The following is a 288,358-nucleotide window of genomic DNA, read 5'->3' as shown; positions in this document are numbered from 1 at the left end:
TCTGGATATTCTCCCTCTCTAGTCAGCCGATTGATCATGAAGACAGTGCCATGAATAGCAGCCAGAAGATAAAGTCCACAGGTACGTCTGTGAGCGGGCGAGACGGCCTGGCCTGTGATGTGTGTATGTAGGATCAGCAATGTCACACAGTCCTTAATGGGGTTTCCCAATTTTCAGAAACCCTCCGTTACCCTCCTGCAGTTTGTTTTTAAATTTACAAACAGTTCTTCACTCCCCTTCCCCGGGTCCAGCATTGAGTCTCCACCGCTGCTCCTGGTGTCTGTTGTTTGCTCCGCTGATACTGCATCAACAGCCCTGTAGCCAGTCTACTCCGCCAAAGTACCAGCAAACAACTTTGCACTGCAGCCAGAAACACCGGGGGAGACGGCGAAGACTCAACGCTGGACCCAGTTTGGGTGAGTAAAGCACTTTTTATGTTTGTTTTAAAAAAAACAAGAAAAACAAAACTACTGCCAGGGGAGAGGAGTTTCCTGAAACCTGGAAATCCGCTTTTAATAATATTAAAAAAAAGATAATTAAAAAAATGTCTTCATTGGTCAATTGATGATGATTATGATGATTCCTATTTAGGCTTTTTTTTTTGCAGATAATTATTCTGAAGAGGAGTATGAAAGTTTTTCTTCAGAGCAGGAAGCAAGTGATGATGCCGTGCAAGGCCAGGTATGGGGAATGTGCAACATTGATCAGGAACCTTGCAGACACTGCCTGCAGGAGCCATATTCCCTGCAGACCAAAGTGCTTCGGACAAGAAGCTTGTCTAAGGCTCTGTCTACACTACGTGATGGGGCACGTGTGTGCAGGAAGCCAGACGCGCTTTCTTTTGTCTACCATTCTGCTGCATGGCACAGCTAACCACCAGAGGGCGCTCATAGTGAGATCAGGGAGGTATGCATGCCCACCAGGATGAATAGTGGTGAGCCGTAGTCCTAGCCCAGGTAAGATACAACAACACACTGCAGCTCTGCGACACTGACATCAGGGAAGGGTACTGCAGCCGCACCCTGCCTGGTGGGTGATGTATTCACAAAGGGGATCTTTAAAATTAATGCAAATATACTGGTAATTGCATCAGAGAGTGGAGGAGATGCAGGCATTGAAGGGCATTTAAGTGGTTAACAGCAGCTGGCAGAGCTCTGCTCCACTCGCAGCTTTTAGAGGTAGATGCTGGCTGTGTAAGACAGATGTTATCTGACCACACTCTCAAGTTGTGCTGCACCCATGAGTGTCACATTTTTGTTTTTCCTATTCCAGAGATGCGGACCTTTTTATTTGTCGATAATTTTTCTGTTCAGCAAGGGGTGTGGCTCATTATCCTCGGGGGCGTGGCTCATTATCCTCGGGGGCGTGGCTCAGATGTCCCTTGGGCGTGGCTGAGGATCCTCGGGGGCGTGACTCAGAGATCCTCTGAATTATTACGCTGTGAGCCACGCCTTTAAAATCAGCATTAAACAAAAAGCCCCTATCTCTGTAACCCTATGGCAGGTTTTTGAAAAGAAAAAAAAATGGAGTACTCAGGGAGGAGCTATAATGAAATAAAAAGCAAAAACTGGTCACCTTTGACCTGGTACGGGTCCTGTTCAAGACCATTTCAGTACAACCCCTCTGCCCTTACCCCAGGACTCAATGACACTCTACACAAGGATATAAAAGGCCACCGTGCACCACCCACTTGGGCATAACACCGTGCCATCCGTTTTGCCCGGTGTTTTCCTTTAGGGCTTAATCATGTTCAGAGTGCAGAGAAAAGACCCGGGTGGCAGAGCCGCCGCAAAAAATAAGGAAAAAGATCTTAAAAACGCCATGTGCACATAGCCTTAGATAACAACTCCATGTTCAATTTTGATTAATTTTTGCGGATGAGTCGATCAGTCTCACTCATTAAAGTCTGTGGGAATAGGGGGGGGGGGGGAGGGAATGCTATCCATTCTTCATAGATCCTGTTATGTAATCGGACCCTGTAATGTGAATGTGCAGCCTCGGTGCTTGCTCTTATGGTCATTGTCTTCTACCACTCGCTTACTGCAGGACCTGGATGATGATGAGTTTGATGTGGGAAAGCCAAAGAAGCAGCGAAGAACGATAGTAAGAACCACGTCCATAACTCGGGTCGGTTTACATTACTTACACTAACTTGGAAGGGTTGTGGCGTAAACTCCGTCAGCCATTATTCTGTCCTGCCGCTCGTCATCCCTGCAACCTGATTAACTTGGTTTTAAGCGGACATGTCATTGTGTGCCAGTGTCCTGCAGTTCATCCTCACACGGTGTGCACATTTCAGATCCAGTTTTAATTCTCAATAGTAAATTAAAGAGGTTTTCCCACAAACAAAGTTGATTTTAATCCATAGATCTTGGAATAATAATAAGTTCCACAATTGGATGTGTTTAAATAAAATGTTCCTGTGCTGAGATAATCTTATAAATGTGCCCCTGCTGTGTACTGTGTAATGGCTGTGTCTGACCGTGCAGGAACATAGTCTGATCATACCACATCTCCTGGGCTGGGGAGGAAACAAAAGAGTATACAGATATTACAGCTCCGGATCGCAGCTGATTCTTTTTGTGATTTCCCTATCTGTTTTTAAAAAATGTTTTACCTCAAAGAATTATTTGTGATCCCCTCCTGTAATGTCTGTATATTCTTTTTCTCCCATCCTGCCCAGGAGATGTGGTATTATCAGACCATGTCCCTGCATGGTCAGACACAGCCATTACACAGTACACAGCAGGGGCACATTTATAAGATTATCTCAGCACAGGAACATTTTATTTAATCACATCCAATTGTGGAACTTATTATTATTCCAAGATCTATTAATTAAAATCAACTTTGTGGGAAAACCCCTTTAACAGACTTACACCCCTGCTCCATATTTCCCTCTGTTACACTGTGCAGACTCTCATTGTGGCTCTGGTGTGCATGGACTGAAGACTGTGCTCTTCTTGCAGACTTTGATGGCAGAATATCATTAACTAGTCTACAATTTTTAGAGAGAATTGTGGACTTCTGAACATCTTAAAGATGTAGGTATTGCTGGTACTTAGTTGTTATTGCGCCCTCTCTTGTTATTTTGATTCCCTTTTGGAACCCCCACCTAACGTGCCCAGCTTGGGGGGGACACACATGCTCAGTAGCTCCCACCAGATCCTAATGACAACAGATGGCGGATGGATTCCTGCTGAACCGTCAATAGTAAGCAGCAGTTTCACATTCTGGACGGGACGTCGATCAAAGCGGAGTGAGCACACTAGCCCCAGGGAAACCAGGACTAGTCCCCAATACAACACTGCCTGGATGATGGGAAGGTCGTGCACCCTGTTGAGGGATCGGGTGTCCCTATTCACTCTACACACCTTTTCACTCTGCTTTTCCACAATGACATGTCCACTTTAATCAACTAATTACATAAATAACAATTTATTTTTTTAATTCATATTTTCTTTGTATTTTAAATGTTTCATGCTTCAGTTCCCAAACGTTCATTCCTAACGATGGCTCAAGGGGAACCTGTCGAAGGGAAAGTGTATTTTATCCTGCCGGCAGATTGATGTATGGTTTTCTGGGCATAACTTCTGCATGATTTATCAATTATTGATCTCATTATCTGCCTATTCTGGGCTTAGAGACCAGTGGGTGGTCCTACAGCAATGAATCTTGTCACTCAAAAGGACCGCCCACTGGACTCCTAAATCCCAAACTAGCAGAGTCTAGGATTAATACGTGACAAGTCATACCCAATCCGTTCCCTCAATACTGCAAATAAATCGGCTCACTTTTTCAATGTGACAGGTTCCCTTTACAGCAGATCTCTCATCAGGTTTTACCGCATGGCGAAAAGATCACCTGATTAGGCCGGTGTACTTATTTAAATCCTCCAATTTAAAAAGAACATTTTTTTTTTTAGTCCGGCTAGAGTTGGAATCTTCCAATGGTTATTTTAGTGTCGTGCAGGAAAACTTTCACAAAGGTTTTTACAACTGTGGAAATTTTTTTTTTTTTCTCAATAAGTACACCAGCCTCACCAGGTCTAAATATCCATTTAATTAACTTGGCATTTTGTATTGTGTAATCTGGTGATCGGTCTTCTGTACAGGTTTGCACATAGAAGCATAAGAGAGACTAGAAATAAAGCGCTTATCTGCACCCTAAATATTCATCAATATGATGTCTGCAATCGGAGAATGTAGAATCTACCATCTTTTATTATGCATTTAGCTATACAAAATGTATTTTTTTGTGAAAGTCCATAAAAGGGGCAAAAAAAGTAACGAAGGAGTATTGCAAAGATGTTGGATTTTACAAGTGCTGTCATCACCAGTGCTAGATAGCCATGAATCTGCTTTAGCCAAAACCATTGGTAAAAAAAAAAAAAAAGAAGATGTTTTGAAGCATTCGGCAACCTGCTAGAAAACCATGAATGCTGTGTTTTTCGTTTTACAGCAGCAGAACTTCAAGCAAAAAGTGGTCGCTCTCTTACGAAGGTTCAAAGTCTCTGATGAGGTACTGTTCATGCTGTATATTGATGCTTGAGATCATTAATCGCTTCTCAGGACCCGGTCCATCGGATACATCCGACATCTCTGGCCTCTGGACTGGAGCCCTGAGATCCGAATCTCAGCTGATGGCATCCGCGGCTCTTCTTTTGATTAGCTGGTCTGCCACAATGTCGTCACTGTGGTATAACTCACCTGTGATGTGGCAGCGTCAGGCTGGCTAATCAAAAGAAGAGCCGCGGATGCAGGGAGGTTGGAGGCGGTTCTCAAAGCTCTCGTTACGGATGTAGCAGATGGACCCAGGTCCTGTGAATTGATACGCACCAACTCCAGAGGTAGTATACAGTGGGTACGGAAAGTATTCAGACACCTTTACATTTTTCACTCTTTGTTTCATTGCAGCCATTTGGTAAATTCTAAAAAGTTCATTTTTTTCCCTCATTAAAGTACACTCTGCACCCCATCTTGACTGAAAGAAAACAGAAACCCTTTGCTCAGTATTGAGTAGAAGCCCCCTTTTGAGCTAGTACAGCCATGAGTCTTCTTGGGAATGATGCAACAAGTTTTTCACAGCTGGATTTGGGGATCCTCTGCCATTCTTCCTTGCAGATCCTCTCCAGCTGGATGGTGAACGTTGGTGGACAGCCATTTTCAGGTCTCTCCAGAGATGCTCACTTGGGTTTAGGTCAGGGCTCTGGCTGGGCCAGTCAAGAATGGTCACAGAGTTGTTCTGAAGCCACTCCTTTGTTATTTTAGCTGTGTGCTTAGAGTCATTGTCTTGTTGAGACGTGAACCTTCGGCCAAGTCTGAGATCCAGAGCACTCTGGAAGAGGTTTTCATCCAGGATATCTCTGTACTTGGCCGCATTCATGTTTCCTTCATCTGCAACCAGTCGTCCTGTCCCTGCAGCTGAAAAACACCCCCATAGCATGATGCTTCCACCACCATGTTTCACTGTTGGGAGTGTATTGGGCAGGTGATGAGCAGTACCTGGTTTTCTCCACACATACAGCTTAGAATTATCACCAAAAGTTCTATCTTCTTCTCATCAGACCAGAGAATCTTATTTCTCATAGTCTGGGAGTCCTTCATGTGTTTTTGAGCAAACTCTATGCGGGCTTTCATATGTCTTGCACTGAGGAGAGGCTTCTGTTGGGCCACTCTGCCATAAAGGCCCGACTGGTGCAGTGATAGTTGACTTTGTGGAACTTTCTCCCATCTCCCTACTGCATCTCTGGATCTCGGCCACAGTGATCTTGGGGTTCTTCTTTACCTCTCTCACCAAGGCTCTTCTTCAACGATTGCTCAGTTTGGCTGGACGGCCAGGTCTAGGAAGACTTCTGGTGGTCCCAAACTTCTTCCATTTAAGGATTATGGAGGCCACTGTGCTCTTAAGAACCTAGAGTAATGCAGAAATTCTTTTGTAACCTTGGCCAGATCTGTGCCTTGCCACAATTCTGTCTCTGAGCTCCTTGGGCAGTTCCTTTGAGCTCATGATTCTCATTTGGTCTGACATGCACTGTGAGCTGTGAGGTCTTATATAGACAGGTGTGTGCCTTTCCAAATCAAGTCCTGTCAGTTTAATTAAACACAGCTGGACTCCAATGAAGGAGTAGAATCATCTCAAGGAGGATCACAAGGAAATGGACAGCATGTGACTTAAATATGAGTGTCTGAGCAAAGGGTCTGAAGACTTATGGCCATGTGATATTTCAGGTTTTCTTTTTTAATACATTTGCAAAAGTTTCTACATTTCTATTTCTTTCAGTCAAGATGGGGTGCAGAGTGTACTTTAATGAGAAAAAAAATGAACTTTTTAGAATTTACCAAATGGCTGCAATGAAACAAAGAGTGAAAAATGTAAAAGAGTCTGAATACTTTCCGTATCCACTGTATAATATATTGTAGATTTGGAGGGACAAGTTGTCATCAAAGGGGTTGTCCTATTTGGCACATTTATGGCATAGATGCACTGGGACCTGAATCTAGCTAAAAAATGGGGCTCTGGTGCACTGTCTCATGGAATGGAGGTTTTGGCGCACCCATAGTAGTGAATGAAAAGTGCAGCGTGCAGATGAAGGGGGCTGGTTTTGCAAAGAATCGGCAAGATCAGTCATGAATGGTTTGATGCATTTCATGGCCAATCCTATAAATCATTTTTCTTAAAGAGGGCCTGTCACCAGATCAAAAGTGATCAGTTTTCCTGCTTCTCCCCTGAGGATTCAATTTTAAGTCCGCCATATGGTTCCAGAAATGTAGGCCTTTTTATTTGGAGCTAATTGTTATGATCCCTACCCTGCGTGGCTCACAGGGTCCTAGGGGGGCCTGTCCCGCAGGGTCCTAGGGGGGCCTGTCCCGCAGGGTCCTAGGGGGGCCTGTCCCGCAGGGTCCTAGGGGGGCCTGTCCCGCAGGGTCCTAGGGGGGCCTGTCTGTAAGCGACTATTTACTCAGTGAGCCAAGCCTCCTTGTAAAGACCATAAAATATAGCACTAAATAACAAGGCCCAGATCTCTGATACTGTATTGTGGGTTAAAGAAAACCCTGAATACTCAAGGGAACAGCATTAATAAAACAATGGTTGTCTTTGAGCCAGTGATAGGTTCTCTTTAAAGTAGATTGAGGTGGAAAAATGTCTTCATTGTCTTCTGTACTAATATTTCTAGGTGCTTGACTCTGAACAGGACCCGGGGGAGCATGTGCCGGAAGTGGAGGAGGACATGGACTTGCTGTACGACACCCTGGATATAGAAAATCCAAGTGATAGCGGACCTGAAATGGAAGATGACGACAGCGTCCTCAGCACACCCAAACCAAAACTAAAGTGAGAAATGCAGTACATAAAGCTCTGAATGCTGATAGTGGCCATGACCAGACCGTCACATAGGAGACCAAGGAGCTGGCAGCGTGTAGAAGACCATACTAAATTATGGGGCTACACCCCAAATAACTTTGGTTAGGGAAAATCAATGACATGTAAGAGGATCAGACTGAGTTATATGAAGACCATATGCTTCCCGCAGTGCAGAATATAGGGTTTAGATCATCTCAAAAAATTGTTTGAAAATAATCAAAGTAGCACTTAGCAAAAGTTGAAGCAAACCCTATGGTCAGTACGGCCCCGGCTATCTCCCACAGTGCTATAGAGAATGAATGGGCCGAGGCTGGGCCCGCACCACGCAAGCTGTTGACTGCATGTCCTTCAAAAAACAAGCCATCAACTGAAAAATAAAAACATTGCGGGTCTCCGAAAATTACAAATTTCCTTTTTTTTCACCACTAAAATAATAATAATATAAAAATGTGGACGGAAAAATAAAAAAAAAGTTATGATGTTTGGATGTAGGGAAAGAAAAAATGGAAACACCAAAATGAAAATTTGCCTCGGCAGTAAGGGGGTTAAAGACTTATTATTATTATTATTATTATTTAAATATATATTTTTTTCTCACATCATTGATGGGTCTGTGGCTGGTGCTTGATAAAGATGAGAACTTGGGTAGATAAACCAACTGAAAACTGACGGAAAGCTTTTCTTCCAGGCCTTATTTCGAGGGTCTTTCCCACTCCAGCTCTCAGACGGAGATCGGAAGCTTGCATAGCATCAGAAGCCAGAAAGAATTGCCAAGTCCTGTGAGTAGAGATGTCTGCGCCATGCTGGATTTTGCAGCATGTATGCTCCAGATGAAGGCTTCTAAGTCCACAAAGCAACGCCATATTATTAATGGAGGGGAGACGAGCCTGACAGAACTGTGATTTCTGTCGCTTCATTGGGGGAAACGGGAACCATGGGTTAATATTCTGCCACCTGGAGGCTGACACGAAGAAAAAAAGCGGATTCCTCCCCAGCAGGCAATTCTTGGGCAGCCGACACCCAGTTACTCAGTTTAGCTTAGTGTCGTTCGGAGGCAGACATGGGTCTGAGGAGCAGGTAGGTCTTAACCCAGATTAGGCAGTTAGGAGCTATCTCTTTTGACCTGTCAATTTGGAAGGTCGGGTTAAGCTCATGTGCTCCTGCCATTGCACAGCTCTTCCACACCCCCGGGTAGAAGCTTCCTGGATCCTGAGCCTCCAGGCGTCTGTTCTTCTATTCCATAGGGCCACTACTTCGTCTTCAGTCCACATCTTTGTGGAGCTCTTACCTTCTGGTGATAAGTCTTGGCAGTAGGGTACTACAAGCAGTTGAGTAGTACCCCGAGGGATGGCTGTTCTTCCTTCTGCAGTACTGGCGTTAGTTATCACACCCCTGGCTCTGCTTTAGGACGTCCCATAGTTCCTGTGACCCCAATGAAGCGACTGAGAAATCTAACCACAAAAGTCAGGATTTTATGTACTTGTACTATCGTCTTTTTATATAGAGTCTGACACATAGGCTCAAAGCTTTCCTGGCGTTCATCAGCTCAAAGGAAGCAGTCAAGACGTTGAGTAATAGAAGTAAAAACGCGAAGAGTAAACCAATTGGACGTGTAATAGCAATTGGGTCCTTAAAGGGGTTGTCCAGTGAAAACCAGGTATTGCCTGTGTGCTGGATAGGTGATGCCTTTTTTGATCGGTGGGGATCTAACTGCACTGATCTGCAGAACCCTGTCTAGCATGAAGCTGCAGGTTGGATGCCTGAATGCCCCCCCATTCATTGTGTATGGGGCCGGAGAAAGCCGAGCACAGTACTGAACAGCCCCATAGTGACTGAATGGAGGGGCTGTGAGGATAAACGGACCCCCTCCTGCCAGTCGGTGCGGGATCCAGCATTTGGACTCCCATCAGTTAATAATTTTTCATCGGACAACCCCTTTAAGAGAGAGAGAGAGAATTTTTTGTAGAGATGAAAAAAAAACAGCAATCATTGGGTCTAGAGCATTATGGTTGATTACCTGGTGTGTATGAGAAATATAAGGGGATGTAGAGTATACAAGGTTATTTACCCCGAAAACCGGAGCGGACTAAAGCCAGCGCACAGGCCACACACCAGACTTATTGTGCGCTTTATACTCATTTTGTGCCTCCCAGTAAAGGAACGTTTGTAAAATGTACTGGAATTAATAAGACAAGCGGCATTATTGTAGTGCAGAAGATGACATAACATGAAACAACCAAGAGATGGAGTAATAAAAGCCAGACCTGCCCCGTGTGTGGCGCTGCCCCGTGTGTGGCGCTGCCCCGTGTGTGGCGCTGCCCCGTGTGTAGCGCTGGCCCTTGTATAACGCTGCCTGCGGCACTGCCCATGTGTGGCACAGCTGCTGGTTTTATGCCCCCCTTCTCTGATGAAGGGGATATCGCATTATCTGACAGGCGATTGATATCAGAGGGTGATATGAGTGGCGCTGGTATACGGGGAGGTGTCAGTGTTTGGAGGCGTCTGCACCATCTGAACATTCATGTCTAATAGTTTTGTACATTGTGCATTTGCAGAACAGTAATGTCCATTTTGAGAAACCTCATCGTGACCTCACTCAGTCCGCAAACACCGACGTAAGTCCCAATTTATGTACGGTCGTGTATATAGGTGTATGGTGAGGATGCATGGCCATGTATATAGGTGTAAGGGGAGGATGCACAACCATGTATATAGGTGTATGGGGAGAATGTATGGCCGTGTATATAAAAGTGCTTCTCACTAAATTAGAATATCATCAAGAAGCTAATTTATTTCAGTTCTTCAATACAAAAAGTGAAGCTCCTATATTATATAGAGTCATTACACACAGAGTGATCTATTCCAAGTGTTTATTTCTGTTAATGTTGATGATTATGGCTTACAGCCAATGAAAACACAAAAGTCATTATCTCATTAAATTAGAATAATTAACAAAAAACACCTGCAAAGGCTTCCTATGTGTTTAAAAAGATCCTTTAGTCTGTTTCAGTAGGCTCCACAATCATGGGGAAGACTGCTGACTTGACAGATGTCCAGAAGACAGTCATTGACACACTCCACAAGGAGGGTAAGCCACAAAAGGTCATTGCTAAAGAAGCTGGCTGTTCAGAGTGCTGTATCCAAGCATATTAATGGAAAGTGGAAGGAAAAAGTGTGGTCGAAAAAGGTGCACAAGCAACCGGGATAACCGCAGCCTTGAAAGGATTGTTAAGAAAAGGCCTTCCAAAAATTTTGGGGAGATTCACAAGGAGTGGACTGCTGCTGGAGTCATTGCTTCATGAGCCACCACACACAGACGTATCCAGGACATGGGCTAAAAGAGTCACATTCCTGGTGTCAAGCCACTCATGACCAATAGACAACGCCAGGAGCGTCTTACCTGGGCCAAGGAGAAAAAGACCTGGACTGATGCTGAGTGATCCAAGGTGTTTTCAGATGAAAGTAAATTTTGCATTTAATTTGGAGATCAAGGTCCAGAGTCTGGAGGAAGAGTGGAGAGGCCACAATCCAAGCTGCTGGAGGTCTAGTGTGAAGTCTCCACAATCAGTGATGGTTTGAGGAGCCATGTCATCTGCTGGTGGAGGTCCACTGTGTTTTATCAAGACCAAAGTCAGCGCAGCCGTCTACCAGGAAATTTTAGAGCACTTCATGTTTCCCTCTGCCGACAAGCTTTATGGAGATGGAAATGTCATTCTCCAGCAGGACTTGGCCCCTGTCCACACTGCCAAAAGTACCAATACCTGGTGTAAAAACAACAGTATCACTGTGCTTGATTGGCAGCAAACTCGCCTGACCTTAACCCCATAGAGAATCTATTATAGAGAATCTATGGGGTATTGTCAAGAGGAAGATGAGAGACCCCAGACCCAACAATGCAGACGAGCTGAAGGCTGCTATCAAAGCCACCTGGGCTTCCATAACACCTCAGCAGCCACAGGCTGATCGCCTCCATGCCACATTGCCGCATTGATGCAGGAATTGATGCAGAAGGAGCCGCGACCAAGTACTGAGGGCATTTACTGAGCATACATTTCAGTAGGACATTTCGGATTTTAAAAACATTTTTCAATCTGTTGTTATAAATTATTCTAATTTACTGAGATAATGACTGTTGTGTTTTCATTGGCTGTAAGCCATAATCATCAACATTAACAGAAATAAACACTTGAAATAGATCACTCTGTGTGTAATGACTCTATCTAATATAGGAGCTTCACTTTTTGTATTGAAGAACTGAAATAAATTACATTTTTGATGATATTCTAATTTAGTGAGAAGCACTTGTAGGTGTACCGGGAGGATGTACGGCCGTATATATAGGTGTATGGGGAGAACATACGGCTGTGTGTATATACAAATTTGTCATATGTTAACTTTGGGTTTTCATCTTTAATTACATTTTTATTAGTGCTCAACCCACTTCCATTTATCTGCGCAGCTGGAGGATACTGAGAGACGGCCGTCGTTACCCAAGCACTCGCCTGAGAGTGTGTCTGATGCTGTATCCCTGGTAGGTACACGCCTGTACGCCGCCTCTCATATTGTCACCATCTCATATCATATCAGCATATTACAGGGAATCTGTCAGCAGGGTTTGCTATGTAATCTGAGAGCAGTATGATGTAGTGGCAGAGACCCTGATTCCAGCCATGTCACTTTCTGGGCCGTGTGTTCGCTCGCTCCTGACAAGGAGTCTGTGACGTGAAACATTGTGCTAATCAGAAAGTATATTCACAAATGCTGCATCTTTCTTGAACTGGAAAAAAAAAACACACTAATGATGTTATGAGACAAACCTGCTTAATGTGGAGCGCTGCTCCATCCCTCTCTAACACTGACCCCCAGTAGAGCGAGCTTACGAGGAATGTGTCAGGAGGTTTCTACATATGGAGGTACAGTTGTCAGCTATCTCCCCCCAATTCTCCCATACACGGGAGCGCTCGCTCGGCCGGCACCGATCTCCCTGACTCTCCCATACACAGGAGCACTCGCTCGGCCAGCAGCAATCTCCCAGACTCTCCCATACACAGGAGCGCTTGCTCTGCCAGCAGCGATCTCCCAGACTCTCCCATACACAGGAGCGCTTGCTCGGCCGGCAGCGATCTCCCTGACTCTCCCATACACAGGAGCGCTTGCTCGGCCAGCAGCGATCTCCCAGACTCTCCCATACACAGGAGCGCTTGCTCTGCCAGCAGCGATCTCCCAGACTCTCCCATACACAGGAGCGATCGCTCGGCCGGCAGCTACCTCCCCCGACTCTCCCAAACACAGGAGCGATCGCTCGGCCAGCAACGATCTCCCATACACAGGAGCGATCGCTCGGCCGGCAGCTACCTCCCCCGACTCTCCCATACACAGGAGCGATCGCTCGGCCAGCAACGATCTCCTATACACAGGAGCGATCGCTCGGCCGGCAGCTACCTCCCCCGACTCTCCCAAACACAGGAGCGATCGCACGGCCGGCAGCTACCTCCCCCGACTCTCCCAAACACAGGAGCGATCGCTCGGCCGGCAGCTACCTCCCCCGACTCTCCCAAACACAGGAGCGATCGCTCGGCCGGCAGCTACCTCCCCCGACTCTCCCAAACACAGGAGCGATCGCACGGCCGGCAGCTACCTCCCCCGACTCTCCCAAACACAGGAGCGCTCGCTCGGCCAGCAATGATCTCCCATACACAGGAGCGCTCGCTCGGCCAGCAATGATCTCCCATATACAGGAGCTCTCGCTCGGCCAGCAACGACCTCCCACACACAGGAGCGCTCGCTCGGCCAGCAACGATCTCCCAGACTCTCCCATACACAGGAGCGCTCGCTTGCCTGCAGCGATGTCCCCCAACTCTCCCATACACAGGAGCCATCGCTTGGCTGGCAGCTACCTCCCCCGACCCTCCCATACACAGGATTGATCGCTCGGCCGGCAGCTACCTCCCCCTACTCTCCCATACACAGGAGGGCTCGCTCGGCCGGCAACTACCTCCCCCCGACTCTCACATACACAGGAGCGATTGCTCGGCCGGCAGCTACCTCCCCCGACTCTCCCATACACAGGAGCCATCGCTTGGCCGGCAACTACCTCCCCCGACTCTCCCATACACAGGATTGATCGCTCGGCCGGCAGCTACCTCCCCCTACTCTCCCATACACAGGAGCGATCGCTCGGCCGGCAACTACCTCCCCCCGACTCTCACATACACAGGAGCGATTGCTCGGCCGGCAGCTACCTCCCCCGACTCTCCCATACACAGGAGCGCTTGCTCGGCCGGCAGCTACCTCCCCCGACTCTCCCATACACAGGAGCTCTTGCTCGGCCGGCAGCTACCTCCCCCGACTCTCCCATACACAGGAGCCATCGCTTGGCTGGCAGCTACCTCCCCCGACCATCCCATACACAGGATTGATCGCTCGGCCGGCAGCTACCTCCCCCTACTCTCCCATACACAGGAGCGATTGCTCGGCCAGCAGCTACCTCCCCCTACTCTCCCATACACAGGAGCGATCGCTCGACTGGCAGCGATGTCCCAGACTCTCCCATACACAGGACCGATCACTCGGCTGGCAGCTACCTCCCCCGACTCTCCCATACACAGGAGCGCTCGCTCGGCCAGCAACGATCTCCCATACACAGGAGCGCTCGCTCGACCAGCAACGATCTCCCATACACAGGAGCGCTTGCTCGGCCTGCAACGATCTCCCATACACAGGAGCGCTCGCTCGGCCAGCAACGATCTCCCAGACTCTCCCATACACAGGAGCGCTCACTTGGCCAGCAGCGATCTCCCAGACTCCCATACACGGGTGCGTTCGCTCGGCCAGCAGCGATCTCCCCCGACTCTCCCATACACAGGAGTGCTCACTGGGCCGGCAGCGATCTCCCCGACTCTCCCATACACAGGAGTGCTCACTGGGCCGCCAGCGATCTCCCCGACTCTTCCATACACAGGAGAGCTTGCTCTGCCAGCAGCGATCTCCCAGACTCTCCCATACTCAGGAGCGCTTGCTCTGCCAGCAGCGATCTCCCAGACTCTCCCATACACAGGAGCGCTTGCTCTGCCAGCAGCGATCTCCCCCGACTCTCCCATACACAGGAGTGCTTGCTCTGCCAGCAGCGATCTCCCAGACTCTCCCATACACAGGAGCACTTGGTCTGCCAGCAGCGATCTCCCAGACACTCCCATACACAGGAGCGCTTGGTCTGCCAGCAGCGATCTCCCAGACTCTCCCATACACAGGAGCGCTTGCTCTGCCAGCAGCGATCTCCCCGACTCTCCCATACACAGGAGCACTCGCTCGGCCAGCAGCGATCTCCCAGACTCTCCCATACACAGGAGCGCTTGGTCTGCCAGCAGCGATCTCCCTGACTCTCCCATACACAGGAGCACTCGCTCGGCCAGCAGCGATCTCCCAGACTCTCCCATACACAGGAGCGCTCGCTCGGCCAGCAGCGATCTCCCAGACTCTCCCATACACAGGAGCGCTTGCTCGGCCAGCAGCGATCTCCCAGACTCTCCCATACACAGGAGCACTCGCTCGGCCAGCAGCGATCTCCCAGACTCTCCCATACACAGGAGCACTCGCTCGGCCAGCAGCGATCTCCCAGACTCTCCCATACACAGGAGCGCTTGCTCGGCCAGCAGCGATCTCCCAGACTCTCCCATACACAGGAGCACTCGCTCGGCCAGCAGCGATCTCCCAGACTCTCCCATACACAGGAGCACTCGCTCGGCCAGCAGCGATCTCCCCGACTCTCCCATACACAGGAGCACTTGCTCTGCCAGCAGCGATCTCCCAGACTCTCCCATACACAGCTGCGCTCGCTCGGCCAGCAGCGATCTCCCCGACTCTCCCATACACAAGAGCTTTCGCTCCTGTGTTCTCTGAAAAAGCTTCTGCCAAACTCCTGTGGCGGCCGCTCATCTTTTGGAGAAAGGATCAGCAGGCTGAAATCAGAGAGGCTTGATCCTTCGGTCACTTGACATCAGTCCCACATACACATTAGACTGTCAATATTTTGAGTTCAGCCAACATTAGTCTAAAGTGCCCGGGGCCTTAATACAGTAGAGAAGTTGGTGGGTGGTCTAGGCGGATAGCAGTTGTGTAGCTGTTGTGTAACAAGGTGACTTCTGTTTCTTTCCATCTCTGCTGTTCGGCCTGACCTGTCATGTGCAGATCCGGTATGTTGTCGTGTTCAGTACGAGCTTAGATAGATGTGACTGTCCTTTGTATTTGCCCCGCTCCCTATTCCTGAGGATCTTATAGTCTGAGGATCAAATCTGGCTCTTCTGAGTGACCTAGGCCTCCTATCAGATAGTAAATGTAGTGCCCAGTGTGACCTGTTAGACATATACAGCTGAACGGTTCTTCTTTACGGGTTTGCTTTACTCCCATAGGACACCTCTTCGCAGGATCCACAAGAGATTGAACTTTCCACGCTGGATGTTTTCGTGGAGAGGTTACCCCCAAGTGGAAAGATAACAAAGACCGAGTCCTTGATCATTCCTTCTACTCGGTAATCAAGAAATCAAAACTAAGATGTAAAAAAATAATGAAGCAATATTCACCAGCCATCACTCCTCCATTTCCAACACTTCCATCTCCCCACTGGTCTCCACTTCCTGCTGCTGCGACTGGGACATGTGACCACTGCAGTCAGTCACTGGCTGCAGCTGATCCCCCTCCTAGGCCAATGATTGGCTTCAGTGGTTACATGTCCTTCTGACTGAGCATCATGACTGCAGCAGAAAGAGACCGGCGGGGAATCAGCAAGTTTTAATATTTCTTGTTTTTGTTTTTTTTTTTCTGGGCATTTTGCTTTAATATGCTAAAAGGTCTCAGTGTCATTCTTGTTTTCCTTGGCCTATTGCAGTGAAGACTTGTGCTATAGCGATTGTGCCGATGATTTAATAGATTTTCATTTTTTTCTGACTACAGCTTGGACGGAAAACAAACGGGTCGTCGTGGTAGGAGCACATCATTGAAAGAAAGGCAAGCCTCACGACCCCAGAACGAGAGAGCCAATAGCCTAGATAACGAACGTTCACCCGATACTCGGAATCACCTGCAGGTAAGACCGCCAGATAAGGAGACTCTGCAGTCTTATACTGTCTCCTGCATCTAACCCATAGTGGATCACCTGCAGGTAAGACTGCCAGATAAGCAGACTCTGCAGTCTTATACTGTCTCCTGCATCTAACCCATAGTGGATCACCTGCAGGTAAGACCGCCAGATAAGCAGACTCTGCAGTCTTATACTGTCTCCTGCATCTAACCCATAGTGGATCACCTGCAGGTAAGACCGCCAGATAAGCAGACTCTGCAGTCTTATACTGTCTCCTGCATCTAACCCATAGTGGATCACCTGCAGGTAAGACTGCCAGATAAGCAGACTCTGCAGTCTTATACTGTCTCCTGCATCTAACCCATAGTGGATCATCTGCAGGTAAGACCGCCAGATAAGCAGACTCTGCAGTCTTATACTGTCTCCTGCATCTAACCCATAGTGGATCATCTGCAGGTAAGACCGCCAGATAAGCAGACTCTGCAGTCTTATACTGTCTCCTGCATCTAACCCATAGTGGCTGCTGGACGACTCCGCTTGGGATTATTTTACCTAGTCTCTGTTACAGACCCTCAAGCACTTTATTTTTAAGAGGTCCATAATTCAGCCTTGATTAGCTTATTTCTATTTCTAGTGGTCATATCAGATCTCCAATAATTCTACATAAGCAATCCTAAAATTTTGGCAGCATTCCGTCACCACTAGAGGGCGCCTAGAGCCCACTGCAGACTCTCCATACATTGATGTCTGTGATAAGTCAGTGTGCAGTAACCCATCCCACTATATGAGTATGGGGTCTTACAGCTCTCTGTCTGACTGCTGCTTTCACCATACATTGCTCAAATATATTTCATGTTCAGATTCCCAGGAAAACAGTGTATGATCAGCTCAACCACATCCTGGTATCCGACGACCATCTCCCTGAAAACATTATCCTTATCAACATTTCGGACTGGCAGGGCCAGGTAAGCGTCCTTCATTACTTATGTTGCCCTACTAATATGCTGATATACCAGGAACAGATCCCTTTAATAGCAAATAATAGCCTTCCAAGTGCTGTAGCCCTTCGACTTTAGACTCTGAAGTCCAGATTTATACATTTTATTTTTAGCTCCAAAACTCTGTGCTGATTAATTTCTTAATCATTTTTATTAATCGGAGCTCCAAATCCTCTGCAAATACATTGTTTTGAAAAAATAACATGCTTGCATGTTACCACTAGAGGGAGCTCTGGAGCTGACTGCATACTGTGCTGCAGGCGAGATGTTAACCATGTTTATGCTGGAGAATTTAGAGCAATGCCTCCAAAAACAAGGCTCCCAATGCTGTAAGGAGTTTTTTTTAGGAATGAAAAATGTTTAGCCTATAATATAGCATAATAGTGTAAGATGAACGTGTATTAGTCTATATTTCGCATAGTTAAGAGTTCCAGCTCAGTAACCTTCATCAGTGCAAAAAAAATGGCAATCAAAGTTTTAGCTGTATGTATAGGTGTGTAATACATTCACCTGTTTTTGCTTTTCAGCTTCTTTCAAATATCTTGCAAAAACACGACCTTCCCCTAGTCTGCACTTGCTCTCCAGCGGATATTCAGGCTGCTTTTAATACCATAGTATCCAGAATACAGCGATAGTAAGTATCAAGTGTTGGTCTCCGAGCTGCATCGGATATTGACCTCGCCGGGTGCTTCACCTCTGCTCCAATCTTTTCTATTCTGCACGTCTCCTAAGATATGGAAAAAATGTTACTTCTTGACCGATCGTCTCCAAGATTTATTATCTTCTAGATCAGAGGGGTCCCAACCACTATGACCCGCACCCATATTCGGCAGAATGGGGCATGGTTATCCCCCTGTAGACTGGATCGGCAGTGCGCATGCCCGATTCTGCAGCCTCCTAGAGAATGAATGGCACAAAGGTCAGGCATGCGCACTGCCGATCCATTCTTCAGGGGGATAACAGTGCCCCACTCTGCCAAGTGGTCGGACCCCCACCCATCTGTAAGTTATAACTTCTCGTCACTGGACACCTCCTCTCTGAGTTTGCTCTTGTTAATAAATGGATCTGTGATGTGCATGATAAAACGGAAAGTATTGATTCAATGTACGTTCTCTTTTTAGTTGTAATTGCAATTCACAGCCACCAAATCCTGTGAAAGTTGCGGTAGCGGGCGCTCAGAATTACCTCAGTGCTGTCCTCAGGCTGTTCGTGGAGCAGCTGTCACACAAAACCCCAGACTGGGTGGGATACCTGCGCTTTCTCATTATCCCATTAGGTGAGTATCATTGATCCTTCCCAGCGAGTCTTGGGGGTTCGCCATTATGTGACTGTCTATAAGGGTCCTTTATGAACAGTTAGTTATTGACTATATAGGAAGTCAGTAACTGATCGTTTACTGGGATCCCTTTGCCAATCATTTCCCAGTGTAAAAGACCCTTAGGAAATGGGGTAATGAGACTGTGAGCCCCCCTGGGCTGTGAAGGATGTTCAGTCTCCGGTACAGGCTGTACTCCCATCCCCCCACACCATTTGCACCCTGTGTTAGACCATTATGCTTCTAAATTTGTACTTTGTGTTATTTTCGACTTTTGCAGGCTCCAATCCCGTAGCCAAATACCTGGGCACTGTGGACTACAAATACAACAACCTTTTCCAGGATTCAGCCTGGAGAGAACTGTTCACAAAACTGGACGCACAAACCTCAGGTAATTTAATGGGGTTATTCTAGAAAAGGAAAGCAAATCTTAGACCGACCCTTGGGTTCCACATTGTACCTGGAGGCCCCCTCTCCTCTTATGGGACCGCAGATATCCAGGCCCTTCTACTTACTCTGCCTGCCAGATCTCCACATTCACACTATGGATCGATAGTGACGCTAATGTCACAATTCCCCAGCTATTTACTATGAAAAAGCGGAGAGTTGCTTTAAAGGGAATCTGTCAGTAGGATCATCCCTCCTAAGCTGTCGTTATGGGCATGTAGGTCATAGGAAGCTGAATAAAATGATACCTTGTTATCTGCGATCTGATTTTTTTCCCTCACCCATGACAGCACCATACGAGAGAGTAGGATCTGCCCCTATTACTGGACAGGGAGCCCTATAATAAAAAGGCAACTCGCACTTCCTCCTTCAATGTAGTTTGGCCTAGGGTGAATGGCTTGTGTGCGTCGTGGCTTGTGTGCGTCGTGGCTTGTGTGCGCCGAGCCTCGTGGCTTGTGTGCGCCGAGCCTCGTTGGCTTGTGTGCGCCGAGCCTCGTTGGCTTGTGTGCGCCGAGCCTCGTGGGCTTGTGTGCGCCGAGCCTCGTGGCTTGTGTGCGCCGAGCCTCGTGGCTTGTGTGCGCCGAGCCTCGTGGCTTGTGTGCGCCGAGCCTCGTGCCAATTCTGGTCTGGGCTTATGTCACATCTTGGCCTGTCTGAAGCTTTTTCAGACCGCTTCATAGTTGTGGAAACCCTGCCACATTAGATGTAGGATTTTCCTCAGCTGTCTGCCTCACGGTGGGTTGCCCAGTTAGCCAGGCAACTTGGCGCTTGTAGATCGGTTTTCACTAAGGTCTCAAAGCTTCACTAACCCTTTACTAGCAATATTGCTGATATTGGTAAGGAGGTTTTCCGGACGATGCCCTCGGTCTGGGGTGATTCTATTAAATACAGTCCGAAGGATAGCTGCTGAGGTCCAGTCCATCCCTCAGACTTGGATAGCATATTGCACTGCTCTGCATTTAACATCTATGTCCCAGTGATCCTCTTGGTAAAGGATGTTAATGGTGGCGCTAAAAAGAATAATACCAATTTAAGTCCAGTTGATCTTCACAATCTAGGATCATTAGATGAACTGGCTGATAAACATCTACAGCTCAGTTTCCCCCTCCTAGTGCAAGATGGTCATGGCTGCGCTAAGCCTAATGAAACCACTGTAAGTCCTGTTAAAACTCCTAGCTGGAGTCTTCCAATGACCTTTTGGACGTTAAGTGATTAAACTCGTTATACCCCATACCCCCCTGATCGGGAATGGTAAGAGGCTTCAAGTTGTACTCGCCGGTAGGGGGGATGGAAAACCAACATTTGCCCCAATCTACCCTCCTGGTATAGAATGATAAGATATTCCGGGCTGACACCCTAAGGGAGGTATGAGTTGGACTCATCGGTAGGGAAGTTGATAAACCACCAATTGCCCCAATCTACCCTCCTGGTATGGAATGGTAAGATGAACTCGATTGTAATGAGTCGGGCAGCACTACCAGTCTGCCCTCCTAAGGGAAGTGCAAGCTGGTCTCGCCGGTATAGGACTGACAAACCAGTAAATATCCCAGTCCGTCCTCCTAATGGAGTTGCACGACAGAGATGATTATACCAGATCTGGTAAAAAAAATTTCAAGACCAGTGTATCCTCCCAGTTAAAAGTTTAAAAGTGGGGAAGATGGACTAAGTGGAAATTAAGTCAATGGAGCCATATTACACAATATGTATTCTTGGGATTGAAGTCATAAACTGGTAGGCTCAACTAAGTGTCGAGTTGGACAAATATCCAGTCAGTGCGCTCTTGGAGTGATAAGACGGCAACTCTGCAATAAACCTATAAAGGGAGGAGGAATGAGTTAAAATGTCCCCGTACCCTTGAGACTCCTGTGGTGAAGGAGAAGCATCTTTGCTAGTTAAGACGAACGCCTTCACACTGAGGTAAGACCGTTCTGATTATTACTCAAGCACAGGATGATACGTACTTAAGGTACATGTTTAACAGGACGGGATGCTAATACCTTAGCTTAAGACCATCTGAGATTTGACCAATACCATAAGAGATCTAGATCTTTCTGAATGAGTGGCTTCTGAAGAAAAAGGGTGCATCAGAGGCAATCGTTATCACTCGGTTTACTTAGTTTCTTTGCTTGAAAACTAATCAATTTTGCATTTGAACCATTTTCAACTAACAATCTCCATGGTTGGATTAACCTCCATTTAAGTTTCAGAATTGATGCCATTATAGGGGAATAGCGTAAATGCCATCATCCCTGCATGTATGGTGGATTGTGACTTTTCTTTTGGAATAGCTCAGATCTGTGTTTTGCCCTTTCTAGTTGTATTCGCTCTTAGTACTTGATTGTGGTAGCCAGAAACTCCCCAGGATGGAAATCTCAAACTATGCGTCCGTTTGACTTAAATACATTTCTTGGTGGGGGAAGGGGGACTTAACGTTACACCCTAAGGGATATAAAGTAATAAATATTTCTGCTGGGTTTTGGAATCCCCATTTTGGCAATCTGAGATGCTCTATCTACTCTTAATAGCATAGAGTTGGGTAGTTTTGAAAAATTATGTGATCGTTGACCCTAGAAAGGTTTCTTACGGTCCAGATCTTGGCCTTAAGGGGGGCCTGCAATGGAAAATGCCAACAATATTAAGGTAGAAACCCTACGTGAAGCCTGGTTAAGGTTACCAGGTTCCCTGAATCTATTAACTTCTGCTTCCATTGACACGCTGAATCTTATATTCTTCAGTTGTTGGTTAGGTGATTTAATGAGAACACAATATATAATCAAATATGCAAAATATATTCAACCATGCATATAAGTGAAGTCTCTAAATATAGACCTTCTCTGGGAGATAGAGAGGAAAGAGTTGTTGTAAAATTCCATTTACTCCTGTTGGCGCTTTTGGTTAAAGCTCCAAATCGATAGACATTATGTTGATTGTGAAAGTTTTAGATATCATTCAATCTTCCTTCTTGAAGCACTATCCTTTGAACTAGGATATTCCGGGGATCTTTCTTCAGGTGTAAGATCCTACAGGGGGGCTCCCTCCCTATTGAATGACTCTGTTGCTATCGTCTCTCGTATGGTGCTGTCATGGGTGAGGGGAAAAATGATAATTACTTACCAGTAATTTCATTTTCCTGAAACCCATGACCGCACCCTATTTTTCCCTCCCTCTGGCTTTTGGTTGATGATGGTTCTCAATCTTCTCGTCTCACAATGAAGAATGGGCTTGAGTGAATGTATAAATTAGAATGATGATGAATTGGGTGACTCCTACTTGACTCCTGGAAACCACATTGAAGGAGGAAGTGAGAGTTGCCTTTTTATTTTGTGCTCAGGGCTTCCTGTCCGGTAATAGGGGTGGATCCTGCTCTCTCTCTCGTATGGTGCTGTCATGGGTTTCAGGAAAATCAAATTACCGGTAAGTAATTCACAGTTTTCTTAATATGTAAATGAGCTGTTAAGATCTATGGGTTATACATGGATCTTGAGAATCTGCCTCCAGAGCTGCTTATAAATGAAAGGCAGTGTTATCAGTGTGAGACATGTAATGACTGACAGTCTGCTCTCCTGATCTACAGGTCTCATGGTAACACCCCTGTCATTTATAAGCTCTGAAGGCAGATTCTCAGGGAGATCTATGTCCGGCCCATAGATCTTAACAGCTCATTTACATATAAGAAAAACATGGATTTCTCAGGGATAAAACATTGGATCGCAGGTATCAAGGTATCATTTTATTCAGATTCCTATGGCCTACATGCCCATATAGACGGCTTAGGAGGGGTGATCCTACTGACAGATGCCGCCCTTTTAAGCACCAGACATGAAGAATTATCTCACCGTAAGCTCTACAGTATGTCAGCCCTAATGCAAAAATAAAAGATTCCCTTCTCAGGACCCCTTCCGCTATGAGAGTGACTTTCATTTTGGCTGACCCCCCAGAACTTGGCCACCCTATAATACTACATTTGCCCTGTGGCTAACCACTATGTACAAATAAAGCATAACATCCAAGAAGTTATCTTTTGTTTGCCTTTTTTTCCCAGATGTTTCTTTGCTGTCTACAATCCAGGAGCCCCCCGATGTGGTGTCACGGGTCACGCAGTACATTGCCGGAGCAAACTGCGCCCATCAGCTGCCCATAGCAGAGGCCATGTTGACTTACAAACAGAAAAGGTATACTGTGGGTCTTTACATTTTTAATTCAAGCATTGTGAATATGGTACATTTTTTTTTTATTTTGCTTTTCTCTTTCCGGTATCACCGTATGGCAAGATGTGGGCAAATGCCGTACACTTCATTTAATGGAAGGGATTTTCTGGGTACACAGGACAGGGTTACAGCACGTTTTTGTGGATTACTTGATCCGTTGTGGCGTTGCCCTACAATAGCTGTATGGCTTTTAATTTTTTTTAATACATTTTAGGCATTTTTTTATCCCATCTTGTGTACCAGGAAACCTTTTACTGTACATAGAAAAGTTAGTAGACACCATTTAGTTTATTAATTGTGATATCTGGGCGATACGGAGACACAGTGTTTTAAAGAGAACTTGTGTTGAAAATGGTATGTGATCTGCAGGCGGGATGTTATAGAAGAAGCTGATCAAAAAGGGATGGACATATTTGTGGGAAAAGTTTCAGATGAACTTGCTTTTAATGCATTGTAATCCCTGGTTTTTGTGCGGAGGAGTCAAGTGGGCGGTCCCTGTATGACTGTATATCTAGAGATCGCGGAGAGTCACTGATGGGACCTCTCACTGGACTCATGCATACAAACACCAGGGATTTTAATGAAAAACATGGCAAGTTATTCTGACTCCTTTCCCACACCCTATATATCATTCTGCTCGGCTTCTCTGTACCGAGCTGTCCACCAAGTGACTGCACGGACAGCGAGATTATACAGCATAACAAGGTTACATCATAGAGCAAACAGCATGTCTCATTGCTCATTAATAGTGTCTGGCAAAGTTAACCTTGCCCTTAATGTATCGTGGGTCTAATATATTAACCAATGGCATAAGACACCTCTGACAGGCACAAATATCACATATTTTAATCTTGAGACAATACTTCTCATGGCCTTGGGACGAACACAAATCAAGGCTTCCAGTAATTGCACCCTTAGTATTGGCTGCCTCCGTTTTGCAGTAACTGAAGGTTAATCAGATATGCTAATTTGGGTGGTTGGTGCACCCTTGGTGTGGCCAAGCGATGCAGTACTCTGCTCTGCCCACTGGTTTTGCATGGTCCTGCCTTCCTCACTGGTGATTGACGGCGCTGACTTGCCAGTGCTTACTCCACGGATGCTAGTACTGTCAATTACCAAATGAGGAGGCTGGGCTTGTAAAGGCAGTGGGCGGAGCAATGCACTGAGCCTCCTCTTCTGATAAGTGGGCAGTCGGATGTCTGGTCCCCCCCACTGTGCACACATTGAAGTCTTGTTATGCCGCTGGCCATTCACACTAAATATTAGTGGAACCTGCCAATTCTGATGGGACTGGTTAACCGTCTGCTTTGTATGGCCGCCCCTATGTCGCCCCTGCTGGCCATAGCGAGTGACGACAGGCTTTTGAATAACACCTATCTGATTATTTTTTCTCTGGGAGGTAAGCGGCCACCAGAGGTGTCTGACACAGCTTACTACCTGCTTACCACTATGAACGCTCTGCACAGCCAAGCATGTACGTCTATAGGGAGGATAGGCAAATATTACACACATTTTATGCATTAATTCCACTATTGCTAAATACGTAAAATGTGAGGTTCTCTGCATTCATTTGATCAAAGTATATGCGCCTATCTGCCAATCAGAAGGCGACATTTTTTGGATGGGAACTTATAATAAAGACTTCTCCTTGTGCCTAGGCCTCAAACTGGAGAAGATCAGGGTCCTGCTCTACTTTGGTCTGATTAAAACAGTCTGGGAAAGAGTTAAGCAAAAAAGATTTGTGCTACCCTAGTCTGGTGGCCAGGACGGTCCTCCATGGCTAGCATCCTCGGCCCACAGTCCGGAGGGCCTCTGGCATTCACCAGGCCCCGCAATGTCATAATGCCTAGGGACTAGGCCATGGTGCCGGTCACAGAAATGGAGACTGCACTTTTCCGAGCGCTCACATTTTCACCTAAGTGGTTTTAATTAATGGAAAGTGTAGCTGGATCATTTGAGGCTGACGCACAGAGAGGCTGCCTTCTTGCTGGCAGATGGGCTCACACACTTTGATCATAATGTAAAACCAGAGGTCCTTAGCCCACGTGTAGCAATAGTGGACTTGGTACACATGTATAATGTTAGCAGAGCGCTGTTGTCAGTGTTCCTATATATAGATAGTTTCCTTTTGCTGCAGATCATTGTTCACATGTATACAATATGAGCAGCTATCAGTAGGAGAATACCATGAAGAGCAACCACTCCTGGGTTGTGTCTCTGCACCGTACAGTCAGTGCTTCCTCCTGGAGACTTTCCGAAAAGATCCGGGTACAAAGCACAATGCATTCGTGTGATCGATGTTGTGTTATAACTTTTCTACTTTTTCTTTTTTTTTTTCTTTTATTTTCATTCATCGTTGCTTTCTCAGAAGGAAAAAAAGTTTTCATTTTGATTTTGCCTTAAGGTATCATGTCCTCTCTGGGTAACCATGTTTTCCTTTCTTCTTGCTGCACCTCTATGCCTTGTGTAATCGACATGCGAGCTTTTGCTGGAGATGCATTGTCTATTTTACTATTTCCGGTACTTTAAAGCGCAATTCCAGTCCTAGTCGCCCGGAAAGCTGTAGACAGACACTTCCTCCAGATGGCCCTGGCCAGAAGTTATACTGTGTCTATGATCTACTTATCACCTAGTTGGGGTTTTTCTGTGACATCCCCTTCAAGGAGCAGTAGGGGATACTTGATATATTTCTGTCCCTGATAATTGCTTGCCACATTACAAGCCTATTGAACCGAAAGCCGGATCCTATACTTTCACCTTAGGGACAGAATTATGGGTCTGCATGGTTAGGACATTTTTCATATCAGACTGGAGTTGCTCTTTAATGTAGATACATCAGTGGCCAAAATTGTGGATGCCTTTTTTTAAAAAAAAAAGAGCATTTCTGGTGTTTGGCTCCTAACGCTAGTTTTTTTTGGGGGGGGGCGGGGTTTGAGAAAAACGTGAAATGATATCTCATTGGAAAGATATTTTAATGTAGAATGAAATGCTACCCTTTTTACTGAAGAATCCATAGAACAACCCTTCTAGACAAGAAAAGTGAAACGCGTGGGGGGAAAAAAAAAATTATTCAGAACGTCTAAAAATTCTCAGTACTTGGTTGTGAAACCTTTAGGCTTCCTATAAAGTGAACTCCTTTTTTTTTTCACCTTTTATAATGTGGAATCAAGATCGTATTATTGCATCTATTAATTGTGCTTCCTGGGTTGCTTTTAACAAGTTTCTTTAATCTATTTTTTAATGGGGTTCATCATCCCCATTACTTACACGTATGTGATTGTGGGGGTGATCACGTGTGGAGGGGACTCGGGAGCTGAACTCTCCACACGCGGGAGATACCGGCTTCTATCTCTAGAAGCCATGTTCAGAGGTGAGTTCCAACTGTTAACGGTTTAAATGCCACTGTCAATTATTGGCAGCAGCATTTAAATGGAACGTGTGCCGCCACTCACGTGGTCCCACTTTTATCAGTGCCTCGTGACACGATCGTGCAGTGGTTGATGGGTTTCAATGACAGCTGGGGGCTTTGCTGAAGGCCTCAGTCATTGCCATATTGATGTACTTCTGAAGCTCGGCTATCTATGCAACCTAGTGTTCAAAATAATAGCAGTGGGTTCAAAAACATGAGTTAAGCACAAAATCTTTCTCCTAGTTATTTCCAGCATTGGGAACATTGCACACTGTTTTCTAATTCAAAACATGAAGAGAAATGTATATAATTCTTAACTACTTTAAAGAAAATAACAAAATATGAACATTGGGCTGTTCTATAAAATAGCAGTGTCTGCATTTGTCTTTACAAACTCACAATATGTCCTCTCTCTTTTTTAGGATTTAGCATTCCAGTGAATCACTAACCTAATATTTAATTGTATATCCAGTTTTTTAGAACTGCTTCACATCTATGTTGCATAGAGTCAACCAAATTCTGGCACCTGTCAACTGTTATTCCAGTCCAGGATGCTTTGACTACATCCCACAATTTTTCGGCATTTGTTGGCTTTGCCTCAGAAACAGCATTTTTGATGTCACCCCACAAGTGTTCTATCGGATTCAGGTCTGGAGATTGGGCTGGCCACTCCATAGCCTCAATTTTGTTGGACTGGAATCAAGATTTTGCTCGTTTACTTTTTGTGTTTAGGGTCGTTGTCTTGTTGAAACACCCATTTCAAGGGCAACATAACCTCTTCAAGCATTTTAATATATGCAAACTGGTCCATGATCCCATGTATGCGGTAAATAGGTCTGGCACCATAGTAAGAGAAACATGCCCATATCATGATGCTTGCTCCACCATGCTTCACTGGCTTCAGAGAGTACTGTGGCTTGAATGCAGAGTTTCGTCTGACGAACTGTCTGCGGCCCTTGGACCCAAAAAGAGCAATTTTACTTTCATCAGTTCACAGAAAATGTTTCTCCGTTTCTCTTTAGGCCAGTTGATGTGTTCTTTGGCAAATTGTATCCGCTTCAGTACATGTCTTTTTTTAACAGTGGGACTTTGCGGGGACTTCTTGCTAAGAGATTTGCTTCACACAGGCGTCTTCTAACTGTCACAGTACTCACAGGTAACTTGAGACTGTCTTTGATCATCCTGGAGCTGATCATTGGCTGAGCATTTGCCATTCTGGCTATTCATCGATCCATTCGAATGGTAGTCTTCTGTTTTCTTCCACGTCTCTCTGGTTTTGCTTTCCATTTAAAGCATTGGAGATCATTTTAGCTGAACAGCCGATCATTGTCTGCACTTCTTCATAAGTTTTACCCTCTACAATCAACTTTTTAATCAAAGTATGGTGTTCTTCTGAACAATGTCTGGAACGATTCATATTTCTCAGGCTTTCAAGGAGAAATGCATGTACAACATGTGCTGGCTTCACCCTTAAATAAGGGCCACCTGATTCACACCTGTTTCCTCACACAATGATTGACCTCATTAATTGAACTCCACACTACTATTATTTTGAACAAACCCCCGTACAATTAATTATTCAAATACACAGACTCAGAAACATAAAAACCTGCAGATCATGAACGCGGAGTCTGTTGATCTGTAGGTAGCTTATTTTTACTGGAATGACAAACGGTGTAGAAACATAGGAGGTGCAGGAAGAGATTAAGAGGCCTTAATATTAGACATATAGGTAAAAAAGGGTTCCAGGTGTGGGGCTGTTGAGGGGAGGCATGTGTGCCTATAGTAACAGAGCCTACTTGTTCCTGAAGAGGCGCAGAACCAGAGGAGGATGAAGAAGGATATGACCCCAGGAGCACGCAAACTGAGACTGACATCAATGACTGGAGAATGGAGAGCTGCAGGAAGAAGAAACTATGCAGACTGCAGAGAAGAGGCGCCAGAAGAGAGAGGAGGAGCAGAAAATGCACGCCTGAAGTTGGATAGGCCGGGAAGAAGAGCGCCAGAGATGGGCTGCTGCACTGGAGGTGGGCCAGGGAGGATGAGTGGGAGAAAAGCCCGCACGCTCACACTATTGGCTTGCCAGAATGCAGAGGCTGTGGGCCTAACATAGGAACGGGCCTCAATCATGCCGGGGACTAAATTTTGAACGCGATCCCCCGGAAGAGCGTGGGAGCCTGGCCTGGAAAGAGAATAGACGTAGTCATGTACTGGAAGTTCTGCTGAAGTCTACAAGGCCTGGACTGCCTGCAACTCTGGTTTGAGAATTATGGGTTAAGCACAGCGCATTTCCATCTGGAGATGAGAGTAGCTGAAGACCTCTGTGCTGTTATCTGGTGTCCCCCGCTCCTTCACATCACAGAAGACGTTCAACAGGATCATCTCACGGGAGTCGTTGGCATAAGGTACATCTGCCTTCCCTGCACACGTCTCGCTAGGATGGACTAGCGGGCTAGAAATAGATAGCAGGGACCAGTCCGCCTGTCCCTGTGTGCGGATGTCCTAAACGCTCTTGATGTGTTAGGGTCCTGCCTGATAGACACACCAGGGTACGATGTGGATCAGACCATACTGGTCACTCGGTCTCTAGGTTAGATGACGGGGTGAACAATTACACTCCGTTGCCCGTAGTCATGAGCTGTATGTGAAAGAAAAATGGAAATCATTAATAAAACACAAGATGGTAGAGATGGTCTGAGCCCAGAACCTTGTCTGTCTCCTTTGGACACTAGGTAAAAATCAGTTAGCTGATTAGCTAGGCTCCAGTCGGCGGGTGCACACTTCTGGGGAGGAGAGAACTTTGTTCTGCCTAGTGTCAGCAGCATACACCCATGGGTCCGTGTGTTCCCCAGTGAAGGGTCCGAGAAATGAATCCTGTTGAAATATGAAGTCTTCACTCTTGGAAAAGATTATGTGCAAAAAACTTCAGTTTAGGCTGAAGTAGTTAGTTTAGTTTATGTATTTTTTAGCATTTACAGTCTCATTAATTAAACATATTCTGCCCTCACCTTTTTATTGTCATCCATTCCCCAGATCATAATACTAACTGAGTGTTTCATGGTGGGTGTAGTGCTAACATTCGCCAATTCTTCTCATTACGTACTTCATGCCTTCACTACCAAGTAGGGAGAGTCTGGTCTCCCATTGTTTATCTGTACAAGTAACATAGATTTAAAGGGGTACTCCAGGGAGATAAATAAAATGTTTGTACTGTCCCTACTCTCATAAACTAAAAAGATGAGATGGTCAGTGCAGTTATATGATCTTTTTAACCCTCGTAATTCCATGCGACAGGATCTGCTCTTTCACTGCTCCCCCCTCGCATCTGGGTCATTACATCATACACTAGGTGCTGCTTTCCCCTGTAAGGAACAGCCAGCCTGAGAAGAGGGGGCATGGTCACACCTCCTGTTATCTGCAGAGAAATAGCTATTAGACTGGCTGATAACAGCAGGGAGCTGCACACTGCTTTAATGTCCCAGACAGAGGGGTGAGCAGTGCAGTGAGGAGCAGCTTCTGTCACACCAGCCCCCTGATGATGGCTCCCTGTGTGCAGCACTTGCGAGGGGGTGTGGCCTACTCCCAGCTTCTAGTAGCAGCCCCTTGATGTCTCCTTCACAGGGAACAGGCCACACCCCTGACACGCCCCTCACATCCTGCTGCACACAGGGAGACATTATCAGGGGGCTGGTGTGACAGAAGCTGCTCCTCACTGCACTGCTCACCAATCTGCCTGGGACAGTACAGCAGTGTTCAGTTTCTCGCTGTTATCAGCCAGTCTAATAGCTGTGTCTCTGCAGAGTACAGGGGGAGTGGCCATGCCCCATCTTCTCAGGCTGGCTCTTCCTTACAGGGGGATATCAGCACTTGGTGAATGAGGAATTTACCCAGATGGGAGGGGGGAGCAGTGAAAGAGCAGATCCTGTCACACGGAATTACCAGGGTTAAAAAGATCATATAACTGCACTGGACATCTCATCTTTTTAGTTTCTGAGGGCAGGAACAGAACAATTTTTTTTTTTATCTCCCCGGAGTACCCCTTTAAGCCCACTGTAATCTTTTCAATCTTTGAGCAACAATTATTACTTTTTCTTTTTTTTTCTCCATCATTTAGACCATATTCTTTCAGTCTGCACAAAATAGTCCTTGCACTCCACTGCAAACCATATTGACACAGTTCACTTTCTACTGATGATTTTCCAGTGTTTTAATTCTTCCATCACCATCTGCTGTTCTGCACCTTTTCCTGCCTTTACCAGTCTGGTTTTGTGGTAACTAAATACTGCATGATTGCCGGGACTGTTTTTTCCCCCATAATCATGCAGTGTTTAAAATGCCTGCCGATCATCCGACTGATGAGCAAAGCCATCGTTCGTCGGGTGAAATGATTTTTAAAGGGAACCTGTCAGCACAGAATCACTGATCAAACCAAGTTCAGCCGCTCGGTGCATCATGGTGGGGCCAATCATTTATATACTTTAAAACATCAGAATACCCCTTGATATGATTTTTCCAATGAGATATAATTTTATGGTATTGAAAAAAACATCTGGTGTTATGAGCGTTCAGAAAGCACTATTTTTGACAAGGTTTCTACATTTTTGGCCACTATTGTATAAAGTCGGTGTGTTTGCCTATATAAAGGAGTTAATTGCTAGTTGGTCTAAGATTTATTCTTGCCTGTTAAAGACTTGACTGTTCCTCTGTCTAATCTTCCCCAAAAATCATTTATGTGTGAGGGGAGCGGGGGCATAAATGGTGACTGTGGCTGGACGGTAACGATTGGCCGCTTTGCATTTGTCATCCCTTTGCTTGCAGGGTCAGATCCCTTTTTGAGGGTGTAAGGAATGGGCAGCAGCTTGGGTTTCTGCATTGTGTGCTGTTTGTCGTGCGACTACCAAACCATTTTTATCTCGTTGAATAAGGCGGAGTTCACACATGCCTTCATCATAGGAACCAAATAATGGAACCGTCGCAGGACATGAAAATGGTACTGCTCCATCTTTTCCATCTAATGTACCAGAATCTGCGACGTAGGTTCTGATGCTGATGTGAACTTGGCCTAAAGGGACCTTTACTGCCTGCTGTGCTTTGTCTCCAGTAATGGAAACCTGCCTCTGCTTTATCGCTCCTTAATCTTGCAATTTTCATACTAGCCATTTGAGCTATTTTGGACTCATACTTCCTTCGCTTTCAGGAACAGTTTTCAGCAGGCTCCTTATCAGAGACAGGATTGCCATGACCAGTAACACAGGATCCAGTTGTCAGAATAGGTGATATCACTTGTAATGAACTTGCACACGCTCATTAGATGCTTCCAGCGTCTATTCTTTGTGGCAAATGTTCATGTGAATTTCCTAAAACAGGAAGTTAAGAGTCTAAAATGGCTCTATTTACCAGTGTGAAAATTGTGAGATTTTTAATATTAGTAAAGATTGTGATATGGAAATAAATATATAAATAAATGGGACCAGCAGGACTCTGGGCACAAGACCAGAATCTACCAGGTGTAAATGTAAGAGATGGGACACCCGCCAAGGTCATTTTCAGCAGAATATGCAATACGCAAGCATTGCAAAGTGAGCTTCAGAGAATACAGTGAGGTCCTCATTTAGTTGAGATATTTCCTCTTATTTCTTAGAATAATTGGGAGCTGATTATGGTCGGAGCCTTGCAGAGAATTTCAGAACGATGCGCTTGCTGCATGATTTTTCTTGAAAAACAATTCTACCCAGGATATCTTTTTACACTGGTCACTAAAGCGGTGGTCTCTAATCTATGACACTTCAGCTGTCGTGAACTACAACTCCTGCAGTGGTCAGGAAATACTGGGAGTTGTGGTTTCACTACAGCTGGCGATGAACAGGCTGCAGGTCACAGCAGCATTTGCGTCACAGCAGCCTCTGAGTGCTGTTACCCTGGCACCCTGGATATAACTAGTGTGGGGAACATTGCCTTTTCTGACCCATTTTACAGTCAAATCATGCTGTGTAAATGGCATATTTGGGTGGCATTGCTCTTTAATCTATTTTTTTTATTTATTTAACCAATAAATTATTGTTCATTGTTATGTTTGATTTTTTTCTTCTAGTCCTGATGAGGATTCTTCTCAGAAATTCATACCTTTTGTAGGTGTAAGTATTCCTGGAATAACATAAGTCACTTATAATCCCTGCTGTAAAACATTGCAGCCTCCAGAGGTAATGTTGCAGCCCGCTCTAGTCCTCCATGCCCTTTGGCTGCAGCACAGGCTATTTTCCCTGCCCTCCGGCTGCAGCACAGGCCATTTTCCCTGCCCTCCGGCTGCAGCGCAGGCCATTTTCCCTGCCCTCCGGCTGCAGCGCAGGCCATTTTCCCTGCCCTCCGGCTGCAGCGCAGGCCATTTTTCCTGCCCTCCGGCTGCAGCGCAGGCCATTTTCCCTGCCCTCCGGCTGCAGCGCAGGCCATTTTCCCTGCCCTCCGGCTGCAGCGCAGGCCATTTTCCCTGCCCTCCGGCTGCAGCGCAGGCCATTTTCCCTGCCCTCCGGCTGCAGCGCAGGCCATTTTCCCTGCCCTCCGGCTGCAGCGCAGGCCATTTTCCCTGCCCTCCGGCTGCAGCGCAGGCCATTTTCCCTGCCCTCCGGCTGCAGCGCAGGCCATTTTCCCTGCCCTCCGGCTGCAGCGCAGGCCATTTTCCCTGCCCTCCGGCTGCAGCGCAGGCCATTTTCCCTGCCCTCCGGCTGCAGCGCAGGCCATTTTCCCTGCCCTCCGGCTGCAGCGCAGGCCATTTTCCCTGCCCTCCGGCTGCAGCGCAGGCCATTTTCCCTGCCCTCCGGCTGCAGCGCAGGCCATTTTCCCTGCCCTCCGGCTGCAGCGCAGGCCATTTTCCCTGCCCTCCGGCTGCAGCGCAGGCCATTTTCCCTGCCCTCCGGCTGCAGCGCAGGCCATTTTCCCTGCCCTCCGGCTGCAGCGCAGGCCATTTTCCCTGCCCTCCGGCTGCAGCGCAGGCCATTTTCCCTGCCCTCCGGCTGCAATTTTCTGTTCCTTGTTCTTGTCTTAATTCAATTTCCAGTTGCCTTAAAGGAAATCTGTAATCAGATAATGATCTATTGTTAATATCAGGATTTAAATGTAATTTTTTATTTCTTTATTTTTAAATCTTGCGATTTTAACCTCACCTCTAGGCCTAATAGTAGATTCACACTTTCTGCTATTTTCAGCAGCCGCATGGACATAAGCGTCAATAGACATACTGACTTCTGCAGAAGGCATGCTTTTATCTTGGTAAAAGTTATTGCGTAAGAGGGGAGGAGATGAGCTGTGATATCACCTATTGTGACTGGTGGATCTTGTGGATCTAGTGTATATAGAGATGCTAAGTTGTACAGGAAGTGGAGAAGAGCTGTGACATCACTTATTGTGAATGGTGGATCCTCTAATCTACTGTATATAGAGGTGTTATCAGCCATTGTACAGGAGGAGGAGGAGGTGAGCTATGACATCACCTATAGTGAATGGTGGATCCTCTAATCTACTGTATATAGAGGTTTTATCAGTCATTGTACAGGAGGAGGAGGAGGTGAGCTATGACATCACCTATAGTGAATGGTGGATCCTCTAATCTACTGTATATAGAGATGTTATCAGTCTTTGTACAGGAGGAGGAGGTGAGCTATGACATCACCTATAGTGAATGGTGGATCCTCTAATCTACTGTATATAGAGATGTTATCAGTCTTTGTACAGGAGGAGGAGGTGAGCTATGACATCACCTATAGTGAATGGTGGATCCTCTAATCTACTGTATATAGAGATGTTATCAGTCTTTGTACAGGAGGAGGAGGTGAGCTATGACATCACCTATAGTGAATGGTGGATCCTCTAATCTACTGTATATAGAGATGTTATCAGTCTTTGTACAGGAGGAGGAGGTGAGCTATGACATCACCTATAGTGAATGGTGGATCCTCTAATCTACTGTATATAGAGATGTTATCAGTCATTGTACAGGAGGAGGAGGAGGTGAGCTATGACATCACCTATAGTGAATGGTGGATCCTCTAATCTACTGTATATAGAGATGTTATCAGTCATTGTACAGGAGGAGAAGGAGGTAAGCTGTGACATCACCTATTGTAAATCATTGATATTGTGTTATCCTATTTTAAATCTGATCAGTGATGATAATGAGACTGCTGAAAAGTTTTGTACAAAACAGGAAGTATGAAGATATTTTTCAATCTAAGTACGGCAAAAAAAACACCATTTTACATGACTTGCACCACATTTATTTTGTTTTTGACACTTTCTGCGCCTTGTTTAACACGTTAAAAGGCGCGTGGTGGAACATGACACACCATGTGCCATGTCAAATAATTATATATTATAACTGTCTCTATAAATCTGAAATATTAGGCCTAATAAAGAGTGTAAAAACTGCAAGATTTCTGGTTTTACTTATTTTTTAGAACACTAATATATATATATATACATCTCCTACAGACTGATTACATGAAGGATTATAATCACTACACAGGAATAATGAGGAGCTCACGTATTGTTTTCAGCATGTTTGTTCTTCATCCCATTTCCAGGTCCTATTAGGTGGCAGACTAGAGATGATTGATGACGGATTACGTTGAATCAGCAAACTATAAAGTTCTAGAACATATATATTATTACACATTGCCTTACGGTTCTTTTGTCTGTTTTTCTAGGTGGTAAAAGTTGGCATTGTCGAGCTGTCGTCTGCAACCTCCGGTGAGTATTTGATATTTCTGTAATGTTTAGTATCTTAAAAGGGTTGTCCACCTTATTTTTCATCTCTTCCCACTCTCCATTGTTGAACTTTTTCTAAATTGACTTACATAACAAATGTCCCCTCGGACCCTGGCTCCCCTTCAAGGAACAGAAAATTGAAAATGATGGAGGGTAGAGTCTGTCACATGACGAACCCCATTAACTTGTAGTGGGCTCTAGTGGTTATGTAATAGTTTCCTTCATTTTACCAAAAAAGCACTGAACTCTGCTGTGTCATTCGCTTTCATGATAGTATTTGGAATGGAGGCTCAACTGCCGATGTGTGCTCAAAAAATGATTTGCTACACATCAAATCTAAAACTTGAATTCAAAGGAGTTCTTCAAGAATGTAATAAAATGGCCCCCGACATGTAATTCAAATAACAGCTTGTCCTTGTCACGTGTCAGGATGGACAGGCTGCAATCTGAAGAAACACAGCTCTCGAGACCTGTGTCTCAACTGACAGAGGAGCTGTATCGTAAACACAAATACCATCTTGAGCCAAGTAGAAGGGCCATGATAGGAGAAGAAATATAACTTCTCCTCGTCTGACTGAGAACAAAGGATTTTTTTTTTCCTCCAGCCACAATCCTTTGTGCTCAATCAGACATGGAGAAGATTTATTTCACAGCCCTTCTTGGGCAGCTTCGGTATGTGTGCTTACAATACAGCTCCTCTGTCAGTTGAGACACAGGTCTTAGGAGCTGTGTTTCTTCAGAGCTGCAGCCCATCCTAACACGTTACTAGGACAGGTTGCTGTTTGAATTACGTGACGGGGGGCCATTTTTTTACATTGTCGGAGAATCTTTTATTCTAATTGGCAATCTGTGTCTAATCTGTTATCTATTGTGTGCCATGTACTTTCTAATATCAGCATTTTTTTACATGCCAAACAGGAGATTCAGATGATGCTGCTCCATCCAGTTCCATTGTCCTATCCTCTACTCCCCCTTCTGTGACTCCAGCTATTAAGGAATCATCTCCAACCCCACCATCCTCTCCATCTGTTACCGCAGGATTCTCCACGCCCAGGTAAAAATAAGCACTATAATCTTAATATGTGCAAAATTGGTTTAAAGATGTGAGAAGTCAAAAAAGGTGAGTGACTGCAATATTTTTCAAGTTTTGGCTAATACGATAATTGGTAAGATTGGAGACACTGGAGAATGATGCAGTAGTGGAAGTTGGTCTGTGGCAGTGGGACTGGAGCCCAGAACACTACCTCTTACCTCTCTGCATCCTCGGCTCCTCTTATGATTAACTGACTAGACGCAAGCCGTGGATGCCGTCAGATAGGAGGCAGTTCCCAGAGCTGCCACCTGACAACCACGCATTACTGACCTGGCTGGTGGACAGGGTTCTGCGAATCAATCCACACTAACTCTAGTCAGTAGCGTTTAACATGTCTCCATAAGCTTTTCATGGGTTTGAACCATTCTTGCTGTAAACCTTTTTATTTTTTATCCAGCCAAAGCCCTGGGGGTGAACTCATGGGACTTCAGTTGGATTATTGGATAGCAGCCCCAGCCACTGAGAAGAAAAAGGAGGCTGAAAAAAGGGAATCTATAACTGCAAAGAACACTTTAAAATGCACTTTTCGCTCGCTGCAGGTCAGCAGGCTCCCTAGCAGTAACGATGTCCCCGCTGCTCCAACCATGTCCATGACCGTTGTCACAAAAGAGAAAAACAAAAAAGGTAACGAGACCAATGTCTACAGCTGGATTTGGGTTCTCCATGTACATAGAGAGCGCATCCAGGTCTCCAGAAATGGTATTTATTACACCGTCCTGCTGCCAGAGGAGTAGGGTGGGTGGGAGATACTTCTACAACACTGCAGGTGGAGTGGAAATGGGGCAATGACTGACTGTGCCAGGGTGCTGCACCATTGGGTGTGTTTGGAGGGGTATTTTGTGCTGTATGGTTATGTTAGGTGCTTCTAGACAGGTGCTTCAAATGAGATATTTTGAGGGGTTTGGTTCATCTAGATATGTATTTTGTGTTGCATAGTGGTGTTCTAGGAGCTTCCTTCTAGGAAGGTATTTTGTGCTGTATTGTGGGGTTTGGTGCTACTAAAGAGGTATTTTGTGCTGTAGTGTGGGGTTTGATGCTACTATGGAGGTATTTTCTGCTATATTGTGGGGTTTGGTGCTACTGTGGTGTTAGGTGCTACCATGGAGGTATTTTGTGCTGTATTGTGGGGTTTGGTGCTACCATGGAGGTATTTTGTGCTGTATTGTGGGATTTTGTGCTACTATGGAGGTATTTTGTGCTGTATTGTGGGGTCTGGTGCTACTATGGAGGTATTTTCTGCTGTATTGTGGGGTCTGGTGCTACTATGGAGGTATTTTGTGGTGTTTGGTGCTACTATGAAGATACTTTGTGTTATATTGTGGTGTTTGGTGCTACTATGGAGGTATTTTGTGGTGTTTGGTGCTACTATGGAGATAATTTGTGTTATATTGTGGTGTTTGGTGCTACTATGGAGATACTTTGTGTTATATTGTGGTGTTTGGTGATACTATGGAGATACTTTGTGTTATATTGTGGTGTTTGGTGCTACTATGGAGATACTTTGTGTTATATTGTGGTGTTTGGTGCTACTATGGAGATACTTTGTGTTATATTGTGGTGTTTGGTGCCACTATGGAGATAATTTGTGTTATATTGTGGTGTTTGGTGCTACTATGGAGATACTTTGTGTTATATTGTGGTGTTTGGTGCTACTATGGAGGTATTTTGTGGTGTTTGGTGCTACTATGGAGATACTTTGTGTTATATTGTGGTGTTTGGTGCTACTATGGAGGTATTTTGTGGTGTTTGGTGCTACTATGGAGATACTTTGTGTTATATTGTGGTGTTTGGTGCTACTATGGAGATACTTTGTGTTATATTGTGGTGTTTGGTGCTACTATGGAGATAATTTGTGTTATATTGTGGTGTTTGGTGCTACTATGGAGATAATTTGTGTTATATTGTGGTGTTTGGTGCTACTATGGAGATAATTTGTGTTATATTGTGGTGTTTGGTGCTACTATGGAGGTATTTTGTGGTGTTTGGTGCTACTATGGAGATAATTTGTGTTATATTGTGGTGTTTGGTGCTACTATGGAGGTATTTTGTGGTGTTTGGTGCTACTATGAAGATACTTTGTGTTATATTGTGGTGTTTGGTGCTACTATGGAGATACTTTGTGTTATATTGTGGTGTTTGGTGCTACTATGGAGATAATTTGTGTTATATTGTGGTGTTTGGTGCTACTATGGAGGTATTTTGTGGTGTTTGGTGCTACTATGGAGATACTTTGTGTTATATTGTGGTGTTTGGTGCTACTATGGAGATACTTTGTGTTATATTGTGGTGTTTGGTGCTACTATGGAGATACTTTGTGTTATATTGTGGTGTTTGGTGCTACTATGGAGATACTTTGTGTTATATTGTGGTGTTTGGTGCTACTATAGAGATATTTTGTGTTATATTGTGGTGTTTGGTGCTACTATAGAGATATTTTGTGTTATATTGTGGTGTTTGGTGCTACTATGGAGGTATTTTGTGGTGTTTGGTGCTACTATGGAGATACTTTGTGTTATATTGTGGTGTTTGGTGCTACTATGGAGATACTTTGTGTTATATTGTGGTGTTTGGTGCTACTATGGAGATAATTTGTGTTATATTGTGGTGTTTGGTGCTACTATGGAGATAATTTGTGTTATATTGTGGTGTTTGGTGCTACTATGGAGGTATTTTGTGGTGTTTGGTGCTACTATGGAGATACTTTGTGTTATATTGTGGTGTTTGGTGCTACTATGGAGATAATTTGTGTTATATTGTGGTGTTTGGTGCTACTATGGAGGTATTTTGTGGTGTTTGGTGCTACTATGAAGATACTTTGTGTTATATTGTGGTGTTTGGTGCTACTATGGAGATACTTTGTGTTATATTGTGGTGTTTGGTGCTACTATGGAGATACTTTGTGTTATATTGTGGTGTTTGGTGCTACTATGGAGATACTTTGTGTTATATTGTGGTGTTTGGTGCTACTATAGAGATATTTTGTGTTATATTGTGGTGTTTGGTGCTACTATAGAGATATTTTGTGTTATATTGTGGTGTTTGGTGATACTATGGAGGTATTTTTGCTGTAAGGATTTTACAGTGAAATATCGTATTTTATTTCTACTATGTAGATAAGTGTCACAGGGCAAGTTCCACCACTTCTCAGAAGAGTGTTCGTCTGTCTTCTAAATTGGTGAAAATGCAAGTGACTTTGTTGGATCAGGCGATTACTGTAACACTCCTTTTTTTTTTCTCTTTTTAACTTTTCAGTGATGTTTTTACCTAAAAAGACTAAAGATAAAGACATAGAATCTAAGTGTCAGTGTATTGAAGGCATCAGCAGATTGATTTGCACAGCCAAACATCAGCAGAACATGCTGCGAGGTACGTAGCCCTTTTATGCCTGTTTATAAGGCTGTGACGTGCTCCTATCATGACCATATTTTGAGACCCTTCCGTTAAGCGCCCTCCAAATGTAAGGACCGCTTTCCAGGACTGGAATAAGACATCGTTTAGTGGAAAGGGTTAAGGGGTTAAAGGAATATCTTTATCTACATAAATGATCACCTGTCCAGTAGATTGGCAGGGGTGACATGGATAGTACCCAAACCAATCACCAACATCCTTAGCAAAGCACCTTCCCCAGCAGAAATGTGGCCAGGAGAAGTTGAATAGAGTGGCTGTTCACATATGCTCCCTGCTGCTCCATTCAAAGCAATGATGGAGGTCATTGTGTGCCGCACGTCAGTGCCATAGACATAGAGCAGCAGAGAGCATGCATGACCAGCCATAGCGCATCAGAGAGCATTCATGACTAGCCATAGCGCATCAGAGAGCATGCATGACCAGCCATAGCGCATCAGAGAGCATGCATGACTAGCCATAGCGCATCAGAGAGCATGCATGACCAGCCATAGCTAGTGTTGAGCGAGTATGTTCTGTTCCGAGTACTCTCGGGCCGAGTTCCGAGTATTTGCAGCTGCTCGGCAATATGTTTGAATCGCTCCCGTGTGCATGATTTGCAACTGTTTGACAGTTTTAATACATGTGAGGAATGTGTAAGAAATAGACATTCCTCACATGTAATAAAACTGTCAGCCTTATCACCGAGCAGCTGTAAATACTCGGAGCTCGGCCCAAGCATACTCTGCGAAAGGGTTAATAGAACATACTCGCTCAACACTAGCCATAGCGCATCAGAGAGCATGCATGACCAGCCATAGTGCAGCAGAGAGCATGCATGACCAGCCATAGTGCAGCAGGGAGCATGCATGCCCAACCATAGAGCAGCAGGGAGCATGCATGCCCAACCATAGAGCAGCAGGGAGCATGCATGCCCAACCATAGAGCAGCAGGGAGCATGCATGACCAACCATAGAGCAGCAGGGAGCATGCAAGAGCAGCAGGGAGCATGCATGACCAGCCATAGAGCAGCAGAGAGTATACATGACCAACCATAGTGCAGCATGGAGCATGCATGACCAGCCATAGTGCAGCAGGAAGCATGCATGACCAGCCATAGTGCAGCAGAGAGCATGCATGACCAGCCATAGAGCAGCAGGGAGCATGCATGACCAGCCATAGCGCTACAGGGAGCATGCATGACCAGCCATAGCGCTGCAGGGAGCATACATGGCCAGCCATAGCGCAGCGGGGAGCATGCATGACCAGCCATAGCGCAGCGGGGAGCATGCATGGCCAGCCATAGCGCAGCGGGGAGCATGCATGGCCAGCCATAGCGCAGCGGGGAGCATGCATGGCCAGCCATAGCGCAGCGGGGAGCATGCATGGCCAGCCATAGCGCAGCGGGGAGCATGCATGGCCAGCCATAGCGCAGCGGGGAGCATGCATGGCCAGCCATAGCGCAGCGGGGAGCATGCATGGCCAGCCATAGCGCAGCGGGGAGCAGGCATGGCCAGCCACTCCATTCAACACCTGACAGAGGGCTTGCAGCCAGAAGAATACACAAATCTATAGCTCAGATCCTGGTGATATTACCAACACTAGTCGGACAATTATCACCTATGCAGTGGTTAGGTAATAATTAATGTAGACCGGAATACCCCTTTAACTGGGCCACTTTCCAGCTGTTGTAAAACTACAACTGTTAGCCGCAGCTTTTCTGCAGCAGGAAATCACAGATAAGAAGCCCATTTGGCTGATAACATATAGTGAAAATCAATTGGTAAGAACTACAACCCCCACTGGATCTTCCCCTACATAACCCTTTTTTGTTCTTTCCGCCATCAGTGCTCATTGACGGTGTGGAATGGAACGATGTGAAGTTTTTCCAGCTGGCAGCGCAGTGGTCGTCTCACGTTAAGCACTTCCCCATCTGTATATTCGGACACTCAAAATCCATCTTCTAGCCTTTTTCTGCAGAAGTCGTCTTTTCAACACTACCCACTTACTCCATAACCGGCGTCTGGATCTCACACACTAACTTGTGCCAATGACTCTTTCCAGCACAGCCATCCAGTTACTCCCCTTTTTTTGCATTTTTTTTTTTTTTTTTACTAGTGTTTTATTATTGCTCCAATTTATTTAAAGCTAAGCTTGAAGTTACATTTTTTTTGTATTTTTTAATGTTACATCCAAGGAAGTATATCTTTAAAAAAAAAAAAAACAAACAATGGAAACAGAAAAAGTCTTAAATTTTCTCTCTGCAGAGATCTTGGTACTTAGAAGCAGCACATTTTCTTCTGCAGCCTTGGAACGCGGTATACTCTGGATAAATAACATGCGAGTGATGGATGAAAGGGAAGCCGAGGTTGTGCTTACTAAGTATGACAGGCGCTCCCCCCTTCTTATGGCTGAGCATGGCCATAGTAATTGCCGCCATGTTGTCATAGTGCATTGTGCTGGCATTATAGCATATGTAATCAAGGTAAAAAACGGACGGATTCTCACTAAAGGCTTCTTTACATAACTGTAGATTTGGAATGTATCACCCCTTTTATTTTTCTTCATTGACATGAAAATCCAAACTTACGCCTTACTTTTATTAAATAGGTTCAAAATTAGATCTGTATAGATCTAAATGATAAAATTCAACCACTAGGGGGAGCTCTCGTGGGTTCACACTTCGAACGCCATAATAGAACAGAATGAGTGAGGTCGTACGCTCCCCTTAGTGACAGCAGATGGTACTTACACTTCAACGGTTAAAAAAAATATATATTTCTGTACAGGGAATTTAAAGAAAAAAAAAAGCATCATCCCCCAATATTAATAAATAAAGTAGCACTGATGTTTGAAATAAAATAACATGGCGTTGTTTAATAAAGCAAGCCATTATTTAATACTTAGATTTTTGTTAAATTTTTTCTTACAAAATTGGTCACTTATATATTTATATTATTGCATTCTGTATTTAAAGAGGACTGATCACTTGCTCCAAAAAATTAAGTTAAATACTACGTAAAAATCCCTGAGCTCCTGCTGATTCTGCAACTTTTTTCTATTTTACGCTGCGTCGCTCCATTGCAGAGATAATCACATTTGTAGCTTTTGGAGCACAGTATGTGAAATCTCTGCTTCTGAGTCTTCTCTGGGGGCGGGCACTTTCCTACCTCCCTCCCAGATGCTACTAATCACAGCTTGGCAGTTTGAGACTGATAGGCTTCTAGATCAGCTGCTGAGCTGTGATTGGCAGCATCTGGGAGGGAGGGGATGGAAGCACCCGCACCCAGAGAAGACTCTGAAGAAACTCATAGTAGAACTACAAGCAGAGACTTCACATACTGTGCCGCAAAAAACATAAATGTGAATATCTGTGCAATAGAGCGCAGCAGCTCAAAAAGCAGCAGAATCAGGGGAGCTCAGAGATTTTACAAGGTTTTTATCTCCATTTATTTGATAAAGTGACAGATCCTTTTTTTGAAAAACCTTAAAGAAAATAACCCACTTCATAAGTAATATGACAAATTGAAGGGGTGTTGTAACAAGTTGTGTAGCTGATAACTGCTAGATTGGTTGGGGTCCGTCCACCAGAACAGGGTGGGTGATCCCGTGTCCTCCATTCGACTGGAGCGGCAGTTACCCATGTGAACTGCGACTACGTTCAAAGTCTATAGGAGTGACTGAGTAGAGCACAGTGGTTAGACTTTCACGATTTAGCTGTTGTCACCTGCCCCAGCTGTTATAACTTAACAATAAGTGACGTGACCTCAGATACAGTTATGGTAATGAGCCGTAAAGATCTTGAGATTCTGCCCAGACGTTATACAGGCTGTGGAAATGAAGCCGCTGTTTGCTGTAAGTGGTTTTGCACTTTGCTAACTCTCTGACTGTAACAGATCCTCCTTCCTGCCTGTTACATGATCTGCCAGGACAGTAACCCCAGAAGAAGCCGCGGAACGTACAGCTGGTGTCCTGGAAAGATCGGGGCCCCCTATTTATACTTTCTATATTTATATTTAACAGTGTGAGGGTTTATTCCTAGAATTGAGAATTTTTATTTTTACGTCTCACAGAACCACTGACTTCCTTGTGCTCACCCATTTACACTCCACGTCACGTAGAATTAGACCTAGCGGTAATTGTATATGACGCTAACACATGAACTCACTCTATTTTTAAGATTTGTGGAACCCTACACAATCCTAACACCAGTCATTAATGGAAATGAGGTACTGGAACCAGTAGCGTCCTCATGGCAGTCACCCATTACTGTGGGATCATGTTATCTACAGGATGATTAATCCTATGGATCAGTAAAATGAATAAGGGGCTACCTGCTCGTGGCTCAGACCGTTCATCCTGGACCCTTTAATTTTTGCGGTGTGTTGACTCACTAATTTGCATCCTCAGGGGTCCCATTGTGTTCCTCGCCTTTGAGGAATTGCTCATTTTGAATGTAACATGGTTTTCACACCATTGAATGATTTCTGGACATAACAGATTGATGTGATGGATGCTTTATGCTCCTGAGTATGCTGTGAATTTCTCCACATCCAAAGCTTTTATGTAGGGAGGACGCCACAATCCTATAGGACTGCAGAGTGAGACGCCCCATAGAGGTTTGGAGGGTACGTTGCTGGTGTGGTTTTGGATGGCTTGCAGTGTGATTTTCTAACGGACAACACTTTCTACTTTTCTGTTACCCTTTAAAGGGGTTGTCAAGCATCTGGGCACATCATAAAAAAAAAGACATGGTCACCTACCCGTTTGTCTTTGTACTTCCTGCTCCATCCATGATATCTTGACACAGATGGGACTTCTGCAGCCAATCACTGGCTGTAGTGAACCACTTTTATGGCCAATGATTAGTTGCAATGGTCACGTATCCATGTCAGAGATGTCACTGCTAGACTACGAGGCCATTAAAGGGTTATTCCCATCTATACAGATAGATATGGTCAGAGCTTGTAAAAACGAGCACTTTTGCAATTTACTGTTTATCAAAACTCGCAGGCGTTCTTGAAATAATACAACTTTTGTTTTAAAAGTTGTTGCCTAGGAGACCGACCACTACTGCTGTCAAGCTTATAAGCACTTATATTAAAGGGATAATGAGGAAATAATGTGCCCCATTTATCCTGGCCAGCTTTAAAACTGTGCTTACAAGCTCAATAGTAAAGAACTTGTAAGCACTGGACATGTTCTGCGGTCTAGCAGTGGAGGTTTGTCTCCAAGGCAACGAACTGTAAAGAAAAGTGGTAATATCTCAACAACGGATGACAATTTTTATAAGATGTAAATTGCAAAATTGCTTGTATTTGGAAGCTCTATCAGACAATACCCATTTATACAAATGAAAGTAACCCCTTTATCTGATTTCTTTTCCTATGTGGACAACCACTTTAAGCCTAACGGAAACTAAAAATGATTTTAAAAGGACATAAAATCATGGAAAATTCATTAACAAAACATGTTGTGATTGAATTGATAAAATGAGATTTAACATGGCCGCTTCCTAAAAACTGAACTGCCCAAGAGTCCATGCCTTGGGTATTGTAAATAGTTTTAAGGACCGCCCTAGACCCAGCCCATGAGCAAGGGTGGCGCTACGTCATGATTAAACCCGCCATGTTTTTCTGATCTCCTATTGCCTCCATAACACAATGAGGACATTTTCTATGGTGGGAAACAAAACCTGTTTTAACTGTTTTGCTTAAAGGGATCCTAAATCCATATTCTGATTTACGCTGCAATATTTCTGCCAGTAAACGTGAGATCACACTGCAAATTATCCGCGTCTTCAGTAACCTGAAACCGTTGTGATGTCATTTACCAAGAATAAACCTTTTTACAGTGATGGATTGCTATAGAGGCTGCTGTAGTGGTAAAGGAGCAAAAAAGCCTTTACACCTAAAATGTTCATATTTCCTATAAACTTCTCTGAACTTGCTTCCCTTTAAATAAAGTTTACTGACAGTACGCATTGACTTTTTTTGAAAATACTAGATTCACGTTTGTGTGTTGCATTTATCGTGATGTGTAGTGGACTGTAATGTGAGAATAAACCACATGAATGTGTTTGCAGTGGAGTGAGTGTGACAGACCTGTGCTTGATCACGTGGGATACATGACAACTTGCTGATTGCCGGGAGCTTCCACTACTGAGACCCTAATTGATCCCGACATTGGGGCTCTGGAGTCCCCTGTTTGAATCTCCTTTGTAATGTATACAGCAGTCTTGGTGTCTCCTATGTGATGTATACAGAAGGCTTGGTGTGTCCTCTGTGATTTATATAGCAGTCACGGTGTTTCCTATGTGATGTATACAGAAGGCTTGGCGTCTCCTATGTGATGTATACAGAAGGCTTAGTGTCTCCTATGTGATGTATACAGAAGGCTTGGTGTGTCCTCTGTGATTTACATAGCAGTCACGGTGTTTCCTATGTGATGTGTGAGGACATTTCTAATGTGAGGGGGGGGGGGGTCACAAAGAGGGATATCACCACTGTAAAAATGTTATTTTTGGGGATACTGTTACTTTCCTGTTACTGTAGGGGGAACAAAGCGGAGGTCCTGTTACTGTGCAGGGTGACAATGTCACACTTTTTTTTTCTTCATCTCGTGCAGTGTAGAAGTGAGGGGTATAAGTAGGAAGGGTGCTCTAGGAATAATCAGCTGTGGATCTCAGTGTTACTTTCTGCAGAGAAGAGTCCTGGTTGGAAGAAGTCGTAGCGGTCTGTGCTGGATGGCGAACAAAAGCGACACTGAATGACTTCAGTTGGAGACCACCAGTGAGTCACTGGATTTACCTGTACCTTACACAGAACCACTCTATGTATAGTCACTATATATAATGTCACATGTGATTACTGTATTACTGGTACATTTACAATATACACTATTCTCCTTTTATAATGTCACCGAAAAATGTCCCGTAGTGACTGATGGAGGTGCATGGCTTGCTGCAATGTGTCCGCTGGGCTCCGTTTTCAGTGTCTGTATGTAAACGTCTGATTCCATGATCCTACAGCAAGCGGAGGTACTGAAATGGGAGAAATGAATTCAGGTGGTGAAGTAAAAGAAAAACCTCTTATTCAGACTTCTGTTTTTATGTTTGTTTTGCACATTTGAAAAAAACATTTCATCATTATGCCGGATTTGATTTTCATCCATTTTTGGTTCATTCTGTTTTTGCAGATGTTTTTTGGCCCAATCTCCTCAATATGGTGCACATAAGTGATGAATTTTCTTCAAAGCCAGTATGCCAGTAGCTGACTGGAGTGCATGACTGGCAGCTGAGCATGCTGGGCAACAGACGGACCTAATTAATTAAGCGCCACATGCCGCCTAATCAATGAAGTGACTGTGATTAAGACTGGCAGGTGCTACGCCAGTTTTAATGAATCGCCCCCAAAGTGTTTATTTTTTTTATTTTCTGAGTGGGTACTTGTTGGAAGGAGTCGGAGTGCAGCATTCCACCGTATTTATAGGGGGAATTACTGTAGGGAGCATGTTACTACTTCTATTGGGGGAATTATTATGGTGGGTATTTTACTGTTTATTGGGGGAAGTTTTGCTGTGCTGGAGGATTCTACTGTGGGGGGCATCCTACTGTGTTTATTAGGGGATTCTACGGTGGGGGCATCCTACTGTGTTTATTGGGGGAAATCTAATGTGGGGGGCATCTTACTGTGTTGGGGGATTCTACTGAGGGGGGCATCCTACAATGTTTTGGGAATGTAGTATGGAAACCTCATTTGGTGGTGACCTTATACTGTGTGTAGGGGGAGCAATGGATTATGTAAGGTAGATTCAGGGTATGTGATAACTATATGGGTAGGAACTTGGACTATGCTATTACAGCATGTAGGAGGATTCAGGGGGCATTATTAATTGCGAAGGGTATACTTGGGTGATGCCTTTTTAGGGGCACTTGGGACAATATTATATGATAAGTTGGCACTATTATAATAAATTTTATTTCTGTAGCACCACCATCTTCCGTAGCACTTTACATTATAGGAGCACTGAGGATATAGGAACTGTCAAAATGGGACACTGGGGAATTATTACTGTTGAGGGGGAAACATGGACACTTTCTAGGACATTCACAAATGGCATGATTTTTTTTTAGAGGGCACAAAGAAGGCATTATTACTATGTAAGGGGCACAGTGGGGGACATTATTATGTTTGGCATCATGAGTAACATAGTTACCGTGGCACACATTTGGTGCACATACAGCAGCAGAGGTTCAGTATTGGGGTATTAGTAGAATGAGGAGGTTGTGTAGGTTGGGGATAAATGGAGACGAGACTGGAAATGTGAGAAGACAGATGTGTCTTTGTTGTAATATTTGTTGCAGACGAGTCCTGGATGGAGAAGTTGTCATGTCGGTCTGGGCCAGATGGAAAAGACAGGAAAAGTGAATGACTATCAGAAAGAACGTCATCTGTAAGTCACCATCTATAACTGTACTGTAATTTCTTCCACTGACATGTAAAAGTTTGGACACCCCTGGTCAAAATTACTTATTGTGAACAATTAAGCAAGTTGAAGAAATGATCTCTAAAAGGGCCAAAGTTAATGATGACATGTTTCCTTTGTATTTTAGGCAAAAAATATATATATATCTTCATCTTTTACATTTTAAAAATTACAAAAAGGAAAATGTTCTGTCTCTGTCCTGCAAAACATTTCACCTGAATGTGCGTCCTTGGACACATCCAGCTCAAATAGCTGCTGGTGTCAGTGGGCTCCCTCCCACATGGGCCGGGTCGTGGTCGTACCCTCTATGACCCCTATCGTTCCGCCCTTGCCTAAGTGTATGGACTGATGATCCTCGGCACGTAGGGCATGCCCTGACTTGTAGTGCTCTGTATTCCAGTAGTACTAGAGCAGTGCACATGACTACGATGCTGAAGCTGATTTCTTATTTGCTACATTTTTTCTTTTTTTTAACAATTTTAATAAAAAGCAGAAATGGTCAGAATAATAATCTTCAATGCAGTGAGGGCCCAAGTAGTGGTCAAAATGGGCACCGAAGGGTGTGAGAAAAAAAGGTTACATGGCTTGGGACCACTCCTCTCACACCACCAACAAATGGGGTGCCCGCCGTGTCCGCTGCTTGGGCGCCTCACTGCGTTGTAGTTTATTATGAAAGGAATGGAAGAGAACAGACCAAAAAGTCTAGATACACAGCAGATTTAAAATATATAGTTTATTGAAAAATCAGGGAGGTAACATTGTACAACAAGGAAGGGGCGCACATGCAGAGTGTAAAAATTACAGAAAGCGGTAGATAATAAAAATGTACTGAGAAATCCAATACACAAAAAGTCATGCACAATATGGGTGTATGCCACGTATATGTATTGCAAGTGTAATGTCTGGTACACAATCAGGGCGTGTTATATGACCATGGCAGAAGAGTATACAGGGGCTCTCAGACAGCGTGATGTCCACCCCGACGCGCGTTTTCATGTTAGCATTCGTCAGGGGGTATACTCTTTGCAGTAAGTACAGTGACATATCATTATTTATTCATAGTTATTTCTGTGTTATTTATGCTCCACTATACTCTGCATTTACTGATCTCAGTACATTTGTACTCTGCTTTCTGCCATGGTCATATAACACGCCCTGATTGTGTACCATACATTTCACTTGCAATACATATACTATAAATATATGTGGCATACACCCATATTGTACGTGACTTTTGGTATTATTGCGGCATACTTTTTCGATTATAGTGTATTGAACCTCTCAGGTATACACGGCATCCTCAGGGGAAGGGACACAGACACTAACATTGGTGTCTCTGTACCTTCCCCAGATGACGCCATCTAAACGGTGAAACATGTAGGGTGGGGGACTATATTTTAATAGTTTATATGCAAAACAGGACACACTGTGGTACCCGGGATGCCGTTTATTCAAGAATAGTAGCAATAATTGCTCAATATAAAGAGTCTAATTAGCAAAGTGGGGGCAAAGCAACTTTAATCGGTTTATTTCTACATCCACATTTATGTCTATATAAGAGTTAAGTTTTAGGTCCTGTTCGTGAGATATTAAGTGGGGTTCTCCCCTTTTGGTATGAATAAAGAAGACTTCTGTTCTAAAACATATTCTTTACTGAACGTTAACTTGGTAAGGGTTATGTACAAGGGAAAGCGGGTACAAAGTCTTATAGACAGTCCCATGACCTCAGTCCTGTTTAGGTCCTTTACCGTTGGCATTTTGCAAGCTCAGAGTCTTCTATCCAAGGACCCCGTCTCTGGAAAGCCACGCTGTCTCATTGGTCACGTCAGGATCTCACTATTCCCTTGTCCCTTAGTCTCTCTTTCCAGTAATTCACCCAAACAGCAGCACAGCTCACATAACACATCCTACTTGTGCTTGAACTAGACCCTATCTATCTACAGGAAGCAAACACTACACCCCTCCCGCTATGGACTAGTCCCAAACATTAACTCTAACTTACCCTAATGTCATTACCTAACTACAGTCAGCTATCTTATACTACCTATCTTATGTATTAAATCCTAAGCTATACACCCCTATATTGTACACGATACATTACAGGCATTACTACATCACACAGTAACATATCACATGACACAATATATTCAAAGGCGCAAGACATAATACACATGACGCGATTGGTGTCTTCAGGGGTCGAAACGTGACAGCCATTGTTGACCACCCTTACAAGTGTATGGCAGTGGATGTGAGGTGGCGGAAGGCTGACAGAGCTTGCGAGAGACCATGGAAGCGGACCAAGGTGAAGGTGCTCCACTGAGGGCAACAACGGAGCATTGGAGGTTCTCTCCACCGACACGAGAGCCGGCTGTGGTACAGATGATGTATAATGCAGGTAAACAGTATGCAACAGCGGAGACACAGGCGGAACAACAGTATATTTCTTTTACTTAACAACTAATAGTAATTGTAAAATGTATTATATGGTAACAATTTCTTAACTTTTGACAGTAAATCACAACAGAATAAATGATCAAAATATAATAGAAATCGGGCTGGTAGGTTAAAATGATCAACTGGATGGAAGGGGAACTATATTAACTATACTGGGCGAGGGGCAGACTCTTAAAGCTTTGTCAATACTCTGTTCTTATCACAACTCTCCCGTTTCCCCCGTAACTATCCACTTTCATGATGCAACTCTGGCGTCTGCTGGTCCCCATCTGACCACTGTCTTTCCCTCTATCCGTGCCCGGTATCATATGTCCCTGTCCGAGGTAACGGCCCGTCTCGCTCGTCCTTCCTAGTCACTGGCCCGACCGTGAATCGCCGATCTGACACCTTCAGAGTTTCTGCGACGTCCTGGCACTAGCGCACACGTCTGAGAACTGTCGCCGCATCCTGCTCCCATCCTGTCGACCGACGTCACCCGGGTGAGGACTCTTGATTGGCATTGCTCGGATCATCGGGCTTGACCGTCGACGTCTGCGCTGGGCGGATATGCTGCACCTTTCTTCCTGACAGGAGCTTGGGACACTGCTGTCGCTCCTCCCGTCTTCTCGGCGCCAGAATCATCTCAGAACTTGCTGTTTTTTTCCTCCGCTCGTTTTCCTGACAATGCTGTCCACAGAGTCCTGATCAAACACCTCCTCTCTGCCAGGCCTTCCTTCTCCCCTCTGCCAGGCCTTCCTTCTCCCCTCTGCCAGGCCTTCCTTCTCCCCTCTGCCAGGCCTTTCTTCTCTCCTCTGCCAGGCCTTCCTTCTCCCCTCTGCCAGGCCTCCTCGCTGTTCTGGTTCCACAGTGTCTTGTCTTCTTACAGATGCATGGAGTAGTGGCCCATTTCTACATGGCTGGGGCCCCTATAGTGTCAGAGGCAGGGTCGCCTGTGGATCAGGTACTAGGGAACAGAGCCCCAGGAAGTAGATGGAGGTTGTCTCTGAATCCCCCTGAAGAGAAAGAAGAAAGAGCAAACACAAAAAATAAAAGTAATGGAAGAAATGCCTTTTGGGGTTGGAATTGGAAAAGGCAGTGTTGTGATAGTTGCACCCTCATTTTGAAGGCCAAGGTTTCAGCGGGTCTATGATTAATACCCAGGTCCCCCCACCCCCTCCTTGTTTATGGCCACGGATGGCTGAAGTTGTTTTACTCCCCCCTCAGTTTGTTGTGCTCGTTGTGCACCCCCCTGCTGGATTAAGAGACCTTGCAGCCGCTAGAGGGTCCTACACCCTCAGTCGAGTACTGAATCTAATCACGTATGGACATTGTCCATAAGGGAATATGTATGTTCCTGTCTTGTAGACAGATGTGGAGTTAAAGGACTATGTCCCTGTCCTACGGACTGATGGGGAACAATGAACTCTGGCCCCTCTTCATAAGGGCCCTCAAGCCAACAACACAATCCATCCTTGTAAGGGTAGACCTTCACATGAAGGGCAATGATAACGCGAGGGACTGGTGCCGGCTTAGTAAGAGAGGACACTAGTATGGTTGTAGTTCCAGGGTCCTAGCTAAGAGGACCGGTTCAGAGTCTCTCACAAGAAAAGACAAAAAGATGTTCTCTGGTATAAACAATGTGCAGGAGAGTGCTTGGTATCTTCCACAGCATCTGATATAAGTTGTGTACAAGAGTGTGTTTGTGTCTTACAGGTTCTGGATGGTCAAGGACAGCAATTGGTAAAGAAGGGGGAAATGTAAAGAGATGGACATATTGCCCATGTTCTCCCTTGAAGAAACAAATGTTATTATAATGTGAACTGTGATGTCAGTATTGTGAATTGCTGACAGTAGGGATAGCAATAGTTAATGGTTGGGTCTAGTCCAGAGTGGGAGGGGTTACGTTGAAGGGACAAGAGACAGTTCCTGTCTGGGAGGCACATAGGGTCCAGAGTGCATAGAGAAAGGACCTAAGATCCAATATGAGCAGTGCAGCATTATTGGATGTCTCTAAAGTGAGAGGAGGCTGGGTGAAAGAGATAGCGTGATCCAAAGCAATAAAGAACAAAAAATCGACTGAGAGACAGAATGATTCTCTAGAGAGGGGTCCTGGCAGAGGATGCCTAGCAGTAAGGCCTACAATTTATAACTCTTGAAGGTAATTGGCCTAGACCGGACTGAGTACGCAAAGCGAAAAGAGTGCCCCGAACGGGAGTGCCAGAGTGTCCGCATTAGAGAAGATAAGTATCAGCCATTCTGGCACCATAGCTCCCATAAGGGGAAAGAAGACGCGGAACTGCGGGTTGAGTAAAGGACTCTTGCTAAGCTAAACTGTAGTGTCGAGCTGGGTTGTGAGAAATAGTGAAGTCAGAGGACTAATATAGAGGGTAAAGAGGAAGGGATCAAAAGAGTGTGGAAAATGCTCTGTGTTGTGAAGAAAACATTTGTGAAGTTGTGTACCTACCATCTCCAGGATATATTCCATACCAAGTTCCCGTTCAGTAAAAAGTTTATTTTTGAATGGTGGTCTCCCTCATTGGACTATAAAACATCTGGTCATGGTAAACCACCGTCAAAGGTTACATGCGGCCTGCACAGGCGTAGCCCCCACACAGCACAGGTCCACACACCCAGCCAGGACCCCCACTATCATATAACGTGCTGGGGCATACCAGATGAGTACCTCAGCCACGGCTGCTGCCCCGCACCACATTACAATTGTCCATAGGAAAAGACATGAATGCTACCAGGAGTTCGGTGCAAACAGTAAAGCATCCTCATCATTCAAGTGTGGGGGCTTCAACATCTATGGCAGGGGGCTCACTCACAAGAACATTGCCATGAATAAAGAGTAAGAAGGGGAAGAGAGCTCTGAAGTAAGGTAGGGGAGTCTTGAAGGGAACAGAGGGGTCAGGACATAAAATAGAAAGGGGTATGATGGAGTACAGATCGGTCCGAAGAGGACAGCCGGGTAGGAAAAGGACAAAAGGGTCTATAGGAAAATTAGATGATATGGGGGAGTACAGACAGGAGGTCCGAAGGAGGGCTAGAAGGGTGTGGTGATTACAGAAGGGTCAGGATAGAAGAGAGGAATTGGGAGGACAGGGCTAAAGCTAGACATGGGGGTCTGAGGTAGTGCTAGAAGGGTCAAGATGGGTAAACGGGGGTCTGAGAGGGGAATGAGGGCTGAGAAGGAGGAAAGCAGGAATATCAGGAGAGGACAGAGGGGTTTGTCAGCAGCTTATTCCCCTACATCCCAATAATATAGATAGTCACAGCCACATCTGAATATTTCTAATATAATTGACTCCTATGTAATTACAAAACACAACAAGATGTCGTAAATGTGATGACGCCTCCAAATGTGTCTGTAATATGGGACACAAAGTGATGGAAACATTGCGGATGCAGCTCTGGATGTGACCGGAATATGGGACATGAAGTGATGGAAACATTGCGGATGCAGCTCTGGATGTGACCGGAATATGGGACACAAAGTGATGGAAACATTGCGGATGCAGCTCTGGATGTGACCGGAATATGGGACACAAAGTGATGGAAACATTGCGGATGCAGCTCTGGATGTGACCAGAATATGGGACATGAAGTGATGGAAACATTGCAGCTCTGGATGTGACTGGAGTAAAACATGTAACCAGACAATACAGCTTCGATCTCATGAATATTTGGATGTTATCCTCTGGTGATTTGATCTGAGGATTAAACCCTGGTCTCCAGCATCGCTGGTAATGAGCAGACAGTGCCGGCTTTGGGGGCGGTTGATTGTTTCTCCGCTTCACTGATCTAGTTGTATTAATATCTGAAGGGAAAAGGGAGTTTAATACTAATTAAAAGAAAGCGAAGGGCTCCGCTGTTCTCCTGATTTTCACCAATTTAAGTTCATTTTGATGATTTTCTCCTGATTCAAATCAAATCATACTTAATGAATTGGAAAAATAAATACTGATATTAGTGCATCCTGGTCACGGATTTGCACGGATTTATGAAGGGAAGGCTCATAAAGGGTTAACAGATTTTGCACTATATGCACTATTGTTGTTCAGGACTAAACCCATTTTGCCTATTTTCCCATGAAATCGGCCAAATTCTGTCACATTGATTCGAATCTGATGAATTCAGTGCAAATCAACAAATCACAGTGATCGCCCTGATCTTCTTTTAATCAGCTAGGATGATGCTTCATTAATTGTAGATAATGACCTCCTCTAAGATCTTCACCAGACGGACTCAAGGGAAATTATTACTTTTTTTTCTCATGTGATCACTCTTGATTTTCACTATTTGTACATCCTGATTTCAGGGTGCACTAATATCAGTGAAAATCCCAAATATTCACCCCACTTGCCTCCCACTTTTTTTTATATTATGGTTTTGATCAGGCAAGTTCTATGAATATCACCAAAATTAGTGAAACTCAAGGAAATTTATTTGAAATAAATCATCCTGTAGATTGTGCTAGAGAAGTTAATAAAATCCATACTTACTGCTCCACTTCTGTAGACATTATCATACGCGGGGATGACCGGGGTTGAAGCGGTGCAGATTGGGTCACTAGTAGGACACTTGACCATTTGATCGAAATTCTCAGATTAGCACAGACCTAAGGATTCCTTTTACTTAGTGATAAACTCCCTTTTCCCATCAGATTTTACTAGATCAGCGCAGTAAGATAGTGTACACATACAGCCCCCTGGGTTTGGCACTGTGTGCTCAATACAAGAGATGCTGGAGACCAGGGTTCAATCCTCAGAACAGGTCACCAGAGCATTACATCTTGTGTCCCTCCTGTTTTTTTTTTTATCAAATCATGAATAGAATTGGGCAAATTCCATAAAAATCACCAAAATGCAGTTGAAACAAATCACTCGAGACAGAAAATAATCCTGTATGTTCTGCTCCACTCCTATAAAAATTCTGCATTTTCATACTGGAGGATGCTGGGAGTTGAACTGGTTAGATGGGCTGTTATCTTCTAGTGATGTGATCTGAGAATTAAACCCTGGTCTCCAGCATTCCTGGCTTTGGGGGGGCTGATTGGGTCTCTGTTTCACTGAACCAGTTGTATTAACATCTGATTAAAAAAGGAAGTTTATCACTAAGTAAAACAAATCCCAGGTGTTCATGCAGCTGATCTTATGGCCCAATGCTTACAAGTTTTACTAGTGGCCCAGATCTCACCGGTTCGACTCCCGACATCCTACACTCTGAAAATGCTGAATATTTACAATAGTGAAGCGGAACATATAGGGTTAATAACTGTCCCTAATGAAACATACTGGATGATTAAGCTAAAATCAATTTCTCCTGATTTTCACCAATTTTAGCACATTTTGATGATTTTCACCTGATTTAAATTATAAAACAGATCGCTGCTGTTAGTGCATCCTGGTGAGTTTTCACGGATTTATGAGGACACGGCTCGTGAAGGGTTAACGGAATTTTCACTACTTGCACGAATTTTCACTATTTGCACTAATTTTCACTATTGTCCAGGAGTAAACCCATTTTGCCTATTTTCTCATGAAATCAGCGAAATCAGATTAATTCAGTCACGTCGATTCGAATCAGATGAATTCAGTGAAAATCCGTGCAAATCTGTGAAAATCAGTGAAAATCCATGAAAATCACCAAATCACCAAATCACAGTGATCGCCCTGCTTTTTTTTTATCAGCTAGAATGATGCTCCATAAATTGTATATATTGACCAACTCCAGGATTTTCACAAGACGGCCAGGATCAAGGAGATTACATTTTTTCTGATGGGATAACTCTTGATTTTCACTCTTTGTGCATTTGTGGTTAATACAGCCAGTTCAGGAAGATGGAGAAGCAGTCAGCACCATGGGGCCAGCCCTGTGCACTCACTACCAGGAATGATGGAGACCAGGGTTCAATCCCCAGATCAGGTCACCAGAGGATAACACACTGCCTCCTGCTACTTTTCTTTTTAAATCATGATTCAAATATTCATGAGATCCAAGCGCTATTGTCCAGAGCCAGGTAGTCGAGGATCGAAATTCCAGCCAATAAAACCAGGTTTTGTAGGAAACGATCAAAGAAATTATTGATCGTAGAGATGAGTTCCTCCATTACCATCACTGCAATCATTTTTGCAAACCAGAGGGAGGTTGTCAGAGCGGTGTCATTTTTCCAAATCAGAGGGATGCATGCTCTTTTGTTCGCGATTAAGTGTCTTAATATCGAATGTCTGTATATTTTTATGGAAATGTTGCAGTAATGGAGGACAAGAACCAGGTCCAGGTCAAAAATGAGACCTGTGATTTTACGTATCACTCATTGTACTTCTCTCCCAAAAGGGGAGAGAAGCCTGCAAGACCAAAAAATACAGATCACCCTCCTTCTCCCCACATCTCCAACACACGGGACTAGAAAATTGAATGAAGGTGAGTTGGGACCCTCTATCACTGGGAAGCAATTTATAGCCGGCTCATGAAAGTGAGAACAGATTACTGATTTATGCGTTAAGGCCGCAGCCTCACTATCACTATTTGGTCAGTATTCGGTCAGTATTTTTTCTCAGGAGTGGGAGACAAAACCAGGAGTAGGTGATAAAAGCAGAATTGGTGACTTGTTTCTATTATACCTTTTCTCTGATTGTTCCTCACCTGGTTTTGGCTCCCATTCCTGATAAAAAATACTGACCGCATACTGATCAAATACTGATAGTGGGGCTGTTGTCTAAGGTGAAGATGTGTCTCCACTGATCCTTCGACAGAGAGAGACCCAAATAGCCCTCCCATTGGTTTTGAAAATTGGTGTTAGGGTAGTCTGGAGGTTCGATCAGCAAGGAGTATGAGAAGGATAGAGTGTGTCTTAGAGGTCCTGTGCCCGAACATGCAACGTCGAAAGTCAACTTGTCATTAATATAAAAAGATCTAGAAGGGAGTGAGTGAAAAAATTGGGAAAGTTGACCGACTCTCCATGTTACCAGAGGAGAGGGAGTAGAATGGCCGAGAAGGTGTTCCTTGAGGGCCAAGTATGTCCACTCCAAAATGAGACACTGTAAAACAACCCCTGTTTAGCCAGATGCGGAAAACTTCATCCTCTAATCCTGGGGGAAAAAGTGAATTATCCAAAATGGATACATAGAGGAGTTTAGCGGTAAGATTTAATAATGAACCATGGGGCGAATACAACAGGTAAGGGTAGCCCCAGCTACTCCAACCAAGGAGTAGCCATACAAGGGATATTTGTGAAGCTTTCCCCTTCCCATTTCTATACCAGTCCAGGATTCTAGAGAGTTGGGGGGCTATATAATAAGATCTGAAATCGGGTAAGGCTATACCCCCTGAGGACTTAGAATGATATAATATGGTTCTGTTGATACGAAAGGGGGGGTTGAATCAAAGGAAGTTTCCTGAAGAAGAACGAGGGAACCCCAATCGGAAGAGCTTGAATGACATACAAAATCCGCGGGCTGATTTTCATTTTAAAGATTGTGCTTCTACCAAATCATGTAAAAGCATTCCTTGTCCATCTTGAGCAGGTCTACTGTACCAAATGGAGATGTTTAGGGAAGTTAAGAGAAAATGTCAAGCTTATGTCTCTCGATAATAGTATCCCTAATTATTTTATAGCTGAGTTAGTCCATTTGAAGCTGAAAGTGTTAGTGTTCAGGGCCTCTGATTTGGAGAGGTTGATTTTCAAATTAGATAGGCCATTGTATGGGCGGAATTCTGCCATCAAGTTTGAGAGCGAAGTAGTTGGGTTATTAATGAAGAAAAGCAGATTGTCTGCATAGGCCGCAATCTTGTAAGGACACCCACGAATAGAAGGGCCTGTAATGTTAGTGTCGGATTGAATCCTTTTGAGGAAAGGCGCCAATGTAGGACTGAAAATTAAAAGAAATAGTGGGCATCCTTGATGTGTGCCATTGCGTATAGCGATCTACCTTTATGCTGGCAGTCAGCTTAGTGTAGCATACTGGATTTTAGGTCTACGCTACAGAGGGTCTCATTCATGAAGTTCCAGTTTACCCAAAGGTCTTTTCTGCATCAGTAGATAAAAGCATGACAGGCTGAGATCTCACGTTGGCTCTATGTATGAGGTTCAGCGCCTTAGTTCTATTGTCTCTGGCCTCTCTACCTCTCATAGGTGGATAATATCCGTTAAAAGCGGGGACAGTCTGGACTCGAGCATTTTCGTAAACAACTTAATATTTACATTGAGGAGTGAGATCGGCCTATAACTCACACATTGGGATGGATATTTCCCTTCTTTATGGATAACATATATATGAGCATGCAAGGAGTCCCCTGGGGAAGAGGAGCCATTGGATATCGCATTCAAGCTAGAAATAAGAAGGAAGGAAAGAGACTCAAAGAACGGTTTATAATATGGTAAGGAGAACCTGTCCAGGCCAGGAGCTTTCCCCGGCTTGGACTCTTGTATGGCTGTCCATAGCTTCCCTTCAGTGAAGAACAACTCAAGGGATTCTGCGTCAGCGTCGGACAAAGTGGGTAGACCAGTTTCTTTTATGTACGATTGGATGTGGGACGTAAAGTCAGCGTTTTGTGTTGCCGGATTAGTTGAATAGACAGACTACAGGGAGGAGTAAACTGCTTGAAATGTAATGGCAATGTCAGGTAGAATGTGTTTACGTCGTTACGACTCGTCCTTGATAGAAGGGACATAAATGTCAGCTATCTGTACCCGTAGGGCTCTAGTTAATGACTTGCCATTTTTACTACTGTGTTCATATTAATGGTGATGACATTTCAAGAAATGAGCTTTTGTTTTATGTAGGGGTAAAGAACGAAGCGTCTCGCGTTTAACTATCAGGGATTTCCTTGTGTCATCCGACGAGGAACGTTTACGTGATCTTTCCAGGTCGTCAATCTCCCCCAGCAGTCAAGCAATTTCCTGAGCGAGTTAACCTTTCATACGAGCTCCATATTTAATAAGAACTCCCCACCTGTGAGCCTCCCACACAATACCAGGGTCTGTTTTTTTCAATAGAGTTGACAGCGAAGTATGTGTCAAGAAACTTCTGGAGGTCTGACTTCACGATGGGATCATCAAGAAGGGACATGTTCAAGCACCAGTGACATTGCTTGACTCTAAAGACAAGTAAAGCAATGGAGACACTGACAAGCGAGTGGTCCAAAAAGAAGATATTGTCAATAGTGGCTCTTTTGGAGAAGTGTAATGTCTTAATGTTTTAATAAACAATAATCAATCCTCGTATAGACATCATGAGATTTTGAGTAGAAGGAGAAATCCCTGTCCACCGGGTATACCAAGCGCCATGTGTCAATCATGGATGGTCTTACAAGCATTTTAGTATACGTCTTTGTGTGGGGCGTGAAAGGGAAGAAGCTCTCTTGGAGTTGTCCACAGAGGGGTCGAAGGCTTTGTTAATGTCACCTCCTAAGATCAGTATTCCTTCTGCAAATACCGCCAAGTGATCTAGGTTGGTATAAAGTGCTTTGTCCTGACCTGAGTTGTGTAGACAAATGGAGGTGAATGTGACCTTGTTAGATACTATGAGACCTTTGACCATCAGCAGACCTCCCTCTCCATCAGTAGGAGACTCAGAGAACACCCAAGGGACCGAGCACGAGCACTAATGCAGGAGCACTAAGTGTGTTCTTACTCCACCATGCTCGTATGTGTTCAAGCCAGTTTATTTTCAGGGTAGATACAATGAGACCTATTGAAAGGCTGGGATTTATGTTAAGCTGTATAAGTTGACAGAGAAGCTGGTGAGAGTAGCACCTCTAAAAGATTTGTGCAGCCAAGGACCGTGAAACCTTTGTGTTAGATAGTGACCTACTGTTCGTAGAAGCCCAGCGCCTGTTACAGTCTAATTTGACCTGTAAATGGTGGTAGAATAATTGAAGCATCTATTTTATGCAAAGTCTTGTGCACTTCAACAAACATGCATCAGATGTCAATATAACGTTATGAATGCAATGGCTGGTTGCAGAAATTAAGACTAAAATAATGGAGCATCTAACGGTTTTTCGGCCCCTGTGATGGATAGGTCGGCCTGCATGGAGAGAAATGTGCTGAGCCTATGACTTAGAAAGATAGAGACCATGACATCCTCTGAGGTTGCCACGCCAAGCTGCCTGCAAGATGGCTGCCAAGTTCAAGATGCAGCCGGAGGACCATGCCTTGGTTACCCGCTAAGCCCCTTGGTTTCTCCAGATATGTGAAGGGGATGACCAAGATAAGAGTCCATATCTGCAGCAGAAAGCCAGAGAGAGGGGGAATCCTCACTGGCAAGGTGTGTTGCGCCTGATGGGTCCTGGCACGCGAGGCTGCACTGGGTCCTGTCGGCGCAGAGGGATGGGAGATTAACTCAGCGAAGGTGTCTCCTACATCCAGGGTCTCTCGCCGCCGATCACGGTCTTGCTGCTGGGAGAGGTTGCAAGCAGCCTCCAGACCAAAGAAGAGTGATGGCCTGCAGGAAAGGCCACGGCTTCAGGCCTACAAGTAGGCTCAGCTGATTCTGTGGGTGCAGAGTCAAAGTAGTGGGTTCTAAGGGGTCCTCCCGATACATTGAGGATAAATATAGAGCTTTTGGCGGTGGATGGTGAGATATATAGGCTGGATTGACGAGATTTAATTAATTAGGCTTGGAGCTCTCTCAAACACGTCCAGCTCTCCCAGCTTCCATCCACGGCCCCCACCATCTTGACCCTTCTAACCCTCCCTCAGACTCTCATGTCTGGCTTTAGGACTCTCAGTCTTTCTCATGATTCCTCTGTTATATCCCGACCGTTCTGTCTATTCCAGAACACTAGTCCTCCAGGTCATCACAGTCTTACCAGAACCTCTTGTCCTTTTTAGACCCAGTTGTCCCCTTCAGGCCGCTCTGTGCCCCTCCATACGCCATTCCCTGTGTCTATCTCCTTCCACCGAACCCCTCTGTACAGAACCCTTCTCCTTCTTAGGCCTTCTACCAGACCCCTTTGTTCCCTTCCGGACTCCTCTGCCTTTCCTCAGACCCCTTTCTTCTCCCTCATACTGCCCTGAGCTCAGCCATAAATTCCCAGCAGAAATCATACATGACCAGCCTTGGTTTCCCTGAATCTGGCAGGAGGCTCCATTCACAATAGATCACTGGCCAGCGTTATGAGAATGATGGACTTCTATCTCTGTTTTCAGTTACACAGATCCCACCAGAAACTGTGTCAGAAATCGCTACTTTTTGGGGATTCTTTTGAGAATTTTTTTAGAAATTTTCTGAAGCATTTTTTTAGGCTTTTTTTTTGTTTGAAGCATTTCTTGCAGCTTTTTTACTTGTGTCAAATTTGGAGCAGACTCCAGGAGGATTTGGCCTCAAAGTGACACTTTTTTCTTCTACCATTTTTGTTTTTAACCTATAGAGGAAAAAAATGCTAAAAAACCCTCCTAATATGAAATGCAAAGTGGATTAACATTGAAAGGAACAGGTTCACAGAGTTTTTAGACATGACTTTTGAAGGGGATCTGTTTCAAAGTGTACATCAAGGAGTAATCAAGAGTACTTGGATGTGGATATTGAACTGGATCTGTTTCTAAATCAGGTAATAAAACTCCATGTGAACCTGGCCTTATTATTAAAACGTTAGAAAAACTATGCTGAAATTAAAAAAATAAAAAATGTGTGCTCTTATAAAACCAAGTAAAAAAAAAAAACACTTAAAAAAAAAGCTGTTTTTAGACATGTTTTTGTCTACCAGAAAACTCCATATCAAACATTTTTATGTGAACAGGTGTTTATAGTGAATAGGTAAAGGCAGGGTTGGGTGGTACAATTGAGAGCTGGCCAAATACTAGTGCTATTAAGGCCCTGACCACTAGGTGGCAAGATTAAAAAAAAAAAGTCTCTGGCACTTCTTGGGATGCAGATAATGGTGAATACAGTGATGTAACAGCCATCGGCTCCCTCTCCCACCATTGAGGAGCCTGAGCGTCTGAGAGCGCAGGTGTGATGGCGTCAGTACCTCGCACCTGCTATGTGGAGCCTCAATACATGGCGCAGACCGAAGAAGCTTGTGAACAGAATTAGCTGAATAGCTGACTGAGAAGACTGAGAGGAGACTTAATAGCTGTCTACAAATATGTCAAGGGCTGTCACATTGTAGAAGGATCATCGTTATTCTCATTTGCACAAGGAAAGACTAGAAGCAATGGGATGAAACTAAATGGGAGGAGACACAGATTAGATATTAGAAAAAACTTTTTGACAGTTAGGGTGATTAATGAGTGGAACAGGCTGCCACGAGAGGTGGTGAGTTCCCCTTCAATGGACGTCTTCAAACAGAGGCTGGACAGACATCTGTCTGAGATGATCTAGTGAATCCTGCTTTGAGCAGGGGGTTGGACCAGATGACCCAGGAGGTCCCTTCCAACTCTACCATTCTATGATTCTATGATTCTAATTCTTTATTTTTTTAAATTGTCAGCAATTGTGGGAGACTATGAGGACATCACACAGAGAGGGCAGTGTTGGGACATCATTCTGTGTGGGGGGCTGTGGTAGGTCCATTATACTGGTTGGGGGGCTGTGGTGGGTACATTATACTGCGTGGAGGGCTGTGTGGGGACATCATACTGTGTAACGACATTATACTACATGGGGGATCTGTGGAGACATCATACTGTGACGGGCTGTGTGAAGACATCATACTGTGTGACGGGTTGTGTGAGGACATCATACTGATGGGGGGCTGTGGTAGGTATATCACACTGCTTGGAGGGTTGTGTGGGGACATCATACTGTGTGACGAGCTGTATGGGGACATTATACTGTGTGAGGGGCTGTGGTAGGTACATCTTACTGCTTGGAGGGTTGTGTGGGGACATCATACTGTGACGGACTATGTAAGGACATCATACTGTGATGGACTTGTGTGGTGACATCATACTGTGATGGACATGTGTGGGGACATCATACTGTGTGACGAGCTGTGTGGGGACATCATACTGTGCGTGGGGGGCTGTGTGGGGATATCCTACTGTGTAATGGGCAGTGTAAGGACATTACACTACATGGGGGGCTCTGTGGAGACATCATACTGTGCGTGGAGCTGTGTGGGGACATCATACTGCTTGGGGGGCTGTGTGGGGACATCATACTGTGCGTGGAGCTGTGTGGGGACATCATACTGCTTGGGGGGCTGTGAGAGTACATCATTCTGCATGGCAGGCTGGCTGTGCGGGGACGTCATACTGTGTGACTGCCTATGTGAGGACATCATACTGCGTGGGGGGCTGAGAGAGCACATCATACTGTCATCAATACTGGTAGGCGAGTTAAAGTGGACTCTAGTAGCCTGTATAAAAATGATCACAGATTTATTTAAGTTTAAAATATTAATAGGCAGTGTAAAAAAATCTTAGCATGACGGATCAGTGGAAAATAATTGGATAACGTACGGAAACATTTTAATTTTTTTTTTACTTTAAACTCATGTCACAAGAAGCACATTTATGTCTCGTCAGACCTCAAAAATTAAATTTCATAAGTTACAGATTTGTTGTCATTCAGTCTATAACTGCAATAAGAAAAAAAACAAAACAAATGGCACTTTTCATAAAGTAAAATGACACATCTTGTAAAAAGAAAGGCATCAGCAATGATACATTATTTCAAGTGTACAAAGTTTTTGAATCCTATCCGTAATTTCAATGAAATTAAACACTAAACAAGTTCTGTCCAAATGTCCCTTTTAACGACTTACGTTCCCATTTCAGTCGACAAGACCAGTCACTTAGATCCCGAATAATAATAATAATAATAATAATAAAATGAGAGAAATAAAAGAAAAATTCAAAATCGACACGTTTAAAAGGGAATTTAGGGAATGACTGGTTAACAAAAATTGACCAAAGGGGGTAGCAAGTCTTTATATTTAAATGCTTGTACGAAGCATGGAATCCTTTAAAAGATGCAAAGAGTTGCAAAAGTTTTCATTTCCACATACTGTAAAAGTCAAGTATTATTTTGTCAAGAAACTTCTGGTAGCGATTAGTCCTCGATAACAATTGGTTCATCGTTGACGGGGTGTCGCAATGGAAGTCCCGCTTGAGATTGGCAGATGACTATGTGTCGGTAAGGCCGTCTGGCAGCTCGCTTGGTTTCGGAGGATGAGAGCAGTTTGCGGGCTTTCCTAAAATATAGATAAATGACAGATATTATCAGCATTTTCTGTATGAAAAAACAAACAAACTAAAAAAAAAAACTATGGTTACAAGTCCAACACCAAAATAATGTTTTTCTAGGCAGTGATAATAAACCTACCTGATACCTGCCTATATACTGAGGCTGTTCAGCATGTACTGCATATGGAGGCTGTATACAGGGGCTGAGGAGCATGTAGTGCATATGGAGGCTGTATACAGGGGCTGAGGAGCATGTACTGCATATGGAGGCTGTATACAGGGGCTGAGGAGCATGTGCTGCATATGGAGGCTGTATACAGGGGCTGAGGAGCATGTAGTGCATATGGAGGCTGTATACAGGGGCTGAGGAGCATGTGCTGCATATGGAGGCTGTATACAGGGGCTGAGGAGCATGTAGTGCATATGGAGACTGTATACAGGGGCTGAGGAGCATGTACTGCATATGGAGGCTGTATACAGGGGCTGAGGAGCATGTAGTGCATATGGAAGCAGTATACAGGGGCTGAGGAGCATGTGCTGCATATGGAGGCTGTATACAGGGGCTGAGGAGCATGTAGTGCATATGGAGGCTGTATACAGGGGCTGAGGAGCATGTACTGCATATGGAGGCTGTATACAGGGGCTGAGGAGCATGTAGTGCATATGGAGGCTGTATACAGGGGCTGAGGAGCATGTAGTGCATATGGAAGCAGTATACAGGGGCTGAGGAGCATGTAGTGCATATGGAGGCTGTATACGGGGGCTGAGGAGCATGTACTGCATATGGAGGCTGTATAAAGGGGCTGAGGAACATGCACTGCATATGGAGGCTGTATACAGGGGCTGAGGAGCATGTACTGCATATGGAGGCAGTATACAGGGGCTGAGGAGCATGTACTGCATATGGAGGCTGTATACAGGGGCTGAGGAGCATGTACTGCATATGGAGGCTGTATACAGGGGCTGAGGAGCATGTACTGCATATGGAGGCTGTATACAGGGGCTGAGGAGCATGTAGTGCATATGGAGGCTGTATACAGGGGCTGAGGAGCATGTAGTGCATATGGAAGCTGTATACAGGGGCTGAGGAGCATGTAGTGCATATGGAGGCTGTATACAGGGGCTGAGGAGCATGTAGTGCATATGGAGGCTGTATACAGGGGCTGAGGAGCATGTAGTGCATATGGAAGCTGTATACAGGGGCTGAGGAGCATGTAGTGCATATGGAGGCTGTATACAGGGGCTGAGGAGCATGTAGTGCATATGGAGGCTGTATACAGGGAATGAGGAGCATGTACTGCATATGGAGGCTGTATACAGGGGCTGAGGAGCATGTACTGCATATGGAGGCTGTATACAGGGGCTGAGGAGCATGTAGTGCATATGGAGGCTGTATACAGGGGCTGAGGAGCATGTACTGCATATGTAGGCTGTATACAGGGGCTGAGGAGCATGTAGTGCATATGGAGGCTGTTTATAGTGGCTTAGAAGTGATGTACTGCAACGATGGCTGTATATAAGAGTGATGTACTGCAGATGGAGACTGTTTACAGGGCCTGAAGAGCATGTAATGCATATGGAGACTATACAGTGCGTACGGAAAGTATTCAGACCCCTTTAAATTTTTCACTCTTTGTTTCATTGCAGCCATTTGGTAAATTCTAAAAAGTTAATTTTTTCCTCAGTAAAGTACACTCTGCACCCCATCTTGACTGGAAAAAACAGAAATGTAGAAATGTTTGCAAATTTATTAAAAAAAAGAAAAATATAATAATAATAAGTTAGAATAAGTATTCAGACCCTTTGCTCAGTATTGAGTAGAAGTCCCCTTTTGAGCTAGTACAGCCATGAGTCTTCTTGGGAATGATGCAACAAGTTTTTCACACCTGGATTTGGGGATCCTCTGCCATTTTTCCTTGCAGATCCTCTCCAGCTCCGTCAGGTTGGATGGTGAACGTTGGTGGACAGCCATTTTCAGGTCTCTCCAGAGACGCTCAATTGGGTTTAGGTCAGGGCTCTGGCTGGGCCGGTCAAGAATGGTCACAGAGTTGTTCTGAAGCCACTCCTTTGTTATTTTAGCTGTGTGCTTAGGGTCATTGTCTTGTTGGAAGGTGAACCTTTGGCCAAGTCTGAGATCCAGAGCACTCTGGAAGAGGTTTTCATCCAGGATATCTCTGTACTTGGCCGCATTCATGTTTCCTTCAATTGCAACCAGTTGTCCTGTCCCTGCAGCTGAAAAACACCCCCATAGCATGATGCTGCCACCACCATGTTTCACTGTTGGGATTGTATTGGGCAGGTGATGAGCAGTGCCTGGTTTTCTCCACACATACCGCTTAGAATTATCACCAAACAGTTCTATATTCATCTCATCAGACCAGAGAATCTTATTTCTCATAGTCTGGGAGTCCTTCATGTGTTTTTGAGCAAACTATGTGGGCTTTCATATGTCTCTCACTGAGGAGAGGCTTCCGTCGGGCCACTCTGCCATAAAGGCCCGACTGGTGGAGAGCTGCAGTGATGGGAGAAAGTTCCACAAAGTCAACTATCTCCCTACTGTATCTCTGGAGCTCAGCCACAGTCATCTTGGGGTGGTTCTTTACCTCTCTCACCAAGGCTCTTCTCCCACGATTGCTCAGTTTGCCTGGACGGCCAGGTCTAGGAAGACTTCTGGTGGTCCCAAACTTCTTCCATTTAAGGATTATGGAGGCCACTGTGCTCTTAGGACCCTTGAGTAATGCAGAAATTCTTTGGTAACCTTGGCCAGATCTGTGCCTTGCCACAATCCTGTCTGAGCTCCTTGGGCAGTTCCTTTGAGCTCTTGAACCTCATTTGGTCTGACATGCACTGTGAGCTGTGAGGTCTTATATAGACAGGTGTGTGCCTTTCCAAATCAAGTCCTATCAGTTTAATTAAACACAGCTGGACTCCAATGAAGGAGTAGAACCATCTCATGGAGGATCACAAGGAAATGGACAGCATGTGACTTAAATATGAGTGTCTGAGCAAAGGGTCTGAATACTTATGACCATGCGATATTTCAGTTTTTCTCTTTTAATAAATGTTCAAAAATTTCTACATTTCTGTTTTTTTTTCAGTCAAGATGGGGTGCAGAGTGTACTTTAATGAGAAAAAAAAGAACCTTTTAGAATTTACCAAATGGCTGCAATGAAACAAAGAGTGAAGAATGTAAAGGGGTCTGAATACTTTCCGTACCCACTGTATATGGGGGCTGATGAGTGATAGTCTGCTGATGAAGGCTGTATATACAGAAGCTTTAGGAGAGTATACAGCACACGGAGGCTGTATACAGAAGCTGAGGAGTACGTACTGCATTTGGAGATTGTACACAAGGGCTCAGGAACGATGTACTTCATATGGAGGCTGAGGAGCATGTTCTGCAGATGGAGGCTGTATACAGAGGCTGTGGAGCATCTATTACAGAAGGAAGCTGAAAACAGGCAATGAGGAGCATAAATGAAAGTAGAGGCTGTATACAGAGGTTGAGGGGCATATGCTGCACATAGATGTTGTATATAGAGACTGTGGAGCATGTACTGCATATAGAGGCTGTATACAGAGGCTAAGAAGTAACTAACTGCATATGGAGACTGTATACAGGGGCTGAGGAGCATATACTGCACATTAAGGTTGTATACAAAGGCTTTGGAGCAATAAACTACATATGGAGGCTGTATAAAGGGGCTGAGGAACATGTACTGCATATGGAGGCTGTATACAGGGGCTGAGGAGCATGTACTGCATATGGAGGCTGTATACAGGGGCTGAGGAGCATGTACTGCATATGGATGCTGTATACAGGGGCTGAGGAACATGTACTGCATATGGAGGCTGTATACAGGGGCTGAGGAACATGCACTGCATATGGAGGCTGTATACAGGGGCTGAGGAGCATGTACTGCATATGGAGGCAGTATACAGGGGCTGAGGAGCATGTACTGCATATGGAGGCAGTATACAGGGGCTGAGGAGCATGTACTGCATATGGAGGCTGTATACAGGGGCTGAGGAGCATGTACTGCATATGGAGGCTGTATACAGGGGCTGAGGAGCATGTAGTGCATATGGAGGCTGTATACAGGGGCTGAGGAGCATGTACTGCATATGGAGGCTGTATACAGGGGCTGAGGAGCATGTACTGCATATGGAGGCTGTATACAGGGGCTGAGGAGCATGTACTGCATATGTAGGCTGTATACAGGGGCTGAGGAGCATGTACTGCATATGGAGGCTGTATACAGGGGCTGAGGAGCATGTACTGCATATGGAGGCTGTTTATAGTGGCTTAGAAGTGATGTACTGCAACGATGGCTGTATATAAGAGTGATGTACTGCAGATGGAGACTGTTTACAGGGCCTGAAGAGCATGTAATGCATATGGAGACTATACAGTGCGTACGGAAAGTATTCAGACCCCTTTAAATTTTTCACTCTTTGTTTCATTGCAGCCATTTGGTAAATTCTAAAAAGTTAATTTTTTCCTCAGTAAAGTGCACTCTGCACCCCATCTTGACTGGAAAAAACAGAAATGTAGAAATGTTTGCAAATTTATTAAAAAAAAGAAAAATATAATAATAATAAGTAAGAATAAGTATTCAGACCCTTTGCTCAGTATTGAGTAGAAGCCCCCTTTTGGGCTAGTACAGCCATGAGTCTTCTTGGGAATGATGCAACAAGTTTTTCACACCTGGATTTGGGGATCCTCTGCCATTTTTCCTTGCAGATCCTCTCCAGCTCCGTCAGGTTGGATGGTGAACGTTGGTGGACAGCCATTTTCAGGTCTCTCCAGAGACGCTCAATTGGGTTTAGGTCAGGGCTCTGACTGGGCCAGTCAAGAATGGTCACAGAGTTGTTCTGAAGCCACTCCTTTGCTATTTTAGCTGTGTGCTTAGGGTCATTGTCTTGTTGGAAGGTGAACCTTTGGCCAAGTCTGAGATCCAGAGCACTCTGGAAGAGGTTTTCATCCAGGATATCTCTGTACTTGGCCGCATTCATGTTTCCTTCAATTGCAACCAGTTGTCCTGTCCCTGCAGCTGAAAAACACCCCGATAGTATGATGCTGCCACCACCATGTTTCACTGTTGGGATTGTATTGGGCAGGTGATGAGCAGTGCCTGGTTTTCTCCACACATACCGCTTAGAATTATCACCAAAAAGTTCTATCTTCATCTCATCAGACCAGAGAATCTTATTTCTCATAGTCTGGGAGTCCTTCATGTGTTTTTGAGCAAACTATGTGGGCTTTCATATGTCTCTCACTGAGGAGAGGCTTCCGTCGGGCCACTCTGCCATAAAGGCCCAACTGGTGGAGAGCTGCAGTGATGGGAGAAAGTTCCACAAAGTCAACTATCTCCCTACTGTATCTCTGGAGCTCAGCCACAGTCATCTTGGGGTGGTTCTTTACCTCTCTCACCAAGGCTCTTCTCCCACGATTGCTCAGTTTGCCTGGACGGCCAGGTCTAGGAAGACTTCTGGTGGTCCCAAACTTCTTCCATTTAAGGATTATGGAGGCCACTGTGCTCTTAGGACCCTTGAGTAATGCAGAAATTCTTTGGTAACCTTGGCCAGATCTGTGCCTTGCCACAATCCTGTCTGAGCTCCTTGGGCAGTTCCTTTGAGCTCATGATTCTCATTTGGTCTGACATGCACTGTGAGCTGTGAGGTCTTATATAGACAGGTGTGTGCCTTTCCAAATCAAGTCCTGTCAGTTTAATTAAACACAGCTGGACTCCAATGAAGGAGTAGAACCATCTCAAGGAGGATCACAAGGAAATGGACAGCATGGGACTTAAATATGAGTGTCTGAGCAAAGGGTCTGAATACTTATGACCATGTGATATTTCAGTTTTTCTCTTTTAATAAATGTTCAAAAATTTCTACATTTCTGTTTTTTTTTTCAGTCAAGATGGGGTGCAGAGTGGACTTTAATGAGAAAAAAAAGAACCTTTTAGAATTTACCAAATGGCTGCAATGAAACAAAGAGTGAAGAATGTAAAGGGGTCTGAATACTTTCCGTACCCACTGTATATGGGGGCTGATGAGTGATAGTCTGCTGATGAAGGCTGTATATACAGAAGCTTTAGGAGAGTATACAGCACACGGAGGCTGTATACAGAAGCTGAGGAGTACGTACTGCATTTGGAGATTGTACACAAGGGCTCAGGAACGATGTACTTCATATGGAGGCTGAGGAGCATGTTCTGCAGATGGAGGCTGTATACAGAGGCTGAGGAGCATGTTCTGCAGATGGAGGCTGTATACAGAGGCTGTGGAGCATCTATTACAGAAGGAAGCTGAAAACAGGCAATGAGGAGCATAAATGAAAGTAGAGGCTGTATACAGAGGTTGAGGGGCATATGCTGCACATAGATGTTGTATATAGAGACTGTGGAGCATGTACTGCATATAGAGGCTGTATACAGAGGCTAAGAAGTAACTAACTGCATATGGAGACTGTATACAGGGGCTGAGGAGCATATACTGCACATTAAGGTTGTATACAAAGGCTTTGGAGCAATAAACTACATATGGAGGCTGTATAAAGGGGCTGAGGAACATGTACTGCATATGGAGGCTGTATAAAGGGGCTGAGGAACATGCACTGCATATGGAGGCTGTATACAGGGGCTGAGGAGCATGTACTGCATATGGAGGCTGTATACAGGGGCTGAGGAGCATGTACTGCATATGGAGGCTGTATAAAGGGGCTGAGGAACATGCACTGCATATGGAGGCTGTATACAGGGGCTGAGGAGCATGTACTGCATATGGAGGCTGTATACAGGGGCTGAGGAGCATGTACTGCATATGGAGGCTGTATACAGGGGCTGAGGAGCATGTACTGCATATGGAGGCTGTATACAGGGGCTGAGGAGCATGTACTGCATATGGAGGCTGTATACAGGGGCTGAGGAGCATGTACTGCATATGGAGGCTGTATACAGGGGCTGAGGAGCATGTACTGCATATGGAGGCTGTACACAGGGGCTGAGGAGCATGTACTGCATATGGAGGCTGTATACAGGGGCTGAGGAGCATGTACTGCATATGGAGGCTGTATACAGGGGCTGAGGAGCATGTACTGCATATGGAGGCTGTATACAGGAGCTGAGGAGCATGTACTGCATATGGAGGCTGTATAAAGGGGCTGAGGAACATGCACTGCATATGGAGGCTGTATACAGGGGCTGAGGAACATGCACTGCATATGGAGGCTGTATACAGGGGCTGAGGAGCATGTACTGCATATGGAGGCTGTATACAGGAGCTGAGGAACATGTACTGCATATGGAGGCAGTATACAGGGGCTGAGGAGCATGTACTGCATATGGAGGCTGTATAAAGGGGCTGAGGAACATGTACTGCATATGGAGGCAGTATACAGGGGCTGAGGAGCATGTACTGCATATGGAGGCTGTATACAGGGGCTGAGGAGCATGTACTGCATATGGAGGCTGTATACAGGGGCTGAGGAGCATGTACTGCATATGGAGGCTGTATACAGGGGCTGAGGAGCATGTACTGCATATGGAGGCTGTATACAGGGGCTGAGGAGCATGTACTGCATATGGAGGCTGTATACAGGGGATGAGGAGCATGTACTGCATATGGAGGCTGTATACAGGAGCTGAGGAGCATGTACTGCATATGTAGGCTGTATACAGGGGCTGAGGAGCATGTAGTGCATATGGAGGCTGTTTATAGTGGCTTAGAAGTGATGTACTGCAACGATGGCTGTATATAAGAGTGATGTACTGCAGATGGAGACTGTTTACAGGGCCTGAAGAGCATGTAATGCATATGGAGACTATACAGTGCGTACGGAAAGTATTCAGACCCCTTTAAATTTTTCACTCTTTGTTTCATTGCAGCCATTTGGTAAATTCTAAAAAGTTAATTTTTTCCTCAGTAAAGTGCACTCTGCACCCCATCTTGACTGGAAAAAACAGAAATGTAGAAATGTTTGCAAATTTATTAAAAAAAAGAAAAATATAATAATAATAAGTTAGAATAAGTATTCAGACCCTTTGCTCAGTATTGAGTAGAAGCCCCCTTTTGAGCTCGTACAGCCATGAGTCTTCTTGGGAATGATGCAACAAGTTTTTCACACCTGGATTTGGGGATCCTCTGCCATTTTTCCTTGCAGATCCTCTCCAGCTCCGTCAGGTTGGATGGTGAACGTTGGTGGACAGCCATTTTCAGGTCTCTCCAGAGACGCTCAATTGGGTTTAGGTCAGGGCTCTGACTGGGCCAGTCAAGAATGGTCACAGAGTTGTTCTGAAGCCACTCCTTTGTTATTTTAGCTGTGTGCTTAGGGTCATTGTCTTGTTGGAAGGTGAACCTTTGGCCAAGTCTGAGATCCAGAGCACTCTGGAAGAGGTTTTCATCCAGGATATCTCTGTACTTGGCCGCATTCATGTTTCCTTCAATTGCAACCAGTTGTCCTGTCCCTGCAGCTGAAAAACACCCCGATAGTATGATGCTGCCACCACCATGTTTCACTGTTGGGATTGTATTGGGCAGGTGATGAGCAGTGCCTGGTTTTCTCCACACATACCGCTTAGAATTATCACCAAAAAGTTCTATCTTCATCTCATCAGACCAGAGAATCTTATTTCTCATAGTCTGGGAGTCCTTCATGTGTTTTTGAGCAAACTATGTGGGCTTTCATATGTCTCTCACTGAGGAGAGGCTTCCGTCGGGCCACTCTGCCATAAAGGCCCAACTGGTGGAGAGCTGCAGTGATGGGAGAAAGTTCCACAAAGTCAACTATCTCCCTACTGTATCTCTGGAGCTCAGCCACAGTCATCTTGGGGTGGTTCTTTACCTCTCTCACCAAGGCTCTTCTCCCACGATTGCTCAGTTTGCCTGGACGGCCAGGTCTAGGAAGACTTCTGGTGGTCCCAAACTTCTTCCATTTAAGGATTATGGAGGCCACTGTGCTCTTAGGACCCTTGAGTAATGCAGAAATTCTTTGGTAACCTTGGCCAGATCTGTGCCTTGCCACAATCCTGTCTCTGAGCTCCTTGGGCAGTTCCTTTGAGCTCATGATTCTCATTTGGTCTGACATGCACTGTGAGCTGTGAGGTCTTATATAGACAGGTGTGTGCCTTTCCAAATCAAGTCCTATCAGTCTAATTAAACACAGCTGGACTCCAATGAAGGAGTAGAATCATCTCAAGGAGGATCACAAGGAAATGGACAGCATGTGACTTAAATATGAGTGTCTGAGCAAAGGGTCTGAAGACTTATGGCCATGTGATATTTCAGGTTTTCTTTTTTAATACATTTGCAAAAGTTTCTACATTTCTATTTCTTTCAGTCAAGATGGGGTGCAGAGTGGACTTTAATGAGAAAAAAAAGAACCTTTTAGAATTTACCAAATGGCTGCAATGAAACAAAGAGTGAAGAATGTAAAGGGGTCTAAATACTTTCCGTACCCACTGTATATGGGGGCTGATGAGTGATAGTCTGCTGATGAAGGCTGTATATACAGAAGCTTTAGGAGAGTATACAGCACATGGAGGCTGTATACAGGGGCTGAGGAGCATGTACTGCATATGGATGCTGTATACAGGGGCTGAGGAGCATGTACTGCATATGGAGGCTGTATACAGGGGCTGAGGAGCATGTACTGCATATGGAGGCTGTATACAGGGGCTGAGGAGCATGTACTGCATATGGAGGCTGTATACAGGGGCTGAGGAGCATGTACTGCATATGGAGGCTGTATACGGGGGCTGAGGAGCATGTACTGCATATGGAGGCTGTATACGGGGGCTGAGGAGCATGTACTGCATATGGAGGCTGTATAAAGGGGCTGAGGAACATGCACTGCATATGGAGGCTGTATACAGGGGCTGAGGAGCATGTACTGCATATGGAGGCTGTATACAGGAGCTGAGGAACATGTACTGCATATGGAGGCAGTATACAGGGGCTGAGGAGCATGTACTGCATATGGAGGCTGTATAAAGGGGCTGAGGAACATGTACTGCATATGGAGGCAGTATACAGGGGCTGAGGAGCATGTACTGCATATGGAGGCTGTATACAGGGGCTGAGGAGCATGTACTGCATATGGAGGCTGTATACGGGGGCTGAGGAGCATGTACTGCATATGGAGGCTGTATAAAGGGGCTGAGGAACATGCACTGCATATGGAGGCTGTATACAGGGGCTGAGGAGCATGTACTGCATATGGAGGCTGTATACAGGAGCTGAGGAACATGTACTGCATATGGAGGCAGTATACAGGAGCTGAGGAGCATGTACTGCATATGGAGGCTGTATACAGGGGCTGAGGAGCATGTACTGCATATGGAGGCTGTATACAGGGGCTGAGGAGCATGTACTGCATATGGAGGCTGTATACAGGGGCTGAGGAGCATGTACTGCATATGGAGGCTGTATACGGGGGCTGAGGAGCATGTACTGCATATGGAGGCTGTATAAAGGGGCTGAGGAACATGCACTGCATATAGAGGCTGTATACAGGGGCTGAGGAGCATGTACTGCATATGGAGGCTGTATACAGGAGCTGAGGAACATGTACTGCATATGGAGGCAGTATACAGGGGCTGAGGAGCATGTACTGCATATGGAGGCTGTATACAGGGGCTGAGGAGCATGTACTGCATATGGAGGCTGTATACAGGGGCTGAGGAGCATGTACTGCATATGGATGCTTTATAAACGGTCTAAGAAGCATTTACTACATATGAATCTTTAAGATGTGGCCACGCAGCAAGAAGCCTTTTCACATTTCCTGCCGGAGTGTAACACTGTCCATGGCCGAGACAGAGGTGAAATGGATCACTCATTACAGAAGCACTCAGGTATGTTGCACTGTATATGGTGTTATTTTAATCTGTGGTGGGGATGCAGGGTGTTTAAAGGGTAATTCCCCCAAAATTAAGCTATCCACTATTCATAGAATAGGCGATAACTTGCTGATTGCTGGGGGTCTGATCTTTCAACACCCAACGATTCTGGAAGCGACACTTTGCAGCTCCGTTTTTAATGGGGCCAAAGAGCACATGCTCAGTCTCTCCTTTATGCATGGTCTAGGGGATTGCCGGAAATAGTCGAGCACTGTACTCCCATATAAAATGTAAGGAGCGGAGGCAGAGTATGTGCACCTATACTTTATTGAGGACCGGGTTCAGGAACCCTCCTGTGGTCGGACCCCCAGCAATCATCCTATTATTATCCGTCCTATGGGGGTCGATTAATTATTATGTAACAGGGAGTATGTGATTATAATCTGAGGGAAGTGGTGGCTGATTACTGAATGGGGGTATAACCGGGGTGGGGGGATTATAATAGTACAATTAATCACTGCAAAAGAATATGAACTTATATTCAGGCGTTGGGTATGATTTATTATTTTTTTTAAAAAAAGTAGATAAAAGAAAAATTTCTAGATTCCAAGATCTAAAATAAACAATGGCCATGTAGACTGGCCACTAATCTCCGCTCCGAGCCTTAGAACATCAGGACGTCTCCAGTCAGTTATGGTAATGGCACCTACCTTGTCTCTTCTGTCGCCATATAAAAAACATCATCCGGTGCATCAATCCAGTTCATCTGCCTCCTCTTGACTGGAGGCAGACAGCCACCTCGGATTAATCTGACCTTTGCTGGGTAGGATTTCCCATTGAGCAGTAAGTTTCGGTTTGGTCCCTTGTGAAAAAGAAGAAAAACACAATTCTAAAAACCTAATGACATTTCCTGGAAGCAATATGAGGTGTTCACATTTTATTCAATTATTTAGAGAGGACCTGTCACTTGTATAAAAAATAAAGCTAAATACCCCTGATTCTGCCACTCTTTTCCATATTGTGCTGCACCGCTCCACTGCAGAGATATTCACATTTGTTTCTACTGGAGTGCAGAATGTGAAATCTCTGATTGCAGCACAACTGGAATTTCTTCAGAGCCCTCTCTGAGTGAGGGTGCTTTCACTTATTCCTTCCAGAAGCTGCCACTCAGAACTCGGCTGCTGATCTAAACAGACTATAGGTATCAAGCTTTAATTGGCAGTGTCTGGGAGGGAGGAGAGAAAATGCACGGCCCTGGAGAAGACTCTGAAGAACGTCACAGTTATTTGCAAGCAGGGATTTCACATACTATGCTGGCAGCATCTGGGAGGGAGGGATGAAAACGCACGACCCTGGAAAAGACTCTGAAGAAACTCACAGTTGTTTGCAAGCAGGGATTTCACATACTACGCTGGCAGTGTCTGGGAGGGAAGGGTGAAAACGCATGACCCTGGAGAAGAAGCTGAAGAAACTAACAGTTGTTTGCAAGCAGGGATTTCACATACTACACTGGCAGCGTCTGGGAGGGAAGGGTGAAAACGCACGACTCTGGAGAAGACTCTGAATAACCTCACAGTTGTTTTCAAGCAGGGATTTCACATACTACGCTGGCAGCGTCTGGGAGGGAAGGGTGAAAACGCATGACCCTGGAGAAGAAGCTGAAGAAACTCACAGTTGTTTGCAAGCAGGGATTTCACATACTACACTGGCAGCGTCTGGGAGGGAGGGGTGAAAACGCATGATCCTGGAGAAGACTCTGAAGAAACTCATAGTTGTTTGCAAGCAGGGATTTCACATACTACACTGGCAGCGGTCTGGGAGGGAGGGGTGAAAACGCATGACCCTGGAGAAGACTCTGAAGAAACTCACAGTTGTTTGCAAGCAGGGATTTCACATTCTACGCTCCAGTAGAAACAAATGTGCATATCACAGCAGAATCAAGGGAGCTTAGGAATTTAACTTAATTTCTTGTAGCAAGTGCCAGGTCCTGTTTAAATCAATACAGTATATTTCCTCTACTCAATATACATTTGTATAAAAATCTATCCGAGGTATGACCAAGTCATATATCTCTTACCCGATTGATACCTGGCACAACGATTTAGCGATATTACAACAATCGTAAGACTCGATAGTGCTTAAAGAGAGTCCCTTCTATTCAGGAACCCGAAGTGTGAACAGTCTTGTATATGCTATAGCCAATGAGCCTTTTTTTAGTACATGCTAGTTTAACAGATTTTTTTGCTTAGTTATTTTTTATGGGGGATGGGGGGTACTGATTGCTTCTTTTACTAGGGCTGACAAGTTGCTTGAATCAAGCACTGATTAACAATATAGAAGGTTGATCAGCACTTGTTAGCTTGCACGTATAAGTTTCAGCTATTGTGAGGTTTGCCCGAACACTTGCTCAGTAGATTATTGCCCCGTGAAAAATGCCCTTAAGGAGTACCGGAGACCCACACCGGGGCCTACTTGCCAAATGAACACAGAGCTTCAAATAGGCAAAAATGAGTGGACCTATTTGGCCGCATGTGAAAACAAATATGAAGCCAGATATTTGCCAAATGATTTGACCTTGGTGGCTCTAAATAGTTTTCCTCAAAATTGATATTGTTATTAATTTTTCCATTATGCTAATTTTTTAAAAACAAAATAGACATCACGTTCTGTAATGTAAGAGCTACAAAGCAACTTCAGCTCTGTAATTCCACCCAAGGTGCCATTCATTAAAGAGTCAAAAGTTCTCATTTACCCATATAACAGCTAACTTGCTAATGGTGAGGGTCCGACTGCTGGGATGTCACTGACCCCAATAAAATACTTCACTTGTTGCCTATGTGACTGATCTCTGACAGTCCGATAGTCAATGAACATTCCTATGGGACATTTCAAATCCCCGGTCTTAGAAACTGATATATTCATGATGAATCCAGGCAGCCAGACCCTCACTTTTCAGCAAGTTATCAATTTATTTGAATAAGTGATAACTTTCAATTTTTGGAATACATTTTTAACTGTTAATCAAATACATATAAACTGAACAGGTGAGATGCATCGTAGGTCTAAGCATCACTTTGAGTTGCATAACCTATACTACTAATCAGTTCAAAGCCACCAACTAGCCAAGGCCAAGAGTTCACGCTGTTATCAAAACTGCACACACGACTGAACATTGGAAAAATGTAACATTGTTAAAGGGAATCCGCTAGCAGGTTTTTGGAGGAATCTGGACACAGAAAGAGATAGAAGGCTGAAATACTGAATTCAAGGATGTGTCACTTGTCAAACTATGTGCTGTTTACTAACGATGAAGGATTTATCACTAAGAGATTAACATTGCCGGACTAGTCCGGCAAATAAGCACCTCACTATCTATGGACTTTGTACATGGAGAGCCTGGTGTGGGCGGAGTTAGCTTCCTCAGCTCTGCTTCATGCTAAATCTAAAAGCTTTGATTGTGTCAGAACCGCTGCACCCAGTAATCTAAGTGATACATCCTTGGATTCAGCTTCTAATTGCCTACATCAGGCTGCTCTCAGATGAGGTAGCAAAAACCTGCTGACAGATTCACTTTAAGCAAGCCAGACCACGCCCTGCCTCTTTCTCCTGCCTCTCTGGAGTAATTGGGACAGCTCCTACCCCTGCAATCAGTATATCACCTGGCATTAACAGGTTGCCAGAAAACATCAGCAGGAGGACCCAAACTCAACTGGAAAGGGAACACTAGCCACAAGCTCATCTGAGCAAAAGACTTAAAGTTACATAGTTACATAGTTAGTAAAGCCGAATAAAGACTTGCGTCCATCAAGTTCGACCTGTTAGTTCTGTAATTGCTAAAGTTGATCCAGAGGAGGGCAAAAACCCCAAATGATTTAGCCAATCTTCACCTGAGGAAAAATTCCCTCCCGACTCTGAAACCAGCAGTCAGAATAAATCCCTGTATCAACCTACTATTTTATTCTATTTTTAAGTATATGCTGAAATCTGCCTGGTATCTAGAAATGCATCCAGTCCCCGCTTGAACTGGTTTAGTGAATCCGACATTACCGTCTCCTCACTCAGTGAATTCCATATTCTCACTGCTCTTACCGTAAAGAACCCCTTCCTATGCTGGTGCTGAAACCTTTTCTCTTCCAGTCTTAGTGAGTGCCCTCTTGTTACCGTAATATCCCTCCTTTTGAACAAATCCCGGGCAAGGTCTCTATACTGTCCCCTAACATATTTGTACACATTTATTATGTCCCCCCTCAACCTTCTCTTTTCCAGGCTGAATAGTCCTAGTTTTGCCAACCTCTCTGGGTATTGCAGTCCCTCCATTCCCTTTATTAATTTTGTTGCCCTCCTTTGTACCTTTTCAAGCTCATTTATATCCTTTCTCTATATTGGGGCCCATAACTGAGCACAGTATTCCAAGTGTGGTCTGACCAGTGCTTTGTACAGTGGAAGAACAATGTTCTCATCCTTTGCAGCTATACCTCTTCTGATACATCCCATTACCCTGTTTGCCCTTACAGCAGCGGCCTGACTTTGGGCACTCCAATTTAGTTTGCTATCAATCAAGATGCCCAAGTCCTTCTCCATCTCTGAATTCCCCAATGGTTTCCCATTCAGTGAGTACTGGTGACTTCCATTTTTCCTTCCCATATGTATGACCTTACATTTCTCCTCGTTAAACCTCATTTGCCATTTAATGCTCCACCTACCCAGCTTATCCAAATCCCTCTGTAGGTCTGCACTGTCCTCTTTTGTATTAATTGTTTTACATAACTTTGTGTCATCTGCAAATATTGATATTTTACTATTTATCCCGTTGACTATGTCGTTAATAAAGATATTAAATAACATTGGGCCTAGTACAGACCCCTGTGGTACCCCACTAGTGACGCTTACCCAATCTGAGTATATTCCATTTATAACCACCCTCTGCCTTCTATCCTTTAGCCAGTTAGCTACCCACTTGCAGACATTTTCCCCCAGCCCCATCATTCTCATTTTGTATACCAACCTATTATGTGGCACGCTATCGAACGCTTTTGAGAAGTCGAGATACACGACATCCACTGGTTCCCCCTGATCTACTCGAGAGCTAACCTCCTCGTAGAAGTCAATCAGGTTTGTTTGGCAGGAGCGATTCCTCATGAATCCATGTTGGTTCGGGGTTAATAGATTATTAGCATCAAGATGCTCCATGATTGCCTCATTAATAAAGCCTTCAAAAATTTTGCCCACAACGGACGTCAGACTCACCGGCCGATAGTTTCCGGCGTCACTTTTCGCTCCCTTTTTGAATATTGGCACTACATTCGCCTGTCGCCAATCAAGTGGCACAGACCCAGTCTCAACAGAGTCCTTAAATATAAGATATAACGGTCTGTCTATCACATTACTTAGTTCCCTTAGTACCCGTGAGTGTATGCCATCAGGTCCTGGTGATTTGTTTATTTTAATGTTACTGAGGCGTTTCTGTACCCCAGCTTGGGTTAGATTTGTCATACTTAGTGGAGGATTAAGCTTGTCACTTCTCATTTCGCCTGTTAGTTCTTTTTCCTTTGTGAAAGTTGACGAAAAAATTTTATTTAATAGATTAGCTTTATCCTCATCTTTCTCTATGATTTTGCCTTCATCACTTTTTATCGGTCCAATATTATTCGATTTAATCCTTTTACTATTTATATACGTAAAGAACAGTTTGGGATTTGATCTACTTTCCCTAGCAATACGTCTCTCTGTTTCCTCCTTTGCTATTTTTATTTGTTTTTTGCAGGTTCTCGTTTTTTCCTTGTAACACATTAGTGCCTCCTTGCTGTTTTCCTGTTTTAATCTCTTGAATGCCTCTTTTTTGCTATTTAACGCCCCTTTTACGTTCTTATTCAACCATATTGGTTTCCTCTTATTTCTGGCCCTTTTATTCCCATACGGTATATACCTCTCGCACTGAGTATTCAGAATTCTTTTGAAGGTTTCCAATTTACTATTCGTATTTCCTTGATTAAGAACTTTGTCCCAGTCTATAAGTTGAAGGTTTTCTATCAGCTGATCAAACTTCGCCCTCCTAAAGTTTAATGTTTTAGTTGTTCCCTTATTGATAACCCTACTGAAGGGCATTTTGAAATTGATAATATTATGATCGCTATTAGCTAGGTGCCCCCCTATCTGTACCTCAGTTATTCTAACAGGCCTATTAGTCAATATTAAGTCCAACACGGCCTTCCCTCTCGTTGGTTCCTGCACAAGTTGGGAGAGATAATTATCCTTGATATTTGTCAAGAACCTTTTTCCTTTCTGCGATCTACAGGTTTCTGTTTCCCAGTCAATATCCGGGTAGTTGAAGTCCCCCATTACAATCACCTCATTATGTTTTGCTACTTTGTCTATTTGTCCTAATAGCAGTTTCTCATTCTCCTCTGTTATATTTGGTGGCTTATAGCAGACCCCCAGTAATATTTTATTATTATTTTTTGCCCCCTCTATCTCTACCCACATGGACTCGACCCCCTCTTCTCCCTCTCCTATATCTTCCCTTAGTCTGGGTTTTAGACATGACTTTACATATAAGCAGACTCCTCCGCCTTTCCCCTGTTTCCGGTCCCTTCTAAATAAACTATAATCTAATAAATTTACCGCCCAGTCGTAGCTATCGTCTAGCCAAGTCTCTGTTATACCTACGATGTCATACCTCTCCTCCGATATAAGCGCCCGCAGCTCATCCGCCTTATTGGTCAGGCTTCTTGCGTTGGTCAGCATGCAAGATAAAACTTTGGGGTTATTTAGCATCCTATTCTTCTCTAACGATCTAACTGTACTATCCCCACCCCCCTCTCCACCCTCATTATATTCACTTCTCCCCTTCCCCCTTGCTTGCCTCACATCCCACCTACTTCCTTGGTTTCCCCCCCCCATCTCTAGTTTAAAAACTCCTCCAACCTATTAGCCATCTTCTTCCCCAGCACCGCTGCACCCTCCCCATTGAGGTGCAGCCCGTCCCTACGGTAGAGCCTGTAGCCGACAGCGAAGTCGGCCCAGTTCTCCATGATCCCAGCACACACTCCAACCACAGCTGGAACTATTTGTGCCCACAGGTTATTTTGCTAGAAGATATATTTCTCCAAAGACATGCCGTTGAATACCAGATCATGTCCAAAAGGGCCTATTCGCTGAAACACCCTAGCACCTCCTCTAGCAATGTCATTTACACAAGCACTGCTGGATGCCCCGAAAAATGAGCTCAAGACTGGGGACAGCCCTAATAGCATCATCAGTGTTTTATGGTCGCTTTCCTGAGGATCATATATTAAAGGTGTAATGCAGCTTTAACGCCAACTTAGAAGTTTATGGGATTCAGAGAACAGAGAAATACACCGACTTGCGATTTCCAACATTCTTCAAAGAGTTCTGGAGCTCTCGTTTATTTATACCCTTTGTGAAAATGGGCGTACCGTGCACAAGTTTAGACGTTTCTTACATGATAGCAAATAGGAGAATACATAGCTGCATAATAAGTAAAAGATACTCCCTGTGTCCACCCAGCTTAGTCATGCCCCTCAACAGGTCTTTGTTGGAATGAGTGCTTAATTGGCAGGTATCGTGCATGAGCTGATGACATCTGCAGATACGTTCTGGGACATGTGCATGATCGGCAGGTATTGAGCATTCTTCAACGGTGTCGCATCTGACAAACCTTAAGATAAGTGTGCATGAATAGGACAAGTGCACAATATCTGGCAATCGGGTATATGCATCCCGGCAACTATGTGCAACTGCAATGTCATCAGCAGTGCTTACCTCCCAACGTGGAAAGTGAGCAGCACCGAACAACCCTTTTAAGGCTGTCCTGAAAGCCTTTTGCAACATTTAGAGTGCTTTGTGGCTGGCCAAGAAATGTCAGTCCACAGCCTACCATCATGGACAGTCTGGACAATGATGAAGAAGCGGATTAACATCCTTTTCCTCCCCCCTTTGTCGGCGCTGGTAGTATTTTACTAGGGGCAGGGAACTTGTATTAGGGACATCACTCCAACAGTGAAATAAATAAAAAATGTCGGAAAGGTGCTATAGCTTGGGAATCCGTCGGGAGTAGTCACCACAGGCTGAAATATAACTAAAGAGGAAGAGTATACAGAAGTTATTCTCCAAAAATCAAGTTATCCCCTATCCTCCCCTTGGAGGGAGTAAAAAAAATAGTTTAAAACATTTCTAAGAAACATTAAAGAATATAAAAGAAATTCCGAGTCCAAAAAGAAAGGAAATAATAAAAAAAAGCATATGTGGGGTCTGATAAAGTCTGATCTCTAAAAATATAAAATTAATTAACCATTACCAAGAAAAAAAATGGGTATGTCACTGGAAAAAATAAACAAAAAATCTTTCTAGACAGGGAGGAAACTAAAAATGGATGCTTGAGGTTCGAAAGTCGAGAAGCAGTAAAAAGAAGTGACCAGCCCATTCTTCTGGCGACGTCAGCTTGTCAGCCGTCACTATCTTATATATGGAATTAAAAAAAAAAAAAAATAAATGCTGGCAAAAAAGCAAATGCAAAAGACATTCAAAAAGATGTCAGAAATGACGCCATGAAGTGCTGACAACGGCACTGTAAAGGGTAAGTAAAGTATAGAGGTGTTTTCCATGAAGAAAAAGATACTTATACAAAACAGTCATTCGGTGCATGCAGAGCTAAAGTGTTTTTTTATTTACTACCTAATGACACAGAAAAGCAAAAAAAATACTATTCCACTTGTCGATGTTTATCTAGAGGATTATGTCTCAATAAGGCACCAATATGCTGCAGCTGCCATAAGTGGAAGTATCGAGCAGCTTAAATTCAAACGCCCGATCCTTTCGTTCTCTAGCTAGATAGGCCGCTGCCATAAGTGGAAGTATCAGGCAGCTTAAATTCAAACGCCCGATCCTTTCGTTCTCTAGCTAGATAGGCCGCTGCCATAAGTGGAAGTATCAGGCAGCTTAAATTCAAACGCTCGATCCTTTTGTTCTCTAGCTAGATAGGCCGCTGCCATAAGTGGAAGCATCGGGCAGCTTAAATTCAAACGCTCGATCCTTTTGTTCTCTAGCTAGATATGGTAGCGGCCTAAGTGGAAGCATCGGGCAGCTTAAATTCAAACGCCCAATCCTTTCGTTCTCTAGCTAGATAGGCCGCTGCCAAAAGAAGACATTTCGGGCAGCTTAAATTCAAACGCCCGATCCTTTCGTTCTCTAGCTAGATAGGCCGCTGCCATAAGTGGAAGTATCGGGCAGCTTAAATTCAAATGCCCGATCCTTTTGTTCTCTAGCTAGATAGGCCGCTGCCATAAGTGGAAGTATCGGGCAGCTTAAATTCAAACGCCCAATCCTTTCGTTCTCTAGCTAGATAGGCCGCTGCCAAAAGAAGACATTTCGGGCAGTTTAAATTCACATGCCAGATGCTTTCGTTCTCTGGCTAGATAGGCCGCTGCCAAAAGTGGAGATATCGAGCAATTCAATACAAACGCCAGATCCTTGAGTTCTCTGACTAGATAGGCCGCTGCCAGTAGAAGAAGTATCGGGTAGTTTAAATTCAAACGTCAGATTCTTTTGCTCTCCAGGTAGATAGGCCACTGCCAGAAGCATCTGGCAGTGGCTTCTTCTGTTCTGGAGAACACATGAATACTCGTCCCAGAGTTTGATTATTAGCCATCAGTCGCTAGAAAACCTCTGTGCTTGAACGACTATTAAGAAGTATGGACAATTTTAGATGATGACAGTATGGAGGCAGGTAACATATGTTTCCTCTCTACTCCTAGGCTAAATCTTCCCAGCAGTACCTAGCATTAGAGAAAGATACATCCTGCCACATCACACACGAACAAGACTTTGTAGTAAACATAAGCTACTTAGTTTTTGAAACATAAAATTTAAACATCTATGTGATGGTGTAAAGAAAAAAAAAATGCTACATCTAAAAAAAAAATAAACTCCATATTCTAAAATCAAAATTTAACATCGGGAATCTTTAATTAAACCCTCGATTGGTTAATAATAAAAAAAAAAAGTAAAAAAAAAAAAGTCAGAAAAAGAACAAAAAAATGTGCTGAATTTCAAGTGCACAGAACCACTTCAAGCTAATTGCATTGGAAGTTTTGGTTTCTCTTTAAATGAACATTATCTTACCATTTGTCTGGTTTGTCCATGGTTAGGAATACCTAACAAACATGAAAAAAATAGATTTGGTAAGACATTGTTTCTGAGTAGTTTCTGCAAATTTCACAAACATTTCAAACACTGTTAAAAAAAAAATATAAACACAACATATACTGCACTGTGTAGAGATCGTACATAATTATACACCAGTTAGTAATTAATCCTATAAATTTCACTACCCAAACAGCAAGCAAATGGTGTCTACGTCCAGTATAACTAAATACAATACTCCTAAGGATGTTTCCAAATGTCCTACATAAGAATGTCGTCCAGCTTCCTGGCCACACAACTAGAAAAAGGTCATGCATTTCTGTGTCAGGTTGGGATTTGTCTGTGAAGGAATATATGGAAAAATGAGGGGTCCACATGAATCTAGAGCTAGGGTTGGTACAGTATGATGTCAACTTTTATAGAAGAGTATTTATACAATTATTGCCATTACATAGAACTGAATATGAAATTTTTTAGGCTGACGCTACATTTGATCACGCTGTTTTAAAACCATATCATCATTACCACAATCTCCAAACTTTACTTATACAAAATGTCTGGAATATACTCCCTCTTCCCCAGCACAATGTGTGTCCTAACGAACCCCCATACACATTAGATTAAAACCATTGATCGTTTGCCAATGGACCAAAATATATGTCAAAATTGGATTTTTCGGTTGATGATTCAACCAGTGCTGAACATCAGTCGAAAAAATCCAACATGCCCAACCTTGGTTTTTTACAGTAATTTCACCCACCCAGCTGACGATCATTCATTATGGTAGAAATTTGCTATTTTTTCAGCTTTACTCTAATGTGTATGGGATCCATAAAAACATAGATAAAATATGCAGAAACAATTAAAAATATAATTAAATATTTTGAAAAATAAAGAATGTCCAGAAGACATAGCAAGAAAAAGTTAATTCTTTGGAATTATATTTCTGTATTGACTTCAAATCAATTGTGGTCCAATTGCTATCCGAGTCTTTTTTATCATAGACAAAAAAAAAACACTAAATAACAAACAGAGAAAAAAAAAATTATAAATGTATGGAAAAAAGGTCACTTGCTCAATAAATTGAGTTAAAGGGGTACTCCCAGCTTCAAGATCCTATCCCAATATGTAGTAGGTGTAATAATAACAATAATATTAGCAAATACCTCGATTTAGAAATGTAGTATAGTTTTTATGATTCGCTATGTCTCTTTCCTCAAGTGCAGGCATTGCAGGACCTTAGGTATCCATGGTTACGTCCACTGATATAGTGAGTTAAATAGTTGCTAGTGGTCGTAACCATGGATACCTAAGGTCCTGCAATGCTTGAACATGAGGAAAGAGACATAACAAATCATAAAAACTATACTACATTTCTAATTGGAGGTATTTGCTAATATTATTTTTATTACACCTACTCCATATTGGGATAAGATCTTGGAGATGGGAATACCCCTTTAAGTACGTTGTGAAAATCCCTGAGCTCCCATAATTCTGCGGCTCTTTTCTGTTTTGTGTTACAACGCTCCATTGTAGAGATATTCACATTTGTTGGAGCGCAGTATGTGAAATTTCTGGTGCAGCCCAACTAGGCTTTTCTTCAGTTTTCTCTGGGGGCGTGCACTTCCTTCCCTCCCTCCAGAATTGTGATTGGCAACGTCTGAGACTGCTGGATCAGCTGCTGAGCAGTGATTGGTAGCATCTGGGAGAGAGAGGTGAAAGCTCCCACCCCCAGAAAGGACACTGAAGAAATGCACAGTTGGGCCAGCAGAAATTTCACATACTGTGCTCCAGGAGAAACAAATGTGAATATCTCTACAAAGGAGCAATGCACTGCAAAACGGAAAACAAAGAGGCAGAATCAGGGATTTTTGCAGAATATTTAACTACATTTTTTAGTAAGCAAAAAGTCCTCTTTAATAACCTAGAGTTCCGTTTTGTGAGAGAACAGAATCCATTTTGTGACTGTGGTATCAATCTTGTCTTATAACCCCTGCATAATGGTGATCAAGTAACACTGATGGTTGAGGAAATTTCACATTTTTATTGGCTCATAGTTCAGAGAGAACTTTTTCCTTTGTCTGTGACCCTATTTAAAGTGCCTGCATGTGCTAATTAAGCAGAAGTCCTGAGCACACCATACAAGGTTGTGCTGAATTCATTTCCCATGTGCTCTTTAACAAATTTATTAATTTGGAGTTCGAAAGGTACTGAAGATGTTGTATTTCGTTAACAGAATTTGGTGCCGAAACCCGGGATCAGACGCGCATTATAACATCCGGATCTCCAGCGAGAATGGACCCTCCATTAAAAATTAATTCAAAAGCAGCAGCATAAGGTAAGAAGCTTATTTTTACAATTGTTTCACTTTTACTGTGAGATTGGTCCACCTCCATTCTGGGTGAATTATTTTGCATTAAATATCCCTGTAGATTGTGAGCTCTCGCAGGCAGGGTCCTCGCTCCTCCTGTACCAGTCACTGACTTGTATTGTTCAAAATTTATTGTAATTGTTTGTGCTATGCATATTCCTTTCACATGTTAAGCACCATGGAATGAATTGGAATAAATGGCGCTATAATAATAATAAATAATATTAATTAAATAGTCTGGTCCAAGAACTGGGAAGCGTTACCTATGCCTTTGTGAACTATATGGATTTGATCGGATCAATGTATGAGTGCGAAATATAATATACTTGTATTTGGAGGACTGCTAATGCTGCCATGTCTTATTTGGGTTTTGGGAATGATCAACTCAACAGAAGGGTATCTTGTAATCTATTTACTGAGTTTTTATAGGGTTTCAAGTGGCTTTGGTGAGACACTATTTACTAATTATAGGGTTTTTAATGTCTTTCGTGCCTACCTGCATATGAAACCAACTGTGCTAGAACCTATATAGGGTTCCAGGGTGTTAAAGTGCCTAGAGCCAGACCTGAGTAGCTTGGGAGTAAATGGATACAGATACATTTAAAAAGGTAAGACAGCAAGATGAGTGTTCAGATAATGTGAAGGCAAGGATGCCATAACTGATTGCAAAAGAATGTTGAAAAGGCTGAAATTCCCCCCACAGGGAGGTCTGGTCTGTAGTCAAGCAGATTGCTGTTTATGGAAGCAAAATGGTGGCTTACTAGACAATAGTTGAAGCTGGACAGTGGAGAAATGTAGCTGAGCAAGTAATTAATAAGGGGGTTGTAAGGAGACCAAGATAGGAAATAAAGAGTGTTGTGTGAATGCTTTGACAATGGACTGGACGTACTTAATCAGACAGAATCATCATTACCTCCTCCCTATAATGGACCAGGACAGTGGACATGTATAGTATGTAGCGTACAGAATACAAATGTCACGCCAGGTGTGGGAAAGACAAAGTGCAACACAGAGGGAAGAGGGAAAGAGAGCCCAGACTCTAGGGAAAGGAAGGGGGAGTGGAGACCTCCTAGTCTGGTTTAGTGTCACCCTGTCTCAACTAAGGTCCCTATATTGCCTCTTCAGCAATCGCCGCATGCGTGCCTCGCTCTGTCTTTCCCTGGCGTATGGCTAAGGCTAGGGATGGGAGGAGAAAAGCACTAGTTGATCTCCGCTAAACTCTATAGATAACAAGGGTAGACAAACAGGGGAAGAATGCTTAGCTTTAGACGACTCCAGACAAATGTGAACTCGGCCTCAAGCTCCAGAGAGGACGAAGTACTGCTCTTGCTAAGCCTTCACAAGTAGAAATGAATATAGCCGGCACCTCCCTCTCAGACACACCAGGTATATATACACCCAGGCCAGGGAGCTAATTAGCAAGAGGGAGGTAGCCGCTGAGTCCTAGAGACAGCCAGCCTCTAAGAATATGTCTCTAATGCCAAACGTAGAGATCACCTGCAACCAACTGCAGGGCGATTGTCACCTCTGACACACCCGTGACAACAGGATGGAGAGATAGTTGTTTTAAATTGTAAGGCACACAGATCTAAGCCCAAATCCCCAAATGCTCCTATAATGCATGTTGTAACAAAGCCCCATGCAGTTGCTGGAGGAGACAGTTATCCACCTCCCTAACATTTGCCGACATGGAGTAGGGAGGGGGGTTGAAAGTAAAACAGTAGGTGGGGGCTGACAGAGAGCAACCGCAACAACTATGACAAAGGGGCCATAGACTAGTTCTCTTAAAAGTCTATGACTGAGTACTGAATGATCTGTTAATTAAATGACAAGAGGCCTCTCCTTCAGATGCAGGTCAGATATAACTGTATAGGTTGAAGACCTTGAGGAATTGGTAAATGCAAAAGAGAAAGACGTGACTTCACAAAGTACACTGCCTGTCACAAGGCATCAAACATCTGACAGGGGAAAGGAAGGTCGCAATACAGCAGCTTAAATTGAATAAAAAATATGGTCTACAGCAGACCTGTGGATTATTATACAGCCATATTAGACCCCATCGCCAGGGGAGAATCCTCTTGTGTCAGAGCTCTTTTTGCGGTTCATGCTTAAAAAGGCCACAGAAATGGTTCTTGATCACAAAGTTGCACTTTACACAATATTTATCGTGTTATCAATCAAGTTCAAACTAGACACATTTGAATGTGTCCTTCTCATGCCCCGAATGTAGAACTCATGTGATACACAGTTTTGAATCCAGCTATGCTCTGGTCACTGGATTAAAAAAAAGGGGGAAAGATGCAGAAAGTGATCTATTTTTACATTCTCTTATAAGAGGAGGAAATAATAGCCATACATACATCTCATGATTGCATTGCTCTGATGCAACAAGAAACGGCATGGTTTGACCATGTCTCAGGTGAGTCAATTTTTAACGCAGATTTTGAGTATTTTCTAGATGGATCCAGATACTGGTTGATTCTACATTGGATATGCTGTGGTCACACAACATGATGTAATAAAAGCGAACCACTCCCTCCACCTACCTACCACCTATTGGCACAGGAGGCAGAGATGAAGGCACTCACTGAGGCGTGTAGAGCGGCAAAGGGTAAGGTGGCCAAATGTGCATGTAGACACTAAATCTTTCCTAATGTTGCATTTGAAACTGATAAAAACAGCAAAGAGTGTAAGGGCCCTGATGGAGGCTCTCCTGTTACCGAATAAGCTTGGCATAGAGCAGATAAAGCTCACGCCTGAGCTGAAGCCGACAAAGCCAGAAGATATGCTCGTGCAAATGCAGCCATCAAGGAAGAAGCGAATAGGCCTAGAGTCGAGAGGCTAGTACCAATGCAGACCACGACCTCAGTGGCACCTGTCACTCCTGATATTATTAAATCCCTACAGAAGCAGAAGGAGTGGGAGACGCAGGGAGCCCAGGTGACTGAAGAAGGTTTGTGGAAAAGGGGCTGTAAGCTTTGTCTGCCACAAGCTCTCTATTCAATGATGGCCCAGGTAACCCTTGGACTAACACATTAGTCAAAAACAGCTGTATGTGTGATTAGGTGGACAAGGTATAGGTGACGTCAAGGTTCAGTACACCCAGCTTTGCGTGACATATGCCGACACAATGTAGGAAAAACTGTAAAGACTAGAGATGAGCGAATATGTTTGAAAAAAGTTCGCCAATTTCAAATTCAGCACGAATGTTGCACATTCAAATTCGTGATCGGACAACCCTATCATTTTTACTTCAAATCGGCAAAATTTGCTAAAAGTCCGGCAAATGATTGCGTTTCCACTACAGTATTTTCAGCACTTTGGCTAGGATAGTGGTGCTGTATGATGAGCAGGGGGGACGTGTTTGATGAAGGGAAGAGGTGGGGAGAGGTCAGAGGAGCGGCGTGCTGGTAATCTAATTTTTTTCCCCTAACTTAATGTGTGCAAATTGCAGCTAGCCAATCAGGGTGCAAGAACCATCTACAATGTCCAGACACAAGGGCTTGTGCCATTGGCTGCTAAAACCACATGTCCCTCTCTATATAAAGAGCAGACATGTTGTTTTAGGGCCATTTTGTCAGTATAACAGCTCAGAGAGGATGCTCCTGACTATGGGCGTACCCACCGTGGGGCAGGGGGGGGCAGCTGCCCCCCCTAGAAGCAGGCACGCAAGCCGCACACCAGGGCCGGCGTCAGCACCCGGTACACCCGGGCAAATGCCGGGGCCCTGAGCAGGCGGGGGTCCCTCACCGTCAGCGCCCGCTCCCCCCCCCGCTTGCTCAGGGCCCCGGCACCCAGCACAATACTTACCCCTCCCCGTGCTTCCGCAGCAGCTCCTGCATCCTTCGCGGCTGCTGCACTGTGACGTCTCAGGTCAGAGTGCGCGGTGACGTCTTTACACCGCGCTCTATCCTGAGCAGTCACAGCGCAGAGCAGGATGAGGCCGGCGACGCTGGAGTTCGGAGCAGAGGCAGCAGGTGAGACATGAGGTATTTGATTTTTATTTTTTTTTATTATTATTATTATTATTATATGGAGGCCTGTGGCAATATAAGGGAGGGGGTGAGGTGGGGGTGTGTGACATCCTGCATGGGGCATTATAAGGGGGGGGGGGGTAACATCCTGCATGGGGCATTGTAAGGGGGGGGTGACATCCTGCATGGGGCATTATAAGGGAGGGGGTGTGTGAAATCCTGCATGGGGCATTATAAGGGAGGGGGGGGGTGTGTGTGACATCCTGCATGGGGCATTATAAGGGAGGGGGTGTGTGTGACATCCTGCATGGGGCATTATAAGGGAGGGGGGTGTGTGACATCCTGCATGGGGCATTATAAGGAAGGGGGGGGTCATCCTGCATGGGGCATTATAAGGTGGGGTGACATCCTACATGGGGCATTATATGAGGGGGGGACAGCCTGCATGGGGCATTATGTGGGGGGGGGGGAACAGCCTGCGTGGGGCATTATGTGGGGAGAACAGCCTGCATGGGGCATTATGTGTGGGGAACAGCCTGCTGCATGGAGCGTTATATAGGGGCCAGTATTCTGTATGGAGCGTTATATGGTGGCCATTATTCTGTATGGAGCATTATATGGGGGCCAGTATCCTGTATGGAGCGTTATATGGGAGCCAGTATTCTGTATGGAGCGTTATATGGGGGCCAGTATTCTGTATGGAGCGTTATATGGGGGCCAGTATCCTGTATGGGGCATTTTATGGCGGCCAGTATACTGTGTGGAGCGATTCGCCGGTTTCTGAGCTATTGTGGAATTTACAATAGATATCACTCATGTAATGTAAGAAGTGAAATCTCTGGATTGTACTATATACAGTGCCTACAAGTAGTATTCAACCCCCTGCAGATTTAGCTGGTTGACACATGCGGAATTAACTTGGCATTGTGACATTTGTACTGTAGATCAGCCTGGAAGTGGGAAATGCACTGCAGCAAATTTTTTTTTTTTTTTAAAAACGTTAAAAGTTAATTCAGAGTGTCATTTATTATTCAACCCCTCAAACCACAAGAATTCTGTTTGGTCCCCCTAAAGTATTAAGAAGTAGTTCAGGCACCAAGAATAATGAGCTTCACATGTGTGGATTAAAGATCTCTTTTGCCAGCCTTTTCTGACTATTTAAGACCCTCCCCAAACTTGTGAACAGCACTCAGACATGGTCAACATGGGAAAGACAAAGGAGCATTCCAAGGCCATCAGAGACATCGTGGAGGGTCACAAGGCTGGCAAGGGGTACAAAACCCTTTCCAAGGAGTTGGGCCTACCTGTCTCCACTGTTGGGAGCTTCATCCGTAAGTGGAAGGCTTATGGAACTACTGTTAGCCTTCCACGGCCAGGACAGCCTTTGAAAGTGTCCTCCCGTGCCGAGGCCAGGCTTGTCTGAAGAGTCAAGGCTAACCCAAGGACAACAAGGAAGGATCTCCGGGAAGATCTCATGGCAGTGGGGACATTGGTTTCAGTCAATACCATAAGTAACGTACTCCACCGCAATGGTCTCCGTTCCAGACGAGCCCGTAAGGTACCTTTACTTTCAAAGCGTCATGTCAAGGCTCGTCTACAGTTTGCTCATGATCACTTGGAGGACTCTGAGACAGACTGGTTCAAGGTTCTATGGTCTGATGAGACCAAGATCGAGATCTTTGGTGCCAACCACACACATGACGTTTGGAGACTGGATGGCACTGCATACGACCCCAAGAATACCATCCCTACAGTCAAGCATGGTGGTGGCAGCATCATGCTGTGGGGCTGTTTCTCTGCCAAGGGGCCTGGCCATCTGGTCCGCATCCATGGGAAGATGGATAGCACGGCCTACCTGGAGATTTTGGCCAAGAACCTCCGCTCCTCCATCAAGGATCTTAAGATGGGTCGTAATTTCATCTTCCAACAAGACAACGACCCAAAGCACACAGCCAAGAAAACCAAGGCCTGGTTCAATAGGGAAAAAATCAAGGTGTTGGAGTGGCCTAGTCAGCCTCCTGACCTTAACCCAATTGAAAACTTGTGGAAGGAGCTCAAGAATAAAGTCCACATGAGACACCCAAAGAACCTAGATAACTTGGAGAAGATCTGCATGGAGGAGTGGGCCAAGATAACTCCACAGACCTGTGCCGGCCAGATCAGGTCTTATAAAAGACGATTATTAGCTGTAATTGCAAACAAGGGTTATTCCACAAAATATTAAACATAGGGGTTGTATAATAATTGACCCACACTTTTATGTTTAAAATTTAATAAAATTCAACTGAGCAACATAACTTTTTGGTTTGTAAGATTTATGCTTCTGTTCATAAAACCTACTCTCGTTTGCAGTTTGAAGGCTCTAACTTATTTGCATCTTATCAAACCAGCTAAATCTGCAGGGGGTTGAATACTACTTGTATGCACTGTATATATTTCTCTTCGGTATCTGTGACCATGTTCCTGACTCTGCTCCTGGATATTGAGAGATTTTAGATAGTTAGCTAGGCGGTTGCTTCTACGTCAGATAGATAGGGTCCTGTGTGGCTGTGAAATCGGCCTTCCAGCAGATTTTTATTTTTTTTGCTATTGGTGAGATCCAGACAAAGATAGCAGGGCATATTTCAGCATAGAACTCTGTTGTGCACCGCTTCTATTGTGCTCCATGCACAAGTACACCTTTGAAAATCTTTTTTTTTTCTGTTACTAACGTGGTACAGCACGCTATATCTCAGCTTCTAATTTTCTGGCGGTAAAATTCAGCTGTATGCAGAGCTCGTTCACAGTAAAAAAAAAAAAAATCTAATTTCTTCTGTTACTAACGTGATACAGCAGGGGAGATCTCTGTTGAAATTGTTTGGAGCATATATTCTATTGTATACAGGCCTCATCCACAGTAAAAAATCTAATGTTTTGTTGCTAATAGCATGCTCCAACCACACTGTCTGAGCAACATGAATGGGAAAAAGCAAAGTCGTGGTGGAAGGGGGAATAGGCTTGGTGTTCAAGGTATATGAGGGGTAGGTGGTAATGTTAGTAAAAGCTCTAGTTAACCAACACCGTCACGTCATATCCAAACACAACTGATAACTTCTGATACTGGATGAGGTACTGAACTTCCTTTCTTTGTCAGCCACACAGCGGTACGCCTTGTGGATGAGGGCCAGGGAAAGCATGTGCTCCAGTGGATGGCAAGCGCTGCATCAAGTGGCCTCTCCTCCTTTTCCTCCTCCTTAACATCACATACAGTACAGTCCTCAGAGTTGGCCACCCAATTACCCTCGTTTCCCCCCGCGTCACAACTCTCCAACCACCCAACTGACTGTAGTGAACCACAGATAGGTGAGTCTGCAGAGCTGTTCACACATTCTAGGCCATGGGCATGAGAAGTCTGCTTCAAAGATTCACAGACTCGAGGAGGAAAACATCTGCACCGATGCCCATGTTTTTTTTTTAGGTTGGATCTGGGGCAGGACTAAGTAGGGTCCGAGCAGAATCCTGACCTTCGTCACCAGATGTTAATGCACTGGTGGGGGAGGTGATCCTTATGAGACTCAGATAACTGAGGCACATGCGGACTCTACTGTACTGTCAGCAGGAAGAGGAGGAGGGTGACTCTCAGGGTGAGGAATGGGAGAACAGAGAGGATGATGATGAGGTTGTAGATTCCACTTGATGTGAACCCAGAGGCACGCAGCTCATCTGAGGAGGTGGAAGAGGAGGAAGACGAGGAGGGTATGCTGTGACCTATGACAAAGACACGGAGCGATGCAACCACAACAAGCACGGAATCCTTAGCCATAACTGTGGCTAGCAGAGGTTGCAGGTCTGCAGCTCGCAGGGACGGCAAGGGTTGCCTAGCCTGGGCCTTTTTTGACACAGTAAAGAATGAGCCAACTCACATTATCAGTCAACTTTGCCAAGTGTTGTCATGCAGGTCTCCGACCTCAGAACCTCCACTTGTTTACCCGCTCCAGTCAGGTTGAGTGAGAGCCCGCAGCTGTAACAGAAGTGGACATGCCTGCTGTTTTTGCTTCACCGAGCACACCATATCTTTCTCAATCCACCGTAACATCTGTGCCTGCACCTCACTCACGGTCCTGCAGTTTGTCGTGTTCACCCTACTCTGCCCAATCTGTTGGTCACGGAAATGCTGCCTTTCTGCCTGGTGGACACAGACGGTTTCCAAAAGCTGATGGCCATCTCAGTCCTAGAGTACCAGTTGCCCAGTCGCCATTACTTCTCTAAGAAAGCTGTGCCTGCGCTACACCAGCATGTCGCACACAACAGCACCCGTTCCTTGACTAAATCTATGTCTGCCAGAGTGCATTTCACCACAGACACATGTGGCCAGGGGCGTTATATCTCGCTGACTGGGCACTGGGTGACACCGGTGGCAGGCGGAGAAGTGGCTGCTCCACAAGTCTTGGAATCCCCAAGACTTGCAGGACAAACCTCTGTATTTAATACTCCACTGCTTCTGCTTCCTCCAACTCCTCTAGGCCCTCCACCTGCGCCCTCAACCTCCGCCTTAATGAGACACACGTTCCAACAGTGCAGAGCGAATCCATACCACCTCCGTACTGCGCAGTCAGTGCTCACCGTAATCAGGCAGTCTTCAAATTAATATGTCTTGGAGATTGCAGTCATACAGCTGAAGAGTTGTGGACAGCTATACAGGCAGAGTTCGAGCAATGGCTGTCTCCGCTGAACCTGGAGCCAGGGAAGGCCATGTGCGATAACGGTGGGAACCTGGTGGCGGCCCTACGCCGGGGCAAGCTCACACACGTGCCTTGCATGGCTCACGTCCTCAACCTGGTGGTACAGCAATTTCTCCGCCACTATCCTGGCCTGGATGTGCTGCTGCAGAAAGCACGGAAGCTGTGTGCTCACTTGCACTGTTCGCACCCCTCAGCCCATCGACTTGAATCAATACAGAGGTCTTTGTCCATACCTGTTGATATGCGATGTGCGGACACGGTGGAATTCCACTCTGCATGTTGCGGCGACTGTGGCAGCAGCACCGAGCCCTGGAGCAGTACCTCATGTAGTATGGCCTGGGCCAACGAAGTACGGATGTGGGGCAATTCATGTTTGCAGAGTGGCCACAGATTAAGGAGCTCTGCACCCTTCTGCACAGTTTTGAAATGGCTACTAAGATGGATAACGCTTATGATACCATCATGAGCATCACTATTCCAGTGATCTACATGCAGGAGCAGACTTTGAATAGCCTGCGGGAGGAGGTAGTGGTGGTCCCAGATGGAGAGGAGGAAGCAGAGGAGGATGCAGAAGGGATAACAATATCTCTAAGTTCGAGACTGTCTTCACACAGACAGGTGCCAAGGGAGGGTGGATTACAGCGATCGATGGGGGCTGGTGATCACAGACAAACTGTTAGTGAAGGTGCAGGAACCGAGGATCAAATGGAGGTGATGGGAGAGCAACAGGCAAAAGATGAAGAGGATAATCATCCCCTCTCCATTGTTAGTGGTTGGCGGGAGGGGACGGAGTAAACAAGCATCAGTACTACTCAGCCACCAACACACCATGGCCTTGGACCGCTTGGAAGAGCCCGACATATGAGTGTCTTCTTGCTGCACTATGCTTCCCGTATATTTAGGATTCAAAATAGTGCCATATAGTTAGGATTCGAAATAGTGCTGACTACTGGGTTGCCACTGTTAGATTCACGTTATGAGAGTAAATTTTGCCAGATGCTTCCCGCCCTGGAAAGGGACCCACGCATGCTGGAGTATCGAAACACGCTTTTACACAACCTTAAGAGAGGTTTTCCCCAAGACAGCAGTGAGGCACACAGTGTATATCGCAGCTCTAAACTTCCAACCTCAGGAATGTCAATTCATTAACGCAAAAACATTAGCAGCAGCGTAAATGGCAGAAGCAATTTCTATGCGTACTTTCACACATTTTTTAGACCAGCTCATGCACCAGCACAACAGAGTACAAGTTTGACACGTAGTGAACGACTGGAGAGGATGGTGCAGGAGTATCTTGAGCTCAATATCAATACCATCATGGAGGGTGTGGACCCTTTCACATTTTGGTCTTAAAAAATGGAAGAGTGGCCTGAGCTTGCCTGTCACGCCTTGGAGGTTTTAGCATGCCCGGCAGCCAGCATTCTCTCATAATGTGTCTTCAGCGCTGCTGGTGGTGTCCTGACGGATAAGCGCAGCCAGCTATCCCCTGAAAGTGTAGACCGCCTAACTTTCATCAAGATGAACAAGTCATGGATCTCCAAGGACTTTTGCACCCCAATCGCAGACTGTGCAATGTTGTAGGTTTTAGTGTGCTACATTGATCTTGTGTAATTGCAATCTGTGATATCTTTGTCGTGGCTTCTGTGCCTGCTGCTGCAGATGTTAACAATAATTTTTGGAAATGTGGAGACTCCAGGTTGGGTCTCCATCTGCTGGGTTGGCTGTATTGGAAGAGGTGTCGGTCCCCATTATACTATTTCTACTCTGGAGAAATTGATGCCACTTTGGTGGAGTGAGTCCCAAACTTTTGGAAATGGGGCGACTCCTGGTTGGGTCTCCATCTGCTGGGTTGGCTGTAGTGGAAGAGATATCGGTCCCCATTATACTATATCTACTCTAATGAAATTGATGCCACTTTGGTGGTGTCAGCCCCAAATTTTTAGAAATGTAAAGACTCCTGAGTGGGTCTCCATCTGTGGGTTGGCTGTAGTGGAAGAGGTGTCTGTCCCCATTATACTATTTCTACTCTGGTGAAATTGATGCCACTTTGGTGGTGTCAGACCCTAATTTTTGGAAATGGGGAGAATCTTCATTTGGTCTCCTTCATGTGTGTTGCCTATAGCAGTAGGCCTCCCAGACCGGCAGGCCTCCACTTACTTTCAGTCAACTACCCGTGTTACTATTCTTACATTTTTGTACCAATACTAATCTATGAAATGGATTTTTCTGCCATCTAAGTGTGGCTGAGCATAAAATCAGGTTGAGATGTTGCATGTGGCATCAGGGCTCCCAGCACAGCAGGACGACACCGATCCCTCACCCACCTCGTCTTAATTTGAAGTTCAATTCAAAGCTGTAAATGCTGGCCCAGACCCTGAGACCTCATGCATGGCTCCATGGCTGACTGCTGCTGTGTCATTATAAAATTTGTACTATGGGACAATTGATGCCACTTTTCCTGGTGTCCGCCCCTAATTTCAGCTGTTTTGGCAGCTTTTGGGCCCGATTGAAGGTGTGGTGTATGCGTTTGGTTTTGCCTCCCATTGAATCCAATGGGGTTCGTTATGTTTAAGGAGCTGGGACGAACCAAACATTTAAAGGTTCGCTCATCTCTAGTAAAGACCCCGCAGAAACACTCTACAGTTTCAAAAATTGCAGAGGAACTATATACAGCTAAGGCAAATAGGGGTATATGAGTTTGTGCTAGTCTCTTTTCAGGTTGGCCGGAGGCATATCTGGTGCAAAAAGCTACAGCTAAGTTTATTATTATAATTATTGCTTTTTTACTGCTCAAAACTCATGAAGGAGGTGGTATGTACAGTAGATATGGGGTCCTGAAGTGATTGAAAGTGATAGAGGTACATATCTTAGTGGTTATGAGGGAGATTTTACAGTCTCTGGGAATTTGTCTGTGACACTATTTAAAGCGCCTACATTTGCTAATAAAGCAGAAGTCCTGAGTACACCATACAAGGCTGTGCTGCATTCATTTCCCAAGCGCTCGTCAAACAAAATAGTATTAAAGGGGTTGTCCGGTCTAAAATGAAAAGTCTGCAGTCACTCTTTTGAATCCCCCTAGAGCACACACTGTGCGCTGTGACTGCAGACTTTTGAAGCCCCCCAGAGCACACACTGTGCGCTGTGAGGATTTGGCGGTTTCTGAGCCGGGAGTGGCGGTGATGTATGCGATAAGCAAGCTCCCGGGCATAAGCTGTCTAGTGGGTGTGGCCTCACTTCATATAAGTGTATTAAGTGATGCCACGTCCACTAGACGGCTGCACCCACTGGACGGCCTGCCCTAGCTCCATACACCGCACGCCCCAGAGCCTGGAAGAACGCATTAATAAAGGATTAAAAGAGGATTTCTGAAGAACAAGACCGCAGCTATGAGGCATACAGGTATGACTATTTTAAGTATTCTAGAACCTGTATGCCCAACGGGGTGACAGATGCTCTTTAAAGGGGTTGTCCAGGACCATTTTATTTTTTTTACTATGGGCCTAAAAACTAACAGGCTGCCTACTCAACCAGTAGCTTGCTTGAGAGGCCACCGGCCATTCAACTGTTCCAAGTCAAGAAAGAAAAATGATTATGCTCAGAGAGTATTTTGCGAACTGTTTTAAACAATGAGGGTTGTACAAGAGTGGAAAAAATTTAAGATATTTTCAGCCACTAAAACCGTAATTAAAAATTAACTAAAAAAATAACATTTTATTTTTTTTTTACATGCAGAAAATGTAAAGTAATTCTGCTTTAATTAATGAAAATAACCCAGCCATTTATTTAATCACTAGATGGTGGCCCGATTCTAACGTATCGGGTATTCCAGAATATGTATGCGGCCGACCGGGCGCAATCAGAAAAGCGGTGTTTAAATTTGGCGCCAATATCGCTGATTGGTCGCGGCCGGGACCAATCAGCGAACCGTATTAGTGAGGACCGGGGAGCGGCGCTGCCTGTGCGGGTACTTCCGCTGCGAGCAGCCGGGAGATGACCGGCTGCTTGCAGCAGAAGTATCCCGACTGGCGGCGCAGCTCCCCGGTCCTTTCTTCACACTTGCCTTCGAGAGATCCGCGGCCCTAACCGCTGATCTCCCGACGGTAGCCGCATGGAGGTCAGCGGCGCCGCCGGTCGGGTACTTATCCTGCGAGCAGCCGGGAGATGACCGGCTAGCGCCAGTCATCTTCCGTCTCCATCGCCGGGCGCAATCAGAAAAGCGGTGTTTAAATTTGGCGCCAATATCGCTGATTCGGCCCGGCCGCGCCGAATCAGCGAACCCTGTTAGTGAGGACCGGAGAGCGTGTTTAAATTTGGCACCAAAATCGCTGATTGGTCGCCGCCGGTTGGGGTACTTCTGCTGCGAGCAGCCGGGAGATGACTGGCAAGCGCCGGTTATCTCCCAGCTGCATCGCCGCTAACGGCAGCCATCTTTTTCTGAAATCCCGCGTCGCTGATTGGCCGCGGCCGGACCAATCAGCGACGCAGGATTTCCTGGACAGAAGGACAGACAGACGGGATAAGACGATTATATATATTAGATTCTCAAACTAATGGCCCAGAAACATTTAACACTCCATATTGTATTGTCTTGAAAGGAGGCACACGATGCATATAGTTCCCATGTTGTGCAAGTAGCCAAAAGCACCGTTCTCCCAGCAGTGATTCTTTGAGGAGGGTGAAAAAGAGGACACAGACAGGTCCTTCTTTTGTGGGGGGCTATGTAGGACAAGGAAGGAAGGAATAGTCGATTGGCCAGATCCAATATCAAATATCTTTTCAGAATTTGGGGAGATTGTCTTGCCTAATCTATTACTTACATTCCACCCGGCATTGCCACCTTAGATGCAAGAGGCGGTTACTCATAGTCCTGCCTAAACAAGGGAAAGACCTGTTGCTCCCAGACTCATACCAAGATTATAACAAAACCACTAGCCATTAGATGAAATAAAGTTAGAACCACAGTGGTGCATAGGATCAATCGGGATTCATACCTGCTAGATCCACAGCTATTGATATTACACTTCACTTCAGCTGCCAATGGAGAACGCCAGCGGCAGGGTCACAGGCTCACAGGCTCGCTGGATGCTGCTAAGGCATTTCACAGAAATGAATGGGAGTTCTTGTGGGCAGTGTTGGAAAAATTTGGTTTGGGTGCGCGGTTTAGCTCATGGATAAGGCTGCTCTAGGGGGCACCGAGGGCCAGAATAACGGTGTCTCACATTGTCCTTCGTGTTGGGTAGGAGCCCCTTGTCTCCCCCGGTCTTTATGTCGGCCATAGTGGCGATCATCAGGGGTCATCTGGGGATTGTGGGATTCCGTAAAGGAGACAGCGGCACTTTATGCTGATGATACCCTGTTGTTTTTGGCAAAGGCTTCCACTACTTTATACTCAGGGTTGGTCATTAATTTTAGCAAGTCAGTTCTGCTCCCAGTGGACAGTAGTGACAACATACCCAATTATATCAGGTCTGGTTAGTAGCCTCCAAATTTAAATATCTGGGCACTAACATAACCGCGCAAGTAAATGACTATGAGAGGCTGACAAAGGTCAAGCAGAAGCTAGAAGCCTGGTCCAGATTACCCTCAGTGATAGGGAGCACAAATCTAATAAAAATGGTTAGATTACTCCCAAATATCGTATATTACACATAACTCTCCTGTGTGCATAGCTCAGCGATATATATAAAGTACAGACCAAAAGTTTGGACACACCTTCTCATTTAAAGATTTTTCTGTATTTTCATGACTTTGAAAATTGTACATTCACACTGAAGGCATCAAAACTATGAATTAACACATGAGGAATTATATACTTAACAAAAAAGTGTGAAACAACAGAAAATATGTCTTATATTCTAGGTTCTTCCAAGTAGCCACCTTTTGCTTTGATGACTGCTTTGCACACTCTTGGCATTCTCTTGATGAGCTTCAAGAGGTAGTCACCGGAAATGGTTTTCACTTCACAGGTGTGCCCTGTCAGGTTTAATAAGTGGGATTTCTTGCCTTATAAATGGGGTTGGGACCATCAGTTGTGTTGTGCAGAAGTCTGGTGGATACACAGCTGATAGTCCCACTGAATAGACTGTTAGAATTTGTATTATGGCAAGAAAAAAGCAGCTAAGTAAAGAAAAACTAGTGGCCATCATTACTTTAAGAAATGAAGGTCAGTCAGTGCGAAAAATTGGGCAAACTTTGAAAGTGTCCCCAAGTGCAGTTGCAAAAACCATCAAGAGATACAAAGAAACTGGCTCAGATGAGGACCGCCCCAGGAAAGGAAGACCAAGAGTCACCTCTGCTTCTGAGGATAAGTTTATCCGAGTCACCAGCCTCAGAAATCGCAGGTTAACAGCAGCTCAGATTAGAGACCAGGTCAATGCCACACAGAGTTCTAGCAGCAGACACATCTCTACAACAACTGTTAAGAGGAGACTTTGTGCAGCAGGCCTTCATGGTAAAATAGCTGCTAGGAAACCACTGCTAAGGACAGGCAACAAGCAGAAGAGACTTGTTTGGGCTAAAGAACACAAGGAATGGACATTAGACCAGTGGAAATCTGTGCTTTGGTCTGATGAGTCCAAATTTGAGATCTTTGGTTCCAACCACCGTGTCTTTGTGCGACGCAGAAAAGGTCAACGGATGGACTCTACATGCCTGGTTCCCACCGTGAAGCATGGAGGAGGAGGTGTGATGGTGTGGGGGTGCTTTGCTGGTGACACTGTTGGGGATTTATTCAAAATTGAAGGCATACTGAACCAGCATGGCTACCACAGCATCTTGCAGCGGCATGCTATTCCATCCGATGTGCGTTTAGTTGGACAATAATTTATTTTTCAACAGGACAATGACCCCAAACACACCTCCAGGCTGTGTAAGGGCTATTTGACCAAGGAGGAGAGTGATGGGGTGCTATGCCAGATGACCTGGCCTCCACAGTCACCAGACCTGAACCCAATCGAGATGGTTTGGGGTGAGCTGGACCGCAGAGTGAAGGCAAAAGGGCCAACAAGTGCTAAGCATCTCTGGGAACTACTTCAACATTGTTGGCAGACCATTTCCGGTGACTACCTCTTGAAGCTCATCAAGAGAATGCCAAGAGTGAGCAAAGCAGTCATCAAAGCAAAAGGTGGCTACTTTGAAGATCCTAGAATATAAGACATATTTTCAGTTGTTTCACACTTTTTTGTTAAGTATATAATTCCACATGCGTTAATTCATAGTTTTGATGCCTTCAGTGTGAATGTACAATTTTCATAGTCATGAAAATATAGAAAAATCTTTAAATGAGAAGGTGTGTCCAAACTTTTGGTCTGTACTGTATATTTTTAAGTTAACCATCTTGTTAAGGAATTGATTTGGGGTAGGCATCCTCCACAAATCAAGCTGGAGTAAAAAAGGGTTGTAGGATTGGGTATCCCAAACTCCGCAGTTTATAATGTGGCAGCTCAGTTTCAACACATTCGTGACTGGAATGACCCTGAGGAAGGGAGGACATAGCGTATTTTACTCCAGCAATATTTTGGTTCCCCCACAGGTTGTAAGAAGCAATTTGGGGTAGACTAGTCACTGAGGGATAGGACATAGCCGGACCCATTATGCCCTAAACAACCAAACTTATTGCACATAAAGTGTTCCTGTCCTAATCTGGAAGCTTTCTGGAAAGGGGTGTTGGATAATACTAATAGAGTCTATTCAGCTGATTTAACTCCCTCTCCCTTAGCGTGTATATTGGGGTACATTGAGGATTTAAGTACTGATGACTATGGTAAAATAGCAGAGCCTTGAATGCTATACATGGCAAGGAGGGGGATAGTTCAGCACTGGATATCAGATCAGGAGCCCAGAATTCTGGAATGTATAAACAAAATGAATTGGTTGCTGAATCTGGAAAGACGTATTTACTGAAAAAGTCTGTAACTGCTGTTTTAATTTTCATTTCATAAATCAATAATATGCATGCAAATAAGAAACTTTGTAATATATCTTATCAGAGAGATCTGCTTCTTTCTCCTTCAGGACTGATCTTTCATTCTCAAAATTCTCAGTTCACGAGTTACGGAGATAGAAGATGGCAGTTGGTGCTCAAAGTTCTATGGAGAACTCTCAGTAGAATTTCTGTATCAGCCTCTAGCTCCTCCTCCTTCCATACAATATAATAAACACTAACTGCCATCTCCTATCTCAGTAATGTGAACATCTGCCTTCACTAACAGATTTTAGAGCTTTTACCCATGAATTGAGAGTGAAAGATGAGTCTAAGAGGAGAAAGAAGCAGATTTGTCTGATAAGATATAGTATAAAGAGTTGCCTTCAAAATGTGCCAAAAACAACACGTTATTTCCACTGCAGTTTTCTGGCAACGCTACGTGTGAACATGCCACAAGGGTCAAGGTATCACTGTTACTAACTGGCAAACCAATAGTCCCTACCACTGGCATGACCTCTTAGGTAGATGCATCTGGCTGACCTCGGGGCCTTTGTCAGGCATCCAACTGCCTTACAAACCTATCAGCACCTAGCAATCCTGTTGCAAGGAATTAATGGAGTGACAGAAGGTGCCCCTGTGGGCAACTGTGCCGTCTACTGGACGTACCATTATGCCATAGGCAGCTGGTACTCCGACCGCAATGCACAGACCGACCATGGGTCTCCTGACGCTGAACTCGGCAGCCTCATATGTCCATGCTGTCGAGCTTGGGTTAGGAGACCTGTGGCCAGTAGGTGTCTAAAACATTAATGTGTGAATCTGGCCTTACTGGGGGATGAACACCACAATAAGAAAATAATATAATGCTACATCCGTTTGCGGAACGTGGTTAATAGAAACTCACTCAAACTTGCGTTTTGCATAAGCTTCATCAATGGGTTTCAACAATATATTCAAAATATTTTCTGACCCATCTCTAATTACTGTTTTGCATATTTTTAGCCTCTCTCAATAGAAACCTTTCTTGTTTTACTTTCTGCGGATCCAAATTAATCCTTGGCATTTGATGGACACATGGTGCATGGCTCTGGTAACTATACTATATACAGTAGTTGTGAAGAACGATGAAAATCGGCTCTAAACCCTAAAGTCACTTGTATGTGTATTTCATGTTCTTTGACTTGTCATGTACCATTATAGCTATATACAAGGTGGGTCATGGTGGTTAGCCCTGTTTCTCTAGTGTGGTTTGTACAGGATGATGCTCATCATCCCTGAGTCCATCCATCAATTATTTTACAAGAGCAGTGTAATAAATGAATGTGGCCCATTGTATTCTTCCCTGCCAGTTGTGTGGTTCTCTGTGGAGGACAGTAGTGTGAAGCATGAGTGTCCAAGATGGCATCTTGTGATACTGGAGGCCGATATAGACACAGGATCATTCACAGAAACACACGTTTTATTGGTAAATTTTCAAGACCTTTGGTATGAAAGAGACATAAAACAGGATCTGTGACCAGGGGCATACATAGAAATCATGTGGCCCCACAGCAGAAGTTCTAATTGGGCACCCCCCCAAATAAATAAATAAATGTTGGGGTCACAGAAAAGCAGATCTCACAACTTTTCCAGCCTTTACATAGTAATTTTCCTCCTGCTCAAGTCCTAGATTCCTCTTTCATTGCTCTCATAAAGTAGGATGACAAACACAGTATGATACCCCCATGGTGAATTCCTCCACATGCACAGTATAAGGACTCTACTGTACCCCACCTCAACTCCCAAGGCAAAGTATGGTGACCCCAACACAGTATGATCCCCCAACTGTGTCCCCCACACAGCCCTCCAAACAGTATAATGGCACCCACATAGTATGATGGACCCCACACAAACCTTCACACTGTATCATTGCTTGCATACAGTATAGTGGACCCCCACACATTATAATGGCCCCACATACCCTTCCATATAGTATAATGTGCCCCCCATAATCCTCCATATAGTATAATACACTCCTGATGGTCCTCCATACAGTATAATGAACCCACCATAATCCTCCATACGGTATAATGCACTCACCATGGTCCTCCATGCAGTATAATGCACCCCCATGGTCCTCCATACAATATAATGCACCCCCATGGTCCTCCATACAATATAATGCACCCCCATGGTCCTCCATACAATATAATGCACCCCCATGGTCCTCCATACAATATAATGCACCCCCCATGGTCCTCCATACAATATAATGCACCCCCCATGGTCCTCCATACAATATAATGCACCCCCCATGGCCCTCCATACAATATAATGCACCCCCATGGTCCTCCATACAATATAATGCACCCCCATGGTCCTCCATACAATATAATATACCCCCCATGGTCCTCCATACAGCATAATGCAACCCCAAGGTCCTCCATACAAAGCACTCCTTCCATGGTCCTCCACACAATATAATGCATCCCCATGGTCCTCCATACAGTATAATGCACCCCTATGGTCCTCCATACAGCATAATGCACCCCCATGGTCCTCCATACAATATAATGCATCCCCATGGTCCTCCATACAATATAATGCACCAACCATGGTCCTCCATACAATATAATGCACCCCCCATGGTTGTCCATACAATGCACTCCCTCCATGGTCCTCCACACAATATAATGCATCCCCATGGTGCTCCACACAAGATAATGCACCCCCCATACTGTATTATGGCCACCCCCCATACTGGCCACCAGGCTCACCTCTCCTGGTTCCACATGATTCACCATCATCATTGCTCGCACTGGGCCCCCCCTCCGGCCGTTAGTGCGAGCAATGATGATGGAGGAGGGAGCGTCAGCACACGCTTCCACTCCCATCATTCTGTGCAGGCAGAGGCGGGACCTGCTGCAGTGAGGGCCTGCTGTGGCGAGAACCTGTTCTGGCTCACGGGCCCCATAGCAGTGGTGTAGCCTGCCGCCATTGGCGGTACCGTGACATAAGCCAGAAAAGTAATTGTTGCAGCCACCAGGAGGAGAAGCCCAAGGAAATCGACGCACATTTGCAAGAACAACATAGTTACCTTGTACTGAAATCACTTCACCTAAGGCCAAAGTGATTGTCAACAGTGCACAAATTAAAGGAGGAGGGTAAAGAGAAGTGTGGTCATTTGTATCTGTTGCAGTACGTCATCATCAATACAAGGCACACAAGGGAAACAGGGTTCTGTTCATCATGGCCCGTCCTGTAGAATTCATACCTGCATTAGAATATGTGCACATGGAGTCTTTTTGCATAGTTTTTGGAGCAGAACTTTCAAGCCTTTGAGGAGTTTTGCATTTTTTGAGGAGGATTTGAAGAGTTTCCTCTCAGTTTCTGCTATAAAGCCTACTCAAAAAACTGTTTGCACATAGCCTTATACATCGACACTAAATTGACGGCCTGTTAAGCAAACTTAAAAGCAGGGACATACATATCATACAAGAAACCACATATAGTGTGTCTATTTTAGGACATGATCAGATATCAAAATCAAACATCAGAATGATGTCAGTTTGAGCCTAAATACTATGTCTGACAAGTGACTTTGACAAGTGACTTTGACAACTGTAATAATAATAAAAAAAAAAAGTAACTGTTCGCTGATGGGACTTGAACCCAAAATTCTGTGTCCCAAATACTTTGGCTGTAATTTACCATGCAAATAGACAGCGTGTCTGAAACTCTTAACACATCAGGATGACAATCAGCATGTCAGATATTAAAAGTAAAACACCCCTGTAGTTTGTGGGTTAAATAGGCATAATTAAAAAAAAAATCTTATTCCTATCAGGATTTGAACTCTAACACTGTAGTTTCAGAGGCTGATGCCTTACCATTGTGCTATCCAGTGAAGTGATACTTACTGACAGCTTTTCTTGTCTTAAGAGATCAACCATGAAAATACTCAGGGTGACTAAAAGTCATTGTGATTCTGATGTTTGAAGAAAGTCACACATCAGACTCACACATCAAAATCAAACATCTTTTGAATTTGGCTTGCTTGCCAAATAGAACTCCGTTCCCCTGCACTTTGTATTTTAATCTGGTGTAAGTTATATGCTTTTTTTAACTGTATCCTTCTTTTAGAATAAAGTATTTATTTTGTGATTCATTCTGTCATTTTATGGTTGCCTATTTGGATAGTTTTTTTGGGATGTATTTGGTCACATGCTACAGAGCAGCGAGTACCTATGCAGCACTATAGACACCGGAAGAACTGAATGGATATCAAGGAGGAAGGGGAATGGGCCCAAATTTTGTGGGTGACTCGGAAAGGCACTACAAAAGTAGAGTCTACAAAACACTGAAGAAGTGCAAATCTTTGCATTATAGTTTTTCTCTCTGTAGGACACACTTCTGATTTTGGGTTACACTGATACAAAATATTTACATATAAAACTGGGCAGGAGTGGGGAACCCACCTAAAGCCTAAAATTTTGCATTCAAGCTTCTGGAGTACACAAAAGACAAATTACCATTTCCCAAGCAGTTCGTCTACTCTAAATGTTAATATTTTAGGAGACGTCAATAAACGAGGTCTGAAAAGAGAACCTTTAAAGAGGTTTTATAAACTAAAAATTGGAGACAAAACTAACTAATGTACTTGAATTAAGACAAGCGCTCCAATGAGGACATCAGTGCCAATACCTGCTTCTCGTTTAGCTTTATTTTGACACCTTTCCCCCCCCACTAGTGAGGTGTATGAAGAAAAATGGCTGAATGGCGCTTTTTAACATGTAAGTCAACCCACTCTTTAGTCATGGGTCATGTACAGTCATGGCCAAAAGTTTTGAGAATGACACCAAAATTATATTTTCACATGATCCGCTGGCCTCTGGTTTTTATTAGTGTTTGTCTGATGTTTATATCACATACAGAAATATAATTGCAATCATATTAGGAGTACCAATAGGTTATATTGACAGTTAGAATGAGTTAATGCAGCAAGTCAATATTTGCAGTGTTGCCCCTTCTTCTTCAAGACCTCTGTAATTCTCCCTGGCATGCTCTCAATCAACTTTTGGACCAAATCCTGACTGATAGCAGTCCATTCTTGCATAATCAATGCTTGCATTTTGCCAGAATTTGTTGGTTTTTGTTTGTCCACCCGTCTCTTGATGATTGACCACAAGTTCTCAATGGGATTAAGATCTGGGCAGTTTCCAGGTCATGGACTCAAAATCTCTATGTTTTGTTCCATGAGCCATTTAGTTATCACCTTTGCTTTATGGCAAGGTGCTCCATCATGCTGGAAAAGGCATTGTTGGGCACCAAACTGCTCTTGGACGGTTGGGAGAAGTTGCTCTTGGAGGACATTCTGGTACCATTCTGTATTCATGGCTGTGTTTTTAGGCAAGACTGTGAGTGAGCCGATTCCCTTGGCTGGGAAGCAACCCCACACATGAATGGTTTCAGGATGCTTTACAGTTGGCATGAGACAAGACTGGTGGTAGCGCTCACCTCTTCTTCTCCGAATAAGCTGTTTTCCAGATGTCCCAAACAATCGAAAAGGGGATTAATCAGTGAAAATGACTTTGCCCCAGTCCTCAGCAGTCCACTCCCTGTACCTTTTGCAGAATATCAGTCGGTCCCTGATGTTTTTTCTGGAGAGAAGTGGCTTCTTTGCTGCCCTCCTTGAAACCAGCCCTTGCTCAAAGAGTCTCCGCCTCACAGTGCGTGCAGAAGCACTCACACCAGCCTGCTGCCATTCCTGAGCAAGCTCGGCACTGCTGGTAGTCCGATCCCGCAGCTGAAACAGTTTTAAGATACGGTCCTGGCGCTTGCTGGTCTTTCTTGGGCGCCCTGGAGCCTTTTTGACAACAATGGAAGCGCTCTCCTTGAAGTTCTTGATGATGCGATAGATTGTTGACTGAGGTGCAATCTTTGTAGCTGCGATACTCTTCCCTGTTAGGCCATTTTTGTGCAGTGCAATGATGGCTGCACGTGTTTCTTTAGAGATAACCATGGTTAACTGAAGAGAAACAATGATACCAAGAACCAGACTCCTTTTAAAGTGTCTAGTGATGTCATTCTTACTTAATCATGACTGATTGATCGCCAGCCCTGTCCTCATCAACACCCACACCTGTGTTAATGGATCAATCACTAAAACGATGCTAGCTGCTCCTTTTAAGGCAGGACTGCAATGATGTTGAAATGTGTTTTGGGGGTTAAAGTTCATTTTCTGGGCAAATATTGACTTTGCAAGTACAGTAATTGCTGTTAAGCTGATCACTCTTTGACATTCAGGAGTATATGCAAATTGCCATTACAAAAAATGAAGCAGTAAACTTTGGAAAAATTACTATTTGTCTCATTCTCAATACTTTTGGCCATGACTGTATAGGTAGAAGAGAAGCTGTGGAATAACAATCGCGAGCACCGAGATTGTGACTGGGCCAGGAGGGAATCCCCGGGATGCCGATACAGTTGAAAACTGGCAAATAGCTCCCCGCCACCTACTCTGGCAAGCTACAAGTAGCTTTAGGATGGAGGCCTGCCTGAAATTGGAAGTACACAGAGAACATCAGGCGGTGCGATGGCAGGTCATGGGAGAAGGAACGGGGGAGTTTCACTTATTTTTTATTTGCACAAATAGAGGCACAAAGGGGGCATTATTGGTGTATGGAGGAACAGATGTGGCATTACTGATGATGGAGACACAGAGGGGGACAGTTATAATGTATGAAGGCATCACTAGTCATAGAGGGTGGTGCCCCTCTACCCGAGGCGCGGAGGGTGGTGCCCCTCTACCCGAGGCGCAGAGGGTGGCGCCCCTCTACCCGAGGCACAGAGGGTGGAGCCACCCTACCCGAGGCGCAGAGGGTGGCGCCACCCTACCCGAGGCGCAGAGGGTGGCGCCACCCTACCCGAGGCGCAGAGGGTGGCGCCACCCTACCCGAGGCGCAGAGGGTGGCGCCACCCTACCCGAGGCGCAGAGGGTGGCGCCACCCTACCCGAGGCGCAGAGGGTGGTGCCACCCTACCCGAGGCGCAGAGGGTGGCGCCACCCTACCCGAGGCACAGAGGGAGCATTATTGAGGTATAGAGGCAAGGGGGGGGCGTGGCATTTTCTTATAGATGGAGGCACAGAAGGGGCCATAAGTGATATACCAAGGCACAGAAGGAGGCATCACTACCGAGACACAGAGGGTGGAGTCTCTCTACAGAGGTGGTCATTTTTAATGTACGGTGATACAGGGAACATTATTGAGGTATGGAGGCACAGGGTTGGGGGCATTTTTTTAATAGATTGAGGCACAGAAGGGGCCATTAGTGATGTACAGATCCACAGCGGATGGCATCACTACTGAGGCACAGAGGGTGGCACCACTCTACTGAGGCACAGAGGGTGGCGTCACTACCGAGGCGGTCATTTTTAATGTATGGTGTTACAGGGAGCATTAATGAGGTATGGAGGTGGCAACGTTTTTTAAAGATGGAGACACAGAAGGGGCCATTAATGATGTACGGAGTCACAGAGGGGCACATTATTGTATGAAGGCACAAATTGGTCATTACTGATGCACAGAGGAGTTTTATTATAACTTACGTAGGAACAATGGGGGCATTTGTGATGTATGCAGGCACAGAGGGGGGATATTATTGATGTATAACAGCACAGGGGGTTGATGTAAGCAAGCACAAAGTGGGGCGTTACTAATGTATAGGGGAATAGAGCCCTTGTTATTTATGCACTGAGGTACACAGGAGTATATTACTGTACTGTAATGCACAAAGGTGCATTATTGATGTATTGAGGCACAGAAGGGGACATTATTGATGTTTAGTGGCACAGGGTGAGACATTACTATTGTATGGAGGCACAAAAGGGACATTACTGTGTGGGTACACAGGGGATATTATTGTATAGGGGAACATAGGGGTTATAATTATTTTGCTGTAGTACAAAGGGGGTATTATTATAGGGCGGAGGCACAAAGAAGGATGCACTGACCGTGGTGGGTGGCACAAAGTTGGGTTCTACTACTGTGCATGACAATAGAGGGCATTGTTACAATCTAGGGCACTATTGATAGATATAATACTATGGTGTTTGTGGAGAAGTAGTGCAATAATGAGGAGGGTCCTGGAAAAGTGACATTCTGCAAAGTCAAGACATGGTGGAAAAAGTCATCATAGTGAACCAAATGGGATGGGGAAGGGAAGTGCAATATTCTCTTTTACAGTCTGCAGAGTTATATCATCTACCACTACATGGTCTCAGTATGGTGGCAAAATAGGATTTTATTCATCATCAGTATGGTGGGAATGGTACTGGTCTTGGTCTGGCAGTATTATTTGTCCCTTGAATAGGGTCAGAGAAAAATTTTAATCCATAAAGACATCTCGGGAGAGGGGGCATATCACCCTCACGTTAAACATATGGGATTAATTATAACTGGGGAAGTGTGAAACTAATTATAACTGGGGGAATGAGAGAAAGCGGACACTTCAACATTCATTGAAGTAGGGACCTCCTACAGCGACCGGATAATTACAGCAGAGATCTTCACTGGGAGCCAAACACTATGCCTGGGATTTGTTTATTCAGAGGCTGAGAAGTACACTTCCCAGGGCAGAGTTTCCTCTGTTCAAAGAACTGGTTCCAGACTTTTTGGGGCCAGTAGTTAGTGATGAATATTGGGATTTGCATCGATCTGATATATATGGGAGACATATTTTCGGCGTCGTAGCGAAGGGATGAGCTTAACGCATTCACTCATATCACCGTAAGGCCATTCTAACCCCTCCAACTTAATATTGGTCCGATGGATGATACTATCCATGTCATGTTTAATCTCTATAGAATGGTAAAATCACAATAGGAAACATGACGATAATATCTACCGCCTGGGACCTCCAGGGGCGAAGATATTCTGAAAGTTAGGGATCTCATAAAATTCTAACAGACCTAGCACATCCCACAACCAGACCCCGTATGAGCTCACCAAGGGGAGGTATGTGGGCGTAACCTTGAGCTAATAAAAAACAGAGTTTGGGTTTCTGTCATTTGTCAGTCCTGGAAGGTACAGCTTGCTGTGGGTTCTGTCCGTTTTCCTAAGGAGTACCTCCATCCGCTAAGCTCTGAGCTATTCCCGTCAGGTTCAGTAATTTTCTTTTGTTATCCCTTTTATAAGTAATTATAATTTTACAGTAATTGTATATACCGTATTGTTTTGTTCCCATATTGTATCATCTTGGAATTTTTTTTTTTTTTTTTTTATAAACACTGCCTACCTTTCAAGATTAAATATATAATTTAATAGCTGTTTCTCTTGCTCTGTAACAGGTGTCTAATTGGCCTGTATAAACGATTGGTGGTGGCAGCTAGTAGTTCCCTATTGTTATTGTGGAGTTGGCAGTGACCGCACCGGGGTATATACAGTGCCTACAAGTAGTATTCAACCCCTGCAGATTTAGCTGGTTTGATAAGATGCAAATAAGTTAGAGCCTTCAAACTGCAAACGAGAGTAGGTTTTATGAACAGATGCATAAATCTTACAAACCAAAAAGTTATGTTGCTCAGTTGAATTTTATTAAATTTTAAACATAAAAGTGTGGGTCAATAATTATACAACCCCTATGTTTAATATTTTGTGGAATAACCCTTGTTTGCAATTACAGCTAATAATCGTCTTTTATAAGACCTGATCAGGCCGGCACAGGTCTGTGGAGTTATCTTGGCCCACTCCTCCATGCAGATCTTCTCCAAGTTATCTAGGTTCTTTGGGTGTCTCATGTGGACTTTATTCTTGAGCTCCTTCCACAAGTTTTCAATTGGGTTAAGGTCAGGAGACTGACTAGGCCACTCCAACACCTTGACTTTTTCCCTATTGAACCAGGCCTTGGTTTTCTTGGCTGTGTGCTTTGGGTCGTTGTCTTGTTGGAAGATAAAATTACGACCCATCTTAAGATCCTTGATGGAGGAGCGGAGGTTCTTGGCCAAAATCTCCAGGTAGGCCGTGCTATCCATCTTCCCATGGATGCGGACCAGATGGCCAGGCCCCTTGGCAGAGAAACAGCCCCACAGCATGATGCTGCCACCACCATGCTTGACTGTAGGGATGGTATTCTTGGGGTCGTATGCAGTGCCATCCAGTCTCCAAACGTCAAGTGTGTGGTTGGCACCAAAGATCTCGATCTTGGTCTCATCAGACCATAGAACCTTGAACCAGTCTGTCTCAGAGTCCTCCAAGTGATCATGAGCAAACTGTAGACGAGCCTTGACATGACGCTTTGAAAGTAAAGGTACCTTACGGGCTCGTCTGGAACGGAGACCATTGCGGTGGAGTACGTTACTTATAGTATTGACGGAAACCAATGTCCACACTGCCATGAGATCTTCCCGGAGCTCCTTCCTTGCTGTCCTTGGGTTAGCCTTGACTCTTCGGACAAGCCTGGCGTCGGCACGGGAGGACACTTTCAAAGGCTGTCCTGGCCGTGGAAGGCTAACAGTAGTTCCATAAGCCTTCCACTTACGGATGATGCTCCCAACAGTGGAGACAGGTAGGCCCAACTCCTTGGAAAGGGTTTTGTACCCCTTGCCAGCCTTGTGACCCTCCACGATCTTGTCTCTGATGGCCTTGGAATGCTCCTTTGTCTTTCCCATGTTGACCATGTCTGAGTGCTGTTCACAAGTTTGGGGAGGGTCTTAAATAGTCAGAAAAGGCTGGCAAAAGAGATCTTTAATCCACACATGTGAAGCTCATTATTCTTGGTGCCTGAACTACTTCTTAATACTTTAGGGGAACAAACAGAATTCTTGTGGTTTGAGGGGTTGAATAATAAATGACACTCTGAATTAACTTTTTACGTTTAAAAAAAACAAAAAAAACAAAAACAAAATTTGCTGCAGTGCATTTCCCACTTCCAGGCTGATCTACAGTACAAATGTCACAATGCCAAGTTAATTCCGCATGTGTCAACCAGCTAAATCTGCAGGGGGTTGAATACTACTTGTAGGCACTGTATATTCCATGTGTTGGAATCGGACGTGTATATATGGTATGGTCACTGTGAGTTCCCCAATAACTGGCCTAGTAGTGGAAGCAGCCGCTTCGATCACTCGTCAGTCAACTGCGTAATTGTCCTGACGATTGGGGGCAGCAGAGTTGCGTATCCCTGACAAACTGGTGACAGCGGTGGAATCTGTGTGATCTCCTCAGTATCATCCATGACAAACAGGCGACAACGGTGGGATCTGTGTGAACCCCCCAGTGTCCTCCTTGATATATATTGGTGAGATTAGTATACTGGGTGTTGGCCCCCACCAACTGACTAACAAGCTGGTGGGGGCCAAAGTACAAAAGTTGCCCTGGGGCCTATAGCACTGTAGCTATACTCCTGAGAAGACATGGGGCCAATTTGTAGGTCTCCTTAATACACATCAAAGCAGGAAAAGGATGGAAGGTTTATTTCTAAGCAAAGCTGGATGTGGTGGTAAGAGGAGTGACAGGTTTGTTATTTCAATTATGCAAGCAATTCTTGTTTTTTTTTTCCTAACTGGGACACCTCATTAACATCTCTTATACAAGGAGTCTGGACACACTTGGTATGCAAATATACATAAAAAATATCTCTGGATTGTATCAACAGTTTCATGGCATTATGAATGACTTGCGTAAATGTGATATTTAAATATTTTATTTATTTTTTTTGCTTTTACACAAAATGTCTGATTTAGTCATTATGTTTTTTTTTTTTTTTTTTTAAGTGTAGATTGATGAAGAAAGAAAAAATATTATCCATTTCGGAATAAGGCTGTAAGACCAAAAATATGGAAAAAGTTCAGATTACTCTCTTAATGCGGAGTAGACTAAGGACTCATTCAGACATCTGCTAGCCATTTTGCGTACGAGAAAAAAAATGGATAATGCTTCAATTTTTTCACATCGCATGCAAAAAAAAACAGTCCACGATTCTCCTATTAATCTTCAACAAATGGGTAGCAATCAGATAAGACACAGATGAATCAATACTCCTCTCTGGTAACAGCACTGTTCCTGCACGTGACTGTCTTGGTATAGGCGACATGATATACTCCCAGCGTTACATTACTTACAATAAATATGGTCATTGTAGGAGTCACAGGATCTTTTGACTGTGGGCTTAGCATGCATTTAAACTAGCCAACCCGTGATGTAAAACTACCTAAATCAGCTACTTAGAAGTCGATCAATGGTCATTTAAAAACCTGTTTAGATAGGCTAACCATGAGCACAGAACGATCGTTAACGCAACCGTTCTGTGCACATGGGAGTATTACTCTAGGCAGTGCGTGTGCAGCCGAGAACTAAGTTTTTTAAGAAAGCTTAAAAATCTTTTCAACAAATGAAGGTGAGTTTTGTTCGTTTGTGGGGTGATTGGCAGCATGTTTTGCCTATAAGTCTAGTCTAAATGCACCCAAGAATCTCATTAAATATGACAATCCCTGCCCATACACAAGGAATATAATATATACACACACAGTAATGGCCGAAAGTGTTGGCACCTTGAAATTGTTCCAGAAAATGAAGTATTTCTCACAGAAAATTATTACAATTACACATGTTTTGTTATACACACGTTTATGTCCTTTGTGTGTATTGGAATAACACACAAAAAAAATAAGAATAAAAGGCAAATTTGACATAATTTCACACAAACCCCCAAAATGGGCCTGAAAAAATTGTTGGCACCTTTCCAAAATTGTGGGTAAACAACTTTGTTTCAAGCATGTGATGCTCATTCAAACTCACCTGTGGCAAGTAACAGGTGTTGACAATATGAAAATCACACCTGAAACCAGATAGAAAGGAGAGAAGTTGACTCAATCTTTCCATTGTGTGTCTGTGTGTGCCACACTAAGCACGGAGCACAGAAAGAAGAGAACTGTCTGAACACTTGAGAACCAAAATTGTTGAAAAATATCAACAATCTCAAGGTTACAAGTCCATCTCCAGAGATCTTGATGTTCCTTTGTCCACAGTACGCAACATAATCAAGAAGCAACCCATGGTACTGTAGCTAATCTCCCTGTTACGCAAGCAAGTGGTGCACATAGTTCATGAACCCACTGTGCCACGGGGCCAGGCTTACCTAGGAGGGGCGTAGCTAAGCGGTTACCAGGTGTTCACTGGAGATCCTGAAAGTGAAGTCAGGCTTGGCTGCAGGTAGCCAGGTACCACTCCTAGACAGTCACCGGTACTGCAGCTGCTGTCCCCAGGGGTCAGGTACGCAGACACTAATATGGACACAGACTCCATTCAGACTAATAGGTTCTGGCTCTTCTCCAGAACAGTTACTGACACAGAGACAGGACTCATGCAGGTACCATCGGAGCAGCTTCAGGATACAGGTGCAGTCGATGTGGCTTCAGTGTTCGGAGAATGGTTGTAGCAGTCTGGATATACTTGGATAGGCACACATTCAGACACACAGGTCTCGGATACTAATTCAGGGACTGACCACACACAGGCCGGGGGGATGAGATTCAGGTATGGGCCACACTAGGACCAGGGACTACGGGCTCAGGACTGGCCGCACAAGGACCAGGGAGTACGGGCTCAGGACTGGCCGCACAAGGACCAGGGAGTACGGGCTCAGGACTGGCCGCACAGGGACCAGGGAGTACGGGTTCAGGACTGGCCGCACAAGGACCAGGGAGTACGGGTTCAGGACTGGCCGCACAAGGACCAGGGAGTACGGGTTCAGGACTGGCCGCACAAGGACCAGGGAGTACGGGTTCAGGACTGGCCGCACAAGGACCAGGGAGTACGGGTTCAGGACTGGCCGCACAAGGACCAGGGAGTACGGGTTCACGACTGGCCGCACAAGGACCAGGGAGTACGGGTTCACGACTGGCCGCACAAGGACCAGGGAGTACGGGTTCACGACTGGCCGCACAAGGACCAGGGAGTACGGGTTCACGACTGGCCGCACAAGGACCAGGGAGTACGGGTTCACGACTGGCCGCACAAGGACCAGGGAGTACGGGTTCACGACTGGCCGCACAAGGACCAGGGAGTACGGGTTCACGACTGGCCGCACAAGGACCAGGGAGTACGGGTTCAGGACTGGCCGCACAAGGACCAGGGAGTACGGGTTCAGGACTGGCCGCACAAGGACCAGGGAGTACGGGTTCAGGACTGGCCGCACAAGGACCAGGGAGTACGGGTTCAGGACTGGCCGCACAAGGACCAGGGAGTACGGGTTCAGGACTGGCCGAACAAGGACCAGGGAGTACGGGTTCAGGACTGGCCGCACAAGGACCAGGGAGTCCAGGTTCAGGACTGGCCGCACAAGGACCAGGGAGAACGGGTTCAGGACTGGCCGCACAAGGACCAGGGAGAACGGGTTCAGGACTGGCCGCACAAGGACCAGGGAGAACGGGTTCAGGACTGGCCGCACAAGGACCAGGGAGAACGGGTTCAGGACTGGCCGCACAAGGACCAGGGAGAACGGGTTCAGGACTGGCCGCACAAGGACCAGGGAGAACAGGTTCAGGACACTGGCCACACTGGGACCAGGGGACCTCACAACTTTACTGCTAGAACAACACACTACCTAATGACTTAGTGTGTTGCTTGGCACCTCCCTATTGGGGAGGGTGCATTTTAAACAAGATGCCTCCCAGCTATTGGCTGGGAGTCATCTTGCAGGTGACCTATAATAATAAATGCCTCTCAGCAACAGGCTGAGGGCATTTTACTATATTCGTATTGCCCCTTTACGAACAGGGAAGTGCGCGCACTAGGCCGGGGCTCAGTACAGGAAGTAGGCAGGGAGCACGCCAGGGACCACGTCGTGTGGTCATAGTAGTGAATATGCCAGCGCCCCTGCATGGAGGAGGAAGGGGAACCATGCATTACATTCTCTGGCCGTGGACAGCAGAGAAAAATTGTTCAAAGGTTGCAACACAGGATAAGTTCCAAAAAAATTCAAGCTGTTCTGCAGGCTCAGGGTGTATAAGCGTCAGCGCGATTTATCCGTCAACATTTGAATTAAATGAAACGCTATGGCAGGAGATCCAGGAGGACCCCTCTGCTGTCACAGACACAAAAAAGCTAGGCAGCAATTTGCTAAAATGTACATTAGTAAGCCAAAATCTTTCTAGGAAAGCGTCTTGTAGACACATGAGACCAAGATAGAGCTTTATGGTAAAGCACATCATTCTATTGTTTACCGGAAAAGGAATGAGGCCTACAAAGAAAAGAACACAGTACCTACAGTCAAATATGGTGGAGGATCAAATATGTTTTGGGGTTGTATTGCTACCTCTAGCACTGGGTGCCTTGACTGTGTGCAAGGCATCATGAAATCTGAAGATTAAAAAAAGGATTTTGGGTCGCAATGTAATGTCCAGTGTCAGAAAGCTGGGTTTGAGTCCTATGTCATGGGTCTTCCAGCAGGAAAATTATCTCAAACATACTTCAAGAAGCATCCAGAAATGTATGGAAACAAAGCGCTGGAGAGCTCTGAAGTGGCAGCAATGAGTCCGGATCTAAATCCCTTTGAGCACCTGTGGAGGGATCTTAAAATTGCTGTTGGAAAAGGCGCCTTCACATATGAGAGACCTGGAGCAGTTTGCAAAAGGAGTGGTCTAAAATTCCAGTAGAGAGGTGTAAGAAGCTGATGGTTATAGGAAGTGACTGATTGCAGTTAATTATTCCAAAGGGTGTGCAACCAAATATTAAGTTGAGAGTGCCAATTTCATGTATGCCAACACTTCGGCTCATGACATTATATTATATATATATATTATACACACACACACACAGTACAGACCAAAAGTTTGGACACACCTTCTCATTTAAAGATTTTTCTGTATTTTCATGACTATGAAAATTGTACATTCACACTGAAGGCATCAAAACTATGAATTAACACATGTGGAATTATATACTTAACAAAAAAGGGTGAAACAACTGAAAATATGTCTTCTATTCTAAGTTCTTCAAAGTAGCCACCTTTTGCTTTGATGACTGCTTTGCAGTGTCTTGGCATTCTCTTGATGAGCTTCAAGAGGTAGTCACCGGAAATGGTCTTCCAACAATCTTGAAGGTGTTCCCAGAGATGCTTAGCACTTGTTGGCCACTTTGCCTTCACTCTGCGGTCCAGCTCACCCCAAACCATCTCGATTGGGTTCAGGTCTGGTGACTGTGGAGGCCAGGTCATCTGGCGTAGCACCCCATCACTCTCCTTCTTGGTCAAATAGCCCTTACACAGCCTGTAGGTGTTTTTGGGGTCATTGTCCTGTTGAAAAATAAATGATGGTCCAACTAAACGCAAACCGGATGGAATAGCATGCCGCTGCAAGATGCTGTGGTAGCCATGCTGGGTCAGTATGCCTTCAATTTTGAATAAATCCCCAACAGTGTCACCAGCAAAGCACCCCCACACCATCACACCTCCTCCTCAATGCTTCATGGTGGGAACCAGGCATGTAGAGTCCATCCGTTCACCTTTTCTGCGTCGCACAAAGACACGGTGGTTGGAACCAAAGATCTCAAATTTGGACTCATCAGACCAAAGCACAGATTTCCACTGGTCTAATGTCCATTCCTTGTGTTCTTTAGCCCAAACAAGTCTCTTCTGCTTGTTGCCTGTCCTTAGCAGTGGTTTCCTAGCAGCTATTTTACCATGAAGGCCTGCTGCACAAAGTCTCCTCTTAACAGTTGTTGAAGAGATGTGTCTGCTGCCAGAACTCTGTGTGGCATTGACCTGGTCTCTAATCTGAGCTGCTGTTAATCTGTGATTTCTGAGGCTGGTGACTTGGATAAACTTATCCTCAGAAGCAGAGGTGACTCTTGGTCTTCCTTTCCTGGGGCGGTCCTCATGTGAGACAGTTTCTTTGTAGCGCTTGATGGTTTTTGCAACTGCACTTGGGGACACCTTCAAAGTTTGCCCAATTTTTCACACTGACTGACCTTCATTTCTTAAAGTAATGATGGCCACTCGTTTTTCTTTACTTAGAATTTGTATTATGGCAATAAAAAAGCAGCTAACAGTCTATTCAGTAGGACTATCAGCTGTGTATCCACCAGACTTCTGCACAACACAACTGATGGTCCCAACCCCATTTATAAGACAAAAAATCCCACTTATTAAACCTGACAGGGCACACCTGTGAAGTGAAAACCATTTCTGGTGATGACCTCTTGAAGCTCATCAAGAGAATGCCAAGAGTGTGCAAAGCAGTCATCAAAGCAAAAGGTGGCTACTTTGAAGAACCTAGAATATAAGACATATTTTCAGTTGTTTCACACTTTTTTGTTAACTATATAATTCCACATGTGTTAATTCATAGTTTTGATGCCTTCAGTGTGAATGTACAATTTTCATAGTCATGAAAATACAGAAAAATCTTTAAATGAGAAGGTGTGTCCAAACTTTTGGTCTGTACTGTGTAATATCTATATATACACACAAAAATAGCTGTCGTTGAAAATCTCACCCTTTAAGGGCATGTTCACAATTCGGGCAGAAAATATGCAGCGTATTTCAGTGGTAGCAAAGTTGGACAAGATTTTACCAAGCTTTAGCCACAAGAAAAAATATCTGCACTGCAGGTCAATGTTAAATCCACAGCGTGTCAATTGATGTTGTGGACCAGTCTCCTGGTTTGTAGAGTAATGAGATCAAGAATGAAGTCAAAATTGTCAACAAACCCCATTTGTTGGACCACTGCTCGTCCCAGGAACCAACGGCAGTCACGTGGATCGAAACTTCATGGGAAGATTGCCATAGTAGTGTCACAAAACAGTTTACAATTTGTGGTTTCTGCAGGCAAGTGTGCACCAATGTCTGCATGAAAAATTTGCCCCGAGTGGAAATACTCTGAGGTCCCAAAGCTCGGACCCCCATGTTGGTTTCACCCAACATAAGCAAGGTCCTCGGCTCTAAGTGTGCCTATTTATATGTATGGGAACGGTCATTCACATCAACCAAAAAAAACAAACAACCAAACAATGAGCTGAAGGACACTTTCAGTTGGTGGAGCTTACAGAATCCCGCGGGAAAAAAAATTACTATAAATCAGTGAAGCATCTATAACCATGGAGAATATTTGGACTGCTCACCCTTTCTTTTTTGCTCCAAAAAATAATATTTGGGGTCTTTCAAAAATGTCACAAACTAACAAGTTGAACAACGTTAATAGTATTATACAGTGATTGTTAGTAGAAAAATGACTGGAAAACTAATAACTTATGGACCTAGCCACAGTATAACACAATGATAAAGCTGGCCATAGGTAGAAGGAATGAAGTTTACAATCTGAACATACCACGTGTATGGTACTAAAAACTAATAGAAATTAATTGTACATAAATAAGATTAATGTGAACATTAGAAAGATATAAATTTCCCCAAAAAATAAAGAAAATAAAATTTTTGACATACCGGATGAAAGTACGGCTATGGCCAACTTTAGTCATGACAACTACAATGAGACAAGAAGCGTTTATGTGATCTGACCGAAACAAGCAAAAACAACGAAAAAACACTAAGCCAAGCAACACAAAGCCTAGTGAGTGAGTCCACAAAAAGGCACACTTTATTATATCCTTTACATATGGCACATTGAAATCCTTACCCCTGCTAGGCATCAGCAGGCGCTTCTTCATGTTGCCTGTCCAAGAAAGAATAAATAGGAGAGAGGAAAGAAAACAAGAAAATGGTACATGAAATAAACGGTAATAAACATTCATTTAGTTAACAAAGAAACCACAAAATACTACAAAATAATAGTATAATACAAGACAATAGAAAAGCAAAAAAGTCAAAATATCCCACAGCTGAAATTAAATTGATATCTATAAACAGTGGAAGCGTCAGCACAAAATGACTGTACCCCCTCACTATTTTCTAGTGAAAACTTTTTCAGGAAACTCTCCATGTTTGGGGAGTTTTGCATTTTCCTGCAGTAATTTTGCAGAGTCTTTAATTTCCGGTAGTGTCTTTTTGCAGCTTTTTGATTGGACGGTGCCTAGTTTGGAGCCTCTTTATAGAAGGGACATCCAGTTTCTTTTCTCCCGCCAGGCAGTTTTGTATACCTGAAGCGTTTAACCCCTTCACACCGCAGCCCTTTTCTGTTTTTTAGCGCTTTCGTTTTCTGCTCCCCTTTTTCCCAGAGCCATAACTTTTTTTTTTTTTTTTTAATTTTCTGGTCTATATGGCCATGTGAGGGCTTGTTTTCTGCGGGACGAGTTGTACTTTTGACTGACACCATTGGTTTTACCATAGAGTGTACTGGAAAACGAGAAAAAAATTCCAAGTGCAGTGAAATTGCAAAAAAGTGCAATTCCACAGTTTTTTTTTTTTTTTTTATTATGTTCCCTAAATGCTAAAACTGACCTGCCATTATGATTCTCCAGGTCATTACAAGTTCGTAGATGCCAAACATGTATAGGTTCTTTTTTATTTAAGTGGGAAAAGTCACACTGAATGTAACGGGTCCGTGAGGACACAAGTGCCAAAAATTTGACGTGTGAAACGGGCCTCGGCGAAAAGAAACTCCGCAGAGAAAAATCCACAGAAAAATACTTTGCAAAAGGTGGAAAAAAATCCAGAGCATGAATTCAAATGATGGGAACTGTAAACTTGCACTGCAGGTCAATATTCCCATGGATTTTTTATGCAGCCAGACGCCCTGATTTTCAACATGGCCTGTTTTTCTCACAGTATCCAATTGACACAAACACAAAAATTATGGATATTAAAGCTTAGTTGACCCACTGCTTACTTTCGTTAACCCGGTTGGGCATAGAATCATTGATTTCTGCTATCTTGACCTGTGGAAAGTTGTCCGTCTTCGCATGCAAGTATCGCCCAGCCATATTATATGGCATTCATGGTAGATGACTGACTTGCCCATGGATTATTGGAAGATGACCCAATATTCTTAGGTAGGCGGCTCTGATCAAGGAGGATGGAGCCCCTTGCCACAATGCTAAAAAGACCCAAGACTGGCAAAAAAAAGGCATCGTGTAGAGTGACACCGTTCACAAAAACCTGTTTTCCATGGAGAGCTTTTATACTGGGGGTGAGTTTTGCGGTTTCATTAAAAACAGAATTTTATCACTACAGGACTAGGTGCCTCGTGCCTCCTGGTCCAACTACTCCCCCATCACTGGTTAGCAGCTGACAAAAAAACACAGAAAGTTGTCAATCAGTGGTGTGGGGGCGGGGTTATACAGGGCTCAGCATTCAGAGCTCTGCTAGATCTGCAGCAGAGAAAACGGATTGTATCACAACTGCTGCACCCAGAAATCTAAGTGACACATTGCTGGAATCAGGGTCTCAGCTCCTACATCATGCTGAGGTCAGGTTACATAGTATAAACCTGCTGACAGACTTCCATTAACTTTTGCCTGGAGTTTCACTTTCATCATTGTGTAATGTAAAGTTATGCAACTTTTTAATATACTTTGTCAAAGATTTATTTACGCCCCAAAATTGTGGCCTCATTGGCGCCAACAAAACGGTATAATACCTTGCACTCTATTTGTGTGTTCTAGACCAATTCTCACTTATTTAATGGGGTTTTCCGTTTTTGGAAAATCACTGTCCCCCGGCTGCAGTTTATATAAAAACAAACAAACCGTCCCTTACCCGTCCCGGTTCCTGCACAGAGTCTCCGCCGCTGCTGTGCTTATGTCATGTTGACAGCGCTGCAGCCAATCAGTGAGCAGCTTGTGTTGGCTACCTGGGAAGAGCCACTGAGCTCAGTTATTGGCTGCAGTGCTACAAACAACAACAGACACCGGAAGCAGCGGCTGAGACTCTGCGACTCAGACCTGACAATTTTTTTAGGATTTTGAAACAAACTGGAGCTGGGGGAAATGGGTTTTCCAAAACTAGAAAACTTTGTTAACAAGGGGATGTGACCTAACAAAAAAGGGATGCGTCATGTTGACAATGGGCGTAGCTTAAAAAGCAGCACAGTGTATAAAAATTGTGAAAAAAAAACTATTGGTGCAAAGTAACGTAACCAATTTGTGTACACTTAGGCCAGACAGTCTAAAGAGGTGCCAAAGTTTTCATTCAACTTGAGCCACTTTTTTGCTGCCCCATAAAGTAGGCTCCGAGACCCTGATTCCAGGGCTGGGTTACTTACTGGGCTGCTTCTGTGGCTCTGCTAGTCCTCTACCATTGATTGCCAGCTTTCTGCCTATGCACAGTGTAGAGGGAAAGCAGTCAATCAATGGTAAAGGCAGGGTTATACAGAGCTCAGCAATGAGAGGACTAGCAGAGGTGCAGCAGCTAAAACAATGAATTCAACAAATTACAGTAAGTCCAGTAAATGACACGTTGCTGGAATCGGGGTCTCTGTCCCTATTTTACCCAAGATTAAGGAAGTATAAATCTGGTGGCAGATTCCCTTTAAAACATCTAGATAAAGGAAAAATTTGCATTCATTGGCGGCAAGTTTTGATCTCGAGTGTATGAAATTGACAAAAGTGTTTTAACCCATTATCTACCAATGTCCTTTTTTTGGGACGCCTAATTTTTTGATTCTAGCAACTAAGATTTTCTAATTAGGTCCAAAAAAACAAAAAATGCTAATTTGGCAAGTAATGGGTTAAGAAATTAAAGGGAGTGTCACCCCAAAACTCAATTTAAAAAGTTATGAAATAATCATATCTGGGACTTCTCTCCTATATAAAACATATCTGTTTAATTGTTTAAGTTATGATTATCCAGAAAATGATTTTTAATTGTTATGCAAATTAGGCTGTTCGGTGAACCGATGGCGCTGCCAAGTTCTCCCTTTATTGACACTACTCGCTTGCCTAGAGCAAGCTTGCATGAACTGAAGACTCGGCCGTGCACACATATACACACCGACACTGCAGGGGTGGAGCAGGTGCGCACACAATCCTCTCCTGTCCGATGTGGCTGCTCGCTACACAGATCCATAGAGATGTAGTGAGTGGCTGCAGCAGACAAGAGAGCGGGAGGTGTGTGCGCCTGCCCATCTGCTGCAGTGTCAGTGTGCACCCACTGCTGAGCTCCCAGATCATCAACACTAGCTCTGGGCAAGAGAGCGCCAATCAAGAAGGCAGAACAGTGCAATGCGAATATGGCCACGCCATGGGGGCACCGGAAACCCTCATTTCCAGGATAATTAAAGATAATTTTCCAGATAATAATAGCTGCGAAAACTAAACAGGTATGATTTTAATAATATAAGTCCCATATATGATCCAATTAGTTTAATCTGAGTTCTGGTTTGGCAGACGCAGTTATAAAATGACTGTGGAGCCGTAATGCTCACAAACTACTGACAGGTTTGTCCGATGTCTCTTTATTGGTTCTGCTGACCTTCTGTCCATGCCACATTTAGGCTTTATTTTTCACCTTTTAATTTATCCTAAAGGGAAGCCATCATTAGAAATGATCTATTATTTAATCAAGTTAAATATATTTTTAAAAAATATTTTGCCAACTTTTTCTTTTTTTTTTTAAATATATTATGATCTGTATTAAAAATAAAACATAGAAATGTTGCAATCCTCACACTGGCCACTGGGGCTTTTTTAGACTCTAACTTCCTGTTGTTGCAGGAAACAACACATGTACATTAGCAGCAACAGTCAGATCCTGACCCCATCTTTTGTATTGAAGTGTCTATTGAGCATGTGCCAAGGTCATTGTGAAGAAAGGGGAGGCGGTGAGCTGTGCCTACTGTGATTGGTGGATCCTGTGTCATCAACTGTGTGTAGGAGTGTCACATGTCATTGCAATCCTACCTCTAATGATAATGAGCCTGCTGAAAAGTCTTCCTGGAAGGACATGAAGTATGGGCCCAATTCAGCTTTAAACACCAGTATTCTGGAGTAAAAAGGTTTGAAAAGTTGTATGATTTTGGCACAATGGACAGCTGTGCTAAAATTATGTGACTTCTAGCATTTTCACCCAGCTCCAACAAAGCGGGCCGAACTGAGGTGGGATGAAAACCACTCATCAAATTCATGACGAGCAGCGGCGCACACAGAGGTCCAAGCCACTTTGCCAGCCCTCCTAATTCATGAATCAGAAGCATCTAACTCCAGCCCATCTCATCATCAAGACCAGCGAGAACAATGGCGGTCTTCGGGTCCTAAAAAAATTTTTTTAAAAAATCACCAGTAGCCAATTGTGAAAATTGCAAGATTATAAAAAAAAAAAAAAAAAGTTCATAAAAGATAGTTAAATATAACAAAAAAAAAAAAATACATGCAACAAAAGTCTCATTTAAAACAAGAGGGAATTTTCTGATAATTGCTTCTCTTTAAAAAGGGGCTGTCTGGGACTTTTACATTGATGAAGCCCAAAAAGAGGTATTGAAAAAGGGACAACAAAAATAATTCATAAATAATTCAATATTTTAATAACAATCAATCAGACATAAAAACAACACAAAACCAAAGACATTTTAAAAAGGATATGGATTAAAACAGAATAGCTCAAGAAGGGGAAGGGTATTCCCTCATAAAGATAGTTATAAAGCCCTCATAAACATAAATAATATAATTAAACCATTAGTCATGCATATATAGATAATAAAAAAATATATATGTATCACATGCCCCAGGACTAAATAATTAATTCACCAAAGATAATGAATACTATATTCATGATAAGCCTGGAGGTATAGATAATATATTTTTAAAGTGCAAGTGCAAAAATATACCTTCCCAGGTTAGGGGTTAAACATGTGTAGTAAAGTATATACACCGGAACTAGACATCTTCGGTACAAATAACATAATGTAGGGCTACATATAACATGATTAGATATTATGGAGTAGCAACAAGAGAATCATGTAATGAGGACATACCACAACCCCCTCACAGCCACTCCAGGGAGTGTGATGAAGCAGGAGCGAAGCAGCGTTGGATTGGTGTGTGGGGGTTGTGGTATGTCCTCATTACATGATTCTCTTGTTGCTACTCCATAATATCTAATCATGTTATATATATCACCTTATATAACATCACCTTATGTTATTTGTACCGGAGAGGTCTAGTTCCGGTGTATATACTTTACTACACATGTTTAACCCCATTTTTGCACTTGCACTTTAAAGATATTATCTATACCTTCAGGCTTATCATGAATATAGTATTTTCATTATCTTTGGTGAATGAATTATTTAGTCCTGGGGCAAGATATATATATATAATACATACATTTTTTTATTCTCTATATATGCGTCACTAATGGTTTAATTATACTATTTACACTTATGAGGGCTTTATAACTATCTTTATGGGGGTATAAACATATTCTGTTTTAATCCATATACTTTTTAAAATCTCTTTGGTCTTGTGTTGTTTTCATGTCTGATTGATTGTTGGTAAAATATTGAATTATTTATGAATGGTTTTTGTTGTCCCTTTTTGAATACCGCTTTTTGGGCTTTGTCTCCTATTAGTTAGGTATTTGGGGTTTATTGTAGTTTACTGTTGGGATTTCCTTCTTTTCATAGGATTTATTATTTTACATTGATGGCCTATCCTTGGGCTAGATCATCAATATCTGATTGTGTGGGTGCGACACCCCCACCAATCAGTAGTTCCAAGGACTGTCAGCGGACGGAAGTGCTCAGTTGCGGAGCGGCACAGCACAGCTACGTCAATTGTACAGTAGCCATGATGTGATACTGCACATCCGCCCCCGATTCATATCAATAGGGGGCAGATGTGCAGTACCCGGCCACAGCCACTATGCAGCTGATGGAGCTGTGTTGTGCAACTCCGCAGTTCAGGACAACCCCTCTAAGAGAACCTGTCATCAGAAAAAATGCTATTAACCTGCAGATATGGGGTTAATCTGTAGGTTAATAGCATTATCATGCTGCCCGTCGCCTGCACATAGACGAATGCAGCGGGGAGAAAATGAACTTTATTCCCCCGGCAGCGTTCTGGTTTCAGTCACGAAGGCGGCGCCGGCGTGGGTTCATTCACCGCTCTGAGTATACAGAGTGGCGGCTGTAACTGCGTCCCCGGCACGGACTGATACTGGCTCTGCATTAGAGCCGGCTGTCAGTCAGGGCCGGGGGTGCAGTTACAGCTGCCGCTCTCTATACACAGAGCTGTGACTGAACTCGCCCTGGCGCCGCCCCTGCTACTGATACAGGGACGCTGCGGGAGGAATAAAGTTAATTTACTCCCCGCAGTGTTCGGCTAAGTGTAGGCGCCGGGCAGGTTAGTAACAGTATTAACCTGCAGATTAATAGCGTTTTTTTTTTCTGGTGACAGGTTCCCTTTAAGCTCTGCCATAGGTAATGCCGCGAGGTCAATCTATGCCAAAAGGGGGCACCCAGAATTTATTTTTTGAAGGTTCTAAATAGTCTAGCAATAGTTCGCTTTTATGAATAACCAAATGGATCCAAAAGTATGAGATCCACTAAAAAGAAGAAAAAAAAAAAAAAAGTTCACTTCCACAAGACGGAAGATCCAACATACAGATGTAAATATATATAGGAGTACATTCCAGGTTTTTGTATGGATCAGTAAGCAAATTAGCAATCTATACAGGTTCTCATAGTTTTACTGGAGCAGGTTTAGGGTCAGTAGTAGGAAACCATGCAGCTTTATCATGCAAGTATGAATGAGCCCTTTCTCTGTTTGCTTTGAAGCCAGTGCACCATTTCTGAGATGAAGACTTGGACATTCCCCATATTGTCTTGCATTACATAAACACAGGGCTTTAGCTGGACAGAGTATATCATATTAGTTTATGACTGTGACATCATAGCTGCCTGCTTTCCCTGTGGATGCAGCAATGACATCACTGTAGCTACAGCCAATAACTGCATTGGACTGCCCAGGAAACCACCGCTGGCCTCCAAGAATCATGCAGCAATGGTAGTTTTTTTTCCTCCAGTGAAGCTATGGACTATTATGGACCCATACACAATCATTTGAGGGAATAGGCTAGAAACGAGGCCCGAGGTTTACTTATTGAGCATAAGGATATGTTCACACAGGGCGTTTTTGTGTTGCTTTTTTTTTTTTTTTTTTTTTTTTTGTTCTCCATGTGAAAAAAACAAATGCTGGCAGGAAAAAATCTGTGTGTGCATTTTTTCATGTTTTTTGTCACTTATTTCACTGGGTGAAAACGTTGCAAAAATTGACATGCTGCATTTTGGCAAGGCTACAAATACAGTGGGGAAAATAAGTATTTGATACACTGCCAATTTTGCAACTTTTCCCCCTTACAAAGAATGGAGAGGTCTGTAATTTTTATCGTAGGTACACTTCACCTGTGAGAGACAGAGTCTAAAAATAAAAACCAGAAAATCACATTGTATGTTTTTTATGTAATTAAACTGTATTTTTTTGCATGAAATAAGTATTTGATCACCAACCTGCAAGAATTCTGGCTCTCACAGACCTGTTAGTTTTTAAGAAGCCCTTCTACTCTACACTCATTACCTGTATTAATTGCACCTGTTTGAACTTGTTACCTATATAAAAGACACCTGTCCACACAATCCATCAATCCAAGATCTGTATGGAGGAGTGGGCCAAAATCCCTGCTGCAGTGTGTGCAAACCTGGTCAAGAACTACAGGAAACGTCTGACCTCTGTAATTGCAAACAAAGGTTTCGGCACCAAATATTAAGTTCTCATTCTCTATTGTATCAAATACTTATTTCATGCAATAAAATGCAAATTACTTATGTCAAAATCATACAATGTGATATTCTGGATTTTATTTAGATTCTGTCTCTCACAGGTGAAGTGTACCTAAGATAAAAATGACAGACTTCATCCTGGTATGTATGGCCCCCCTCATCGCTCTTCCTGGTATGTATGGCACCCTTCATCCCTCTTCCTGGTATGTATAGGGCCCCCTCATCCCTCTTCTTCGTATGCTTGGCACCCCTCATCCCCATCCCGCTGCACACAAAAAAAAATAAACAAACAATCATATGCACCTCCTCTCTCCTCCAGCGCTGTGTCCCGCTTTGCTGCCAACAGGGATCTCATTGTGTGAGCTGCTCATGGAGTCACTGCCATGCACCCTCACACTGTAAGATGCTGTGCCGGAATAGTCACTGCTCCCCACACCGGGACTGTGTGCGTAAGGAGCAGTGACCATTCACTCACTATAATGGCGCGCACACTGTACCCGCAGCACGGCTCCTCCTGCAGCTGGCGGAATATTCATGGTCTCCCAATAGCGAGCACACAGACCACAAAGCCGCGCTGCGGGTACAATGTGCGCGCTTATTAAGGAGAGAGTGAATGGTCACTGCTCCCCACGCACACAGCCCCGGCGGTGGGAGCAGTGACTATGCCGGCACAGCACTTCACTGTGTGAGGGCGCATGGCAGGGACGCCATGCGCGGCTCACATAGTGAAAGTGTCGGCAGCAGAGCAGGACGCAGCGGTGGTGCAGAGAGGCGAGTATTTTTTTTTTTTATTTTGAGTTAATTTTTTTGTGTGCAGCTTGATGGGGATCAGGGGGTGCCAAGCACACCAGGATGAGAGATGAAGGGTGCCATACATACCAGGAGCCGAGCTGCAAGTACAGTGTGTGCGCTATTAAGGAAAATGAATATTCACTTCTCCACACGCCCATGGGCGCGGGGAGCAGTGAATATTAATTTTCTTTAGCAGTGAACACAGTGTAGGATGCAATAGCTGGCTACTGCCTCCTGTGCCCTGCTCCTCCACCCTTGCAGCTCCCCCCACAGTATATATATTAAATATTAAGTTCTGTTTCTCTATTGTATCAAATACTTCTGTCATGCAATAAAATGCAAATCAATTATAGTCGATATATATATCGGACTATAAGTCGACCCCCCACTTTCCTCCAAAACTTTGGTACTTATTTTCCCCACTGTATGTGCTGGAAAAAAAAAAAGCAGCGTGTGGATAAGATTTTAGAAATGTCATTGCTCGTTCTGCTTGGAATATGCAGCAAAAATGCCGTAGTTACGCCACGTGTGAACATAACCTTTGTCCTGCAACTATTGAGGAGCCCCTTCTCTTGTTTTTCAGACTGACTGCACTGAACATGCTGCATTCATGACCTATACGTAAACAATTTCAGGTCTGTAGAATTAAGTCCAAACGATTTCTGGTTAAAAAAAAAAAAAAAAATTAGACTGGAGAACTGGATCGCTATAAGGCCTTGAGAAGTTTTAGGATGGTTTGTGGCAGCAGTTTTGTGCAAAAGCTAGTCTGTTACTCATCCATTACAGACTACAGGAAGATGATGTTTACATGCATACAAACATAGCAGTATTATTTGGGTTAGATTTCATGAATGTGTTAGAATGTGATAAAGGAGTGCGAGTAACATGCAACAGTTCAAAAATTATAGGGTTTCTACGGTAAAAACAAGCTTTCACTTATCTACAGGATAGGTGATAACTTGTTCATCGGTGGAGGTCCGAAAGCTGGGACATTTAGTACTCCATTTAGTAACAGGGATCAAAGTGCCTCGTTGGGGATTAAAATTCCCCTTTGTACCTATTGGTGGTTTCCAGTGCTCAGACCTTCGCTAATCAGTAGGATCAATGGATAATTGATAATTTGTTTTAACTCAACAGCCCACCATCAGGTACATTTTTTTTTTCTTACTTAAATTGAGGCTAAAAAAAAATTTTGCAATTTGATTTCATTAAAAATTTTGCTGTGAGGTTTATAACTCTTTCTGTGCTCCTCTCAGTTGATTTAATTCCACAGACCACATCAAAGTTGAATGTGCCAGGAAACAAAGTGCTTGTGAAAGCCAAATGGGAGCAACATTTTTAATGAAACCTAATGCAAAAATTTGGATTAGGCCACGAGCCCACTATCAGTAATTTTTCCTCAGGAGTGAGAGCCAAAACTAGGTGAGGAACAATCAGAGAAAAGGTATGTGACGATACAGCGTATAATCATAATCAGCCAGACGATTAGATTTGTTAAGCCAAGAGAAATACACTATTGTGTTTATGTTGACTTGTAAATGGCTGTGTATTTCTGTGGCTGGTCAACAAGGTCATACTATTTGTATAACTCTGATTGTGGTCTCCTCTTGTGTCTGTGAACAATGATGTTTGTTACTATGCTAATTACATATTATACTAAAGGCAGCTGAATGTTGATTTAAAGAGTCTCCTACTATACCAACTATGGAAATATATTAGCTCAAACAATGAGACCTGAGTGAGCCCTGCACCTTGACCTCTGACTGATTGCCTTAGCCACATATGTAAATATAAAAAAGGGTTTTTCTATCCTGCAGCGAAAAGAATTGAAAGAGACTTTACAAGGAGAACCAAAGATCACACTCTCTCAGACCATCGGCTTGGTAGCATGGCTTTAACCAAAGAGACTCAGATTTGGATTCTACATGATTCCGGCATAAGGTTATATGGCCCCGACTGGAAAGATACGGATCTGCTCCATTGACCATCATAGAGCCCATGGATATATTTTGGGGAGACCAGGTTGGTACGATGAAGTCACCTGGCCCCATGGATATGTTGTTTGGGGTTGCCAGGTGGAACCCTCTGGTCGCCTGGAACCCATGCAGACATTCGGAGAAGGCAAATTGGGACCAGCTGTTCATCTGGCCCCATGGAAACTCTCGGAGAGGCCAGGGTGGGACCCTCAGGTCTCCTGGCCTTGTACCTCAATGGACTGCTAGCTTCCTAAGCTTGCAGCTAAAGTCTCTCTCTGGAGGCCTGCCAGAAGAGGGGGGCCACTGGTTAAGGTAGTTGGCCCTAGAAGTCCCAAAGTCGCAGCTGCTCTATCCCAGGTGGACCAGCAGAAGGGTAAGACTGTGTAAGGTTGTACCATCTTGGGTATTTGCTGGGACTGTTCTGTGTGTTTATTGTCCGTTTGGTGGTTTAATGAAGTATTGCCACGCTGTTTTACCCTCACCCTGTGTTGTCTGAGTAGTACTACGACCACGGAAGACCCCGGGTCTTCACAAGGTATAATAGAAACAATTCACAGACTCTGCATTTTTCACCCACTCCTGAGAAAAAATACTGACAGAATACTGACCAAATACTGATAGAGGGGCCGTGGCCTAAGTCCCAAATACATGCATTTAAGTTATATATATATTTCCCGTTAAGAAAAAAAAATAGTTAAGAAGTAGTATAAAAAGTTACGCCATCAAATAAAACCAGCAATTACTCATTTCTGGAAAGATTTTACACTACCTGTTAGATCCTGGAAATCATATATACAATTGCTTCTGCAGTATTATTAAAACGTCACACCAGCCATCCATAATCTTTGAAAAAATAATTTTATTTGACCTCTTAAAAAAAACTGTAAATTTGTAAACAGGTTATAACTCATAATAATAAGAAACAAGCACATGAGTAATTCTTCATTTTTAGAATTAGATGTGACGGGTGGCAAAATCCCAGACGGCCAAAACAGGCCATAACTGTACAGATTGGAGTCTCTCTCTCTCTATATATATAGAAAATATTCAAGTGATCGGAAATACTGAGAATTTAGAAACCAAAGTAAAGGAGGTCGGGTCACAAATATGATTAGAATACAAAAAAAAATGCTTTAAGAAAAAAACAAAAACACAAATCGTCATATAAATAAAACAATAATTTAAGACAGTTTCACTCTTTATACTGTATTTTGGCAGGTGCAGGAAAAAAAGAAATAATAAAAGCAATAGGTTTGTCCGACTAGGACAGCTTTCGGAACAGATCGTCCATCTTTTTCTTGTGAAGATCAATAACATGCTGCTCTAATAGTGGCAGGAAAGGGAGAAGTATAAAACAGTCGCCTCTATAGGAGTTTATTGGAAAAACGGGTTTAAAAATTACTTCAATTTCGTGGTAGCAAATATGACACTAACGATCCTTTAAAACTGGTTTTACACACTGAACAGTAAATTCAGGATCCTCCTCACCTGTAAATGGTTAACAAGCCAACATATCGTCAGTATTGTAAAAGCGTTATTCAAAAAAGGTCTAGACGCCCATTAAGAGTCACATCGGTGGGCTCTGAAGCGGAGACCACCATCTATATTGTACTAGAACAGGTCCTGGTGCGGTTTTCACAAAAGAATCACTGAACTTAAGTGGAAAAGGACAGTTTCACGCATCCGTTTTTTTTTTTTGCGGTCTATATATGGACCAACATGCCCAGTCTAATGGCAAACTTAAAGGGAAACTATTATCAAAAAATAATCCATTGTTTGATTCAGATTTTTTTCCATATTAAAATAATCAATAAAAAAAACAAAATAAGTAATCTTGCAACTTTCACACTGGCCACTGGGATTTTATATTCATGCTTGCTGTCATTTTCACTAAGAGTTTTCAGCAGGCTCCTTATCATCAGAGGCAGGATTCTAATGAAAGGTAACACCTCCATATACAGCTGCTAAGACGAGATCAACCAATCACAGTAGGCGGTCACAGCTCCCCCTCTTTCACAATCACCTATGCAAACGCTCATTAGATGCTACAATACAAAAGTACGGTCGATTTTGTTCATTGTGGCTAATGTACATGTGTTGTTTCCTGATACAACAGGAAGTTAGAGCCTAAAAAAGACCCAGTGGACATTTGGGAGAATTGCAAGATTTCTAATTTTTAATTATAATACAGAATGTGATCTAGAAAAAAAACAACAAAATAATAAAACGAAAACCTGATGTAAACAATAGGTTATTATCTGATGATGGCCTCCTTTTAAAGCCTCAGACACATTTGGGGAGGTAGGACGTCTCACAATTAGGGCGGGCATCGCTGTCACACATACGGACTCTGAAATTTGCCAGTCTGAATGTGGCTTAAAGGTGCCCGTATACCTTCAATATCTGTTGGCCGAGAGCTTGTTAGGCTGACAACTATTTTTTAAGGTTCCCCTATACACCACAACACATGGTCGAGTGGGCTATATGCTCCATAGGAAGAGGGTTAACAGCCACCGCCAAACGCCTAGGACCCTTTTTTTCCGCTGACATCTGTTGTCCAAGAGTTGGCACATCTCCATACCTGTAGGATAGTCCCTCCAAAACTGGCAGGTTCTGTCAGCTGTATGTATGGGACCTTAGAGGGGTACTTCAGTTATCTTCTATCTTGTGAATAAGCACTAGATCAGTGAGGAAGTTTAACCAGTGATGATCAAAATTGGGCCATGTTTTAATGAGCCGCAATCACCGCCGCTCCATCCATTCATACTTCAGAGAATCAATGGAGTGTCAGTGCTCCGTTTCAAAAGAGGGACAGAATTTCACAATTTTTGGGGATCAATGGGTGTCTTTGTGGTTAGACCCCACACCAATCTAGAGGTTATTCACAAGATAAGTGGATAGCTCTTCAGTTACTGAAAAACGGTCTAGAAGTTTTTCAACACTACCACGATTCCAAAAAATAATGTTCACTTGTGGGCAGTCCCCAATCCACGAAAACAGACACTGACACCTGTTAAAAAATCTTGACCAGAACTTTGACGGAGCCAGTTGGCTTTCTAGAAGCCTCCCTATTCTTAATCAATTGGTGGACTTTGCTATTGAGTGTTAGCGCTACTGAAGTAACCACAATGCCAAGCACATTTATGTACAGGTGTAGAGCGGTTTTGGAAAAGCAATCAAAAAGGTTTGCTAATATCAGAAAACCAGTCTGAAGGGATTTGTGTGGTCAAAAAGATTTTGATGACCTATCCGACACCTGGAAGCTGAGCTGGTGAGCATCGATTTGCAGAACTAATCTGTGACCCTGAAAAGAGCCTCCTGTCTGACGACATCATGTGCCGCAACGATGACGTGGCATTGCTGTAGTCACCTCGCAACGATGACGTGGCATTGCTGTAGTCACCTCGCAACAGTGACGTGGCATTGCTGTAGTCCCCTCGCAACGATGACGTGGCATTGCTAAAGTCACCTCGCAACGATGACGTGGCATTGCTAAAGTCCCCTCGCAACGATGACGTGGCATTGCTAAAGTCACCTCGCAACGATGACGTGGCATTGCTATAGTCCCCTCGCAACGATGACGTCACATTGCTGTAGTCACCTCGCAAAGATGACGTGGCATTGCTGTAGTCACCTCTCAACGATGACGTGGCATTGCTGTAGTCACCTCGCAACGATGACGTGGCATTGCTGTAGTCACCTCGCAACGTTGACGTGGCATTGCTGTAGTCACCTCGCAACAGTGACGTGGCATTGCTGTAGTCACCTCGCAACGATAACGTGGCATTGCTGTAGTCACCTCGCAACGATAACGTGGCACTGCTGCAGTCACCTCGCAACGATGACGTGGCATTGCTGCAGTCACCTCGCAACGATGACGTGGCATTGCTGCAGTCACCTCGCAACGATGACGTGGCATTGCTGCAGTCACCTCGCAACGATGACGTGGCATTGCTGCAGTCACCTCGCAACGATGACGTGGCATTGCTGCAGTCACTTCGCAACGATGACGTGGCATTGCTGCAGTCACCTCGCAACGATGACGTGGCATTGCTGCAGTCACCTCGCAACGATGACGTGGCATTGCTGCAGTCACCTCGCAACGATGACGTGGCATTGCTGCAGTCACCTCGCAACGATGACGTGGCATTGCTGCAGTCACCTCGCAATGATGACGTGGCATTGCTGTAGTCACCTCGCAACGATAACGTGGCATTGCTGTAGTCACCTCGCAACGATGACGTGGCATTGCTGTAGTCACCTCGCAACAATGACGTGGCATTGCTGTAGTCACCTCGCAACAATGATGTTGCACCAGGCTGTTTAATCAAAAGAGGAGTCGCCATGTACAAGGTGGTTCTCCCGTTCAGTGCAGTTCTCAGGGCAGCCCCATTATAATGTTTACACCCAGCAACAGCTGAGGATGCCAGGTGTCGGACCCCCACAAATCGGATATTCATCATTATCTTATGAATGGACAACCCCTTAAAGTCTCAACATCTGTAGAAAACCCACCAATATGGCTCTAAAGTCATGTCTGATTGATACATGATAAAAGCCCCTGATGAAGGTCCCCTTTACCATTCCAACTTGGAAAATCTAGATCTCAGATTCCCACAGAAGAGCTATGCCTAAAATATAGGAATGACATAAGTCGTAACTGTAACAAAAGGTAAAAAAAAATACACGTTAAGCAGGTGGAGCAGAGAGGAAGCCTGGCATGCAATTAGTGGCATTACTCCTAGACCAGTTAATGGAAAAATGACTGGTCCAAGCCCGGCCGTCAGCTGTAAACAATAAATGTCCTATAACATGTGAACAAATGAAAGACAATGGAGGTGGAAATGAAGGATGAAAATGTGCAAAACGAACACTGAAATAACAAAAAAAAAAATATATATATATAAAATAAGCCTTAAAACAACATATAAACTACTATATGATGATATTTCCAGGAGTACTGTGGCCTCAAGGATACTGGATGATGAAATGGAAATGATTGACACATGAAGACTCTTGACTTATAGTTCCAGATTGCAGTGATAGTCAGTCCCAGGTCATGGAAGTTCGCAGCGTGTGTCTATGTAGCGGGTAAATCAATGTGGGGGGGGGGGGGAGAGAAAAGTTAACACCTTATCCATTAAAAAAAGAAAATAAAAAAAAACAACGTCGATTTAGGAACTCCTCACAGCTTCAGTCCAAAAATTAAAAGGTGCTCCATTTTCTCTCCCCATCCTGTTTAATCTGCTTCATTATTTTCTCCTTTCTACATGCAAGGAAGGACATCGTTCTCTTTCCATCCATTGGGCTTAGTCGGACATCTTTGCTTGCTGATCTGTCCTTAAAATAGTCTGCAACACATTTTGAAGTTATAAACCCGTGACATGTAATTTTTGTACCAAACGTACAAAGTAACAAGAAAAATTACAAACTATGTGCGGCTGAAATTAGAGAAATTTCGCTACTTAAAAGGGGACTTGTCACCAAGTGAGAAGTGGGCTGTTTTTGTTCTCATTTTACCCAGTTTAATCCGCTTTTTTTTTTTTTTTAATTCCCCATACGGTTTTAGAGATAAAGGCCTTTTTGTTTAGTGTTAATTTTTATTCTCTTTATCAATGAGGAGCCTTAAGTCATGCCCCAGAGGATCCAGGTAATGATCATACAAAGCAGCACTTTTCCATACCGTATAGCGGATTTAAAACAAAAAGCGGTATACTAGGGGGAGCAGTGAGATAAAAATAACAGCCACTTTTGACCTTGTGCTAGGTCCTCTTTAAATTTTAAACACTAGATTAGAATTTGGTACTGTGCAATCTCATTCAATACAGAATTATAGAACAGTCCAAGACTGTGTTTAAGATTTCAATCTTAAAGTTTTGGAAGCCAAAACTAAAATATATTTAAGGCTGGGAAGCAACTTATATCAAGACCGAAAATAAAACGCCTATAAAATAAACAGACAAAAAAAACAAAGTACAAAACACATACCGTCCATACCATTATGTTGCTCGTAACTGCGCTTGCCCAGGATTGTCGGCGACCCATTGTTGATCACGGGGCAAGATTTAGATGGAGTCAGGGAGTTATTGATGCTTGTGGAAATATTTTTGATCGACTCTGGCTTGGGAGTGCAGGGATGCGCCTCTGGGGAATGACAAGATTCGTATTAATCTTACAGATATACACTGCTCAAAAAAATACAGGGAACACTTAAACAACAGAATATAACTCCAAGTACATCAAACTTCTGTGAAATCAAACTGTCCACTTAGGAAGCAACACTGATTGTCAATCAATTTCACATGCTGCTGTGCAAATGGAAAAGACAATAGATGGAAATTATTGGCAATTATCAAGACACCCTCAATAAAGGACTGGTTCTGCAGGTGGGGACCACAGACCACATCTCAGTACCAATGCTTTCTGGCTGATGCTTTAGTCACTTTTGAATGTTGGTTGTGCTTTCACACTCGTGGTAGCATGAGACGGACTCTACAACCCACAGAAGTTGCTCAGGTAGAGCAGCTCATCCAGGATGGCACATCAATGCGAGCTGTGGCTAGAAGGTTTGCTGTGTCTGTCAGCGTAGTGTCCAGAGGCTGAAAGGACTACAAGGAGACAGGCCAGTACACCAGGAGACGTGGAGGGGGCCGTAGGAGGGCAACAACCCAGCAGCAGGACCGCTACCTCCGCCTTTTTACAAGGAGTAACTGGAGGAGCACTGCCAGAGCCCTGCAAAATGACCTCCAGAAGGCCACAAATGTGCATGTGTCTGCACAAACGGTTAGAAACAGACTCCATGAGGGTGGTATGAGGGCCCGACGTCCACAGATGGGGGTTGTGCTCACAGCTCAACACCATGCAGGACGCTTGGCATTTGCCACAGAACACCAGGATTGGCAAAGTCGCCACTGGCACCCTGTGCTCTTCACAGATGAAAGCAGGTTCACACTGAGCACATGTGACAGACGTGACAGAGTCTGGAGACGCCGTGGACAGCGATCTGCTGCCTGCAACATCCTTCAGCATGACCGGTTTGGCAGTGGGTCAGTTATGGTGTGGGGTGGCATTTCTGTGGAGGGCCGCACAGCCCTCCATGTGCTCGCCAGAGGTAGCCTGACTGCCATTAGGTACAGAGATGAGATCCTCAGACCCCTTGTGAGAACATATGCTGGTGCGGTTGGCCCTGGGTTCCTCCTAATGCAGGACAATGCCAGACCTCATGTGGCTGGAGTGTGTCAGCAGTTCCTGCAAGATGAAGGCATTGAAGCTATGGACTGGCCCACCCGTTCCCCAGACCTGAATCCGATTGAGCACATCTGGGACATCATGTCTCGCTCCATCCACCAACGTCACGTTGCACAACAGACTGTCCAGGAGTTGGCGGATGCTTTAGTCCAGGTCTGGGAGGAGATCCCACAGGAGACCATCCGCAACCTCATCAGGAGCATGCCCAGGCGTTGTAGGGAGGTCATACAGGCACGTGGAGACCACACACAATACTCAGCCTCATCAGGAGCATGCCCAGGCGTTGTAGGGAGGTCATACAGGCACGTGGAGGCCACACACAATACTGAGCCTCATCAGGAGCATGCCCAGGCGTTGTAGGGAGGTCATACAGGCACGTGGAAGCCACACACAATACTCAGCCTCATCAGGAGCATGCCCAGGTGTTGTAGGGAGGTCATACAGGCACGTGGAGGCCACAAACAATACTCAGCCTCATCAGGAGCATGCCCAGGCGTTGTAGGGAGGTCATACAGGCACGTGGAGGCCACACACAATACTGAGCCTCATCAGGAGCATGCCCAGGCGTTGTAGGGAGGTCATACAGGCACGTGGAAGCCACACACAATACTCAGCCTCATTTTGACTTGTTTTAAGGACATTACATCAAAGTTGGATCAGCCTGTAGTGTGTTTTTCCACTTAAATTTTGGGGGTGACTCAAAATCCAGGCCTCCATTGGTTAATAAATTTGATTTCCATTGATGATTTTTGTGTGATTTTGTGGTCAGCACATTCAACTTTGTACAGAACAAAGTATTCAATGAGAATATTTCATTCATTCAGATCTAGGATGTGTTATTTCAGTGTTCCCTTTATTTTTTTGAGCAGTGTATACAGTATATACACGTATGTATGCATGCATGCATGTATATATCTATCCATCTAATGCTGTATGCATTGTGTAATGCATAAAATTAATGTGCATAAAGATAAAGATGTATGTATGGATGCAAATTGCATTGTGTAATGCATAAAATGAATGTGCATCCAGATAGATAGATATATAATATATCTGGATGCACATTAATTTGGAGCATTACACAATGCATACAGCATTAAAGATGACCTGTCACCAGGTCAAAAGCAGCCAGTGTTTTGGCTCTCATATTATTCCCGCCGCTGCTCCCTTATTATTGCAGTTTCTGAGTTTTACTCTTTTTTTTTTTTTAAATCCACCATAAGGTTAATGGGCTTTTTTATATGGTACTATTTTTATTTTTATTTTTTTAACAAGGAAACAGACACGCCCTCAGAAAATCTGGGAGCCATGTCCCCTTAGTAAAAAAAAAAAAACATAAAAATTAGCGCCAAATAAAAAAAAAACAAAAAACATCTCTCTAGAACCCTATGGCGGATTTTAAAAAAAGAAAACAAAAACAGAATAATCAGGAGAGCAGCGGGAATAAAATGAGATCCAAAATCTTCCCACTTTTGACCTTTAAAAAAGGTCCCAGTTTACATGTTAACATTTTTTATCGGCTCCTATTTATCAGACAGAGGCCAAAAAATGTATTTTTGGGCTCTGTCTGATCAGTCTGTGTCTGCACCTTCAGGCTGTGTGCCCACGTAGCGTTTTTCAAGCGTATATGCTGCGGAATTTCCGCAGTGTAAACGCTTGAAAAACGCATGTATATCCGCACCCCATGGTCCCCAATGGCATTCCGCAATGTCAATGCCCATGCTGCGGATTTTTCCGCAGCATGTTCATTAATTTTGCGGAAGCGCAGCGGAATCAATGTGCGGATGGTACCCAAGTCTGGAGGAGAGGAGACTCTCATCCAGACCTGGGTACCAAAGAACCTGTAAAAAAAAGAATAAAATAAAGTTTATACTTATCTTCTGATGTTTTCCCTCCGTCGCGCTGTTGTCTGAAGGACCTGCCACGTCATTGAGTCATGTGACCCATCACATGACTCAATGACGTCACCGCAGGTCCTGCACACAACAGCGTGAGCCGCTCAAGCCTCCGGACGGGGCAGAGAATGCATCAGAAGGTGAGTATAAAGTTTATTTTTTTATTTTTTACCATTCTGAACAAGTTGTCAAGCACTTTTCCAAGTGATGCTTGGAGAAGTGCTTGATAACCCGCATGCGGAAATGCATGCAAAGACGCCTCACAAACGCTTCTACCTGGCGGGAAAACCGCATGTAATATCCGCATGCGATTTTCCCGCCAGGGAGAAGCGTAAAAAATATGCTTCAGGTCCGCAACGTGGGCACATAGCCTTAAGGTCGGCCACCAAGTATACTATGTAACGCATCTTTTTACAATGTGGCCCCATGGACACCATGGCATATGCCCAATAGTAACTGCAGCATGCACTCAGCCTTCATGGTACCCAATGACAAAATGTACCTATGTATCTCAAGACTTGTTCTAGAGGTTTGCGGACAATCTGCTTCAACATCAGTGGAGTTTTAGAAGCTTCGGGAAGCCTCGTTGTACCTGAAACAAGTCAACAAAAACATATGCAGATTAGGAGACACAGGAAGATAATTGGACGCACTGCTGATCTTAAAGCAAGTAACAAAAGCTTACTGACAAGGTACCCAATAGAAGCGCACAGCTGAGGGCCCAGACAAGAAAAATAGTGCACACCTGGTATCAGGGCACATGCTACATATACCAAAAGCTTAAAGTGTAACTCTGGTTTCAGGAGAACTTGCAGCAGAATGTCTGTATCGGCCTCTAGCTCCTCCCCTCTCCATAGAATCTTGAAAGCACCAACTGTCATCTCCTATCTCAGTAATGGGAAACTCTGTCTTCACTGAATACAGTTTATAGTCACAAAATGAGAGTGAAAGATCAGTCCGGTAGGAGAAAGAAGCAGATTTCTCAGATAAAATATATTACAAAGTTGTTTTAATTTTTATGGTACAAATTAGTAGTAAACATGGAAAAAAAAAAGCAACAGTTCATCTTTCTTAAAAAGTTATTTTATGCAACTGCAGCAACGGTGTACCGTCCATAGCGGCAGACCATGCAGCCGCTATGGGGTCCGGTGCGGTTTGGCGTAAAGCCCTCCACTCCACCTGTCATTAAAATTACAGCACACCGCAGGTGTCATGACATCACTACATCACGCCTGCTGTGCGGTGCCCTCACCAAGGGAATGAGGGTAGCAAAGTAATGTCTATTTTTAAATTTCATCATACTGAGCGAGGGTCCGTGGGGGCCCATCATACTGAGCGAGGGGCAGTGGGGGCCCCATCATACTGAGCGAGGGGCTGTGGGGGCCCCATCATACTGAGCGAGGGGCTGTGGGGGCCCCATCATACTGAGCGAGGGGCTGTGGGGGCCCCATCATACTGAGCGAGGGGCTGTGGGGGCCCCATCATACTGAGCGAGGGGCTGTGGGGGCCCTAACATACTGAGCGAGGGGCTGTGGGGGCACCATCATACTGAGCGAGGGGCTGTGGGGGCACCATCATACTGAGCGAGGGGCTGTGGGGACCCCAACATACTGAGCGAGGGGCTGTGGGGGCCCCATCATACTGAGCGAGGGGCTGTGGGAGCCATCATACTGAGCGAGGGGCTGTGGGAGCCATCATACTGAGCGAGGGGCTGTGGGAGCCATCATACTGAGTTGGTGCATGTATGTTCCATCCCATTGAATGCTGGAATAATACTGAGTGAGGAGCTCTGGGGGGGAAGGGGGATGGACTTTAGGAAAACCATGCTATGTTGGGGACGCTGTGGGGGTGTTATACTATGAAGTCATCATACTGTGTTTGTGGGAGTGGAATTCACTGACGGGATATCATACTCTGTGTGGGAATTTTTGAGATGATCATACTCTATAATAGCCATGAAAGGGGCTTCATTAGGGGCATACTTACTGAGTATGTGCCACATTACACATCCCTCTCCCTAGTTATAAAAGTTGGGATATATAACCTAGTCTACTCTGCTGAATATTTTTTGGAGGGAGAGGGGGCCCAATTTTAACCTTTGCTAAGGGGCTATGTGATTTCTATGTACGCCCCTGAACGGCAGTACTGTATATAAATCTTTTGGGAGCCATAACATTCATTTCCGTCAAATGTTTTCCTAGTTTCCGACTATTAAAAGACTTGAAAAGACGGAAATGGCTTTTCACCATTCCATTTAAAATATGAATATTGCTATAGTAATCTTAAAAAAAACAACAAAAAAAAAAAACAGTGTCCCATTATGAACAGTAAGGACTGATTTCTATCCATGCCGGATACCCACACTCTGCCTTGATTGCCGCACTGTTGATAGGCATGTAGGGGTGTCTTGCAGCATAACGTGGACGGAAAATATCCCGACATATTCGCCTCGCGATCCTAGTCAACTTTGTAGTGTGGAGATAAAAAGCTTGGCGCGTCTTCATAGCAAATTTTGGGCTCCCACCGGCTCTCATAGGTAGACCGTGCGGACTCTTCCATGTAAAGAAAACAAGAAAGTATTTCAATTGAGAAACGGACATTAAAAAAAAAAACAAGAGAAAATACACAGTTTTTACTTTTGCCTTGCAGAGTTGCGTTTCTGATTCCACCAGAAAACCTGTTTCATCCCGCACTCCAAAAAACACAGGCTGATAGAAAGCCAATGAACTTATCTAATGCGCATGCATCTGATACAGAGAATCAGATTGTGCCCCCTAGTGGTGGACAGACTGATGTCTATGGGTGTAAAGAAAGACTCCCCCCACCTTATAAATTTTTTATGACTGTGTTACAAAGCCTCTATTTTTGTTTTTGCACGTTGGTCCTATTTTTTTTTCTTTAAAAGGACCATACCTTTAAGGCGGCATTATATTCTAATCAGTTAACAATATTAGGAAACGTACCATATTGTTCCGATTTGGACCTGGCCTCTCACCATCCAATCTGGTTGGCATCTTCAATCCGCCATACTTTTTCCAGTAAGCCCAGCATGACGCACATAGACGACACTGCATATTCGGAGGACCCCAGGAATACCACTGGTACGATTGTGTTGCTATGTAGACAGTAATTAATAAATATCACTTTAGAAAAGTTGTACCAGGACCCCCACCACTGAAAACTTCTCATATGTGTCTATGGGGGCACTGTTGCTTCATGTGGAGACCACCTGCTGAAAAAGGAAGTCTCACGGGCTGGGCAATGATCCTTGGGGGCAGTCTCATGGGCCGGGTGTGACGAAACTGCTTATATTCTTAATCAGCCAGACAGTTAGATTCGTTAAGCCAAGACAAATACACTATTGTGTTGACTTGTAAATGTATGTATATTTCTGTGGCTAGTCAGGAAGGACAGACCAGTATTTGTATAACCCTGATTGTTGTCTCCTCTTGGGTCGGTGAGCAATGATGTTCGTTAATATGTTAATTACATATTATACTAAAGCCAGCTGAATAATGATTTAAAGAGCCCCCTGCTATACCAACTATGTAAACTGGTTAGCTCAAACATTGAGACCTGAGTAAGCCATGCACCTTTACCTCTGACCTCTGACTTAGCCACATATGTAAATATAAAAAATGTTTTTTTTCTATCCTGCTGCAAAGAGAAATGAAACAGACTTTACAAGGAGAATCAAAGATCATACTATCAGACCATCAACTTGGTAGCATGGCTTTAAAAAAAGAGGCACAGATTTGGACTCTACATGATTCCGGCCTAAGGGTATATGGCCCTGACTGCAAAGGTACGGATCTGCTCCATTGACCATCAGAGAACCCATGGATACATTTTGGGGAGACCAGGTTGAGACCATGAAGTCACCTGGCCCCATGGATACACTGTTTTACCCTCACCCTGTGTTGTCTGAGTAGTGTTACGCCCACGGACGACCCCGGGTCTTCACACCGGACAATGATCCTTGGGGGGCAGTCTCATGGGCCGGGCAATGATCCTTGGGGGGCAGTCTCATGGGCAGGGCAATGATCCTTGGGGGGCAGTCTCATGGGCAGGGCAATGATCCTTGGGGGGCAGTCTCATGGGCCAGGCAATGATCCTTGGGGGGCAGGCTCATGGGCCAGGCAATGATCCTTGGGGGGCAGTCTCATGGGCCGGGCAATGATCCTTGGGGGGCAGTCTCATGGGCCGGGCAATGATCCTTGGGAAAAGTGTAAGCATATTGGCTCTCCTCTAGAAGAAAGTCATCTCTCTAGTGCCCCCTACTGCCTGTCTGCAGATGAGCGTCTCTTCCTTTTAAAGGGGAGTCTAGATCAGCAGATGAAGGGGACAAAATACAAAAAAAAAAAAAACCACACACTTACTGTAGCAGCTCTCGCAGGCTCGCCCACTCAAGTTCTGGCCCTGTACCACAGTTCCATTTACCACCGCCGGTTTGATACTATTTGCACTAATCTGGTTTGGGTTAGGTTTGTTACTAAAAAAAGGAAAAAAAAAAGATAAAATAAATTGGTTAAAGAGGTTATTCCCATCTTTATATATGGGTGTTGTCGGAAAGAGCTTGTAAATCCAAGCAATTTTACAATTTACTGCTTATTAAAATTGTCATCCGAGCTTGAAATATTAATACTTTTCATTTTTTTTTTACAGCTCGTTGCCTTGGAGACCGACCACTGCAGCTAGACAGCAGAACATGTGCAGTGCTTCCAGGCTCTTTTCTACTGAGTGTATAAACCCTGTTTTGAAGCTGGCCGGGGTCGCTGGAGAGTGCTGTTACCTCCTAATCCCCCTCAGCTGCAGCGTTTACAAGCTAGGCAGCAGCGGTGGTCGGTCTCCTGGGCAACAAGCTGTAAACAAAAGTAAGTGTTTATATCTCAAGAACGCCTGCAAATTTTAATAAGCAGTAAATTGAAAAAGTGCTTGTTTTTACAAACCCTATCCAACAATAATCCATCTGTCAAAACGGGAATAGCCTTATACATGGAAGGTTATTTTTATACAACATGCCATACCACATCACCGCCTCCAGTCACTGTAATAAAGTTAACTCCTAAAAGCTAGAGCAAATAATGACTTTTTTTTTTTTTTTTTTTTTTTTTTTTTAACAGTAGGGACCATTTGCTAGCACTTTTTACATGTCTTATTCTCCAAAAATGGTACTTTTGCAAAAATATTAAAATTTAACATGCAAGGCAGTAATTGATTGAAAAAAAACCAAAAAACAAAAAAAAAAACAAATTGACCTCCTGAGACTTTATAACGGCACCCGGGGGTCTTTGCTTTAATCTGCAGCACTTCAGTAGCCAAAAGGACAGCTCCCAGCATGCCAACCGCTGGAGTTCTGCAGGTTTCTGACCCCTGGCACAAGTTACATTGCAGGGCACTACTGTTTCCACACCTTATTTTATTTTTTATTAATTGTTGCAATCACCCCACTGCAATGTGCACCTAGTTTGTCATCGTAGTCCGACTGGCAATTTTGGCCTTTGCATTAACTCATCGATTGACCTCCAAACCCTTTATCTTCTTCTGTTGGCGTCTCCCCTTAGATAGTTCTTTATATTCCCTTCTTTTGCTGCTGGTTTATTGCAGCCAGTTATAAACCCCCTCTCCAATAATGAACAATAGGAAATACTTACTAGTTGGGTATATATACTTGTTTTAATTTGCTTTCTGCTTCAGCCGCTTTTAACCGTTTCTTGAAGAAAAATAAGAGAAAAATTAAGACATGTAAACCAAAATCACAATAATGAAGCAAGCAATACGGAGAGCCAGCTAAAATAAAATACCACGGCCTTAGACCGAGACAGACAAAGGGCCGAAAGAGCAGCAGCCCCATGCCCTCACCCTACGTCCGCTGCCGCCCGCTGTCACCCTACCCACATCCTCGGGATGCAGATAGCTGTGGATACATTGGTGGAGGATGGAGTCGCATGCTCCTTTCTCCACCAATCAGCGTGTGCGACTAAGCTAGCAGACGCACTGATGTCACTTCATAGTGTCTGCTGTGCGGAGAGTCAACGAACACAACAAAGACTGGAGCAGAGCGCCGGGGGAACAGGAGCAAGGCGGCTGGGATTTTACTTTTTTTTCCCTTAAGTGTACGGAATATTTGCATGTATACAGGCGGCCAAATGGGGGCTCACACTGTACATGTAGGCGGCCATGTTGGGGCCTCATACTGTATATATAGGAGGCCATGTTGGGGCCTCATACTGTATATTTAGGAGGCCATGTGGGGCCTCATACTGTATATACAGTATAGACCAAAGTTTGGACACACCTTCTCATTTAAAGATTTTTCTGTATTTTCATGACTATGAAAATTGCACATTCACACTGAAGGCATCAAAACTATGAATTACCACATGTGGAATTATATACGTAACAAAATAGTGTGAAACAACTGATAATATGTCTTATATTCTAGGTTCTTCAAAGTAGCCACCTTTTGCTTTGATGGCACTCTTGTGCCAATATGTCATTATACCATGTACTCCTCTCCTCCTGCTAGAATGGTGCCTTTTTGCATTTACTTAATAACATTCATTATTTTGTCTACCTCTCTGCTGACATATCCTTGTAGTTGTTAAGTTTTCATCCACAAAACACACACACAGCTCAGCTACGTCCACACACAGATAGCTTAGTTACATCCACACACTGCTCAGCTATACCTACACATCCACACACTGTGTATACACTACCACATTTTGAAGTTCCAGATTATATATATATATATATATATATATATATATATATATATATATATATATATATATATATATATATATATATATATATATATATATATATATATATACATACATATACACACACACACACAGCTCAAAAAAATAAAGGGAACACAAACAACAGAATATAACTCCAAAAAAATCAAACTGTCCACTTAGGAAGCAACACTGATTGGCAATCAATTTCACATGCTGTTGTGCAAATGGAATAGACAATAGATGGAAATTATTGGCAATTATCAAGACACCCTCAATAAAGGAGTGGTTCTGCAGGTGGGGACCACAGACCACATCTCAGTACCAATGCTTTGTGGCTGATGTTTTGGTCACTTTTGAATGTTGGTTGTGCTTTCACACTCGTGGTAGCATGAGACGGACTCTACAACCCACAGAAGTTGCTCAGGTAGTGCAGCTCATCCAGGATGGCACATCAATGCAAGCTGTGGCAAGAAGGTTTGCTGTGTCGGTCAGCGTAGTGTCCAGAGGCTGGAGGTGCGACCAGGAGACAGGCCAGTACACCAGGAGACGTGGAGGGGGCCGTAGGAGGGCAACAACCCAGCAGCAGGACCGCTACCTCCGCCTTTGTGCAAGGAGGAACAGGAGGAGCACTGCCAGAGCCCTGCAAAATGACCTCCAGCAGGCCACAAATGTGCAGGTGTCTGCAAAAAATGGTTAGAAACCGACTCCATGAGGGTGGTATGAGGGCCCGACGTCCACAGATGGGGGTTGTGCTCACAGCCCAACACCGTGCAGGACGCTTGGCATTTGCCACAAAACACCAGGATTGGCAAAGTCGTCACTGGCACCCTGTGCTCTTCACAGATGAAAGCAGGTTCACACTGAGCACATGCGTTGAGTGAGTATGTTCTGTCCGAGTATGCTCGGGCCGAGCTCCGAGTAGTTACAGCTGCTCGGTGATAAGGTTAAATCGCTCCCGTGTGCATGATTTGCAACTGTTTGGCAGCTTTATTACATGTGAGGAATGTGTAAGAAATAGACATTCCTCCCATGTAATAAAGCTGTCAAACAGTTGCAAATCATGCACACGGGAGTGATTCAAGCATATCACCGAGCAGCTATAAATACTCGGTGCTCGGCCCGAGCGTACTCGGCGAAAGGGTTAACAGAACATACTTGCTCAACACTACTGAGCACATGTGACAGACGTGACAGAGTCAGGAAACACCGTGGAGAGCGATCTGCTGCCTGCAACATCCTTCAGCCTGACCGGTTTGGCAGTGGGTCAGTAATGGTGTGGGGTGGCATTTCTTTGGAGGGCCGCACAGTCTACCAGGTGCTCGCCAGAGGTAGCCTGACTGCCATTAGGTACCGAGATGAGATCCTCAGAGCCTTTGTGAGACCATATGCTGGTGCTGTTGGCCCTGGGTTCCTCCTAATGCAGGACAATGCCAGACCTCATGTGGCTGGAGTGTGTCAGCAGTTCCTGCAAGATGAAGGCATTGAAGCTATGGACTGGCCCACCCGTTCCCCAGACCTGAATCCGATTGAGCACATCTGGGACATCATGTCTCGCTCCATCCACCAACGTCACGTTGCACCACAGACTGTCCAGGAGTTGGCGGATGCTTTAGTCCAGGTCTGGGAGGAGATCCCACAGGAGACCATCCGCAACCTCATCAGGAGCATGCCCAGGCGTTGTAGGGAGGTCATACAGGCACGTGGAGGCCACACACAATACTTAGCCTCATCAGGAGCATGCCCAGGTGTTGTAGGGAGGTCATACAGGCACGTGGAGGCCACACACAATACTGAGCCTCATCAGGAGCATGCCCAGGCGTTGTAGGGAGGTCATACAGGCACGTGGAGGCCACACACAATACTCAGCCTCATCAGGAGCATGCCCAGGCGTTGTAGGGAGGTCATACAGGCACGTGGAGGCCACACACAATACTGAGCCTCATTTTGACTTGTTTTAAGGACATTACATCATGGTTAGATCAGTCTGTAGTGTGTTTTTGCACTTTAATTTTGGGGGTGACTCCAAATCCAGGCCTCCATTGGTTAATAAATTTGATTTCCATTGATGATTTTTGTGTGATTTTGTTGTCAGCACATTCAGCTTTGTACAGAACAAAGTATTCAATGAGAATATTTCATTCATTCAGATCTAGGATGTGTTATTTGAGTGTTCCCTTTATTTTTTTGAGCAGTGTATATATATAACCTGAACAGTCCTTCAGCTAGCAAGAACCTGCGGCTGTGCAGCTTCCTCTCCTGCAATGACCAGACTGATCAGTGTGGGGGAGGAGGAGACAGAGCAGTTCTCTCAGTGATCGGGAAGGATGCGGTGTCCGCGTTCTCATCAATCATGGGAAGCTGCCTCCGGACTAAAGGATACACACATTTTAGCAAAATTTGTTTCATTGCTAAAAAGTGTGTCTCAAAATACGATAAGTTACTGATAAATCTATGGTGAACTACAGAAACCTATGCTGACTGTAGAAGATGTGATCTGCTCTTATAGAAGATTCAGTAAAATATTAAGCCAAAATTGAATGGTAAAACTGGGACTTTGCCTCTAGTGTCCCCCTCACCTCTTTAGACTGCAATCTTTTAAGACAGGAACTTTTCCATCTTTACATTTTAAAATTTTTGATGATTTTTAAGAAGGGATAAGAGTAAGTATTTAAATAATGTATAGCTTCTCAACATGTCTCCAGAAATAGAAAAAAATACAACCCAGAAAAGTCACCACCAGTCACTGGGTTTACCTACTCCCTAGTGTGGTCACTAAATCGCTTGCGGGGGTATAAACTTTATTGCACTTAATAAAAAGGTATAATAATACCTGTTGCACATATCTGTCCGTTGTTTTCCACATGTAATAGTATTCTATTATGCTGGTCAAGGATTTCCAGGGTAACTAAAGGAAAGAAAACCACCATCAACGAATTAGCACAATACTTAGTTAACAGGTCACTTAGAGGCGAGTTAGACTTTAGGATAAGTTCACGTCGCATAAAATCTGTACATTTTGATACGGAAAGTTTTTGACAATTGAGATGAATAGAAAAGTATTTTCAGTCGCAGAAGCTTCCCAAATCCTCTTCCAAACCTGAAAACTTCTCAAAAACTTGGAACTTGTACTCAATTATTCTTCCGAAAACTCAGTAAAAAGACTCTGTGTACACATTGGCCTAAAACCACAGAATTCAGGAAAGAAATTGCCACTTAAAACTCTTTACTTACAAAGTCCTGCTGAATGTCTGTAAAATCCTTGCCGTACTTCTCCAAAGCTTCTTCGAAAAGATTGGCTTCTGAAGCGGACCACTCCTCCATCTCATCTCTGCAGAGGACGGGCCCTCCTTGGGGTACGAGCGCAGAAATGGCTTTAGATATATCATAAGAGTTTTTGTGTAATGTGTCCATAGCATGAAACTGGAAACAAATGAAAGGCAGACATAGTGAAAGACTGTTCTCATATCTCATAATATCTGACAGATACATTTTAAAGGAGACCTGTCCCACCAAGTCAAAAGTAGACAGTTTTTGCTCTTATTTTATTCCTGCTGGTCTCTAAGTATTTTGCTTTTTCTTTGGAAAAAAAATCCACTATTTGGCTCCCGAGATATGGGGGCCTCTTTAGTTAGCGCTACTTTTTAGAATCTTTCCAAAAAGGGGGTGTGACTCACAGGGTAATTATGCAGCGCACTGTAAAAGACACGCCTCCGAGGATCTGGTGAGCCACGCCCCTTGTAAAGGCCATTAAAAAATAGCACAGAATAAAAAGGCACATAGCTCTTGAAACAGTATGGTAGGTTTAAAAAAAAAGAAGAAAAAAGTGAATATTCATGGGTGCAAAAGAGAAAAAAAAAACGGCTACTTCTGACCTGTTGACAGGTCTAAGGGTAAAGTTATATTTGCAACTATTTTTTTCTTTGCTCTGTTACTGTCATTTTAACAACATAAAACCCTTTACCATAACATAGAAATATGCAAAAAGATTTGGACAGCGATGAGCCCAACCCCGACGGATCATTAAAATGCAAAACCAGAAGCTCTCTGCTGAGCGCTGCTCTCTTTAGGGAGCGGCACTTTGCTTAATGGCCGCTAGTCTCCCCCTAAACAAAAAGATTTATTTTATTTTATTATTTTTTTTTTAATTCTTCTCTCTTACCAATGTGATGTCTCTAGACGCTGCAGCTGCACTCATATGTAGACTTGGTTGCCGGACCGAGCTGCTACAGTCTAATGCACGGGCAAACGTACCTACCGATCTGGTGGAGAGGAACCAAAGAAAAAACATGTTCATTTTCAAAATAAATTTATATAAAACTAATATAGATACTAATATATCACTCCACGATTGAACACTGCATCATGTCAGGAACATAGTGAACACTGGAAGGAAACTGCACTTTATCGAAGGATGAGCACAAGCATCCCCAAAGTTCGGCATTTGGGGTTTAATACTCCCTTGACTGCACCGATCCCTACAAACAATTTTTTGCATAAATCATAAATTTTTAAGGTTTATATAAAGCTATGCAATTAATTATATTTCACTATAACAGGTATGCAACACTAAAAAAAAAATAAAAAATTGTAATATACAGAAAGAACTTCAAGACTTTCTTACCGTGCAACTACTAAAAACTGATCTATCTGTTTATCCGTAAGGGGGTTGCTTGCCTCCCAAACTTTTGTCTCAAGGAAAGCTTGGTCTCTACCATCTTCTACTCCTGAACAGAAAAGAAGTAACAAAAATCAAGAAGAAAAAAACGTACAAAACACATCTGATCATAAGGCCGTGTTCACACGTAGAGTAAATGTTGCATATTTTTCTGCAGTTGTCCGCGTCAAAAAACACAACAACAATTTTCTTACTATCGAGTTTTTGCTGCAGTTTATTTTTTTGCTGTATTTCCCTTTTATTTGATGTGTTTTTGTTGCAGATTTGGAACAGCGTTTTTTTTTTTATAGTACAGAAAAGCTTTGATTCTGCACTTAAAAACGCAAACTGCATTTTTTTTTATGTTATTTTTTTATACTCCCCACAAGAAAAAAAAATAAAAAAAAAAAAAGTTGGGTAGCGTCTCCAGACGCACAGTGGCCAGGAGTTTTCTTGAAATCACTTAATCTCTATAGTTAAACGCCGCAGATTTTCTGTACGCGATAAAACGCAGTATCGATGCTATGTGGGAACATGGCCTCAAAGGTTTCGTGCTGATGCAGATTTTGACAGTCAAACCTGACAATGTCCAAGGTCAGAAATGAGAAAATTAGGCGACATTGACATGTCTCTCACAGGTTGCAAGAAACAAAGGGTTAATCCCGTCAGGATGAACGATAATTTGCTCAGGAGCCCCTCACTAATCCCAAGAGCAGAGCTCTGCAACGCCCCGCTTAAATGGGGTAACGACTGCACATGCACTGAGTACAGTGCTCGCCTGTCGCAGGCAGGTCTATAAGCGATGTATGGCGCTAAAAATTGAGTTAAACCTTGGGAAAATCCCTGAGCTCCCCAGATACTGCAGCTTTTTTCCATTTTGCGTTGCGTCGCTGCATTACAGAGATATTCACATTTGTTGCTTTCGGAGTCCAATATATGAAATCTCTACTTATAGTGCAAGCAGGCGTTTCTTCAGAGTCTTCTCTGGAGGCGTGTTCTTTCAACCCTCCCTCCTAGACACTGCCAATCACAGCTTAGCAGACTAGCAGTCGCAGATGCTGTGATTGGCAGCGACTGGGAGGCAGGGTTGAAAGAACACGCCTCCAGAGAAGACTATAAAAAAAAAAAGCAAAAAACATTCAGAAGAAACAAATATGAATATCTCTAAAAAGGAGCGACGCAACACAAAAATGAAAAAGAGCAGCAGAATCAGGGAAGTTCAATGATTTTTACAAGTTATTTAACTCAATTTTTTTTTGTAAAAGCAACAGGTCTTCTCGAAGTACAATGTTACCTTCTTGAAACACAATTCATTTGTATTCCATCATAAAACAAGGAGATAAAGTGATTTTAGGTCAGTGGGACAAGCTGCAACAAATGCTTAAATAATTTTCATTTCTGTCACTTATCAGAATCAAACCTATGACCATGTAAAGAAAGTTCTAACACTACATGAGATGTAAAATATTCTGGCTGCTGAATTAGCTAAATTAACTATTTTCAGGTACATCGACATGTATATGACCACTAAATAAACACTGGCTACATGAAACATTAGAAACCAGATAGGGCAACATAAAAAAATGTAGTAAAAATATTCATACACATTCTTCCACCAATATACCTTCTTCTAGCAGATCTGTGATGTCAGCTTGGTATCTGTTACCCACACGTATTTCGCCTTTATCGGCCAGCAGTGTCTTTTGCTGGGGATCATACACTAAGGAGTAAAAGAAGAAATCCTAGAAGCAGAAAAAAAAGAGACAAAAAAAGGCATGAGAAAGGAAGAAAAAACAAACCAAAAAAACCCAAAAGTGTTTGCATGCAGTTACCACTCTCAGGAAGGGATGTGGGGGGAGGAATGGCCTGGTACACAAAGAATATGGCAGATGTGGTTTACATACAGGGAATTTCTGTGCCAAAACCCAAGCATAATGGCAAGGCTAGGCACATAGTATACAAAGCAACAACATAAACAGAAATCTGTATCTGATATTATATACACACAATCTTTATATTTAGTGAAGGAAATTATTTGATCCCTTGCTGTTTTTGTAAGTTTGCTCACTGACAAAGACATGAACAGTCTATAATTTTTATGGTCAGTTAATTTTAACATTGAGAGATAGAATATCCAAAAAAATCATGAAAATCACATTGTATAAACTAGATAAATGTATTTGCATTTTGCTGTGAGAAATAAGCATTGATTCCTCTGTCAAACAACACTTAATACTTGGTGGCAAAACCCTTTTTGGCAAGCACAGCAGTCAGACGTTTTTTTGTAGTTGATGATGTGGTTTGCGCACATGTCAGGAGGAGCTTTGGTCCACTCCTCTTTGCAGATCATCTCTAAATCATTCAGATTTTGAGGCTGTCGCTTGGCAACTCGGAGCTTCAACTCCCTCCATGAGTTTTCTATGGGATTAAGGTCTGGAGACTGGCTAGGCCACTCCGTGACATTACTGTGCTTCTTTTTGAGCCACTCCTTTGTTGCCTTGGCTGTATGTTTTGGGTCATTTGTCTTGCTGGAAGACCCAGCCACGACCCATCTTCAATGCTCTTACTGAGGGAAGGAGGTTGCAGGCCAAAATCTCGCGATACATGACCCCATCTATCTTCCCTTCAGTAGGGTGCAGTTGTCCTGTCCCCTTTGCAGAAAAGCACCTCCAAACTATAATGTTTCCCCCCACCATGCTTCACGGTTGGGACGATGTTCTTAGGGTTGTACTCATCCTCCTTTGTCCAAACACGGCGAGTGGAGTTAACACCAAAGAGCTAAATTTTTGTCTCATCTGACCACAGCACCTTCTCCCAATAACTCTCACAATCATCCAGGTGTTCATTAGCAAACTTCAGACGGGCCTGCACATGTGCTTTCTTGAGCAGGGGGACCTTGCGGGCACTGCATGATTTTAAACCTTTAAGGCGTAATGTGTTACCAATGGTTTTCTTGGTGACTGTGGTCCCGGCTGCCTTGAGATCATTAACAAGTTCCACCCGTGTAGTTTTAGGCTGATCTCTCACCTTCGTCATGATACCCCACGAGGTGAGATTTTGTATGGTGCCCCAGATCGATGTTGATTGACAGCCATTTTGTATTTCTTCCATTTTCTTACTATTGCACCAACAGTTGTCTCCTCACTCAGCGTCTTACTTATGGTTTTGTAGCCCATTCCAGCTTTGTGCAGGTCTATGATCTTGTCCCTGACATCCTTAGAAAGCTCTTTTTTCTTGCCCATGTTGTAGAGGTTAGAGGCTGATTAATTGAGTCTGTGGACAGGAGTCTTTTATACAGGTGACTATGTAAGACAGCTGTCTTTAATGCAGGTAACGAGTTGATTAGGAGCATCTAACTGGTCTGTAGGAGCCAGAACTCATAATGGTTTGTAGGGGGATCAAATACTTATTTCTCACTGCAAAATGCAAAAAAATGTATCTAATTCATTGTGATTTTCATGTGATTTTTGTAATCAATGTGATTTTCTTGATATTCTCTCTCTCAATGTTAAAATTAACCACCCTTAAAATTATAGACTGTTCATGTCTCTATCAGCGGACAAACTTACAAAAACAACAAGGGATCAAATAATTACTTCCTTTACTGTACATGTGTGTTTGTGTATTTAATGTATAGCCATGGCTGAAAGTGTTGGCACCCTTGAAATTGATCCAGAAAATGAAGTATTTCTCCCAGAAAATTATTGCACTTACACATGTTTTGTTATCCACATGTTTATTTCCTTTGTGTGTATTGGAACAACAGAAAAAAAAAAAAACAGAAAAAAAGGCAAACTGGACATCACTTCACACAAAACTTCAGAAATGGGCCAGACAAAATTGTTGGCACGTTTTCAAAATTGTGGGTAAACAACTTTGTTTCAGTCATGTGATGCTCGTTCACGCTCACCTGTGGCAAGTAACAGGTGTGGGCAATATAAAAATCACATCTGAAATCAGATAAAGGGAAAAGTTGACTCAATCTTTGCATTGTGTATATGTGTGTTCCCCACTAAGCATGGAGAATAGAAAGAGGAGAAAAGACCTATCTGAGGACTTGAGAACCAAAATGGTTATAAAATATCAACAAATCTTAAGGTTACAAGTCCATCTCCAGAGATCTTGATGATGTTCCTTTGTCCACGGTGCGCAACATAAATCAAGAAGTTTACAACCCATGGCACTGTAACTAATCTCCCTGGATGAGGATGACAGAGAAAAATTGATGAAAGATTGCAACAGGATAGTCCGGATTGTGGATAAGCAGCCCCAATCAAGTTCCAAAGACACTCAAGCTGTCCTGCAGGCTCAGGGTGCATCAGTGTCAGCGTGAATATTTGAATGAAATGAAACGCTATGTCAGGAGGCCAGGAAGGACCTCACTGCTGACACAGACATACAAAACCTAGACAGCAGTTTGCCATAATGTACAAGAGTAAGCAAAAATCCTTCTGGGAAACTGTCTTGTGGATAGAGCTTTTTGGTAAGGCACATCATTCTGTTTACCGAAAATGGAATGAGGCCTACAAAGAAAAGAACACAGTACCTACAGTCAAATATGGCGAACGTTCAAAGCTGTTTTGGGGTTGTTTTGCTGCCTCTGGCACTGGGTACCTTGACTGTGTGTAAGGCTTCATGAAATCTGAAGATTACCAAAGGATTTTGGGTAGCCATGTAGTGCCCAGTGTCAGAAATCTGGGTTTGCGTCCTAGGTCGTGGGTCTTCCAGCAGGACAATGACCCCCCCAAACATTCTTCAAGAAGCATCCAGAAATGGATGGAGACAAAGCACTGGACAGTTCTGAAGTTGCCACCAATGAGTCCAGATCTAAATCCCATTGAACACCTGTAGAGAGATCTTAAAATTGCTGTTGGGAGAAGGAGCCTTCACATATGAGAGACCTGGAGCAGTTTGCAAAAGAAGAGTGGTCCAGGATTCCAGTAGAGAGGTGTAAGAAGCTTATTGATGGTTGTAGGAAGCGTTGGATTGCAGTTATCCATTTTAAAGGGTGTGCAACCAAATATTCAGTTGAAGATGCCAATAATTTTCTCCGGCCCATTTTTGGGGTTTTGTGTAAAATTATGTCCAATTTGCAGTTTTTTCGTGTTGTTCAAATACACACAAAGGAAATAAACATGTGTATAACAAAACAAGTCATTGTAATAATTTTCTGGAACAATTTCATAGGTGCCAACACTGACATATATGCCATGACATAAATACATACATACTTTATATTTCCAGTATATCTATACTGAATGCTACTGTGAAAAAGATTTAGGAGAGTGTGGGGAAAAAAATGCTAAAAAGTAAGAATATTTTTAAAAAATAAGTGAAAATAATTTATATTTTAACATCAGAAACACAATAAGGCACAATAAAGACAAGAATGAACCCAAAACAAAAAAAGATGTGCCAGGACTGAAGGAGTCACAACACTAATTTAAGTTAAAAATTCAAAATGAAGTCCTACTCATGGGACAACATATATACAGTGGCGTGTTAAACAAGTTGAAGATTAAATGATCTCTAAAAGGACTAACAAAGAGGACACATTTCCTTTGTATTTTATGCCCCCAAAAAAATGCTGACGTTTTTTACATTTAAAAATTAGCCGATGCAAAAGTTTAGGCCTGTATGTTTAGTACCTATTAGCACCCCCTTTTGGAAGTATCTGTGGCACCCCTGCGGGTTCAGTCGCCACAGATGTACTGCATCTCAGCCAGAGGTGTGGTACCCCACTCTCGAGTGAGGAGGGAGCACTACCTGGGACCCACACACCCACATCCAACACCACATCACTCCAGTAGGGAAGGGCGAGATTGCTCCTGAGGGAGAGCACAGTCCCAGTCCCTGTCTGGAGGAGGGAACTAGGTAGAGGAGGTGGGTGGAGGAAGTAGTTTAGGGGAGCACACAAGGAAGGACTGAAGGTAGAGGGGACCACGTAGAGTAACAGTTCGTGACGTGGGTCACATGACACAGTATAAAAAGACTGGTAGAAACATCTAGAAGAGCCCAGTGAGTGAGGACCCTTGAGGAGTAGGGTCCAGACAGAGTGAGGGCCCAGTAGGAGAGAGAACGAGAGGAGCGAGGGAGTCAGAGAAGGGCTCCAGAGACAGAGAAGGGATCTTAGGGGCATGGGAAGTGCGGATTCCACCCGTGCTCCCAAATTCACGCCGACCGTAGTCGGGAGAAAGGATCAGGTCGCAGTAGGGGACTGCAAGATTCAGCTAGCAAATCAGAGGCTGCGGTATCTTTAAGTGCCGTAGCCAAAACCACACCCATTCGCTGAAAAAGGTGGCCATGTAGGACCAAGGGGACAGAGAGGACGTCGCCCAACAAGACCTGTGGCCACTGGCTCGGGACACTGTGTGTGGCTCAGGGCAGGAGGGCGAGAGCCAGCGCAGAGAGCGACCCAGGAAAGGTATACAAGAAGGGGGTCCCGGTCAAGTGCACCCAAGTTATCTGAGAGTTGGCTGGATCACTTCCCCGGAGCACTCGGTGAGCTGTTATAACCTGCTGGCAGTTGTAACCTGGAACCTCATAAGAACGGTGAGTAAAAACTTGAAGACAGCACCCTGCTGTGTCATTGACTTAATTGCCGAGTCACCTGCCTTGCACTACACCAACAACAAAGCTACCTCTTTAACTGCCCTGGTTCCTAGCTCTACAAGTGGAGAGCTGAACCATCTCTGCTGCGTCACCAATGGTCCCAGTGGATCTGAACAGTAGCGGCGGCCACCTATAGCCGCATACCACAGGTGGAGTCACAAAACTTTATCCCCAAAACTTTATTCCCCTCCGTTAGTGACTGCCTGGGGCCATGGACCGGGTCCCGCCACCGTGACTGTCCCAAGAGAACCGACAGGCCCGGTGCCGAGTACTCCACGGCCCCAGGGAGCGCATCATATCACAGCTTTCAATTTTTGTCTGAGGAAATTTCATCCATTCTTCCTTGGAAAATTCTTCCAGCTCTGTGAGATTCCTGGGTCGTCTTGCATGCACTGCTCTTTTGAAGTCTAGCCACAGATTTTCAATGATCAGATCAGGGCCATTGTAAAACCTTCAGCTTGCGCCTTTTGAAGTGGTCTATTGTGGATTTTGACGTGTGTTTAGGATCATTATCCATTTGTAGAATCCTCTTTTCAACTTCAGCTTTTTTAGAGACGGTGCTATGTTTGCATCAAGAATTTGTTGAAATTTCATTCAATCCAGTCTTCCCTATACCCGTGACATGTTCCCCAAAATGCATCAGGCTTGTTTAGATGTTATTTTGCATACTTCTGACACTGAATTTTATGGTGATGATGCAGGAGAGGTTTTCTTCTGATGACTCTTCCATGAAGGCCATATTTGTGCAGGTGTCTCTGAACAGTACAACAATGTACCACAACTCCAGAGCCTGACAAATCTTTCTGAAGGTCTTTTGCAGTCAAGCGGAGGTTCTGATTTGCTTCTCCAGCAATCTTACGAGCAGCTCTCACTGAAATTTTGCTTGGCCTTCCAGACCTTATCTTGACCTCCACTGTTGCTGGAAACGGCAATGTCTTAATTAAATTTTAAACTGAGAAAAAAAGCAACTTGAAAACGCTTTGCTATCTTTTATTGCCTTCTCCTGCTTTGTGGATCTCCACCATTTTCATTTTCAGAGTGCTAGGCAGCTGCTTAGAAGAGCCCTTGGCTGCTATTTTTTGGCACAAGGTTAGAGGAGGGTTTTATAAAGCTGGGAAATTTGCATCACCTGACCTTTCCTAACGATGATAGTGAACAAACTATAACCCTAACAGGCTAATTAAGGTCTGAAAACTTGGTCAAAGTTATCTGAGCACACAAATCTCCAAGGATGCCAAAACGATTGCATCTCCCCATGTTCCTTTTTGTAATTTTTAAAATATTAAAATGACACACACACACACACACATAATTTTTGCCTAAAATACAAAGCAAATGCGTCATCTTTAACTTTAACCCTTTTAGAGATCATTTCATCTTCAACTTGTTTAACTCTTCACAATAACAGTAATTTTGACAAGGGGTGCCCAAACTTTTACATGCCACTTTATACATAATGAACAAATAAATAAACACGGTACAAGGTACATACAAATGATTAGACAAGTAGTCAACCAATATCTGTGACCATATAGTAATGGACACAGAAATATCTTAGCACATCATACCCTAAAGAACAGAATCACAGGCAATAAAATAAAATAAGGTTATAAAAAAAAAAAAAAAAACCCTCACCCATCAAAACACGTCTTGGCACATTTTTTTTTTGTTTTGGGTTTATTTATTTTTTTAATCAATTAACAAAGTGGAAAACGAATAAACCAAAAGAGAAATCTAAATCCCATCAATCTGTGGTGCCCTTTGCCTTCTTCTAGGGACACTTGCACACAGGTTTTGAAGGAACTCTGCAGGACGTTTGTTCCAAATATTTTCGAGATCTAACCACAGATCTTCGATTCTGGATATGAGGCCACGGGCCTCAGGGAAATGGTGGCCGAGATCCCAGTCTGAACATGCGCCGGCTCGGGTGGCCATTTCCCTGTAGATCACAGCTTCGGGAAGATAGCCGCGGCCGCCGAAAAAGCAATGCACTCCGCTCTGCCTGATCAACAACATGGGCCCCGCAGCATCTCATCGCTTCTGCTGCCGCCGGGTTCCTGAGGGAGGGACCCCGCGTCCTGCGATCCAGCTCCACAACCTCCGCAACTCCCCGGTAAGCTACATTCGGACCATAAGACACCGCCCCATTTTCCTCCCAAATTTGAGGGGGAAAAAAAAATTGCATCCTATAGTCCGAAAAATACGGTAGATTTCTATTTTGTTCATTCACTTTGTATTTTCTTAATTAATAAAAAGAAACCATTAACGCGTTTCAACATTTTTTTCACACCAGCCTAAAACCTTTGCACAGAACCATATGTTTTATATTAATATTCACACACATTTTATAATTTTAAATTATTATTTCAATTAAAAAAAAGAAATGACAAAGTTCAATGCAGTCAGACTATTTTTTTTTTTTAACTCTGTTCTCCCGCTCTTTTGGAGGCATAAATTTGGATTAAATGCAGTAGTAAGAGAAATGGTCTCTGCTTTTATTTATTTTTTTTTTAAGTTTTATGTGAAAGAGGAAAAAAAAAAGAGAATTTTTTTTTCTTTTCTTTGGTAATTTATCATTCTTAGTTGGACCAGATGAGTTTGTCACAAAATTGTATTGAAAGAATCAGCTCTAGGGAGAAAAATTAGCCCCCTGACAGCGCGGATGGGTGGAGAGAAGCATTAGTATTTTATATTAATATTTTATTATTTGTATACAATTTTGCATTAGCTTTGTCTTTCCGTTATATGTATTGACGTATACTTCTATAGCGTATTGCGTATAGTGTGCACAAAGGAATAAAAAACACTAAAAATACAGCCTATATCCCAACACATTAATAATGTAATAGAAACATACTGACATCACCAACCTCTCTTTCCAAGTAAGATTTCAAGGACTCCGTTTCATTTAACAAAGTAACGCTGCATTTTCCCCTAAAGAAAAATAAAAAAATTTATATTTATTTACAGAAAAATAAAACTTTTTTTTTTAAACAAATGACTAAAAGTCTGTAATACATGGGGGCACACAGCAGATGATAGGTGGGTTAATATTACATGTGATCTAAAATTACGGTTGTGCATATTGTGCTGCGGTCTTAAAGAAGCTCTCCTCCTCCCATCAAAGTTTTTATCCTCTTAATATATTGCAATCATCATATTATACAGCACTGTGTACTTACAATTGCTGATTTTTCCTTTCTACCCAGCTAATTATTTATTTATTTTTCTGCTCTAAGTAGAAACAGGGAGTATCCTGTCCCTCCATCTGTCATTCCCCTCTATAACTCCTGACGCAGCCGCTCCTTTTCTCCTCAGTTGGATTGAGCTGGGCGTTCCAAAGGGCTAGATTACATTGCTTGATGCCCTTCTCCCCTACAATACACTGAGCCAGCCAGGGTGAGCACATATAACAAGACGAGAGTGTCGAGACAAATCTAAGGACGGAGAAAATGAGAGCAAAGATTTATCCATCTTGATACTGTACAGGAGTCTCAGGATGGTGCTTTGTAGGGAGTGGGCAGGCACTGAGGGTGGGGAGTGTGTGAGCTGAAAAATGAAGCGTACAGGCACAGAGGGAGAGCGGGCAGGTAGTTCAGGGTGTAAGCAATAACAGACAACAGATGCCTGCAGGGGCTTAAGCGCAAATAAAAAAAGGAAAATAAAGGCAACAGGAGAGTTTGGCGACTCATTACAGAAACAGCCAAATGTGTTTTATTTTTTCTCTGCTCGGAAAACCCCTTTAATGCTTCTGCTGGGGAAATCCGAGGAGACAGAAGAGGCCCACAACCACTTCGGTCTTGTTTTGCAACCTAGTTAGCGCTCAGTGAGTGCCATGTAGTCAGTAGTGACAGCGGTAACGGCAGAGATGCTGCATCTTAGCTCTGCCAGTCAAAAAAAATAATTAACATACTAAAGGGGTTGTCATCACAGGCAATTTATCACGCAAATGTTGATTACTCACCTTATGTGTGTAGCTGGTAAGGACTCAAGCTGTCTAGATAGGAACAGCTCTCTGTGCCTCAACTGATGCTTTGATTTTTCAGGTAAATCCACCATTTCGGGATTTTCCATTTCTTCTTCCATTTCTCCTAGAAAAAAAGAAATAAAAATTCAGCTTTGTTAATAGAGCGGTGAGAGCCTTAATCACACACATCAGGACTTGGACTGGAGGGAGCTGAATGTTTAGGGTATGCTTTCACATCAGCCTTGATCTATTCCAACACTCTACTCATAGGATCATAACAAAGAGACGGCCAACACTGCCAGGTCTGAACTGACGCAAACAGCACCGGACTGACTGCAAGGGGGTGTAGAAGGATTCTGACGATTACCCTTAGACCTATTGCGAGGGGACCAGCTGACCACAAAGTAGGTATGAGGACCTCCTGGATTTTTCCCATATACAGTGGGTACGGAAAGTATTCAGACCCCTTTAAATTTTTCACTCTTTGTTTCATTGCAGTCATTTGGTAAATTCTAAAAAGTTCATTTTTTTCTCATTAAAATACACTCTGCACCCCATCTTGACTGAAAAAAAAAACAGAAATGTAGAAATTTTTGCAAATTTATTAAAAAAGAAAACTGAAATATCACATGGCCATAAGTATTCAGACCCTTTGCTCAGTATTGAGTAGAAGCACCCTTTTGAGCTAGTACAGCCATGAGTCTTCTTGGGAATGATGCAACAAGTTTTTCACAGCTGGATTTGGGGGTCCTCTGCCATTCTTCCTTGCAGATCCTCTCCAGTTCCGCCAGGTTGGATGGTGAACGTTGGTGGACAGCCATTTTCAGGTCTCTCCAGAGATGCTCAATTGGGTTTAGGCCAGGGCTCTGGCTGGGCCAGTCAAGAATGGTCACAGAGTTGTTCTGAAGCCACTCCTTTGTTATTTTAGCTGTGTGCTTAGGGTCATTGTCTTGTTGGGACGTGAACCTTCGGCCAAGTCTAAGGTCCAGAGCACTCTGGGAGAGGTTTTCATCCAGGATATCTCTGTACTTGGTCACATTCATGTTTCCTTCAATTGCAACCAGTCGTCCTGTCCCTGCAGCTGAAAAATACCCCCATAGTATGATGCTGCCACCACCATGTTTTACTGTTGGGATTGTATTAGGCAGGTGATGAGCAGTGACTGGTTTTCTCCACACATACCGCTTCGAATTATCGCCAAAAAGTTCTCTCTTTGTCTCATCAAACCAGAGAATCTTATTTCTCATAGTCTGGGAGTCCTTCATGTGTTTTTGAGCAAACTTTATGCAGGCTTTCATATGTCTTGCACTGAGGAGAGGCTTCCATCGGGCCCCTCTGCCATAAAGGCCAGACTGGTGGAGGGCTGCAGTGATAGTTGACTTTGTGGAACTTTCTCCCATCTCCCTACTGCATCTCTGGAGCTCAGCCACAGTGATCTTGGGGTTCTTCTTTACCTCTGTCACCAAGGCTCCTCTCCCACGATTGCTCAGCTTGGCTGGACGGCCAGGTCTAGGAAGATTTCTGGTGGTCCCAAACTTATTCCATTTAAGGATTATGGAGGTCACTGTGCTCTTAGGAACCTTGAGTAATGCAGAAATTCTTTGGTAACCTTGGCCAGATCTGTGCCTTGCCACAATTCTGTCTCTGAGCTCCTTGGGCAGTTCCTTTGAGCTCATGATTCTCATTTGGTCTGACATGTACTGTGAGCTGTGAGGTCTTATATAGACAGGTGTGTGCCTTTCCAAATCAAGTCCTATCAGTTTAATTAAACACAACTGGACTCCAATGAAGGAGTAGAGCCATCTCAAGGAGGATCACAAGGAAATGGACAGCATGTGACTTAAATATGAGTGTCTGAGCAAAGGATCTGAATACTTATGACCATGTGATATTTCAGTTTTTCTTTTTTAATAAATTTGAAAAAATTTCTACATTTCTGTTTTTTTTCAGTCAAGATGGGGTGCAGAGTGTACTTTAATGAGAAAAAAAAAATGATCTTTTTAGAATTTACCAAATGGCTGCAATGAAACAAAGAGTGAAAAATGTAAAGGGGTCTGAATACTTTCCGTACCCACTGTATATGATCTCAGGGGAAAAGAGGATTGGATATATTGAATTTTAAAGGCTGGATATTTTTGTTCTAAGAGAAGAGAAGACATGACCTACTCCTCTTTCTTCAGTGAAAACAAGCTCACATATGGTCAAATTGAGCGTGTATGTGTATGGCGGAGGAGTCGCGCATAGTCATCAGCCAAATAAGGCATCAGCCAACAGCTAAGGCCGGTTTCACAAGTCTGTAATGCCGATTATGGACCGGATGTGGTTCTCTTCACCTGAACTCAATCATCTTATATATGCCTTAAAGCCGGTTCGAACATCGCGGTCCAAACTCGGACATTGACGTGTGAAACCGTTCTTAGGTCTATGACTACATTTAGTCCTTACATTCTCCAAAACAAACTTATATTGCTTGTAAGCACTGTTTTTAAGCAGGCCAGGATAGCTGGAGGGCAGTGTTACCCCCTAATCCTGCTTCAGAACAGTTCTTACAAGCTAGCCAGCAGCGGTGGTCAGTCTCCTAAGCAATGAGCTGTAAACTAAAAAAGAAAATGTGTTAATATCTTAACAGCTGAAAATTTTAATATACAGTAAATTGCAAAAATACTTGTATTTACAAGCACTATTCGGCACTACCCTTCTATGAAAGGTGGGAATAACCCTTTAACAACAGGTCATACCAAGAGCCATCATTCCTGGCAAAAAAATGGGAACACAACTGCAAAAAAAGGGAAAGTGCAGCAGATTTATCACAGAACAAAAAGCCCTAAAAGAAAACAAAAAAAATCTATTTACTCCTAAATGTATGTCTGGAAACATAGATATGGAATCTATTTCTGAGGAATCTGATACGTTTTTGTAGATACAGTAATCTACAAGAAAGCAGACATAGTCTCCCTGACAGACGTGCGACCCTATAACCAAAAAAGATAGGATAGCGGTTTGTGTGCGTGGCTATGTGATGCACGGTGGGTGATAAGACGTCCGTCCACTACAGAAGGAGCATTGTCCTATAATAAAAATAGCAGCAAAAAGAAAAACTCGTCTATGCTTCAACCAACGTTGAGGAAGCAAGGAAATAAAGCCAGAAACAAGTGGGCTTCTAAGAACCCTTCAAACATTGCAAAAAAAAAAAAAAAAAAACATAAGAGCAGATTCTAGGGCTCGTTTGATGCGGTCACATCCATATCATGTTCTATTCTTCTGCATTTCTATATTGTGACAGATTCTAATCTGCAATTTCGCCCCTTGTGGGAACACGGCCTGATTGGTCACACTACAAGATGCTATACTGCGCTGTATCCTGGAAACAATGAAGGATTAGTAACGTTTCCAAAAAATGTTAAACACTACAGAATGTAACATAACATACATCCACAAGAGAGTAATTACAAATCCTGTTTAATTTTGTAATTAAAGTTCTTATTTGAGAGGAAGGCTACAGATTGGTTCTCCACTGTCTCACTATCTTGACTGCTGTGTGAGACTTCCCGCTAATGAGCTGGGAGATATCATTGTATTGGGAGAAACGGTGAGACTTCCTGATGCTACGGATTACTTAAAATTTACTTATGTAAGATGAGATGCAAGATGGGCTCCTGTGTATTACTGAGCAGCAGGGATAAGCCTGGAGGAAGCAGCAACAGAGGGAAATCTGCACTTACTTGCATGCTTGTCTGCTAAAGAAATTAAGGTGCTGGATATATCTCGCCTTCTATAGAAACAGACCACCTTTGCTTCAACATTTCCATTTGCAGTCTGCAGAAGAAGAAAAAACATCAGTTCCAAGAAAATTACATATGGCAGAAATTATACATTTTTGTTGTGACGTCAGGTTATAATCAACAACTGCAAATCAATCCTGCACGTAATCTGGCCCTTGTAAGAATTGCAATACTAGGCAGCGAAAAGTATATGGGTCGACTCCATTCATACAGTCAGAAGTTATATGTAGGGGTCTGTCACCCTACTAATTTCTAGAAAAATAGGGGGTGCAGAGATCTATTGGACGCAATGCCTCTTTAGATCCGCAAAAAGCTAAATATAAAGCTGTGTGCACAAGTTTCAGATTTGCTAGCAAAACCTGATGCCAGCAAAGTGAAGGAAAAACCTGAAGTGTCATGCACACGTTGAAAAATATTTAGATTTGAGAGTCCTCAGTGGTTGATACCTTTCAATGGCTAATTGAAAAGATGGTAACAAATTGCAAGTTTTCGAGACTACTTGGGTACCTTTCCTTGCAACCAGAAAAAATGTAAAACCTGTCCATTTATAAAAGGACCACAGACAAGATAAAGATCCCCAATTCACATCAGGACTATAACATCCCAGGTACGTTCAGCTGTATCACATCTAATGTAGTGTACTTAATTATATGTACCAAATGTCCAGCTGGGGGTCTGTATGTAGGGGAGACAGAGAAAAAACTTAGAACAAGGATGAATCATCATCGCCACACAATAAAAGAAAAAAGAATAGATCTGCCTGTAGCCAAGCATTTTTGTTCCACTGATCACAGCATAAAAGACATGAAATTACTGGTATTAAAAGGTAACTTCAAATCTCAAAGAGAAAGAAGAGTCTCGGAATATAAACTCATGGTGACCTTTAACACTTTCAGAGCAGGAATGAATGTGTCGCATGGATTTATGTCATTCTACATCAACTAAGGAATGCGCTCCTCAGACTCTCAGACCTGTGAGGCCATCACAACACTGGACACAGGACCTTCACACTCCTTATCTATTAACTGCTAAAATATTTATAGCCAGAACTGTTGATCTCTTCCATAATAACTCTGCTTTTCATCACATGTCTTACCTATTCCATTTTTTTGTGTGTCTTATTGTGTATAAATATGTGACTCTTCAGATTTTGTGGTATACTAAAATATTTTTCTATCTAGTGGCTAACACGGTACAAGAATATACATTTTCCCTATGCACACGTTGAATATTTTTGACTTGCAGATGTGTCCTAGGTAATGAGCGCAGCGCTTGCAAGCTCTTTGAGGCAGCCCTCCGATGCTGCAGAAGCAAAGCCGTCTCTGCTCGCAGCTGTACTGCTGGTCCAAACTGTCAATCATAAGACGTGCACCACCTCCAGGGTGGGCAGGAAGCCGGGAGGCAGGGGCGCGCTGTGCTCATGAAGAGAAAAGGTGTGGCAACCCCATTAAGGGGTTGTCCGATGTTTGGGCAACTATTTCTTAAAATGCTAAATTTCCCCATTTAAAATAAAAACATATGTTGGCGCTCACTCTTCCCTCAAAACAAAATTAAAACATCCAGGGGACGTATGAGCACTGCAGCCTGTTATGCCAATGTAACCAGCGGGTTGGAACCTGGTGCTGACATCACTGGAATGGCACAGGTGTGGGAGGCAAGTATATGTGATCTTTATTTTCAAAGGGGCAATTTAAGGTGATGTTCACACGTGGCAGATAAACTGCGATATTCCACAGGAATCTGCAGGCGAAAAAAATCTGTTAACAGCAGTAGCATCAAAGCGAGTGAAATTTCACCAAGTCTCAACCTTACAAAGGGGAAAAAGCTGCAGGAAATCCACATGTAACACAGATTTGCAGAAAACTTGCACATGTGAACATACCTTAAAAGGTTATCTGTCAGAAGGTTTTTGCTATGTAATCTGATGACAGCATGAGGTAGGGGGTTAAAACACTGAATTCAATGATGTGTCACTTATCAGGCTATGGTGCTGTTGTTTACTTACAGTGAAGGTTTTATTACCAGGAGATAAGCTGGTGTGTGAGAACTAGTCCTCCTGTGATAAGCAGCTCACTATCTATAGACTATATACATACACAGCTTGATGTGGGCGAGGTTAAATGTGGTGGGGGCGGGGTTAGCTTTCTCAGCTCAGCTGCATTCTACATTTAACAGCTCCGACTGTCAGAACGGCTGCACCCAGTAAACTAAGTGATACATCGCTGGATTCAGGGTCTTTGCCCCCTACATCATGCTGCTCTCAGATGAAGCAGCAAAAACCTCCTGATTTCCTTTGAAGTGAATCTGAGCTTATCAATTCTATCTTCCTTAAATGGGGTTGTCTCCCTTCTTTTCTTCAGGAGTGCACCTCCCGGCTTCCTGTGGAGGTGAGCTCCTGAAGATTGACAGTAGAACCAGTGGCATGGTCGCACCGCTGGTCCAACTAAGAGCTCTCCCAGACTGCCGGCAGAACCAGGAAGCCAGCTTTGCCTCTTTATGATGGGAGAAGCACAGGGCACTGAGGCCGGTCAGATCCAGCCAGAATAGAGAGGTTCTAAGACGTAGAACCCACAAGAGGCGTAAATGCCTTGCCTCGGTGACTGCCCATGAGGACACCACAGTGGTGGCCGGTAACCTAGGCAAAGAACTGAACACTAATGTAGAATTAAATATTACTTTGTTCTTGAGAACAAGGAGGATTTTTATTAAGAAAATGAATTGTTTTTGCAATTTCAACCATATAAGAAATTGAGACAAATCCTTTAAAGAGTAAATAAACTACGATTTTGTAATTTTGTACAGCTCGGAAAGTTATGAAACTTTGCAAATCACTTTATTTTATTAGAGGATTTGTCTAATAGAATACATACTCCAAACCCCGGCTTTTCTCTAGTCTATTTCCCTGACTTCAGTGGCATTGATATCAGAACGTCCTCATTTGGAGTACAGATGATGGCAGTGATGGGTCAGCGCCGGTGTGTCACTGTCTCTGGGGAGAAGCTGCTGCAGGAGATTGTCCTAATAAGCACAACACTCAGGGGAGGAGACAGGAGCTGACCCATCACTGCCATCATCTGTACTCCAAATAAGATGTCCTATTACTGCAGCTAAAGTCAAGGAAATAGACTGGAGAAAATCCTGAGTCTGGAAGTCACTTGTAAGCATTTTTTTTTTTTTTTAGAATTAGAAGGCCGACAAATTCTCTAACAAAGTGATTTGCAAAGTTTCATGCTGGACACAATTATTATAAAAATGAAAAATAAATATATATTTTACACTTTAAATTAACTGGTTACAGGATACCAACAGAGTAACTTTACAGAAACCCTCCAAGCACATTAAATGGGTATTTTGGTCAAGATCTTCACATCTCCATACATTATCCTGACATATAAGATCTTCCCATCTCTGCCATATACTAATACAAAAGCAAGTGCCACCAAGTAAATGCCGAGTTCTGAGTCACAGGCGGCATGAACAGGTTGTATCGCATTTTCAATTAATATTATGGTTTGTAGGTGTATCCAATACGTGGGATATGCGGCTCTAATCATCAATCCCATTGTCATTCAATAAAACATTCACAATTATAGGTTTGTAAAAGAGGAATTTCCAGAAATCCAGTTTCCTACACACGAGACTATTACACAAAACCTATACCCGGCTGACACGATACGCACCTTGTTAAGTTCTTCTATTCTTCTTATCAGGTACGGGTTACTTGAAGAATTTTCAAAGTAAACATAATCTGAAAAATAGACAAAATTATAAAAAGACATGTCAAAAGGTTATTTGCAAAAGTAACATGTATATAACATAGACCACAACACCCATCTTCCCGGACAGTAGTCTAATGGCTGTGTCTGACCCTACAGGAACATGGTTTGATCATACCACAGCTCCTGGGCAGGGGAGGGAGCAAAAGAGTATACAGACAGGACAGCCCGGGATCACAGCTGATTCTTTCTTTGATGTAAAACATTGTTTAAAAACAGGTAGGGAAATGTTTTATCTCACAGAAAGAATCAGCTGTGATCCCATCCTGTCCTGTCTGTATACTCTTTTGTTTCCTCCCCTGCCCAGGAGATGTGGTATGATCAGTCCGTGTTCCTGCACAGTCAGACACAGCCATTACACAGTACACAGCAGGGGCTCATTCATAAGATTATCTCAGCACAGGAACATTTTATTTAATCACATCCAATTGTGGAACTTATTATTATTCCAAGATCTATTGATTAAAATCAACTTTCGTTTGTGGGAAAACCCCTTTAAGGCACGCAACTCTGGGCATCCCTTCGCATCCTTCCCTGTGACTCGATCACAGGGGGCTGATGGGTTACTATTAAAGTCAGGGGTCTGCTGAAAGCCCTCATGACTGCCATGTCGCTACTGCTGTAAAAGCCCATGATGATTGCAAGTTCAAGTCCTGCTACCTAGCCAGGCCAAGTAAAAGGTTTTAAAACCATTAAGAAATAATAATTGCCTTCCATTGAAAAGATATTTAAAAAAAAAAAAAAGATCCGACTTAAAAATAAAAAAATGTTTTGGCGACACAATCCAATTTATTACCCCTCAAATTTCTGACTTTCAACAACAAAAAAAAACAACTCAGTAACTATACAAATTTAATATCGCCGTACTCGTACACACCTGATCAGTCATATTCCTAGGTCATGTATATGTAAAAAAAATAAATAAAAGCACAAACCAAAGATTGGCCACGGCACGAAGGGTTTAACGGGCCTAGGCAAAAAGTGTATGGGAACGGGAGGAGTATTCATAACATATCGGGCCTTTCATCATCGGCATTTGCAATTTATTGCAGTCACTTTTCTTTTTTTTGTCTTATGGTATTTGCTGACCTTTCTACCCACAAAACAAGGGTACGATGAGCTCTAGAGCAGGGGTCTGAAACACGTGGCCCACCAGGCTCCATTGTGCTTCCCTTGGACCCCCGATACGATTGTAGCCCAGTCCAGGGGCCGCCGATGTCAGCGTTTCTTTTCAACTAAACGGACGGACACACACACATTCAATTGAGATGTATTGCGGTGCAGAAACCGGCACTTTATACCGCAATACCAGAATCAGCCACTGGCCAATCAGAGGCCGGCGACCGACATCAGCATCTTTATCGCAGCCGCGCATGACATCACTGCCATGCACCGCCCCGGCTGTGGAGGAAGAAGGGAACACTGTTCACCGAGGGAGAGAGCTCAGGTGAGAAGGATTTTTTTTTGTGTGTGTAAAGAGCGACAGAATGTGAGACATTGTTACAAGATCAAGATGGGGACACTACTACAAGATGGGGGCCGGGATGGGTGACACTACTACAAGATGGGGGCCGGGATCGGCAACATTAATACAAGATGGGAACATTATTACAAGATGGGGACCATTATTACAAGGGAAATTATAAAATTGGGGACATTTTTACAGAACAGGGGACATTATTACTATAAAGGGCTAATTATAAAACAATAATATTGTATGGGGCAGATTGGAAGAAAAAAAATAAAAACTATTTTGAAAAAGATACAGTGGGTACAGAAAGTATTCAGACCCCTTTAAATGTTTCACTCTTTGTTTCATTGCAGCCATTTGGTAAATTCTAAAAAGTTCATTTTTTTCTCATTAAAGTACACTCTGCACCCCATCTTGACTGAAAAAAACAGAAATGTAGAATTTTTTTGCAAATTTATTAAAAAAAGAAAACTGAAATATCACATGGTCATAAGTATTCAGACCCTTTGCTCAGTATTGAGTAGAAGCCCCCTTTTGAGCTCGTACAGCCATGAGTCTTCTTGGGAATGATGCAACAAGTTTATCACCCCTGGATTTGGGGATCCTCTGCCATTCTTCCTTGCAGATCCTCTCCATTGGATGGTGAACATTGGTGGACAGCCATTTTCAGGTCTCTTCAGAGATGCTCAATTGAGTTCAGGTCAGGGCTCTGGCTGGGCCAGTCAAGAATGGTCACAGAGTTGTTCTGAAGCCACTCCTTTGTTATTTTAGCTGTGTGCTTAGGGTCATTGTCTTGTTGGAAGGTGAACCTTTGGCCAAGTCTGAGGTCCAGAGCACTCTTGAAGAGGTTTTCATCCAGGACATCTCTGTACTTGGCCGCATTCATGTTTCCTTCAATTGCAACCAGTCATCCTGTCTCTGCAGATGAAAAACATCCCGATAGCATGATGCTGCCACCACCATGGTTCACTGTTGGGATTGTATTGGGCAGGTGATGAGCAGTGCCTGGTTTTCTCCACACATATCGCTTAGAATTATCACCAAACAGTTCTATATTCATCTCATCAGACCAGAGAATCTTATTTCTCATAGTCTGGGAGTCCTTCATGTGTTTTTGAGCAAACTATGCAGGCTTTCATATGTCTTGCACTGAGGAGAGGCTTCCGTCGGGCCACTCTGCCATAAAGGCCCGACTGGTGGAGGGCTGCAGTGATAGTTGACTTTGTGGAACTTTCGCCCATCTCCCTACTGCATCTCTGGAACTCAGCCACAGTGATCTTGGGGTTCTTCTTTACCTCTCTCACCAAGGTTCTTCTCTCACGATTGCTCAGTTTGAATGAACGGCCAGGTCTAGGAAGACTTCTGGTGGTCCCAAACTTCTTCCATTTAAGGATTATAGAGGCCACTGTGCTCTTAGCAACCTTGAGTACTGCAGAAATTCTTTTGTAACCTTGGTCAGATCTGTGCCTTGCCACAATTCTGTCTCTGAGCTCCTTGGGCAGTTCTTTTGAGCTCATGATTCTCATTTGGTCTCACATGCACTGTGAACTGTGAGGTCTTATATAGACAGGTATGTGCCTTTCCAAATCAAGTCCTATCAGTTTAATTAAACACAGATGGACTCCAATGAAGGAGCAAAACCATCTCAAGGAGGATCACAAGGAAATGGACAGCATGTGACTAAAATATGAGTGTCTGAGCAAAGGGTCTGAAGACTTACGACCATGTGATATTTCAGTTTTTCTTTAATAAATTTGCAAAAATTTCTACATTTCTGTTTTTTTTTTTCAGTCAAGATGGGGTGCAGAGTTTACTTTAATGAGAAAAAAATAACTTTTTAGAATTCACCAAATGGCTGCAATGAAACAAAGAATGAATAATTGAAAGGGGTTTGAATACTTTCTGTACCCATTGGAAGTATGAAAAAATAACAGAAAAATATTTGGCCACTAAAAAGGCTGTTTTATGTAAAAACTGAAGTAAAAATGACCTGTGCCCATATAATAAGCACAATTAAAAAGAATAAAAAAATGGTTATCCAAAAGTCACATAGAAAAATGGTATCACTGAAAACCTCTTCTCCCTCAAAGAATGTGGCTCTTCATATTCAGATTTTGTGTAGCCCATTTACCCGGCTGAGTTTGAGACCGCTGTTGTAGAGCACGCCGACAAAACAAGCTACGATGAGCTCCAGAGCACGCCTACAAAACAAGCTACGATGAGCTCCAGAGCACGCCTACAAAACAAGCTACGATGAGCTCCAGAGCACTCCTACAAAACAAGCCAAGATGTACTCCAGAGCACGCCTACAAAACAAGCCAAGATGAGCTCCAGAGCACGCCCACAAAACAAGCTAAGATGAGCTCCAGAGCACGCCCACAAAACAAGCTAAGATGAGCTCCAGAGCACGCCCACAAAACAAGCTAAGATGAGCTCCAGAGCACGCCCACAAAACAAGCTAAGATGAGCTCCAGAGCACGCCTACAAATCAAGCTACGATGAGCTCCAGAGCACTCCTACAAATCAAGCTACGATGTACTCCAGAGCACTCCTACAAAACAAGCTACGATGAGCTCCAGAGCACGCCTACAAAACAAGCTACGATGAGCTCCAGAGCACGCCTACAAATCAAGCTACGATGAGCTCCAGAGCACTCCTACAAATCAAGCTACGATGAGCTCCAGAGCACTCCTACAAATCAAGCTACGATGTACTCCAGAGCACTCCTACAAAACAAGCCAAGATGAGCTCCAGAGCACGCCCACAAAACAAGCTACGATGAGCTCCAGAGCACGCCCACAAAACAAGCTACGATGAGCTCCAGAGCACTCCTACAAAACAAGCTACGATGAGCTCCAGAGCACGCCTACAAAACAAGCTACGATGAGCTCCAGAGCACTCCTACAAAACAAGCTACGAAGTACTCCAGAGCACGCCTACAAAACAAGCTACGATGAGCTCCAGAGCACGCCTACAAAACAAGCTACGATGAGCTCCAGAGCACTCCTACAAATCAAGCTACGATGAGCTCCAGAGCACTCCTACAAATCAAGCTACGATGTACTCCAGAACACTCCTACAAATCAAGCTACGATGAGCTCCAGAGCACGCCTACAAAACAAGCTACGATGAGCTCCAGAGCACGCCCACAAAACAAGCTACGATGAGCTCCAGAGCACTCCTACAAATCAAGCTACGATGTACTCCAGAGCACTCCTACAAATCAAGCTACGATGAGCTCCAGAGCACACCTACAAAACAAGCTACGATGAGCTCCAGAGCACTCCTACAAAACAAGCTACGATGAGCTCCAGAGCACACCTACAAAACAAGCTACGATGAGCTCCAGAGCACGCCTACAAAACAAGCCACGATGAGCTCCAGAGCACGCCTACAAATCAAGCTACGATGAGCTCCAGAACACTCCTACAAAACAAGCTAAGATGAGCTCCAGGGCACGCCCACAAAACAAGCTACGATGAGCTCCAGAGCACGCCTACAAAACAAGCTACGATGAGCTCCAGAGCACGCCTACAAAACAAGCTACGATGAGCTCCAGAGCACGCCTACAAATCAAGCTACGATGAGCTCCAGAGCACTCCTACAAATCAAGCTACGATGTACTCCAGAGCACTCCTACAAATCAAGCTACGATGAGCTCCAGAGCACGCCTACAAATCAAGCTACGATGAGCTCCAGAGCACTCCTACAAATCAAGCTACGATGTACTCCAGAGCACTCCTACAAAACAAGCCAAGATGAGCTCCAGAGCACGCCCACAAAACAAGCTACGATGAGCTCCAGAGCACGCCCACAAAACAAGCTACGATGAGCTCCAGAGCACTCCTACAAAACAAGCTACGATGAGCTCCAGAGCACGCCTACAAAACAAGCTACGATGAGCTCCAGAGCACTCCTACAAAACAAGCTACGAAGTACTCCAGAGCACGCCTACAAAACAAGCTACGATGAGCTCCAGAGCACGCCTACAAAACAAGCTACGATGAGCTCCAGAGCACTCCTACAAATCAAGCTACGATGAGCTCCAGAGCACTCCTACAAATCAAGCTACGATGTACTCCAGAACACTCCTACAAATCAAGCTACGATGAGCTCCAGAGCACGCCTACAAAACAAGCTACGATGAGCTCCAGAGCACGCCCACAAAACAAGCTACGATGAGCTCCAGAGCACTCCTACAAATCAAGCTACGATGTACTCCAGAGCACTCCTACAAATCAAGCTACGATGAGCTCCAGAGCACACCTACAAAACAAGCTACGATGAGCTCCAGAGCACTCCTACAAAACAAGCTACGATGAGCTCCAGAGCACACCTACAAAACAAGCTACGATGAGCTCCAGAGCACGCCTACAAAACAAGCCACGATGAGCTCCAGAGCACGCCTACAAATCAAGCTACGATGAGCTCCAGAACACTCCTACAAAACAAGCTAAGATGAGCTCCAGGGCACGCCCACAAAACAAGCTACGATGAGCTCCAGAGCACGCCTACAAAACAAGCTACGATGAGCTCCAGAGCACGCCTACAAAACAAGCTACGATGAGCTCCAGAGCACGCCTACAAAACAAGCTACGATGAGCTCCAGAGCACGCCTACAAAACAAGCTACGATGAGCTCCAGAGCACGCCTACAAATCAAGCTACGATGAGCTCCAGAGCACTCCTACAAATCAAGCTACGATGTACTCCAGAGCACTCCTACAAATCAAGCTACGATGAGCTCCAGAGCACGCCTACAAATCAAGCTACGATGAGCTCCAGAGCACTCCTACAAATCAAGCTACGATGTACTCCAGAGCACTCCTACAAAACAAGCCAAGATGAGCTCCAGAGCACGCCCACAAAACAAGCTACGATGAGCTCCAGAGCACGCCCACAAAACAAGCTACGATGAGCTCCAGAGCACGCCTACAAAACAAGCTACGATGAGCTCCAGAGCACGCCTACAAAACAAGCTACGATGAGCTCCAGAGCATGCCTACAAAAGCCACAGGTTATGATTTGTGGATATCCTATAGAAATAACCATATGTCTTGCTAAGAATTCCATCATGTGTGTAATACGAAGGAAATCCTGAAAACAAAACCTGTTTAGGTAGCCTTAAGAACTGGAGTTGAGAATAACTACTCTAGAGCACGACCCCATTAGACACATACAAGAGAGTTTATTAATCTTCAGAGCACGCCCACAAATGCCACATTTAGAAAATACACTTAGGCTATGTGCCCACGATGCAGAAATGCTCCGGATTTTTTTTGAGCGTTTCTGCATCTCCCTGGCAGAAAAAACGCATGCGGATTGTACATGCGGATTGCACATGCGTTTTTTCCTGCCAGGGACATGCGGATGCGTTCTTCACATGCATTTCCTCATGTGGGTTGACAAGCGCTTTCCAGGCGATTTTAGCATCACTTGGAAAGTGCTTGACAACTTGGTTACACTATATAAATCCATGCAACCGGAATGGATTTATATAGTGTGACCGAAAGAATGTTAAAAAATAAATATATACTTACCCTCCGATGGTCCCTGAAGTCTTTACTCGCTCCGTCTTGGCTTGCCGGCAGCTCGCGGTACACTAAAAGGACCTGCTGACATCAGCAGTCGCGTGACCAGTCACATGACTAAATGACGTCATGGCAGGTCCTTGAGTCCACCGCGATCTGCCGGCAAGCCAGGACAAGGACACTGGGGGCCATCAGAAGGGAAGTATAATGTATATTTTTTATTTTATTCTTTTTTTTACAGGTACTATGGTACCCGGGTCTGGAGGAGAGTCTCCTGTCTTCCGCACATTGAATCGCATGTAATCCTCATGTACAGATCCAGTGATGCGGATTACATGCGTTCCAATGCAAGTCAATGGCGGCGAAAACGCAGCGCTTCCGCTAAATAATTGTTAGTGCTGCGTTATTTTCCGCAATGATAATCCACAGAGGAAACTTCCGCAGCATGTGCACAGCACATGCGGATTATCATTGGGGAACATGGCAGACCTTCTACCAAGCGTTTCTGCAGCGGAATTGCCGCTGCAAAAACGCTTAAAAAAAAGCATCACGGGCACACAGCCTTAGGTCCAGAAATATTTGGACAGTGCCTGAATCTTCGTGATTTCAGCTCTGCAGGCCACTATTATTTATTTAAAAGGAAACAATGAGATGCAATTGTAGTGGAGACTTTCAGGTTTAATTAAAGTGGTTGTCCATAAGTGTTTTTGTAAATACCTTCTGTTGCAGTTACAACCTGTGAGCGGCGCTATCGCTGGCCTCTCACAGGCATCACGTGACCCCCGGCTGCAGCCGGCTCTGACATCAGCTGAAGTTACAAGTCCAGGCTGCACCTGAGGGTCCCTCTTCCGCATTCCAGGTGGATGCCAGGCTGTTGGTGAGGTTTCCCCGCACGTCACACCCGGCATCCATCGCGCGCTCTACCTCTCCTCATTCATCAGGAAAGCGCGCGGTGGATGCTGGGAATGACGCTCGGGGAAACCCCGTACACAACCCAGCAGTCACCGCGGGGACCCCAGCGCTGAGTCACGCCTCACTTGTCTTGAGGTCAGCGAGGGGTCATGTGATGCCTGTGAGCGGCCATCGATAGCGCCTCTCACAGGCAGAACCTGCAACAGAAGGTAATTACAAAGACAGTTATGGGCCCCGGGGGGGATACATTGGGGGCATAATAAAAAAGGTGTGACCAACTTCTTTAAAACAATTGAAGAAAAATATCCTGTGATACGTTTAGGAATTGCAAAAATTTTTCTACAATCCCTCCTCAATACAGGTGCTCAAAAGTAATTGGACAAATTAACTTCACCATAAATAAAATGTTCATTTTTAATACTTTCTAGAGAATCCTTTGCAGCAATGACGGCCTGAGGTCTGGAAGCCAAGAAGGTCACCAAACTTTGGGTTTTCTCCTTTGTGAGTTTTGCCGGCCTTTAAAGCAGCTGACATTAGTTGTTGCTTGTCTCTGGGTCTTTCTGCCTAACGTTTTGTCTTGAGCATGTGAAATGCTGCTTGATGGGGCTGAGATCTGGTGATGACATCTTTGCTTTCTCAGTATGTTTTGGGTCATTGTCCATCTGTACTGGGATGCACTGTCCAATCAGCCTTGCAGCATTTAGTTGAATCTGAGCTGAAAGTATCGTCCTGTACACACAGGATTCATCCCGCTGCTTCTGTCTTCAGTCACATCACCAATAACCACTAGAGACCCAGTGATTGGAAGTCATGCATGCCCGCACCATCACACTGCCTCCACCATGTGTTACAGAAGGTGTGGTGTGATTAGGATCAGGAGCTGTTCCAAGCCTTCTCCAGACTTTCTTCCTCCCATCACTCTGATACAGATTGATATCAGTTTTGCTTTTCCAGATCTGGGCGCTTTCTTTAGATGTTTTTTGGTAAAGTCTAATCTGGCCTTTCTATTTTTAAGGCCGATTAATGTTTTTCGCCTTGTGGTGAACCCTCTGTATTTGCTCTCATGAAGTCTTCTCTTTATGGTAGACTTAGATACTGAAATACAGACCTCCTGGAGAGTGTTCTCCACTTGGGTGGATGTTGTGAAGGGGGTTCTACTTCACCATGGGAAGGATTCTACTATCACCCATCATTGCTGTCTTCGCTGAACGTTCAGGCCTTTTTGAGTTCCCAAGCCCACCAGTGCACTTTTTTTTGCCGAATGTACCGAACTGTTGATTTGGCTGCTCCTAACAATTCTGCAATCTCTGATGGATTTCTTCTTTTTTTATTTCAGTCTAATGATAGTCTGCTTCTCTTCCAGTGAGAGCTCCTTTGACCGCATGTTATAGGTTCACAGCAGCAGCCCACCAAATGCAAATGCCACACCTGGAATCAGCTCTAGACCTATTACCTGCATAACCCTTTCACCACCTTGCGATTTTCCGTTTTTTTGCGCTTTCGTTTTTTGCTCCCCTTCTTCCCAGAGCCATCACTTTTTAATTTTTCAGTCAATATAGCCGTATGAGGGCTTGTTTTTTGCGGGACGAGTTGTACTTTTGAATGACACCATTTGATTTTAACATATTATGTACTGGAAAACAATTCCATGTGCGGTGAAACTGCAAAAAAAAGTGCAATTCCACAATAGTTTTTTTTTTTTTTCTACTGGCTTCAATAGTCCCCTTAGGAGACATGAAGCTGCGATCATCCGATCACTTGTCCTACAGTTAGCAGTAGCAAAAATCATGATCTCCTATGACTTCCAGCCATGAGCCGGCATCCATAGGAGATTCACAATGACAGTCACAGGGATCTTCTACAGACCCCAGCTGTCATGACAACCCATTGGCGCTCCACAATCACGTGACAGGTGCGCTGATGGGCAGAACTTGTGACTTGCCTCCACCAGGCATGGGTTAAATGCTGCTGTCAGTGATTGACAGCAGCACTTAACTAGTTAACAGCCGAGGATGGATCTTGGATCCACCCGCGGCTGTTAGAGGCACATGACAACTGATCGGATCAGCTGTCATGTGCAGGAGAAGATGCGGGCTCAGCGGCGGAGCCTGCATCAAAGGCAGGGACACGACCTTGGACATACCTATACTTCAAAGGTCATGAAGGGGTTAATTGATGATGGACTAATGGAGGGAAAATCCCATGCAGCCCATTAAACAGCTTTTGAGAAAATTGTCCTATTACTTTTTGGTCCCTTTAAAAAGAGGCCGCTCCGTATTACAGAGCTGTAATTCGTACTTACTTCAATTAGGATATGAATAGCCTCAAATTAAAGCTGAGAGTCGGCACTATAAGCCCAGATTGATATATAACTATCTTGAATATGTTTTATAAACTGCTAAAATTACAAAACTTGTGTCACTGTACAAATAGTTCTGGACCTAACGGTACTGTACAGATATAATCACACAGTCCTTTCATGACAATTTTTCTGGAAGAAAAAAATATCAATGTCAAATAAATGCTTTGGAAAGGCATTTTTGAAACATTTTCTGTGTGGAGGATGTTTTTTTTTCCTGCTTCAACTGATTCAGTTGTCAAATTTGGAGCAGCATTTTTTTTTCTGCAGAAACAACTCAAGAATCGGGAGCATTTGGACATTTCAAGCTGATAGAGGACCAGTCAGCCATGGACAGAGCACCAGACCTCTTCATTCAGTACAGGCAAAATCAGTCCCAAATCCTTGGAAAATCGGCGAGAAAACCGAAACCACCAATGGTAATTTTTGACAGAAAAGCATCTAATTTTTTCTGAAACTTCATGCCTTCATTCAAAAGAAAGAGTTTGCATGTCAACGGACCAATGGGACCCCCACTAATCCCAAAGGGGCTGAGAGGCCGCATCAGAATGGAGTGATAGCAGTGTATGTGCCACCAACCAAACCATTCTTTACAAAATTTATGGAGACAGATGACTACATCATCAGATTTTTCTGGCAGTTCAGAGCCCTGATCTCACCATCATCGAGTGTCTGGGATTACAGGAAGAGACAGATTTACGCAAGCGACTTCCACAGAAGATCTGTGATTAGCTCTCCAAGATGTTTGGAACAACCTCTCTGCCAAGTGCCCTCAAAAATTATTTGAAAGTGTACTCATCAGAAGGCAAACGGCAGTGGCATAACTAAAGTCTGATGGGCCCCGATGCATGATCTGTACCGGCCCCGCACCCCACATCCTGGTATATATTCCTCATTCTGCAGCTGTTCTTTAATGTATAGATGTATACTCACCAGGGGCGTACATAGAAGTCATGGGGCCCCATAGCATAAGTATAATGCACTCCCCACAGTCCAGTCCTCCATATAGTATAATGCACTCCCCACAGTCCAGTCCTCCATATAGTATAATGCACTCCCCACAGTCCAGTCCTCCATATAGTATAATGCACTCCCCACAGTCCAGTCCTCCATATAGTATAATGCACTCCCCACAGTCCAGTCCTCCATATAGTATAATGCACTCCCCACAGTCCAGTCCTCCATATAGTATAATGCACTCCCCACAGTCCAGTCCTCCATATAGTATAATGCACTCCCCACAGTCCAGTCCTCCATATAGTATAATGCACTCCCCACAGTCCAGTCCTCCATATAGTATAATGCACTCCCCACAGTCCAGTCCTCCATATAGTATAATGCACTCCCCACAGTCCAGTCCTCCATATAGTATAATGCACTCCCCACAGTCCAGTCCTCCATATAGTATAATGCACTCCCCACAGTCCAGTCCTCCATATAGTATAATGCACTCCCCACAGTCCAGTCCTCCATATAGTATAATGCACTCCCCACAGTCCAGTCCTCCATATAGTATAATGCACTCCCCACAGTCCAGTCCTCCATATAGTATAATGCACTCCCCACAGTCCAGTCCTCCATATAGTATAATGCACTCCCCACAGTCCAGTCCTCCATATAGTATAATGCACTCCCCATAGTCCAGTCCTCCATATAGTATAATGCACTCCCCATAGTCCAGTCCTCCATATAGTATAATGCACTCCCCATAGTCCAGTCCTCCATATAGTATAATGCACTCCCCATAGTCCAGTCCTCCATATAGTATAATGCACTCCCCATAGTCCAGTCCTCCATATAGTATAATGCACGCCCCATAGTCCTCCATATAGTATAATGCACGCCCCATAGTCCTCCATATAGTATAATGCACGCCCCATAGTCCTCCATATAGTATAATAGAACCCCCATAGTCCTCCATATAGTATAATACACAGCCTATAGTCCTCCATATAGTATAATGCACAGCCTATAGTCCTCCATATAGTATAATACACAGCCCATAGTCATCCATGTAGTATAATGCCCATCCCATAGTCATCCATGTAGTATAATGCCCATCCCATAGTCATCCATGTAGTAGTATGGCCACCGTGTACTCACTGATTTAAAAATAAAAATCCTAACCTTCCCTCCGCTCCCCCACCATGCGGCGTCCTCTTCTGAAGCCGGCAGCTGACTTCAGCATGCAAGCGATGGGAGCGCATGACGTCACTGCCATGTGCCCCCGATCATGTGCACACCGACGTCAGCTACTTGCCTCTGATTGGCCGGCAGCATGCATTATCATGCATAGACCTGATGGGTCTGTTCGCTGCAATACACTTCAGCCGAACGTGCGTCCGAGGGCACACATCCAGCTGAAGTATTTGATGGTGTCGGGGGGCCCCTCACCTGCCAGGCCCAGTCGCAGGGAGACCGCAGTAGTTACGCCCCTGGCAAAGGGTTATCACACCAAATATTGATGCGGTTTGATTTATATTTCGCTTTTGTACATTCACTTTGCATTTTGTGAATTGATAAGTTATTTTTAACACCTCTATTTTTATAAGCATTCTTAAATTGCAGCATTCTTAACACACATTCACAATATAAATAATAAAAAAAACACTGTGTCCTTCTATTGATATAATCAGTGTTATGCTAATGACAATCAGGTCTGCGAACGCTATGAAGGCCATATGAAGATATGATGAAGAACGAGTGGCGTAGAGCGCCATCAGCACACAATGGGATGATTTCAGCAAAAATTGGTATTCTAATGTGCGCGATGTACACAGGCTCCAGACTAAACAATGCAAATTTCATAAAAATGTATCAAAGCTTCAGGTGATTATGCAGCAAACAATATGCAAGAATTACAAGACATTTGATTACATTCAGCAAAGCAAATCAAACGTCTGCATCTCGAAATCTGCAAAAAAAAAAAAAAAAAAAAAGCCTGAAAAAATAAATGCGCGAGTCTTCTAAGTTATCGTGGTTAAGAAATGAGGAGTTAGATTTAGGCTATGTTCACACACGTGTTTTTTTCTGATGCAAATCTGCTGCTAACTTTTCTCTGGCAGGAAAACAGCTGCGTTAAAAACGCAGGTTTTGTTGCGTTTTTTTGACCACCCATTACTTCCTATGGGTGAAAAAAAGCAGCAAAAAAGCTGAAAGAAGTGACATGCTCTATTTTCCAAAAACACAACCAAGGAACAAAATAAGCAAAAAAAAAAAAAAAAGCAATTTGGACATAATTGCACACAAAATCCCCAAAATGGGAAAGACAAAATCGTTTGCACCCTTCCAAAACTGTGGGTAAACAACTTTGTTTCAAGCATGTGATGCTCGTTCAAACTCATCGGTGGCAAGTAACAGGTGTGGGCAATAAGAAAATCACACCTAAAACCATATAAAAAAAGAAGTTGACTCAATCTTTGCATTGTGTTTGTGTGTGCCACACTAAGCATGGAGAACAGAAAGAGGAGGAGAGAACTTTTGAGAGCCAAAATTGGTGAAAAATATCAACAATCTCAAGGTTACAAGTCCATCTCTAGAGATCTTTTTACAGCTTTTGCCAGATACAGCTGGCAAAGCACATCATTTTACTGTTTACCAAAAACAGAATGAGGCCTACAAAGAAAAGAACACAATACCTATAGTCAAATATGGTGGAGGCTCAAAGATGTTTGCGGTTGTTTTGCTGCCTCTGGCACTGGGTGCCTTAACTATGTGCAAGGCATCATGAAATCTGAAGATTATCAAAGGATTATGGATAGCAATGTAGTGCCCAGTGTAAGAAAGCTGGGTTTGCGTCCTAGGTCATGGGTCCTCCAGCAGGACAATGACCTCAAACATACTTCAAGAAGCACCCAGAAATGGATGGAAACAAAGCGCAGGACAGTTCTGATGTGGCCAGCAATGAGTCCGGATCTAAATCCCATTGAACACCTATGAAGAGATCTTAAAATTGCTGTTGGGAGAAGGAGCCTTCAAATATAAGAGACCTGGAGCAGTTTGCAAAAGAAGAGTGGTCCAGGATTCCAGTAGAGAGGTGTAAAAAGATAGTTGATGGTTATAGGAAGCTACTGATTGTGGTTATTTATTCCAAAGGGTGAGCAACCAAATATTAAGCTGAGGGTGCCAACAATTTTGTCCGGTCCATTTTGTGGGGTTTTGTGTGAAATTATGTCCACATTTTTCTCTATTTTTTGTGTTGTTCCAAAACACACAAAGGAAATAAACATGTGCATAACAAAACACGTGTAATTGCAATTATTTCCTTGGAGAAATACTTACTTTTGTGGAACAATTTAAAGGGTGCCAACACTTTCGGCCATGACTGTGTATATATTTTTTCTCGTTAATCTGTGTGCAGTGGCGTAATTAGAGAGTCCGATATATATATAGGCATCGGACTCTAATTACGCCACTGCACACAGATGAAAGAGAAAAAAAATATATACAGGGTGGGCCATTTATATGGATACACCTAAATTAAATGGGAATGGTTGGTGATATCAACTTCCTGTTTGTGGCACATTAGTATATGGGAGGGCGAAAACTTTTCCAGATGGGTGGTGACCATGGCGGCCATTTTGAAGTTGGCCATTTTGGATCCAACTTTATTTTTTTCAATGGGAAGAGGGTCATGTGACACATCAAACTCATTTTGAATTTCATAAGAAAAACAATGGTGTGCTTGGTTTTAACATAACTTTATTCTTTCATGAGTTTTTTACAAGTTTATGACCACTTATAAAATGTGTTCAAAGATGAAGAATGGCCCCACTATCTTTGTACCCCATATACCACCCCATACCATCAAGATACGAGATGTGCAGCATCTGAAACAACGGATACTGGAAGCCTGTGCTAGCATTTCTTCTGCTGTGTTGCTATCACTGTGTCAAGAGTGGGAGAAGAGGGTTGCATTGACAATCCAACACAATGGGCAGCACTTTGAACACATTTTATAAGTGGTCATAAACTTGTAAAAAAACTCACGAAAGAATAAAGTTACGTTAAAACCAAGCACACCATTGTTTTTCTTATGAAATTCTCAATAAGTTTGATGTGTCACATGACCCTCTACCCATTGAAAAAAAATAAAAGTTGGATCCAAAATGGCCACCATGGTCACCACCCATCTGGAAAAGTTTTCCCCCTCCCATATACTAATGTGCCACAAACAGGAAGTTGATATCACCAACCATTCCCATTTAATTTAGGTGTATCCATATAACTGGCCCACCCTGTATACAGTCATGGCCGAAGGTGTTGGCACCCTTTAAATTGTTCCACAAAAGTAAGTATTTCTCCGAGAATTACAGAAATATATATTATATATATATATATATATATTTATTGGACACATCATTTAAAGATTTTTCTGTATTTTCATGACTATGAAAATTGTACATTCACACTGAAGGCATCAAAACTATGAATTAACACATGTGGAATTATATACTTAACAAAAAAGTGTGAAACAACTGAAAATATGTCTTATATTCTAGGTTCTTCAAAGTAGCCACCTTTTGCTTTGATGACTGCTTTGCACACTTTTGGCATTCTCTTGATGAGCTTCAAGAGGTAGTCACCGGAAATGGTCTTCACTTCACAGGTGTGCCCTGTCAGGTTTAATAAGTGGGATTTCTTGCCTTATAAATGGGGCTGGGACCATCAGTTGTGTTGTGCAGAAGTCTGGTGGATACACAGCTGATAGTCCTACTGAATAGACTGTTAGAATTTGTATTATGGCAAGAAAAACGAGTGGCCCGAAAAAAGAGGAGAGAAAGGGAGAAGGGAAAAAAAGAGGAGAGAAAGGGAGAAGGGAAAAAAAGAGGAGAGAAAGGGAGAAGGGAAAAAAAGAGGAGAGAAAGGGAGAAGGGAAAAAAAGAGGAGAGAAAGGGAGAAGGGAAAAAAAGAGGAGAGAAAGGGAGAAGGGAAAAAAAGAGGAGAGAAAGGGAGAAGGGAAAAAAAGAGGAGAGAAAGGGAGAAGGGAAAAAAAGAGGAGAGAAAGGGAGAAGGGAAAAAAAGAGGAGAGAAAGGGAGAAGGGAAAAAAAGAGGAGAGAAAGGGAGAAGGGAAAAAAAGAGGAGAGAAAGGGAGAAGGGAAAAAAAGAGGAGAGAAAGGGAGAAGGGAAAAAAAGAGGAGAGAAAGGGAGAAGGGAAAAAAAGAGGAGAGAAAGGGAGAAGGGAAAAAAAGAGGAGAGAAAGGGAGAAGGGAAAAAAAGAGGAGAGAAAGGGAGAAGGAAAAAAAGAGGAGAGAAAGGGAGAAGGAAAAAAAAGAGGAGAGAAAGGGAGAAGGGAAAAAAAGAGGAGAGAAAGGGAGAAGGGAAAAAGAGGAGAGAAAGGGAGAAGGAAAAAAGAGGAGAGAAAGGGAGAAGGAAAAAAGAGGAGAGAAAGGGAGAAGGGAAAAAAGAGCAAAGAAAGGGAGAAAATAAGAAAAAAAGAGCAAAGAGGTGAAAAAAAAAAAGAAAGGGGAAAAAGCTAAAGATAAAAAGAAAAAAAAAACATCAGGTGCAATGGGGAGAGTGGTTGGTGGTGCAAGGGAAGTGTGGGGTCATCCCCATGAACACAGCACAAGAGAAAGAGAGGTTCAATGGAAAATGTAAATAGATGTCACATTATGTCAGGGCCCATGGATAAGCATATTCTACCCATGGTGTACAGATCTTGACAAATTAGTCACGTTTGTCTGGTAAATGCTGGCAAATTTTTCACTTATAATAAATCCGTCTATTCTGAAGGACAGATTTTAGCTTCCATAAAATGTGTCATTTGTCTGTTTTGCATGCAGACATAACAAAGGTCGAAATTGTGTACAAGTGAGGTCTGGTAGATTGTGGAGTAGGAGGACGACCCAGGGATCACGGTGTAACAGAACATTGGAGAGGTGAGGGATAGGCACAGAATCTGGATGGCACATACATGGCTTGCTGCCTATTTACTATTAGGAATTAAACTAAATTTAGATCATGTAATCCTCTAAATCTGTGTTTCTGTCACCTGGAGCAAAATATATTTAGCCAAAATGTTTGGTCCAAGACACAGAACGCTTGTGTGGCCAATTTCTCTCTCTCTCAATTGAGCATATTTTGCTCAAGCAAGAACATATACGGTATTAATTTAAATGGGGAGATATTAATACACCGCTAACAGACACCTCTCAAAGCCACTCACTTTCTGTTAGAATATATGATTGGGCATAATGTATTTCAACATGCCCAATCTCTTTTTCACCAGATAATACATATAAGGAGGCCCCAATGTAACAACGACCGTCAGTAAAAGAAAACGCCCACAGTTTCCGTTGGAAACAGTTGCACCGTTATTACAGGGGGGGGCATAACTCTGTAACAGGGGGGCACAGAAGAAAAAGAACAAACCGCTCCAGAATCAGTTCAGCAGCACCAACTGGAGGAGGTCCTACATTTAAATGAAAAAAAAAAAATCCAGTGAAAGGTCCTCCTTTAAGGATTATCAGTGGAATAACAGCAAAATCTGCACGTTTTCAGAACCTGATTTACAGAAACTTTAGTGGCAGAATTTAGTACAAAATCCAACCTGTTTGGACCAACCCTAAAGATCTGTTCCCATGCACCCAACATATTATGCAAAAAAAAAATATATAAAATTTTCATTATATACACTACATAGGAAAAAAATAGTTTACAATGGTTTCCTTACAAAGTGACAATAAGAAAAAAACAAAACAAAAAAAACACCTTCCAGCACAGAGACTGCACCACTACCATAGAAGTTACCGGCCAACATCAAAGGGGAGAAGAGGGAAAAAAAAAGTATACATATACAGTATACACACACGTGAAGAGACACTAAGCCACGTGTTCTCGATATTCACTATACACGAGCTATAACTGCATAGGACACGTAACTCAGCTTCAGCTCCGTCTTGGGCAATCATGTTTTAGCTTTGCCTCTATATAAATTTCACTATGACTATTTACTTACATCCCATTCACACTGTGCAGTTATTGAACATGGGGTATTTTCTTTTAAAGGAAGTATTTTATCATGTAGAATGTAGTTCATTATTAAAGAAAACTTTTATTATATGTAGACCCCCCAATAAAAAGGGGTATCTATCTAACAATAGAAGCCAGGAGGTGATCCTGAACTTTATGATGTACTCTTAATAAGAAAACAAACTTTTTTATTATTATTGAATTACTTAAGACTTTTCAAAGTTATGAATTTTTGTAATATTCTTCACTACTATATTTTGCATCCCTTTCTACCCAAAACACCACGCTACAATGCTGTTTTAGCTGCATAGTTCTGCTTACAACAACCCGTACTGTATTCACAGAGTGCAGGATTTTCCCAGTCCAAGTACAGGAGTAGACAGCCGAGGGGCTCAGACATGGATAGTCCCATACTGCGATTGCAGATTTCCTAATGCTCTGTTCACATAGGGGTTTTTTTTGTTTTGTTTTTTTTTACTTTTTATTTCTTTATTGTTTAGGGAGCCTAATAAGGAACGTTGAATGGGTTAAAATTGAAATTAAAATTTCATCAGTTTGCATCCATTCCATCTGCAATGGTTTTTATACACACAGAAAAAAACCGAAGACATAGGCTGGAATTTGTCAAACAGTTTTCACTAGAATTCTGGAGTTTAACTGTTTGAAAATTTAAAAAATGTCAACAGCTTCATCGTCTTTCTGAAGACCTGGCAGAGACCACCAGGGTGGAGCGTGACTGAGCGCCACTATTTTATGTCAAAAAGTGCCATAAATTACAACAAAAATGGGAGTACATTTCATGGCGCATGGAAGCTGATGGATGAGCTGAATTTATTAAGAGGTCTCAATCAATTTCCTAAATCTTAATCCAGTGGATTGTTCATCAAGACTGATGTACAAACCGCCAGCCTTGATGAACTGGCCCAATACGGTGAGATTTATCAAGCTAAAAGCACAAGAATTCTGGCATAATTTGGACCAAAATTTGTCTTTCATGATAGAAGCCAAGCAGCAGTCAGGCCGAACGGACTTCCATGTTGGCAAACTGATCGTTAATACGATTGTGCAGTGCACAATTATTCTCGCCAGCACAGGAAATGTGCTGCCAAGAACGATGATTTTAAGCAGGCTTTTTTAAACGGGCATTATTCTCATTCAATGGGTGATTGACAGGCTGTCTACACTGCCGGATTATCAGGAGGCGAGCTTTCCTAAGGGTGCTTTCACACTGCGATCTGTGTACCCGTCGGGGCATACGTCCTAAAATTACCCTCAAAACGGGGTCCGGACATATATGCTGTGACGGGGGCCATAGACCTACGTCTGAGTGTCTGCCTCCTGTGGGTGTACACTCTCGAAAAAAGTGCATGGCAGAGCTCATGTTTGCTCTGCCGTCACCATTGCGGTCTATGGCCCCCGTCACAGCATATGTCCGGACCCAGTTTTGCAGGGAATTTTAGGACATATGCCCCGACGGGGACACAGAACGCAATGTGAAAGCACCCTAAGACTGGCCATTCCCGATATCGATCAGTGTAAATGCACTCTAGACCATAGTGATAAATATGCCCCATAGTCTCTACAAAAACAGCACACAGCAGAAGGACTTTATGGGAAACAGAAAATAACAATGAAACAGTTCTGGTATAAATAAATACTTTTTGAACGTAACAAAGAAACAGAAATAAAAGTGGTTGGTTTTTTTCTCATATTCCTAGGCACGTTAAAAAGAGGTTATGCGAACGAAAGCAACCCAATTAAAAGGCGTGTGGGCAAGGGGTTGTTTTACTAAATACTTTCCTCACCCATCTACATGATAGGTCATAAATGTATGATCACGGGGAGGCCGAATGGGGGTCCCAAATTCTCGAGTGAATACACCAGTTCACCTACATGACTGTAGCGTTGGTCACGCATGCGCCCTTACTTCTCCAAAAGGGAATCAAGTTGTGGCCAGGCATGAACAGTACTGCTCCAATCACCCAGGAGACTTTGGGATCACTACAGAATCTGATGGCCAACCCCCTTTAAGGAAATTAACAATTAAAGGAGCGCTGCAACTATTACAAAAATGACAGCAGAAGCCACTTAACCACAATGCAAGAGACTTTGGGAGGAATGCACCAGGCTTATCTGAGCTAAACATCTATAAGGCTGTGTGCCCACGTAGCATTTTTCAAGCGTATATGCTGCGGAATTTAAGCAGCGTAAACGCTTGAAAAACGCATGTATATCCGCACCCCATGGTCCCCAATGGCATTCCGCAATGGCAATGCACATGCTGCGAATTTTTCCGCAGCGTTTATGCCGCGTTCAAAAATCCGCAGCATGTCATTTAATTTTGCGTTTCCGCAAGCGGAATTGCCTTTGTCCAATGCATAAAAAACGCAAGGCAATTCCGCATGTGGAAAACGCGTGATAAACGCGCGAAAAATGCGCGATAAACGCGTGCGGAATTCCGCATGCGTTTTTCCGGGAGAGGACTTGCATTTATGCAGCAGAAATTTTCTGCTTCATAAATGCAACGTGGGCACATAGCCTAAGCGGAGATCCTCTTTAGGATATGTACACACAGGATTTGAGACTGAAAAAAAACAAAACACTTGCTTCTTAGGCCACGGCCCCACTATCAGCCCCACTATCAGTGTTCGGTCAGTATTTTTTCTCAGGAGTTGGAGCCAAAACCAGGAGTGGATGATAAATGCAGAATTGGTGACTTGTTTCTATTATACATTTTCTCTGATTGTTCCTCACCTGGTTTTGGCTCCCACTCCTGAGAAAAAATACTGACCGAATACTGATAGTGGGGCCGTGGCCTTAGGGTGCTTTCACACTGCATTCAGGCACCCGTTCAGTGGCCCAGTCAGAGCTTACGTCCGAAACCCCACAAAACGGGATTGCCCATGGCTCCATAGACTATAATGATGCTTATAGAGCGAACATGCACTCTCTTAAGGTGCATCATTTGCGGGCATATACGCCTACTGGAGGAGGAAACCCAGTTTTACACTAGAAATTACAAGAGTAGCTCAAACTTTTTTTTTTTAGGACTTTTTCAGCTGACCTGCGCCAAAATACTCCTCAAAATGCTCCTTGTGTACTTAGCGTAAGGATACATTCACACTAAGGTTTTTGCTGAGTTTTCTTAACAGAAACTTTTCACCCATCCAATCAAAACTTGAAGTCTTTGTAGTTTTTGAAGTTTCTTCTCCAAAAACTCAGTAAAAAATCTTCAGTTGTGCACATACCCTTAGAAAAAAATATTCCGTCTGAACGTACCCTAAGTGCCCAAAACTCTTCATATGAACAGCAAAGTGGACTTCCCATAGAAATTCACATGAAGACACTGCTGGGCGTTTTGTAGCGATTTTTATGTTTTTTTATAACTGTTCCGCATTAACAAACAACGAGTTTTGCAAAAGAAAACCTCTCCAGCAAACACTTTTTTTAGTTTTTAAATGATTTCTCATAAGGGCTTGTTCTGATGAGCGTATTATACAGACGTGCTATGCAGGTACACACCAGACAGAACACGAACCAATGTAATACGGCTGTTCAGATGATAGTTTTCTATAATAGACAGGGTGTCAGTGTCTATGAAAAATAAATAAATCGCAGCATGCCTTATAGTCTTCCATATGTTGGAGAAGACTCACTTATTCAAGTCTATGGGTGCGCAAAAAATACTCAAAAAATAAAATCCGATCATCCGTGTACCTTCCGATTTTTAAGGATACATCACAATTATTAACATATTTGATCGTGCAGACTTTAAAATGTTGATGCATAATTATAGATATAACAGAGACATAAAACAGAGAAGCACAATACAGACGGCACACGGACATAAAATACAGACAGGACATGGACAGGAAATATGGATACAGACGGCACAGGGACGTAAAGTACAGGTGGCACACAGACAAAATACGGAGGAAAGATGTGGATGGCATATTAGCGTAAAATACGGATGCAAGTTTTGGACGACACACGGCCGTAAAATGCAGAAGCAAAATGCTGACGGGCCCACAGACGTAAAATGCAGAAGCAAAATGCTGACGGGCCCGCGGACGTAAAATGCAGAAGCAAAATGCTGACGGGCCCACGGACGTAAAATGCAGAAGCAAAATGCTGACGGGCCCGCGGACGTAAAATGCAGAAGCAAAATGCTGACGGGCCCGCGGACGTAAAATGCAGAAGCAAAATGCTGACGGGCCCGCGGACGTAAAATGCAGAAGCAAAATGCTGACGGGCCCGCGGACGTAAAATGCAGAAGCAAAATGCTGACGGGCCCGCGGACGTAAAATGCAGAAGCAAAATGCTGACGGGCCCGCGGACGTAAAATGCAGAAGCAAAATGCTGACGGGCCCGCGGACGTAAAATGCAGAAGCAAAATGCTGACGGGCCCGCGGACGTAAAATGCAGAAGCAAAATGCTGACGGGCCCGCGGACGTAAAATGCAGAAGCAAAATGCTGACGGGCCCGCGGACGTAAAATGCAGAAGCAAAATGCTGACGGGCCCGCGGACGTAAAATGCAGAAGCAAAATGCTGACGGGCCCGCGGACGTAAAATGCAGAAGCAAAATGCTGACGGGCCCGCGGACGTAAAATGCAGAAGCAAAATGCTGACGGCCCGCGGATGTAAAATGCAGAAGCAAAATGCTGACGGCCCGCGGACGTAAAATGCAGAAGCAAAATGCTGACGGCCCGCGGACGTAAAATGCAGAAGCAAAATGCTGACGGCCCGCGGACGTAAAATGCAGAAGCAAAATGCTGACGGCCCGCGGACGTAAAATGCAGAAGCAAAATGCTGACGGCCCGCGGACGTAAAATGCAGAAGCAAAATGCGGACGGCCCGCGGACGTAAAATGCAGAAGCAAAATGCTGACGGCACGCGGACGTAAAATGCAGAAGCAAAATGCTGACGGCACGCGTGTGCAAAATGCAGAAAAGTGATAATAGAAGTCTATGGGTCCGTTACAATCACGTACAGCACGAGGATGGTACTGGTGCCGTCTGTAACATGCAGGCGGCACATGGGCGCAAAATGCAGAATCAAAATATGGAGAGCACACGGATGCAACATATGGAAGCTATAGGTGGCACACAGGAAAAATGCAGTTGACGGAAGCTAAACACAGACGTCACACGGAAGATACGGAAGCAAATACATATGGCACATGGACGTAACATACAGAAGCAAAATACGGCGGGCACATGGAAGATTTGGATGGGACATGCACGCAAAACATGGATACACAGATGACAAAGTGGATGAAAATCATCTTGAGTTTTCTAGATTTTTCCTGCACTCATCTGACACCGACTCATTTAAACATCAGTATTTTTCATGCACGCAAAAAAAATGGCACCAGAGTCATCAGTGTTTGGTCAGTGTGTCATCTGTATTTCTCACATATGAATAAACCTATAAACTCCCCCTATACTCCGCCATGTTACTCACAGACGGCACCGGTACCATCCGCGTGCCGTACGTGATTGTAACGGACCCATACACTTCTATTATCACTTTTTGATTTTTTTTGCTGCTGGGAAAAACAAAAACGCAGTCGTGTGTCTGTGAAAAAAACACAGATGTGTGAACAGCACCCCAGACTAACAGGTACGTGTTACTTCTGCAAAAAACTTGGCTACAACACGTACATCTGAACGAGGCCTGAGGAGAGGCCTTTTTTTAAGCGTTTTTTTTTCCCTGCAGCCTTTTCGAGGAGGATGACTTTTTTCCCACCATTTTTTCAAAACCTCTTTAGGTAAGAAAACCCCTTAAAAAAAAATAAAAAAAAAAACCTCCTCATACAAATAGAAACAAATAGAGTCTTTTTAGGTTTTTTTTAATGCATTTCCACAAAAAAAAACCCTCACTGGCCATAACCTAAGATGCCAGATTTTAGCAGAGGTGCAGACTTTCCTTATTTTCTACAATTGCCGCCAACAAACATTTGCAAAAAAAAAAAAAAAATGCAAAAAAAAACTAAATTCCCTGCTGCCATTTTCCAGTCAAAAAAAATAAACCCTCCCAAACATCTGCAAGCAATTTGTATGGAGCAGAGCCGGCACCATGTCTGCCCCGTCCTCTTCCTGCCGCCTGTGGAGGCGGCCAGGCTCTTTTGTGTCGGTGCCCTCCTCGCCATGTTCTCCGCCTGCAGCCCCTCTACCTTTACCTCACCCCATTATTATTATTATTGCACCAAAAATCTACACACAAAAAAAAAAACATGGCAGCGGTTTTTTTTTTTATCATCTCCATTAAGGCAGCGCCTGTCAGACATGCGAGCAGACGGCGGCGGGGAGGGCGCAGGAGTGCCTGAATAAACAATAACATGCAGGGGCAAGAGGTTCTGCAGCGGCCGCACAGCGCCTAATGGCTTCCAGCAGGGGCAGCAGAGACGTGCGGTAGCGCAGGGTTAGCGCGCCATCCCGCACTCTTGCAGGCCCCGGCACCATGCACAGATTATTTTTTCCTCTTACCTCCAACCCTGTACATGTTTGCAGCCATTTGTAAGCAGGCAGGGAGGGAGGAGGACTCCCCCCTCCACCCTCCGAGACTTTTTATTCCAGATCCTCGTATTTAGCTCCAAAAAAACAACCCCCGATGAATCCGACAAATCCTCCAGGTGGAGATCACAGGACTCCTTTTTTTTTTTTTCCTCTCTCTCTCTTTTTTTTTCTTTTTTTTTTGTGAGAGGAGAAAAGGGGGGGGTAAAAAAAAATGGTGGATCGATCAGAGGAGAAGGAGGGGAAAAAGATGCATTTAAAGGGGCAGTGCTTTGCCTCCTGATGGCAATGTGCTTGAAGGAAGAAGAGACAGCGATGGCAACAGAGTCCTGGGCGAGGGGGAGGAGGCCGGGGAGGAAGCAGTCATTACCAGGAGGCTCTGCCCTCCCTCCCACTACAGTAATGCTTCCTCCGCCTCCATTCACATCTCCTCACGACACGCACGTTTTTCTCACCTCAGGGTTTCACACATGTAGTTTGCAGCTGCAAAATAAACACGAAAAAAAACAAAAAACTTCATAATCTCTTTGGCTTTTGTTCACACAAAGGTTTCCAAAGCGAAAAACGCTCAAAAAGGTGCTGAGGCGAGATTTTAGGCGCCTGAAGAATGGTCGGCTCACTTATTTTTTTGTAACTTCTTGGCATCTGTGGAAACCCGAGGCTGTGTCCGCACATTTTTGCCGAAAATGCGTTAAAATTACTGTGGTGTTTTTGGAAAATCGTGCTACAATGACAACCCCCCCCCCAAAAAAAAAAAAAAATACATGGTGTGAACACACCCTCACAAAGAAATACATACTGTATGTTAATTCTTTTCAACAATTTTTGTCGATGTGGGGTTTTCAAAGCAGATCTGTCTGAAAAAGACTATGGGCCCCCTTGATGGAGTCAGACGCTGCTGATTCATGAGGAGGTGCACGGCTCTAAATGAATATGGAGCGTCTGACGAGTGGTGTGAGCCTCTGAGCACCACGCCAGACATCTTACGCCAGTCAGGTACTGGAGTGAGATTTCTGGTGTAAGGAACGCCACAGCTTGTCATGAATTAGACAAGTTGTGGCATCCTGCCCCCGTTGCGCTCCGTCCCACCCCAACTCCACCATTTTGTCAGAGCTAGGAGAAACTGGCGTGAAAAGTCGCAAAAATTTTTGGCCCTTGAATTTTGTGTCTTCTCAAAGCTTTCACGCCAGAATTCTGGTTTGAAAGCTTTGATGAATTGTGTTCATCGTGTTAACATGTCCTTAATCCTGCTATGCGTTTTTTGTTTTTTTTATGTGATTTTCCAAAAAACGCACCGTGAATATGGCCTAAGTTTAGGCTAGGTTCACACGAGCATGTTTCACAGTACGTACACGAATCGCAACACCCTCTCTGACCACTGTTTTGACAGCTTCATAGACACATATAAGGCTGTAAGTTCGGGTGAGAAACCCATGGTCAGACCAGGCTATTCCTATACAGACTGTAAAACAGAAACCACCTCAGGAAACACTTTTTTGGGGGTAAAATTGCCAGCTAAACTGCTTGAGGGAAAAGACCACTGACTTTCCCTGAAACTGCTTCTCCTAAGAAAATCTCGACTGGTTCAGCAGTGTCTTAAATACACTGCTCAAAAAAATAAAGGGAACACTCAAATAACACATCCTAGATCTGAATGAATGAAATATTCTCATTGAATACTTTGTTCTGTACAAAGTTGAATGTGCTGACCACAAAATCACACAAAAATCATCAATGGAAATCACATTTATTAACCAATGGAGGCCTGGATTTGGAGTCACCCTCAAAATTAAAGTGGAAAAACACACTACAGGCTCATCCAACTTTGATGTAATGTCCTTAAAACAAGTCAAAATGAGGCTCAGTATTGTGTGTGGCCTCCACGTGCCTGTATGACCTTCCTACAATGCCTGGGCATGCTCCTGATGAGGTTGAGTATTGTGTGTGGTCTCCACGTGCCTGTATGACCTCCCTACAACGCCTGGGCATGCTCCTGATGAGGCTGAGTATTGTTTGTGGCCTCCACGTGCCTGTATGACCTCCCTACAACGCCTGGGCATGCTCCTGATGAGGTTGAGTATTGTGTGTGGTCTCCACGTGCCTGTATGATCTCCCTACAACGCCTGGGCATGCTCCTGATGAGGTTGCGGATGGTCTCCTGTGGGATCTCCTCCCAGACCTGGACTAAAGCATCCGCCAACTCCTGGACAGTCTGTGGTGCAACGTGACGGTGGATGGAGCGAGACATGATGTCCCAGATGTGCTCAATCGGATTCAGGTCTGGGGAACGGGCGGGCCAGTCCATAGCTTCAATGCCTTCATCTTGCAGGAACTGCTGACACACTCCAGCCACATGAGGTCTGGCATTGTCCTGCATTAGCAGAAACCCAGGGCCAACCACACCAGCATATGGTCTCACAAGGGGTCTGAGGATCTCATCTCGGTACCTAATGGCAGTCAGGCTACCTCTGGCGAGCACATGGAGGGCTGTGCGGCCCTCCAAAGAAATGCCACCCCACACCATTGCTGACCCACTGCCAAACCGGTCATGCTGAAGGATGTTGCAGGCAGCAGATCGCTCTCCACGGCGTCTCCAGACTCTGTCACGTCTGTCACATGTGCTCAGTGTGAACCTGCTTTCATCTGTGAAGAGCACAGGGTGCCAGTGGCGACTTTGCCAATCCTGGTGTTCTGTGGCAAATGCCAAGAGTCCTGCACGGTGTTGGGCTGTGAGCACAACCCCCATCTGTGGACGTCGGGCCCTCATACCACCCTCATGGAGTCGGTTTCTAACCGTTTGTGCAGATGACTCGCCCCCTGGGCCGCGTTTGTGCACGTGTGTGGGTTACCCGGAACCAGGTCTCTGAGGGGGGTTGTAGTCTCCGTAGCGGTGACCCGGTCCCATGGCTCAGGGTGGTCAAACCAGTGGCAGTTTATTGATGGGATTTTTATGGTTAATTGTCCGACTACCCCACCCGTGGATTGCGGTCAGCGCGGACCGCCGCTGCAAGGCAGACCGCTGGGGCCGATGGTGTGTGCAGCTGAGGTAGTGTGACTCCCCACGGGAAGAGTGGAGCCCCAGGGCAGTGTAGTAGATGATGGGAGTGATGGTGCGAGCGTCCCAGCACTAGTAGTGCTGGCGCGGCGATGAAGCACAGAGACGTGGGATTGCAGTTCAAAGGCTTTACTCACAGTTCTTTATATTCCAAATCACTTCGGTACCGGTAGTGACTGCCCAAGCCGTGCTGCGTCCACCAGGCAAGGGGCTCGGTCAACCCCCAGGCAATTCCAGAGTGTGGCACAGGACTCCCTTCGATTCCTTTCTCTGGCCGTGCCCCACCAGTGACACTACTTTTGTCCAGCTGCCTCGGGCCTTCTCTTGGGATGTTGGATGTCCACTTCCCTGACCCTATGTGGTATGCCTTTCTAGTAGGTGTAGTGAGGGGTCGCACCAAGATGTGATCACGACCGCCGGTCCTTGGCTGAGGATTAGTCGCCTCCACCAACTTGGGATCCTGTACCCTGTTCTGCCAACCCGTCATCCGCAATCTCCTGGGCCTTTGGGGTTCCTTCTGCCTTCGTGTCTCTGGGCCTCTCTTAGTGTTCCGTTCCTTTCTTCCTTTCCTTTCTGTTCCTCTCTGCTGGTCCTGTCCTCTCTGCTGTTTCTGGCCTTCACTCCAGGCCTGCCTCGTGGAGCTGGGCCCAGACTGAGCCACAGCTCCCTGTCAGCCCTCTCTGGCTGAGCTCCTCTCCTCCTGACTGAACTAACTACTGTCCTAAGATGGTGCCCACCTTATATACCTCCCTCTCTGTGTACGAGCCCAGGTGACTTGCAACCAATGGGCTCCTACCTATGCCCAGAGACCCAACCTCTATCTGCTCCTACATCACTGGGTTTTCCTCCCCCCTCCCCACTCCAGCCAGGGACAGATGCTGTCATGCCTGCACTTCTGTCTAGTGGGAGCACCGTTGAGCTGTCCCTCGGAAATGGGGTGTGTGTGATGCATGCAGCTTACTGAGTCTTGGTCCACACTCCATCCTTACCCGGGAGTGGAATATCACACCTCTGGTCTGAGGTGCAATACCCCTATAGCGGCCGAACCCTCGGGGTGCTACATTCCCCCCTAGTCAATCACAGCACGTCCTCAGGCTGGAAAAGAGTGAAAACAATTTAAAACATACAAAATTTTAGAGTGCACTTGCATATAAGACATTAACTATTAACTCATCCCTTTATGGGAGGTATTCTTCTCTTTTTAACGTTACTGGTTACACTTTCATAAAACATCCTGCTAATGCCACCGGAACTCTTTTATAAAACACTATATAAAACGTTTGCATTTCTATTTAGCAGCATATTAAACTTCTTCACATAAGACATTTTCAAGTAAAAACACATTTTTTTTTTTTTTAAAAAAACACATTCTTGAGTTCTGGCCGCGGTGCAACTTGCGACCAGGTGTTCCTTCTTCCTAAAGGTGCAGCAGTCCAATTAATTTGCTCTGAGGTAGACGTTGCAGTCTTTTTATAAAACCAGTAGGGGGCGCATTAAGAAGCGCAACTATTTACAAGATGGCCGCTCTCAGTCCTCGGCCAGGTAGGGAAAGGGATGGCTGTTCTCAGTCCCCAGCCAGGTAAGGGATATAGGGGGTAACTTTGGCAGGTAACAGTCCACATTAGTCCCAACGGGGACCACACTTCAGTCCAGTAACAGTTCCAACATCAATTCTCATACCTGACGGGTAACTATATACAGTTCCATTTTACCGTTTATTGGTAACGGCGTCCTCCTGATGCTCCTTGCTCCTCCGGGTAATCTTCAGGTCCGTCCGGACCCTCTGGGTACTCAGTGTCTGGGCGGTACTGCAGTTCCTCCTCGGTTAAACGGTGGACGTGGAGGGCGTACAGTCCTTTGGCTCCTTTGTGCCGGGTGTAAGTGACCACATCACCAGGGTACAGGTCACGTCCGTGATGTCCCTCTGGCAGGTGACTCTCGACGTCCCTTCTGGTCACGAAGACGTCGTTTGCGGCCTCCGGGTCTCTAATGAAGCCCCAGCCGTGCTCCAGCTGGAACTTTACTACGGTCCCGGTGGCTCGGGGACCGCGGACGGCGTGGGGGTCCTGACGGGCTCTCCGCTTTTGTTCTGGGCTCCGGGCTTGGAGTCGCTCCTCCCTGATGCGTCTCTGCCGCCGCTCACTCTCGAAGGTGGCCAGCTGCTGACGGCAGGACTCCAGGCAACGGGCTGCGTCCGCCCGGGTTTCTTGGGGGAACCCCATTAGATTTTCGCCAGTGGGGTCCCACTCAAATTGGGCGTCTTCTAGCGGGAGCGGGGTGTCCTCTATGGGCTCCGGAGCCGGTATCAGAGGCTCGCGCGGGGACTGGGTTTTCCAGGGCTGACTGTTGGTCAGTTCAGCCGGCCATTCCAGCGGCAGTCCATCCGGACCAGTATGATGGGCAAACAGGTCCACGCCCAGCGGTGGTATGGCAGGGGACCCCAGTCGGGGAGCAGTGCCCGGGGGCACTCGGCCTTGCGACCAGGCCGGTGGTCGTCTGCTGGTCGTGCCCGGGAGTGGCGCAGCCAAGGTAGGGGGCGCTGGTGAGGCAGCGGCGCCCGGGTGCACTAGGCCTTGCGTCTCGGCCTGTGGCGTCTCCTTCTTTACTGCGCCCGGGTTCAAAGGGCACAGCGCGGGGCGGGGCGTGACAGCTACGCTTGCAGCCTGAGGCCTAGCTGGCGGCGGTGGAGGCGTGGTGTCTGGTACGGTCCCCGGGGCTTCGGGGTCCCGCAGCGGAAGGTGGGGGCAGGCTGGTGGCCTCAGGGCTTGGGGTGATGACGTCCCCATTACCTGCCTCGGTCTTTATGTCCTCTTCCGCGGCGTCGTCCTCGGCCGCCGGTCCTCCTTCACCGCCCTCGGAGGCAGGCGCGCTGTTCGGTCCTCGCCAGGTCTCCTGCTGGCTGGTTCCATGCTGCCGGGCCAACTCCTCCTTCCACCCGGCAAACACATCTCGCTGCGCCCGGACCATCCTCCGATTTAAATCCTCCAGCGCAGCTCGCGCACACTCCGGGTCTCTGGGCAGCTGTGCCAGCAACTCCGTTAGGTTGCACGTTGGTTCAGCCTGCAGCAGGCTGCGGACCAGGGTGCTGGTGGGGTTCGCTGCTTTTTCCATCTCCGGTTGCGGTATGTCCAGACTGATCCAGGCCGCACCCGGCCCCACAGTTTTCTTTCCTGTCCGCCCCCATGGGGGGTGGTCTTGGGGCCACCTGCTGACAATCACCTTCAGGGGCAGCCCCCCCCACGTTGATGGACATCTCCACAGCTGCACTCATAGCTGTTGGGGACGGGCTCCTTCTTTGGCGCCACTCTGGGACCTGGCCCACGATGGGAGGTGGCCTCCTGCTGTCTTTTGGTGCGCACATAATGGCGTCCGCTCTGCCGGGGCGGGATAAACGGCTGAAGATGGCGGGAAACGACCAAAGATGGCGTCTGATGGCGGGAAACGACTCCGGATGGCGGGAAACTTCTCTCAGGTAAGTGCAAAGTCTCTTTCAGGCACGCAATACCCGTTAGTGGCGGGCTGGTAACGATCCTGCCGACTACGCCAAAGTTGACTCGCCCCCTGGGCCGCGTTTGCGCACGTGTGTGGGTTACCCAGAACCAGGTCTCTGAGGGGGGTTGTAGTCTCCGTGGCGGCGACCCGGTCCCATGGCTCAGAGTGGTCAAACCAGTGGCAGTCTATTGATGGGATTTTTATGGTTAATTGTCCGACTACGCCACCCGTGGATTGCGGTCAGCGCGGACCGCCACTGCAAGGCAGACCGCTGGGGCCGATGGTGTGTGCAGCTGAGGTAGTGTGACTCCCCACGGGAAGAGTGGAGCCCCAGGGCAGTGTAGTAAATGATGGGAGTGATGGTGCGAGCGTCCCAGCACTAGTGGTGCTGGCGCGGCGATGAAGCACAGAGACGTGGGATTGCAGTTCAAAGGCTTTACTCACAGTTCTTTATATTCCAAATAACTTCGGTACCGGTAGTGACTGCCCAAGCCGTGCTGCGTCCACCAGGCAAGGGGCTCGGTCAAGCCCCAGGCAATTCCAGAGTGTGGCACAGGACTCCCTTCGATTCCTTTCTCTGGCCGTGCCCCACCAGTGACACTACTTTTGTCCAGCTGCCTCGGGCCTTCTCTTGGGATGTTGGATGTCCACTTCCCTGACCCTATGTGGTATGCCTTTCTAGTAGGTGTAGTGAGGGGTCGCACCAAGATGTGATCACAACCGCCGGTCCTTGGCTGAGGATTAGTCGCCTCCACCTACTTGGGATCCGGTACCCTGTTCTGCCAACCCGTCATCCGCAATCTCCTGGGCCTTTGGGGTTCCTTCTGCCTTCGTGTCTCTGGGCCTCTCTTAGTGTTCCGTTCCTTTCTTTCCTTTCTGTTCCTCTCTGCTGGTCCTGTCCTCTCTGCTGTTTCTGGCCTTCACTTCAGGCCTGCCTCGTGGAGCTGGGCCCAGAATGAGCCACAGCTCCCTCTCAGCCCTCTCTGGCTGAGCTCCTCTCCTCCTGACTGAACTAACTACTGTCCTAAGATGGTGCCCACCTTATATACCTCCCTCTCTGTGTACGAGCCCAGGTGGCTTGCAACCAATGGGCACCTACCTATGCCCAGAGACCCAACCTCTATCTGCTCCTACATCACTGGGTTTTCCTCCCCCCTCCCCACTCCAGCCAGGGACAGATGCTGTCGTGCCTGCACTTCTGTCTAGTGGGAGCACCGTTGAGCTGTCCCTCGGAAATGGGGTGTGTGTGATGCATGCAGCTTACTGAGTCTTGGTCCACACTCCATCCTTACCCGGGAGTGGAATATCACACCTCTGGTCTGAGGTGCAATACCCCTGTAGCAGCCGAACCCTCGGGGCGCTACACAAACACATGCACATTTGTGGCCTGCTGGAGGTCATTTTGCAGGGCTCTGGCAGTGCTCCTCCAATTCCTCCTTGCGCAAAGGCGGAGGTAGCGGTCTTGCTGCTGGGTTGTTGCCCTCCTAGGGCCCCCTCCACGTCTCCTGGTGCACTGGCCTGTCTCCTGGTAGCGCCTCCAGCCTCTGGACATTACACTGACAGACACAGCAATCCTTCTTGCCACAGCTCGCATTGATGTGTTACCCTGGATGAGCTGCACTACCTGAGCAACTTCTGTGGGTTGTAGAGTCCGTCTCATGCTACCACGAGTGTGAAAGCACAACCAACATTCAAAAGTGACTAAAGCATCAGCCAGAAAGCATTGGTACTGAGATGTGGTCTGTGGTCCCCACCTGCAGAACCACTCCTTTATTGAGGGTGTCTTGATAATTGCCAATAATTTCCATCTATTGTCTTTTCCATTTGCACAGCAGCATGTGAAATTGATTGTCAATCAGTGTTGCTTCCTAAGTGGACAGTTTGATTTCACAGAAGTTTGATTTACTTGGAGTTATATTCTGTTGTTTAAGTGTTCCCTTTATTTTTTTGAGCAGTGTACTTCAGGCACATGGACACGGCGTCAATGACGCTGGCGTCTTTCACTACGCTGTGTGCAGAATTATTAGGCAGCATGTTTTCCTCAGGCAAAATTGTCCAAAAAGGTTTAAAGGGGTTGTCCAAGTAGTGGTTGTTATGTCACGTGAGGCCTGCGCCCAATCAGCACTAGATTCACTGTCCCCTCCTCCGAACAAATCAAACATCAAGAGAAAGTCAAGAGATCAGCTGCAGCCCTAACTTCCTGTTGATATTCAATATGTCTGAAGGTGGTATGAGGCAGTGACCGGGATCGTATACGAGGGACGTTATATATCCCCCAGAATGTGTACAGAGACCTATTAAATCCATTGGAGTGCATTGCAGTCACAGACACACCTGCGGCTGCAATGCAGGAATGAAGGTGAGCATTGACCTGGTCAGACTACCTGGCTAAGGCAGATTAGTAAAACCCAGCAGGGCCTTCATTTCTTGGAGGAGGTCACAGGAGGCAGTGGGGCGGCCTCCTCCCTCCAACCCGGGTTTTCCAGTGTTTCTTGCCACCGGTCCTTTAAAATCCTGCACTAAGGATTAGTGTTGTTCATTGTTGGGACCTGCTAGAAAGATAACAGGAAAACTCGGCAGGGCTGTGTATAGCTGAACCCACGCCTGGGAAGGCTCTGCACCCGTCAGGCTCTGAGCGGCTGTCGCCCACGGCAACCATTGTGTATGGACTTTCTGTTAAGCTGGCTGCAGACCGGAGGACTTTCTGTTAACCCGTGAGTTGCTGAAATAAAAGCTGTTTATGTTGGACTTGCTTGGGTCACTGCCTCAGTTACTGCACGGTGTGAACACCGCCGCCTTACAGCTTGGTGGTGAGTGCGGGCATAGTGACTGAGGCATACCCCACCGGCAGCTGCATGACTACAATCCGGCCGGCCACCTTTCAGCCCAACCCCGTGGACAAAATGGAGGAGCTGTTAAGGCAATTGGTCCTCACGCAGCAGCAGGAGCAGCTCAAGCAGCAGCAGCACACCAATGAGCTGATCGTGCAGCAGCTCACAGCCCTGCGGGAGACGCCGACGGCACCAGCCCCGGAACGTCGAGCGGCCCGGGACAAGGTTCGCTCAGCATTGAGGAAGATGGGACCGGAGGACGTCGTGGAAGCCTTCCTGACCATTTATGAGCGCACAGTGGAGCGGGAAAACCTACCAGCCGGACAGTGAGCAGAAGTGGTGGCTCCGTTTCTGGTCGGCGATGCCCAAAAGGCCTACTTCGACTTCAGTCGGGAAGATGCCCAGGACTACCATAGGCTCAAAGGTGAGATCCTTGCCAGACTGGGGATCAATACATACGTGAGGGCTCAGTGTATTTTCATGGGCCTATGTGGAGACCCAACCCGCCCGGTCTCAGGCTTATGACCTTTTGCAGCTGGTAACAAGGTGGCTCCAGCCTGAGTCTTTTACTCCAGCCCAGATGGTGGAGAGGGTGGTGGTCGACCGGCTGGTGAGGACTCTGCCAGCCGCTTTCCAATGTTGGGTGGGGCAAGGGGACCCCAGCACCCTCAACCAGGTGGTCAGCCTGATCGAGCGCTACTCGGCCACTCAGGACTTTATCCGAGACTCTATCCCCCTGCGGCTGTCACGCCGATCTCTGCCAACCCAGGAACCGGGAAAGGGGTCGTGTCCTTCTGCTGAGGACAGTCAGCACCGTACCCGTGCTGAAGGGGTACCCTGGAGTGAGAGTGGCAGGAGACCGGTTCCCACCCAAACGGTCATAAGACCTAACAGTACCTTCACCATGAGGTGCTGGCGGTGTCAGGGGCCGGGACATGTGGTTGCTAACTGGCCCCTGACTACGGAACCCATGGACTGCGGGTATAACCGCCGGGTCTCAATGTATGCCCAGACCGTCTGCACTGCGAGTGCTGACCCCTCAGACAGTGAACCTCAACTGTGCCAGGTACTGGTTAATGGGTACCCCACGGAGGCCCATCTAGACTCGGGGAGCTTAGTGACTTTGGTACATGCGTCGCTGGTGGCAGGAGACAACCCCAGTGGATGGACAGTCGGGGTTGTGTGTATCCATGGGAACCTCCGAGAGTACCCAACCGTGGAGGTACTTTTTTCCATGCCATGTGGAGACATAAAACATGTGGTGGGGGTGGTAAAAACTCTTCCCTATGGGACTGTGTTGGGAAGAGACTTGCCCCTGTTCTGGACTCTGTGGAAAAACAAAATCCACTCTCCCTTGTAAAATTTGTTACAAGCGCTGTACCCGACGAACCCGAGTCAGGGGTACCTGCCGTACGGGTGTCCAACCTAGGGACAGAGTATGACCCTGATAGGTCTCCTCTATAGGTGCTGGCAGGCGAGGTCGAGGAGACCCCATCGATCCCCAAGCTGGAAGTGTCCCTGGGCACGTTTGGGACAGCTCAGCTACAGGATCCCACTCTGACTCGGGCGCGGGAAAGGGTGTGAGAGGTAAATGGCGTAGCTCAACAGCCCGGTGCAGATACTGTATTTCCACGCATGGTAGTCAACGGTGAGTTGCTCTATAGGGCAGACAAAATCAGGCACGAGGTCATGGAACAGTTAGTGGTAGCTCAGTCGTACCGTCGGGCGGTTCTGGAGTTGGCACACACACACCTGCTGGGTGGACACTTAAGGGTTAAAAAGACGCAAAAGCGTATCTTGCAGTGGTTCTTTTGGCCGGGGATTTACGCGGAGGTCCAAAAGTACTGTGAATCCTGCCCCGAATGTCAGTTGACCACACCCACCACAAGTTTCCGTAGCCCATTGGTACCCCTGCCAGTGATAGAGGTACCTTTTGAACGGATTGCGATGGACTTGGTAGGGCCCATTGTAAAATCCGCTCGTGGCCACCAACATATACTGGTGGTCGTCGACTATGCCACCCGGTACCCGGAAGCTATACCGCTTCCCCACACCTCAGCGAAACTGATTGCACGGGAGCTGTTTGCCATTTTCTGACGCCTTGGACTACCTAAGGAGATCCTGACGGATCAAGGGACCCCTTTTATGTCCAAGGTGACAAGGGAACTATGCAAACTGATAAAAATTAAACAATTGCGCACATCGCTGTACCACCCTCAAACCGACGGGCTAGTAGAACAGTTCAATAAAACCCTCAAGTCCATGTTAAAAAAGGTGGTATCTAAGGACGGAAGGGATTGGGACATGTTGCTACCCTATTTGATGTTCGCCGTCCGTGAGGTACCCCAGGTTTCCACAGGGTTCTCTCCCTTTGAGTTATTTTACGGCAGACACCCTAGGGGTCTGTTGGACATAGCCAAATAGATGTGGGAACAAGAGCCGACTCCACATAGGAGTATAATTGAACACGTGGCTAGTATGCAGGACCGGATTGCGGCGGTCATGCCCATCGTGAAAGAACATCTGTTAGATGCCCAGGCAGCCCAGAGGCGCACATATAATAAAAGAGCCACGGTCAGGTCTTTTAACAAGGGCGATCGGGTGTTAGTACTGGTACCTACAGCCGAGAGTAAACTCATGGGCAAGTGGCAAGGGCCATATGAGGTTCGAGAAAAGGTGGGGGAGGTAAATTACTGGGTGTATCAGCCCAAAAGGAGGAAACCTGAGCAGCTTTACCATGTAAACCTGCTAAAACCTTGGAAAGATCGAGTGTTTAGTTACAGATGTCACTTCGGGCATGCCGTCAGAGAGTTCTCTACCTTCAGCCAGGGATGCGTCTGGGGGAGAGGTCAGGATAAGTGATGCTCTCACTAAATAGCAGCGACGGGAGGCTCGCTCGCTGGTGCAGCAGAATACCGACGTGTTCTCCGTGCTACCAGATAGGACTACAGTTCTCCAACATGACATTGTCACCGAACCTGGGGTAAGGGTGCGAATGAGATCGTACCGGGTACCCGAAGCCCGGAGGCAAGCCATCACCGCTGAGGTAAAACAAATGCTCCAGTTAGGCGTCATCGAGGAATCATGGAGTGAGTGGGCTAGCCCCATCGTACTGATTCCAAAACCAGACGGATCGTTACGCTTCTGTAACGATTTCCGGAAATTAAATGAAGTGTCGAAGTTTGACCTTTATCCAATGCCCAGGGTGGATGAGCTGATTGAGAGACTGGGGCAGGCCCAGTACTTTACCACGCTCGATCTCACCAAGGGTTACTGGCAGGTACCTCTCACGAAATCGACGAAGGAAAAGACCGCCTTCAAAACTCCGGAGGGTCTATATCACTATGTGGTCTTACCTTTTGGGTTACATGGGGCCCCATCTACATTCCAGAGGTTGATGGACATAGTGCTCAAGCCTCATCAGGAGTATGTGTACGCGTATCTAGATGACATTATCATCTTTAGCACCGACTGGCATACGCATCTATCCCAGGTACAAGCGGTGCTGGATTCTCTCAGAGCCGCGGGGTTAATGGCAAACTCAAAAAAATGTGCGATAGGGCTAGAGGAAGCCCGATATTTGGGGTATGTGATTGGCCGAGGAGTTATCAAGCCCCATGTCAATAAAGTTGAGGCCATAAAAAACTGGCCTAATCTGCAAAGCAGATGAGGGCGTTCCTTGGCATCCTTGGGTATTACCGCCAGTTTATACCTAATTTTGCTGGTAGAACGGCGGCCCTGACCGATCTCTTGAAAGGGAAAAAATCGGTAATGGTTCGGTGGAACCCTCAGGCAGAAAAAGCCTTTCAGTCCATGAAATTGGCCCTGTGTGGACGGCCGGTCCTCATCAACCCCAACTTCAAGGAAACCTCCATTGTACAGACAGATGCCTCGGAGGTAGGCCTAGGGGCGGTATTGTCACAAAAAGTGAATGGTGAAGAGCACCCGGTCACCTACTTGAGTAGAAAACTTGTCCCGGCAGAGAAAAACTATAGCGTGGTAGAGAAGGAGTGTTTGGCTATTAAGTGGGCCTTGGAATCACTACGTTATTATTTACTCGGGCGTCAGTTCCGCTTGAGGGATGGACCACCCACCCTTGGTATGGATCAGGAATGCCAAGGAGAGGAATGCACGAGTCACCAGGTGGTTCCTGTCACTGCAAAATTTCAGTTTCTGTGTAGAACATTGCCCTGGGAAGTCGCAGGCAAACGTGGATGCCCTGTCCCGGGCACCCTGTATGATGTCAAATGTTCAACCCCACAAGATTGAACAGAGGGGGGGGATATGTGAGGCAGTGACCGGGATCGTATACGGAGGACGTTATATATCCCCCAGAATGTGTACAGAGACCTATTAAATACATTGGAGTGCATTGCAGTCACAAACTCACCTGCGGCTGCAATGCAGGAATGAAGGTGAGCATTGACCTGGCCAGGCTATCTGGCTAAGGCAGATTAGTAAAACCCGGCAAGGCCTTCATTTCTTGGGGGAGGCTACAGGAAGGCAGTGGTGTGGCCTCCTCCCTCCAACCCGGGTTTTCCAGTGGCTCTTGCCGCCGGTCCTTTAAAAACCCTACACTAAGGATTAGGGTTGTTCAGTGTTGGGACCTGCTAGGAGGATAGCAGGAAAACTCGGCAGGACTGTGTATAGCTGAGTCCATGAGAAACACAATAGCCCACATTTTGAGATTCAAAATAGGGTGGTGTGGATAAATAACCACTCACACCCCATATTATGTAGCCAACTTAAACAAAATATAATGAAACAGGAGAAAAGGCAAGTATATTGGCATACAAAAGTTAATTATAATTTCATGTTTAAAAAATCTATATATAGATGGTAAAACAGTAAGATGCAGACAAACAGATCCAAAAGAAAAAATAATAATCCAGATAATCAAAAAGGAATAGAGATAACAGTAGAGTAGAGCAGGGTAAGAAAGAATGTGACACTTAGTATATGGGGATCACATATACCGTAGTCCTGTATAATAACTCCATTGCTACAGTGCATATCATGTACATGGTATAGGTAACTCACCCCAGAGTATCACACGTAGCTAGGGACAGGTAAGGGCCGGTGTCTGTCAGGGAGGGCAGCCTCGACGCGCGTTTCACGGGTGCTTTTTCGAGAGGCGTAAATGGCAAGGGCTCAAGGACCTTTTTAAATGTATAGCTCCGCCCCCTATAGGCATCACGTGTAAGGTCATGTGGTAATTCAGGATGGCCGTCAGCGGAGAGGTACAGGCGGCGCATACATTGGGAGAGTCAGCGCCCCCTGGAATCCCGCACCGCCCATCATGACGCGGGCGCGACCCAGAAGTGTCAGAGGGAAGTGTCAGAGGAGCGACCCGGAAGTGCTCCACAGACACGCATTTCGAGAGACGTGCCTTAGATCTGGCGGCACATTTCCGACAACGTGGCTATAGCAATCTATGTATCGGCCGTGGCTGTAGGAGGGCACGTAATACCCCTCGGAACACCCTTATTCATCCCCCTCCCAGACACCCTCATGGGGTACCGGAGAGGATCCGCTACATCTCCACATTCAATCATGAGTGGGGGTCCATGCGGCGGATCCTCTCTCGGCATTGGAACATTCTAAGCGCGGAGTCTTCCCTTCGGGAATATATTGGAGAAGCTCCGTGTATGACACCACGACGATCGAGCACTCTAGGGGACTTGTTAGTAAATAGTCTCTACGTTCCTCCTATTTCCAACCCTTTCGGATCCCGTGGCCCTAGGTTGGGTACTTTCCCATGTGGCCACTGTGTGGCCTGTACCAATGTCCTGCGAAGTACATCGTTCACGAGCTCTGACGGCTCCCGTCATTTCGATATTCGTCACTATATTTCCTGTAGCACGACACATGTGGTATATTATGCCGCATGTGGGTGTGGGTTAATATATGTTGGTTTAACATCTAGGGAGCTACGTATCAGGGTTCGTGAACACGTCAGGGACATTGGTGCGGCCCGGTCAGCCACTGACCCCCGGGAGCTCAAGACACTGCCTCGACATTTCAGGACTGCTCATAATTGTGATTCGCGCTCACTGAAAATACGGGGCATTGATGTAGTTGGTCTGGGCTCTTGGGGTGGGAATGCCAAACGCCTCCTAGCACAAAATGAGGCGAGGTGGATTATTACCCTGGACACCATGGCACCACGGGGTCTGAATGAGAACTTGGGGTTCGCGCCATTTCTCTAATATCACCTGTCCTGGTTCTGCGGTTTATGTGGATCTTGTCATGTGTCCATATTTTACTTTTTGGACTATGTAAGGCTTTATGTTATTTGTTTTTTATTTTTTGATATGCTCTCCTGTGACCCCTGCAGCATATATATTGTTTATATACAGGTGCTATTTGGGTTCTCTGTCTTTTTAATCTCTTTTATTTTTTAATCACATTTCTGATTTTTTTCTTCTTTGTGATTTATTCTCAAAGGACCTTATTGGATTTCTTTCCTGATGTCCAGATACCAGATGTGTCAGAACTCTCCCAACAGCGATTAATTAAATATATATATCTTTTGGAGGAGTGATTTGCAACAATATATCTGTCTGTTCACCATGGTGTTGTTGTTATTTGTCTTTGTTTCAGGTGTCTTATTTATATGTATGTATTGTACCATCTTTTCTCTTCGCCCCCTCCCCTCTTTCTATTTCCCTTCTCTTATGTTTATACATATTTTTTTGCTATCATTATTCATTATTTTTGTCCCCAATTATTCTGCTGTATTCCCCTGTCTATTCATATCCCCCTATATCTTTACACTGCATGACAGCCCCTATCAGCACGAAGCTGTATCTCTCTGCAGCGTTATATAGGGAACCGTCTCTGGAGTTCTACTGTGCGCATGCGCTGGGCGACTCGCTCCCCCTGCTCTCGCGTTGCCCATCTCCATGGCGCTGGCGCGCTTCCCGGATGTTGTCCCTCTGACACTTCCGGGTCGCGCCTGCGTCATGATGGGCGGTGCGGGATTCCGGGGGGCGCTGACTCTCCCAATGTATGCGCCGCCTGTACCTCTCCGCTGACGGCCATCCTGAATTACCACATGACCTTACACGTGATGCCTATAGGGGGCGGAGCTATACATTTAAAAAGGTTCTTGTGCCCTTGCCATTTACGCCTCTTGAAAAAGCACCCGCGAAACGCGCGTCGAGGCTGCCCTCCCTGACAGACACCGGCCCTTACCTGTCCCTAGCTACGTGTGATACTCTTGGGTGAGTTACCTATACCATGTACATGATATGCACTGTAGCAATGGAGTTATTATACAGGACTACGGTATATGTGATCCCCATATACTAAGTGTCACATTCTTTCTTACCCTGCTCTACTCTACTGTTATCTCTATTCCTTTTTGATTATCTGGATTATTATTTTTTCTTTTGGATATGTTTGTCTGCATCTTACTGTTTTACCATCTATATATGGATTTTTTTAACATGAAATTATAATAAACTTTTGTATGCCAATATATAGCTGAGTCCATGCCTGGGAAGGCTCTGCACCCGTCAGTCTCTGAGTGGCCGGGCGCGGCTGTTGCCCACGGCAACCATTGTGTATGGACTTTCTGTTAAGCCGGCTGCCTACCAGAGGACTTTCTGTTAACCCGTGAGTTGCTGAAATAAAAGCTGTTTATGTTGGACTTGCTTGGGTCACTGCCTCAGTAACTGCACAGTGTGAACACCGCCGCCTTACAGCGGGGATAGTGAAGCTAGTGCTGATGTTGCACAGGGCTACCGTGACTTAACTTCACTTGAGCTCGGGAACATGAGTGCCAAAACCGCTGGAATGACGCCAACACCGCAGTAGCGGCACAAGAAGTGAGTATAGGAGTTTTTATTTTAATGGGGCCAAACATGAGGAATGAGAAGGGGTTCTCCTAGTAGTGGACAACCCCTTTAACTGACTATCAAAAGGCAAAAATTGTTACAAGTCTTGCAGAGGGATGCTTCGCTATTGAAATCCCTAAGATATTGAGGTATGATCACAGAACCAGGAAAAGTTTTATTGAAAATAGTCAACTGGGTTTCCAAGAATGTGTTGAGAAAAAAAGATGCAAATTAACTGCCAAAGATGTGAGAAGAATGAAATGTGAAGTGACCAGGAAGCCATTATCCTCCAGTGCTGTCATATACCAGAACTGCAACCTCCCTGGAGGCCAGAAGTACAAGATGTTCAGTGCACAGAGACATGGCCAAGGTAAGGGAGGCTAAGCCTGACCGCCACTGAACAAGGCACAGAAGCTGAAATGTCAAGACTGGGCCAAAAAAATATCTGAAGATAGATTGTTCAAATGTTTTATGGACTGATGAGATGAGAGTGACTCTTAATGGACCAGATGGATGGACCAATGGCTGGATCAGCAATGGGCAACGACCTCTGTGTTTAAGATGGACTCAAAATCAACTCTCAAACCTACTGCTTTTTAGAAGACACTCTGCCAAGTTATATTGTGGTACCGTGTTAGCCAGAAAAATCGATGTAAATACTTTTATGCCCAAAAATGACAAAAGTATTCTTGGAGTGATACCTTAACTTCAAGAATACTTTTGTAATTTTTGGACATAAAAGTATTTACATAGAAGATACTCTCAAACCTATAGTTTTTAGAAGACACTTTCTTCAAGCAGTGGTTCAGGAAAAAGACTATCTTTCAAGAAAACCATGATTTTTATGCAGGACAAGGCTGCATTGCAGCATTGAAGTCTCCACCACCAGAAAAGGCCTTAAAGAGGTTGTCCACTACTTTTACATTGATGACCTATCCTTAGGCTAGGCAACCCCGCCGATCAGTTATCAGTTGTGGCGGTGGCCGGCCACTGGCTGGAATTGCTTACTTGCAGAGCTGGCAGTCTACTTGTACTACACATCCACCTCCTATTGATTTGAATAGGAGGCGGATGTGCAGTACCAAGCCCCGGCCACTATAAGTAGACTGGCAGCTCTGCAAGTAAGCACTTCCGGTTGCCACAGATAACAGCTGATTGGCGGGGGTGCCAGGTGTCGAACCCCAAACATCAGACATTGATGATCTATCCTAAAGATAGGTAATCAATGAAAAAATAGTGGACAACCTCTTTAACCCCTTAGTGACCAAAGACAATTTTGACCTTAATGACCAGGCCAAATTTTACAATTCTGACCAGTGTCAATTTATGAGGTAATAACTCTGGAACGCTTCACCGGATCCCACTGATTCTGAGATTGTTTCTTCGTGACATATTGTACTTCATGATAGTGTTAAAAATTGTTCAATATGACTTGCGTTTATTTGTGAAAAAAATCAGAAATTTGCTGAAAATTTTGCAATTTAACCCCTTAACAACATCTGACGTACTAATACGCGTCTGTGCCCTGGGACTTAAGAGCCAGACCCGTATTAGTACGTCATCGCGATCGCGCGCGCACACAGGCTGTGCGGGCGCGATCGCCGCCTGGTGTCAGCTGATTGTCACAGCTGACACCCGGTACTATGTGCAGGGAGTGGTCCTGCACCGCTCCCAGCACATTAACCCCTGCGATGCTGCGATCGAAGTCGATTGCGGGGGCAAGGGGAGGTGATCGCCGATACTCACCTCCTCTTCCGGCTTCCAGCGCAGTCTGCAAAGGCTTCCCGGGTGTTGCCATGACGACCCGATGTCGTCATGACAACATCCGGGTCACCAGACAGCAGGAAGATTGTTTGGACATGCGCAGTGCATCTCCAAACAATCTTCACACTGTGCACCGCTGACAGCCTGCATGGCATAGGGATGGTGCTCCATTCCTATGCCATGCAGGCGATCAGAGAAAAAAAAGTGAAAGTCCCAGAGTGGGACAAAGTAATAAAGTGTCTGAAAGTGGAAAAAAAATAATAAAAATTGCAAAAATATATAAAAAAAAATAAAAAAAATAATCCACCAAAAATAAAAATATAATGTACCCATCAATAAATATTATTATAAAAAAACAAAAAAAAAACAATAAAAGTACACATATTTGGTATCGCCGTGTCCGGAACAACCTGACCTATAAAACTGTCCCACTAGTTAACCCCTTCAGTGAACACGTTAAAAAAAAAAAAAAAAAAACGAAGCAAAAAACAATGCTTTATCACCATACCGCCAAACAAAAAGTGGAATAACACGCGATCAAAAAGACGCATATAAATAAAAATGGTACCGCTGAAAACGTCATCTCGTCCCGCAAAAAACAAGCCGCCATACAGCTCCATCAGCCGAAAAATAAAAAAGTTATAGCTCTCAGAATAAAGCGATGCTAAAAAATATTTTTTTCTATAAAATAGTTTTTATTGTGTATAAGCGCCAAAACATAGAAAAATGATACAAATGTGGTACCGCTGTAAACGTACTGACCCAAAGAATAAAGCTACCTCATCAATTTTACCACACGCGGAACAGAATAAAAAAAATAAAAAAAAAACAATTCCTGAATTGTTGGTTTTTGTTTATTCTGCCTCCCAAAAATCGGAATAGAAAGCGATCAAAAAATGTCACGTGCCTGAAAATGGCACCAATAACAACGTCAAGTCATCCCGCAAAAAACGAGCCATCACATGACTGTCTGCCAAAATCTGGAAAAATTATAGCTCTCAAAATATGGCGATGCAAAAACTAGATTTTACAAAAAATGCGTCTTTTAGTGTGTGACAGCTGTCAGTCATAAAAACCCCATATGATTCTGGCATTGCTGTAATCACACCGACCTGAAGAATAAAGTCGTCTAATCACTTATACCGCACAAGGAACGGCGTCAAAAATAAACTCTTGGGTTAGGATTGGGCTAGAGTTAGGGCTGGGTTTGGGGCTAGGGTTGTGCTGGGGCTAGGGTTGTGCTGGGGCTAGGGTTGTGCTGGGGCTAGGGTTGTGCTATGGTTAGGGTTGTGCTAGGGTTAGGGCTGGGGTTGGGATTTTTTTTAAAAGTAAGAAAAAAAGATGACGATATGGCGACTAGTGTTGAGCCCAAGTGCTCGCCACTTGAGTTTGCATCGGGTGCTCTGGTATGCATTGAGTATCGTGGGTATTTGAGTGACATGCTCGAGTCTTTGCCCCATATGCTTCGCGGCCAAAAAAACTTTACGGGGATTGCCTGCCATGCACGAGCGATCCCCGCATGTTTTTTTTGGGGTGTCTAATAACTGTGAAACATGCGGAGCAGGGACTCGAGCATGTCACTCGAGCACACGCTGTACATGGTGCATACCTGAGTACCCGATGCAAACTCAAGTAGCGAGCACTTGCGCTCAAGAATAATGACAACTTATTCAATATGATGACCTAATGTAAACAAATTCTGTGCCGTACCTCTGGGTTCAAAATGTTCACTATACACCTTAATAAAATCCTTGAGGGGTATAGTTTCCAAAATGGGGACACTTGTGGGGGAGCTCCACTGTTTAGGCACATCACGGGCTCTCCAAACGCGACATGGTGTCCGCTAACGAATTGAATGGAAAATCGGCTCAAATTGTTAGCGGACGCCATGTTGCGTTTGGAGAGCCCCTGTGTGCCCAAACATTGGAGCTCCCCCACAAGTGACCCCATTTTGCAAACTAGACCCCCCAAGGCACCTATCTAGATGCATAGTGAGCACTTGGAACCCCCAGGTGCTTCACAAATTGATTCGTAAAAATGAAAAAGTGAAAAAAATAACACTTTTTCATCTTTATGAATCAATTTGTGAAGCACCTGGGGTTCCAAGTGCTCACTATGAATCTAGATAGGTGCCTTGGGGGGTCTAGTTTCCAAAATGGGGTCACTTGTGGGGGAGCTCCAATGTTTGGGCACACAGGGACTCTCCAAATGCAACATGATATCCGCTAACAAATTGAATGCAAAATCCCTATTTTGCTTTACGTTTCTTGTATCTTTCCAGTGCCCTATAGGAAAATTAAAAAAGTGGAGAAACTAATTTTTGTGTTTTTTTGGGGCAGTAGGATGGAAAGACTTAAAAGGGAAATTTTGTTTAACCCCTTTAAAGCCCAAGACGTATTAGTATGTATCTGCACCCTAGGCTTTAAGAGCCTGATGCGTATTAATATGTCGTTGCGATCGCGCCCGCAAACACGCTGTCACAGCTGACACCTGGTACTATGGGCAGGGAGCGGTCCTGCACCACTCCCGGCACATTAACCCCCGCAATGCTGAGATCGAAGTCGATCGCAGCATTGCAGTGGCAAGGGGAGGTGATCGGTATGCTCACCTCCTCTTCCGGCCTCCAGCGCTGTCTGCCGCGGCTTCCCGGATGTTGCCTTGACGACCCGATGTCATCATGACAACATCCGGGTCACCAGACAGCAGTAAGATAGTTTGGTCATGCGCAGTGCATGACCAAACTATCTTCTCCCTGTGCAGCGCTGACAGCCTGTATAGCGCAGGGATGGTGCTGCATTCCTGTGCTATACAGGTGATCAGAATAAAAAAAGTAAAAGTTCCATAGTGGGACAAAGTAAAAAAGTAAAAAAAAATGTTAGAAAGTGAAAAAAAATTTTTTTTAAAAATTGTAAAAATATAAAAAAATAAATAAAAAAATAATCCAGCAAAAATAAAAATATAATGTACCCATCAATAAATATTATTCTGAAAAAAAACAATAAAAGTACACATATTTGGTATTGCCGTGTCTGGAACGACCTGACCTATAAAATTGTCCCACTAGTTAAGCCCTTCAGTGAACACGGTTAAAAAAAAAAAAAAAAAAAGAAGCAAAAAACAATGCTGTATCATCGTACCGCCAAACAGAAAATGAAATAACACACAATCAAAAAGACGAGTATAAATAAAAATGGTACCGCTGAAAACGTCATCTCGTCCCGCAAAAAACAAGCTGCCATACAGCTCCATCAGCCGAAAAATAAAAAAGTTATAGCTCTCAGAATAAAGCGATGCAAAAAAAATAATTTTTTCTATAAAATTGCTTTTATTATGTAAAAGCGCCAAAACATAGAAAAACGATATAAATGTGGTACCGCTGTAAACGTACTGACCCGAAGAATAAAGCTACCTTATCAATTTTACCACATGCGGAACAGAATAAAAAAATTAAAAAAAAAAACAATTCCTGAATTGTTGGTTTTTGTTTATTCTGCCTCCCAAAAATCGGAATAGAAACTGATTAAAAAATGTCATGTGCCTGAAAATGGTACCAATAAAAACGTCAACTCATCCCGCAAAAAATAAGCCATCACATGACTCTGTCGGCCAAAATATGGAAAAATTATAGCTCTCAAAATATGGCGATGCAAAAACTAGATTTTACAAAAAAATGGGTCTTTTGGTGTGTGACAGCTGTCAATCATAAAAACCCGATATGATTCTGGTATCTCTGTAGTCGCACCGACCCGAAGAATAAAGTCGTCTAATCACTTATACCGCACGAGGAACGGCGTAAAAAATAAACTCTTGGGTTAGGGTTAGGGTTGTGCTAGGGTTAGGGTTGGGATTTTTATCATAAGTTAAAAAAAAAAAAAAGATGACGATATGGCAACTAGTGTTGAGCGCAAGTTCTCGCTACTTGAGTTTGCATCGGGTGCTCGGGTATGCATTGAGTATCGCGGGTGCTCGAGTTTCCGCCCCATATGCTTCGCGGCCAAAAAATCCTTGCGGCGATTGCCTGCCATGCACGAGCGATCGCCGCATGTTTTTTTGGGTGTCTGATAACTGTGAAACATGCGGGCGGGGACTTGAGCATGTCACTCGAGCACCCGTGATACATGGTGCATACCTGAGTACCCGATGCAAACTCAAGTAGCGAGCACTTGTGCTCAAGACTATTTCCAACTTATTCAATAAGATGACCTAATGTTATCAAATTCTGTGTCGTACCTCTGGGTTCAAAATGTTCACTATACCCCTTGATAAAATCCTTGACGGATGTAGTTTCCAAAATGAGGTCACTTGTGGGGGGTTTCCACTATTTAGGCACATCAGGGGCTCTCCAAACGCGACATGGCGTCCGCTCTCGATTCCAGCCAATTTTCCGTTCAAAAAGTCACACACAGTGCTCCTTCCCTTCTGAACTCTGCCATGCGCCCAAACACTGTATTTTCCCCACATATGGGGTATTGGCGTACTCAGGAGAAATTGCACAAAAGTTTTTGGGGTCCATTTTCTCCTCTTACCCTTGTGAAAATGAAAAAATTGGGGCTAAAACATAATTTTTGTGGAAAAAGTTTGATTTTTTTTATTTTCACGCCTCAATGTTATAAACTTTTGTGAAGCACCTGGGGGTTCAAGGTGCTCACCACACATCTAGATAAGTTCCCTGATGGGTCTAGTTTCCAAAATGGTGTCACTTGTGGGGGATTTCCACTGTTTAGGCACATCAGGGGCTCTCGAAACGCAGCATGGCATCCGCTAATTATTCAAGCTAATTTTACATTCAAAAAGTCAAATGGCGCTCCTTCCCTTCCGAACCCTGCTGTGCGCCCAGTGTTTTTTCCCCACATATAGGGTATCTGCGTGCCAAGGGGAAATTGCACAACAAATTTTGGGGTCTATGTTTTCCTGTTACCCCTGCAAAAATAAAAAAATTGGGTCTAAAGTAAAATTTTTGTGAAAAAAGTTAAATGTTCATTTTTTTCTTCCTCATTCCAAAAATTCCTGTGAAGCACCTGAAGGGTTAATAAAGTTCTTGAATGTGGTTTTGAGCACCTTGGGGGTGCCGTTTTTACAATGGTGTCACGTTTGGGTATTTTCTGTCATAAAGACCCCTCAAAGTGACTTCAAATGTGATGTGGTCCATAAAAAAACGGTTTTGTAAATTTTGTTGGAAAAATGAGAAATCGCTGGTCAACTTTTAACCCTTATAGCTCCCTAGTAAAAAAAAAAATTTGGTTCCAAAATTGTGCTGATGTAAAGTAGACATGTGGGAAATGTTATTTATTAACTATTTTGTGTGACATATCTCTCTGATTTAAGGGCATAAAAATTAAAATTTTGAAAATTGCTAAATTTTCAAAATTTTCACCAAATCTCAGTTTTTTTCACAAATAAACGCAAGTGATATCGAAGAAATTTTACCACAATCATGAAGTACAATATGTCAGAAAAAAACAATCTCAGAATCAGGGGGATCAATTGAAGCGTTCCAGAGTAATAACCTCATAAAGTGACAGTAGTCAGAATTGTAAAAATTGTCTTAAAGTGCAAACCACCTTGGGTTGTAAAGGGGTTAAGCAATATTTGCATGGGGGACGTATCAGATATTAAATTAATAAGAAAAGATACTACACTTGATCTTAGCCAAAAGGCCGAGAAGCGATTACCTGAATTGGTTTTGGCCTATGGCTGCACCCTGGCCCCAAGAAGGCACCCATTGTAGGAATAGGGACAAAGACTCCCATTAGGAAGACATGTTGTTCATCAATAGACACCTTAAAACCCACAACTATACTGCTTGTTGCAGTTGCACCCCACACGTTTTTAATCTGCATAATTCCACCTATTTTCACACATTCTACCCCCCCCCACAATGTCCCACGCGCCTCAAGACCGGGGTGGGGTAGAGAGGATAACTAATTCATGAACAAACGAGCAGCGGTCCCCCCTGCTTCCCAGTCTATAGGCTCCCTACAGACTGAAGGTGGCTGCTGCAGCACTGCAAGATAAAAGCCAGGAGCTCATTATGACACTTTCAATGTCTGTTCCATTCTTGCATTATTCCATTATCCCATTGTTCCATTGCCCCCTAACAATGGGGCAATAGAATAATGCAAGAATGGAACAGACATTGCACATGTCATAATGGGCTCCTGGCTTTTATCTAGCTGTGCTGCAGTAACCAGCTTCAGTCTGTAGGGAGCCTACAGACTGGGAAGCAAAGGGGACCACTGCTCGTTTGTTCAATAATTAGTTACCCTCTCTACCCCCTACCCTTCCCAGTCTTGAGGCTTGTGGGACATTAGGGGGGAGAGGAGAGGAGAATGTGTGAAAATAGGTGGACATATAGGGGACTTATGACATATTAAACTGATAAGAAAAGAAACTACACTTGATCTTAGCCAAAAGGCCAAGAAGCAATTACCTGAATTGGTTTTGGCCTATGGCTGCACCCTGGCCCCAAGAAGGCACCCATTGTAGGGATAGGGACAAAGACTCCCCTTAGGAAGACATGTTGTTCATCAACAGACACCTTAAAACCCACAACTATACTGCTTGTTGCAGATGCACACCACACGTTTTTAATCTGCATAAGTCCACCTATTTTCACACATCCCCCCCCCCAATGTCCCATACGCCTCAAGATCGGGGGAGTGGAGAGGATAACAAATTAATGAACAAACGAGCAGTGGTCCCCCCTGCTTCCCAGTCTGTAGGCAGTATAGTTGTGGGTTTTAAGGTGTCTATTGATGAACAAAATGTCTTCCTAAGGGGAGTCTTTGTCCCTATCCCTACAATGGGTGCCTTCTTGGGGCCAGGGTGCAGCCATAGGCCAAAACCAATTCAGGTAATCACTTCTCGGCCTTTTGGCATGATCTAACAGGTTTTCCTGTGTGGTCTGGTCGATTTATGTGCCCTTGGTACCTTTTCTCTTGGCCTGGGGGATTGTTCCTCTTCGGTGGGACTTCACCCCTTGCTACTTTTGGGAGAGAAGATTAGTCCGGGGGCAACGAGGGGTGATCTCCTAAAGGCTTGTGCTTTTTTTTTTTTACAGTCGGTGTGCTTTTCTTCGTGGAGAATGCCGGCTATACTTACTCATCGGGCGATGCCCGGATGAAGAATACTGTGCGTATTGAAATTCGTGAAGACGCTAGTGTAGCATCGGCGTCCCTGCCTCCTGCTAGGCAGGGACACCGTTCCCCTCACCTCTCCGCTCCGTGCCCAGCGTCTTCCTCCACGTGCGCGTGCTGCTTCCCGGCCTCTGTGCTTAGGGCGCGCTCGCGCTTCCCCTCTCTTAAAGGAGCCGCGCGCGCCGTCCTAAGGAGGACTTCACCATATATAAGGCACCTCCTCCAAAATGGAGGTGCCCGAGCAATGTTGTTGCAAAGCCTTTCAACTCTGCTTCAGCCCTCAGGTCCCGTTAACAGTTACCTGCCAGTCACCTGCCAGATTCCTGCTTGATACCTGCCTGATATCTGCTTACCTGCTTGCTATCCTGTGGTCCGACAGTCTGCCTACCAGCACCTGCCAGTCTGTCTATGGATCAGTCCGCCTGGGGACCAGGAAGTACCTGCCAGATACCTGCCTGCTAGCCTACCTGGAGGCTCTGCCGTCACTTGCCGTGACCACCTGCCTGTCCAGAGACTCTTGCCCGCTCACCTGGGAGCGCTCACCTGCTACCTGCCTGCTAGCCTACCTGGAGGCTCTGCCATCACTTGCTGTGACAACCTGCCTGTCCAGAGACTCTTGCCTGCTCACCTGGGAGTGCTCACCTGCTACCTGCCTGCTAGCCTATCTAGAGACTCTTTCCCTGCTGTCACTTGCCGTGACCACCTGCCCGTCTAGAGACTCTTTCCCTGCTGTCACTTGCCGTGACCATCCGCCTGTTAAGAGACTGTCCCCGTCACTTGCCGTGACTTCCTGCCCTTCTACCCAGAGACTGTCCCTGTCACTTGCCGTGACTACCTGCCCGCCTTCCCTGGGAGCCACCCGCTTCCTTACAAGGACTGCCCCTTTGTATAGTTGCTCAGAGGTTCCACCTCCCAGACCCGTTACAGCTAGGAAGCTGAAGAATCTTTCCTTCATCTGCCATAAGATCTTGCTTGGAGTCTTGGAGTTCCAGAGGAGAGATATATTTCCTTTCAAGGATAATGAATAAAAAAGGAACCTACACTATCACCGTTAAGGCCCAGGGATGCTGCCAACAACTTGTGGAAAAGGTAAATGAGAAATCTCATATGGATGAACTTGACGATCTAACTTTTTGTCTCCTATTTGCATATGATGAGATCCCTGTCTTGGTTTACTTTCCTAACCCCTATGTGGACGTGGATGACATCGCTACTTACTTGCGGCGCAACTGTGATGAATTGCGCTACCAAGGAGAGGTGATGAACGCTGTGGGATTTTGGTGTGGTAAGAGGAAGTTCTTGGTGTGTTTGAACAGAGATCCTAACGGATTTGGGGGAATGCAGCACCCTCCATCGACTTTTGTCATTGGTAAGAGCAGAGGGTATTTGTTTTACCCGAGGATGCCAATGTCCTGTAGGAACTCCTCCACCCTTGTGTCGGAGCGGGGGGAAACCTCCGCTTCAATGACTTTTATTTGCCCTGTTGGGTCGGAGCTGGGTGCCCCTGCACGGTTGGCTGCAGGGGGCCCCGTATCGATGGCCCCGGGGTCCTTCAGGGAGTCGTGCCAGCCAGACCAGAGTTTTTTTATTTCAGGTGATTTTCCAGGGGATTGTCCCGGGGATCTTTCCCAGATGGACCAGACCACGCCAGAATGATGACTGTTCCAGTGATTTGGTAGAGCCTAATGGAAAGAAAATGCAGAGTGTAAAAGGCCTGGAGTCACCTGAAGTTAATCTGGTTTAAGGAGAAGTTTGGCTAGGGACTGTGATCTATCTGACTACGGCCTCTGACCCAATCAACATCGGGTGGTTTGGGTCTCCCGATCCCAGTGTGTCATCTGAGGAGGAAATCCAAGCCTTTGATTCAAATGATGTTATGGATGATTCATCCTCTCGGTTCGGATGCCTACCTTGAAACTCATCTCACTTAATGTGAGATCATTAAAGAGCCCAGTCCATAGGGCTGCTTTATTTTCATATCTTGAGACAAATGATTTAGATGTTTGTATTTTACAAGAATGTGGTCTACAATATGCTTTGAAATATGATGACATTAAAAGTGACTGGAAGCTGGGCCCCTCTGTGTGGTCCGGTTCAAATAAAAATAAGTCTGAGGGAGTAGGATTGCTTTGCTCTAGGAACAAATATTATTATAAATGAAGTAATAGAAATAGAACCCGGCAGGGCTATATTGGTGCATTTTAACTTTAATAGTTTTATGTTTCGTATAATGAATGTTTATGTCCCTCTCGATAAGCAGGAGACGATTCAACTTTTTGAGGTCTTGCCATTATTTTGCACTGGATCATCTCCTCTTTTAGTTGGGGGTGATTTTAATTGTTTGCATGTAAGTGAACAGCGGAGGTGGTGATCCTCTCCGTAAACTAGATAAGTCAAATTACCTGCTTAAGGACATGTTAACTGATTTTAAGTTGTGTGATGCATGGAGGGAGCTCTCGCCAACAGACCCCGGTTTTACGTGGTCTGGAAGGGGAGTGTCCTCCAGGATTGACTTTTTATTTTTATCTGAAGATTTTAATCCTCTACAGTTTGTTTTAACGCCAAATGTGTTTTCTGATCATAGGGTTTTAGAGGTGCACCTTAATTATCAAGATGAACACAGGGTTAATAAGGGTCTTTGGCGTTTGGGTACTCACCTGTTGGAGGATCCCCAGATTCGACAACAGTTTGGTAAGGCTTATTGTGGATGGCAACAGCAGAGACCTCCTGACATTCCAGTGCCAATCTGGTGGGAAAATGTAAAAAAAAAGGTTAAAATGTTTTTTATTTTGGTAGGAAGACAGAAAGCTAGGGAAAAGAAACAATGTTTTAATGATTTGAACACTAGAATTCAGACACTATTTAAATTTAAGGAGTTGGGCTTTGAGGTAGATGAAGATATGGCAGAGTTGAAAGCAGAAATTCAAGTATGCATAGATCAGAAAAGGAAGGAGATAATTTTTAATTCTAGAGTGCAACATTTGGAGGAGGAGGAAAAGTGCTCGCGCTTCTTTTTCAAAAAAGTTATGAATAGAAGAGAAATAATTACTAACTCTCTTTTTAGTGAAAAGTGTCGATCAGTTCTTTTTATCTGAAGCTCTTAATGTCCTTGATTTTATGCTGAATTCTGCTGATCAGGTGTTTTTAGAGCGAAAGATTGGTTTGGAAGAACTGTATGATACCTTTAAAAGTTTTTCAAAAGGGAAAGCACCTGGGTGTGATGGGTTACCTGTAGAATTTTATCTTACTTTTTGGGACATTTTAAAAGACGACCTTTTTGTGCTATTTAAAGATGTTTTTATTTGTAAACAGTTGCCGTGGTCATGGAGGAGGGGAGTGGTGTCTCTGATTTATAAAAAAGGAGATCGGAAGGAATTGGTGAATTGGAGACCTATAACTCTCCTTAACACAGATTACAAGGCACTAGCTAAAATTATTGCAAATAGTCTAAAAACAGTAATAGCCAAGTTGATCCGACCAGAGCAAGTGTGCGGTGTACCAGGTAGAAGTATAGCTGAATTTCTGAATGTGATACGTGATGTAATCTGGTACTCTAGGGATCGGGATCAAAATCTTGCTCTTTTAACATTAGACTTTGAGAAAGCTTTTGATAGGGTTTCTCATAAATTTCTTTTTAATGTTTTACAGAGAATGGCTATCCCTAATGTGTTTTTAGATTGTATTATGCTTTTATATAAAGACTAGATGGTGGCCCGATTCTAACGCATCGGGTATTCTAGAATATGTATGCGGCCGACCGGGCGCGACTAATCAGCAAAGCAGTGTTTAAATGGGTTGTGCACTACTTTAAATTAACCCCCCAATGTATCCCCCTGGGGCCCCTAATGAATTTTGTAATTACGTCATGTTGTCAATACTGCTTGTGACAGCATCACTGACCACGCACAGCCAGCACGTAATTCGAAGCGGTGTTTTAAATTTCGCGCCAATATCGCTGATTGGTCGCGGCCGGGCGGGTGCGACCAATCAGCGAAGCGTGTTTCAAATCCGGCGCCAATTCACGGCCAGACTGCGCTCGTTGCTGATTGGTAGCGGCCGCGACCAATCAGGACAGCGGTGTTTTAAATTTCGCGCCAATATCGCTGACCGCGGCCGCGACCAATCAGTGAACCGTGTTAGTGAGGACCGAGGAGCAGCCGGTCATCTCCCGGCTGCATCGCCGCTGACCTCCATGCGGCTACCGTCGGGAGATCAGTGGCTAGGGCCACTGATCTCCCGACGGCAAGTGTGAAGGGAGGACCTGGGAGCGGCGCCGCCTAGGCCGCCGGTCGGGGTACTTCTAGCGCTGGTCATCTCCCGGCTGCATCGCCGCTGACCTCCGTGCGGCAGATGAGCCGCTAACGGCCGCCATCTTGTTCTGAAATCCCGCGTCGCTGATTGGCCGCGGCCGGACCAATCAGCGACGCGGGAATTCCTGGACGGACAGACAGACGGGATAAGCCGATTATATAGTAGATTGTTTTAGTCAAATCTCTCTTGATGCCCACTGTCGCCGTTGTTGTTGATCTGTGCCATGGAACCTCTCCTGTGTTCATTACGAGGGGACAAGGTGATCAGAGAGGTTCCTATTCCAGGTGGAGGTGGAAATCAAATTAAAGTATTCGGTTATATGGATGACGTGACAGTTGTGTGCACAGACCCTGCTTTCCTCCGGAGGGCGGTGAGGTGCACAGAGTTTTTTAGTCATGCATCTGGTTTTAAATTGAATTTTAATAAAACGGAATGTTTGATTATTGGCAACTGGGATACCGTCCAACTACCTCAGATAACGGTAAAAAGAGAGAAAGTGAAAATTTTAGGAATTTTCTTTAATAAGGAGAACGATGGCAAGCTTAGTTGGGAGAAAATGTCAAAGAAAATATCTTTCTGGGGATTAAGATCATTAATGATAGAAGGGAAGATTTAAATTGTTAAGACTGTTTTGTTACCTCTTATGTTATTTGTCGCCATGGTTTATTAAGAAAATGACTAGATGTATTTTTTTGTTTATATGGAATTCCAAAATGGAGAAACTTAAACGTGAAAATAATGCATAAGAGTAGAAAGAATGGTGGGAAAGATGTTCCTAATTTAAATATGTATTTCTAATTAAATTATTTTTGTTTCTGTTTTAAGCACCTTAATTCTGATTGTTTCTTTAAAGTATACTTGTAGTATGATTTTTAAAAGGTAGTACAAGCTCTATTTGACCACGCCCTTTCTTTTATGTACGCTCAAGCATTATGCTATTTTAGAAAAGACTATTAGGATCCATGACCTTGGAGACTTGGATATGGACTTGCTAAAGGATCGTAAAAAGCTCTCCATACATTTAAGGAAGGATGAAGATGTTACTTCTGTGATGAACTTCTCAGCTGGTAGATCCAAACAAGTCTGGAGAAACGTTTTAGGAAAGTTTCTGGCCAATGGTCATAAAGATGTTGCATGGATGGTAGTCCACCAGTTCCTCCCCCCTAGAGAATTACAGCACAGGAGAGGCTTGGTGGCTAGGGTCAAGAGCCCTAGGACTTCTTGTGGCCATGATGAGACTGTTTTGCACCTTATGTGGAATTGCAATTTTGCACAGGAAATATGGAGAAAAATTGGTATACCTCTTAAATGGACTTGAGGTTTGAGGGATTTGAATCATGAATATGTGTTGTATGGTTTGTTTAAATGCCCATTCCCGCAGCAATATTGTGTATGTTGGAGTATGATTAACTGTGTTAAAAATGCTATCTGGAAGGCACGGAATCTTTTACTTTTTAAACATGACACTATTTCTGTTAAAGATTGTATCAAGGTTGCATTTAGTGAAATGTATGTTTATTATTTGAGAGACCTGAAGTATATGGGGAAAAGGAATGCAAATCATATATGGGGTTTTTATGTATGGAATTCGATTCTGTATTAATGTATCTTTGTTTGTTGTTTAACTGTTTGTTTTGGATTTTACGTTAATAAAAATTTTGTAAAACCTTATCTTTTCTTATCAGTTTAATATCTGATACGTCCCCTATACTTCCACCTATTTTCACACATTCTCCTCTTGTTAGAACCCTCCCGTTTGCTTTTCCATCTTGTGTTTTGCGGTCACGTGACCACCTGCCTTTATATTCCAGCTCCGCCCTCCTGGCTGTGCTGGGCTTCAGTGTTTGACTGTTTCTCTAGCCAGGTGCTTCTGTGCCTTTCTCTGTCAGTTCGTTTGGTCCTTCTGGGACCTCTAGTACCTTTTTGTCTGTTTGTCTTCTTGTGTTCTGTAACACCTTCTCTGTTTAGGAGGTGTCCCATTTTTGTCCCAGCCCTTAGTTCTTTTAGGAACCCCTCCCCTTATGCTATAGGTCTTCGTTCAGACTAGTCGAGGACTAAGGCGGGTCTGTTCGCTAGGAACAGGCAGCCCGCAACATCGTAGGGATTCAGCTTAGTCTTACTATAGGGACAGCTTTCCCCTATCTTTCCTTAGTACTTGTTGCAGATCATAACAGTAAGTCCAGCCCAAAAAAAAAAAAAAACTAAAAGGAAAGAAATTCGGGGATCAGTATGGTTTCCGTCCAGGATTTGGTTCAAAGCCTGCAGGGATTGTCTCTGGAGGTAGCCAAGTTCCAGCAACAAGTGAGTAGCTGTTCTGAAGCGCATTTTGTGGAACCCAAGGTAGGACTGCCTGATGTTTTTTATTGTAAACAGCAAGATTTTTTTTCCTTTAAAAATGCTTGTTTGCTATATTTTCGTTTGAGACCAAGGTCCCCTGGGAATGAATCACAGCGCATTGGTTTTATTATGTCACTTTTGTGCAAAGAACCACAGGGGTGGGCCTTTTCTCTTCAACCTAATGATCCATGTTTAAGGTCTGTAGAAGATTTTTTTTCTGCTATGGGGCTATTATATGATGATCCTGATCGAGTCTCATCTGCTGAGGCAGAACTCAGGAGTTTGAATCAGGAGTCAGGTGATGTTGAAAATTATTGCACACACTTCAGAAGATGGGCCTCGGAAGTTAGATGGAATGAACCTGCTCTTAAATGTCTATTTCTTGCTGGTCTGAGTGAAAGGGTTAAGGATTTGCTAATTGCATTCCCCGCACCTGAGACTCTGCAGGATGCCATGCAATTAGCTGTTCGTGTGGATAGGAGACTGAGATTTAGACAGAATGAGGTAAAGACTCCTGTAATGCCAGGTCCTAGTCCCCAGAAAATCTGCTCTGACAGCGGAGAACCGATGGAGGTTGGGGCGAAGTCGCTCCCCTCTCAGGAAAGAGACCGGAGGTTCGCCGAGGGATTGTGTCTTTATTGTGGTAAAGCTGACCATTTGATTAAGTATTGTGAGCTTCGTTTAAGTAAAGAAAAAAAAAAGATCAGTTATGCCCGTATAGCTTGTTTACGCTCTGCAGGAGTATTTCTTTCTGGGAGTACTACTTTGCAGGAAAATTTGATTGAATTTCAGGTATTTGTGGATTGTGGTTCAACACTTAATTTGAATGATAAAGGGTTTTTGGAAAAACTTAAATTGAAATCCAAACCTTTGTCATCACCTATTTCTGTGATTGCAATTGATAATACTCCCTTGAAATGCATTACTCACAAGGTTGATGCATTTCCCCGCACTATCAATGGAGTTCACCAAGAAATTTTGGACTTGGTTGTATTAGATAATTTACCCTCTCCGGTCGTTTTAGGTTTGCCTTGGTTAAAACTGCACAATCCTTTGCTGGACTGGTCTACTAATGTGATTAAGTCTTGGAGTCCGAAGTGCTATGATAAATGTTGTAATGGTCGCATTGCGGCTGTGGAAAAAGGGGAATTACCTGTACCTATTTAAGATTTTTGGAGTTTTTTTTCAGAGGAGGAGTCGCAAGTTTTACCTCCTCATAGGGATTATGATTGCGCCATTGAGTTTATTCCTGGAGCTACTCTTCCCAAGAGTCGCTTGTTTAATCTGACTATCCCTGAAAGAAAGGCCTTGGAGGAGTACATACAGACTAGCCTGGCTGCTGGTCACATTAGACCTTCTAAGTCGCCTGTGGCAGTTGGATTTTGCTTTGTTTAAAAAAAGGACGGGGGTTTACGTCCATGTCTGGATTTTTGTGAAATTAATAAGATTACCGTACGCAATTCCTACCCATTGCCGTTAATTCCTGACTTGTTAACCAGTTGGTGGGGGCCAAGTGGTTCTCTAAAATTGATCTCCGGGGGCATACAATTTGTTACGAGTGAAGGAGGGTGATGAATGGAAAACTGCTTTTAACTCCCCGGTAGGTCATTTTGAGAATCTGGTGATGCCTTTTGGTCTTACCAATGCACTTGCCGTTTTTCAGAACCTTATTAATGACATCCTGAGACCTTTGATTGGTAAGAATGTGGTTGTGTATTTGGATGACATTTTGATTTATTCGCCAGATCTAGAGTCCCATTGGCAGAGTGTACGTGAAGTTTTGTGTAGCGTCGGCGTCCCTGCCTCCTGCTAGGCAGGGACGCTGTTCCCCTCACCTCTCCACTCCGTGCCCGGCGTCCTCCTCCCGCTCTGCTGGCAGCGCGCGCTGCTTCCCGGCCACTGTGCTTAGGGCGCGCGCGCGCGCTCCCCCTCTCTTAAAGGGGCCGCGCGCGCCGTCCTAAGGAGTCCCCGGCCAATGGCCGGAGGACCTCACCATATATAAGGCACCTCCTCCAAAATGGAGGTGCCCGAGCAATGTTGTTGCAAAGCCTTCACTCTGCTTCAGCCCTCAGGTCCCGTTACCAGTTACCTGCCAGTCACCTGCCAGATTCCTGCCTGTTACCTGCCAGTCACCTGCCAGATTCCTGCTTGATACCTGCCTGATATCCGTTTACCTGCTTGCAAGCCTGCGGTCCGACGGTCTGCCTTCCGACACCTGTCAGTCTGTCTATGGACCAGCCTGCCCGCTCACCTGGGAGCGCTCATCTGCTACCTGCCTGCTAGCCTACCTGGAGGCTCCGCCGTCACTTGCCGTGACCACCTGCCTGTCCAGAGACTCTTGCCTGCTCACCTGGGAGCGCTCACCTGTTACCTGTCTGCTAGCCTACCTGGAGGCTCTGCCGTCACTTGCCGTGACCACCTGCCTATCCAAAGACTCTCGCCCGCTCACCTGGGAGCGCTCACCAGCCACCTGCCTGCTGTCCTTCTACCCAGAGGCTGTCTCTGTCACTTGCCGTGAATACCCGTCCTTCTACTCAGAGACTGTCCCTGTCACTTGCCGTGACTACCTGCCCTTCTACCCAGAGACTGTCCCTGTCACTTGCCGTGACTACCTGCCCTTCTACCCAGAAACTGTCCCTGTCACTTGCCGTGACTACCTGCCCCTCTTCCCTGGGAGCCACCCGCTTCCTTACAAGGACCGCCCCCTTGTATAGTTGCTCAGAGGTTCCGCCTCCCAGACCCGTTACAGTTTGCTCGGGCCATGGAACCCGGTGGCACCCAAGCTCCCTCGCTCTCGGACCTATGTCATGAACTGTCCCGTCAGAGGTCCCAACAGGAGTCCATCCTGAGTCATCTGCGGAATGTCAACTCTCGCCTGGACACTCTGACTGCTCCACCAGCAACCACCGCTAGTGTCATGACTCGCAGCCCGGCAGCGCCGCTGCCCACCAATACCATGGCATCCTGCCCCGGACCCCGGCTTTCTGCACCTCCACGCTTCGGAGGCGACCCCGCTCAAGCTCGGGGCTTCATAAACCAGTGCACCCTGCACTTTGAACTCCTGTCCCACCAGTTTATCTCCGACCGGGCCAAAGTAGCCTTCATCATGTCCCATCTCACGGGAGAGGCACTGGCTTGGCTAAATCCTCTATGGGAGAGAGGAGACCCCCTGGTGTCCAACCTGCCAGCCTTTCTCACGGCTTTCCGGAAAGTCTTCGACGAACCCGGACGGAAGACCTCATCCGCATCATCTCTGCTACGCCTCCATCAAAGAAATCTCACCGTGGGCCAATATGCCATACGGTTCCGTACCCTTGCCTCGGAGCTGGCCTGGGATAACGACGCCCTGGTGTCTGTCTTTTGGGAGGGTCTGTCCGGCCGTATTAAAGATGAACTCGCCGGTCGGGACATACCTACCACTCTCGACGACTTAATAACTCTTGCCACCCGGATTGACATCCGGTTCCAGGAACGCGCCAAAGAGGTCACCCGTGAGAGGAGGTTTCCACGTCTAGCCTCTACCTTTCAGAAACCTGTCACTTCTCCCGCTACTCCCCAGGCGCACTCACCCGAGCCTATGCAGGTCGACCAGACCAAGATGGTCAAAACCCGTCAAGAGTTATGCCGTGCCGAGGGGAGCTGCTTCTACTGTGGCAGTAAGGAGCACCGGATCCTTTCCTGCCCGGAGAGGTCGGGAAACGCCTGTGTGTAGGATCGCTCAGAGAGGTCGTCCTAGACAAGAGTAAACCCTCTCCATCTCTGTTGCTGTCGGTCTCTATCATCTGCGGGGAGAACCGTTATTTTGAACTAGCCCAACTTGACTCTGGAGCTGCCGGAAATCTCATTTCTCAGTCTCTGGTAGAGAAATACCGCATTCCCACCAAACCTCTAGCTGTACCCTTATCTGTCGCTGCCGTGGATGGGGGCCTCTTACCACATCCCATCCAACTCATCACTGAATCCATAACCCTGCAGGTGGGAATGCTGCACTCTGAGAGCATCTTCTTTCATGTTCTGCCTGGACTCTCTCACGCCCTCTTACTAGGCCTACCTTGGCTTCAGAGACATGCACCCGTGCTTGATTGGCAGACCGGAGAAGTCCTTCGCTGGGGACAGGACTGCCATAAGACTTGTTTAGTTCCCGTCCATCCTGTCCGTCCTTCTCCTACTCCAGCCAATCTACCTGGTCTTCCGGCTCCTTATTGGTCGTATGCGGACGTCTTTAATAAAAAGGAGGCAGAGACATTACCCCCTCATAGACCATACGACTGCCCAATCGACCTGATGCCCGGCGCTACTCCTCCCCGTGGGCGCATTTACCCTTTGTCCGCTGCTGAGACCCGATCCATGTCAGAATATATTGAGGAGAATCTGGCCCGGGGATTCATCTGGAAATCTACTTCAAGGGCGGGAGCAGGCTTCTTCTTTGTCAAAAAGAAGGATGGCTCACTCCGTCCCTGTATAGACTATAGAGGCCTTAACCTGATCACGGTGAAGAATAAATACCCCCTTCCGCTCATTCCAGAATTATTTGACCATCTGAGGGGGGCTAGAATCTTCACCAAGCTGGACCTCCGTGGGGCGTATAACCTGGTCCGTATCCGTCAGGGGGATGAATGGAAGACGGCATTCAACACCCGGGACGGCCACTATGAATACCTGGTAATGCCCTTCGGTCTCTGTAACCCTCCCGCCATCTTTCAAGAGTTGGTCAATGACATCTTCCAGGACCTTATCTACTCCTGCGTAGTGGTGTACCTGGTCGACATCTTGGTCTTCTCTCCAGATCTCCCCACACACCGGAGGGATGTTCGTCAGGTTCTGCTCAGGCTCAGGCAGAACCACCTCTACGCTAAATATGAGAAGTGCCTCTTTGAGCAGACCTCGCTTCCGTTTTTGGGCTACATAATTTCTCAGACCGGCCTACGAATGGATCCTGAGAAACTGTCTGCCATCGAGAAGTGGCCTCGACCAGAGGGGTTGAAGGCTATTCAGCGGTTCCTGGGCTTCGCCAACTACTACCGCCTCTTCATACCGCACTTCTCTTCCCGGACTGCCCCAATCTCTGCGCTCACCCGTAAGGGCACTAATCCCAGAGAATGGCCGCCCGAAGCTGAGGAAGCCTTTCTTTCCTTAAAACAGGCTTTCTCTTCCGCCCCGGTGCTGCATCGCCCGGACGGCAACAAGCAATTCTTCCTGGAAGTTGACGCCTCCTTCTCTGGAGCCGGAGCGGTACTTACCCAAAAATCGTCTTCCGGGAGAATGGTAACTTGCGGCTTCTTCTCCAAACTCTTCTCCTCTTCCGAGCGCAACTATTCTATAGGAGACCGAGAGTTATTGGCCATTAAGCTGGCATTGGAGGAGTGGCGTTATCTGCTCGAGGGGGCTCTTCACCCGGTAATAATTTACACGGACCACAAGAACTTGGCTTACCTCCAGAGTGCCCAGAGACTTAACCCGCGCCAAGCCCGGTGATCCTTGTTTTTTGCTCGCTTTGATTTTGTTCTTCATTTTCGCCCGGCTGACAAAAACATCAAAGCTGATGCCTTGTCCCGATCCTTCCTGGTGTCTGATCTTGAGGAGGAACCTAAACACATCATCGATCCCGCCAGAGTAATGCAGGTGGCCCCCGTGAGTCTAAATCGTCTCCCTCCCGGTAAGACGTTCGTAACGGTACCTGATCGGGAGAAGATCCTACACTGGGGTCACTCGTCTAAGCTTGCTGGCCATGCCGGTCAGAAAAAGACCCTCCAGCTTATCACCCGGCACTACTGGTGGCCTACCCTGCACAAGGACGTAATAGACTTTGTTTCTGCCTGTGTGTCCTGCGCCCGCAACAAGGTTCCGAGACACCTGCCAGCCGGTCGCCTCCTTCCTCTTCCAGTACCTGCTGCCCCCTGGCAGAATATAGCTATGGACTTCATAACAGATCTCCCTCTCTCTGCCGGTTGTACGGTCATTTGGGTGGTCGCTGACCGCTTTTCCAAAATGGCTCATTTCATTCCCCTGCCAGGCCTCCCTTCTGCACCCGAGCTGGCTAAAGACTTTATCCGCCACATCTTCCGTCTCCATGGCCTGCCCCTCCACATCGTGTCGGATCGTGGGGTTCAGTTCACCTCACGCTTCTGGAGAGCCACATGTAAGCTGCTAGACGTCACCCTGGACTTCTCCTCCGCATACCACCCACAGTCCAATGGTCAAGAGGAGCGGATCAATCAGATCCTGACCAGTTACCTCCGGCACTTCGTTAATGCCCACCATTCAGACTGGGTGGATCTCCTGCCATGGGCCGAATTTTCTTACAATAATCACGAGAGCGAATCTTCCTCCAAATCCCCGTTTTTTGTAGTCTTCGGTCAGCATCCTCGGATCCCATTTCCCGTCTCCACCTCGGTGGACAATCCGGCTGCGGAATCTCTCGTTAGCAAATTTTCCTCCATTTGGGAGAGTACCCGATCCGCACTCCTTCAGTCGTCCGAGCGGATGAAAAAACACGCTGACAAAAAACGCCTGGATCCTCCACAATTCCGTCCTGGAGATAAAGTCTGGCTCTCGTCCAAGTATGTCCGGCTCAAGATTCCTTCCTACAAGTTAGGGCCTCGGTTCATCGGCCCACTAGAAGTTATCAAACAAATCAACCCAGTGGCCTATAAATTGAAACTCTCGGCCAACTTGCGGATCCCTAACTCCTTCCATGTATCTCTCCTCAAACCCGTGGTACTTAACTCTTTTTCCAAGTCTACAGGTACGCCTCCTGCTCCGGTTTCCGCTGAAAACGAGTTTGAGGTAGAGAACATTCTGGCCACCAAAAGGGTAAGAGGAAAAACCTTTTTCCTGGTAGATTGGAAGGGGTTTGGTCCTGAGGAGAGAACGTGGGAGCCCCGGGAGAACATCCATGCCCTTCTCATCCTTGATAAATTTCTGTCTGGCCTAAAAAAGGGGGGCCTAAAGTGGGGGGTACTGTAGCATCGGCGTCCCTGCCTCCTGCTAGGCAGGGACGCTGTTCCCCTCACCTCTCCACTCCGTGCCCGGCGTCCTCCTCCTGCTCTGCTGGCAGCGCGCGCTGCTTCCCGGCTACTGTGCTTAGGGCGCGCGCGCGCGCGCGCGCGCTCCCCCTCTCTTAAAGGGGCCGCGCCCGCCGTCCTAAGGAGTCCCCGGCCAATGGCCGGAGGACCTCACCATATATAAGGCACCTCCTCCAAAATGGAGGTGCCCGAGCAATGTTGTTGCAAAGCCTTCACTCTGCTTCAGCCCTCAGGTCCCGTTACCAGTTACCTGCCAGTCACCTGCCAGATTCCTGCCTGTTACCTGCCAGTCACCTGCCAGATTCCTGCTTGATACCTGCCTGATATCCGTTTACCTGCTTGCAAGCCTGCGGTCCGACGGTCTGCCTTCTGACACCTGTCAGTCTGTCTATGGACCAGCCTGCCCGCTCACCTGGGAGCACTCATCTGCTACCTGCCTGCTAGCCTACCTGGAGGCTCCGCCGTCACTTGCCGTGACCACCTGCATGTCCAGAGACTCTTGCCTGCTCACCTGGGAGCGCTCACCTGCTACCTGTCTGCTAGCCTACCTGGAGGCTCCGCCGTCACTTGCCGTGACCACCTGTCTGTCCAGAGACTCTTGCCTGCTCACCTGGGAGCGCTCACCTGCTACCTGTCTGCTAGCCTACCTGGAGGCTCTGCCGTCACTTGCCGTGACCACCTGCCTGTCCAGAGACTCTTGCCTGCTCACCTGGGAGCGCTCACCTGTTACCTGTCTGCTAGCCTACCTGGAGGCTCTGCCGTCACTTGCCGTGACCACCTGCCTGTCCAAAGACTCTCGCCCGCTCACCTGGGAGCGCTCACCAGCCACCTGCCTGCTGTCCTTCTACCCAGAGACTGTCCCTGTCACTTGCCGTGAGTACCCGTCCTTCTACTCAGAGACTGTCCCTGTCACTTGCCGTGACTACCTGCCCTTCTACCCAGAGACTGTCCCTGTCACTTGCCGTGACTACCTGCCCTTCTACCCAGAGACTGTCCCTGTCACTTGCCTTGACTACCTGCCCGTCTTCCCTGGGAGCCACCCGCTTCCTTACAAGGACCGCCCCCTTGTATAGTTGCTCAGAGGTTCCGCCTCCCAGATCCGTTACATTTTGCAGTTATTGAGTGATAATTCAGTCTTTGCTAAACTGGAGAAATGTGAGTTTGCTGTGCAGAAAATTAGTTTTTTGGGCTACATTGTCTCCAACGAGGGCTTTGAGATGGACCCGGTGAAGGTTCAGGCTGTGCAGGAATGGCCTAGGCCTATTGGTATGAAATACATACAGAGATTTTTGGGTTTTGACAATTATTACAGGAAATTCATTAAGAATTTTTCTGTAATTGTTAAACCTCTAACCGATCTCACCAGGAAAGGTGCGAATACGGCCCAGTGGACTACTGAGGCCATTGAAGCGTTTGAGTATCTCAAAGAGAGGTTCAGTTCTGCCCCTATCCTTATGCAGCCTGATGAGACCAAGCCTTTTTTGGTCGAGGTCGAAGCTTCATCGGTGGGGGTCGGAGCAGTTTTGTCTCAGGAGAACAAGGATGGAGTACATCCTTGTGCCTTCTTTTCGAAAAAATTTTCGGAAACCAAACTGAATTATGATGTTGGAAATCGGGAGTTGCTGGCTATTAAACTTGCTTTTGAACATTGGCGTCATTTTTTGGAAGGCACTAGATTTCCTATTCAGGTGTTCACAGATCATAAGAATTTGATCTATCTGGATGCTGCCAAGCGCTTGAATGCCTGTCAAGCTAGGTGAGCACTTTTTTTTTCTCGGTTTCATTTTTCTGTTACCTATATCCCTGGTGCTAAGAATGTTAAAGCCGATGCTTTATCTCGCAGCTTCTCTCCTACGGTCGGTGCCGAGGAGGAGGAGAGCATTTTACAGAAAGGAGTTGTGGTGGCAGCATTGGACTCTGTTTTGGAGAATGTGATTCTGAAAGCTCAAGATGATGCTCCATCTAACACTCCCCATGGGAGGTTGTTCGTGCCTAGAGCCTTTAGGAGAGATTTGTTTGTGGAGTGTCATGAGTCTCGGTTGGCAGGTCATCCAGGAATTTCAGAGACTAAGAGACTTATCAGTCGCAGTTTTTGGTGGCCTGGATGGCAGAATGAAGTCATCAAGTGGGTGCGTCAATGTACTGTGTGTGCTAGGTCAAAGGCTTCACATACTCCTACTGCGGGGCTGCTTTGCCCTCTGGAGGTTCCTAGTGCGCCTTGGACGCATCTCACAATGGATTTTATTACTGATCTTTCTGTGTCCGAAGGTTTTACGGTCATCTGGGTGGTCGTGGACCGTTTTAGTAAGATGTGTCATTTGGTTCCATTCATTAAGTTGCCCTGCGCCAAGACACTCGCTAAGGCGTTTGTTAAAGAGATTGTCAAGCTTCATGGCGTTCCCACGGATATTGTTTCTGATAGAGGACCTCAGTTTGTGGCTTGCTTTTGGCGTGCTTTTTGTGACAGGTTGGGAGTCCATTTGTCATTTTCGTCTGGGTATCATCCTGAGTCTAATGGACAGACTGAAAGAAAGAACCAGGATGTAGAACAGTTTTTGCATTGTTTTGTGGCGGACAATCAAGAGGTGTGGTCTGAGTTTCTGCTTCTCGCAGAATTTGCTATTAACAATCATACATCCTCCTCTGCTTGGTGTTCTCCTTTTTTTTGTTGTACTGGGAGACATCCGTCTTTTGGTTCGTTCTCCAAATTGGGTTCGGCGGTGCCGGAGGAGGAGAATTTTTCCGGTGATTTGGAGAGAGTTTGGACTAATGTACATTGCAACCTTCAAGAGGCTAACAAGAAGTCCAAGAAATATTTTGACAGGAAACGTAAGGAGGTTTTGTTTACTGTGGGTGACATGGTTTGGTTGTCCTCAAAGAACCTGCGGTCCTAAGTTTGTGGGTCCATTTAAAGTGCTTCAGGTTGTTAACCCGTCTGCGGTTAGGTTGGATATCCCTACTTCCTGGAAGATTAATCCTGTGTTTCATGTTTCCTTGTTGAAAAAGGCTGATGTATCAGATAGGGATTCCACTGTCACAGTTCCTCCTGTGGTGGAAAACGGCGAATATGAAATTTCTCGTATCCTGAATTCTAGATGGCATAGAGGGAGATTACAGTATCTTGTCTCCTGGAAGGGTTTCAGTCCTGAAGATAACTCCTGGGTAAGGGCGGATGATGTCTCTGCTCCTAGGCTTGTTAGAGCTTTCCACAGGAGGTTTCCGGATAGGCCTGGACCTGGAGGATCCGGGGGATCCTCATAAAAGAGGGGGTACTGTTAGAACCCTCCTGTTTGTTTTTTCATCTTGTGTTTTGCGGTCACGTGACCACCTGCCTTTATATTCCAGCTCCGCCCTCCTGGCTGTGCTGGACTTCAGTGTTTGACTGTTTCTCTAGCCAGGTGCTTCTGTGCCTTTCTCTGTCAGTTTGTTTGGTCCTTCTGGCACCTCTAGTACCTTTTTGTCTGTTTGCTTCTTGTGTTCTGCAACAATTTCTCTGTTTAGGAGGTGTCCCATTTTTGTCCCAGTCCTTAGTTCTTTTAGGGACCCCTCCCCTTATGCTATAGGTCTTCGTTAAGACTAGCCGAGGACTAAGGCGGATCTGTTCGCTAGGAACAGGCAGCCCGCTACATCGTAGGGATTCAGCTTAGTCTTACTGTAGGGACAGCTTTCCCCTATCTTTCCTTAGTACTTGTTGCAGATCATAACACCTCTCCTCTCCCCCCTAATGTCCCACGCGCCTCAAGACCGGGAAGGGTGGGGGGTAGAGAGGGTAACTAATTATTGAACAAACGAGCAGCGGCCCCTCCTGCTTCCCAGTCTGTAGGCTCCCTACAGACTGAAGCTGGCTGCTGCAGCACAGCTAGATAAAAGCCAGGAGCCCATTATGACAAGTGCAATGTCTGTTCCATTCTTCCATTCTTGCATTATTCCATTGTCCCATTGTTAGGGGGCAATGGAACAATGGGACAATGAAATAATGCGAGAATGCAAGAATGGAACAGACATTGCACGTGTCATAATGGGCTCCTGGCTTTTATCTGGCAGTGCTGCAGCAGCCAGCTCCAGTCTGTAGGGAGCCTGCAGACTGGGAAGCAGGGAAGACTGTTGCTCATTTGTTCATTAATTAGTTATCCTCTCTACCCCCCCCCCCTGGTCTTGAGGCACGAGGGACATTGGGAGAGGGGACAATGTGTGAAAATAGGTGGACTTATGCAGATTAAAAACGTGTGGGGTGCATCTACAACAAGCAGTATACTTGTGGGTTTTAAGGTGTTTCCCTAAGGGGAGTCTTTGTCCTTATCCCTACAATGGGTGTCTTCTTGGGGCCAGGGTGCAGCCATAGGCAAAAACCAATTCAGGTAATCGCTTCTCAGCCTTTTGGCTCAGACCAAGTGTTTGGACAAGAGGTTCCTTGTGTACTAGCCCTCGGCCTTCCAGCATCGCCACTTCGGTGGCTTAAGCTGGATGCTGCTATAGGGGGAGAGTGAAGAGGAAACGAGAAGGCGATTCCTGAAGCGACCATAGGTGTCAAGCTTCGCTTTGCTGGGACCTGGGATGCCCGGGTCAAGAATGCTTTCTGTATCGAGGTCTCTGAGGAGAAGAAGGACCATTTCTCACTGTCATATTTGGTCAACGCCATTTTCTATGAAATCCTGAAGATCCCGAAGTCGGAGATCATCTGTTTGCAGGAGTTCAGAAGGGAGCATAGGTACGTCTTGGTGCTTTCCTCTATGGCGGCTTGCCAAAACCTCTTCCAAACTCTTAAAGTTCTTTCAGAGCACCCTCAGCTGGAAGGACTTATTTTCACTGTTCTCTACTCTAAGGGGGATATCCCGGTGGTAGTGTTCATGCACAACCCCTTTATCTCCCGGGATGATATCACTGCTTTCCTGAGAAGACACTGCATTTTTGTGCAATTTTCCCATAAAATCTTAAATGGGGAAGGGCTATGGACTGTGGAAGTATAAATACTTTGTGAGGTTTGTGATAGACCCTCATGGTCCTGGAGGTATTCATTATCCTTCCCTGAACTTTACAATTGGAAAAGACTCTGGATTTCTGTTTTTTTCCTGAGGCGCCATTGTTCTGCAGGAGATGCAACATGTTCGGCCATGTCTAGGATTTCTGCAAGGAATTGCCAACCTGCAGAAAGTGCAATTAGTCCAGTCATCTGGCGAAGGATTGTTCCAACCCGGTGGTATGTGATGCTTGCGGGGAGGAAGGACATGTGCTTCGGGATTGTAAGGCTAAAGTCAAGCCTAGGTCCTTCTCCGAAGTGACCAAAGGTAGGCCTACTGTCCCTGCTGTTACTCCACAGGTGACTACTGCTGAGATCAATGAGGAGACGGAGCCCCCTGAGGTTGAAGATCTACTGGGTGAGGCCCAGACCCTGTTGGACCCTCCAGCCCCTTCTGGGCCAAGTATGGAGATCTCTGAGTTGGATGTGGACCTCCCTCATCAGTCTGAAATATGTGGTGAGGGGGACATGGCTGTGTCTCTACCTCGAACCCCTGCATTGTCCTGGGGTGCTACAGACCAAGAAGTGGCCAGGGAGGGTGGCCAAGGAGACTTTATTTCTGGGAGGTCTTTTGATGATGCTGATACTCCAGAGCTGGCCAATAAAAAACTCAGACGAGAGTACTCACCTGCTTGCCATCGAAGGGTGCAACAGTCCTGCAAGTGACCGCATTTACCCGCATGATGTCTTCTCCCCTGATGCTCCTTACCTTGGCATCCCTGAGAACATCAACACCTTTGGGGTGCTCTCCCAGTCTGATGATAACGAATGAGTATGGAGTGATCAACATTGAGTCATGTATTTCATTTCATTAATTAATGTCTTGCCAATCTGGTTGGGATGTAGTGTCCCTAAATGTAAGACAGATCAGATCTAAAATCAGAAGAACAACTGTTCTGGACTATCTGAAGCATTTAGGTGCTGATGTTTTTTGCCTTCAGGAGTGTGGGATTCAGGATGCTCCTAGTGACAAAGACTGGCCTTATGGACAGCATGTCTGGTCTGGGTCTATTCATAATAAAAATGATGGGGTGGGGATATTAGTTGGGAATAAAGAAATCTCTATTGATAGTTATATTGTGGTGGAGGTGGGCCGATGTCTAATTGTATTTTTGAGTTAAAGGGGGTGACGGGTCAGAATTATTAATTTATATAGCCCTACAGGGAAGGAAGAGTAGCTTGCTCTTCATGAATGAATGTGTTAGACTTATTCTTTAAAGACTATACGTGATATATAAGTTGGACAGGAGAGGAGGTGGTGGTACAGATGCCGAAGGGATTTGGAAATTTAAAAAGTGCCATTACCTTATCAAATACCAGTGATTTTTTTCTTTGTGGTTTCCATGAAGTTTCTGCATTTGTGCTATGTATAGGATGTCCCCTTGTGATTATATTTTTTCTTATACTACTGCTAAATAAATAGAACCATGATGATGAGAAGTTTTAAGTAGCATATTTTGGAGAAATTCATATTGTTTGCTAAAAAACTAAACTGAATGGTTTAAAAAAAAAAAATCTTTTCTTATCCATTTAATATCTGATACGTCCCCTATACATCCACCTACTTTCACACATTCTCCTCTCCTCTCCCCCCTAATGTCCCACGCGCCTCAAGAGTAGGGAAGAGTGGGGGGTAGAGAGGGTAACTAATTATTGAACAAACGAGCAGTGGTCCCCCCTGCTTCCCAGTCTGTAGGGAAGCAGGGGGGACAGCTGCTCGTTTGTTCATTAATTAGTTATCCTCTCTACCACCCCCCGGTCTTGAGGCGCAAACATTGGTGGTGGGGCAGAATGTGTGAAAATAGATGGATTTATGCAGATTAAAAACGTGTGGGGTGCATCTGCAACAAGCAGTATAGTTGTGGGTTTTAAGGTGTCTATTGATGAACAACATGTCTTCCTAAGGGGAGTCTTTGTCCCTATCCCTACAATGGGTGCCTTTTTGGGGCCAGGGTGCAGCCATAGACCAAAACTAATTCAGGTAATTGCTTCTTGGCCTTTTGGCTAAGATCAAGTGTAGTATCTTTTCTTATCAGTTTAATATCTGATAGGTCCCCTATACGTCCACCTATTTTCACACATTCTCCTCTCCTCTCCCACCTAATGTCCCACACGCCTCAAGACCGGGAAGGATGGGGGGTAGAGAGGGTAACTAATTATTGAACAAATGAGCAGCGGTCCCCCTGCTTCCCAGTCTGTAAGCTTCCTACAGACTGAAGCTGGCTGCTGCAGCACAGCTAGATAAAAGCCAGGAGCCCATTATGACACGTGCAATGTCTGTTCCATTCTTCCATTCTTGCATTATTCCATTGTCCCATGGTTAGGGGGCAGTGGAACAATGGGACAATGGAAGAATGCAAGAATGGACCACACATTACACGTGTCATAATGGGCTCCTGGCTGTTATCTGCCAGTGCTGCAGCAGCCAGCTTCAGTCTGTAGGGAGCCTACAGACTGGGAAGCTGGGGGGACCGCTGCTCGTTTGTTCATTAATTAGTTATCCTCTCTACCCCCCCGGTCTTGAGGCACAGACATTGATGGTGGGGCAGAATGTGTGAAAATAGGTGGACTTATGCAGATTAAAAACGTGTGGGGTGCATCTGCAACAAGCAGTATAGTTGTGGGTTTTAAGGTGTCTATTGATGAACAATATGTCTTCCTAAGGGGAGTCTTTGTCCCTATCCTCACAATGGGTGCCTTCTTGGAGCCAGGGTGCAGCCATAGGCCAAAACCAATTCAGGTAATCGCTTCTCGGCCTTTTGGCACGATCTTTGTGATTGGTGTCAGGGGGCTGGTTCGTGATCGCTGAAACTCTTTCTCGGCATTTTCCTTTTGGAACTGCTGCTATTGGGAAGGAAGGAAGGTGGTGGCTTACCTTTCGGCGTGGAAGAAATTCTGGATTGTGGAGGAGGAGTTCTTTGGGACTGGAGTTCTGGACGCTGCTGAGCAGAAGGGATCGAGTCTGGTGTGGTTCCCTTGGACGTCATATGGCTTTTTTTTAATTTTCTCTGGTGTAGAAATGGAGAAGAATTTGGATCAGGATGACGCCTATATGAAGGACACCATCCGGTTTGTGGTGAGTGCGGAATTTAGGCAATTAAAAACTTGGAATTTTGGACAGAAAAGTCTTTACTCCTATCCTGCATATCAGCAAGGATGAATACTTTTGTGTTCTGTCATTTTCCAAAAGAGGAGTACACGAAGTGACTTTGAAAGGTGCTGGTGTATGTGAGAGGGTTTTTGCTATTTTTAAATAAGCTGCAGCCTGTGAGCGTAGGGAGGTATTGGAAGGAATTTCAGCCTCACCTCGCTTTCAATATGATCAAAGGCTGCTAACAATACATATGTACAACCCGTTCATATCTGATGAGCAAGTGTCTTCATAATTGAGAAGATTTTGTTCTTCGTTAATTATGAAAAAGGACCCATCAGCGGAGGGGGGTGTGTTAAGACCCCCACCGGTCGTGTTCATAAATAGAGACAGAGGTTTCTTGTTTTTTTCTAATATGCCACCATATTGTAAACGATGCCGGAAATATGGTCATATGGATGAAAACTGTGTCCCTTGTGAGGTATGTTCTGGCCCGGTTCATCAGGCGAGAGAGTGCCTGATGCAAGCCAGACAAACATCTGAGGCTGATGCTGAAGATGAACAAGGGGATGGTGAGCAGACGGAGGATGGAGGATCCGTGAGTTTTTCTAATGTGGCGCAGGAAGTAGAGGTTTCGGCTCCTTTGAGTAATAGAGAAAAATGAGAAGAGAGGAAGATAGCTGAAGAAAAGAAGAAAGAAGAAAAGAAGAAGGAAGACAAGAAGAAAGAAGATAAAAAGAAGGGAGAAGAGAACATAGAAGATAGAAGAGAGGAAGGAACGATGGGAGAGGAAAAGGAGGGGCAACAAAGTATTGTGGATACATGAGTTGCTCTGGCGGTATTATCAGAGATGTCGTCAGGGATTCCTTGTCCCCAGGAAAATATGGACTTAAGTTCAAAGTCTTTAAAAAGTACTACATGGGAAGATGAGCTACAGGGGACCATGGAAGACTTGAGTGGTAAAAAATCTCTTGGTGATACGTCCTCATTGTTTGGGGATGTGTCTACCTCAAGTTCATCTGATCAAGAATCCTTAATTGTGGATGAGAAATCACCTTTGGTAGATGCAGGCGGAGGGATTAGCCCTGAGCCTAATACTAAAAGATTATTACTGCTGTATCCCTGAATGTTCAGGGGTTGAACAATTTATACAAACGTACTGCATTATATGATTTTTTGAATAATGAGAAATACGATTTTATTTTTTTACAAGAATGCAATTTAGAAAGAAAAATGAGCTATGAATATTTACATGGAATATGGAAGGGTAACATGTTTTTTTCTGGTGGGAATGAATTGAAAAGTGATGGGGTGGGTTTTTTGTGCTCTAGTGAGTGGGAAGTGGTTAAGTATGAGGAAATTTACCCTGGTCGTATTCTATGTGTGGAAGTAATGAGGAAGGCTAAAAGGGTGGGTTGTTTTAATATTTATGCTCATACTGAGAAAAAGCCAAAGATTACATTTATTCAAAATTTTACAGTTGTTTTCACCAGGAGCAGATCCGATTTTAATTGATAGGGATTTTAACTGCCAATTGAATAATGTACAGGATGGGTCGATAACCTGCCTTAAGAATATAATTTCTGCTTTTAGTTTAAGGGATGCATGGGCTGTGGATGGTAGGAAAAAAGAATTTGAAGTTACGTGGTCAAACAGAGGTTTTACGTCTAGGATTGATCACTTTTTTATATCTGATTCTTTTAAATGTTTCTCTTTTAAGACAAGTATAAATTCTTTTTCGGATCATAAGTTATTGGGATGTACTTTAGTAATAGACCCTTTTGGTAAGAAAAAATCTTCGCATTGGAAACTGAATGTCTCTTTATTACAGGGGGAGAATTTCAAAGAAGATTTTAAGTTTTTTTTATAATGAATTACACTTAAAACCCTTTTTGTTAATTATTATTTTAGACTGGTGGGATTTTATGAAGGGTAAGATCAGATCCTTTTTTGTCAAATTGGGAAAGAGGAAAGAGTATGAGAAAAGGCAGTTTTATGATACGCTAAATGTTAATTTACAGTGTTATTATTATTTTCAAAACAATGGAGTTAATATGGACAGCAGTATTAGAGAGGTAAAGGAGAAAATTCAGAATGCTCTAAAAGAGAAGGGAAAAGAAATCATCTTCAATTCTAGGGTAAAGGTCCTGGATGAGGATGAGAAGTGTACAAAGTTTTTCTTTAAAAAAAAACATGTGGAAAGAAGGACTTTATTGAGGTCTTAGAGGGTGAGGTGAGCCCAGAGGGGAAAGCATTGAAGGCCAAAATGTTTTATGATGAGCTGTTTTCTCGGAAAAAGATTGATGAATCATTAAAAAAACATTTTTTAGAGGTGCTGGATAGAGCTTTTAGTGAGGAAGAAAAATTACTTTTAACTAGGGAGTTTACTAAAGAGGAGATATTTAATACTATTTGCACTTTACAAAATCAAAAGACACCAGGTGTGGATGGCCTCCCTGTGGAGTTTTATAGGGTTGTGTGAGATATTATAGGGGCAGATTTTTACGAGTTGTTTTTAGAAGTGGAGTCTTCTTTTAATATTCCCAATTCATGGGTGGAAGGCCTTATTGTTTTATTATATAAAAAAGGGGAAAAAGAACTGATTAAAAATTGGAGACCTATTACGTTATTAAATACAGACTATAAGGTATATGCAAAGCTATTGGCCAATAGATTGAAGGGAGTGGTAGGGTCGGTTATCGAGGTGGATCAGTCTTGTGTGGTCCCGAATCGTAAAATTACCGATACTCTAATTTTATTAAGAGATATAATATGGGATGTGGCTGATAGGAAGCAGGACTTAGCTCTCGTTTACCTTGATTTTGAGAAGGCTTATGATAGGGTTGCTCATGAGTTTTTATTTGCCGTTTTAATAAGAATGGGATGTCCTGGTGTTTTTATTGAGCGTATTAAGTGTCTGTATAAGTTATGTTTTAGTAGGATTTCTATTAATGTTTTTTTATTGAAAAATATTAATATTAATTGTGGGGTTAAGCAGGGGTGCCCCCTGTGGCCTATACTTTTCATCTGTGTGATAGAACCCCTTTTAACTGCTTTTAGGAAAGATAAAGTTACTGATGTTTTTTTTATTCCTGGCAGTAGAAATTATCAAGTGAAGGTTTTAGCTTATATGGATGATGTGTCGGTTTTAGTGCGGGATATTAAGAGTCTTAATAGAGTTTTAAGGACAGTTGAGTGGTTTGGTGGAGCATTTGGTTTAAAAATTAATTTAGAAAAATCGGGAGTTTTAACTATGGGTAACTTTCTTTTAAATTCAGATTGCAAGCTGATGAGATTAATTGAAATTAAAGTTTTCGGGGTATTTTTTAAGGAGACATGTTTTGATATGTGAGGAATAGGGAGTTCCTGCTTGAAAGGGTAAGGAAAAGGATTGATTTTTGGAACTTGAGAAGTTTAACAATGGAAGGCAAAATCTTGATAATAAAGCAGGTCTTACTTCCGATAATTCTATATGTTTCAACTGTTTTTATACCTCCTATTAATGTAATGAAAAAGATAATTAAATTATGTTTTAATTTCCAATAGAAGTCGAAAATGGAAAGGGTAAAAAGGGAAGAGTTGTACAAAATTAAAGGGAAAGGAGGGAAAGGCTTCCCTCATATCAGAGCTTTCATTTAGGCCAAGTACTTTGCTAATTGCATATGCACTTTATTAGGACCGGTTTCTAGGCTTAAAACTTTTTTAACATAGAATTTGGGATTCTTTATTAGGAAATACAAATGGTTAGAAATGCATTTGGATCGGCCATATAAGTTTATACCATCTGGGAATTATATTATTTTAGAAATAATTCTGAGGGATTTTAAATTAATGAATATGGATCTTAAAATACTTGGAAATCATAAGAAAATTTTAAAAGTTTTAGAAAGCTGGGTGATAGCTAGTCCGGTAGAACGGTTTTCCAACAGTGTTGTTGATAAAATTTGGATAAATGCAAATTTTAAGTGTTTGACTAATGAGCACAAGGACTTAATATGGAGTAGTATTAAAGACTGTCTGTCAACTCGAGATTTTCAATATACAAGAGGTTTGTTACGGTTTGAAAAATGCCCAAGACGTAAATGTGCCGCTGGCGAAACACTCATGCACATTTTTTTGAACTGTAGTTGTGCACAATTAGTATGGAGAAAGATTAGTAATTTAGTTAAAGCTTTAAGTGGTGTTAATTTTCTAGATTTTAATAGGAATTTTTACGGGTTGGGTGTCAAGGATGAAATGTTTAAGGTAGTATGGATAATTTTATCTTGTGTGAAAATGGCGCTTTGGAAAACTCTGAATATTTTGATTTTTAAACATAAGGAGGTATCGGTACAAGAATGTATTAAGTTATGCTTTAGTTATATGTTTTTATATTTCTGGAGCGATAAAGTTTTGTTTGGTAATAAAAAAGCAAATGAAATTTGGAAGCAAAAAGATTGGAATGTACTTACCTTGTGATGTTCTGTTGTAGAGTCATATGTAACCCCCTGTGTAAAGATGAAAATTTTAAAGTTAAAAAAGGAAAAAATAAACTGGAATATGGAAAACAATATAAGATGTAAATCAAAAACAAACAAAAAAAGATCCAGTTTGCTATCTACAATGAGGAAACTTTCAAGTTTGAAACCATTTTAAGATGATGACTTGTGATGGTGGACTTAAAGATCTGAGTAGAAAAAAAAAATCTTTTAAAAAACATGTTAGGTACATTTGCAACAAGCAGTATAGTTGTGGGCTTTAAGGTGTCTATTGATGAACAACATGTCTTCCTAAGGGGAGTCTGTGTCCCTATCCCTACAATGGGTGCCTTCTTGGTGCCAGGGTGCAGCCATAGGCCAAAACAAATCCAGGTAATCGCTTCTCGGCCTTTTGGCTAAGTTCAAGTGTAGTATCTTTTCTTATCAGTTTAATATCTGATAAGTCCCCTATATGTCCACCTATTTTCACACATTCTCCCACATTCTACTTTTCTTTCCCCTCTAATGTCCCACGCGCCTCAAGACCGGGAAGGGTGGGTAGAGAGGGTAACTAATTATTGAACAAACAAGCAGCGGTCCCCCCTGCTTCCCAGTCTGTAGGCTCCCTACAGACTGAAGCTGGCTGCTGCAGCACAGCTAGATAAAAGCCAGGAGCCCATTATTACACGTGCAATGTCTGTTCCATTCTTCCATTCTTGCATTATTCCATTGTCCCATTGTTAGGGAGCAATGGAACAATGGAATAATGCAAGAATGGAAGAATGGAACAGACATTGCACATGTCATAATGGGCTCCTGGCTTTTATCTGGCAGTCCTGCAGCAGCCAGCATCAGTCTGTAGGGAGCCTACAGACTGGGAAGCAGGGGGGACCGCTGCTCGTTTCTTCATTAATTAGTTATCCTCTCTACCCCCCCGGTCTTGAGGCGCGTGGGACATTGGGGGGAGAATGTGTGAAAACAGGTGGACTTATGCAGATTAAAAACGTGTTAGGTGCATCTGCAACAAGCAGTATAGTTGTGGTTTCAAGGTATCTATTGATGAGCAACATGTTTTCCTAAGGGGAGTCTTTGTCCCTATCCCTACAATGGGTGCCTTCTTGGTGCCAGGGTGCAGCCATAAGCCAAAACAAATCTAGGTAATCGCTTCTCGGCCTTTTGGCTAAGTTCAAGTGTAGTATCTTTTCTTATCAGTTTAATATCTGATACGTCCCCTATACAGTACAGACCAAAAGTTTGGACACACCTTCTCATTTAAAGAAATTTCTGTATTTTCATGACTATGATAATTGTACATTCACACTGAAGGCATCAAAACTATGAATTAACACATGTGGAATTATATACTTAACAAAAAAGTGTGAAACAACTGAAAATATGTCTTATATTCTAGGTTCTTCAAAGTAGCCACCTTTTGCTTTGATGACTGCTTTGCACACTCTTGGCATTCTCTTGATGAGCTTCAAGAGGTAGTCACCGGAAATGGTCTTCCAAAAATCTTAAAGGAGTTCCCAGAGATGCTTAGCACTTGTTGGACCTTTTGCCTTCATTCTGCGGTCCAGCTCACCCCAAACCATCTCGATTGGGTTCAGGTCTGGTGACTGTGGAGGCCAGGTCATCTGGCGTAGCACCCCATCACTCTCCTTGTTGGTCAAATAGCCCTTACACAGCCTGGAGTTGTGTTTGGGGTCATTGTCCTGTTGAAAAACAAATGATGGTCCAACTAAACGCAAAGCGGATGGAATAGCATGCCGCTGCAAGATGCTGTGGTAGCCATGCTGGTTCAGTATGCCTTAAATTTTAAATAAATCCCCAACAGTGTCACCAGCAAAGCACCCCCACACCATCACACCTCCTCCTCCATGCTTCATGGTGAAAACCAGGCATGTACAGTCCATCCGTTCACCTTTTCTGCGTCACACAAAGATACGGTGGTTGGAACCAAAAATCTCAAATTTGGACTCATCAGACCAAAGCACAGATTTCCACTGGTCTAATGTCCATTCCTTTTGTTCTTTAGCCAAAGTAAGTCTCTTCTGCTTGTTGCCTGTCCTTAGCAGTGGTTTCCTAGCATGTATTTTACCTTGAAGGCTGCTGCACAAAGTCTCATCTTAACAGTTGTTGAAGAGAAGTGTCTGCTGCTAGAACTCTGTGTGGCATTGACCTGGTCTCTAATCTGAGCTGCTGTTAACCTACGATTTCTGAGGCTGGTGACTCGGATAAACTTATCCTCAGAAGCAGAGGTGACTCTTGGTCTTCCTTTCCTGGGGCGGTCCACATGTGAGCCAGTTTCTTTGTAGCGCTTGATGGTTTTTGCAACTGCACTTGGGGACACTTTCAAAGTTTTCCCAATTTTTCGCACTGACTGACCTTCATTTCTTAAAGTAATGATGGCCACTCATTTTTTTTTACTTAGAATTTGTATTATGGCAAGAAAAAAGCAGCTAACAGTCTATTCAGTAGGACTATCAGCTGTGTATCCACCAGACTTCTGCACAACACAACTGATGGTCCCAACCCCATTTACAAGGCAAGAAATCCCACTTATTAAACCTGACAGGGCACACCTGTGAAGTAAAAACCATTTCCGGTGACTACCTCTTGAAGCTCAACAAGAGAATGCCAAGAGCGTGCAAAGCAGTCATCAAAGCAAAAGGTGGCTACTTTGAAGAACCTAGAATATAACACATATTTTCAGTTGTTTCACACTTTTTTGTTAAGTATATAATTCCACATGTGTTAATTCAAAGTTTTGATGCCTTCAGTGTGAATGTACAATTTTCATAGTCATGAAAATACAGAAAAATCTTTAAATGAGAAGGTGTGTCCAAACTTTTGGTCTGTACTGTACATCCACCTATTTTCACACATTCTCCTCTCCTCTCCCCCCTAATGTTCCACGTGCCTCAAGACCGGGAAGGTCTATGTCCCTATCCCTACAATGGGTGCCTTCTTGGGGCCAGGGTGCAGCCATAGGCGAAAACCAATTCAGGTAATCGCTTCTCGGCCTTTTGGCTAAGATCAAGTGTAGCATCTTTTCTTATCAGTTTAATATCTGATACATCTCCTATACCTCCACCTATTTTCACACATTTTCCCACATTCTACTTTCCCCTCCCCTCTAATGTCCCACACACCTCAAGACCCTGAAGGGTGGGGGGTAGAGAGGGTAACTAATTATTGAACAAATGAGCAGCGGTCCCCCCTGTTCCCAGTCTGTAGGCTTCCTACAGACTGAAGCTGGCTGTTTCAACACAGCCAGATAAAAGCCAGATGTTCCCTAACAATGGGACAATGGACTAATGCAAGAATGGAAGAATGGAACAGACATTGCACGTGTCATAATGGGCTCCTGGCTTTTATCTAGCTGTGCTGCAGCAGCCAGCTTCTGTCTGTAGCAATCCTACAGACTGGTAAGCAGGGGTGATCGCTGCACGTTTGTTCAATAATTAGTTACCCTCTCTACCCCCCACCCTTCGCGGTCTTGAGGCGCGTGGGACATTAGGGGGGAGAGGAGAGAAGAATGTGGGAGGATGTGTGAAAATAGGTGGTGGTATAGGGGACGTATCAGATATTAAACTGATAAGAAAAGATACTACACTTGATCTTAGCCAAAAGACCGAGAAGCGATTACCTGAATTGGATTTGGCCTATGGCTGCACCTTGGCCCCAAGAAGGCACCCATTGTAGGGATAGGGATAAAGACTCCCCTAAGGAAGACATGCTGTTCATCAATAGACACCTTAAAACCCACAACTATACTGCTTGTTGCAGATGCACTCCACACGTTTTAATCTGCATAAGTCCACTTATTTTCTCACATCCCCCCCCCCCAAATGTCCCATGCGCCTCAAGACCGGGGGGGGGGGGTGGTAGAGAGGATAATTAATTAATGAACAAACAAGCAGCGGTCCCCCCAGCTTCCCAGTCTGTAGGCTTCCTAAAAACTGAAGCGGGGCTGCTGCAGCACAGCCAGATAAAAGCCAGGAGCCCATTATGACACGTGCAATGTCTGTTCTATTCTTGCATTCTTGCATTATTCCATTGTCCCATTGTTCCATTGCCCCCTTAACAATGGGACAATGGAATAATGCAAGAATGGAAGAATGGAACAGACATTGCACGTGTCATAATGGGCTCCTGGCTTTTATCTAGCTGTGCTGCAGCAGCCCCGTTTCAGTTTGTAGGGAGCCTACAGACTAGGAAGCAGGGGGACCGCTGCTCATTTGTTCAATAATTAGTTACCCTCTCTCACCCCCACCCTTTCCGGTCTTGAGGTGCGTGGGACATTAGGGGGGAGAGGAGAGGAGAATGTGTGAAAATAGGTTTATGTATAGGGGACGTATCAGATATTAAGCTGATAAGAAAAGATAAGGTTTCATCAGAAATCAACGCTCATTAACATAACACGTATTGTAGGCAGCTGATATTCATCATCTCGAAACCAAAACCTTATATATAAAAACAAAATACAACTTAATTTCTGTACACAATACAGATTTTCGTAGAAACAATACTTAGTAAACTTCATTCAACTAAACCATACTCAGTTGCATACACTCAACCAAATATCTATTTTCCAAAACCAAAAAGCAACAAACAGTTATACCAACATTTCCAACAGAAAAGTTTCCTCATAAACTTACTTTCTTCTTTTCTTTTTTCCAATTGACACTCAAAAAGTCATCCAGAATTTTTCCTCTTACATTTTCTTCCTCTTCCCTTTTTAACAATCCGCTCATATCCACATTTGCACTCACTTTCTTCTATTCCTCCATCTTCATTTTCCATTTTAACAGCTTTCTTTTTAAATCCCACAAGCCTACATAAAAGTTTCTGCGTCTCCATACTTTCGTCCTCAGTTTTATCCTTCCTGTTTTCAAAACCTTTTCCTCCTTGATTTTCATTTTTAACCACAATTCCTTCACTTTCCTTTACCTCCTTGTTTCCTTCTTCTTTTACCACTTCATTCCATTTTCTACTACTTTCCAACAACTGCAAACTCTTTTTATCCCCCATTTCCCAGTAACAAAAACCAGGCTTACTGTTCACCAAAAATTTACCAACCAAAAACTCCTCCCCTCTTTTCATCCACACTGAAAATCTCCGCTTACCGTTTCATATCCCAACTTTATTGACATACTTCTTTTGAAAATTCACCAACCTTGTCCGTACCTTTAACTTCTTCAAGATTACAGCTTCATCAATGAAGGGAGAGTCCATCGAAACGATAAGACGACTTGGCATTTTAATAACAGAAACAAAAAATCAGACTTCATACTTTAGCTTCCCGCCTCTTACTTACCATTCTTCAAAAAATTGCAAACACAACTCTTCTTCCTTTAAAGTCACACCCAGCACTTTTCCCCACTTGATTTCTTGCATACACAATACTTCACTTTTGTGTAATACCATAATCCTCCAGAATTTGCATAACCTTTTCTTCATTCAAAACATCTTCCCATCTTTCTCCAGAAAAAATTGCAAGCAGTTCTTCTTTTCCCAGAACTCCATTTTCCTTCCGGTATTCCTCCAGTCTTCCATTGTTTCCAAATGTTGTCTCCACAGCTATGTATGGGGACAGAAGCAGGGGGGTGAAGCCACACCGATAGGTGCAGGGATCCCCCCATGCCAAGGAGCCGGGTACCCTGGGCACCTCTCAGCCAAGACCAAGGCAGCAACTGCTAGATCACTGCACTTGATCTTAGCTGAAAGGCCGAGAAGCCATTACCTGAAATGGTTTTGGCCTATTGCTGCACCCTGGCCCCAAGAAGGCACCCATTGTACGGAGAGAGACAAAGACTCCCCATAGGAAGACATGTTGTTCATCAATAGACAGCTTAAAACCCACAACTACACTGCTTGTTGCAGATGCATCCCACACGTTTTTAATCTGCATAAGTCCACCTATTTTCACACATTCCCCCCCCCCCCCAATGTCCCACGCGCCTCAAGACCGGGAAGGGGGGTAGAGAGGATAACTAATTTTATCAAAAAACGAGCAGCGGACCCCCCTGCTTCCCAGTCTGTAGGCTCTCTACAAACTAAAGCTGGCTGCTGCAGCACTGCCAGAAAAAAAAACAGGAGCCTATTATGGCACATGCATTGTCTGTTCCATTGTTCCATTCTTGCATTCTTGCATTTTTCCATTGTCCCATTGTTCCATTGCCCCCTAACAAAGGGACAATGGAATAATGCAAGAATGGAAGAATGGAACAGACATTGCATGTGTCATAATGAGCTCCTGGCTTTTATCTAGCTGTGCTGCAGCAGCCAGCTTCAGTCTGTAGGGAGCCTACAGACTGGGAAGCAGGGGGATCGCTGCTCATTTGCTCAATAATTAGTTACCCTCTCTACCCCCCACCCTTTCCGGTCTTGAGACGTGTGGGACATTAGGCGGGCGAGGAGAATGTGTGAAAATAGGTGGACTTATAGGGGACGTATCAGATATTAAACTGATAAGAAAAGTTTTTTTTTTTTTTTTTAAAACCACTCAGGTTTAGATAAAAGCAAACAGTAAACCAGACTTCGTCATAAGTTATACTGCTGCTTCATAACTTCATAAACATCATTGTGGTTACTTTATTAATGTATTATTCAACAAAAATACATCCAAGTAAACTTATACCAGAGAAAACTTCAGAAAAAAAATCAACGGTGTTTAACCATTTAACCATATCCTGCCACTTAAAGTATTTCCACACACCTTCAGAATCTGTTCCACCACCACCACCTTCTCCAATGTCCCACAAATAGATTATATATAGCCTTGCTAAGATCAACCTAATACAATCATTAACTGTTAAATTTACCCTTTTAAGTAAACACAAATTTCTCACATCCCACAAGCTCTCCTGCACACACACCATAATAAACCACATCATCCTTTCTAGGCCACGACGACTAGCGCCAAACCCAAACATAGCCACTCTCCAATCAATAAACTTCACACCAGCAAACCCTTTTCACAGTCCACCCACATCTTTCCACACATCATACACAAAATTACAATCCCACATAAGGTGCCTCACCGTCTCATTCGCTCCACAACCATCCCTTGGACATCATGCAGATCTTATGAGATCTCTTTTCTTCTGAAAATCCCTCACTGGCAAAATGTTATGAAGGCCCATCCATACTATATCCCGCTGTCTATTCGACACACCTTGAATACTTAACTTCTTCCATATCCGCGCAACTTCCATGGAACCCAATCCCACCACATTACTCTCACACTCATTCACACACATCTTCCCCATCACGTTCTTAACCAACTTATAGTCTTTCATTGCAACTGCTAACAAATCATTCTTCCTCACAAACTTCTCAATCAAACCATACCACTCAGGACACTGAAACGCAACAGGCACATTCTTATCACGCTTCACCCAATTCAGACCATACAGCATCCATACAGCCAAATACTTGCAAATAAATGCCCCTTTATTATTCTTCCCAAATAAAATGACCGTAGTCTTAATAAAATGCAATGTTAGAAACACTTCAATATTTGGGAACTTCAGTCCCCCATGCAAATATTGCTTAAACAAAATCTCCCTCTTAAGTCTTTCCATGCTACTGCCCCCAAAAACCACAATAATTAGTTTCTCCACTTTCTATATATTCCTATAGGGCACTGGAAAGATACAAGAAACGTAAAGCAAAATAGGGAGATTAACAGCCTTAATAATAAGAACCTTCCCTACCAAAGACAAAGAATGTAACTTCCAAAAATTCATCTTCCACACAATTCGCTCACCACATTCATCTCAACTCTCATAACCTTTCAAATCATCATTAAAAAAAACTCCCAACACTTTAATTGCACCAGCCACACCAGCCACACCATCCATCTTAATCCTATTGTCACCAAAACATTTAAACATGCATTTGTTCCAATTCACACAAAACGCTGACGCGCCACAAAAAGAATTCAACAACAATTTTACTCTCTCCATAGAGGCCACACTCTCACTCACCACTACCACATCATCCATATATCCTAAGACTTTCACAGTCATTCCACCACTCCCCGGCACTAACAAACCACGCACCACTTTCTCTTTCCGAATCATACACAGCAGTGGCTCAATCACACACACAAATAATACCGGTGACATGGGATAACCTTGCCTCACGCCAGACCTAATACACACTTTCTCACTCCAAAACCCATTTACCAGAAATTCACTCACCACCTCCCCATACAATCCTCTCACGGCACGCACAAATTTCTCCAGAAAACCTATTGTACGCTAAACCTCAAATGGAAACACGAGACACACGATCAAACGCCTTTTCAAAGTCAACAGCCATCACCATACACTTCTGTTTTCTTACTTTACAATCCCACAACACATCTCTTAAAAGACACAGACTATCCGTCATACATCTACCAGGCACTGCACACACTTGATCTTTACCAACCACATCAGCTATAACCACACGCATCCGACAATCCAAAATTTTACTGAATACCTTATAATTGGCGTTCAGAAGGGTAATTGGCCTCCAATTACTCAAACACCTTTTATCCCCTTTGAAGGAGGTTCAGAGTGAGGAATATGCGGTCCAGACTCACAGCTACTGAGACTTGACCGTGTGGAAGACAAGGTGGTGGTGGTGGCTAAGTGACTTGAAGCATTATTCGCTATCCAACCAATAACCTTTTCACACTGCTCTGTGTTCAATAGTGGTGTTCTGCAGTCCCCTATTAATTGGGACAGGAAGGTCGAGCGAGAAGATGTGGGTGTTTGTTTCGGCACAATTTCAGCTTGCCCACGGCCTCGGCCTCTGCATGCACCATCATCACCATCACGTCCAGTTCCCCGTAACTTACCACAAGCCTTGCCCATTTTAAATGGAGGACAATATCTTCCACGCTCACAACAAATGGCTGAATTTGGAGCGAACTTATATGTGATCTGTGTGACAGACAAACCACAGTTTTAAATACCTGGCCTGTAGGTAACTATTTTGAACAGCAAACTGGTGTCAATTGCTTCACTGACACACTGAATTTTTTTTTAATGGAGGCCAGAAATGGCAGTATTTTCTGAAACGTATATGTGATCCCTGTGACGAGAAAACAGAGTTTTAACTAGCTGGATTTTTAGCGCTGTAATATGGAAAGGACCTGGCTGTATTCTGCAGTGCCAACAAGCAAAATGCGCAGAAAAACGGTGTTCTCTGGATTGCTTTTTAAGCAAATAATGAGGATTAAGATCCAAAGAAAAGTATTCCTGGCCCCTGAGACCTGGGCCTATTTCTAGAAATATCTAACAGCAGCAGCAGACAAAACTGGAATGGAGCCTCTTGTGCTATGTTCATTGCTGTCTGCTATATACCCTGCCTGCCTATATACACTGCCTGCCTGATATCTCTGCAGATGGATTAGTCCTCAGAAGGACTGTTTGTTGAGATGGATATGTGTCTCTAATATAGTTTGGTACACCTATACTAACTAGAAACAAGCAAATCTCTCCCTAGCTCAGCAGCAGCTCTCCGTACACTGTCTGAATCCAGAGTGAGTGTGACAAGCATGGCGGCGCCAGGTCTGATATAGACCTGATGATGCTGTGCAGCCAGCCAATCACTGTAATGCCCACAACCAACATGGCTACGGCATTAAAGTGAGTAGCAGGCAATCCCTGCATATTCATTGGCTTTGTAAAGAGCGCCAAACATGCAGGGAGGAGACCCGAGCTCCCGCCGAACAACCCTGGAAATACTTGGCGAGCGCCGAGCATGTTGAGCAGTGACATGCTCGGGTGAGCACCGAGCAGTAGCGAACATTCTCACTCATCACTAGTGAAAATACACTGCTCAAACAATAAAGGGAAGACTCAAATAACACATCCTAGATCTGAGTGAATGAAATATTCTAATTGAATACTTTGTACAAAGTTGAATGTGCTGACAACAAAATCACACAAAAATCATCAATAAACATCAAATTTATTAACCAATGGAGGCCTGAATTTGGAGTCACCCCCAAAATTAAAGTGGAAAAACACACTACAGGCTGATCCAACTTTGATGTAATGTCCTTAAAACAAGTCAAAATGAGGCTCAGTATTGTGTTTGGTCTCCACGTGCCTGTATGACCTCCCTACAACGCCTGGGCATGCTCCTGATGAGGTTGTGGATGGTATCCTGTGGGATCTCCTCCCAGACGTGGACTAAAGCATCCACCAACTCCTAGACAGTCTGTGGTGCAACATGACGTTTGTGAATGGCGCGAGAAATGATGTCCCAGATGTGCTCAATCGGATTCAGGTTTGGGGAACGGGTGGGCCAGTCCATAGCTTCAATGCCTTCATCTTGCAGGAGCTGCTGACACACTCCAGCCACAAGAGGTCTGGCATTGTCCTGCATTAGGAGGAACCCAGGGCCAACTGCACTAGCATATGGTCTCACAAGGGGTCTGAGGATCTCATCTCGGTACCTAATGGCGGTCAGGCTACCTCTGGCGAGCACATGGAGGGCTGTGTGGCCCTCCAAAGAAATGCCACCCCACACCATTACTGATCCACTGCCAAACCGGTCATGCTGAGGGATGTTGCAGGCAGCAGATCGCTCTCCACGGCATCTCCAGACTCTGTCACGTCTGTCACATGTGCTCAGTGTGAACCTGCTTTCATCTGTGAAGAGCACTGGGCGCCAGTGGCGACTTTGCCAATCCTGGTGTTCTGTGGCAAATGCCAAGTGTCCTGCACGGTGTTTGGCTATGAGCACAACCCTCATCTTTGGACATCGGGCCCTCATACCACCCTGATGGAGTCGGTTTCTAACCGTTTGTGCAGACACATGCACATTTGTGGCTTGCTAGAGGTCATTTTGCAGGGCTCTGTCAGTGCTCCTCCTGTTCCTCCTTGCACAAAGGCGAAGGTAGCGGTCCTGCTGCTGGGTTGTTGCCCTCCTAAGGCCAGTACAACAGGAGACGTGGAGGGGGCCAATCTCCTGGTAGCGACACTAGCCTCGGGACACTACGCTAACAGACGCAGCAAACCTTCTTGCCACAGCTCGCACTGATGCGCCATCCTGGATGAGCTGCACTACCTGAGCAACTTCTGTGGGTTGTAGCGTCCGTCTCATGCTACCACGAGTGTGAAAAGGCAACCAACATTCAAAAGTGATCAAAACATCAGCCAGAAAGCATTTGTACTGAGATGTGGTCTGTGGTCCCCACCTGCAGAACCACTCCTTTATTGAGGGTGTCTTGATAATTGAAAATAATTTCCATCTATTGTCTATTACATTTGCACAACAGCATGTGAAATTGATTGACAATCAATGTTGCTTCCTAAGTGGACAGTTTGATTTCACAGAAGTTTGATTTACTTGGAGTTATATTCTGTTGGTTAAGTGTTCCCTTTATTTTTTTGAGCAGTGTAGATGGACGTATCAGATATTAAACTGATAAGAAAAGATACTACACTTGATCTTAGCCAAAAGGCCGAGAAGCAATTACCTGAATTGGTTTTGGCCTATGATTGCACCCTGGCCCCAAGAAGGCACCCATTGTAGGAATAGGGACAAAGACTCCCCTTAGGAAGACATGTTGTTCATCAATAGAAACCTTAAAATCCACAACTATACTGCTTGTTGCAGATGCACCCCACACGTTTTAAATCTGCATAAGTCCACCTATTTTCACACATTCTCCACCCCCCAATGTCCCACGCACCTCAAGACGGATAGAGAGGATAACTAATTATTGAACAAACGAACAGCGGTTCCCCCTGCTTCCCAGTCTGTAGGCTCCATACAGACTGAAGCTGGCTGCTGCAGCACTGCCAGATAAAAGCCAGGAGCCCATTATGACATGTGCAATGTCTGTTCCAATCTTGCATTATTTCATTGTCCCATTGTTCTATTGCCCCCTAACAATGGGACAATGGAAGAATGCAAGAATGGAAGAAAGGAACAGACATTGCATGTGTCATAATGGGCTCCTGGCTTTTATATAGCTGTGCTGCAGCTGCCAGCTTCAGTCTGTAAGGAGCCTACAGACTGGGAAGCAGGGGAGACCGCTGCTCATTTGTTTCAAGAAAAGATGTGTGGCGCCCCTATGGGTCCAGTTGCCACAGAGGTACTGCATCTCAGCCAGAGGTGTGGTACCCCATTCTCAGGTAAGGAGGAGCACTACCCGGGAATCAACCACTCACATCCAACAGTACATCACTTCATAAGGGAAGGCCCAGATTGCTCCTAAGGGAGAGCACAGGCCTGGTCCCTGTCAGGAAGGTGGAAATAAGTAAAAGAGGTGGGTGGAGGAAGTAGTTTAGGGGAGCACTGAAGGAAGTGTATAAAAGACAGGTAGAAATATCTAGAAGCAGCCAGTCTCCAGTTCCAGTTCTTGGAGCAGGAGTTCAGTTGGGTTCTGAGGAGTGAAGTGAGGAGTGGGGCCCAGTCAGAGGGGCCCAGCAGTAGGAGAGTTAGGAGAGAACACCGGAGCAGTGAGAGGGGATCCAGACATAGAAGGGATCCTAGGGGCACGGCGAGTGCGGGATGCCACCTGTGCGCCCGAATTCACGCTGACCGTGGAGGTATCAAGGCCGCAGTAGGGGATCGTCCCCAGACTAGTGGAGTACTTTAAGGCTCAGCTAGCAAACCGGAGGTTGCGGTATCTTCATGTGCCGTAGCCAAAACCCACACATAATCGCTGAAAAGGTGGCCATATAGGACCAAGGGGACAGGCTGGACATCGCCTGACAACACTTGATCTTAGCCAAAAGGCCGAGAAGCAATTATCTGAATTGGTTTTGGCCTATGATTGCACCCTAGCTCCAAGAAGGCACCCATTGTAGGGATAGGGACAAAGACTCCCCTTAGGAAGACATGCTGTTCATCAATAGACACCTTAAAACCCACAACTATACTGCTTGTTGCAGATGCACCCCACACGTTTTTAGTCTGCAAAAGTACACCTATTTTCACACATTCCCCTCCTTCTCAATGTCCCACGCGCCTCAAGACCGGGGGGGGGGGGAGATATCTAATTAATAATCAATCAATAATTAGTTACCCTCTAGTCACCCCAGTCTCAGTGAAGTCTCCTTGACCTCCAGCTCCCTCTTCATCCATACTTTCACTGCTTCAACTGAGAGCCGGGTCCCCTGAGGTTTCCAAGGCTACATCACGTTCTTCACAAAAGGAGTCAATGAAACCCCCCTGATAGGAAGAAACATCCATCTCCTCTTCCACTCTCCCGAGCTCCATCAGTAGGTCAGCGGACGCCCCCACTAGAGCAGTCTCCACACGCTGTTCCACTACCTTCACCCTGGAAGAGACTGCGGCCACAGGTGCCACACTCCTAGGCCTTGGAGAGTTTGTGACCACATCATAGTATGCCCTTGCCTTGCCCTTGCTCGCACGATGTGTACAATCCTTAAAGGCATGCCTCTCCATACCATAAGCATTGCAAAAAATCGGATTGGTACAGTCCTTAGCAACATGCCCACTTTGGTTGCACTTGGAGCAAAGAGGCACAGCAGTAAGTGGCCGTACTTCTTACATTTTCTGCAAAAAACTGGGACCTCAGGAAAAGATAGTACCCCTATCTCTCCCGATGGAGAAACTTTGGGGAGGGTAATGAACACCTCCAGGCTCCGAAGAACTTTCCCCAAATCTGACAAAATATCTGTATTTGCCAGTCCATAAGTTTTCCTCTTTCATGAAATTCTGACTATTGCTCACAAAGTCACAATGCCTCGTAAGAAAAGCCGCAATGTCATGTTTATGCACAAAGGGATTATACATAAATATGACTAGGGGAGCATCACCTTTGGAGTACAAGACTGTAAAGGTCAAACCATCCAAGGTTGGATTCTTCTCCTGCTCCCTCAACTTCTTGTACAGGTTCTGGCAAGCCACCATAGATTGCAGCATCAAGACATACCGTCCTTCCTTACGGGCTTCTTGCAGGCAGATGATGTTTTCTCTTGTCACTTCCAGGATTTTGAAGATCACCTCATGCACCATATATGACAGATTGAAACGCTCTTTGACAGCAGCATCAACTTCAATGCGGAATGCATTGCGAACCCAATGTCATCGGTCCTAGCATAGCATATCTTCACGCCCATTATGATCACTCTCTCGTTCCTCCTCGTTCTCCCCCTAAAGCAGCAACCGGCTTAAGCCATCAAGATGGCGATGCCGGAAGGCCAAGGGAAAATACTCAAGGTCCCCAGACAAGACACATGGTCTTAGCCAAAAGGCAGAGAAGCGATTACCTGAATTGGTTTTCGCCTATGGCTGCACCCTGGCCCCAAGAAGGCACCCATTGTAGGGACAGGAACAAAGACTCCACTTAGGAAGACATGTTGTTGTAGCATCGGCATCTCTGCCTTCTGCCGGGCAGAGACGCCGATCCCCTCACCACCGTGGTCCCAGTCCGGCGTCCTTCAGCTCCCATGCTGCTGCCCGGGGTGCGCACACCTCACGCAGTTTCCTGGGCAATGTACTTAGGCAGCGTGTGTGTGCACTCCCTCCCTCTTAAAAGGGCCGTGCGCGCTGTCCTAAAGAGTCCCCCGCCAATGGCAGGAGGACTACTCCATTTTAAAGCACCTCCTTCAAAATGGAGGTGCCTGTGCTAGGTTGTTGTTTGTGTGCTAAGACTCTCTTCAGCCCTCAGGTTCCAGTGTCCGCCAGCCTGTCTATCAGCCGTGCCCGCCAGCCTGTCTATCAGCCGTGCCCGCCTGCCTGTCTATCAGCCGTGCCTGCCAGCCTGTCTATCTGCTGTGCCTGCCTGCTTGTTTATCAGCCTTGCCCGCCAGCCTGTCTATCAGCCGTGCCTGCCAGCCTGTCTATCAGCCGTGCCCCCTAGCCTGTCTACCTGCCGTGCCCGACTGCTCACCTACCCGCACCACCTGTCAGTCTACCTGCCGTGCCCGCCTGCTTTCCTACTCGCATCACCTGTCTGTCTACTGGCCGTGCTCATCTGCTGTACCTGTCAGCTTCAGCCATCTGACCCGTGGGAGTCGCCTGCTCTCACACAAGGTTGGTCCCAGAGTGGCACCTGGTTCACCTTCCCTGTCCCTCCCTGGTTCACGGAGTCGACTAAGCCGCCATGTGGCCAGGGTCGGTCCAGGTAGGCACGTAGTTACGCCCCTCTGGTCCCTCCTTGCATCACAGCACAGAGGTTCCACCACCCGGATCCGTAACAGTTTGCACAGGCCATGGAATCCGGTGGCTACCAGGTACCTTTGCTCTAAGACCTGTACCAAGAGGGCTCTCGCCAGAGATCCCAACAAGATACTATCCTGTCCTATCTGCGGACAGTCAACTCCCGCCTGGACGCGCTGTCCATCCCGACTGTGTCCGCCTTTAACCCTAGAACGCATGACCATAAAAATCTACTTTTTCACATACTTGGGGCCTTTTAGGCCCGTGTACAAATAACATGGAATAACTAAAACAAAAATGACAAACAACTATATACCTGAGGAATACCTAGAGTTTCAAAATTCTAACTAAAGTAATCTTGCAGAAAATAGAAAACAATTAAAAGGGCGGGCCTGCGAGGCCCCAGGTATGCGTTCTAGGGCTAACCGAGCGGCACCCGCTTTGACGGCACCTCAACACAGTGGCGCTGTGGCACCAGGTTTTAGACCCCGGCTTTCTGCGCTTCCACGTTTTGGTGGCGACCCTGCCCTATGTCGGGACTTCATAAATCAGTGCACGCTGCACTTTGAACTCCTGACACACCAGTTCACCTCTGACCAGGCCAAGGTGGCATTCATCATGTCTCACCTCACCGGAGAGGCGTTGGCGTGGCTTAACCTTCTGTGGGAGAGAGGGGATCATCTGGTGTCTGATCTCCAGGCCTTCCTCACGGCTTTACGGAATGTGTTCGATGAGCCTGGACGAAAATCTTCTACTGCCTCCTCACTTCTCCGACTCCGCCAAGGGAGTCTTTCTGTGGGACAGTATGCCATGCATTTCTGAACCCTCGCATCTGAACTTGCCTGGAACAATGAGGCTCTGGTGTCCACCTTTTGGGAGGGCCTTTCCGGACGGATCAAGGATGAGCTAACCAGTCGTGACATACCTCTCTCCCTGGACGATCTGGTGTCATTAGCTACCCGGATTGACATCCGTTTTCTGGAGCGTGCTAAGTAGACGACCTGTGAGAGGAAACGTCTGTGCCTCGCTCCAACCTTCCAAAGTCCAGTCTCGCATCCAGCATTCCCCCGGGTGTCTTCTCCAGAGTCAATGAAAATTGACCAAGTTAAGATGGTCAAGTCTCGCCAGGAGACCCACCGTGCCGAGGGGAGTTGCTTCTATTGTGGCAATATAGAGCATCAGATTCACTCCTACCTGGTGACACTGGGAAACTCCAGTGTCTAGGACCGCTCGGAGAGTTCTTCCTCTACGCCCATGACTCTGTCCGTTTCTGTTACCAGTGGTGAGACCCGCTTCGTCGAGACTGCCTATCTGGATTCTGGAGCCACTGGGAATCTCATTCAACAGGCCGTTGTGGAGCGTTTTCAAATTCCTACCATACATCTGGCTGATCCTTTAGCGGTTTCCTCTGTGGATGGAAAGCTTCTCTCTGAAACCATCTTGTTTGTCACTGAGCCAGTAACTCCTTTTACATGCTGTCCGGTCTCTCTCATCCCCTCTTGCTTGGTGTGCCTTGGTTACAGAGACATGAGCCCGTCCTGAATTGAAGCTCGGGTGAGGTGCTCTGTTGGGGTCAGGAATGCCATAAGTCCTGTCTGGTTCCGGATGTTCCTGCTCAACCCCTGTCTACTCCAGCTAACCTACCTGGCCTGCCGGCACCCTACTGGTCATATGCGGACGTCTGATAGAAAGGAGGCAGAGACACTACCACCTCATAGGCCGTATGATTGCACCATCGACCTAATACCTGGTGCTTCTCCTCCTCGTGGGCGAATCTATCCCTTGTCGCTGGCCGAGATCGTTGCTATGTCTGAATACATAGAAGAAAACCTTGCTAGGGGATTTATCCAGAAATCCACCTCTCCAGCTGGAGCAGGATTCTTCTTCGTCAAAAAGAAAGACGGCTCTCTTCATCCTTTTATCGACTATAGGGGCCTAAACCAGATTACCATCAAAAATAAGTACCCCCTGCCTCTCATCCTGGAGCTGATTGACCGCCTAAAAGGCGTGACAATCTTCACTAAGCTCGATCTTCGTTGGGCGTACAATCTGGTCCGGACTCGCTAGGCAGACGAGTGGAAGACGGAATTCAACACTAGGGATGGTCACTACGAGTACCGCGTGATGTCCTTCGGTTTCTGTAATGCTCCAGCAGTCTTCCAGGAGTTAGTAAACGACATCTTCCGAGATCTGCTGTATTCCTGTGTGGTGGTATACCTGGACGATATCTTGGTGTTCTCCCCTGATTTGCCCTCTCTTCGCAGGGATGTTCGTCAGGTCCTGCTGAGGCTCTGAAACAATGGCCTGTATGCTAAGTACGAGAAATGCCTCTTTGAGGAGACCTCCCTACCATTTCTGGGGTATATCATCTCTGAGACCGGACAGCGGATGGATCCCGAGAAGGTGTCCGCAGTCTTAAAGTGGCCCCGACCTGAGGGGCTGAAGGCTATTCAGCGGTTTCTGGGATTCGCTAACTATTACTGCCTCTTCATTCCTCATTTCTCCTCCCGGACTGCTCCCATCTCTGCTCTCCCCCATAAAGGAGCAAATCCCAGGGAATGGACTTCCAAGGCGGAAAATGCCTTTGTCTCTCTTAAACAAGCATTCTCCTCCGCTCCAGTGTTACACCATCCGGATTGCAATAAACAGTTCTTCCTGGAGGTTGATGCCTCTTCCTCCGGGGCTGGAGCAGTGCTCACCCAGAAATCCTCGTCCGGGCGAATGGTGTCCTGCGGCTTCTTCTCCAAACTCTTCTCTCCGTCCGAGCGTAATTACTCCATAGGAGATCGACAACTGCTGGCCATAATATTAGCGCTGGAGGAGTGGCACTACTTGCTTGAGGGGGCTCTGCACTCGGTGATCATCTACACTGACCATAAAAACCTCGCTTATTTGCAGACTGCCCAAAGACTAAACCCGTGTCAGGCTAGATGGTCTTTATTCTTTGCTCGATTTTGCTTCACTCTTCATTACCGGCCGGCAAACACGAACATTATAGCCTACGCTCTATCCCGCTCATTTCTGTCTACCGACCAAGAGGAGGAGCCTCTACACATCATTGGCCACTCCAGAATAATGACTGTTGCTCCGTTCGACCTGTCTTATCTACCTCCTGGTAAGACCTTTGTAGCAGCTCAGGATCGGAAGAGGGTCTTACTCTGGGGTTATTCATCCAAACTGGCTGGTCATGCCGGCCAGACGAAGATGCTTCTGCTCATTGCCCGACATTATTGGTGACCCACCCTGCGCAAGAATGTTGCGGATTTTGTCGCAGCGTGTTCCTCTTGTGCCCGCAACAAGATACCTAGGCACCTTCCAGCTGGTCGTCTTCTTCCTCTTCCCATGCCTTCCGCTCCGTGGCAACATATTGCAATGGATTTCATCACAGATCTTCCTGTATCGGCAGGTTGTACTGTCATTTGGGTGGTCGCCGACCGCTTCTCCAAGATGGCTCACTTCATCCCTCTGCCTGGTCTTCCGTCCACACCTGTGCTGGCTAAGGACTTCATCCGTCACATCTTCAGTCTCCTCGGCTTACCCCTCCACATTGTCTCGGACCGGGGAGTTTAGTTCACTTCTCGCTTCTGGAGAGCCACGTGCAAGCTGCTAGATGTCTCTTTGGATTTTTCTTCAGCCTATCATCCTCAGTCCAATGGTCAAGTGGAACGTATCAATCAGATCCTTATCAGTTTTCTTCGGCACTTTGTCAACGCTCACCATAGCGATTGGGTAGAGCTCCTGCCTCGGGCCGAGTTTTCCTATAACAACCATGTGAGTGAGTACTTTGCAAAGTCTCCATTTTTTGTGGTTTACGGTCGACACCCCCGGATTCCGTTTCCGGTCTCCAAATCAGTGGACAATCCTGCCGCGGAGTCTCTCGTCAGTGAATTTTCAGCGATTTGGGAGGACACTAGATCTGCGCTTCTTCAGTCCTCCGAGCGGATGAAGAAGCATACTGATAAGAGATGTCTGGATCCGCCTCAGTTCCGTCCGGGAGACAAGGTCTGGCTTTCCTCCAAATATGTCCATCTCAAGATACCATCATACAAGTTGGGTCCGCGGTTCATTGGTCCGTTCGAGATTCTGAACTAAATAAGTCCAGTGGCTTACAAGCTGAAACTCCCGGCTTCCTTACGGATTTCCAATTCCTTTCACGTGTCTCTCCTCAAGCCGGTTGTCCTTAATTCTTATTCTGACAATCCAGGTACCGCTCCAGCTCCAGTCTCCGCTGAGGACGTCTTTGAGGTAGAAAACATTTTGGCCATCAAGAGGGTAAGAGGAAAGACTTTCTTTCTTATGGATTGGAAGGGGTTTGGTCCTGAGGAGAGGTCTTGGGAGCCCAGGGAGAACGTTCATGCCCTTTGCCTTCTAGAAAAATTTCTTGCGGGCCTAAAGAAGAGGGGGCGTAAAGGGGGGGTACTGTCCTCCAGCTCCCCTGCTGCTGCCCAGGGTGCGCGCACCTCGCGCAGTTTCCCGGGCAAGTACTTAGGGTTCGCGCTCGCTCCCTCCCCCTTAAAGGGGCCGCGCGCGCCGTCCTAAAGAGTCCCCGGCCAATGGCCAGAGGACTACTACTATTTAAAGCACCTCCTCCAAAATGGAGGTGACTGTGCAAGGTTGTTGTTTGAGTGCTAACACTCTCTTCAGCCCTCAGGTTCCAGTGTCCGCCAGCCTGTCTATCAGCCGTGCCCGCCTGCCTGTCTATGAGCCGTGTCCGCCAGCCTGTCTATCAGCCGTGCCCACCTGCCTGTCTATCAGTCGTGTCCGCCTGCCTGTTTATCAGCCGTGCCCGCCTGCTCACCTACCCGCACCACCTGTCAGTCTACCTGCCGAGCCCACCTGCTTGCCTAACCGCAACACCTGTCTGTCTACCGGCCGTGCTCATCTGCTGTACCTGTCAGCTTCAGCCATCTGACCCGTGGGAGTCGCCTGCTCTCACACAAGGTCGGTCCCAGAGTGGCACCTGGTTCACCTTCCCTGTCCCTCCCTGGTTCACGGAGTCGATTAAACCGCCGTGTGGCCAGGGTCGGTGCGGGTAGGCACTTAGTTACGGCCCTCTGTTCCCTCCTTGCATCACAGCACAGAGGTTCCACCACCCGGATCCGTGACAGTTGTTCATCAATGGACACCTTAAAAGCCCATCTATACTGCTTGTTGCAGATGCACCCCACGCGTTTTTAATCTGCATAAGACCACCTATTTTCACACTCCCCCACCCCCAATGTCCCACGCACCTCAAAACCTCGGGGTGGTAGAGAGGATAACTAATTTTATGAACAAACGAGCAACGGACTCCCCTGCTTCCTAGTCTGTAGGCTCCCTACAACTAAAGCTGGCTGCTGCAGCACTGCCAGAAAAAAAGCCAAAAGCCTATTATGACACATGCAATGTCTGTTCCATTCTTCCATTCTTGCATTTTTCCATTGTCCCATTCTTCCATTGCCCCCTAACAATGGGACAATGGAATAATGCAAGAATGGAAGAATGGAACAGACATTGCATGTGTCATAATAGGCTCCTGGCTTTTATCTAGCTGTGCTGCAGCAGTCAGCTTCAGTCTGTAGGGAGCCTACAGACTGGGAAGCAGGGGGGACTGCTGCTCATTAGTTCAATAATTAGTTACCCTCTCTACCCCCCACCCTTCACGGTCTTGAGACGCGTGGGACATTAGGCGGGAGAGGAGAATGTGTGAAAATAGATGGACTTATAGGGCACGTATCAGATATTAAACTGATAAGAAAAGATACTAAACTTGATCTTAGCCAAAAGGCCAAGAAGCTATTACCTGAATTGGTTTTGGCCTAGGGCTGCACCCTGGCCCCAAGAAAGCATCCATTGTAGGGATAGGGACAAAGACTCCCCTTAGGAAGACATGTCGTTCATCAATAGACACCTTAAAACCCACAACTATACTGCATGTTGCAGATGCACCCCACACGTTCTAATCTGCATAAGTCCACCTATTTTTACACATTCTCCCTCCCCCCCTCCCAATGTCCCAAGCGCCTCAAGACTGGGGGGGGGGGTAGAGAGGATAACTAATTAATGAACAAACAAGCAGCGGTCCCCCCTGCTACCCAGTCTGTAGGCTTCCTACAGACTGAAGCTGGCTGCTGCAGCACTGCAAGATAAAAGCCAGGAGCCCATTATAACACGTTCAATGTCTTTTCCATTCTTGCATTCTTGCATTTTTCCATTGTCCCATTGTTAGGGGGACAATGTGGTGTGCGGAAAAAAACACAGCACTACCAATTATTTTGCGGAAGCCCGGCGTTTTCGCCGCCATTGACTCGCATTGAAACACATGGATTACGCATCACTGCATCTGTAGATGCGGAATCCAAGCGCTTCAATGTGCGGATGGTACCCGGGTCGGAGGACAGGAGACTCTCCTCCAGACCCGAGTACCATAGAACCTGTAAAGCAGGGGGGACCGCTGCTCATTTGTTCAATAATTAGTTACCCTCTCTACCCCCCACCCTTCCCGGTCTTGAGGCGCATGGGACATTCGTGGGGAGAGGAGAATGTGTGAAAATAGGTGGACTTACAGGGGACGTATCAGATATTAAACTGATAAGAAAAGATTTTTTTTTTTTTTTAAAACCACTCAGGTTTAGATAAAAGCAAACAGTAAACCAGACTTCGTCATAAGTTATACTGCTACTTCATAACTTCATAAACATCATTGTGGTTACTTTATTAATGTACTATTCAACAAAAATACATCCAAGTAAACTTATACAAGAGAAAACTCCAGAAAAAAATCAACGGTGTTTAACCATTTAACCATATCCTGCAACTTAAAGTATTTCCACACACCTTCAGAATCTGTTCCACCACCATCACCTTCTCCAATGTCCCACAAATAGATTATATATAGCCTTGCTAAGATCAACCTAATACAATCATTAACTGTTAAATTTACCCTTTTAAGTAAACACAAATTTCTCACATCCCACAAGCTCTCCTGCACACACACCATAATAAACCACATCATCCTTCCTAGGCCACGACGATTAGCGCTAAACCCAAACATAGCCACTCTCCAATCAATAAACTTCACACCAACAACCCCTTTACACAGTCCACCCACATCTTTCCACACATCATACACAAAATTACAATCCCACATAAGGTGCCTCACCGTCTCATTCACTCCACAACCATCCCTTGGACATCATGCAGATCTTATGAGATCTCTTTTCTTCTGAAAATCCCTCACTGGCAAAATATTATGAAGGCCCATCCATACTATATCCCGCTGTCTGTTCGACACACCTTGAATACTTAACTTCTTCCATATCCGCGCAACTTCCATGGAACGCAATCCCACCACATTACTCTCACACTCATTCACACACATCTTTCCCATCACGTTCTTAACCAACTTATAGTCTTTCATTGCAACTGCTAACAAATCATTCTTCCTCACAAACTTCTCAATCAAACCATACAACTCAGGACACTGAAACGCAACAGGCACATTCTTATCACGCTTCACCCAATTCAGACCATACAGCATCCATACAGCCAAATACTTGCAAATAAATGCCCCTTTATTATTCTTCCCAATCAAAATGACCGTAGTCTTAATAAAATGCAATGTTAGAAACACTTCAATATTGGGGAACTTCAGTCCCCCATGCAAATATTGCTTAAACAAAATCTCCCTCTTAAGTCTTTCCATGCTACTGCCCCAAAAAAACACAAAAATTAGTTTCTCCACTTTTTATATTTTCCTATAGGGCACTGGAAAGATACAAGAAACGTAAAGCAAAATAGGGAGAATAACAGCCTTAATAATAAGAACCTTCCCTACCAAAGACAAAGAACGTAACTTCCAAAAATTCATCTTCTGCACAATCCGCTCACCACATTCATCTCAACTCTCATAACCTTTCAAATCACCATTAAAAAAAACTCCCAACACTTTAATTGCACCATCCACACAAGCCACACCATCCATCTTAATCCTATTGTCACCAAAACATTTAAACATGCATTTATTCCAATTCACACAAAACTCTGACGTGCCACAAAAAAAATTCAACAACAATTTTACTCTCTCCATAGAGGCCACACTCTCACTCACCACTACCACATCATCCATATATCCTAGGACTTTCAGAGTCATTCCACCACTCCCCGGCACTAACAAACCACGCACCACTTTCTCTTTCCGAATCATACACAGCAGTGGCTCAATCACACACACAAATAATACCGGTGACATGGGGCAACCTTGCCTCACGCCAGACCTAATACACACTTTCTCACTCCAAAACCCATTCACCAGACATTCACTCACCACCTCCCCATGCAATCCTCTCACGGCACGCACAAATTTCTCCGGAAAACCTATTGTACGCTAAACCTCAAATGGAAACACGAGACACACGATCAAACGCCTTTTCAAAGTCAACAGTCATCACCATACACTTCTGTTTTCTTACTTTACAATCCCACAACACATCTCTTAAAAGACACAGATTATCCATCATACATCAACCAGGCAATGCTCACACTTGATCTTTACCAACCACATCAGCTATAACCACACGCATCCGACACTCCAAAATTTTACTGAATACCTTATAATTGGCGTTCAGAAGGGTAATTGGCCTCCAATTACTCAAACACCTTTTATCCCCTTTGAAGGAGGTTCAGGGTGAGGAATATGCGGTCCAGACTCACAGCTACTGAGACTTGACCGTGTGGAAGACAAGATGGTCGTGGTAGCTAAGTGACTTGAAGCATTATTCGCTATCCAACCAATAACCTTTTCACACTGCTCTGTGTTCAATAGTGGTGTTCTGCAGTCCCCTATTAATTGGGACAGGAAGGTCGAGCGAGAAGATGTGGGTGTTCGTTTTGGCACAATTTCAGCTTTCCCACGGCCTCGGCCTCTGCATGCACCATCATCACCATCACGTTCAGTTCCTCGTCCCTTACCACAAGCCTTGCCCATTTTAAACGGAGGACAATATCTTCTGCAGTCACAATGTAGCACCCTGAGGACTCGGCTGCTACAGGGGTATTACACCTCAAGCCAGAGGTGTGGTATTCCACTCCCGGGTAAGGATGGAGTGTGGGACTGAGCTCAGATAGCTGCATACACTACATACATCCCATTTCCGGGGGACAGACCGACGGTACTCCCACCAGTATATGTGCAGGTACGACAGTGTCTGTCCCTGGCTGGAGTGGGAGGGGGGTGGAACATCCCAGTAGTGTAGGGGCAGATAGGGGGAGCAGTCTGGGTAAGGCTAGGAGCTCATTGGGTGCTGGTCACCTGAGCTCACACATAGAGGGAGTATATAAGGTGGGCACCATCTTAGATCAGGGTCAGTCTTCTGTAGAGGGTCAGTCAGTCCTGAGAGAGGTCCAGGAGCGCCTGCAGAGAGAAGAGAGAAAGGAGAAGAGAAGGACCCAGAGGGGGAGAAGAAGGAACCCCAAGAACCCAGTATACAACCAGAAGGGTGAAGGGTTGGCACGCAAGGGAACCGGATCCCAAATTAGTGGAGGAGAGAAACTACCCTCAACTAAGAACCGGAGGCTGCGACATTACATGTGGAGCAGCCCCTCACCAAGTCCACTAAGAAGGCACACCGAGCATAGGTTCAGGGAAGCCAAAGAAGGTTCACCCAACAGGAGACCCGAGGGAGCCGGACATAAGTGGACCCCTGGTGGGAACGGCCAGTAGAGAGGACAGTCAGAAAGGGAGCTCAGGACCACGCTCCAGAATTGCTTGGGGGTTGGCCGAGTCCAGGACCTGGTGGACGCAGCACGGCTCGGGCGGTCACTCAAGGCCAGAGTGACCAACAGAACAGCAGTAAGTAAAAACCCTGAACTGCACAGCCCGACTCTGAGTCTTCTTACCATCCACACTGCACCACCACTACCACCATCCTCTACACCTGACCCCCTGAGGCTATACCCCTCCCGTTGGGGGTTATACTACCACAGCTGCACATATACCACCAGCCTCAGCGGACCCTGCTGCAGCGGCGGCCTTTTGACCGCAAATCAACGGGTGGCGTAGTCGACACTAAGAACAACTATAACATCTGTAAAGACTGCCACACACTGAGTTTGACACCCTGGGCACGGACCGGGTCGCCGCCACTCGGAGACTACAACCCCCATCTGATCCGGCTCCGGGTAATCCCCAAACAGCACTGGCCCAGGGGGCGCGTCAACTTTGGCGTAGTCGGCAGGATTTCGTGCCCGCAACCACCGGGTACTGCGTGCCTGAAGAAAAGTTCAAATTTACCTCAAGAAGAAGTCTCCCGCCGGTTCCAGAGGGTCCCCGCCATGGGACGCCATCACGGATCGTTTCCCGCCGGTTGCCCGCCATCTGCAGCTTTTTCCCGCCATCCACGGAGTTTCCCGCCACTGGGAGACGATTCCCGCCATTTCCAGAAGATTTCCCGCCTTGGAAGAGCAGACGCCATTATGGGCGTGCCAGAGGGTGGCAAGAGGTCACCTCCCATCGTGGGCCAGGTCAAGGAATGGCGCCAAAAGCGGAAACCGCCCCCACCAACGGAGACTGTGATGCTAGAGATGTCCATCAGCGTGAGAGAATTGCCCCTGGAACTGACAATCACAAAGTTGCCCCGGGACCACCTTCAATGTGGGCGGAGACAGAACAAGAGAGCGAAGATGGGTGCAGCCTGGAGAAGTCTGGAGAGAGCGCACCCGGAGACAAGAAGTCTGGAGAGGACTCCGGAGAAGTCGTACCCGGAGATGGAAGGAGAGTCAGGCAGCACCGACCCTGTGGTCAGGAGCCTGCTGCAAGCAACAACCCCACTAGGCTTAGTGGAGATCCTGGCACAGCTCCCCCGAGACCGGGAGTGTGCGCAGACCGCGCTGGAGCGCCTCGCATGGAGGATGGCCCAGGTGCAGCGAGAGACGCTGACGGAGTGGAGCCGAGAGATGGCCCTGCAGGCAAGAACCCGCCAGCGAAGCACGCCACCCGAGACGAGGAGACAGACCGCCTCTGAGGATGGTGCAGGAGGAGTGAAGGCCGGAGACGGCGCCGAGAAGGGAGCTGGACAGATGGAGGCAGGTAAAGGGGACGTCACTACCCCGAGCCGAGAAACCGCGTGCCTGCCCCAGCTCCCCGTCGCAGAGCCCGAAATTCCCCCTGCCGTGCCCGTCGCTGCATCGTCACCGCTCCAGACAAGGCCTCAAGCAGAAGCCACGGCCGCGACCCCTGTGACGTCACGCGCCTCAACCCTGAGCGCGGCAAAGCAGGAAACACCACCGGCCTGGTCGCAAGGTCTAGTACCAACAGCGCCCTCTACCTCCACTGAGCCACCGGCCTGGTCGCAAGGTCTAGTATCAACAGCGCCCTCTACCTCCACTGAGCCACCGGCCTGGTCGCTGGGCCAAGTAACCCCGGGCGCCGCCGTCTTCACGGTGCCCTTTACATTCAGGGTGCCCCAAGCCTGGTCGCAAGGCCTGGTGAACCCGGGCGCCGCCACCAAAACAGCGCCCTCAACGTCCACAGCGCCACACCTGGGTGAAGACCTATTTGCCCAGCACACATGCCCGGATGGGCAGCCCTTTGTGTGGCCACCGGAGTTCCACCATCCCCGACTCTGGAAAGAAAGACCTCTGGATGAGCCCCTGATCCCGGCGCCCGTCAAGATGACCCCGCTCTCGTTAGAGGAGGCGCAGTTTGAGTGGGACCCCGCAGGAGGAGACCTCATCGGGTTCACTCAAGAAACCCGGGCGGCTGCAGCGGAGCGTGCAGAGTGCTGCCGCCAGCAGTTGGCAGTCTTCGAGCAAGAACGGAGAGAGAGGCGGGTCCGTGAGCAGCGGCTGCAGGAACAGAGCGCAGGGCAGAAGAGCAGGACCAGGAGAGACCCCCGTGCAGCTCATGGTCCCCGTGCCACCGGGACTGTGATTAAATTCCAACTGCAGCACGGTTGGGGCTTCATCAGGGATCACCACACCCCCGGCGAAGTCTTTGTGACCAGAAGAGACGTGGAGTCCCATCTGCCGGAGGGACACAGAGGTCGTGACCTATATGTAGGGGACGAGGTCACGTTCACCCGGCACAAGTGTGCCAAAGGACCCTACGCCCTCCATGTACACCGGCTGACGGAGGAGGAGCTACAGTGTGAAGGAGGAGCAGGAGTACGCCGTCATTAAAGTACGGTAAAGAGACTATACATAGTTACCCGTCGGGGTATAAGAACTGTTACTGCTGCTAGTTAAAATATAGTCCCCGTTGGGACCAGTGAACAGTTACAGTGTGTCCCATCTCCCCACAGGCTGAGGACTGTGAACAGCCATCCCTTTTCCCCACTGGTCGAGGACTGAGAGCGGCCATATTTCCCCTTGTATATAGTTGCGCTTTTTAAGGCGCCCCCTACTGGTTTTATAGGAAAGCTGTGTTATTCTACAAGAGACTGTCGCACTTTACCCGGTCACAAGTTGCACCGTGGCCGGAGGAACAAGAAAGTTTACAAGAATGTTTATATGAAAAAGTTTTATGCTGCAGAAATATATATATAATGTTTTATATGTTTATGTTGTTATGAAAAAAATTGTATGTTTATGGATGTTTTATTCTCTTACAGCCCGAGGACGTGCTGTGGTTTACCAGGGGGGAATGTAGGACCCTGAGGACTCGGCTGCTACAGGGGTATTACACCTCAAGCCAGAGGTGTGGTATTCCACTCCCGGGTAAGGATGGAGTGTGGGACTGAGCTCAGATAGCTGCATACACTACATACATCCCATTTCCGGGGGACAGACCGACGGTACTCCCACCAGTATATGTGCAGGTACGACAGTGTCTGTCCCTGGCTGGAGTGGGAGGGGGGTGGAACATCCCAGTAGTGTAGGGGCAGATAGGGGGAGCAGTCTGGGTAAGGCTAGGAGCTCATTGGGTGCTGGTCACCTGAGCTCACACATAGAGGGAGTATATAAGGTGGGCACCATCTTAGATCAGGGTCAGTCTTCTGTAGAGGGTCAGTCAGTCCTGAGAGAGGTCCAGGAGCGCCTGCAGAGAGAAGAGAGAGAGGAGAAGAGAAGGACCCAGAGGGGGAGAAGAAGGAACCCCAAGAACCCAGTATACAACCAGAAGGGTGAAGGGTTGGCACGCAAGGGAACCGGATCCCAAATTAGTGGAGGAGAGAAACTACCCTCAACTAAGAACCGGAGGCTGCGACATTACATGTGGAGCAGCCCCTCACCAAGTCCACTAAGAAGGCACACCGAGCATAGGGTCAGGGAAGCCAAAGAAGGTTCACCCAACAGGAGACCCGAGGGAGCCGGACATAAGTGGACCCCTGGTGGGAACGGCCAGTAGAGAGGACAGTCAGAAAGGGAGCTCAGGACCACGCTCCAGAATTGCTTGGGGGTTGGCCGAGTCCAGGACCTGGTGGACGCAGCACGGCTCGGGCGGTCACTCAAGGCCAGAGTGACCAACAGAACAGCAGTAAGTAAAAACCCTGAACTGCACAGCCCGACTCTGAGTCTTCTTACCATCCACACTGCACCACCACTACCACCATCCTCTACACCTGACCCCCTGAGGCTATACCCCTCCCGTTGGGGGTTATACTACCACAGCTGCACATATACCACCAGCCTCAGAGGACCCTGCTGCAGCGGCGGCCTTTTGACCGCAAGTCAACGGGTGGCGTAGTCGACACTAAGAACAACTATAACATCTGTAAAGACTGCCACACACTGAGTTTGACACCCTGGGCACGGACCGGGTCGCCGCCACTCGGAGACTACAACCCCCATCTGATCCGGCTCCGGGTAATCCCCAAACAGCACTGGCCCAGGGGGCGCGTCAACAACAAATGGCTGAATTTGGAGCGAACTTATATGTGATCTGTGTGACAGACAAACCACAGTTTTAAATACCTGGCCTGTAGGTAACTATTTTGAACAGCAAACTGGTGTCAATTTCTTCAATGACACACTGAAACAAATTTTTAATGGAGGTCAGAAATGGCAGTATTTTCTGAAAACGTATATGTGATCCTTGTGACGGAGAAAGCACAGTTTTAAATACCTGGCCTGTTGGCAACTATTTTGAACAGCAAACTGGTGTCAATTGCTTCACTGACACACTGAAATTTTTTTTAATTGAGGTCAAAAATGGCAGTATTTTCTGAAAACGTATATGTGATCCCTGTGACGAGAAAACACAGTTTTAACTAGCTGGATTTTTAGCGCTGTAATATGGAAAGGACCTGGCTATATTCTGCAGTGCCAACAAGCAAAATGCGCAGAAAAACTGTGTTCTCTGGATTGCTTTTTAAGCAAATAATGAGGATTATCGTCCAAAAAAAATTATTCCTGGCCCCTGAGACCTGGGCCTATTTCTAGAAATATCTAACAGCAGCAGCAGACAAAACTGGAATGGAGCCTCTTGTGCTATGTTCACTGCTGTCTGCTATATACCCTGCCTGCCTATATACACTGCCTGCCTGATATCTCTGCAGATGGATTAGTCCTCAGAAGGACTGTTTGTTGAGATGGATACGGCATTAAAGTGAGTGGCAGGCAATCCCTGCATGTTCATTGGCCCTGTAAAGAGCACCAAACATGCAGGGAGAAGACCAGAGCTCCCGCCGAGCAACCCAGTAAATACTTGACGAGCACCGAGCATGTTGAGCAGTGACATGCTTGGGCGAGCACCGAGCAGTAGCGAACATTCTCACTCATCACTAGTGAAAATACACTGCTCAAACAATAAAGGAAAGACTCAAATAACACATCCTAGATCTGAGTGAATGAAATATTCTCATTGAATACTTTGTTCTGTACAAAGTTGAATGTGCTGACAAAAAAATCACACAAAAATCATCAATAAACATCAAATTTATTAACCAATGGAGGCCTGGATTTGGAGTCACCCCCAAAATTAAAGTGGAAAAACACACTACAGGTTGATCCAACTTTGATGTAATGTCCTTAAAACAAGTCAAAATGAGGCTCAGTATTGTGTGTGGCCTCCACGTGCCTGTATGGCCTCCATACAACGCCTGGGCATGCTCCTGATGAGGTTTCGGATGGTCTCCTGTGGGACCCCCTCCTAGACCTGGACTAAAGCATCCACCAACTCCTGGACAGTCTGTGGTGCAACGTGACGTTTGTGAATGGCGCGAGACATGATGTCCCAGATGTGCTCAATCGGATTCAGGTCTGGGGAACGGGCGGGCCAGTCCATAGCTTCAAAGCCTTCATCTTGCAGGAGCTGCTGACACACTCCAGCCACATGAGGTCTGGCATTGTCCTGCATTAGGAGGAATCCAGGGCCAACTGCACCAGCATATGGTCTCACAAGGGGTCTGAGGATCTCATCTCGGCACCTAATGACAGTCAGGCTACCTCTGGCGAGCACATGAAGGGCTGTGCGGCCCTCCAAAGAAATGCCACCCCACACCATTACTGACCCACTGCCAAACCGGTCATGCTGAGGGATGTTGCAGGCAGCAGATCGCTCTCCACGGCATCTCCAGACTCTGTCACGTCTGTCACATGTGCTCATTGTGAACCTGCTTTCATCTGTGAAGAGCACAAGGCGCCAGTGGCGACTTTGCCAATTCTGGTGTTCTGTGGCAAATGCCAAGCGTCCTGCACGGTGTTTGGCTATGAGCGCTACCCCCATCTGTGGACATCGGGCCCTCATACCACCCTCATGGAGTCGGTTTCTAACCGTTTGTGCAGACACATGCACATTTGTGGCCTGCTGGAGGTCATTTTGCAGGGCTCTGTCAGTGCTCCTCCTGTTCCTCCTTGCACAAAGGCGGAGGTAGCGGTCCTGCTGCTGGGTTGTTGCCCTCCTAAGGCCCCCTCCACGTCTCCTCTTGTACTGGCCTGTCTCCTGGTAGCACCTCCAGCCTCTGGACACTACGCTAACAGACACAGCAAACCTTCTTGCCACAGCTCGCATTGATGTGCCATCCTGGATGAGCTGCACTACCGGAGCAACTTCTGTGGGTTGTAGCGTCCGTCTCATGCTACCACGAGTGTGAAAGCACACCCAACATTCAAAAGTGATCAAAACATCAGCCAGAAAGCATTTGTACTGAGATGTGGTCTGTGGTCCCCACCTGCAGAACCACTCCTTTATTGAGGGTGTCTTGATAATTGAAAATAATTTCCATCTATTGTCTATTCCATTTGCACAACAGCATGTGAAAATGATTGACAATCAATGTTTCTTCCTAAGTGGACAGTTTGATTTCACAGAAGTTTGATTTACTTGGAGTTATATTCTGTTGGTTAAGTGTTCCCTTTATTTTTTTGAGCAGTGTAGATGGACGTATCAGATATTAAACTGATAAGAAAAGATACTACACTTGATCTTAGCCAAAAGGAAGAGAAGCAATTACCTGAATTGGTTTTGGCCTATGGCTGCACCCTGGCCCCAAGAAGGCACCCATTGTAGGGATAGGGACAAAGACTCCCCTAAGGAAGACATGCTGTTCATCAATAGACACCTTAAAACCCACAACTATACTGCTTGTTGCAGATGCATCCCACACGTTTTTAATCTGCATAAGTCCACCTATTTTCACACATCCCCCCCCCCTCCCCCCAATGTCCCACGCGCCTCAAGACCAGGAAGCGTGGTAGAGACGATAATTAAATAATGAACAAACAAGCAGCGGTCCCCCCAGCTTCCCAGTCTGTAGGCTTCCTACAGACTGAAGCTGGTTGCTGCAGCACTGCCAGATAAAAGCCAGGAGCCCATTATGACACGTGCAATGTCTGTTCCATTCTTCCATTCTTGCATTATTCCATTGTTCCATTGCCCCCTAACAATGGGACAATGGAATAATGCAAGAATGGAAGAATGGAACAGACATTGCACGGGTCATAATGGGCTCCTGGCTTTTATCTAACTGTGCTGCAGCAGCCCCGTTTCAGTTTGTAGGGAGCCTACAGACTAGGAAGCAGGGGGGACAGCTGCTCGCTTGTTCAATAATTAGTTACCCTCTCTCACCCCCACCCTTCCCGGTCTTGAGGTGCGTGGGACATTAGAGGGGAGAGGAGAGGAGAATGTGTGAAAATAGGTCGATGTATAGGGGAAGTATCAGATATTAAGCTGATAAGAAAAGATAAGGTTTCATCAGAAATCAACGCTCAATAACATAACACGTATTGTAGGCAGCTGATATTCATCATCTTGAAACCAAAACCTTATATATAAAAACAAAATACAACTTAATTTCTGTACACAATACAGATTTTCGTAGAAACAATACTTAGTAAACTTCATTCAACTAAACCATACTCAGTTTCATACACTCAACCAAATATCTATTTTCCAAAACCAAAAAGCAACAAACAGTTATACCAACATTTCCAACAGAAAAGTTTCCTCATAAACTTACTTTCTTCTTTTCTTTCTTCCAATTGACACTCAAAAAGTCATCCAGAATTTTTCCGCTTATATTTTCTTCCTTTTCCCTATTTAACGATCTGTTCATATCCACATTTGCACCCACTTTCTTCTATTCCTCCATCTTCATTTTCCATTTTAACAGCTTTCTTTTTAAATCCCATAAGCCTACATAAAACTTTCTGCGTCTCCATACTTTCGTCCTCGGTTTTATCCTTCCTGTTTTCAAAACCTTTTCCTCCTTGATTTTCATTTTTAACTACAATTCCTTCACTTTCCTTTACCTCCTTGTTTCCTTCTTATTTTACCACTTCATTCCATTTTCCACTACTTTCCAACAGCTGCAGATTCTCTTCCTTTTTATCCCACATTTCCTAATAACAAAAACCAGGCTTACCGTTCACCAAAAATTTACCAACCAAAAACTCCTCCCCTCTTTTCATCCACACTGAAAATCTCCGCTTACTGTTTCATATCCCAACTTTATTGACATACTTCTTTTGAAAATTCACCAACCTTGTCTGTACCTTTAACTCCTTCAAGATTAATGCTTCATCAATGAAGGGATCGTCCATCGAAACAATAAGACTTCTTGGCATTTTAATAATAGAAACAAAAAATCAGACTTCATACTTTAGCTTCCCGCCTCTTACTTGCCATTCTTCAAAAAATTGCAAACACAACTCTTCTTCCTTTAAAGTCACATCCAGCACTTTTCCCCACTTGATTTCTTGCATACACAATACTTCACTTTTGCGTAATACCATAATCCTCCAGCATTTGCATAACCTTTTCTTCATTCAAAACAGTCTTCTTCCCATCTTTCTCCAGAAAAAATTGCAAGCAGTTCTTCATTTCCCAGAACTCCATTTTCCTTCCGGTATTCCTCCAGTCTTCCATTGTTTCCAAATGTTGTCTCCACAGCTATGTATGGGGACAGTTGCCCCCTACAACTCAATGTAGTGGCAAAGTGATCACCTCTTGTTGCCCAGGGACTAAGCCGACTCCCCAATAGCAGCAGGGGGGTGAAGCCACACCGATAGGTGCAGCGATCACCCTATGCCAAGGAGCCGGGCACCCCAGGCACCTCTCAACCAAGACCAAGGCAGCAACTGCTAGATCACTGCACTTGATCTTAGCCAAAAGGCAGAGAAGCCATTACCTGAATTAGTTTTGGCCTATTGCTGCACCCTGGCCCCAAGAAGGCACCCATTGTAGGGATAGGGATAAAGACTCCCCATAGGAAGACATGTTGTTCATCAATAGACACCTTAAAACCCACAACTATACTGCTTGTTGCAGATGCACCCCACACGCTTTTAATCTGCATAAGTCCACCTATTTTCACACATTCCCCCCCCCCAATGTCCCACGCGCCTCAAGACCGGGAAGGGGGGTAGAGAGGATATGAACAAATGAGCAGCGGACCCCCCTGCTTCCCAGTCTGTAGGCTCCCTACAAACTAAAGCTGGCTGCTGCAGCAATGCCAGAAAAAAGCCAGGAGCCTATTATGACACATGCAATGTCTGTTCCATTCTTCCATTCTTGCATTCTTGCATTTTTCCATTGTCCCATTGTTCCATTGCCCCCTAACAATGGGACAATGGAATAATACAAGAATGGAAGGATGGAACAGACATTGCATGTGTCATAATGGGCTCCTGGCTTATATCTAGCTGTGCTGCAGCAGCCAGCTTCAGTCTGTAGGGAGCCTACAGACTGGGAAGCAGAGGGGACCACTGCTCGTTTGTTCAATAATTAGTTACCCTCTCTACCCCCCACCCTTCCCGGTCTTGAGACGCGTGGGACATTATGCGGGAGAGGAGAATGTGTGAAAATAGATGGACTTATAGGGGACGTATCAGATATTAAACTGATAAGAAAAGATACTACACTTGATCTTAGCCAAAAGGCCGAGAAGCGATTACCTGAATTGGTTTTGGCGTAGGGCTGCACCCTGGCCCCAAGAAAGCATCCATTGTAGGGATAGGGTCAAAGACTCCCCTTAGGAAGACATGTCGTTCATCAATAGACACCTTAAAACCCACAACTATACTGCATGTTGCAGATGCACCCCAAACATTTTTAATCTGCATAAGTCCACCTATTTTCACACATTCTCCCCCTCTCCCAATGTTCCATGCGAAAGACCGGGGGGGGGGGGTAGAGAGGATAACTACTTAATGAACAAATGAACAAACGAGCAGCGGTCCCCCCTGCTTCCCATTCTGTAGGCTCCCTACAAACTGAAGCTGGCTGCTGCAGCACAGGTAGATAAAAGCCAGGAGCCCATTGTGACACGTGCAGTGTCTGTTCCATTCTTCCATTCTTGCATTATTCCAATGTCCCATTGCCCCCTAACAATGGGACAATGGAATAATGCAAGAATAGAAGAACCGAACAGACATTGCACGTGTCATAATGGGCTCCTGGCTTTTATCTAGCTGTGCTGCTGCAGTCAGCTACAGTCTGAAGGGAGCCTACAGACTGGGAAGCAGGGGGGACCTTTGCTCGTTTGTTCAATAATTAGTTACCCTCTCTACCCCCCACCCTTCCCGGTCTTGAGGCGTATGGGACATTAGGGGGGAGAAGAGAAAGAGAATGTGTGAAAATAGGTGGATGTATAGAGGACGTATCAGATATTAAAATGATAAGAAAAGATTTTTTTTTTTTTCTAAATCAGTCTAGCTACCCAAACCGGCTATTCATTTCACTTTGGGTGACTCATTAAACCTGTGGGTTAACTATTATCATATGGAAACAAAAACCTCTTTAATAAATGACATAAAACCATTTAACACTTACAGTATGTATTCCATCTTGAGAAACCCCACATTTTCTAGGCTTTTCCCTCACCCAATCTTTTCTTATCAAATAAGTAAACTACAAAAAGTCTAGACAGAAATAATTTAACTGTCTGATTTGCTGATACATTACTTTTTAAAAAAAACAAGTAAATTCCTTACATCCCAGATTGTCTCCTTTAGAACTGCAAATAATATCCAAGTTAAGCGACTATTCTTTTGTCTTAAAAAATCTTGTCCTATAATAATTAATTCATAATTAAAAGTATTAAAGCCCAGCAAAAAAAACATCATGTCATTTAGAATAGCCAAAACCTCCACTATGAACCCACAGTCACAAAAAAGGTGTACTTGATCCTCTATCCCACAACATCCTTCCCTAGGACTCATCTCACTGACATGTATTCCTCTTCTCCTCAGAAGTGCTCTAGTTGGTAGAATCTCATGCAATGTTAGCCAAATCACATCAAATTGCCTACCAGAAACCCCAACCGTTTTAAACATTTTCCAGAATAATGCAGATTGTGTCATATTCAGGAATGAAACCTGACATTGAGTGTCCTTCCCTCTAAAACTCTTTAAAATCTTATCCTTATCAGGAGTCCCTAAAGATCCCAACACCTGAGCTTCATAAAATTTCCTTATCGTCACATAATAAAAAGGATTTATTTGTGACTTAGGCTTATTCAGACGTATCTTGCACCTGCCCCCTTTGGCCACCATTCAACCCACTAAAAACTCCATCATCTGCGCTGTTCTCCCCACCTTGGAAAGAGTTTTAAACACCAACAAAAGAGAATGCAAATTCAGGAAAAAATCCAAATTTGGAAAATCAAACCCGCCCATCTCTTGTCTACTCATAACTATTGATCTTCTAATCTTCTCCATTTTGGAAGACCAAAAAAACACAAAAAGTCTCTTTGTCATTCTTTTCAACCATAGCTTCCCAGGAGGAAAAATAACACTTGTGTACAACAGTAGTGGCAAAATAACGGCCATAATAACCAGAACTTTACCTTTCAAGGAAAGGCCACGCATTTTCCAAAAAGACAGTTTCTTCTCAATCTTCTCTTCAACCACTTTAAGACTTTACTTCCCCCTTAAATCTCTTTCAAAAGTTACCCCCAATACATTAAATTCATTTTTCTGATCCACACCCTCTACTGTAACCATTCTTTCCCTTCCAAAGATACATAACTGACACTTCCCCCAATTTACCCTCATTCCGGCTATGGCACAAAAAAATTCAAATGCAAATTGACCCTATTCAAATCAATCTGGGAACTACACACTAAAACTACATCATCCGTATACCCCAGCGATTTTACTCTACCTCCCCCACTGCCCGGAATAAAACAACCGTCAATACATTTATCTTTCTGAATACTTAACAACAAGGGTTCCATTATACACACAAACAAAACTGGAGACATTGGGCATCCCTGTCTAACCCCCGACCTAATCTTAAAGGACCGCCCCACATTACTATTAACTATCACTTGACTTCTCACTTCCGCATATAAACTCTCTATTACCTTTAAAAGTTTTACCAGCAAACCAAGTTTAGCTAAAACAGAAAAAAGAAACCTATGTGACACTTTATCAAATGCTTTTTCCAGGTCAATAGATTCTAACAAAAGAATACAATTATTATTATTAGCATAAAGATCATATCTCTCAATAAAATTCAATTGTCAGATATTCTTCTGCCTGGTACTGCGCAACTCTGATGTGACCCAACCATATAATGTACAACTTGACTTAATCTATTTGCAACAATCTTGCTAAAAATCTTATAGTCACAGTTTAACAAAGTAATAGGACGCCAATTTTGAACTTCCCGCTTATCCCCTTTCTTATGAATTAAATTAACCACCCCCTCTTTCATTGAAGCAGACAAACCAGAGACAAAAACATACTGCATGACCTTACAAAATTGCTCCCCTACTACCGACCAATATGCAGAATAAAATTCCACAGGGAACCCATCCTTCCCTGGGGTTTTCCCTTTGGCCATACTTTCCATCACTTGACTAACTTCTTCTTCTTTCACCTCTGACTCCAGAAATTCATATTCAGAAACCGGGACATTATTTTCAAGCACTTTAAAATATTCCTTAATTTCTTCATCAGTAGCAGCATTATCTTTACTAAACAAAGCCTCATAAAATCCAGTTATTCCCTTAGGCTCTGTGCCCACGATGCAGAAATGCTCTGGATTTTTCCTGAGCGTTTCTGCATCTCCTTGGCAGAAAAAACGCATGTGGATTGTACATGTGGATTGTACATGCGGATTGTACATGCGGATTGTACATGCGTTTTTCCTGCCAGGGACAAGCGGATGTGAAGCGTTCTTCACATGCATTTCCGCATGCGGGTTGACAAGTGCTTTCCAAGCGATTTTAGCATCACTTAGAAAGTGCTTGTCAACTTGGTCACACTATATAAATCCATGCAACCGGTAACATATATCTTAAATATAGTCCCAAAATCGTCAACGGATCAAAAAATCCCTTCAGAGTCGTCTCATAGTCCCTACGCGTTTCACCCCCCCTCCTTAATGCGGGGCTCATCAGGGTACAGGTTTGTATTAGAGGAGAACGGTGCACTGATAATAAGTGCTACCAAGCTAGAGTTCAGTCACACGTAAACTAAGCAGGACCTTGTCTTTATACCTCCCTCCACGTGCAGTACGCCGTG

At 45.0% G+C, this 288,358-nt stretch overlaps 2 protein-coding genes, 1 non-coding gene and 10 pseudogenes across 19 annotated transcripts in view; 5 read left to right on the top strand and 8 right to left on the bottom strand.

Moving 5' to 3' along the window:
- PACS2 (phosphofurin acidic cluster sorting protein 2) overlaps positions 1 to 46,031 on the top strand; it is a 116,567-nt gene extending 70,536 nt beyond the window's left edge. Inside the window, exons 5-26 of one of the 9 annotated variants that reach the window (XM_073639165.1) lie at positions 1 to 81; positions 608 to 681; positions 2,047 to 2,103; positions 4,462 to 4,521; positions 7,196 to 7,335; positions 8,054 to 8,144; positions 9,921 to 9,980; positions 11,795 to 11,896; positions 15,774 to 15,892; positions 16,315 to 16,447; positions 17,302 to 17,406; positions 17,967 to 18,073; positions 18,561 to 18,715; positions 19,035 to 19,145; positions 23,244 to 23,373; positions 25,778 to 25,831; positions 32,910 to 32,952; positions 35,515 to 35,557; positions 36,494 to 36,629; positions 37,066 to 37,292; positions 39,921 to 40,034; positions 41,901 to 46,031. The exon at positions 1 to 81 is cut by the window's left edge and continues 82 nt beyond it. In XM_073639165.1, the coding sequence (XP_073495266.1) occupies positions 1 to 81; positions 608 to 681; positions 2,047 to 2,103; positions 4,462 to 4,521; positions 7,196 to 7,335; positions 8,054 to 8,144; positions 9,921 to 9,980; positions 11,795 to 11,896; positions 15,774 to 15,892; positions 16,315 to 16,447; positions 17,302 to 17,406; positions 17,967 to 18,073; positions 18,561 to 18,715; positions 19,035 to 19,145; positions 23,244 to 23,373; positions 25,778 to 25,831; positions 32,910 to 32,952; positions 35,515 to 35,557; positions 36,494 to 36,629; positions 37,066 to 37,292; positions 39,921 to 40,034; positions 41,901 to 42,019 (2,261 nt within the window). In that variant the 3' untranslated portion in view covers positions 42,020 to 46,031. Of the gene's footprint in view, positions 82 to 607; positions 682 to 2,046; positions 2,128 to 4,461; positions 4,522 to 7,177; positions 7,336 to 8,053; positions 8,145 to 9,920; positions 9,981 to 11,794; positions 11,897 to 15,773; positions 15,893 to 16,314; positions 16,448 to 17,301; positions 17,407 to 17,966; positions 18,074 to 18,560; positions 18,716 to 19,034; positions 19,146 to 23,243; positions 23,374 to 25,777; positions 25,832 to 32,909; positions 32,953 to 35,514; positions 35,558 to 36,493; positions 36,630 to 37,065; positions 37,293 to 39,920; positions 40,035 to 41,900 lie in introns of all 9 variants that reach the window. The other 8 variants (XM_073639163.1, XM_073639162.1, XM_073639167.1 and 5 more) reach the window with 8 other exon arrangements.
- An 18,305-nt stretch (positions 46,032 to 64,336) lies between these two features.
- On the bottom strand, positions 64,337 to 198,330 carry MTA1 (metastasis associated 1). 9 transcript variants are annotated; one of them, XM_073639150.1, is made up of 20 exons: positions 197,941 to 198,330; positions 173,109 to 173,176; positions 169,369 to 169,462; positions 165,644 to 165,770; positions 164,541 to 164,613; positions 156,692 to 156,809; positions 155,035 to 155,137; positions 154,573 to 154,672; positions 153,645 to 153,833; positions 153,244 to 153,318; positions 149,319 to 149,377; positions 148,044 to 148,156; positions 146,628 to 146,779; positions 146,027 to 146,216; positions 144,167 to 144,256; positions 140,510 to 140,665; positions 123,720 to 123,755; positions 86,097 to 86,128; positions 76,667 to 76,818; positions 64,337 to 65,120 (listed from the first exon to the last, which is right to left on the bottom strand). In XM_073639150.1, exons 1-20 carry the CDS (start codon positions 197,966 to 197,968, stop codon positions 64,979 to 64,981), a joined length of 2,097 nt encoding a protein of 698 aa, XP_073495251.1. In that variant the 5' UTR covers positions 197,969 to 198,330; the 3' UTR covers positions 64,337 to 64,978. The 9 variants fall into 9 exon arrangements, with proteins under 9 accessions (XP_073495251.1, XP_073495253.1, XP_073495252.1 ...); XM_073639152.1 differs by having other exon boundaries at positions 64,338 to 65,120; positions 140,519 to 140,665; positions 197,941 to 198,329; XM_073639151.1 differs by having other exon boundaries at positions 64,338 to 65,120; positions 164,550 to 164,613; positions 197,941 to 198,329.
- A 24,093-nt stretch (positions 198,331 to 222,423) lies between these two features.
- Positions 222,424 to 222,619, bottom strand: LOC141155646 (U2 spliceosomal RNA). The gene has a single exon (XR_012247566.1). It is a non-coding gene; the product is annotated as a U2 spliceosomal RNA (small nuclear RNA).
- Positions 222,620 to 223,170: 551 nt separating this feature from the next.
- LOC141155655 (U2 spliceosomal RNA) lies at positions 223,171 to 223,377 on the bottom strand (annotated as a pseudogene).
- Positions 223,378 to 244,760: 21,383 nt separating this feature from the next.
- LOC141155642 (U2 spliceosomal RNA) lies at positions 244,761 to 244,861 on the top strand (annotated as a pseudogene).
- A 5,859-nt stretch (positions 244,862 to 250,720) lies between these two features.
- On the top strand, positions 250,721 to 250,933 carry LOC141155648 (U2 spliceosomal RNA; annotated as a pseudogene).
- Positions 250,934 to 251,484: 551 nt separating this feature from the next.
- Positions 251,485 to 251,663, top strand: LOC141155645 (U2 spliceosomal RNA; annotated as a pseudogene).
- A 1,674-nt stretch (positions 251,664 to 253,337) lies between these two features.
- LOC141155643 (U2 spliceosomal RNA) lies at positions 253,338 to 253,448 on the top strand (annotated as a pseudogene).
- Positions 253,449 to 253,870: 422 nt separating this feature from the next.
- On the bottom strand, positions 253,871 to 253,973 carry LOC141155647 (U2 spliceosomal RNA; annotated as a pseudogene).
- Positions 253,974 to 261,707: 7,734 nt separating this feature from the next.
- On the bottom strand, positions 261,708 to 261,812 carry LOC141155641 (U2 spliceosomal RNA; annotated as a pseudogene).
- A 9,240-nt stretch (positions 261,813 to 271,052) lies between these two features.
- LOC141155639 (U2 spliceosomal RNA) lies at positions 271,053 to 271,253 on the bottom strand (annotated as a pseudogene).
- Positions 271,254 to 281,733: 10,480 nt separating this feature from the next.
- Positions 281,734 to 281,838, bottom strand: LOC141155649 (U2 spliceosomal RNA; annotated as a pseudogene).
- Positions 281,839 to 284,678: 2,840 nt separating this feature from the next.
- Positions 284,679 to 284,779, bottom strand: LOC141155640 (U2 spliceosomal RNA; annotated as a pseudogene).
- Between the last annotated feature and the right edge of the window lie 3,579 nt (positions 284,780 to 288,358).

This window comes from Phyllobates terribilis, unplaced genomic scaffold (genome assembly GCF_046119375.1).
Source record: "Phyllobates terribilis strain yellow unplaced genomic scaffold, ASM4611937v1 Scaffold_7__3_contigs__length_470593459, whole genome shotgun sequence".
Classification (NCBI taxonomy): domain Eukaryota; kingdom Metazoa; phylum Chordata; class Amphibia; order Anura; family Dendrobatidae; genus Phyllobates; species Phyllobates terribilis.
The sequence above is the reverse complement of the archived record's forward strand: the minus strand, read 5'-3'. Positions and strand labels throughout refer to the sequence as shown.

Coding starts and splice junctions, on each gene's coding strand:
- MTA1 (XM_073639150.1), bottom strand. CDS start 197,968: ATGGCTGCAAACATGTACAGGGTTGGAG. Junction 146,780..148,043: donor AGCCTGCGAGAGCTGCTACA/GTAAGTGTGTGG, acceptor CTGTCTACATAG/CAACACAATCGTACCAGTGG. Junction 146,217..146,627: donor GTCCAAATCGGAACAATATG/GTACGTTTCCTA, acceptor TTTACATGGAAG/AGTCCGCACGGTCTACCTAT.